Below are 248,069 nucleotides of genomic sequence, written 5' to 3' on the forward strand. Positions count from 1 at the left end.
AAATAATATACTGGCCTTCATTGCAAGAGGATTTCACGTCAGAACTAGGGCTGTCTTACTCCTTGTAGACAGGGTCTTTGTGAAATCACACTTGGAGCGTATTGTCCAGTTTTCATCCCCCTATCTGTCAAAGGTTATACTTACCACAGATGGATTGCAGTATAGGTTCACTAAACTGACACTGAGGATGGCAGGACTGTTGTATGAGGATTGATTAGTTTAATTCACTAGAGTTTAGAAGAAAGAGAGGATCTGGTTGAAATGCATAAACTTCTAACAAGACTAGACAGATTAAATGAAGGGAAAATTTTGCCCCTGGTTGGGGAGTCTAGAACCAGGTATCACAATCTCAGGATAAAATGAGTAAGCCATTTAGGACAAATAAGGAAACATTTCTTCACTCAGAGGGTGATCAACCTGTTCAATTCACTACTATAGAAGGTTGTAGAATCTAGGTCACTGTGTATATTCAAGAAAGGGACTGATAAATTTTTTGATACTAAAGGTATCTCAGCATGTGGAGAGCAAACAGGAATATGACACTGAGGTAGAGGATCAGCCATGATCATACTGAATATCAGAGCTGGTTCAAAAGACTGAATGAATTACTCCTGCTCCTACTTTCCATGTTTCTAGGTTAAGAAGTATCTACCTGATGTTCTTGTTTCCATTTCAAATAATTGAATTGTTCATTTTTTTTTGCAGCTAACACACTAGCGATTGTGGTCCTGTGCCGAGGAAAGTGCAATCTCTCTAAATGCATTACTTGTTACTTGGTAGGAATGGCAGCAGCTGATCTCCTGGTTGTTACATCAGATGTAATATTGTTTAGGATTTGTTACTATTACCCTGGTTCTTTCCTAGATTCAACTCCTGTGTGTTGCCTCAATGAATTTCTGCGTTATGGATCGACAACAGTTTCTGTATGGTTAACTGTTGCATTCACTTTTGACCGGTTTGTAATTATTTGCTGGCAACATCTGAAAACCAAATATTGCACTGCAAGAACATCAGCTGTGGTTATTGGCACAGTGACTGTGCTAGGCTACTTAGAGTGTGTTCCCTGGTACTTTAGATATGAACCTCGTTTTGTCATTAACAACATCCCTTGGCAATGCAGCACAGCTCTGAACCTGTACATTTCCCCCTTGTGGACCATGTTTGAGCTTTTTCATCGTATTTTAGTTCCTTGTGTTCCCTTTGTTCTGATTTTGCTGCTCAATTCTTTCACGATCAGACACATTTTACTAGCCAGTAAGATCCGCAAGAGTCTCCGAGGCAGCAGTAATGGAGAGGATCATAAGGATCCAGAGATAGAGAGCCGAAGGAAATCAATAATTCTGCTGTTCAGCATATCAGGCAGTTTTATACTTCTGTGGCTGACAGACGTGGTATTTTATATGTACCAGAGGATTAGCAACATTAAATATTTCACTGCGAATGACCCAGCCTATATTGTGTCATCATCAGGGGCAATGCTTCAGCTCCTCAGCTCCTGCACCAATACCTGCATTTATGCAGTGACTCAGACCAAGTTCAGAGAGGAGCTGAAGAATGTAATGGTGTACCCATTTCATCTAATTGTTAAGTTACTTGGAAACAACTGAAACTGTACCAGAATCAGAGATTCATTCTAGATCTCTTCTGACAAATACACTACAAGCAGCTACTGGGAAATATAGCTTAGACTTAGAAAGCTCTCATACATAGAGACCTGTGAGGTAGCTGGCACAAATACTCCCATCTGTTTCTGTAATTTTCATTTCCTGGAACAGGTTGCTGGCCTGAAATCAGAGGCTTGACTTTTCTTTATTTGTTCATTGGAAGTGGCACCAATGGCTAAGGCCAGGATATATTTCCTGTCCCTAATTGCCTGACGATAGCTAAGAGTCATTCTACATTGATGTAAGTCAAGAGTCAGATGTAGATCAGACCAGGTAAGGACAGCAGATTTCTTTCCTTAAAGGACACTAATAAACCAGTTGTGTCTTTTTGACAATTGGCAGTGATTACATGATCAAAATTGCTTTTATTCTTGATTTTTAATGAATTCAGATGTTGTGACCTGACATGATGGGATCCAAACCCCATGTCCTGTGGTTTTTGATTTCTAGTCCAGTGACATTACAATTTTGCCAGTTTTGGGCTGTACTCAATACTCTGAACGGAGTTAGTGCCGTTAAGTAGAGAGGTCAAGTGCATGGCATAGAAAACTGATCACTGCAGGTGGTAAGAACCATGAATTCTGAACACTGAATATATTGGAGAAACCAGTAACTACATGGAAAGCCAGAAAAAAATAAAAGGTGGAATTTCAGTTTAAATTTATGTCCCGAGCAAAATTCAAGTCAGTCAGAATTGGGGAAGGTCTCCACTTGTTGGAGTCACACTGAGCAGAATGGAAAATGGATGTGCTTTTAGAGGTCAGTCATCTCAGCTCCAGCACATACTTGCTGGCTTTCCTCAGAGCCAACCATCATCAATGACCTTCCCTTCATTATATGGTCAGAAATGGATACATTAACTGATTATCACCACTTCTAATCCTCAGATACTGAAGCAGTCTGTGACCAAATACAGCAAACCTCAAAAGCACCCAGGTATGGGCTGACAAATGACGAGTAACATTTGTACCATACAAGTGCCAGGTGAAGACAATCTCCAAAAAGGGAGACTGATTAGCAAGGTTAGATCTCATGGAATACTGGGAGAACTAGCCATTTGGATACAGAACTGGCTCAAAGGTAGAAGACCAGATGGTGGTGGTGGAGGGTGGTGGAGGGTTGTGACCAGTGGAGTGCCACAAGGATCGGTGCTGGGTCCTCTACTTTTTGTCATTTACATAAATGATTTGGATGCGAGCATACGAGGTACAGTTAGTAAGTTTGTAGATGACACCAAAATTGGAGGTGTAGTGGACAGCGAAGAGGGTTACCTCAGATTACAACAGAATCTGGACCAGATGGGCCAATGGGCTGAGAAGTGCCAGATGGAGTTTAATTCAGATAAATGTGAGGTGCTGCATTTTGGGAAAGCAAATCTTAGCAGGACTTTACCATTAAATGTATAAGTCCTAGGGAGTGTTGCTGAACAAAGAGACCTTGGAGTGCAGGTTCATAGCTCCTTGAAAGTGGAGTCACAGGTAGATAGGATAGTGAAGAAGGCATTTTGTATGCTTTCCTTTATTGGTCAGCTTGGGAGGTCATATTGCGGCTGTACAGGACATTGGTTAGGCCACTGTTGGAATATTGCATGCAATTCTGGTCTCCTTCCTATCGGAAAGATGTTGTGAAACTTGAAAGGGTTCAGAAACGATTTACAAGGATGTTGCCTGGGTTGGAGGATCTGAGCTATAGGGAGAGGCTGAACAGGCTGGGGCTGTTTTCCCCAGAGCGTCGGAGACTGAGGGGTGACCTTATATAGAGGTTTACAAAATTATGAGGGGCATGGATAGGATAAATAGACAAAGTCTTTTCCCTGGGATCAGGGAGTCCAGAACTAGAGGGCATAGGTTTAGGGTGAGAGGGGAAAGATATAAAAGAGACCTAAGGTACAACTTTTTCACGCAGAGGGTGGTACGTGTATGGAATGAGCTGCCAGAGAATGTGGTGGAGGCTGGTACAATTGCAACAGTTAAGAGGCATTTGGATGGGTATATGAATAGGAAGGGTTTGGAGGGATATGGGCTGGGTGCTGGCAGATGGGACTAGATTAGATTAGGATATCTGGTCTACTTGGACAAGTTGGTTCAAAGGATCTGCGTGAAAAAGTTGCACCTTAGGTCTCTTTTATATCTTTCCCCCCTCACCCTAAACCTATGCCCTCTAGTTCTGGACTCCCCCACCCCGAGGAAAAGACTTGGTCTATTTATCCTATCCATGCTCCTCATGTTTTTATAAACCTCTATAAGATCAACCCTCCAGCCCAGCCTATTTTCTCCCTCCCTATAGCTCAAATCTTCCAACCCTGACAACATTCTTGTGCATCTTTTCTGAACCCTTTCAAATTTCACAACATCCTTCTGATAGGAAGGAGACCAGAATTGCACACAATATGCCAAACACGGCCTAACCAATGTCCTGTACAGCCGCAACATGACCTCCCAACTCCTGTTCTCAATACTCTGACCAATAAAGGAAAGCATACCAAACACATTCCTCACTATCCTATCTACCTGCGACTCTTTCAAGGAATTATGAACATGCAGTCCAAGGTCTCTTTGTTCAGCAACACTCCCCAGGACCTTACCTGTTATGATTTGCTTTTCCAAACTGCAGCACCTTACATTTATCTAAACTAAACTCCATCTGCCACTCCTCAGCCCATTGGCAGATACTGGGAACGATGCCATCTGTAATTGGTTTTCAAGTCACTCACAAACCTTGATTGGAAATATATTGCTGTTCTTTCATTGTCACTGGGTCAATGGCCTGGAACTCACTGAACAATGGCATTGTGGAGCCAGCTTCAGCAAATGGATTGCAATGGTGCAAGAAGAGAGCTCAGCATCTTCTTAAGGTCAATGAGGGATGGGCAATAAATGCTGAGCCAGCCAATAATGCCCATTCAATGTCAAACTCAGTTTCTTATCAATCTTAGAGTCTCTGACTTAGAGTCAGAGACTTCAGATGGCTCCAACTCGTTCAACTCAGGAGTACACCAGGGAAGACTGGAGAAATTAAAATTTGCCTCTGCGACTAATCCTAAAACTGATGCCCCCTAGATAGTCATACAATAGACACATGAACCATTATTCCACTCTCTACACCAGAGTTACCAAACACCAGAGTTCTTTCTGAAAAGACAAGCTGTGTGTCCAAACACCCACTCCCCCATCCCAGAACCAACCCATCCCCATCCAGCAAATCCCAAGAACACACCACCCTTGACTAGACTCCTCCGCCCTGCTTTGACACGTGATTTGATTCTATCAGTCCACACCCCTTGGTCCCAAGACCATTTCTGACCCCTGCCTCTACCCAGGACCTCCCACAAACATGACAATCTGCCACCACCTTAGACCCAAGCCTAACCCTCCTATCTAAACCTTACCCCTTTTACATGCTTAGTACCCCAACACTTCAACCACTTGGCACCCTACCATCCCCGCCAAAATGCACCTGTCACATCAACCCTTTCAACCACTTGCCACACCATGTGTTACACATGGACTTCAGTCAGGCCTTTGACAAGGTCACACATGGAAGGCTGTTCCAAAAGATAAGAGCCCATCAGATCCAAGGCAAGTTGGCAAACTGGATCCAAAATTAGCTTGCAAATAGGAGGCAGAAGATGGAGGGATGTTTTTATGATTGGAAGTCTGTGGCCAGCAGTGTACCGTAGGGATCAATGCTAAGACTTGGATGTGAATGTAGAAGATACAATTAGTAAATTTGCAGATGACACAAAGTTTGGTGTGTTGTCTCAGGCTACATACTGATATTGATCAACTGATAAATTGATCAGATCAATGGCAGATGGAATTTAATCCTGATAAGGGTGAGTTGATGCAATTTTGGGGGGGTCTAAAATAGCATGGATACTATAATTAACAGTAGGTCCCTAAGGAATACTGAGGAACAAAAGCATCCTTGGTGTTCAAATCCATAGATGTGTCAGCACTGAGAGACATGGTGGTGAAGAAGATAAGAGGGACGCAAGTCTTCATTAGCGGGATGCAGAAGATAGGAGCAACAAAATCTTGTTACAACTTTATAAAATATTGGCTAGGCCACAGCTGGAATACCAGGTGCAGTTCTGGTTGCCACACTATCGGAAGGACGTAATTGCACTGGGGTATGTGCAGAGGAGATTCACCAGGAGGTTATCTGGGATGACAACTCTCAGTTATGAGGAGAGACTGGATAGGCTGGATTTGTTTTCCCTTGAGCAGAAGAGGCTGATGGGGGGATCTGACTGAGATATAGAAATTATGAGAGGCATACATAGGACAGACCATGAGAATCTTTTCCCCATGCCAGGCATGTTGAAGACCAGACAGCATAAATTTAAGGTACTCATGCAACATTTAAGAAGCATCTGGATGAGCATTTAAAAATGATAACAGGCTATGGGCCAAGTGCAGGTGAATGGGATGACTGTTGTTTGGGGTTTGTTGATTGGCCTAGAAAGGTGGGCTGAGAGGTCTGCTTCTATGCTGTATGACTCTTACTCTGTGACCAATTCTTTCAACCACTTACCACTCTGCCCTGAATACACCTATCATCCAAACTCCTTCACACGCTTGCCATCAAACCTCTGAACACAGCTGCCACACTAAATGTTTCACCCACTTGACAGACCATCCCCTTAACTTTCCTCTAACTTGGTTTATTAGTTTGTAATCCTGACTATCTTGCAACCATGTCTCAATAATAGATAGCATGTCGATGCTCTCAAACTGATGACTGTGAGATATTCATTGGTTTCTTACGTTTTGTGCATTCACAGAAAAGAATTCTCTTTTGCACCAAATACCCAAAACTGTTCTTCAACTCTATTGTTTTATTTGCATGTTATTTATATTTCTCTGAGATGTTTTAATAGTTTTCCCTTTATCTTCAGAGGTTGAAGTACAATTTCTGACCATTACTGTGCTCTCTTCCATTCTGGTTATTTTCAAACCAAACCTGTCCTGTCTTACCTTGCTATCTGATCCCTGATCCCATTCTGGTCTTATGTGGGGTAGGTCATGCCTCACTAACTTGATTGAGTATTTTGAGGAGGGGACAAAGATAATTGATAAAGGCAAAGCGGTTGATGTTGTCTACATGGAGTTTAGTAAAGCTTTTGACAAGGTCCCTCAGGCAGACTGGTACAAAAGGTGAAGTCACATGGTATCAGGGTGAGCTGGCAAGATGGATACAGTCTTAGTCATAAGAGACAGAGGTTAGGGGTAGAAGGCTACTTTTCAGAATGAAGAGCTGTAAATAATGGTGTTCCGCAGGGATTAGTGCTAGGACTTCTACTGTTCATGATCCACATAAATGATTTGGAGGAGAACGTACATTGCAGACAATACAAAGATTGGTGGAGTTTTGGATAATGAGGAACATTGTCAGAGGATACCACAGGATTTAAATCAGTTAGAGGCATGGGCAGGAAAATGGCAGATGGAGTGTAATCTGGACAAATGTGAGGTGATAAATTCTGGAAGGTCAAGAACTAGTGGAAATTGTACAGTGAATGGCAGAACCCTTCGGAGAATTGATATACAGAGGGATATGGGTGTGCAGGTCCATAGATCAAATGAGGTGGCAGTGCAGGCAGATACGGTCATATGAAATGTTTATGGCATGCTTGTCTTCATTGGAAAGGAAAATTAGTATAAGGATAGACAAGTTATGCTGTAGCTTTATAGAACTTTAGTTAGGTGACAACTGGAATATTGCGTACTGTTCTGGTCAGCACACTACTAGAAGGATGTGGATGCATTGGAGAGGGTACAGAAAACATTTACCAGGAAGTTGCCTGGTATGGGGTATTTTAGCTATCAAGGAAGGTTGAGTAGACTGGGTTTGTTTTCACTGGAATGCAGGAGGCTGAGAGGTGACCTAATAGAAGTTTGCAAGGTTGTGAATGGCATGGATAGAGTGGTATGTAGGCTATTTCCCCAGGGTGGACAGTTCAATTACTGGGGGACACAGGTTCAAAATGCGGGGGGGAAGAGAGAGAGTTTAAAAGAGATGCGAGAGGCAAGTTTTACACACAAAATGTGGTGAGTACCTGGAAAACATTGCCAGAGGAGGTGGTGGAAGCAGACACAATAGCAACATTCACGAAGTTCCTGGATAAATACATAAATAGGAAGGGAATAGAAGGATACAGATCCAGTAAGTGAAAAGAGTTTTAGTTTGCAAGGCCAAAATGTGGCAGTGCAGGCAGGAAGGGCTGAAGGGCCTGTTCCTGTGTTGTTTTGTTCATTGTTCTCTCCTCACCATAGAATTTTACAGTACAGAAAGAGACCATTTGACCCACCTTACCTATACTGGTTCCTGAACAACCCAGCGAGTCCCATTCTTCAGCCCTATCTCTATATCCCTCTAAACTCATCATTTCCAAACATAAAAAATACACCGCTCTTTTGAAACATCTGATGAAATCCACCTTCACCACTCTCCCAGGCAGCACATTCCAAATCCTAACAACTCTCTGAGTTAAGAAGTATCTCCTTATCTCATTCCTAACCCTGCTGCTGCCAATCTTGGAACTGTAACCCCTAGTTATTAACATACCAACCAGTGGAAACAGAATATGCTTCTTTATCCTGTAAAAATTGTTCATAATTTTGAACACCTCAATCAGGTGCTCTGAAGAAAATAGGCGCAATTTCTCTAATCTTGCCTTGTACACAAAATCCTTCTCAAAGTCATGCTAATAAATCTCCTTTGCATTCTCTCCAGAGTTTTAACATCTTTTCTTAAAAAAGGTACTCAGAACTGAATGATCAATGATCTGTGCAGCTTAAGTTTCTTGCTTTTATCCTCTATGCCTTTATTTGTAAACTGTTTCAACTTGTCTGGCCATCTTTGGAGAATTAGGCTCTTGAACCCCGAAGCCCGTCTGCTCCTGTGGTCCCTTCAAAGCTGTATCATTGAGCCTGTATTGTATCGCCATGTATCTTCCACTGACATGTATTACCTCACATTTCTCTGCATTGAAATTAATCTGTCAAGTGTCTTCTCATCTTGTCAACTTGTTAATATCCCTCTGAAGTTGCTCAGAGTCATCCTCATAATTCATTATGCGCACCAGTTTAATATTATCTGCAAATGTGAAGATTTTGTCCTCAACGCTCACCTTCAAGTTGTTTATATAAATCAAAAAAAGCAAAGGTCCCAACAATTCCTGGGAAGCACCACTTTCAACTTGTATCCAGTCTGAGAAATGCCTATCTCCACCTATCTTCTGTTTCCTATATTTTAGCCAACCAACTTCTAATCCATACTGCCAAGGACCTATCAATCCCAAAACATTTCTAGTTTGCTCACCAGCCTACCATGTGGCACCATATCAAATGCTTTCTGAAAGTCCAAATATACACAATCACAGTACTACCCTCCTCTACTACCTGCGTCACCTCATCAAAGAACTGGCAAAGATTTGTCAGGCATGACCTGCCCTTAATAATACCATGTTGACTGTTTAGTATTATTTTTCTCTTAAGTATACATTTATCCTGTATTAAGGCCTCTGTCAGTTTTCCTACTATTGATATCAAGCTGACAGTTGCTGGATTATCTTTTGACCCTTTCCTGAACAATGGTATCACACTTGCAATGCTCCAGTTCCCCTGGACTAATCCTGTGTTGAGAGATCTTGGAAAACTTCTGTTAATGTCTCTATGATTTGCTCCCTTACCTCTATCAGCAATCTAGAATGCATCCCATTTGGGCCTGGATGTTCTCTACCTTGAGTGCTATTAGGATTTTTAGCACCTCTTCTTTATCTATCACTATACTGGTCAATTGTCATTACCTTCTAATTTGGCAAAGACAGAAGTATATTATTCATGTACTACCTCTTGCCATATCTTTTGCTTCAGTGAGCAATTTACTCTCTTTGTTTTTTTATAGGCCCCACTCCATTTTCTGCTAATGTTTTACTAAGAACATGTTTGAAAAACATTTTACTGTTTGTTTTAGCACAGTTCACCTTCCTTTCCTCATGCTTGCTCTTTGCCTTCTGGATTTCAGCCTTAGCCTGTCTCCTGCATGTAAGATACTCTTTATTTCTATTGCCATTATTATTCTGGTATGCATCATATAGAGTCATAGTGGCATAAGCATAGAAACAGGCCCTTCAGCCCTCCATGTCTATCGTGACCAACAAACACCAAACTACACTAATCCCATGTGCTTCCTTATTTTCTCGTCAATACCCTTCATCTTAGTCACTCTAGTTTTGGATATCCCGTATTTATTTTTCACTGTTATGGACCTACATTTCCCCCAGTTATCTTTCTTTTGAAAGTCTTCTATTTTTTTATCTACTGTTTAATCAACCAAAATACGTTTCTAATCAATCTGTTCTGGTTCAAATTCAGACTCCTAAAATGTGCCCTTCTTCAGTTTAGGATTTTAATCCTTCACTGATTTTAATCCTTTTCCAACTTAATATTGCATCTTGTTATATTATGATAACTATTACCCAAATGTTTCTCCACTCTGACGTTCTGCATTTGGCTTGCCACATTCCCCAAGATCAGGTTCCTGGTACAGCTTCTGCCCTTGTAAGACTGCATTCTCCTACACATATTGCAGGAATTTCTCCCCTTCTGTGTCCCACCCTTATCCCAGTCTACTCTAGGGTAATTGAAATCACCAATAATCACAATCCTAGTTGTCCATAATTGGCATACCAATGCTCACCACTATCTGAAGGTCTATAATAACTACCCAACAAAGTCACCATTCCCTTCCTGTTTCTCACCACTAATCACATAGATTCTAACTCAGGAACTGCATCTTGTTCAAGGGCAATGATTTTTTATCAAGACTGAAACACTTTTTTTTAAATCCACTCTGTTTCCACTAAAAACCTTATGGGATATTAATTGTCCAGTCCTGTTTTAGTTTGAGATATGTTTCTGTCAATGCTAGTTTGTCATACCCTCATCAAGCAATTTCTGGTTCGAGTTCCCTAATTTTGTTCACTATACTCTGTGCATTGACAAAAGCCCTTTGAGAGGCAACCATTTGTTTGTTCACTGTCAACCATCAAGGCTTCCTTCACTTTCTTTTCCCTTTCGCCATCTTCTCTCTTTTGCCCTCACTGGTACTGCCAAAATTAGTCAAACGTGGTTGAAGGCCTTCTTTCCTCTCTAGGGACTGTTTTCCTAGAACACTCGCCCCACAAAGCCCCTTCTGATGCAACACATCAGAAGTATTCTGTGAAATGTTGACCTGCTTCTTTGAGAAAGAGCATCTGGATCTGAAGGGAGTGCAATGAAGGTTTATCAGACTGACGAAGTCACAGTGGATCAACAGTGAGTTGGAATTCAAAATTGGCTTGGTCATAGAGAAAGGAGAGTAGTTGTGGAGGACTGCCCCGGTGTTTGGAAGTCTGTGACCAGTCTGTTCAGAACAGAGAACACAGAACAGTACAGCTCGGAAACAGGCTCTGTGACCCACCAAACTATCAGTGCCCCTGATGCATTCCAAACTAATTCCATTTGTCTGCACATGGGTTTGTCTCTCTCTATTCCCTGTATGCTCATGTGTCTGTCTAAATGCCTCTTAAACTTTGCTAACATTTCTGCTTCTACTACCTCCACTGGCACCACATTCCAGGCACCTTACTGTGTACAAAAACTTGCCAGGCATAACTACTTTAAACTTTCTCCCTCACACCTAAATCTATTCCCCTAGAATTGGACATTTCCACCCTGGGAAAAAAAAACTCCAACCATCCACTATATCCAATTATATACTTCTATCCGGTCGCCCACAGCCTTTGACACGCTAATGGAAACAAACCATATTTATCCAAATTCTCTTTATAGCTAATACACGCCAATCTAGGCAATATCTTGTTAAACTTCTTTTGCACTCTCTCCAAAGCTTCCACATCATTCCAAGTGTGCGGTGACCAGAACTACACACAATACTCCAAAATGTGGCTAAACTAAAATTGTATACAGCTGTAACAAGACTTACCAACTTGTATACTCGATTCCCAAAGAATAAAAGAAAGCATGCCATACACCCTTTTTACCACCTTATCCAATGGTCTTGCCACTTTCAGGGAGCTATGGACTTGCATCACAAGATCCCTTTCTATGTTAATACTCTCAGGGGTCTTGCCATTTTCAGTACAGTCCTCTTGAATTCGACCTTTCAAAATGCATCTCACACTGGTGCAGACTAAACTCTATCAGCCATTTCTCCACTCAACTTTCCAAATGATCTATATTCTGCTGTATCCTTGACAACCTTCACCATCTACAACCCCACTAATTTCCATGTTTTCTGCAAAATTACTCATCAGACCACTCACAGTTTCATCCAAATCATGTATATATTCCAAACAACAGAGGTCCCAGTACTGATCCTTTATTCAGTATTTCAGGTTTTCGAACTAAAGAGTCTGCTCCTGTCCTGCACTGTACTGTTCTTTGTAGAAGGGATGCTAAACTTGCATACAATCATGGTTTGGTTATACATGTAAGTATGATGCATAAGTCTCGCTTTCGGTTTTTGGAGGGTTTTGATAGAGTGAGTAAGGAGAAACTGTTTCCCACCACAGATAGCTTCACAATGAGAGGGCACACATTTAAGATCATTGGCAAAACCTGAGATGAGATGGCAAAAAGCCATTAAGTAGAATGTTGTTACAAATGCACTGTGGAGAAGCAGATTCAATACAAGCTTCCAAAAAAAGAGTTGATTACAGAGGAACCTTGATTATCCAAACGAGATGGGCTGGCACTATTTCATTCGGACAATTGATTATTCGGTTAATTGATTTCCTCTGGAGCTCTGAGTTTTCTGTCAAGTCTGCTTCCCGTTCAGGACACTAGGGCAGCAGCACACCGCGTGAGAGTCCCGGCCTACTGCCCACCCCACCTCCTGCCCGCCCTCAACTCTGCCCCCAACCACTGTCCACTTCCAACCCCGCCCAGCCCCAAACCCCAACCACCCCCACCCCACCCTCCAGCCCACCCCCAAACCCCACCCTCCAGCCCACCCCCAAACCCCACCCTCAACACTGTCCACTCCGCTCCCATCCCACCCCACCCCCATTCACCGTCCATGCCCCATACTCCAGCTGAGCCCCCAACACTCCACCCGCACAAAAACACGCACACACACACACACACACCTTTTTACTGCAATGTTTTGACAGGTTCTACGTCTGCCCTGAACAGGACAATATGGAGAGACTATCTGGAGAAGGGGCATTTAAGGTTCAGCCCTGTGTAGAACTCCAGGGAAAGTATTGGGGGAGAGAAGGAGGGCGAGAAGTCAGTCATTTAGAGACAGTGCCTGGACTGTCCACAGCAGCATTTCAGTGAGCAGAGTTCGTTTTTAATCATTGCACCTGTAAACAAATGACGCGATCAGGGCTGAAACAGCTTTGACATAATATTTCTATGAACACCTTGAGATCCCCTGTGGATAATCCGATTTCAGATAATTGATATTTGGATAATTGGGGTTCCTCTGTATATAAGATCACAGAATCCCCAGTGCAGAAATAGGCCATCCAACCCACAAAGTCCACACTAACCCTCCAAACAGCATCCCACCCAATCCCTGTAACCTTGCAGTTCTCATGGCTAATTGTAGCCCGCACATCGCTGGACACTATGGGTAATTTAGTATAGCCAAACCACCTAACCTGCACATCTTTGGACTGTGGGAGGAAACCGGAGCACCTGGAGGAAACCCACGCAGATATGGGGAGAATATGCAAACAGTCACCCATCCAGGGCAGGAACTGAACTTAGAGCTCTGGTGCTGTGAGGCAGCAGTACTAACTACAAAACATTGCAGGTCAACAGAAAGCAGAGGAGAATAGGACTAAAGGTTATCTTGTTCAAAGAACCATCACCAGTAAAATCTAAGCTACAGAAGGATGCCAAAAAATATTTATCAGCATGATATCAGAACTGAGATGATATCAGGTCTGAGACAGTATTAGAAAAGATTGGTCAGACTAGCGTTCTATCAGAAATAGATTTAGGGGTGAGGACAGTCAGATCTTCAGGATTATGAAAAGGTTTAACAGTGTAATTGTGGAGGAAATGTCTCCAATAATAATAATAACAAACAGAAAATGTTGGAAAAACTCTGCAGCTTTGGCAATATCTGTGGGGAGAGAAACAGTGTTAATGTTTGGAATCCAAACCCACTTTTTTTCAGTACTTTGCTTTTATTCAATCATAATAACAAGATAGTCACTAATAAATCCAATATAAAACGCAGGAAAAACTTCTTTAACCAGAATATGGTTAGAATGTGAAATTTGCTACTAAAAGGAATAATTGAGTAGAATTACATAATGCATTTAAGAGAAATCTAACTAAACATACAAAGAAATAGAAAGATATGTTTTGTGAAAGATGGAGTTGGATGCAGAAAGGTGAGAGAAAGTGCATGTAAAGCACAACCCCCCCCCCCCCCCAAAGACCAATCACATCATTTCAGGGAGGGAGGCACATTCCACATGACAACTTTCTTTTCTTCATACAGGTTTAAAAATAGTAATACAGATTAATATATATATAACTAATGTATTTTAGAGTACACGCAGAAAGCAACTTATGTTAGATACTTTGTATAGTGTTCCTGGTGATTCAGGTGAACATGCAGCTTACAAAGTTTAATTACAATTAAATAAAAATTAAGTCTCTGATTTTTAATAACTAAAGACAAATGTTTGGTTGTTCTTTCTGTTGTCTGCTTTGGTTAATAATATTTGTCAAAAGTTATAGTCAATATGCAGCACTGTTGAAATTTGTTTATCGTCAAAGTTTGCCTTTCTGATTAAAGTTTTATTTAACAAAGGAAAACTTAAGAAATTTGTCTTGTGCTGAATTGTGACAGATGGATAGAAACAAACAAAACACATTTCCTGTTGATGACATAACCGTACAGTTGATTAAGGTAAATGTGATGTAGTCGTGTTCCTGGACTAGCAATCCAGGACATTTCGAGTTCAAATCTCACATCTGCAATCTGAGAATTTAAATCCCACTTCAGTCTGGAAGTTCGCCTTTTATGAGTTCAGAATATTCAAAACAAATTCAAAACTAATTAAGTGTTTTTGAAAAACTGTAATCGAGGGAACGGACAGCCAAATTAGGTTGAGAAAGCAACCACAAACAGTTAATCTGGTTTATTAATAATGACCAGTTGGTGTCTTGGTCAATGTTTATGCGAGATTATTCCCCTGCAAGCCACTTTTTCAAATAAAGTCATTCATCCAAGCAGGCATATGGGTTATCCTGCAACAGAGGCTTCCTTCTTTTTCTTAACCAAACCCTCAATTTCTCTCATCATCCAACATTCCCTACACCTACCAGCCTTTCCTTTTACCCCAATTTACCACAATTATGGACTCATTTTCTCATTTCTGAAGGCTTCCCATTTTCCAGCCGTCCCTTTACCTGCAAACATCTGCCCCCAATCAGCTTTTGAAAGTTCTTGCCTAATACTGTCAAAACTGGCCTTTCTCCAATTTAGAACATCAACTTTTAGATCTCGTCTATCCTTTTCCATCACTATTTTAAACTAATAGAATTATGGTCGCTGGCCCCAAAGTGCTCGCCCACTGACACCTCAGGCACCTGCCCTGCCTTATTTCCCAACAGTAGGTCAAGTTTTGCACCTTCTCTAGTAGGTACATCCACATACTGAATCAGAAAATTTTCTTGTACACACTCAAAAAAAAAAAATCCTCTCCATCTAAACCCTTAACACTATGGCAGTCCCAGTCTACGTTTGGAAAGTTAAAATCCCTTACCATAACCGCCCTGTTATTCTTACAGATAACTGAGATCTCCTTACAAATTTGTTTCTTAATTTCTCACTGACTATTAGGGGGTCTATAATACAATCCCAATAAAGTGATCTATAAGGGCTTCAGTGAGATGTTCGACAAGGTTTCCCTTGGGAGACTGGTTAGCAAGGTTACATTGCATGGAATACAAAGAGAGCTAGCCATCTGGACACAGAACTGGCTCGAAGGCAGAAGACAGAGGGTGCAGGTGGAGGGTTGCTTTTCAGACTGGTAGCCTGTGACTCGGAGAGTGCCACAAGGATCAGTGCTGGATCAACTACTTTTCGTCATTTATATAAATGATTTGGATGTGAACATAGGAGGTATATTTAGTTTAATTGAGATAAATGGGAGGTGCTGCATTTTAGAAAAACAAATCTTAGCAGGACTTGTACACTTAATGGAAAGGTCCTACGGAGTGTTGCTGAACAAAGACACCATAGAGTGCAGGTTCATAACTCCTTGAAAGTAGAGTCGCAGGTTGAAAGTATAGTGAAGACGACGTTTGGTATGCTTTCCTTTATTGGTCAGCATATTGAGTACAGGAGTTAGGTCATGTTGCAGCTGTACAGGATGTTGAGTCGGGAGGTCATGTTGCAGCTGTACAGGACATTGGCTAGGCCACTGTTGGAATAATGTGTGCAATTCAGGTCTCCTTCCTATCGGAAGGATGTTGTGAAACTTGAAAGGGTTCAGTAAAGATTTACAAGGATATTGACAGGGTTGGAGGGTTTGAGCTATAGGGAGAGGTAGAACAGGCTGGGGCTGTTTTCCCTGAAGCGTCGGAGGCTGAGGTGACCTTATAGAGGTTTATAAAATCATGAGGGACATGGATAGGAAAAACAGACAAAGTATACTCCCTGGGGTGGGGAGTCCAGAACTAGAGGGCATAGGTTTAGGATGAGAGGGAAAAGATACAAAAGGGACTTAAGGGGCAACTTTTTCATGTAGAGAGTGGTACGTGTATGGAATGAGCTGCCAGAGGAAGTGGTGGAGGCTGGTACAATTGCAATATTTAAAAGGCATCTAGATGGGTATATGAATAGGAAGGGTTTGGAGGGATATGGGCCGGGTGCTGGCAAATGAGACTAGATTAGGTTAGGATATTTGGGAAGCATGGACAAATTGGACTGAAGGGTCTGTCTCCATGCTGTACACCTCTATGACATTCCTTCATTCTTTTGTAAGGACTATCTGGTCTGGAATAGAAATCGATTGCATAACCTTTTTGACGCAGAGGTCACAGTAACATTAACTGTGCTTTAGCACCTTCATTGCAAATCGGCATCAATAATTGAGAGCATTAAGCTACTGGACTGTCATTTATAAAAGCCAGCTGGTTGGAGTCCTACAGCAGGGAGACAGGCCCTTTGGCCTAAACTTTTTCATGCTGACCAAAATATCCATTCATGCTAACCCCATTTCCCTGCACTTGGTCCATATCCTTCTAAATCTTTCCTATCCATGTGTTTGTCCAAATACCTTTTAAATATACCTGCCTCAAACACTTCCACTGGAAGCTCATTTCATCTGCATACCAGCCTCTGTGTAAAAAGTTGCCTCTCAGGTTCCCTATTCTTCTTTCCCCTCTAAACTTCAACTGATGCCCAGTTGTCAATTCCCCAATCTTAGGAAGTCGACTGAGTGCACTTACCCTCTCCATGCCTCTCACAATCTTCTACAACATCCCCCCTCAGTCTCCTTAGCTCTAAAGAAAAAAAGTCCTAGCTTGTCCAACCTCTCCCTATAACTGAGACAATCGAGTCCAGGCAACATCCATGTAAATCTCTTCTGCACTCTTCCCTGTTTAATAACATCCTTCCTATAGCAAGGTGACCAAAACTAAATACAATACTCCAAATGCAACCTCACCATTGTCCTGTATAACTGCAACACATCTTCCCAACTTCTACACTCAATACCCTGACTGATGAAGGTCAATGTGCCAAAAGCCTTCTTCACCCTGTCTACCTGTGACCCCCATTTCAGAGAACTGTGAACCTCAACTCCACAATCCATCTGTTTCACTACATTCCTTAAGGCCCTACAGTTCACCATGAAACTCCTACTTTGATTTGACTTTCAAAAATGCAAGACCTCACACTTACCTACATTATGATTCAGAGATGCCGGTGTTGGACTGGGATGTACAAAGTCAAAAATCACACAACACCAGGTTATAGTCCAACAGGTTTAATTGGAAGCACCCTAGCTTTCGGAGCGACGCTCCTTCATCAGGTGATTGTGAAGGAGCGTCGCTCCGAAAGCTAGTGTGCTTCTAATTAAACCTGTTGGACTATAACCTGGTGTTGTGTGATTTTTAACTGACCTACATTAAACTCCATTTGCCATTTCACTGCCCACTTCCCCAGCTGATCAAGGTCCTGCTGCAATTTCTGATAACCTTCCTCACTGCCCACAACACTGCTTATTTTAGTGTCATCAGCAAACTTACTAATCGTGCCTTGTACATTCTCATCCAAACCATGAATATTGATAAAAGATAATAATGGGTTCAGCACCAACCCCTCTTCACAGGCCTGCAGTCCTACAAGCATCCTTCCACTACTACTTCTTACCATTAAGCCAAGCTGGTGTTCAATTTGCCAGCTCGCCACAGATTCCCTATGATCTCACCTTCCAGAGCAGCATACCACGTAGAACTTATCAAAGGCCTTATTGAAATCCTGATGAAGGGCTTTTGCCCGAAACGTCGATTTCGAAGCTATTTGGATGCTGCCTGAACTGCTGTGCTCTTCCAGCACCACTAATCCAGAATTATTGAAATCTATACAGTCTACCAGCAGAAAGTGAGGACTGCAGACGCTGGAGAGTCACAGTCAAAAAGTGTGGCACTGGAAAAGCACAGCAGGTCAGGCAGCATCCCAGGAGCAGGACATTCCTGATGAAGGGCTTATGCCTGAAATGTTGACTATCTTGCTCTTCGGATGTTTCCTGACCTGCTGCGTTTTTCCTGCGCCACACTTTTTGACTCCATATAGACTACCCCTACCGCCCAGCCTTCGGCAACCTTCCTGGTTACTTCATCAAAGAACTCTAACACATTTGAGAGACATAATCTCCTACTTACAAAGCCATGCTGACTACTCCTAATCTAACAAATGCATGTATACCTTATCCCTCAGAATCTTCGAGTAACTTACCCACACAGATGATATGCTTACTGGTCTATAGTTCCCAGGATTTTCTTTGCAACCCTTCTTAAATAATGGCACCATTTGCTACCCTCCAGTCTTCCAGGACCTCATCCGTGGCTAACGATGATGCAAAAATATCAGCCAGGTTCATAACTATAATTTCCAATATAGCCCAAATGACTTCAGAAATATGACTGAACTTCAATTCTCCTCTGAAGTGGTCTAATAAAACTTATGAAAACAGAACTAGGACTGAAAGATGGTGGGTCCACCACCACCTTCAAGGCAACTAGGATGAAAAATAAATGCTAGCTTCAGCTGCAACACGCACATATCATTGATATAATCCCCATATCGACTCGTAAGGTTAAACTGCATAGCTTTAAAATCCTAAAATGCAAATCAAAAATATTAACGAGATTGTCCTTCTCAAAGAAGCATAAAATAATGGGGGAAAGGTCTGGCTAACAATGTGCAGAGACTGATTGGATGGAACTACCAAAGACCTGGCACACAAACAGCAGAATGGCCTTCTCTACATTCTGCAATATTCCCGATTGTACCTCCCAGTCAAATCAAATTCCAAGTCCAAACCTTCCCCATAATTTTTAATGCTGTGTATGTCTTTGTGACAGTATCAATGCGTGCTATAAGTGCATTAGTCTTTATCCAATTTATGTGTTCATCTGTATATGCACATGCATTTCAATGCCTGTGTCTTTCCAACTTCATTCAGGTCAGTCAGCCTTTTTTTTGTATGTCAATGAATATTAATATACAATTTGTGTTAACTATGCATTTCCTTTCCGTGTGCCATTGGTTTCAGATCTTTTCTTGATTATGAGAACTTTGATGCTTGATCAAATGAGTCTGTTGCACAAAGCCCTTTCCACATACCTGACACTGAAATGGTTTCAAGCCACTATGCAAATACTGGTGTTTTGCAAGTCCACCAGAGTTTCGAAACAATTTTTTGCACAAGGCACATTCAAAGGGTTTCTCAGTGGTGTGCGTGCGCAGATGCTCAATCAAGTTGCTGGATCTGGAGAATCGCATTTTACACAGAGTACACTGAAAGGGTTTCTCTCCAGTGTGAACTCGCAAATGCTGTACCATGTTACCAGATGTATAAAATCGCCTTTTACACACATGACATTCAAATGGTTTCTCTCCACCGTGTGTCCGCTGATGCCTTGTTACTTCAAAGGACCGATAAAATCGCTTGTCACACAAACTGCATTGAAACGGCTTATCGCCTGTATGAATGCGCTGGTGTCGTGTTAGGTAAGTAACTTTGAAAAATCCCTTCTGACACACAGGACATTCAAATGGCCTCTCCCCAGTATGAACTCGGAAATGCACCTCCAAATGCGATGGGTAAGTAAAACCCTTTCCACACACTGAACACCGGTACCGGTTTTGTTTCTGGGGGTCTGAAGGAGCCTGACCCTGTGAAGGTGATCCACATTCTCCCAGCGGGGAAACGTCGCATGTCTGCACATTCATCTCCACTTCACCAGGATGTTCAAAAAGAATGACCTATTTGATAACGTGAGAGCCAGTGAAAAGGCACTGAGAGAGCAAAAAAAAAGTGATAATAAGTAAATCACTACTCGGCACAATTACTGAAAAGAATTGACTAATGTTGTGTTACAAGTTACATTTAAAATTAACTGCAATCATAGACGACATGAATCAAATTTCTAGAATACCATCAAAGTCAGTGCGACATCATATTTACTTATATATATATATATATATATATATATGATGATTTATATATGATATTTATATATGATGTTGACAGACAAAGGGATCTAGTCACTTCACATAGTCATATAAGATAGAAGCAAGAAGAGGTAAATCTCCCCCCGATATCTCACTCTGGGGTAAATCTCCCCCCGATATCTCACTCTGGGGTAAATCTCCCCCAGATATCTCACTCTGGGGTAAATCTCCAGATATCTCACTCTGGGCCAAATCTCCCCCCGATATCTCACTCTGGGGCAAATCTCCCCCCGATATCTCACTCTGGGGTAAATCTCCCCCAGATATCTCACTCTGGGGTAAATCTCCAGATATCTCACTCTGGGGCAAATCTCCCTCAGATATCTCACTCTGGGGTAAATCTCCCCCAGATATCTCACTCTGGGGCAAATCTCCAGATATCTCACTCTGGGGCAAATCTCCCCCCGATATCTCACTCTGGGGCAAATCTCCCCCCGATATCTCACTCTGGGGCAAATCTCCCCCCGATATCCCACTCTGGGATAAATCTCCAGATATCTCACTCTGGGGCAAATCTCCCTCAGATATCTCACTCTGGGGTAAATCTCCCCCAGATATCTCACTCTGGGGCAAATCTCCAGATATCTCACTCTGGGGCAAATCTCCCCCCGATATCTCACTCTGGGGCAAATCTCCCCCCGATATCTCACTCTGGGGCAAATCTCCCCCCGATATCCCACTCTGGGGCAAATCTCCCCCCGATATCCCACTCTGGGGCAAATCTCCCCCCGATATCCCACTCTGGGGCAAATCTCCCCCCGATATCCCACTCTGGGGCAAATCTCCCCCCGATATCCCACTCTGGGGTAAATCTCCCCCCGATATCCCACTCTGGGGTAAATCTCCCCCCGATATCCCACTCTGGGGTAAATCTCCCCCCGATATCCCACTCTGGGGTAAATCTCCCCCCGATATCCCACTCTGGGGTAAATCTCCCCCCGATATCCCACTCTGGGGTAAATCTCCCCCCGATATCCCACTCTGGGGCAAATCTCCCCCCGATATCCCACTCTGGGGCAAATCTCCCCCCGATATCCCACTCTGGGGCAAATCTCCCCCCGATATCCCACTCTGGGGCAAATCTCCCCCCGATATCCCACTCTGGGGTAAATCTCCCCCCGATATCCCACTCTGGGGTAAATCTCCCCCCGATATCCCACTCTGGGGTAAATCTCCCCCCGATATCCCACTCTGGGGTAAATCTCCAGATATCTCACTCTGGGGTAAATCTCCCCCCGATATCTCACTCTGGGGTAAATCTCCCCCCGATATCTCACTCTGGGGTAAATCTCCCCCCGATATCTCACTCTGGGGTAAATCTCCCCCGGATATCTCACTCTGGGGTAAATCTCCCCCCGATATCTCACTCTGGGGTAAATCTCCTTCAGATATCTCACTCTGGGGTAAATCTCCTTCAGATATCTCACTCTGGGGTAAATCTCCCCCAGATATCTCACTCTGGGGTATCCTTCAGATACCCCACTGGGGTAAGTGACCCTCAGGTACCCCAGTATGGAGAAACTCCTTCTCACATTGCCCACTCTGAGGCAGATACCCCACTCTGGGGTAACTGGTCCCAGGTCCAGCTGTTCTGTGTCGATCTCCCGAAGGCCTGGCCGAACCCTCGGACTCCACTTTTACACAGCCGACTTCTCCATGTCTGAAAGGGACGCCAAAACAAAGTCTCAGCCTCCCTCAGTGAGTGTAACGTCGGATTCAGAGCCGCGGCCTGATAGAAACCCCATGCCTTTTCACTGGAAACCTCAGCTACCGGCCCGATCTCACCTTCTCCGTCGCTGCTCCTGCCACCGCCTTTGTCCCTCTGCGGAAAGCCTCCGCCCAGATAGAGAGGTTTTAGCGATGCAGGGCATTCTGGGATTATTGCCCGCCATTGATACATTAAGTCATCCCATTACTGCGCAGGCGTATTCCACCACTACGCCACATCCAGGATTTCACATCCGCACAACATCTGTCCATTTCACCCCTCACTCTACACGCCAACATTACATCATCATAATGCATCTCAGCGTTACACCAGCAATCAGCATCCCGTCAAGACACCCATCACTCCACTCTATTCTTTTTAGTTATTTTCTGTTAGCACTGCTACCTCACAGCACCAGGGTCCAAGGTTCGATTCCAGCCTCGGTCGACTGTGTGTAGTTTGCACATTCTCCCCGTGTCTGGTTTCCTCCGGGTGCTCCGGTTTCCTCCCACAATCCAAAGATGTGCAGGTCAGGTGAATTGTCCATACTAAATTGTCCATAGTGTTAGGTGCATTCGTCAGAGGGAAATGGGTCTGGGTGGGTTACTCTTCGGAGGGTCAGTGTGGACTTGTTGGGCCGAAGGGCCTGTTTCTACACTGTAGGGAATCTAATCTAATCTAATCAGACTGGAGATGTTATTTCACAAATCTGGAACAGATAGTATACATATGAGAGGGATTTACCCTGCGAGTCTTCAACATTGACTGTGCACCCCATGAAGTCTCATGGCTTCAGGTTAAACATAGGCAGGGAAATCAAAGGCTGTCCTCTCTTGGTTGATAAATTATTACTTTTCCATGTTGAACAACACTTGGAAGAAGGGCTGAGGGTGCCAAAGGACAAAAATATACTGAGTGGGGAATTTCAATGTCCGCCACCAAGAGTGGCTCAGCAGCAGCACAACTAATCAAGTTGGTCGGGTTCTTAAGGACATAGCTGCTCGACTGGAACGGCAGCAGGTGGTGAGGAAACCAATAAGAGGATAAAGCATACTTGATTTCATCCTTGGGGAGAAAGTGAGGACTGCAGACGTTGGAGATCAGAGCTGAAAATGTGTTGCTGGAAAAGCGCAGCAGGTCAGGCAGCATCCAAGGAACAGGAGAATCGACGTTTCAGGCATCAGCCTGAAGAAACATCGATTCTCCTGTTCCTTGATTTCATCCTTACCAATCTGCCGACTGCTGATGAATCTGACAATGACAGTATCGATAAGAGTGACCAGCATTCAATCCTTGTGGAGATGAAGTCCTGCCTTCAGTCTGAGAATACCCTCTATCATGTTGAGTGATACGATCATTGTAATAAATGAGACAGACCTCCAACAGATCCAGCAATTCAAGACTTGGTGTCCATGAGACGCTGTGGGTCATCAACAGCATCAGAATTGAACTCTTAACACATTCTGCAACTTTATGGCCCAGCTTATTCCCCACGCAACCATTATCATCAAGCCAGGAGATCAACCCTGGTTCAGTGGAAAGTAAAGGGGGGCATGACAGGTGCAGCACCAGACATCGAAAAATGAGGTGCCAAACAGGAAAACTTATGTGCCAAACAATTGAAGCAGCAAATGATAGACAGAGCTAAGCATTCATACATCCAACAGATCAGATCTAATATCTAGTCCTGTCACATCTAGTTACGAAGGGCTCACACATCAGTGAAATAGTTAAGGCTGAAACATTTTCAGCAGTCTTCAGTCAGCAGTGCTGAGTGGATGATCCAACTTGGACTTTTCGCAAATGCCAGACTTCAGCCAATTTGACACATTCCACATTAGGTAAAAACAATGACTGCAGATGCTGGAAACCAGATTCTGGATTAGTGGTGCTGGAAGAACACAGCAGTTCAGGCAGCATCCAAGGAGCTTCGAAATCGACGTTTTGGGCAAAAGCCCTTAATCAGGAATAAAGCTTTATTTCTGATGAAGGGCTTTTGCCCGAAACGTCGATTTCGAAGCTCATTGGATGCTGCCTGAACTGCTGTGCTCTTCCAGCACCACTAATCCACATTCCACATTATATCAAAAATGGTTAGAGGCACTGGGAGCCGCAAAAGCTGTGGACCCCAACCACATCTTAGTAAGCTTTGCACTGAAGACTTGTGCTCCAGAACTTGCCACACCCCTAGCCAAGCTGCTCCAGTACTGCTACAACTCTGACATCTATCTGACAGCGTGTGGAGTTTGCACATTCTGCCTGTGTCTGCCTGGGTTTCCTCCCACAATCCAAAGATGTACCCGATCAGGTGAATTGGCCATGCTAAATTGCCCATAGTATTAGGTGCATTAGTCAGAGGGAAATGGGTCTGGGTGGGTTACTCCTCGGCGGGTCAGTGGGGACTTGTTGGGCCGAAGGGCCTGTTTCCACACCGTGGGGAATCTAATCTCAAAAATCGTGGAAAATTGCCCAGATATGTCCTGTACATAAAAAGCAGAACAAATCCAATCCTGCCAATTTCCACCCTATCTATCTCCTCTCAATCATTAGTAAAGAGATGGAAGGTGTGTCATCAACAGTGCTATCAAACAGCCCCTACTTAGCAACAACCTGCTCTGTGACACTCAGTTTGGGTTCTACTAGGGCCACTTAACTCCTAACATTATTACAACCTTTGTCAAAACATGGACAAAACAGCTGAATTCTAGAAGTGAGGTGGGAATGACAGCTCTTGACATCCAGGCCGGATTTGACTGAGTGTGACATCAGGGAGCCCTGGCCAAGCTGGGATCAAAGAGAATCAGAGGGCAAACACCATTGGCTAGAGTTATATCAGGCACAGAGGAAGATAGTTTTGGTATTTGAGATCAGTTAACCCAGATCCAGGAAACCTCTGCAGGAGTTCCTCAGGTAGTGTCCTCGGCCCAACCTTCCCTCCAGTATAATTTCAGAAGTGGGAATGTTCATTGATATTATGAACCAGACCAGACACCCACAAAATATTTTAAGGAGATAGCCTGGACCCTAACCTTTTCTTATTTTAAAGGCAAATGTAAAGTGCTGTGTTCCAAATGCAATTTAACCAGTCAAACTACATGACATTAAGCAAAACACAATTTATTCAAACATGATAGTTAAAACACAACAAAAGAAAGAAGAACTTAGAATAACTTAATTCTATTAGAAAATTTAACAGAACAATAGATACAGTATCTAAGTAGTATTAATAATTACTATTTAACATCCCATAAACAAAAAGGCAAATTCAGAAACCAGATTTCATCTCACATGCAATCCATCAGCCCAGGAACAGTACCCCCAGCTTCTGGCTGTAATTAAGAGTGGGAAAAATAGCTTCCACTTCTTCAAGTCCACAAGAATAACTGCTGAAAGCTAACTAAAAATCTTTAATCTGTGAGAGCTTGACCACATGCACTCAGGCCGTTTGTAATGTTCCAATTTTTTTTTAAAAAACCTAAGGCCTCACAAGTTGTTTATTTTCTCATAGACTTCACAACATTTGTTCCCCAATCTCTCTCTAAAAGAAACCAGGATGAAACACATCTCACAAAACCACAGCATTGTCACACCAATGATTACACAATGTTCAGCAACTATTATGACTCCTCAGAAACTGAAGCAGTGTGTGTTCAAATGTAACAAGACCTGGACAATATCCGGACTTGGGCTGTCAAGTGGCAATGACTGTCTCCAATAAGAGATAATCTAACTACTACCCCTTGACATTCAATAGTGTTACCATCACTGAATCCTCCACTGTCAACATCCTGCAGGTTATCATTGACCAGAAACTGAACTGACAAACCATATAAATACAGTGGCCATGAAAGAAGGTCAGAGGCTAGATATCTTGTAGTGAGTAACTTACCTCCTGACTCCCCAAATCCTGTCCAACATTCACAAGGCACAAGTCAGGCATATGTTAGAATACTCCTCACTTTCCTGGATGGTTGCAGCTCCAACAAACCTGAAGAAACGTGACACCATTCAAGACAAAGTTGCCCACTTGATTGACACCACATCCACAATGTTCCACTCTCTCCATCACTCACGCTCCGTAGCAATGGGTGAGTACTATCTGCAAGATGCACTGCAGAAACTCACCAAAGGTCCTGAGACAACATCTTCCAAATTGACAACCACTTCTATCTCAAAGGACAAGAGCAACAGATAAATGGGATCATCTCCACTTGCAAAATCCCCCTTAGCCCTTTCCTGACTTGGAAATATATTAGTGTTCCTTCAGCGTTCCGAGATCAAAAAACGAGAATTCCCTCCCTTAGAGCATCATGGGTCTACCTGCAGCACAGGAACTGCAGCAGTTCAAGAAGGCAGCTCATCCCCACCTTCTCAAGGAGCAACTCGGGATGCACAATTAATGTTGACCGGCCAGTGACACCCACATCCCACATCTGAATTTTTACAAATTCTCACCCAGTCTTGTTACCACTTTTCTGTGTGATCAGCAACTTTTGAAATATTTGTTCAGTTCATCCGACATCCTGATAGTTGGAGACCGGATGTATCAGTAAAAGTGAGATAAAAATTAGAGAGGTGGTAAATAGTGAGGAGGATAGCTTTAGATTACAGGAGGATATAGGTTGGCTGGTCAGATGAGCTGAGCAGCTGATGAGCAAATGGAATTCAATTAAGATAATGTGAGGTGATGCACTTGGGCAGAACAAACAAGCCAATGCAATACATGACCAATGGTAGGAAGCTAGAAACCTGAGAATCAGAGGGAACTTGGCTTGTGTGCACAATGGTCCCTTAGCATACCAGGACAGGTGTATAAAGTGGTTAAGAAGAAACATAGTAACTTTGCCTTTATTAGCTGAGCATAGACTTTTAGAGCAGGGAGGTTATGCTGGAACTATTTAAATCTTGGTAAGGCCTCAACTAAAGCATTGTGTTCAGTTCTGGAATTCACCTTATGGAAGTTTAATTGCAGTGGAGAGAGTGCTGAAGAGATTTACCAAGATGTTATCTGTGGTGGAGAGTATTTGTTGTATGGAGAAATTAGACAGACTGGGGTTGTTTTCCTTGGAGCAGAGAAGATTGAGATGACTGAGATGTGTAAAATAATGAAGGGCATTAATCAGGTAGACAGGAAGAAACTTTTCCCTGATGGAGGGATGAACAACCAGGGTCAAAGATTTACAGTGAGAGGTAGAATGTTTAGAGCGGATTTAAGGAGAAATGTTTTCACCCAGATTTTAGAATTTAGAATATCCTTTATTGTCGTGTGTACTCAAGAACAAAAGTACAGGAGTACAGTGAAAATTTTACAATGTTGACCCATATGGCACCATCTTACCTACAAAGTACCTAGGTACAAATTGTAAATACAGAAATAAAAGGAAAAAGGAAAATAAAGTTACATTATTTACAGTTGTTCATAGTACAAATTAGAAAAATGAGAATAAAGTTAAAAAAAGACAAGCATTATACTCTTTCAGTAGATCAGCACAAGAGGCATCCACACATACTCTGCCCAGGCTTGCAAGTTGCTGACCTCCCCCACAGGTCCCCAGTCGAACAACCATCCCTGCTCTGCTTGGACCTTGAGCATAGGTCCACTGGCCATCCTCACATTGCTGGGTCCTCTCAGGGCCTGCTGGCTGTCCCTGCACACCTCCAGGCTCACTGACTGTCCCAGCTCCACTCGTTGTCTGTATTTTGTCTTTACAAAATACTGTGCAAGGACTGTAACAAACACTACATTGGACAAACAAGCAGAAAACTAGCCAGCAGGATACATGAACACCAACTAGCCACAAAAAGACATGACTCTCTCTCACTAGTATCCTCACATATGGATGAGGAAGGACACCACTTCCATCTAGGACAAGCCAAACAAAGACACGCACGAGAATTCCTAGAAGCATGGCATTCCAACTGTAACTCTATCAACAAACACATCGAGTTAGACCTCATCTACCACCCCCTGAGAAAAAGAACAGGAAGTGACTTCACCACAGGAAAGAACATCACCACTGGAAATGACATCACCAACCCAAAGAAACCCAAACACATAAATAAAAAGCAGGAATTCTCAGCATTGCTTCGCCTGAGGCCCACTGAAGATGTTACCTAGTAGGGTAATGAAACGTCTGGAAATGAACCTTGCAGCTCAGCGAGCAAACCTACATCCAAAACCCCAACCTGAGCTATAAATCTTTTCAAAACTCGGTATACCTGCAATGCCAAAGCATATAAGGCTATTGGCCAAGTACAAGAAAATGGGATTGGAATAGTTAGATGGCTGTTTCTGACCGATACAGAAATGATCAGCTGAATAGCCTCTGTGTTGTAGATCTGCATCTCTTTGTGACTAGGCACCTTTCCACCCTACCCAATTACCACCTACCTACCCTATCATATGCTACCTTTCCATCTGCTACCTAGCACCTTTCCACCCTTCCAAGCAGACAACCATGCACTCTACCACATTGTTGCAATCCATCTAATAGCACTCAACATCTCTGCCAACCTACCTACCGTTTCACTCTATCCTCCATGCCGACCTACCAATTACCTCATTTACTTTCATTCACTGGCACACTGCTAAGTTATTTAATTATCACCAAGCCTTTGTGTTTTTTTTGTTCAGTTTTGTGGGTGTTGTTGACTGGACCAATGCATTACCCATGCCTAATAGCCTTTAAGAAGGTCATGGTGAGTTACCTTTGTGAACTGCCTCAGACCATTAGGTGTAAGGACAAACTATCATGAGGAAGGCAGTTCAATAATTTGACCCAGTTACACTAAATGAAAAGTAAAATTTTTCCCAGTCAGTATGATAAGTGAAGGAGAAGGTGGTGTTTCCATGTATTTGCTGCCCTATACTTTTAGATAGTAGTGATCATGGGTTTGAAAGGTCAGAGAATGAAGAGTTTACAGATTACAGCAGCTGGTGTTGCTTTCTCTCTCCTCTGGCGATCTTGTGTGCTGAAGAAGATCTCAAATAGAAGGTCACGCTGCATTTCTGCAGAAGCTGGATTCAACATCCTTCCCAGCAATGCTTCCCTCAGATATTGTGTACAAATTGAGAGCAAGTAGCTCTGTATTGGTGATTGTTGCCCTTGAAAGATCTGGATCATTACACTTAATCCTCACATCCATGTTATTGGAATAGATTGGAAATAGTTGTGCTCCTTCTGCTGCCCTATCAGTCACAGTATGCCAACATGAGAATATTTCTAATTCCTTTATGAATTGCTTCACACTTCTCCATGTTAAATTTAATCTGTCCACTGTTTGCCCATTTGATCAACATCGAGTTCTATAGCAGGGAGACGGGCCCTTTGGCCCAAACTGGTTCATACTGACCAAAATGTCCATCCACATTAAACCTCATTTCCCTGCACTTGGCCCATATCCTTTTAATCCTTTCCTATCTATTTATTTGTCCAAATGTCTTTTGAATGTTGTTAATGTACCCATCTCAACCACTTCCACTGGCAGCTCATTCCATATAGAGTCATAGAGATGTACAGCATGGAAACAGACCCTTCAATCCAACCCGTCCATGCCGACCAGATATCCCAACCCAATCTAGACCCACCTGCCAGCACCCAGTTCATATCTCTCCAAACGCCTCCTATTCATATAGCCATCCAGATGCCTTTTAAATATTGCAATTGTACCAGCCTCCACCACTTGCTCTGGTAGCTCATTCCATACACGTACCACCCTCTGCGTGAAAATGTTGCCCCTTAGGTCTCTTTTATATCTTTCCCCTCTCACCCTGAACCTATGCCCTCTAGTGCTGGACTCACCCACCCCAGGGAAAAAAATCATGCCCCTCATAATTTTAAAAACCCCTATAAGGTCATCCCTTAGTCTCCGACACTCCAGGGAAAATAGCCTCGGTCTATTCAACCTCTCCCTATAGCTCAAACCCTCCAACCTTGGCAACATCCTTGTAAATCTTTTCTGAACCCTTTAAAGTTTCACAACATCTTTCTGATGGGAAGGAAACTAGAATTGCATGCAATATTCCAACAGTGGCCTAATCAATGTCCTGTACAGCATTTGGGGTGAAACGTAGGAACAACAAGCCCAGAGAATCATGGAGACCAATTTTTGATGGTATTAGGCCAGATCTTTCAAAAGTTAATTGGAGACAGATGTTCCCAGGTAAAGGGATGGATGGAAAATGAGAAGCCTTCAAAACATAACGAGAATCCAGTATTGAGATTTTGGTTAAGAAAAAGAAGGTATATGCCAGGTATAGACAGGAGAGATCAAGAGAATCCTTAGAAGACTATAAAGGCAGTAGGAGTATACTTAAGAGGGAAATCAAGAGGGCAAAAAGGGGACATGAGAAAGCTTTGGCAAATAGAGTAAAGGAGAATCCAAAGGGATCTTATAAATACATTAAGGACAAAAGATTCTTGGCAGTATAGATGAGCAGGATCTCAGTGTCCATGTACATAGATCCTTGAGAGTTGCCACCCAGGTTGATATATTTGTTAAGAAGGTATACAGTGTGTTAGCTTTTGTTGGTAGCAGGATTGGGTTTCGGAGCCACGAAGCCATGCTGCAGCTGTACAAAACTCTGATGCAGTTGCACTTAGAGTATTGCATACAGTTCTGGTCACTGCATTATACGAAGGACGTGGAAGCTTTAGAAGGGGCTCAGAGGTGATTTACTAGGATGTTGCTTGGTAAGAGGGAAGGTCTTATGAGAAAAGGCTGAGAGACTTGAGGCTGTTTTCATTAGAGAGCAAAAGGTTGAGAAGCAACTTAATTGAGACATATAAGATAATCACAGGGTTAGATAGGGTGGACAGCGAGAGCCTTTTTCCTTGGATGGTGATGGTTAGCATGAGGCTGCATAGCTTTAAATTGAGGAATGATAGATATAGGATAGATATCAGAGGTAGTTTCTTTACTTAGGGAGTAGTAGGGGTGTGGAACACCTTGCCTGCAACTGTAGTCGACTCACCAACTTTAACAGCATTGAAATGGTCATTGAATAAACATATAAATGAAAATGGAATAGTGTAGGATAGATAGGTTTCAGATTGGTTCCATAGGTCAGTGCAATATCGAGGCCCAAAAGGCCTGTACTGCACTGTAATGTTCTATTTAAAAGGGTAACTAGGGAGTGAATAGAGCCTCTCAAAGATCAGCAAGGCAGCCTACATGTGGTGCCACAGGAGATGGGGAGATACTTAATGAGTATTTTGCAGTGTTTACTGTGGAGAAGGACATGGAAGATATAGAATGTGGGGAAATAGGTGGTGACATCTTGAAAATTGTCCATGATACACAGAAGAAGGTGCTGGATGTCTTGAAATGCATAAAAGCAGATAAATCCCTAAGACATGATCAATATACCCTAGAACTCTGTGAGAAGTGAGGAAAGTGATTATTGGGCCCCTTATTGAGATATTTGTATCGTCGATAGTCACAGGTGAGGTGTGGAAGACTGGAGGTTGGATATCGTGGTTCTACTATTTAAGAAAGGCAGTAAGGAAAAGCCAGGGAGCTATAGACGGGACACCCTAAAACTGGTGGTAGGCAAATTGTTGGAGGGAATCCTGAGGGGTAGGATTTACATGTATTTGGAAAGGCAAGGACTGATTAGGAATAGTCAACGTGGCTTTGTGCATGGGAAAGCATATCTCACAAACTTGATTGAGTTTTTGAAAAAGTAACAAAGAGGATTCATGAGGGCAGAGCAGTAGACGTGATCTCTATGGACATCAGTAAGGTATCCTCTTCGTAGGATATGTGGAACAGTCCACCTTCCGCAGCTACACTGGCACCACCCCCCACCTTTTCCTCCGCTACATCGATGACTGTATCGGCGCTGCCTCGTGCTCCCATGAGAAGGTTGAACAGTTCATCCACTTTACCAACACCTTCCACCCCGACCTCAAATTTACCTGGACCGTCTCAGGCTCCTCCCTCCCCTTCCTAGACCTCTCCATTTCTATCTCGGGCGACCGAATCAACACGGACATTTACTATAAACTGACCGACTCCCACAGCTACCTAGACTACACCTCCTCCCACACTGCCCCCTGTAAAAACGCCATCCCATATTCCCAATTCCTTCGTCTCCGCCGCATCTGCTCCCAGGAGGACCAGTACCAATACTGTACAACCCAGATGGCCTCCTTCTTCAAAGACCACAATTTCCCCCCAGACGTGATCGACGATGCTCTCCACCATATCTACTCTATTTCCAATCGCCACCAGGACAGAACCCCACTGGTCCTCACCTACCACCCCACCAACCTCCATATACATCGTATCATCCGTCATCATTTCCGCCACCTCCAAACGGACCCCACCACCAGGGATATATTTCCCTCCCCTCCCTTATCAGCGTTCCGAAAAGACCACTGTGACTCCCTCGTCAGGTCCACATCCCCCACCAACCCAACCTCCACTCCTGGCACCCTCCCCTGCAACCGCAAGAAATGCAAACCTGCACCCACACCTCCCCCCTTATTTCCCTCCAAGGTCCCAAGGGATCCTTCCATATCCACCACAAATTCACTTGCACCTCCACACACATTCATTTACTGCATCCGCTGTACCCGATATGGCCTCCTCTTTATTGGGGAGACAGGCCGCCGACTTGCAGAACGTTTCAGAGAATACCTCTAGGACACCCGGACCAACCAACCCAACCGCCCCGTGGCTCAACACTTCAACTCCCCCTCCCACTCCACCAAGGACATGCAGGTCCTTGGACTCCTTCATCACCAGACCATAGCAACATGACGGCTGGAGGAAGAGCACCTCATCTTCCGCCTAGGAACCCTCCAACCACAAGGAATGAACTCAGATTTCTCCAGTTTCCTCATTTCCCCTTCCCCCAACCTTGTCTCAGTCCCAACCCTCAAACTCAGCACCACCTTCCTAACCTGCAATCTTCTTCCTGACCTCTCTGCCCCCACCCCCACTCCGGCCTATCACCCTCACCTTAACCTCCTTCCACCTATCACATTTCCAATGCCCCTCCCCCAAGTCCCTTTTCCCTAACTTTATCTTCGCCTGCTGGGCACACTTTCCTCATTCCTGAAGAAGGGCTCATGCCCGAAACATCGATTCTCCTGCTGCTTGGATGCTGCCTTACCTGCTGCGCTTTTCCAGCAACACATTTTCAGCTCTGATCCCCAGCATCTGCAGTCCTCACCTTCTCCTCCTTCAGTAAGGTATTCGACAAGGTTCCTCATGGGAGACTGGTTAGCAAGATGAGACATCATGAAATACAGGGAGAACTAGCAATTTGAATACAGAACTGGCTCAAAGGTAGAAGACAGAGGGTGGTGGTGGAGGGTTGTTTTTCAGACTGGAGGCCTGTGATCAGTGGAGTGCCCCAAGAATCGATGCTGGGTCCACTATTTTTCATCATTTTGTATAAATGATTTGGATGTGAACATAGGAGGTATACAGTCATAGAGTCATAGAGATGTACAGCATGGAAACAGACCCTTCGGTCCAACTCGTCCATGCCGACCAGATATCCCAACCCAACCTAGTCCCAACTGCCAGCACCTGACCCATATCTCTCCAAACGCCTCCTATTCATATAGCTGTCCAGATGCCTTTTAAATGTTGCAATTGTACCAGCCTCCACCACTTGCTCTGGTAGCTCATTCCATACACGTACCACCCTCTGCATGAAAATGTTGCCCCTTAGGTCTCTTTTATATCTTTCCCCTCTCACTCTGAACCTATGCCCTCTAGTTCTGGACTCCCCCACCCCAGGGAAAAGACTTTGCCTATTTATCCTATCCATGTCTCTCATAATTTTGTAAACCTCTATAAGGTCACCCCTCAGCCTCTGATGCTCCAGGGAAAACAGCCGACCCTGTTCAGCCTCTCCCTGTAGCTCAGATCCTCCAACCCTGGCAACATCCTTGTAAATCTTTTCTGAACCCTTTCAAGTTTCACAACATCTTTCCGATAGGAAGCAGACCAGAATTGCATGCACTATTCCAACAGTGGCCTAACCAATGTCCTATACAGCTGCAACATGACCTCCCAACTCCTGTACTCAATACTCTGACCAATAAAGGAAGGCATACCAAACGACTTCTTTACTATCCTAACTACCTGCAACTCCACTTTCAAGGAGCTATGAACCTGCACTCCAAGGTCCCTTTGTTCAGCAACACTCCGTAGGACCTTACCATTAAGTGTATAAGTCCTGCTAAGATTTGCTTTCCCAAAATGCAGTGCCTCACATTGATCTAAATTAAACTCCATCTGCCACTCCTCAACTCATTGGCCCATCTGATCAAGATCCCATTGTAATCTGAGGTAAACTTCTTCGCTGTTCATTACAGCTCCAATTTTGATGTCATCTGCAAACTTACTAACTATACCTTATATGCTCGCAAGCAAATTATTTATATAAATTATGAAAAGTAATGGACCCAACATCGATCCTTGTGATACTCCACTGGTCACAGGCCTCCAGGCAGAGAAACAACTATCCACCACCACCCTCTGTCTTCTACCTTTGAGCCAGTTCTATATCCAAATGGCTAGTTTTTCCTATATTCCATGAGATCTAACCTTGCTAACCAGTCACCCATGCCTGAAGTCCATATAGATCACAGTCACTGTCCTGCCCTCCTTTTCTACCTTGTTAACCCATTACCCTTGCCTCCAGCACCCCATTGTTAACTTTAAGTTCTTATTTGATCTGAGTCATGCTCAGCTGAACTTCTTGTTCACAAAACACAGAACTTAACTCTTTTCCTAGCTGCTTATATACTATTAGGAGAGACTAGGAACTGAGGGCACAGCCTCAGAATGAAGGGACAACTCAAAGGAACTGAGATGAAGAGGAGATTTTTTTCAGCCAGAGAATGGTGACTGTGGAAATCATTGCTGCAGAAGGCTGTGAAGACCAAGACATTGAGTGTATTTGAGGCAGAGGTAGATAGATTCTTGATTGGTAAGGGGATCAAAGGCTTCAGGTAGAAGGCAGGAGAATGAGTTTGAGAAACACATCAAATGGCCTAATTCTGTTCTTATATGTTAATGTCTTATCATCTTATAGTCTGAGGATCCTGGACTTACTACATTGTATCTTCATCAAGGGTTGCGCAATCCTCTTGCACTGCCACTGCATCTATATAAAACTCCCGAGTTGGAGAGGTTGCATTTTGGCTTTCCAAATGCCTGGTTACTACTTCCTTAATAATGAATTCTAACAATTTCCCAATGATATATGTGAAACTAACTGGTTTATAGACCCATACTTTCTTAATGCCTCCCTCCCTTTCTGAACAGGGGCTTTACATTAGCATTCTTTCAAACCACGGGAATCTTTCTACAGTGTGGGAAATTTTGGAATATTATAGCAAATGCATCCAATATCTCTTCTGCCACTTCCTTTAAGACGTTAAGATGGAGGCTATCAACCCTTGTGGGCTTGTCTGCCTTTAACCCCAATAGTTTGCTCAGTACAGTATGCTTTTCTTAGCTATTGCTTTAAGTTCTTCCTTTTCTAATACCTTTGCATTGTCTGTTACTTGAGATGGTTTAAGTGTCCTCCACTATGAATACTGAGACAAAATATTACATTAATTTCTCCAACTGTGTTCCGATTATTAACAACCTACCCTCATCCTCTCAGGACCAACATTCAATTTAGCTACTCTCTTCCTTTATATATATTTGAAGTGTTTGCTATCCCCATTTCTATTTCACGCTAGATTTCTTTCATAATTTACCTTTGTTCTTTCTATGACTTTAGTAACCTTCTGGTGGCCTTTAAACGTTTCCCAATCTTCCAAATGGCCACTGACCTTTGCAATGTAATATGCCTTAGTTTTGCTTTTAATGCAATTTTTAATTTCCTTGCTTAGCCATGTATGCTTTATTTCCCCTCTTACAATTTAGTTGGGAGGAATTGCACATCTCCTTAAATGCTATCACCATTCATCAACTGTCCTATTTTTAGTCTTTCTATCCAGTTCAATAGGGCCAAATCTATCTACATGCTTATTTAATTACCTTTGTTTAACACCAGAACACTAGTGTGGGGCTCAGTTTCTCCCCTCAAATCTACTACCTCCTTTTACTCCAATTTTTAAAAAAAGTTTCATGCAATTGAACCCTTCCCCATTATCTAAACTCCCTCTTAGCTTAGGTTATGCAATTTGCCAGGACCCTGGTCCCAGCACAATTCAAATGGATTCCATCTCAAAGGAATAGCTCTTTCATTCCCCAATACATTAGCTAATGTCCCGTGACTTTGAAACCATTTCTTCTGCACCAATATTGGAGCCATGTCTTTCCCTCTTTGAACTTATTGATTCTGTGTCAATTAGCTTGTGACTTTGTGATTCAGCTTCTTAATTTTTTTCATAAGCACTTATGATCTATAGGCCTTCGTTTGCTATGATTAGCCTGTATTGCTCACAAAACAAAGCTTTTCACTGTACTTAAATGTGACTGCAATAAATCAAATGTGGAAATGACTGGCTGGCCAACATTATTGCCTGTCCCGTATCATTTATTGTATCCGTTGCTCCCGATGCGGTCTCCTCTACATTGGGGAGACTGGGCGCCTCCTAGCAGAGCGCTTTCGGGAACATCTCCGGGACACCCGCACCAATCAGCCACAGCGCCCCGTGGCCCAACATTTCAACTCCCCCTCCCACTCTGCTGAGGACATGGAGGTCCTGGGTCTCCTTCACCACTGCTCCCTCACCACCAGACGCCTGGAGGAAGAACGCCTCATCTTCTGCCTTGGAACACTTCAACCCCAGGGCATCAATGTGGACTTCAACAGTTTCCTCATTTCCCCTTCCCCCACCTCACCCTAGTTCTAAACTTCCAGCTCAGTAACTGTCCCCATGACTTGTCCGGACTTGTCCTACCTGCCTATCTCCTTTTCCACCTATCCATTCCTCCCTCTCCTCCCTGACCTATCACCTTCATCCCCTCCCCCACTCACCCATTGTACTCTATGCTACTTTCTCCCCACCCCCACCCTCCTCTAGCTTATCTCTCCACGCTTCAGGCTCACTGCCTTTATTCCTGATGAAGGGCTTTTGCCCGAAACGTCGATTTCGAAGCTACTTGGATGCTGCCTGAACTGCTGTGCTCTTCCAGCACCACTAATCCAGAATCTGGTTTCCAGCATCTGCAGTCATTGTTTTTACCTCCTTGAACTGCTGCAGTCCACATGCTGCGGGTTGACCCACAATGCCATTGGAGAGGGAATTCCAAACATAGCACCTAGCTGCTTGTATATCCTCAAAACCTCTTTCCATTTTGTTAACATCATCAAAGCCCACATGGATCATGATAACTGGATCTTCCCCTCCCACTCTATTTCTCTACAGTCCAGATGAGATGCCCTGAACTCTGGCACCTGGCAGAAACCACAGCCTTCTGGGTTTTTGATCCTGACTACAGAGACCTGTACCTATTCCAGGGGCCAGCATGTGTGCAGAAAGTATGTTCAGCTGAAGTTCCTGGAAGCTCTCTTCATCTGTTTTAAATCTGCTACGTTTTATCCTAAAACTAGGACCTCTCATCATTCTTTTAAACTGTCCATTATATGTTCAGCAGAAAAATGGTGTAAGAATAAAATGCTTTTGCAGCCAGCACGAAGCATAGAGGGTTGAGTTTGGTATTGCTGGCGGCTAATGGGCAGAAAGCTGCAGCCTAAACAAACAGACTGCTTTTTGGCCATAAGCCATGGGAAAGAACAAACAGTCTCAATCTTGCACTAATATTCATTTTTTAATCAGTTAGGCCCATTATTGCAATTTCATACTCACTGCTTTTCTGAATACTCATGGAGAAATTTTCCCATGTTTATGTTGTAAACAGACTGTTTTTGAATCACTTGAGAGAGAAATTATTACCTACTCTCTCTCTTCCTGCAAGCAAAAATAACGATTGGTTTGGACAAAGGGATAATTTATCTAAGTCTTATTTCAGATCAATAAAAGACTTTGCCAGTTTATTTGGAGGTCCTACAGAGATCGCTTGCTGTTCGCTGAGAAACAACAGCATGGAGCACTGCCACCCTTCATGCCGGCTAGCAGCCACCCTTCATCGCTAAGTCATTATCCATCCTTGGATAGCATAGTGTTGCTTGCTTTGGAAAAGCACAGCAGGTCAGGCAGCATCTGAGGTGCAGGAAAACAAAATGGACATTTCAGGCAAAAGCCTTCATCAGGAATGAGGCTGGGGGCTTCCGTGGTGGAGAGATAAATGGGAGGGGGTGGGGCTGGGGAGAAGGTAGCTGAGAGTGCAATAGGTGGATGGAGGTGGGGGTGAAGGTGATAGGTCGGAGAGGAGGGTGGAGGAGATAGATGGGTTCCAACCTTCCAGCTTAGCACCGTCCTCCTGACCTGTCCCATGTGTCAACCTTCCTTCCCACGTATCTGCTTCACCCTCCTCTCTGACCTATTACCTTCACCCCCCACCTCCATCCACCTTAATAAGCTGTTACCAGTGAAATTCACATGCCAAGCCACTCATACGTGTTTTATAGTGCAATCTTGTTAAACCGGCTGAGTGGCTAATTCAAAACTACTTAACCACTGTGACTCATTTTGTTCCACCGGGTCAGCGGTGATTTAATACTGAGCCATTGCTAACTGTTTGTCTGGTTAGTTTATTGTTTATTTTAAAAAGTTAGGGCAAAATTAAGGACTCCGCCTGTGGGGATGAACAATGCAGCCTGAGGATTGGTTGGATTTATTAGACCATAGAATTTGAGTTAATATTAATTGTATGTTTGATGTTTTTTATGAATTATTTTTATGAATTTTATGAAACTAAATTGGGGGGTAGCCACAGGGGAAGTTGGGACACTGTGCACGCTTAAATTAGTTGAGTTAAGATCTTAGAACTCGGTCACTCAAAAAACAAGTTGATTGAGTCAAACAAAGTTCCCCTTCACCCAGACCGAGCCTGAATGAAGAGCTCAGGTGGGCCACATGATGGCCAGGAGAAGTGGGCGTAGAGACCACTGGTTGGAGCGAACAAAAAAGGGGAGTTGAGAGACTGAGGGAATTTTAAATTACAGCGCAGCGAGGAGAGAAGGAGAAGTGAAGTGAGGGCTGCCAGGAAGGTAAGGGCTTAATTTATATCTGAGCAGTGGCCGAAAATGGGACTCCCAGATGGTATGTTGCTTCCCAGGTGCTCGGGTCAGGGATGTCATCGATCGGCTGCAAGGCATTCGAAAAGGGGAGGGTGAACATCCAGTTGTCTTGGTGCATATAGGCACCAAAGATATAAGTAGAAAATGAGAGGAGGTCCTGAAAGAAGAATTCAGGGAGCTAGGAGAGATGTTAAAGAGAGGACCTCAAAGGTAGTGATCTCGGGATTACTACCAGTGCCACGTGCTAGCCAGTGTAGAAATGAAAAATTAGGCAGGATGAACATGTGGCTTGAGAGATGGTGTAGGATGGAGGGGTTCAGATTTGTTGGACACTGGGACCGGTTCTGGGGAAGGTGGGACTATTACAAAATGGATGGTTTACATCTGAACCAGACCAGAACCAATGTCCTTGTGGGAGTTTTTTGCTACTGCTGTTGGGGAGATTTTAAGCTAATGTGGCAGGGGGCTGGGAACCAGAAGAGAAAACAAGTAGGCAATGAGATGGAGACTGGAGACTGTAAAAATTATGAAGATAGCATTAACAAAGGGAAGAGTAGGCAGAGAGCAGATGAGCGCAAAAAACTGGTGGCCTGAAATGCATCTACTTCAATGCAAGGAGTATAGTGTGTAAGGCTTAGGGAACTTAGGGCTTGGATTGGTGCCTGGGAGTATGATGTTATTGCAATCACAGAGTCTTGGTTGAAGGAAGGGCATGATGATTGGCAACTAAATGTTCCAGGGTATAAACGCTTCAGACAGGACAGGAAGGAAAGCAAAAGGGGGGGTGGAGTTGCATTGCTGGTCAGGGACGATATCACAGCTGTGCTAAAGGAGAACACTATGGAGATCTTGGGTAGTGAGGCATTATGGGTGGAGCTGAGAAATAAGAAGGGTGAAGTTACATTGTTGGGGCTGTATTACAGGCCTCCCAACAGTGAGCATGAGGTAGAAGAACAAATAGGTAAACAGATTATGGAAAGACGTAGAGGCAACAGGGTGGTGATGATGGGAGATTTTAATTTTCTCAACGTTGACTGGGATACACTTAGTGTCGGAGGTCTGTATGGGGTAGAATTTGTAAAAAGCATCCAGGAGTTTTCTAGAGCAGTATGTCAAATGTCTGACGAGGGAAGGGGCCATATTGGACCTGGTACTGGGGAACAAGCCAGGATAGGTGATAGGAATTGAGGTGGGGGATTTCTTTGGGAACAGTGATCACAATTCTGTAAGTTTTAGAATATTCATAGATAAAGAAGAGAGTGGTCCTCAGGGAAGAGTACTAAACTGGGCCAAGGCCAATTATATCAAAATTAGGCATGAGCTCAGAAATGTGGATTGATGTGGACACCGCTATTTAAAGGGAAGTTGACATTTGAGATGTGGGAGGCTTTCAAAGATAGGTTAAAGATAGTGCAGGATAGGCATGCCCCATTGAAGGCAAATGGGGCAAGATTCGTGAACTGTGGATGACAGGAGAAATTGTACGACTAGCGAAGAGGAAATGGGAAGTGTACATAGAATGGCCCTGGTAAGAATAGAATGGCCCTGGAGGAATATCAGAAGAGTAGCAAACAAGTAATCAAGCGGACTAAAAGGTCTCATGAAATAGCTTTAGCGAGCAGAATTAAGGAGAATTCGAAAGCATTTTATTCTTATATAAGAAGGAAGCAGGTAACTAGAGAAAGGATTGGTCCACTAAAGGATAACAAAGGAAGGCTGAGTGTCGAACCTGAGAGAATGGGTGAGATTCTGAATGATTACTTTGCATCAGTGTTCACTGAGGAGAGGAACATGATGAATGTTGAGATTAGAGATACAAGTTTGATTAGTCTGGATCACATTGACATAAGTAGGGAAGATGTGTTGGGTAAGCTAGAGGTTATTAAGGTGGACAAATCCCCAGGACTGGATGGGATCTATCCCAGGTTGCTGAGGGAGGTGAGAGAGGAACTACCTGAGGCCCTGACAGATATCATTGTGGCATCCTTAAATACAGGTGAGGTGCAGGAGGGCCGGGTGCTGGCAGGTGGGACTAAGGGGTTGGGATATCTAGTCGGCATGGACAGGTTGGACCGAAGGGTCTGTTTCCATGCTGTACATCTCTATGACTCTGGCTGGAAGGTTGCTCATGTTGTCCCCCTGTACAAGAAGGGTAGTAGGGATATTCCAGGTAACTACAGACCAGTGAGCTTGATGTCAGTGGTGGGAATGTTGCTGGAGAAGGTACTGAGGGATAGGATCTATTTATATTTAGAAAAGAGTGGGCTTATCAGTGATAGGCAACATGGTTTTGTGCAGGGGAGATCATGTCTTACAAACTTAATAGTCTTCTTCGAGGAAGTGACCAAGTTGATAGATGAAGGAAGGGCTGTCGATGTCATATACATGGACTTTTGTAAGGTGTTTGATAAGGTTCCCCATGGCAGACTCATGGAGAAAGTGAAGTCACATGTGTGCAGTGTGTTCTAGCTAGGTGGATAAAGAACTGGTTGAGCAACAGGAGACAGAGAGTAGTAGTTGAAGGGAAGATCAATAGTCCCAGAGCCAGGTTCAGGGAAGCGGCAGACCCAGTGCAGCACATACAGAGGCAGCAATAACACTCACCGACCCTGTCCCTGTTGACAATGTCCCCAATCCTGCCATTCAACTTGAGATGGCTATAAATGAATTACGTACCATTGTCCTTTGTCATGAACCGAGCAAAATGAGCGTGGAACCCCCCAACCTCAAAGGATGGCTTAAAGAGGAAAGTCCGCCCGGGGAGGTAACGGCCAGTTTGTCTCTGTCAGATGCTCGGAACCCCCTCAGTGAGCCAAGACCCATGGACTGTTAGGTTTGTATCTTCTCGAAATCCAACCGGCAATATTCAAATTTAATTTGAAGTGTATAAAATGGGCAATAACGTCTCTAGTGAAACCCATCGTAATACCACATTCCGCCTAATACCACATTTATTTGCGATTGCTTCAAAGAATTGTGTCCGAAGTCAGAGAGAGAAACACCGACTATTGGTGCTGTGTTCAATGAACTAAGCATTAACTGTTTGCAGTCCAGGTTGAATGAACATTTGTTTGTTGGTGGTTGAATGTTTATGTTTTCATTCCCTAGAGCTCGAAATCGGGGAATGCTTTGAATTAAGCTTTAATTTTGGGAATCTACGGTGATTGTGTAATGCAAAATCTGCAACGAAGTGTTGATTTAAAAATTGGGTCGTAACGATTGGCACAAATTTACCTCTAGGAATTGGAAATTAACACGTTTAAAGTTTCATGTTCTGGCCAGAATGTTCTAACATGAGTGAATCTTTAATTCCGGATGATAAGAATTTCTCATTATAAGTGTATTTTTGGTATGAAAATATCAAAGTAACAGGAAAATTGGAACTTTGGAAATGCATTTCTCTTTAAACAAAATCCTGATGATATGTTCTAAAGTCTGCAAAACAAATCTAATATCAAGGATGTAGGCTTCTCCTTTGTTAACTTTGTTAAAAATCACACAACACCAGGTTATACTCCAACAGATTTAGATTAGATTCCCTACAATGTGGAAACAGGCCCTTCGGCCCAACAAGTCCACACCGACCCTCCGAAGAGTAACCCACCCAGACCCATTTCCCTCTAACTAATGCACCTGACACTATGGGCAACTTAGTGTGACCAATTCACCTGACCTGCACATCTTTGGACTGTGGGAGGAAACCAGAGCAAACCCACGCAGGCACGGAGAGAATGTGCAAACTTCACCCGAGGCTGGAATCGATCCTGGGACCCTGGTGTTGGGAGGCTGCAGTACTAACCACTGAGCCGCCCTAAATTGGTTTGGAAGCACTAGCTTTCTGACTGCTGCTCCTTCATCAGGTGACTTTAAAACAGTGATAGTGAGCTGAATGAAAGGGCAAAAAAAAAATTGACATACAGATACCTCGAAAAAAAGAACTGGGGAACTTTTCGATCCATGTATGATGTTAGTGAGCAATCAGTGACTGAACTTGAAGCTTGATAAGAATTGTTACAATAGCCCAAGATGGGGAGTTTTTTTTAAATTGTAGCTTTTCTTATTCTGTTCTTCTGGCTCGTTGTATTCAGTAAATGCTGAAACCTCTCCTTGTATGTCACATTTCAGTTTCTAAAGTGCTGTCTCGCTTGCTCCCTTAACCGTCCGTTACTAATCCATTTAGACGTCTCTGAGCAAGCTCACAAGACGCTTCAGGCCCTTCAGTCTGAAATGCTTTTTTTTCTGTTTTGGTGATTTTAAGTTTATTACTTGCTTTTTGTTTTGACTATTTAAAATTTGCTTTTGAATTTTGATTTTTTTAAAATGGTTTAAATCAAATAAAAGGGGCAGGTAAGGGATTTGTAATGGGACTTGATGGATCTAAAATAGTTAATTGTTTCTGCTTACAATTGTGTCTGCTTATATAATCAGTGTTAACAAGATAATTAATCAAAACTAACAGAAAATCTTAAAAACAGGAGGATACTAAGATGGTTGAGATAGATGGTGGTATGTTACAGTATATGTTTTGACAGAAACAGAACAATGTGGTTTAAGAGAAGCGGCACTTATAGTAGGATCATAGGATCAGAATGTTGAACCTACATCCCTGACTCCACTGAAACCATCGCTGACCTTGTTGCCCACATCCAGAAGGAAGCAGATGAGGTCAAGAAGAAAGGAAAAGAATTATGTAGACACCCAGAGACACCTTGGGGACCATTTACCTGGCTGTATTCCTTATTAGGGGGATGGGGAAACTCTTGTACAATGGGCGCTTGGGATTCTACTCTTTTTACTATTGTCCTCTTTGTTCTGATCTCCTGCTGTAGAACGTCTTGCGCCTCTCTTGTCAAAAAATTATAACTGCCCCATTATGGTCCAACACTTTGTCCCTTCGGCCTCTCGCTCATGTGCTCCATTCAGATTTAGAATTTGGTTGTCCTTTCAGGACAAAAAGAGGGGAATGTGGAAGAATAAAATGCTTTTGTGGCCAGCATGAAGGATAGAGTGGCTTGAGGGTTGAGTTTAGTATTGCTGGTAGCTAACAGCAGAAAGGATGCAGCTTAAACAAGCAGACATCTTTTTGGTCAGAAGCCATGGGAAAGGAAGATTGCCTGGGAAAGAACAAACTAATGTTGCAGTAACATTCACTTTTTATCATGATGTGGAGGTGCCGGTGTTGGACTGGAGTGGACAAAGTTAAAAATCACACAACACCAGGTTATAGTCTGACAGGTTTATTTGGAAGTATTTCCAAATTTTTCCAAGTTTTTCTGAATAATCATGTAGACATTTTCCCATGTTTATGCTATAAAAAGACTGTATTTTTAAATCACTTGAGAGAGGAATTGTTACCCACGATGTTGAATAGTTACTCTCTCTCTTCCTGTATGCAGGAAAAATAAAAATTGGTTTGAACAAAGGAATAATTTGTCGGAGTCTTATTTTGGATTGATAAAAGACTTTAACAAAACCTCCCATTCCTGAAGTCAAATTAATGAGCCTCCTCTGAACTGAGTGCAATCCAATTACATCCCTTATCAGGTAAGGGGACCAAAACTGTATGCAAAATGCCATGTGTGATCTCACTAATGCCTCGTACAGTTTCAGCAACATTTGCCTACTTTTATACTCAATCGCTTTTGCAATAATTGTCAAAATTCATGCAAAGGCCATTCAGGTTCTTCTGCACCAAAACACTTCGAAGTTTCTTTTCATTTAAGTAAAGGTTGCATTTCTATTCTTCTGACCAAAATGGATAAACTCACACTTATCTATGGCAAACGTCATCTCCCAAATTTTCCCCCATTCACCTAACATCATCCATTTGTAAATTTCTTCACTGCAACTTACTTTGCACCCTCTCATCTATTTCATTGACATTTGTAAATTCTGCTATAATACTTTTTGTGCCTGCATCCAAGTCACTGAGAAAGATTGTTAATATTTGGGAGTCAAAGATCGAACCCTCTGGCACCCAACTAGTTACATTTCCAACCAAAAAAAGGCCCATTTATCCAGATCTTTTGCTTTCTCTTTGTGTGCCATTCCTGCAACCAAGCTAATATATTACCCGTAACTGATGTAATCTTACATGTATTAATTAATCCTTTGTGCAGCACCTTATCAAATGCACTCCAGAGATCCAGAAATAACAGAACCTGCTATAATGGTGTTGGACTGGTGTAGACAAAGTTAAAAATCACACACCAGGTTATAGTCCAACAAGTTTATTTGGAAGCAATAGCTTTTGGAGCGCTGCTCCTTCAGGTGGTTGTGGGCTTATTCCTGGTGATTTTAAATGCCTTTAAGGTGCGTTTAAATGTCTTTACGTTTATGAGTAGATGGTTTGGTTTATTCAAACTTAATCTTCACGTTTGTAATAGAGTTTGGTCTGATTGTAAAAGCAAAATCTTCAGACTTTTGTGCTTGTTTCAGCAACAGATTACTTCCTTAAAACCAAATCAAACAACAATATGATCTATCAAACCAGTTTCGTGTCAAGCATCTGACTTGTTTGGTAATAACATTAGATGAAATGACATTCTTTATTCGCTTTTTGAGCACTTCATCTCAGTTTTCGGGAAATTATTCCACTTTTTGACGTTTATTTGATTTTTGAGTTGGTCAGTGCTCCTGGGCAGCTTTATCTCCACTTTATTCACCAATCTGTGGCTGTTCGCGGACATTCCGATTAAAGGAGCAGTTGTTTATTGGTGTTTCTTCCCAATTTGCCGGTTTTCTCCCCAAATTTATTCGCGTTTGTTTTGAGATTATTCCTTGAGGGCGGGATCGATGGGAATTCGCGTCCAGGTCGAAGGCGAGTTTCCGGTGCCATGGAATTACTTCCGGTGGAATTAGTGACGTGTCGGGAAAACCGTGAGTGAGGGAGCAGCTGCTGACCGTCTGTGAGTCACTGAGATGGCGATGGAGGGAACCGACAGACAGGTACAGGAGAACTTTCAAACCTACCCCCAACCGCCCTCCGGCCCCAGGCGTGGGACCTGTGTCCCCCACCCCCCCCCCCAGGTGTAGGATCTCTGTCCCCCCCCCCCCCCCCCCAAGGTGTGGGATCTGTGTCTCCCCCCCCCCAGGTGTGTGTGGGATCTGTTCCCCCCCCCCCCCCAGGTGTGTGTGTGATCTGTGTCTTCCCCCCCCCAGGTGTGTGATCTGTGTCTCCCCCCCCCCCCCCCCCCCAGGTGTGTGTGGGATCTGTGTCTCCCGCCCCCCCCCCCCAGGTGTGGGATCTGTGTCTCCCCCCCCCCCCCCCCCCCCAGGTGTGTGTGGGATCTGTGTCTCCCCCCCCCCCCTCCAGGTGTGGGATCTCTGTCCCCCCCCCCCAGGTGTGGGATCTGTGTCTCCCCCCCCCCCCCCAGGTGTGTGTGTGATCTGTGTCTCCCCCCCCCCCCCAGGTGTGGGATCTCTGTCCCCCCCCCCCAGGTGTGTGTGGGATCTGTGTCTCCCCCCCCCCCCTCCCCAGGTGTGGGATCTCTGTCCCCCCCCCCCAGGTGTGGGATCTGTGTCTCCCCCCCCCCCCCAGGTGTGTGTGGGATCTGTGTCTCCCCCCCCCCCCCAGGTGTGTGTGGGATCTGTGTCTCCCCCCCCCCCCCCCCCCCAGGTGTGTGTGGGATCTGTGTCTCCCCCCCCCCTCCCCAGGTGTGGGATCTGTGTGTGTGTGTGTCCCCCAGGTGTGGGATCTGTGTGTGTGTGTCCCCCAGGTGTGGGATCTGTGTGTGTGTGTGTGTCCCAGGTGTGGGATCTGTGTGTGTGTGTGTCCCAGGTGTGGGATCTGTGTGTGTGTGTGTCCCCCAGGTGTGGGATCTGTGTGTGTGTGTGTCCCCCAGGTGTGGGATCTGTGTGTGTGTGTGTCCCCCAGGTGTGGGATCTGTGTGTGTGTGTGTCCCCCAGGTGTGGGATCTGTGTGTGTGTGTCCCCCAGGTGTGGGATCTGTGTGTGTGTGTCCCCCAGGTGTGGGATCTGTGTGTGTGTGTCCCCCAGGTGTGGGATCTGTGTGTGTGTGTCCCCCAGGTGTGGGATCTGTGTGTGTGTGTCCCCCAGGTGTGGGATCTGTGTGTGTGTGTCCCCCAGGTGTGGGATCTGTGTGTGTGTGTCCCCCAGGTGTGGGATCTGTGTGTGTGTGTCCCCCAGGTGTGGGATCTGTGTGTGTGTGTCCCCCAGGTGTGGGATCTGTGTGTGTGTGTCCCCCAGGTGTGGGATCTGTGTGTGTGTGTCCCCCAGGTGTGGGATCTGTGTGTGTGTGTCCCCCAGGTGTGGGATCTGTGTGTGTGTGTCCCCCAGGTGTGGGATCTGTGTGTGTGTGTCCCCCAGGTGTGGGATCTGTGTGTGTGTGTCCCCCAGGTGTGGGATCTGTGTGTGTGTGTCCCCCAGGTGTGGGATCTGTGTGTGTGTGTCCCCCAGGTGTGGGATCTGTGTGTGTGTGTCCCCCAGGTGTGGGATCTGTGTGTGTGTGTCCCCCAGGTGTGGGATCTGTGTGTGTGTGTCCCCCAGGTGTGGGATCTGTGTGTGTGTGTCCCCCAGGTGTGGGATCTGTGTGTGTGTGTCCCCCAGGTGTGGGATCTGTGTGTGTGTGTCCCCCAGGTGTGGGATCTGTGTGTGTGTGTCCCCCAGGTGTGGGATCTGTGTGTGTGTGTCCCCCAGGTGTGGGATCTGTGTGTGTGTGTCCCCCAGGTGTGGGATCTGTGTGTGTGTGTCCCCCAGGTGTGGGATCTGTGTGTGTGTGTCCCCCAGGTGTGGGATCTGTGTGTGTGTGTCCCCCAGGTGTGGGATCTGTGTGTGTGTGTCCCCCAGGTGTGGGATCTGTGTGTGTGTGTCCCCCAGGTGTGGGATCTGTGTGTGTGTGTCCCCCAGGTGTGGGATCTGTGTGTGTGTGTCCCCCAGGTGTGGGATCTGTGTGTGTGTGTCCCCCAGGTGTGGGATCTGTGTGTGTGTGTCCCCCAGGTGTGGGATCTGTGTGTGTGTGTCCCCCAGGTGTGGGATCTGTGTGTGTGTGTCCCCCAGGTGTGGGATCTGTGTGTGTGTGTCCCCAGGTGTGGGATCTGTGTGTTCCCCCCCCAGGTGTGGGATCTGTGTGTTCCCCCCCCCCCCCCCAGGTGTGGGATCTGTGTGTTCCCCCCCCCCCCCCCAGGTGTGGGATCTGTGTCCCTCCCCCCCCCCCCCCCCCCACCAGGTGTGGGATCTGTGTCATCCCCCCCCTCCAGGTGTGGGATCTGTGTCTCCCTCCCCCCCCCCCCCCCAGGTGTGGATTCTGTGTGTCGCCCCCCCAGGTGTGAGATCTGTCTCTCTCTCTCTCTCTCTCTCTCTCTCTCTCATTCACTCACTCACTCACTCCCCCTCTCACTCACTCCCCCTCTCACTCCCCCAACCTCCCCAGGTGCGGTGTCAGTCTCTCTTCCCCCTCCCCTCCTCCCAAGTGTGGGATCTGTCTCTTCCCCCTACCCCCTGCCAGGTGTGGGATCTGTCTACCACCTCCCCCCGCCCCCCCCCCCCTCCTTTGCTGAAATGTTTGTATCATCAATAATCACAAGTGAGGTGCTGAATGAATGGAGGTTCGCTAACATGGTGCCACCATATAAGAAAGATGGTAAGGAAAAGGCAGGGAGCTATAGACCGCTGAGCTTGTCATCGGTGGTGGGTATATTGGAGGGAATCCTGAGGGACAGGACTTGCATGTAATTGGAAAGGACTGATTAGGGTTAGTCAACATGGCTTTGTGTGTGGGAAGCTGTGTCTCACTAACTTAATTGAGTATTTTGAAGAAGTTATGGAGAGGGCAAAGTGCTGGACATGATCTATATGGACTTCATTAAGGCATTCGACAAGGTTCCTCATGGTAGACTGGTTAGATCACGTGGAATATAGGGAGAGTTAATCATTTGGATATAGAATTGGCTCGAAGGTAGAAGACAGAGGGTGGTGGTGGAGGGTTGCTTTTCAGACTGGAGGCCTGTGACCAGTGGTGTGCCACAAAGATTGGTGCTGGGTCCTCTACTTTTCCTCATTTATATAAATGATTTGGATGCAAACGTAGGAGGTATGGTTAGTAACTTTACAGATGACACCAAAATTGGAAGTTTAATGGACAATGAAGAAGGTTACCTCAGAGTATAACAAGATCTTGATCAGATGTGCCAATGGGCTGAGGAGTGACAGGTGGAGTTCAATTTAGATAAATGTGAGGTGCTGCATTTTGAGAAAACAAATCAGAGCAGGACTTATACACTTAATGGTAAGGTTCTAGGGAGTGTTACTGAACAAAGAGACCTTGGAGTGCAGGTTTATAATTCCTTGAAAGTGGAGTCGCAGGTAGAGAGTGAAGAAGTCATTTAATATGCTTTCCTTCATTGGTCAGATCATTGAGTATAGGAGTTGGGAGGCCATGTTGCAGCAATATGGGACATTGGTTAAGCCACTTTTGGAATATTGCGTTTAATTCTGGTCTTCCTGCTATAGAAAGGATGTTTTTGAAATTTCAAAAGGTTCAGAAAAGATATACAAGGATTTTGCTAGAGTTGGAGGGTTTGAGCTAGAGGGAGAGGCTGAATAGGCTGGAGCTATTTTCTCTGGAGCATCAGAGGCTGAGGAGTGACCTTATAGAGGTTTGTAAAATTGAGGGGCATGGGTAGGGTAAATAGACAAAGGTTTTTTTTCGTCCCAAGTAGGGGAGTCCAAAACTAGAGGGCATAGGTTTAAGGTGAGAGGGGAAAGATATGAAAGGACCTAAGGGCAACGTTTTCATGCAGAAGGTAGTGAGTGTATGGAGTGAGCTGCCAGAGGGAGTGATGGAGGCTGGTACAGTTTAAAAGGCATCTGGATGGGTACATGAATCAGAAAGGATTAGTGGGATATGGGCCAAATGCTGGCAAACGGGACTAGATTTCTCTAAGATATCTTGTTAGCATGGATGAATTGGACCAAAGGGTCTGATTCCGTTCTGTACATCTGAGTCTGTAACCCTTGATTTCCTGACTGATTCAAAATTTGTTTCAGCCTGTGGCCATCCATTTTGAGTGACAATGAAGATTTCGGGTATCTTCAATCCACTCGAATTCAGGTTTCTATAGACCGGAATCAGTGCTGCGACTGGAAGTGTTCACAGTATTTAATTATTGTACACATATTATAGAAGAAGCGAATGTGCTGTAGCCAAATTTGCAGACAACACAAAAATAGTTGGAAAGGCAGGTTGCAAAATGGATGAAAACAGTTTACAGAGACACATTGAAATGTTAAGAAAGTGGGCAGAAAGCTGGAAAAAGAGAGAACAAAAATGCAAAATATTATTTCAATGGAGAAAGCAGCAAATCAAAGGGTTAGAGTATTTGTGCACCAAACACCTAAAACTAGCACACAGGTGCAGCAGGTAATCAAGAATGCTAATTTGCGTTGGAGGAGTTGGAGATTTTAAGAATTGGGAAATCTTGTTGCATCTGTACAAGGCAGGAATAGTTTGAGTAGTTTTGATCCCCTTATTTAAGAAAGAAAATTATGTCATTGGAAGCAGTTCAGAGAAGGATCACATGGATGATCCATGGTATGGAAGAATTTGATTTCATTGAAACATTCTTAAGTAGGTCGAGTGCTGAAAGGATGTTTTCCCTCATAGTAGAATCTAGGACCACGGGGCATAGTCTCAGCATAAAGGACTGATTTGAGGAGAAATTTTCTGAGTATTGGAAGTCTTTGGAACTCTTCGTCACAGAGTCCTCAAGGCTGAGATAGATAAGATGTTTGATTAGTAAGTGAATCAAGGGTTATGGGAAAAGGCACGAAAGTAGATGTGAGGAATGTCAGCTCAGCCATGATCCTACTGATTGGTGGAGCAGGCTTGAGGGCTGAATGACGTACTCCACTTCTGACTTCTTGGTCTATAGACCGCATTCATTTTACAGTCTCCCTTATTTATCTCTTACAGTATCTCATACAAATTTCACATCTCTGTATCTGATGAAATGGTTTTCGTGATCTTTGAGGGATGTTTGGGCGGCACGATGGCACTGTGGTTAGCACTGCTGCCTCACAGCGCCAGAGACCCGGGTTCAACTCCCACCTCAGGGACTGACTGTGTGGAGTTTGCACATTCTCCCCGTGTCTGCGTGGGTTTCCTCCGGGTGCTCCGGTTTCCTCCCACAGTCCAAAGACGTGCAGGTCAGGTGAATTGGCCACGCTAAAATTGCCCGTAGTGTTAGGTAAGGGGTAAATGTAGGGGTATGGGTGGGTTGCGCTTCGGCGGGTCGGTGTGGACTTGTTGGGCCGAAGGGCCTGTTTCCACACTAAGTAATCTAATCTAATCTAATCTAATCTAAATATTTATTTCAATTGGCTGCGTAAGAGGAGTAAGGAATGTCATGTTTTTAAGTATAATCTTCATAATTAGATTGAGCTAGTCTGAGCACAGCCAGGCATTTCCTAACAAAGTGTCGACTACCATAGCCTAAATGATCATCTTCCATGATAGCAAACTGCCATTTGGTTTCATAGACTCTTTGGCTTTTGACCTTGCTTTGCTACAACTTCCCAGTACTTGGCTAAATCACTGAGCAGCCTTCTAGTTCAAAATCAGTATGGGAACATTTCAGATTGTTTACAGAGGACCTGTCCTATAAATTTTAACTGCTACCTTTATGTGTGTTTTCTACAAAAATGTGGAGAGGCTTCATTATGTTAATCTTTACACTTAAGCATGCTAACAGCATTAATAATTGAGCAAAAATTGGGAAATAGCTGATGTAATTTTTGACATGTCACTATGTTTGCATTATGGATTTGACAGCTGGGAGATGTGTGCTGCATTAATTTCAAAATGTATTGCTACCTGCCCCACCCTGCATTCAATTCCAGTCAAACCTCTACCACTTTGCCTTGAACCTAATGTTTACTTCCTGACAGTGCCTTAGATTTTGGTTCCTATTCCTTCTGTTTGCTATTGTCGAAAGGAGAAATAGCTTCGTCCTGTTACATTTCACTTTCAATACCATGGTGCATATAAAAGCTTTTACTTGCAGAAGTTATTCGATTTCACCACATGTTGAATGTCCCTTTCCGAGTTGTTGACCAATGGAAATGTATTCATTTGTATTTTCAGCAATGATGCCTTGTATTGAGCAACATGTTATATCTACCTTTTCCCTGACTGTAGATTGCTCTACGGTCATAGATTCATTACGCTCCTGATTTCTGCCTTGTAGATGGTGGATATGTTTTGGGCAGTCAGGAGGTGAGTTACTTAGTTGCAGTATTCCTAGCCTGTGACCTGCTCTTGTAACTGTCGTATTTATATGCCACCCAGATTGATAAGGTTGTTAAGAAGGTATACGGTGTGTTAGCTTTTATTGGTAGAGGGATTGAATTTTGGCGCACAAGGTCATGTTGCAGCTGTACAAAACTTGCATGCGTCACACTTGAAATATTGCATACAGTTCTGGTCACTGCATTATAGGAAGAATGTGGAAGCTTTCGAATGGGTTCAGAAGAGATTTACTGGGATGTTGCCTGTATGGAGGGAAGGTCTCATGACGAAAGGCTGAGGGACTTGAGGCTGTTTTCACTAAAGAGAAGAAAGTTGAGAGGTGACTTAATTGAGACAGAAAGATAATCGGTGGGTTAGATAGGGTGGACAGGGAGCACCTTTTACCTCAGATGTTGATGGCTAGCATGAAGGGATATAGCTTTAAATTGAGGGGTGATAAATATAGGACAAATGTCTGAGGTAGTTTCTTTACTCAGTAGTAGGGGCTGCAATTGTAGTAGACTCGCCAGCTTTAAGGGCATTTAAATGGTCATTGGATAAACGTATGGATGAAAATGGAATAGTGTAGGATTATTCGCTTCAGATTGGTCCCATAGGTTGGTGCAACATCGAGGGCCTGTACTGCGCTGTAATGTTCTATGTTCTGTATATGGTGAGTCCAATTCAGTTTCTGATCAATGGTAATACTGAAGACATGATAGTAGAAAATTCAGTGATAGTAGTAGCACTGAATGTGAAGGGGTGGTGATTAGATTGTTCCTTTTTGGAGATGATCATTGCCTGGTATTTGTGCATTGTCAATGTTATTTGCCACTTTTCAGTCCAGGTCTTGATGTTGTTCAGGTCTTGTATTTGTACATTGAAAGCTTCAGCGTCCGAGGAGTCACAAATAGTGCTGAACATGGTGTAATCATTAATGAAAATCCCGCTTCTGACCTTATGGAGGGAAGATCATTAATGAACCATCATTAATGATGGTTAGGCCTAGGATGCTACTCTGCGGAGCTCCTGCATAGATGTCCTGGAGTTGAGATGACTAATGTCCAGTAGCCACAACCATCCTCCTTTGTGCAAGGTATGACTTCAACCAGTCAAGAGCTTCTGATTCCCATTGGTTCCAGTTTTGCTTGTTATCAAATGTGACCTTGATGTCAAGGTTCTCACTCACTCTCACGTCAGCAGCTTGCTCAGCCTTTTTCAAGGGCTGTTAAGAGTCAAGTACGTTGCCATGGATCTGGAGTCATGTGTAGCCCACAGTGGGTAAGAACAGCAGATTTTGTTCCCTGGATGACGTTCGTGAGCCTTTGTCTTTAACAAAATTGGTCAGTGTGAAGGAAACTTCAGTGGAGTGAGAATAGGCTAAGTGAGTGAACAAGATATTATGTTCAAAGGGGAAAGAGGTATTTTATTTAACACTTACTGCAAGGAGGTGTGGGAGAAGTTGAAAGGCGTGGGTTGAAAGGCTGAACTGCAGTGTAACCAGTGACAGAATACCATTGTGAATCACAGCATGATGTTTGTGCAAGGAAAGAAACTGATTAGTGAGGAAGATGAGTCTTTAGGCTAAAGATGAGTCTTTAGACCTAAAGATCTTATTTTTTATTTTAAAGACTAAAGATTTTTAGTCTTTAAAGTAAAAATAAGATCTTTAGGTTTCCAATGTTTTTCTTCTCTTTTCCTAAAAATACCTGAGTAAATATTGGTTTAGTATGGACGTTTGAACACCAGGAATTTGGAATTATTAATTTATAGATTAAGTCAATGTGATTGAGATGGTTGGACAGGTGATCTGATGCTGCTTCAGCATGTGGAAACTGCCAGAGACCAAGATGATCCAGAGCAAACACATTTGTAGTAAGAAAAACAGAAATTGCTGGAAGAGCTTAGCATCTGTGGAGAGAAATCAGAGTTACCATTTTGGGTCCAGTGACCCTTCCTCAGAAGTAGTGTCTGCAGCCCAAGGAGCTGGAATTCAAGCTGTCGATATTACATCAGGGAAAAGGAACATAACTGGGCACTTTGCTCCATCGGGTTGTCACACCCCTCAGACTTGGTAATTCAAAATTGGATGGTTATCAGGAACAAGTGAGGATGTGACTGCAGGTGTGAAAGGGGGAAATTGCAATTGTGGAATTTCAACTTGTGTAATTGTCTTGCAAGAGTGTGGATTGCAGGGAGGAGCAGCAAACTGAACACAACACCTTGGTATAGAGAGCTGTTGAAATGGCTGGAGGAAATAGAAATTGTAGCAATGGTTGCGCAAAATATAAAAGGGGACCAGATACAGCTGTTTGCAACCATGAGTGGGAATCTTGAAGATTTGTTGCCTGCTTCTGTTGGGAGGGGAGGTTCCAACATTGGTACCAGTGACAATGTGTGGACTAGAAAGGAGGTTCGGCTGAAAACATTTAAACAATTAGGAGCTAAATTAAGAAGCTGAACCATCAAGGTAATAACCTCTGGATTACTACACAGGCAAACTGACACACAGTAAGTAAAGTCAAGGAGTTACATGTATGGCTCAGAGCTTGTAATGAGTGGAATAATATCAATACTGGGGTAACGGTACTGGCACCAGTATTAGGGTAGAAGAGGATTGCTGTGGGGCAGGGTGGGCTTCACTTCAACCGTGCTGGGACCAATGTGTTGGCAAAAAAAACCTGGAGCTGGGGAGAGGGTTTTAAACGAATGATTTGTCACATCGCCACGATCTGCCGCCATTTTGAATACTTTAAGAATAAAAAGATACAACTGAAAGAGAGTCTATCTTTGTTCCACCATCTTCACCCCATGAGTCCTGAGTTAGGTCACCGGTGACATGACAGTTGTGCCGCCATCCCTCCTCCATCGCCCACTGTCATCTGCACTTGTACCACCATCATAGGAGTTGCTACTCTTTAGGTGCCATCTCTTTGCCACTGGGCCCACCTCGCTGCCAGAGAGTTCCTCACCCTGCAACCAGGCTCCATTCTGCCTCCCTGATAACCAGGAGTCACCACTCCTGACCTACTGTGACTGCAACCTGGAGTCCCTGACTCTGCTGCCACCTCGATGACACCAGGAGTCACCACTCCAGGCATACCACACTGGCACCACTGCAGCTACCACCTTACTAATGCCAGGAGTCCCCATTCTGGGCCTACTGCAACCAGGAGTCCTTGGATCTGCTGCCAGGTCAGACCACTGCCATATCATGAGTCCCTTTCTGGCCATCCTCCTCCAAGATACTGACAATTAGAAGGGGAAAGAATTTGGAATTTGGTAAGCTTACAAAATGAAAGGGTGTGTCAGCGTTACTGGGTAGCTGATGATACTCTGAGTGCAATGGGAAGGGACAGAGCCTACAAAGATAGAATAACAGAACTATATAGTATCAAAGGAGTAAAATGGTATTAAGGCAAAATTAATGATTCTTTACTTGATTGTTTGTAGTATTTGGAACAGAATGAACAAATTAACGGCACAAATGCGGGTTAATGGATTTGATCTCAGCCAAGGAATTGGTTGCAAAGAGATCAAAGCTGGGGCATGTGATTTTTTTTCAAAAGGACAGGCAGGGAAGAAGGGGTGGTGAGGTGGTTTTGTTTATAAAGGTTAAAATAAGTATGATAGCAAGAAATTATCTTGGATGGGAAGATGTAAAAACCATTTGGCGTGAGATAAGAAATAAGGGGAGGAAGAGTCGTCTAAAGGCCCCTTGATTGTAACTGTGTAGTGGGACAAAGAATAAACCAGAAAATGATGGCACGTAATAAAGGCAATTGATGACTTTAATCTTTGTGTAGATTGGGAACATTTAAACTTATAGAAGTAGCCACAAGAAGAAATTCATAGAAGCCTTTTTCTTTCTCCAGATTGCACAAAGCAGCAAACTGATGAATTTGACAGTCTCAAAAATCACAACAAGCGAGGCAAATGCGATATTGACCAAATTTAAAATGGAATGGAGTTTCATAATAATAGCATCATTGAGCTTTGCAGCATAGAAAAAGACCATTCAACCTTTCAAGTCTGCACTGGTGAAAAACCAGAACCTAGCTATTTTAAAAGTGAGAACTGCAGGTGCTGGAAATCTGAAACAAAAACAAAGTGCTGGGGAGGCTCAGCAGATATGACCAATCTAACCATTCTAATCCATTTTCCATTGGCCCATGTTCTGAATGCATTGGCATCACAAGTGCACATAGTCATAGAGGTCTGCATTGTAGAAAAAGGCCTTTTGCCAATCAAGCCTGCACCAGTCCAAAACAAGCACCTAACTATTAGTCTTGAATGCATTGACCTCACAAATGCACAACCAGGGTTCCTGCTTCTATTGCCCTTGTAGGCAGTTAGTTCAACACTCTCACCACATTCTGGGTGAAAATGTTTTCCTCACATCCCTTCAGACCTCCTGCCTCTCACCTTAAGTCCCCTGGTCATTGATTCCCCCATCAAGGGGTAATGTTTCTTCCTGTCTACCCTGTCCATACCCCTGATAATTTTACACATCTCAATCTTTGTAACCCTCTCAGTATCCATTGTTCCAAGCAATGCAACCTCAATCTATCCAACCTGTCTTCATAACTAAAACTTGCCAGCCCAGGCAACATCCTGGTAAACTTCCTTTGCACCCTCTTTAGTGCAATCCCATCCCTCCTATAATATGGATTCTAGAACAGCACACCAATATTCTAGCTGTAGCCTAACCAACATTTTATGCAGTTCTAGCATCACCTCTGTTAGATTCTTTCCTGAGGTTTCACACATGAGATGCAATTCACGCACACCAACTTCTGCCAACAGTTAAAATTTTAATAAAGATTGTACAAGCTCGGTAACCCCCTTTGACCCCCCTCGCTGGCATGTGAGGTTGAGTCAAAGTGAGGCCCTGAACAAAGAAAACACATCCCCTTTATTTGGTCATGCTGACAGATACTCTGGCCACTTCCCCAGTCACATGCCACTCAAGACAAACCCCAGTCACATGTTATCTCAGGTACAATGGTTGGATGAGATCATCCTCTGAGATAATGTAAATGCTAATACTCTAATCCTGGGGAATCATTATACAGATAATTTCCTGACTCAGTGATTTCCCCAAGACAATGTAGGTGTGATGGGTCCTAGCTTTGGGATGGCCCTGCAACTGAGTTCTGGCTCCGCTTCTTTCTCAGTGTAATGGCCTCAGCATTGAGAATAATCTTACAAGCAAATTTGGAGACATAAGAGAGGCATGTATAATTTCTGATATTTTTACTGCATTCACAATGCGTTGAATTCCTAGTTCTCAGGCAGTAATCCAAGCTCTTTGTACAGAACCCTTTTGTCATGGGTCAAGTACCTGTTAAAATGGACAATCTCTAGATGAACTGTGGTCTTATTGATTGTGTAGTTTTACTCACAGTCAGTGCTAGGTCAGAAAACAACTCTGAAATGTTTTGGTTTAATTCTCGGTCTTCCTTTCTTTGGTGGTTTTATAGTACATTTTGTTGTGTTGTGTGTATGTGTATATTTTCACCCAGGGAGCTGCAGTAAGTGCATTTGTAAGTACACTGGTAAATTAGTAGTGTTACGGTGTTATATGGAACAAGGATTTCCTGACTCAGGTAGAATTTGCTGACTTTAGCCAATCTGTTGGTGGAAAGACTGCTGTTGATGTTGGTCTCATTGGCTTGGTCTCATCCTGAACCAAGATTTACTTTTCAGCAGCTTTGGCACAAGACTTAATTGTAGAACTGCCCTCTGCTTAAGAAAAATGCGGAGGAAGGAATTTTTAAAAAAGTTTTTTAAAAAATCTTTGTCATCTGGCATATTATTGACACAGAAAGATCTGTAAGAGATGGAAATGATGCCTTTGTGGCAGGGAGTTATGGTAATAGGTGCTTGATTTTCTCTGAGACATTCCCCATCTCTGTATGGGTGGTGCACACTTACCTGCCCCACTGGCCTCCATTGATGATCGCTGCTGAAGCCTTGCTTATGGTCATTGTGTAGGTGCATCGAACACTTGAGAGACCCCTGTTACCCTAATGTTCCAGGTCAGCCATAGTGGAAGATAGATGCAGAGTAAATCTTTTCCAGTTTTGCCTCAAGCCTATAATGTCAGCTGGATCTCAGTAGTGTGATATTTGTTCTTTTCCATGTCAGCCATTCTGTGATTTCTGAGAATGAAGTGGCAGTTAATGACAATTCCATGGCATCTCCATATGTCAGGGCAAAATAGATTGACTATTCCAGCTGACCAACCTTTACAGCCAGCAAGGTGAACATGATTACTTGACTGTGAATCAATTAGAAGCGTGTATGAATAGGAAAATGCTGTCTCCTCAGGAGATTGATTTGAAGATACAGTTGTGAATGCTGCCCCTGTTTTATTTGGCTATTGTATCCTGAACATACAGAACATTGAACCCTCTGTTAATGTTTCAAGTCAACTGATCTTTGAAAGGTTGACCTGAAACGTTATCTCTGTTTCTTGCTACCAAACCTACTGATTGTTTGAACATTTATTGTTATTTTAGATTCCCAGCATTTCAGTTTTCAGCTTAATACTAAACTCATGCAGTGACTGAAGGAAGAAGTCTACTATTGCAGGCAAACAAATTGGTGAAAACTGGAAAAACCTGTCTAAATTATACATCACTGCTTGCAATCAATTAACTTCACCATTGAACAAATGGAGGACGTTTGGCTAATTTTTCATCAGCTGGTAGTTTCTTGTTACCTTGAGTTTCTTGGTGAAGGAGTAACTCTGCTTTACTTCTGCCTTTGAATGAAATGTGTACATCTAGTGCAACACCATTTTCATTTCTTTTGTTCATGGAATTTGGGTGTTGCTGTCTGGGCAGTAATAATCACCATTCCCTAATTGCCCTTGAAAAGGTGGTGGTGAGCTACCTTTCTGAACCACTGCAGTTGGTGTTGGTGTATCCACAGTGCTGTTTGGGAGGGAATTCCAGGATTTTGACTCCATGACACTCGAGGAATGTAGGTACAGTTCCAAGTCAGGATGAGGTGGATTTGAAGGGTTTTGTCAAAAGAACAATGGTGAATTGTTTGGTTTCATGCTATAATCCTTTTTTTTAAAAGAGATTTTGCTTAATTGAGTTTGCAAGGTATCTTGGCTGCATATCTTAGAAGAGCCCTCATGTACTGAAACTTGTGGGTGAAGTGGCTGGTTCTATTTTTTCCAAGGGAAACTAGATCAGATAGGTCTGAGTGAGGTATAGATTGAGTATGTAGTTGGGAATTTCATTTGTACAATTTGGTGCAGAGAGAGTAACAGGTCTTTCATTTCCAACCTTTTCAGTCTCCAATGTAACACACAGATCGCATACAAAGTGGTTGAGTATTTTTATCCTTTTGCTTTCAAAACTGGAGTAACATATTATTTTAAGTTTTTATGAGTGATATTCTGGTCTACTTGCAGTAAAGCTTATAGAATATTTAGAGAATATTTTCTGTTTATCTTAATTTGCAAATTTGTTGAAATACTAAGAATGTAAGTTCAGGCAGGGCTAGTGACATTTATTCAGTAAAATATTTAATCAATGTAGATGGCATGTCAGCAGTATTTGGGGCTACTGAATGTGGGAGCTCATGGATATGTGTGATCCAAGGCGCGCACATCTGTAGGAAGTGCCTGTTACTGGTGCAACTTCAACTGAGAATCACTGATCTGTAGATGTGCTGAGGACACTGCGACATATCTGGGAGAAGGGAACATTACCTGGGCGCTCCAGACATGGTCATAAACCTTAAGACAGGCTCTTCTGGTTTGGTCCAAGGCAGGGACAAGAATGTGTGACAATGAGAGGTACACATTAGGGAATACCAGAGATGGAAGAACATTAGCCCTTGCAATTGTCCAACAGCTTTGAGGTTTTTTCACTTTTTGTGAATGAAATCTATGAACTAGAAGGTGGTTGACCATGACATTATGCTACTGGGTGCCATTCAAGGTGTGTGTGGGGGGGTGGGGGGTGGGCAACAGGGTGTTATTAGGAATGTAATGTAGTAGAGGACAATATAGTCAGTGAGATAAACATTGTTTTCTGCAACCAGAGCAAGAGTCCAAGAGGCTGTGTGGCCCAGTGTCAAGGTTCAGGATATCTACTTTAGAACTTGCAGTGGGAGAACCTCCAGTGGTCGTGGTCCATGTAGAACCAATGACATTGTTAGAAATAGGAAAGAGATGATTCTTAGCCTGTAGCTGCTCATATGATATGCAACTGAAATGATATATTAAATGGCACTGTAATCTTTTGCTATAAACTCTGGGTCTTATGATCCTGCTTCACAACCACCTGATGAAGGAGCAGTGCTTTGAAAGCTGGTGCTTCCAAAAAAACCTGTTGGAATATAACCTGATGTTGTGTGTTTTTTTAATTTTGTCCACCCCAGTCCAATACCTGTTCCTCCAAATCATGTATGAACATGTGAGATGCAGTTTTGGATGATCACTTGTTGTAAATATAGAAAACCACCGCACCTGAACAGATCCCTGTAAGAGTCCGTTGTTCACTTTACTACAACCAGGCCTTTGAGCCAGTTTTCACACAAAGCATGGATTCATGAAAATAAACTTGAGAAGATAGATGATTGTGTTGTAAATTGAGAAAGTGGGAAACTTAAAAAGCAGCTCCCTCTTCCACATTTCTTCTGGTCAGTCCCTGAGTGTGACCGGGGTGTTGAGTTGGCAAGGTGCAAATCTTTTGCAACATGTGCTATTAATGCCACGTCCTTGTCAGGGCAGTGGAAGCTGCTTGGTTAGACAAGCTTGCTCCTTTGGGATGTTTGGCTTGAGGTGGACTGGTCTATGGAACACAGTATTAACTCGCTCGTTTAAAATACAATTGAAGCTTGGCTTAATTCAGTGACAAAAGTAATGATGGCCTGAGCCCGAACCCACCTCTAAGCCATATAAATTATTGTGAAGGTTATTGCTATGTTGTAGGGCATTGTTGTCAGAAAATATTTGCCAATTTTGCCCAAGGCCAAAGCATGATGAATTTTTTTTTCTTGTCTCTAAGCAACCCTCTGAACATTTCTGAAGGAGAGAGTGCATCTTCAAATGGTCAGAATTGTTTGGTGATTCATCATTGCAGTTGAATCACAAATTTGCATTTTAAAATAGATTAGACTAGACTGTAGACTTAGAATACTCAAGTGGAAACATTTTGTATTCTCAAGCCTTTAGAAAATGCAGCTTCCGTAAATGAGACAACGAGGGTTTTTTGGATGAATCCCTCTGGACCAATGGCTGCCTATAAAGAGGAGATCTACTGTTAAGGAGAGGTGCACATGGTGAGGACAGTGCAGGGGGGAGGGAGAGAGAGAGAGAGAGAGAGAGAGAGAATCTGCACAATTAATGCCTTTGCTGTTTTGAATTCATGTATTGCTGGACATCGGAGTGCGTCTGGGAAAATTAACAAACAGTGAATTTCACAACTAATCTTGGATGAACCTGTGTTGTGAACTTAGCCCAAACAGAATCAGATAAGCTAATCGTTGTTTTAAGTGTGTCCAATAGAAAGGCTGCAGTAGTGAGTAGAGTGGGTTCTTTCTTGATTATGTTTTTGGAGATATATCTCTTGATTAAACTTAAAATATAAGCCATAACTATTAATTTACCCTGGGGCAGTGTTTTGTAGAGGAATAAGACGGTGTTATTTTCTGAGTCTGTAGATTGTGAAGGAACAAAAATGGCCTTTCGTACAGTGATATGTACTTCTTGTCAGATGTGGGAGTTTAAAGAGAGGTTAAGGGTTACTGCGGATTATATCTGCCATCAAAGCTGTTGGATGCAAATCTTATCAGATCGAATGGATCGGTTGGAGAGACAGATAGAAGCGATGAGGAATTTGCAACAGCCACAGTATGTGATGGATGGCAGTTACAGGAAGCGGGGAAAGTCTCCGATACAGTCACGTAGATGGGTTAACTCCAGGAAAGGTAAGAGAGGTAGGCACCTAGGGCAGGAGTCTTTTGTACATATACCCATTTCAACAGATATGCTGTTTTGGAAAATGTAGGGGGTGATGGATTCTCAGGGGAACGTAGCACGAACAGCCAAGTTTCTTGTATTGAGATTGGCTCTAATGCAACGAGGGGTATGTTGGCTTCTAAGAGATCAATTGTGTTAGGGGATTCTGTAGTCCGAGGTACAGACAGATGTTTCTGTGGCCAGCAGAGAAAAAGCAGAATGGTGTGCTGCTTCCCTGGTGCCAGGATCAAGGATGTCTCAGAGGGTGCAGAATGTTCTCACGGAGGAGAGGGGCCAGCAAGAGGTCATTGTCCACATTGGAACCAACGATATAGGAAGGGAAAAGGTTGAGATTCTGAAGGGAGATTACAGAGAGTTAGGCAGGAATTTAAAAAGGAGGTCCTCAAGGGAAGTAATATCTGGATTACTCCAAGTGCTATGAGCTAGTGAGGACAGGAATAGGAGGATAGAGCAGATGAATGCATGGCTCAGAAGCTGGTGTATGGGAGAAGGATTCACATTTTTGAATCATTAGAATTTCTTTGGGGTAGAAGTGACGTGTCCAAGAAGGACGGATTGCACCACAATTGGAAGAGGACTAATATACTGGCAGGGAGATTTGCTAGACCTGCTTGGGAGGATTTAAACTAGTAAGGTCGGGGGGGGTGGGACCCAGGGAGATAGTGAGGAAAGAGATCAATCTGAGACTGGTACAGTTGACAACAGAAGCAAGTCAAACAGTCGGCAGGCAGGGACAAGGTAGGACTAATAAATTAAACTGCATTTATTTCAATGCAAGGGGCCTAACAGGGAAGGCAGATGAACTCTGGGCATTGTTAGGAGCATGGGACTGGGATATCGTAGCAATTATGGAAACATGGCTCCGGGATGGGCAGGAGAAAGTAAGGACTGCAGATGCTGGTGACCAGAGTTGAAAAATGTGCTGGAAAAACACAGCAGGCCAGGCAGCATCCGAGGAGCAGGAGAATCGATGCTCCGGGCATAAGCCCTTCTTCAGAAATATGTCTGGTTTGCCAGGCGGGCTGAGATAAAAGGTCAGGGGGAGGGGCGCTAGGAATACGATAGGTGGAAGGAGGTGAGGGGGTGGGGGCGGAGAGGTCTGGAAGAAGACTGCAGGTCAAGAGGGCGGTGCTGAATCCGGGGGTTGGGACTGAGATAAGGTGGAGAAATCTACATCCTCATTTCCCCCCCCCCCCCCCCCCCCCCCCCCCCCCCCCCCCCCCCACCTCTTAGTCAGATCCTCAATTCTCCCACATGGGGAAATAACATCCCCACAGTTACCCTGGCAAGCCCCTAAAGAATCTGCTATGTTCCAAAAGGCCGCCTCTCATTCTTCAAAACTCTAGTGAGCCCCAAAGCATACCATGCAGCAAGACCTGGAAAATATCCAAGTGTGGGCTGACAAGTGACAAGTAATATTCATGCCATACCAGTGTCAGGCAATCAGCATCTCGAACACGAGAAAATCAAATCATACTAGGTATTACTATTGTCTAGAAACTAAAACTGATTAATCATATACATAGGAGTAAATTACTGTAGATGCTGGAATCTGTACTGAAAACAACAAATGCTGGAGATCACAATGGGTCAGACAGCATCCATGGAGAGACAGCAAGCTAATGCTTTGAATCTAGATGACTTTTCACCAGAGCTGAAGTGCGGAGGGCGCAGCATTTATGCTATAGTTGGGGGGTGGTGGGTGTGAAATTCTGATGGAAAAAAGATGTCGGTATTTCAAATTTAGTGATCAGAATACGAGAATTGCGGAGACACACCATTGTGTGTTTAACTGACAGACTGGAAAGAACAGACAGCCTCACTGGGGTGGGGTGGGGAAAGAGGAGAGAGGACCTGGTGACAGAAACTGTAACAAGTAAAGCTAAGAGAAGGGGAAGAACGGGAGTTGGTTCATAATTTGAAGGTGTTCACCTCAATAAATCCAGAAGACTGTTACAGTGTCTGACTACACGAAGGTCGGGGTCATGCTTGCACGAAGACTGGAGGTGTTCTGCAAAGCAGTCATCCAGTCCGCGTTTGGTTCCTCCAATGTAGAGTAAGCCACATTGGGTGCTGAGAATACAATACACAAGGTTGGAGGTGATACAGGGGAAATGCTGCTTCATCTGGACAGTCCGTTCAAGCCCTTGGATGGTGAGCAGGGAGGACATGCAGGTGCAGGTGTTGCATCTTCTGTGGTTACATGGGAAGACAGTGTGGTGATTGTGGAATGGACCAGGATGTCCCTGAAGGAATGATCCCTATGAAATGCAGACAAGGGGAGTCAGGGGAAGATGTGTTTGGTAGTGGCATTCCGCTGGGGTTATCTGAAATGGTGGAGAATGATCCTTTAAGTGTGGAGGATGGTGGGATGAAGACTGACGACAAGGGGTGTCGTCCCATTTTCCCCCCTCTCAGTTGAAGCAAAATGTTCAGAGACACAGTATAGTTTTATCATCATCATCTTTATTCCAGACCCTGGACGGAGAGAGAATGATTGCCCATGTGTGCAGGGACATGGGTTCATGGTCTTCTCTGGAAGAGCAGTTTCTCAATGAACTATATAGTCATTTTAGAGGGAGGAGCATCCAGATAAGGCAACATCTATATTGACTGGGTGACTGCTACAATGAACGAGCATCAACAGTAAAGATTAAGCCATCTGCTTATACAAAATGAATATCTTTAACCTTGTTAACTGGCTTCACATAATGAATACTTTTCACCTTGTAAACTGATGTTAGATACTGAATGCTACCTCATCTTGTTAAATGGCTCTACCATAATGAATGCTTTCTCACCTTGTTAACCCACTACCCTTGCCTCCAGTACCTCATTGTTTACTGCAAGTTCTTATCTGATCTGAGTCATGCTCAGCTGAACCGCGTTTCACAGAACTCAGAACTTAACTCTTTCCCTGCCTGCTTATACCCTATACACATTCTCAGGTGGACCTGATCACGCTGCTGAGGGTGATGGGAAAGTGCAAAGGCAAAAGCAGGGGTGTGTGGTCGAAAGCGGTCGAGACCCCTATCAATCACAGAGGGGCAGGAAACCACAGTTAAGGAAGAAATGAGCCATGTCAGCAGCTTTGTTTTGGAAGGTAGCATTATCTGAACAGATACGACGTAGGTGAGGGAACTGGGAAAATTGGATGAGTCCTTGCAGGATGTGGGGCGTGAACAGCTGTAGTGAAAGTAGTTATGGGAGTCAGTGGCTTTGTAGTAGATGGCAGTGGACAGTTTATTCTCTTAAATGGAGACAGAATTCAAGTAAAGAAAAGGAAGTTTGGAAATGGATGATGTGAAAGTTATAGGGGGTGGAAATTGGAGGCAAACCAACAAATTTTTCGAGGTCCTGGTGGGGAATGGAGGTATAGACAAATTCAACATCCATGGTGAACAGGAGGCAGTTATGGCCAGGGAACTGGAACATTTCCAGTCCGTGCACAAGTGTGACCCTGTCCTTCCTGAAGCCAGTCATTTTGACAGCGTTCACATGTCTGTCCTCAGCATGCTGGTGTGCTCTACTGAATCACAGTGCAAATCAGAGGAACAACATTTCATCTTCAGATTAGGCACTTTACAGCCTTCTGCATTTAATATGGAGTTCAACACCTTCAAATTGTGAACCAACTTCCATTTCTTCCTTTTCTTTTAGTTTTGCTTGTTATATTCTTGGTCAAGTGCTCTCTGTTCTTTCAGGTCTGGCAGTTAGACACATCCTTGTTCCACCATTCTCATATTCCAATCACTTCATCTGAAGTATCAGCATCTTTTCTTCTCCAGCACTCTATACCCACCACCCCCAATCCCAACCATACCATAAACGTTGCACCCTCCACACTTCACTTCAGCTTTGATGAAGAGTCAAAATGTTCGCTTACTTTCTCTCAAATGGATGCTGCCGAACCCGCTGTGATCTCCAGCATTTGTTGTTTTCAAAGCACGGGTTGGGGCTCGGAATTTTGCAGCAAGTAACTCACATTCTGACTCCTCAAAAGCACAAGTCAGGGTGTGATGGCGTATCCCATATGTCTGGTTAACTGCAGCTCCAACAAATTCAAGAAGCTTGACACCATCCAGGACAAAGAATCCCACCAGTATGACATCCATAAACATTCAACCCCTCCACCGACACTCAGTAGCAGCGTGTACTATCCGCAAGATGCACTATCCGCATGAATGGGCAAGGAGCAAAGGGATACACGCCCTTAGAAAATAGGCAGCAGGTTTAGATAGAGGATCTGGATTGGCACAGGCTTAGAGGGCTGAAGGACTTGTTCCTGTGCTGTAATGTTCTTTGTTTCTTTTCTACTACAGAAATTCACAAGCTTATTAGACAGCACCTTCCAAACCTATAACCAATATCATCTTGAAGGACAAGGGCAACAGCTACAGGAGAACACCACCAACTGCGGGTTCCCCTCTAAGTCACTTACCATCCGGATTTGGAAATATATCATAATTCTTTCAGTATCACTGGATCAAAAGCTAGAACCCTCTCCCTAACAACATTGTGGGTCTACCTAAAGCAAACAGACTGCAGCAGTTCAAGAAGGCAGTTCACTCCCATCTTTACCAGGGCAATTAGACATGGACAATAAATGCTGGCTCAGCCAGTAATGCCCACATCCTATGATGTGTTAAAAAACAGCCCAACGTCTCCTCATAAGAAAATCCCTCCATGTCTAGAACCAATCCAATGAACTTCTCTGGACTGCCTCCAATATCTTTCCTGAGATTAAGGTACCAAATCTCTTCCCACTTTCCAGTTTTGCCAGGACATCTTAATGTCATTCTCAGCCAAATACTGCCTTATTATCATGGACAATCATTTTTATTTCCCCTCTGGAATTCGGCTCCTTCATTTACATTAGGGAAAGGTCTGTAATAAGGTCAGAAGCCAAATGGCCCTGATGGGATCCAAAGTGAACATCAGTGAGCCGCAGGTTACTTTGCAAACGCTGCTTGTTTTAGGACTGTCAATGACCACAGCTATCACTTTGCTGCTGAACCAGAATAGACTGAGTAGTAAACAACCACTTTATATTTGTCCTGCTTTGTGTACGTAGGCAATTTTTCACATTGTCAGAAGATGCCAGTGTTGTAGTTGTACTGTCAGGGAAGATAGAAGAGCAAATACGGAAGCAAATTTGAGGAAAGTACAAAAGGCATTAATAGTCATGGATTTTAACTACCCAAATAACTTCAATGTGCAAGTTTGGAATGAAGTAAAATTCTTCAATTGCATCCAGGAGAATTTGTTAGCCAGCACATAGAAAGCCCAACAAGGAAGGGGTAATTCTGGGCTTCATATTTGAAATGAACTCATGCATAAGTAATGGAAAATATGGAAAAGTAATAAGGATGGCTGGGAAGTGTTCTACAAATTCAAACTGAGAAAGGTTAATTTCCTGAAGACAAGAGATGATTTGGCCCAGTTCAATTGGGAGCGGCTACTTGTACATCTAACTGTGGAGAGAGAGCGAGCGAGAGAGAACACTGGATGTTAAGGGCCTGGTAATGGGTGTGGATGCAGAAGACATAGACACAGTCTTCAATTAATACTTTAAATCAGACTTCACAGAGGAAAAGGACACCTGTGAAAAAGAAGAAAGAAATTAAGAGGAAGCAGGAGAGGAGGTACTTGTAGGTTTAGCAGCCTTAAAAGTGGATCAATCCCCAGACATGGACGAGATGTGGCATGATGGCTCAGTGGTTAGCACTGCTGCCTCACAGGGTTTGATTTCAGCCTTGGGCAACAGTCTGTGTGGAGTTTGCACATCCTCACTGTGTCTGTGAGGGTGTATTGGCCACGGGAAATGTAACGTTACAGGGATTGGGGGTGGAAGGTGGATCTGAGTGGAATGCTCTTTGGAGGGTCAGTGTCAACTCGATGAACCGAATGGCCTGTTTCCACACTGTAGGGATTCTAGTCTGTGTGTTCTAGGCTGTGAGGAAGGCATGACAGGAGATATCAGGGGCACGAATCCTGTCTGCTAACACATTAAAAAAAAATTCAAGCAAATTAGATTTTTTTGAAGTCTTAATTCCGTATTTCTTTAACCTATCCAGAGCTGTCCAAGTGACTGATTCTTGATCTGAATTATTAAATCTAAAAGCTTTCCAGCACTAAAATTAAAAAGGACTGGTCTGTGATTGTTGGGCTTATTTTACACCTTTTGTTTTGAACAATGGTATAGTATTTCCAATTCTCTAGTGCGTTCTTTCAAAAGAGGATTGTGGCCAGTTTCCATTAGCATTGCCCCGGTGTCTTCATTCGCATCTGATCCAGTCCTTTACTAAAGCTTTCAGTAAAGGCAGCTTATTTATTACCTCAGAGACAGTGAGGTCTGCAGATACTGGAGGTCAGAGTTGTGTGTGTTGCTGGAAAAGCACAGCAGGTTAGGCAGCATCCAACATTTCGGGCCAGAGCCCTTCATCAGAAATGAGGCTGGGAACCTCGGGGATAGGGCTGGGGAGAAGGTAGCTGAGAGTGCAATAGGTGGATGGAGGTAGGGGGTAAAGGTGATAGGTCGAAGACCTTCTTTATCACTTTGTAGCTCATCCAGTGTCTCAACTGGACAATACAGCACAACAAAGGCCCTTCAATTCACCAACCATGATGCTGAACTAATCTCATCTGCCGGCCCAAGGTCAGTATCCTTTTATTTTGTCTGTTTCCGTGTCTGTCTTAAACACTGCTATTGTACTTACTTCTACCACATCCCCAGTAGTACGTACCAGGCACCTATTATTAGATTATTAGATTCCCTACAATGTGGAAACAGGCCCTTCGGCCCAACAAGTCCACAGTGACCCTCTGAAGAGTAACCCACCAAGTCCCATTTCCCTCTGACTAATGTACCTAACACTACGGGCAATTTAGCATGGCCAATTCACCTGACCTACACATCTTTGGACTGTGGGAGGAAACTGGAGCACCCAGAGGAAACCCATGCAGACACGGGAAGAATGTGCAAACTCCACACAGACAGTCACCAGAAGCTGGAATTGAACCTGGGTCCCTGGTACTGTGAGGCAGCAGTGCTAACCACTGAGTCACCGTGCCGCCCAAGATTATAATTAGGTAGAATTGAATTTGTGCAGTGATACGTCCTTCCCTCTGGATCAGGAGGTCTAGATTCATATTCACTTGCTCCAGATCAGATTAGATTGCCTACAGTGTGGAAACAGGCCCTTCGGTCCAACCAGTCCACACCGACCTGCACATTTTTGTGTGCTGTGGGAGGAAGCCAGAGCACCCAGAGGAAACCCTCACAGATACGGGGAGAATGTACAAACTCCACACAGACAGTTGCACAAGGCTGGAATCGAACCTGGGACCCTGGTGCTGTAAAGTAGCAGTGCTAACCACTGAGCCACCGTGCCACCTAACACCCATAAACTATTTATGTGGCTATAAAGTACGTTTGGACTCCTTTTCACATTAGCTGCCAATATCATCTCATGCTGTCACTTTGCTTCCCACTTTCTTGATTTTACGTCTGAGCTCTCTTATATTTATCCTGGTTCTCACTTGTACTATCAACCTCACACTGGCACACATACCTCTTTTCTGCCTTGCTCACTTCTTTATGTCTGTCTTTAACCATTCAGGAAGATAGAGTCATAGAGATGTACAGCATGGAAACAGACGGTTCGGTCCCACCCGGCCATGCCAACCAGATATCCCAAACGCAATCTAGTCCCACCTACCAGCACCTGGCCCATATCCCTCTAAACCCTTCCTATTCATATACCCATCCAAATGCCTCTTAAATGTTGCAACGGTACGAGCTTCCACCACTTCCTCTGGCAGCTTATTCCATACATGTACCACCTCTGCGTGAAAAAGTTGACCCATAGGTCTCTTTTATATCTCTTCCCCTCTCACCCTAAACCCCTCCTATGCCCTCTAGTTCTGGACTCCCCGACCCCAGAAAAAAAACTTTGCCTATTTACCCAACCCATGCCCCTCAGCCTCCGACGCTCCAGGGAAAACAGCCCCAGCTTGTTCAGCCTCTCCCTATAGCTCAAATCCTCAAACCCTGGCAACATCCTCGTAAATCTTTTCTGAACCCTTTCAAGTTTCATAACATCCTTCAGATAGGAAGGAGACGAGAAATGCACACAATATTCCAACAGTGGTCTAACCAATGTCCTGTACAGCTGCAACATGACCTCCCGACTCATGTACTCAATACTCTGACCAATAAAGGAAAGCATACCAAACATCATCTTCACTATTCTATCTACCTGCGACTCCACTTTCAAGGAGCTATGAACCTGCACTCCAACGTCTCTTTGTTCAGCAACACTCCCTAGGACCTTACCATTAAGTGTATAAATCCTGCTAAGATTTGCTTTCCCAAAATGCAGCACCTCACATTTATCTGAATTAAACTCCATCTGCCACTTCTCAGCCCATTGGCCCATCTGGTCAAGATCCTGTTGTAATCGGAGGTAACCCTCTTCGCTGTCCACTACACCTCCAATTTGTGTCATCCGCAAACTTACTAACTGTACCTCTTATGCTCGCATCCAAATCATTTATGTAAATGACAAAAAGTAGAGGACCCAGCACCGATCCTTGTGGCACACCACTGGTCACAGGCCTCCAGTCTGAAAAACAACCCTCCACCACCACCCTCTGTCTTCAACGTTTGAGCCAGTTCTGTATCCAAAATGGCTAGTTTTCCCTGTATTCTGTGAGATCTAACCTTGCTAATCAGTCTCCCATGGGGAACCTTGTCAAACGCCTTACTGATGTCCATGTAGATCACATCTGCTGCTCTGCCCTCCTCAATCCTCTTTGTTACTTCCTCAAAAAACTCAATCAAGTTTGTGAGACATGATTTCCCACGCACAAAGCCATGTTGACTATCCCTAATCAGTCCTTGTCTTTCCAAATGCATCTACAACCTGTCCCTCAGGATTCCCTCCAACAACTTGCCCACCACCAAGGTCAGGCTCACCGGTCTATAGTTCCCTGGCTTGTCCTTACCACCCTTCTTAAACAGTGACACCACGTTTGCTCACCTCCAGTTTTCCGGCACCTCACCTGTGACTATCGATGATACAAATATTTCAGCAAGAGGCCCAGCAATCACTTCCCAGAGTTCTCAGGTACACCTGATCAGGTCCTGGGGATTTATCCACCTTTACCCGTTTCAAGACATCCAGCACTTCCTCCTCTGTTTCTCTGGACATTTTGCAAGATGTCACCATCTGACTAAGAGGTTGCCATTTAAAACCGAGATGAGAATGCCGCAGAGGGTTTAGTAGCAGGGTGGTGCAGCATATTTGAGGCTGAGATAGACTGGCTTTTAATCAAGAGTATGTGGATAAGGCAGAAAAGTGGAGTTAGGAATTATTCAGATCATACGTGATCTGATTGAATGGTGAAGTAGACTTGATAGGCCAAATGATCTGCGTCTGCTTCTATGTCTTATTGTCTTGTTGCCCTATACAGTCCATGGAAAACACTCTGTTGCTTGGAGTCGATAGTTTCAAGCCATCTCTGCAGGAGTTCTCAGGGTAGTGTCCTAGGCCCAATCAGCATCAGCTGCTCCATTATAAGGTCCAGAAGTGGGGGATTTTTGCTGATGAATATACTACGATCAACACATTTGTGACACCTCAGAAATTGAAGCAGTCCGTGTCTGTCTGGACAGCATCCAGGCTTGAACTGAGAAGTGGCAATTAATATTCACACCACACAAGTGCAAAGTAAGAACGATCTCTCAGAAGAGAGACTAGTCATCTTCCTTTGATGTTCAGTGGCATTGCCATCACTGAATCCCTGAAATGTCATTCAGGATAGAAGGACAGGTCTATAAAAGTGGTTACGAAGGCATACCGGATACTTGCATAGACATAGAGTGTAAGAGCAGATAGCTTATGCTGGAACTGTATAAAATGTTGCTTAGGCCACAGCGAGAGTGTTGTGTGCCTTTCTGGAATCCACATTATAAAAGCGATGTGATAACATTCGGGGAGGATGCAGAGGAGATTTACCTTGATGTTGGCAGGGCTGGAGACTTTATGAAGAGAGATTGGGTAGACTGGGATTGTTTTCCATGGAGCAGAGGAGATTGAAAGGGGACATGATTGTTTTCATAATTTCATGTATCTCATAGGTTAGACAAGAAGGAACTTTTCTCAGTGGTGATGGGATCAATGAACAGGAAATATTGATTTAATGTAAGGGTGGGACGTTCAGAGGTGATGTGAGAACGTTTTTATTTTCACCCAAAGGATAAAGGGAATCTGGAACTCATTGCCTCAAAGGATGGTAGAATCAGAAACCCTCATAACATTTAAGGCATGATTAGATGTGCACATGTGATGTCAAGGCATATTAGATTATAGTTGAAGTGCAGGCAACTGGGATTAGAATAGTTAGGTGGTGGTGTTTGACCAGAGCAGACTGAAGGGCCTTTACAGAGCTACAGATCTGTACGACTCTGTGACCATTCAAGACAAGGTCTATTTGATTGGCACCCCATCCACCAACTTCAACATTCACTTTCTCTGCTTTAGTATTTAGTAAGAGTAGCAGCACTATGTATCATGGACAAAATGCACTGTGGAAATTCACCAAGACTCCTTAGCCATCACTTTCCTAACCCACTGCTATGTAAAAAGACAAGGACATCAGATCCCTGGGAAAGTCATCTCATAGGTTCCCCTCAAGCCAGCCTGACTTGTAAATATATCACTTTTCCTTCAGTGTCACTGTATATAAGTCCTGGACTTCCTCCCAAAGGCACTGGCTAATCCAAACCTCAAGGATTGTCGTGGTTCCAGAAGGAGGATACCACCACCCAGGGGAAACTGTTTGTCATAGCTGAAGAGCTTTAGAATGATGTCAAAAGAAGCAGAGGTGTTGTTTGGAGGTTTTTCCGTTTAGGAAGTCATTGGATTCAGTAGTCACTGATGAAAGGTAAATGGATAAACTTTTGCAGGAAGTGGGGAAAGAGTAGGAGTGTATGCTCAACTGGAAGAACATGATTTCAAGTTGGACCAGGCTTGTGCTGTTCAACTCCACAATTTACCAAAACAGAGCCATAGTTTTGAGTGAAAGAGGACAGAGACAACATTAATTTCAAAAATGTAAAACAGATACTGGGGGAGATATTTGTCTTCTCAAGAAGGCAGCACACTTCAGGGCAAATAGGGGTGGCCAATAAATGCAAGCTCAGTGCCAATGGAGTAGACACCCTGTGTTTGTGACTGAGGTAGAAGCTAGCGTGAACATTCAATATTAGATTGGATTCAGTGGATGAGGGAGAAATGAATGAAGAGACATGGGAATAGGTTGGAAATATTTGATTGCATGGAGCATAAACACTAGTGTGGACTGGTTGTGGCAGTCTTGATGTTTCTGTAATGTTGAGTTTAGGAAGAGTTGATATCTGATCAAAGCGCTGGTGGCCACTGATAGCATGGAGTAAAGGTATTGGGTTTGATGCTCACTGAAGTGAATGTAAGGTTTGTTTTTTTCTGGATGTGGTTAACCTCCGATGTTGTCCTTGAATAAGTGTGTCTCTGAAATTAAAAATGGCAAGTGCCTGTGCAGTTAATCCCACTGACTGATTTTGTAGTTTTCAAACCTCTTTGAAATGGCTGTTTGTTTCCAAACTAAAAAAAACAGAGAGTGGGGCAGACAGCCGGAGGAGATGGAGGGGCAGTAATAGGCTTCCCATGGCAGTGGCAGGAGCAGAAACAAGTTGCAAGGCAGCAAGAGCAGGCAACCTGGGACAAGCTTGGAGTGGGGATAATCGAGCCCTTGTGAGGAGTGTGAGCCTAGCATGGCTAGGCACTTATGGACTGTGGTTTTGATCTGTTAACTGTGTTTCTTTGGGTTTTTTCACTTTTTAATAACACTGTATTGTTTAACTTTTAACTTTGTTTCTTTATTTCCCTGCTTTATACCAAATTCTGTACTTTGGTATCTTTGTATCTAAGATGGTGCCATAAGTGGCGACTTGTAAACTTTTCACTGTACTCTTGTGAGCACATGTGACAGTACACCTAATTCAATTTGTGGGCGGCACGGTGGCACAGTGGTTAGCACTGCTGCCTCACAGTGCCTGAGACCCGGGTTCAATTCCCGCCTCAGGCGACTGACTGTGTGGAGTTTGCACGTTCTCCCCGTGTCTGCGTGGGTTTCCTCCGGGTGCTCCGGTTTCCTCCCACACTCCAAAGATGTGCAGGTCAGGTGAATTGGCTATGCTAAATTGTCCGTAGTGTGAGGTAAGGGGTAGATGTAGATGTAGATGTAGGGGTATGGGTGGGTTACGCTTCGGCGGGGCGGTGTGGACTTGTTGGGCCGAAGGGCCTGTTTCCACACTGTAAGTAATCTAATCTAATCTAATCTAATCTAATCAATTCTAAACCTAATTCAAAACTCATCGGATTAGATTGTGATTAGATTACATTACAGTGTGGAAACAGGTCCTTCGGCCCAACAAGTCTACACCGACCCGCCGAAGCGTAACCCACCCATACCCCTACATTTACCCCCTTACCTAACACTACGGACAATTTAGCGTGGCCATTTCACCTGACCTGCACATCATTGGACTGTGGGAGGAAACCCACGCAGACACGGGGAGAACGTGCAAACTCCACACAGTCAGTAGCCTGAGGCGGGAATTGAACCCGGGTCTCAGGCGCTGAGAGGCAGCAGTGCTAACCACTGTGCCACCATGCCGCCCATAAAGTGGCATCTGTGAAGAAAGAAGCCGAGTTAGCACTTTGAGTGTGATGTGACTTGTTCATTTGAGAAGAAGAGTCACTATGTCTTGAAATGTTAACTTTGTTTCTCTCTCTTCACAGATACAGGCAGGTCTGCTGACTTTTCTCTAGCACTTTCTGCTTTTATTTTAGATTTCGAGCATCCGCAGTATTTTGCTATTATTTTCTTTCCAATTCTAATCATAATACTTCTAAACAAAGCAGTCTTTGCAGGTTTTAGTTCTGCCCTACACTCTAGTGGACGTGTGACTTGCTCCAGTACTGCAAGAGTTAACATTGAGGTTGATCCTTTGACAGATTGTGGATATATGATGGAAATGGGCCTGTGAGTAACCTTGGTAACGGTTTCCCTTTGTCCCATTTTTTTACTTCAGGTATGGCGAGCTTTAACCTGACAATATATTCTCTTATTTGGCAGAAGTTTAATTTGATATGGTGCTTAGAATATTGTCCGTATAGAGAATTCTGGTTTGCTGTGGAATTTCTCTGAACTCAGGCCATTGATAGTTTGATTTCTCACGGTCGATTTATTAGATTCAAGCTTGCATTCATCTTTATGCTGCATTTCATACTGATTAGGTTTTCTTCTTCCTAGTGCACCGGGCAACGGACTCAAGAAAAACACGCACATACCAGGACCTTGTGAAGCAAGAAAAATATACATTCATTGGAAAAAATGTCTTCAGGTATGGCACTTCAGGATTGTGATACAGGCAAAATCTAAGGAAAGAGGACTTTAAGAACTAATATGAAAATTTTTCTTAGGATCTAATAAAATTTTAGTCTGGAGTATCACAAGCCTATTTTGTAATAACACAAAAAGCAAGATGGTTCCATGATTGGAATCTATTCCATTCAAGTACGTTAACCAGGTGAGGTTGCACTTGGTAGAGCCTACATTTCCCTGTACAGGAGGATGCTGAAGAAGATATGGTGGCACGCTGAGGAAGGCATGGTGACTCAGTGGTTAGCACTGCTGCCTCACAGCACCAGGGCCCTCGGTTTGATTCCGGCCTCCGGCGGCTGTCTGTGTAGCGTTTGCACGTTCTCCCTGTTATCTGCTTAGGTTTCCTCTGGGTGCTCCAGTTTCCTCCCACAATCCAAAGATGTGCAGGTTAGGTGAATTGGCCATGCTAAGTTGCTCATAGTGTTAGGTGCATGAGTCAGGGATAAATGCAGGATCGGGGAATGGGTCTGGGTGGGTTACTCTTTTTAAAGGGTCGGTGTGGACTTGTTGGGCCAAAGGGCCTGTTTCCATAATCTAATCTAATAAGGGCCAGGTACTAGCATGGACAGAAGATTGGCTGTCTGGTAGAAGACAGAGCGTGGAGATAAAAGGATCATTCTCAGGATGAAAGCTAGTAACTAGTGATGTTCCACAAGTGTCAGTGTTGGGACTACAACTTTTCACTTTGCACATTAATGATCTGGATAAAGGAACTGAGAGCATTCTGGCAAAGTTTGCAGATGATACAAAGATAGGTGGAGGTGCAGGTAGTGTTGAAGAGACCAGGAGGCTGCAGAAAGTGTAAGGTAGGAAGATTAGAGGTATGGATTATTTTCTAAATGAGGAGAAAACTTCAATCTGAAATAGAAAGGGACTTGGGAGTCTTAGTCCAGGTTTCTCTGAAGGTAAACTTGCAGGTTGAGTCGGTAGTTAGGAAGGCAACTACTAGTGTTGTCAGTCATCTGAAGAGGACTAAAATATAAAAGCAGGGATGTACTTCTGAGGCTTTATAAAGCTCTGGTCAAACCATATTTAGAGTATTGTGAGCAACATTGGGCTCCTTACCTCAGGAAGGATGTATTGCCCGTGAAGCGTGTTCAGAGGAGGTTCATGAGAATGATCCCAGGAATGAAAGGCTTAACACATGAGGGGCATTTGAAGACTCTAGGACCGTACTCGATGGAGTTGTGAAGGATGTGACGGGGGGGGATCTGATTGAAACTTACAGAATGCTGAATGACTTGGACAGAGAAGGTGTTGGGAAGACATTTCTATTGGCAGGAGAGATTTGGATCTGAGGGCACAGCCTTCAAATAAAGGGAAGACCCTTTAGAATGGAGATAAAGAGCAACTTCTTTCAGCAGAGAATGGTGAATCAATGGAATTCTTTGCCACAAAAGTCTGTGAAGGCCAGGTCATTGAGTATAATTAAGACAGAGATAACTAAGTTCTTGATTGCCAAAAGTTACAGGGAGAGAGCGGGACAGTGGGGTTGAAAAACCCATCAGCCATGATTGAGTGGTGGAACAGCCTCTGGGTCGAATGACCTAATTTCTGCATCTATGTCTTGTGGTCATATCACACACACTCTGGAAGAATCCAGAGTGTTTGTCTTTTTTCCAGCTATTAGCCACGATATGAAGAAATGCTTTTGGATATCAGTGCAGAATCAGCTTTTACAAGAATAAAACATCTGCACATGCTGAAGATCCTGAAGAAGGGTCACTGCACTCACAGTGTTAGCACTACTTTCTCTTCACTGAAGCTGCCAGACCCACTGAGTTTCTCCAACAATTTCTGTTCTGGTTTCAGCTTTTACTAGACTTGTGTCATTTTATCCTACATCTTGCTTTAACTCGAAGGAGTTTTTCTGTGGAAGCTTCTGTGCTTTTATAGTGTACTTCTGTAAGGCTCTCTCACTTGTTTCGAAAGAGTCTGTATTTCAGAGTCTTTGCTCAGACCTCAATTCCAAAGATGTAGGGATCAGCCTCTTGACCCATTGCTACTTATTTGGTGTCTTTGGTGACCAGAACTGAATTGAGTATTAAAATATGAATGATAATGCATGTTGCAGTTTCAGACAGTCGTGTCAGGCTCATAGTTTATTGATACTGCAAACCAATCCTCTGTTATGTATTCTGTATAATTCCCAAAGCTGTAATCTTTTCATTGACTCTGACGTGGTTGGGTTTGAAGGGAAATGCTGACACACTTGTCTCCTTTTAAACTACCTGAGGTCAGTGAATTTAAAGAATAGGAATGGAATATGTAGGAACAAATGAATGCAGATGCTGGAATCTGTACTGAAAACAACAAATGCTGGAGGTCACCGGGTTAGACAGCATCCATGGAGAGAAGGCAAGCTAATGTTTCGCGCCAAGTTTTAATGCCCTGAGTTTGCAGTTAAGTTTTACAGAAGCAGATTTTTGGAAACTTTTTTTAAAAAATTATTTCTTTTAAAATGAAATAACCCCAAAATGTCTGCTAATTTACTTACTCATGCACAGAAAAACAGAAGTTATAGGAGTAATAAATATTCACTGTTACAATTTACAACAAATTAAATAAAAGGGTCATGTAACATTTGGATTGAGGCTCAATGTTTCAGGGCTGATGAGAAGTCGTCTTTAGCCAAAGAGTCATTTAAGGGTTTCAACAGGCGGGGGGTAAGCATCTTTCAGGAACCATTTTAAAGATGAGGTTTATTTCTTACTGTTTTCTTTTTCAGTATTCATTAAGGGCAGATATAGTACATATGGTGTTTTTAGTATCTTGCTTTAATGTTACAGTATTATTGTATCATTGATTATGATATCAACCCTGATGGGACTTTTGTGAAGATTTTTTCAGGATATATGTTAACAGTAGCTTTGTGGCTGGAATGTACTTTTTTGACTTTGTGAGACAGGATGTCAGTTCCTTGGCTGGGTTGTAGAATCAACATGACACCTGATGTTCAACTAACATTTTGTGAACTTTATACTGTGACCTATTTAAATTAAAATATCCTATCATTCTAAATATGTAGGCAAAATAAATTTTGGGAGGGAGCATGGCAACAAATTACAAAAAAAAGGAATAAAATTACGAAAAGGGTGTCAAATGCATTTCGATATTGATAAATGTGAGTTTGATTTTTCACAGCATGTATAAATCCTAATTAATTTTCAAGAGAAAAGGAGGAGATAAGAAAGAAGTGGTAAAAATCATGAATGGATGTCATGGAGTAGACAGGGAGAAACCGCACCTGTTAGAAAAAGGATCAAAAACAAGAGGGCATAAATTTAATGTCATTTACAAAAGATAAAATTTAGAAAAAAAAATTATCTCACAATGATATTTCATGTTTGGAATGCACTGGCTGGAAGTTTGGTGGAGACATGTTCAATTCAGGCATCCTAAATAGCATTGAGTGATTGTTTCTGTTCAAGTAATGTGCAAGGGTAAGGGAAAAGGCAGGAGAATGGCACTATGTCATGATGCTCATTTAGAGACCTGTTTTAGACATAAAAAGTGGTGTATTGTATCCCATAGGTCGTCTTACCTGTATTGCTGCCTGCATGTATCGCATATGTCTCCTTAACCACCATATTTATCTGTTCTGCCTTCCAGAATCTGAGGACATGAATAACCTATGTCTGTCTGATCCTCTGTGCTTTCCAGTGTCCAAACATTCATCATGAGCACAGTTGAAACATTTAAAAGATGTCTAGATAAGTACATGAATAGGAAAGGTTTGGAGGATATGGGCCAGAAGCAGGCATGAGGGACTAGTTTAATTTGGGATTATTATTATCAGCATGGTCTGAAGGGTCTGGTTCCCTGCTGTATGACTCAATGTATTCCCTTGCCTTGTTTATCCTGCTAAGTGCATCACTTTCACTTAATTGGATTGAATTCCACTTGCCACTGATCAGCCCATCTGACCAGCTCATCCATACCCTCCTGTACTCTAAGGCTATTCTCCTCACTCTATACTACCCGACTAACTTTCAGTTCATCCACTATCTTACTTATCAGCCTCCCTACATTTCAAGTCTAAATTATTTATATATACCAAAAACTACAGTGGCCACAACACTAATACCTGCACAACTCCACTGGACATGGGCTTTCAGTCTCTAAAATATGCTTCAGCAATCACTCTCTGCTCCCTGTCACTCAGCCCATTCTAGAAATAACTTGCCAAATTCCTGTGGATCTCATGGGCTCTTATCTTCACTATCAGTCTTTGTGCAACTTAATCAAAAACCTTGAAGTCCAAATAGATGACATCAAATGCTTTGCCCTCATCTACATCCCAGGTCACCTCTTTGAAAAATTCAATCAAGTTAGTCAGACATGACCTTCTTAACAAAAGTATGCTGACTGTTGATTGATCCCTGCCTCATCAAATGTAGATTAATTCAGTCTCTTGGAATTCCTTCTAATTGTTTCCAGTGAGGGTAGACTGACTGCCCTGGTTCACCCTTTCTTCCCTTCTTGAGTAACAATACCACGTTGCCTGTCCTATATACTGATATAATTTTTTAAGGACGTGACCACAAAGTGTGGATCCAGCTATCCAGAGCGGATGAACAGGCTGGCTGTCTTATTCTTGAAAAATAAAGGTTAAGGAATGAATTAGAGGTCTTTAAAATTGATAAGAGTTAGTAGAGAAAGAAGGCTTGCTCTTGTGGGGGAATAATTAGAGGCTGTCAGTATAAGATTGTAACAATGAAATCCAGTAGAGAGTTTAGAAGAAGCAATTTTACCAGAGTGGTGAGAATGCCAAAATCTTGAGCGGGAAGTGCTTGAACTGCATAGTAGATGCATGTTGGACATCGCTGGATTAGTATGCAAGAGGTGGTGTTACAATGATAAAATGAGAAGTGGCTTCAGTGGACCATAAAAGCCATCAAGGATTGTTTGGACTGAATGGCCTGTCTTTGTGCTGTAAGTTCTATGTATGATGTGCCTGTTTGCTCGCCTACTTCTCTGTTTTAATATATTAGTGTCTCCATCTTCCTGTGTGCTTATGTGCATCTGTTTGTGTTTCTGGACATGCCTGCATCTGTATGCTGCAACTTGCATCTGTATTTTATCCATATACCTGTGCCACTGTTGAGGCTGATGCGTGGTGTTGCAAAGGAGTGGGAAGAAAGGAGATGTAATGGGATTGTCATGGACCAGGCCAGACCCCCTCAAAACACTTCAAGAAAGTAGCCTAGACCCTAACTTTGTTAGTTCTTTTAAGCAGATGTAACATTAATGTCTCTGGAGAGATACAGCTGATCAAACTACTTAGTTTTAAACAAAACAGAATTTATTTACAAGATTCCCGAATGAAGCAGAAACAATAGAGAGCAGAATACCAAATAACTTAATCTACCCGAAAACCAAAAGATTATCCCAACCTAATGATGCTGTTCCAAATACTTACTACAATCCACGTAAACACCCCTTGGCACAAAAAGTAAAATCAAGCACAGGGTCTTACAGGAGAGAAGTCAGAGAGAGAGTACTGTCAAGGACCTGCTTTTTTGGGTCCAGCAGCTTCAAAACACTAATGCTAAAACCAAACCAGAGAGAAGTTGAACTGGCAGAACTGGCCACTCTCCTTTCGTTATACAATTTTTTTTAAACTTGAAAGCCTTTTTACTGAGGCAGCATCTGTTAGCTATTATCAAACTGACCCTAAAACTCACCCAAACCCAGATTTTTTGTTTGGAGTTTGTGTCTATTAGATCTCTTTGGGGGGAACAAAACAAAGACAACATAACCTTGTTAAAGGAGCAATATTGTCACAGGGTTGAGGGGCTGGCACAGGGCGGGAAAGAGCTACAAACTGGAGGGAAGATGTGTTGAAAAGGGGAATGGAGTGGCTGCAGAGATGGAAGCTGAGAAGTTGCAAGTAAGAGTAAATTTCTACAGCAGGCTTAAAACTGCTATCAACAAAGGATTATTCAGCTAACTGAGAACAGAAAAACTGAATAAGGAATTTCCTGCAAAAGTGTATGGAGTCTCTAGTTTAAGACTGCAGGATTTCGGAAACGTAAAAGCTGTGAACAGAAGTAGGCCATTTGAGCTTGTTCCGCCATTCTAAAACATAGAACAGTACAGCACAGGAACAGGCCCTTTGGCCCACCATGTCTACACTGACCGTGATGTCATTCCTAATCCAATCCCATCTGCCTGCAAATGGGCCGTATCCCTCAATTCCCTGCCTGCTGATGTGTCTGTCTGCCTCTTAGATGTTACTATTGTATCTGCTTTTATCTCTTTCCCTTAGTAGCATGTTCCAGATACCTACCACCCTCTGTGTATAAAACCTGCTTCATAAAACTTGGCTCATGTATCTCTTTTTAAACTTTCTCCCCCTCTCACCGTAAACCTAGGTCCCCTAGTATTTAACATTGTCAATCCAGAAAAAAAGACTCCAGCTATCCGCCCTAATCCGCCCTCCTCATTTTATATATTTCTAGCAGGATACCCCTCAGTCTCTGAAGCTGTAGCAAAAATAACCCAAGGTTGTCCAACTTCTCCTTCATAGCTAATGCACTCCAATTCGGGTAACATCCTGGTAAACCTTTTTTTCCAAAGCCGCCTTATTCTTCCTTTTTTTGTTTATTTATTTATTTGTTTGTCTGTATGTGTTTGTAGCAGTTTTAAAAGCAAATTGGAGTATTAGCTCATAGAGCTAAAACTCGTGTTGATAGAGCTCATTAGATAGTTCATAGATGTTTACATGTGAGTAAAATTTACTTATTTGGAGTAAATCATAGTTGTTGTTGAGTCTCGGAACCTGATTAGTGTTAACTTGATGCTAACAAACTGGTTAAAGGGGACTTTGTAAGCTTTGATTAAATCATTAACTATGTGGCAACCTGGAAGAAAGGTTTGAGAATCAGCACACTTTTCCAAGTGGTGGTTGATAGTTTATTTCATTTAGAAAGGTTTGCATTTGCGAGTTATCTCGTCTCAAAACATCTATCCTTTGAATTATTTGAGGTACAATGACTGTGTTCGAGGCAAATGTGCAAGTGCTTAACTGTAACTTCACCAGTCTACAGAAAGTTTGTCGAGCTCTTGTTTCCCCTTTAAATGGTTCTTGGACTTTAGGATTTTGTAAGGAACAAAGTTACACACATATATAACACAGCCTCAAACTTGTTTATTAAAATGAAATCCTTGATACAATACCTCTAAGCTGGTCCAAAAGGCACAACATATTCATTTGTGTTTCCAGTTTAAATATGGCTATGATTTAACCTTGGCCCCCATTGGAATTTCACAGTCACCACGACTTATTAAAAACTTTTTGAAGACAAACTACAAACCACAGGCAAAACCCCAAGTTTCTGTCTGAACCTCACTTAATTCAGATTTATAGTTCTGGATTTAGTTGTTACTCTGAGGTTACCTAATCCTCTCAATCCCTTGGAGTTGACTGGTAACTGGCAGTCCTTTGTGTGGTTGCTGCTTCCAAGAAAACAGTAGGTTCATAAGCCAGGTTGACTGTTCCTGACCCTCCAGACCAAGGTCAGTATGATTTGACTCAAACATTTATAGGTTCTAACACAGCAGGTCTGTCTGGAATTGATTGTAAGCCTCATTAAGGCTGACCGTTCTTCTCGCAAGTTACTTTAGTTCCACCCCTTTTATGATGATTCATCTCAAATATAAAGAAATAACATCAAACATTTCCCTGCTGTTCAGGATGTGTGAAGGCTAAGCCTCCTTTGTGTAGTTCACATTCAGTTCATCAAAGTATAGTCAGTGAAACAATGCAGTCCTTTTCCATGGAAACATCTCTCCTGTTGTTTAGAAATGACACAGCAGCAGCACCTGGCCCCAGCTGGACAAAGGTTTGAGTTATTTTGAATAATCTATTTCCTCCTCAATAGGAACTTGTCATAGTAACAGGAGTCATGTTCTAATACTGTTGTGTTAGATGACCAATCACTTGATTGCATCAGGTATTTCCCTGCATCATTGTCCCATGATAGCAGCCAGATGATGTTGAATCCTTCATGCTAAACCACTGTCTGAATTATTGCTGTGTATTTGTCATAGAATCATAGTCATAGAGATGTACAGCATGGAAACAGACCCTTCAGTCCAACCCATCCATGCCAACCAGGTATCCCAACCCAAACTAGTACCACCTGCCAGCACCCGGCCCATATCCCTCCAAACCCTTCCTATTCATATACCCATCCAAATGCCTTTTAAATGTTGCACTTGTACCAGCCTCCACCACTTCCTCTGGCAGCTCATTCCATACATGTACCACTCTCTGTATGAAAAAGTTGCCTGTAGGTCTTTTTTATATCTTTCCCCTCTCATCCTAAATCTATGCCCTCTAGTTCTGGACTCCCTGACACCAGGGAAAAGACTTTGCCTATTTATCCTATCCATGCTCCTCATAATTTTGTAAACCTCTATAAGGTCATCCCTCAATCTCCGACGCTCCAGAGAAAACAACACCAGCCTGTTCAGCCTCTCCCTATAGTTCAAATCCTCTAACCCTGGCAACATCCTTGTAAGTCTTTTCTGAACCCTGTCCTGAAGGTTGGCTTTTTCTTGCAGCACTGTATACATGGATTTTGAGATTTTCTTCCATATTTCATAAGGTACAGTTGCATGGATTCCCAACCCTGTACTCGGGTGATGACTTTTTATGTATAGCAATGTATGCCATTTTTTTTTTTGAAAAGGAATGGATTTGCAGATAACTTTTGCCTTGTGCCAATTTACATACTGTAAAGACTGTGCAATTAATGTTTTTACTCATGTTGTGGACTTAAGTTTGATGGCCTGGTGATAGTTATTGTGAATATCGATCAACACTTCCAATTCTGCTTTAGGTAAGTCCCAAATTTCCCATACACCCAAACATGCATACACAACGTAGTTTTTATTAAGTGACTGTATCACTACTGAAGAAGTTGTTGAGAATGGACAAGGGGCCCCTATGAAAGCAAAATATTGCCCTCAAGTAGCCCTTTTCAAAACCTCGACTAGTCCTCAGAAACAAGATGTGGTGTGTTACGAAGGGCACTGTTCCCGTTGATCCTTAATTTTTTTTTTCAGGCACAGTGGCAGCTTTAAATGATTAAATCATTAACGGGTAACAAATATGTTCGGCAAGATTCAGAAAATTTGCACACAATGGCTGAAGTTATCAATTCACCAATTATCTGAATGCTAATTCTGGTAGTTTCAATGAGAACTGGAAATTCCCGCATGGTGCAATTCTCAAGGACCGAGTTGACATACATTACTGCTGTCATCTCTTTGGATCCTCTGCCAAACCTCTTTAGGTCTTGGCAGCTCTTTATTATCTCATCTCAGTGGCTGTCCTTGTGGAAGTTTAGAAACTGAGAATGCTAGCAGGTCATTCCTTCATGTTGGGCATTCCACCCAATATTTTTACGCCTGCCTCGCTCAGTGTTACTGAAAACAATTGCAGCATTTTTAACTACTTACCTGCTGGCAAAGTCAGCTGAGAGTGGTACTGTCACCCCTGAGCCAGAGTGTTGTGTGTTCAAGTCCAGGACCTGAGTGTAAAACTTCAAAGCTGACTGTCCCATTGCAGTTCTGAGTGAGTGCCACCCTATTGGAGATGCAGTCTTAAGGAAAGAAGTCTAAGAACCCACCTACCCTGTCGGATGAATGTGAAAGTTCTAAGAATAATTTATTGAGGGAGTTCTTCCCAGCATGATGGCAAATATTTATTCATCAATGAATATCATTGAAGTGGATTATCTGATTGTTTTAACATTGTGAGTGCTTTCAGTGCACAAGTTGACTCCAGCCTTTCCCCATGCCAGCGATTGCACCTCATTGGGTGCAAAACCCCTAGGGACATCCTGTTGTGAAAGGTATTGCAGAAATGCAAATCCTTTTTCTGTCTTGACTGAGATCAACTAATTTAACATAGGTCACGATCTTTGAACTTCCAACTTGAATCAGCTCCATGCTTCCTGAATCGCGCAGATTTTTAAACAAAATAATTACAACACAAAGCTATATGGATCTGAGTGAACCAAGTCTGTACTGAAGATTCTCTTTTTTTTTGTCTGTTCTCAAATTATCTGAGATAACATTTAATATCTGCTTGTGTTTTTGCCTTCTTACTGCAAGTATCTTGATATTTATCCTATATGTCTGATCTCTTTTAACAGGGAGTTTTACACCTTCAGTCAGTGGCCCATTTACAGCATTGACTCCTAGCATGTGGCCACAGGATGTACTGACCAAGTATTCCCAGGTAAGAGAGGATCTTGTTCTATACATCAGATTCAATTTTCACACTAATTTATTGCCTTGTTTTTACAGCCAGGAGGAATCTAAAGGCTTGTGCCTATGAAGTTATCGGCACCCATCTTCATCATTTAGTCATAGTAAAGGATCAAGGCAAAATGCATTCTGATATAAAACAAAAAATTGTGGATGCTGGAAATCTGAAACACAAACAAAAATTGCTAGAAAAAACTAAGCAGGTCTGCCAGCATGTGTGATGAGGAAAGCAGAGTTAATGTTTTGATTCCGGTGAAAATAAAATGATGGTCAGGAGAGGATTCTGGCTGTAAGTGCGGCTCCTTTGTTTTTAGAGGTTTTTTCCAGTGCTGGAGCTAGTTAGCCACCAGGATACATGAACACCAGCTAGCCACAAAAAGACACAACCCCCTCTCCCTCATAGATGAAAAAAAACACCATTTCGACTTAGACAACACATCTATCCTGGGACAGGCTAAGCAAAGACCTGCCAGAGAATTCCTAGAGGCCTGGCACTCCAACCACAATGCCATAAACAAGCACATAGATCTAGATGCCATCTATCAACCCCTCAGAAAACTAACAGGAAATGACATCACCACAAACCCCAGGAACCCCATCCAGGAGAAAGATATAAATAGAAAGTAGGAGACAACAGCTTTGCTTCACTTGGAGGTCACCACTGATGAAGTTACCTAGCCAGGTAATGAAACGTCTGGATATCGAACTTACAGCTCAGCGAGCGAACCTACACCCTAAACCTCAACCTGAGCTACAAACCTTCACAAACCTTGCGATGTAAGGAGATTTCAGATATCTGTAAGACTAATAGCATTGTGGTGAAGGATGTTAACTTTCCAAACATAGATTGGGGCTACCATAGTATTAAGGGCTTGCATGGAGAAGAATTTAAGTGTGTACAAGAACGTCTCTTATTCAGTGTGTGGATGTATACCTACCAGAGAAGGAGTAAAACTGGACCTTCTCTGGAGAAATAAAGCAGGGCAAATGACTGAGCTGTCAGTCGGGGAGCACTTTGGGACATGCTATCGTAATTCAATTAGTATTAAAATATTTATGGGAGAGGACAGACCTGGTCTAAAAGTTGAAGTTCTAAACTGGAGGAAGGCCAATTTTGGTGTTAGGCAAGAACTTTCAAATGTTGATTAGGAGAGACTGTTCACAAGTTAAAGAATGGTTGGAAAGTGGGAGATCTTTAAAATTAAAGTAGTGAGCGTTCAAAGACAGTATGCTCCTGTTTGTGCCAAAGGCAAAGCTGACAGTTGCAGGGAATGCTGGACGACTTGGGAAATTGAGGCTCTGGTCAAGATAAAGAAGGCATATGTGAAATATAGAAGCTGGGATCAAGTGACTCCCTCACGGAGTATAAGGGCAGTAGGAGTATACTTATGAGGGAAATCAAGAGTGCAAACAGAGGATATGAGATAGCTTTGGCAAATAGGTTTAAGGAGAATTCAAAGAGATTCCACAAACACATATAAGGGCAAAAGAGTAACTAAGGAGAGAATGGGGCCCCTTAAAGATCAACAAAGCTAGCTGTGTTTGGAACCTCCTGAAATGGGTGAGATACTAAATGGTATTTTGCATCAGTATTTACTGTGGAGAAGGATATGAAAATTAAGACAACTTGGGAGAAATAAATAGTGATGTCTTGAAAAGTGTACATATTACAGAAGAGAAGGTACTGGATGTGTTAAAATATACAAAGGTGGATAAATCTCTGGGACCTGAACAGGTGTCTCCCAAAACTGTGCGAAGCTAGGGAAGTGATTGCTGGGCCCCATGCTAAGACATTTGTATCATTGATAGCCACAGGTGAGGTGCCGGAAGACTGGAGATTGGCTAATGTGGTGCCATTATTTAAGAAAGGTGGTAAGAAAATGTCCAAAAACTATAGACTAGTGAACTTGATGTCAGCAGTGGGCAAGTGTTTTGGAGAGAATTCTTAGGGGCAGGATTTAAATGCATTCGGAAAGGAAAGGGCTGGTTAGGGAAATCAACATGGCTTTCTGTATGGCAAATGGTATCTCACTAACTTGATTTTTTTGATGAAGTGACAGAAAATTGATGAAGGCGGAAAGGTAGATGTTGTCTGTATTGCTTTCAACAAGGTTCTGCAAGCTAAACCGGTCAGCAAGATTAGATCACATAGAATCCAGAGGGAGCTAGCCAACTGGATACAAAATAGACAGAAGACTGGAGATAGAGGGTAATGCTGGAGGTTGGACCGAATGCCTATGATCAGTGGTGTGCCACAGGGATGAGTGATCATTTATTTCAATGGTTTGGATTTCAATATACAGAGGAACCTCAATTATTTGAAGGACACGGGCAGGAGTATTTCGCTCGGGCAATTCACTATGGGCAATTTAGCACGGCCAATTCACCTGACCTGCACATCTTTGGACTGTGGGAGGAAACCGGAGCACCCGGAGGAAACCCGCATAGACACTGGGAGAATGTGCAAACTCCACACAGACAGTCCCCCGAGGATGGAGTCGAACATGGGACCCTGTTGCTGTGAGGCAGCAGTGCTAACCACTGAGCCACCGTGCCAACCTGGTAGGAAGATAGGGAAGTGATTGCTGAGCCCCTTGCTGAGATTTTTGTATCATTGAGAGCTACAGGTGAGGTGCCAGAAGACTGGAGGTTGACTAACATGGTACCACTGTTTAAGAAAGGTGGTAAGGAAAATCCAGGAAACTATAGGTTGCTGAACCTGACATCGATGGTGGGTAAGTTGTTGGGAGGAATATTGAGGGACAGGATTTACATGTGTTGGAAAGGCAAGGACTGATTAGGGATAGTCAACATGTCTCACTAACTTATTTGAGTTTTGTGAAGAAGTAACATCCAAATCATTCATTTTAAACATGAAAAGTAGTGGACCCAGCACCAATCCTTGCGGAAAACACCGTGGGTCACAGGTCTCCAGTGTGAAAAGCAGCCCTCCCCAACCAGCTTCTGTCTTCTACCTTTGAGCCAGATCTGTATCCAACTGGCTAGTTCTCCCTGTATTCTATGTGATCTGACATTGCTAGCCAGTCTACCATGAGGAACTTTCTCGAACACCTTACTGAAGTCATCTAGATCATGTCCACTGCTCTGCTCTCATCAATCCTCTTCATTATTTCTTCAAAAGACTCAATCAAGTTAGTGAGACATGATTTCCCATGCACAAAGCCATGTTGACCATCCCTAATCAATCCTTGCCTTTCCAAAATACATGTAAGTCCTGTCCCTCGGTATTCCCTCCAGCATCTTGCCCACCACCAATGTCAGGCTTACCGCTCTATAGTTCCTTAGCTTTTCCTTACCACCTTTCTCAAATAGTCATAGCAATCTATAGCATGGAAACAGGCCCTTTGGCCCAACTTGCCCATGCCATCCAGTTTTCACAGTTTAAACTAGTCCCATTTACCTTCGTGTTGTCCATATTGGTCCAAACCTATCCAATTCAAGTACCTGTCTAAATGTTTCTTAAATGATAAAATTGTACTTGCTTGCACCACAACCTCTGGGAGCCCGTTCCAAATGCTCACCACCCTCTGTGTGGGGAAAAAAATTGCCCTCCTGTATCCTTTTGTACCTCTCTCCTCTCACTTTAAACCTACACCCCCTAGTTTTAGACTCCCCTACCATGGGGAAAAGCTGTCGGCTTATCTATGTCTCCAAGCTCCTTACGTAATTGAAGTTTTTTATCCTTGGAACCACTCTCCTAAACCTGTTCTGCACTCAACAAGTTCACATCCTGTTTAATGTGTCGCACCCAGAGATCTACAGAATGCAGCTGAAGATTAACTAGTGACCTATGTAAGTTCAGCATTACCATTAATACGCTCCACTCTACTAATGAAGCTTAATGAACCCAGATGAGAGGAAGGAAGAAAAAATGTGGAAGGGTAATGTTAATAGTGAATTTTTTACTCAGCAGAGCAGGCAGTCATTTCTTTGGCTGTCGATATAACTCCAGGATGGTATGTTGTCTTCCTTGTGCTAGGGGTATTGATGTCACAGAATGGCTACAGGACATTCTTCTGGGGAGGGTGAACAACTAGAGATGTTTGTCTTCATTGGTACTAATGACATAGTTGGCAAGATTGTGGAGATTTGAACAGAGTCCAGATTTCCAAAAGGTTATGACCTGAAACGTTAGTTCTGATTTTCTCTTCATAGAAGCTACCTGATCTACTGATTTGAGTATTTCTACCATTTTCTGTTTTGATTTTAGATTTCCAGCATCCACAATGTTTTGTCTGTTCTATTACATGTCTTGGTTGATGCCTTGTACGTGTAGATGTAATTTACTGGAACTTAATCTGATTGGCGATTTGGTAGTTGATCTTTTGGGTAATTCTAGTGTCTTTTGAAGAGTTTTCAGAAGCAGTATAGGAGGTTTCAGAAACCCTTTGTCTTTTCTGTAGTTATCTGAAGAATGCTTAATGCAAGCATTTTACTTTTGAAGTTCCACAGTTAAACTATGTTGGAGCAGAGACAGCCCCAAGGTTGAAGATTCCTTTGCTGAACTGGCCTTAACACCATAGACCATAAGATATAGGAGCAGAATTAGTCCACTTGGCCCATCAAATCTGCTCCACTATTTGATCATGCTCATAAGTTTCTCAACCCTATTATCCTGCCTTCTCCCTGTGACCTTTGATCCCCTTCCTGAGAATTATCTATCTTGCCTGTATTAAATACACTCAATGACTTGAACTCCACAGCCTTCTGTGTAAATGAGTTCCACAGATTCACCGCCCTCGAGCTGAAGAAATTCCTCCTCATCAGTTCTAAATGGTTGTACCTTCACTCTGAGGTTGTGCAGTTGGGTCCTCGTCTATCCTACTTGTGGAAGCATGTTCTCCATGTCCACATTATCCAGGCCCATCAGTATCCTGTAAGTTCAATGATATCCCCTCTGTTCCTTGGACAGATCCAGAGTCCTGAACTGTTCGTCATATGACAAGCCTTTCATGTCCGAGGTTGTGCTTAGTAAACCACCTCTGGATCCCATCCAGCACCACCACATCCCTCCTTAGATACGGGGCCCAGGACTTCTCACAATATTCCAAATGCTATCTGACCAGAGGCTTATACAGCCTCAGCAGTACATGCTCTTGTATCCCTCTCTAAATGAATGCTAACATTGCATTGGATAGATTTCGCTTGTAATTTATTTGCTTTTAATCTTGCTGGTGGAACTTACTTTGTTTCAAACGGTGTCACTAATTAATATCGTCATCTTTTACAGTCTCATATCTCTTGGATGTTGAGGTGCTGGTTGGAAACATTGTATGGAACTAATCCACCTCTGTTCTGTTTTCCTTTCAGAAGAAAGACTCTGTAGAAGAGTCAGAAATCCAGTTTGATGAGTTTGGGTTTCGGATAGACAAAGAAGGTAAATGGGAATTTAACCTCTATTATTCCCTTCTGACCACCAGTCCCTCTGCTTGCTACCCTTGCTATCTTCGATATGACAAGGAAAGGAATTCAATGTAACAGGATTGTCGGTTATTCAATTCATAACAGGAGTAAGTTGCATCTGACCAAAATCTTTCAAGTAATTAAATGTGTTTCACTGGATTGTTAAAGAAAGTATGATACCAGTTTGCAAAAGGAGGTATAAAGGAGACAGATTATTAAAACCTTAGTGAAAGAGGTAGGATTAAAGTTCCTAAATAGAGGAAGATTAAGTAATAATGTGCAGAAATGAGCTTTTTAAATTACTCCTGAAGTTTTCCCATCTGCCCCTCACCATTTGACTCCAGAAGCCTCGCTCACAGCAAGGCTTCAGAGACATAGAACAGTACAGCACAGTACTGGCCCTTCGGCCCTTGATATTGTGCCAAACTTTTATCCTACTGTAAGAGCAAACTAACCTACATATCCTTCATTGAACTATTTTCCATATGCCTATCCAAACGTTGCTTAAATGTCCCCATCTGACTCTACTACCACTGCTGGCAGTACATTCTACGCACTCACTACTCTCTGTGTAAAGAACCTACCTCTGACATCTCCCCTGAATCTTCCTCCAGTCACATCAAAGTTATGCCCCCTTGTGATAGCCATTTCTGCCCTGGGAGAAAGTCTCTGACTATTCACGCTATCTATGCCTCTCATCATCTTGTACACCTCTATCAAGTCACCTCTCACCCTTCTTTGCTCCAGTGAGAAAAGCCTTGGCTCCCTCAACCTTTCTTCATAAGACATGCCCTCCAGTCCAGGCAGCATCCTGGTAAGTCTCCTCTGTACCCTCTCTAGAGCTTCCTCATCTTTCCTATAATGAGGTGACCAGAACTGAACACAATATTCCAAGTGTGATCTAATTAGGACTCTGTCAAACTGCAGCATAACCTCATGGCTCTTAAACTCAGTCCCCCTGCTAACGAAAGCCAACACACCATATGCCTTCTTAACAGCCATATCAACTTGGACGGCAACTTTGAGGGATCTATGGACACGGACCCCAAGATACCTCTGTTCCTTCACACTGCCAAGAATGCTTCCATTAACGCTGTATTCTGCATTCAAATTCAACCTTCCAAAATGAATCTCTTCACACTTTTTTCCAGGTTGAACTCCATCTGCAACTTCTCATCTCTGCATCTTGTCAATATCCTGTTGCAACCTACAACAGCCCTCCACACTATCCACCACTCCACCAATCATCGTATCATCAGCAAACTTACTAACGCACACTTCCGCTTCCTCATCCAAGTCATTTATTAAAAATCACAAAGAGCAGAGGTCCCAGAACAGATCCCTGTGGAACACCACTGGGCACTGAGCTCTAGGCTGAATACTATCCATCTACTACCACCTTCTCTCTTTTATTGGCCAACCAATTCTGTATCCAGACAGTGAAATTTCCCTGTACCCCATGCCTCCTTACTTTATAAATGAGCCTACCTTGGGGAATGTTGTCAAACGTCTTGCTAAAATCCATGTACACAACATTCACTGCCCCACCTTCATGTATGTGTTTTGTCACATCTTCAAATAATTCAAGGAGAAAGAAATGGCAAGCAGCAATGCTTCTTTTAAAAGAAAAAGCATCTATTCCCAGTTCAGAATTTCATCAGTGCATGTGTTTAACACTCTAATATTGGTCACCCTATTCAAATGTGCTGTTGACTCAGAAAATAAGCAGAATTGCTTTCCTAGTCTGATCGCTTTGAGTCACGATGTCATTGATACCTTTGGGGACCATGGCCACTGGATCCTCACCTAATCCTCAAGACACCTTTCCAGCCCCAAGGAGATATCCTAAATCTCAGAAGGAACACAGTCACCTGGACTTTTGAAAAGGTTGAGTCTCCTCCAGTTCTATCTTTTCAATTCCCAGACCTTCCTCACTCAGTTGTATGTTCTTGTCTTTGACCATGAACTGAATTAGATGGTGCAATCCTAGAAGGCATGTCTGTCCTTGAAATAAAGCATCCAGATAACTTTCACTCTATGCCAAAGTGTTGGCAGCTCAATTAATTACAGATGGAGTTCCTTCCATTGGAAACCGTTCCTGCAGATGTGCTTGCTTTGGTTCACACAGGTATCCATGAGATTTTCCAGCTGCCGCACATCTGCTAAGTTTGTAGAATGAATTAATGAGTTTTTTGATCAGTTAAGTTTTAATTAATGTCTCGAGTGCTGCCTGCTCTTAGTCTTTTTTATTTGAATGAATGTTCTACTTGTCCGGATTTTGTCAATACCTAACATAAGTTTCAGCTTCAGCGCACCTGGATGCTTTTGTCCACAATGAATTACAGAGCCAATACTCAAAGCCACACTGAGAATAAGATTTAAGGTAGACAATAAATTGCCTAAGTATATGACACACCTACAAGACCATAATCAAACATAGTCACCCCTTCACAAACTCCACAAAAATTCTCAAACACAGTACCACCTAGAGGAGTGACATACTGCCTCCAACATCAGTATAGCCAGTGCCAAGGGATAACAGTAAAGTGCTTGTCTTTAACTTTTTTGATCACCATAGCCACACTGCAGCCAAGTTTGCAATACAACTCTCCAGAAGGTCTCAAAATCATAAATTCTCATCAGAGCCGCACAGACTGTGTGGGAGTCAGGATTCTACAGACTGCCATGATTAATAAATGACTTATTCTCATTTCAGTGCACCACTTCCTCCAACAAGTGCATTAAATTTGAAAGCACTGATTATGCTGAACCTGAGGGGCACCAGTATCCTTGGCGGGAGGTTTGCTAGTGCTCGGGGGGGTGGGGGGGGGGGGGGGTTTAACCTAACTCTGCAGGGGCATGGGAACCTAGACTGTAGCTTTAGGGTGCAGGACCTGGAGTGTAGGGAGGTTAGGAACATGGCATCAATCTCAAAGGAGGGTGCCTGTAAACAGGAAAGTGGCTTGAAGTGTGTATACTTCAATGCAAGAAGTATACGAAATAAGGTAGGTGAACTTGCAGCGTGGGTTGGTACCTGGGACTTCGATGTTGTGGCTATTACGGAGACATGGGTAGAGCAGGGACAGGATTGGCTATTGCAGGTTCCAGGGTTTAAATGTTTTAGTAGGGTCAGAAGTGGGGGTAAAAGAGGGGGAGGTGTGGCATTGCTTGTCAAAGATAGTATTACAGCGGTGGAAAGGACGATGGATGAAGACTCTCCATCTGAGGTAGTTTGGGCTGAGATTAGGAATAGGAAAGGTGAGGTCACCCTGTTAGGAGTCTTTTACAGGCCTCCTAATAGTCCTAGAAACGTAGAAGAAAGGATTGCGAGGATGATTCAGGAGAAGAGTGAAAGTAATAGGGTGGTTGTTATGGGGGACTTTAACTTTCCTGATATTGATTGGGAAAGCTATACCTCAAGTTCGTTAGATGGGTCGGTCTTTGTCCAATGTGTGCAGGAGGGTTTCCTGACACAATATGTAGACAAGCCAACAAGAGGTGAGGCCATACTGGATTTGGTTCTGGGTAATGAACCAGGCCAGGTGTTAGAATTGGAGGTAGGTGAGCACTTTGGGGACAGTGACCACAATTCTGTGACTTTTACTTTAGTGACAGAGAGGGATAAGTGTGCACTGCAGGGTAAGAGTTATATCTGGGGGCAGGGAAATTATGATGCGGTGAGGCATGACTTAGGATGCGTGGCTTGGAAAAATAGGCTTCAAGGGAAGGGCGTAATTGATATGTGGAGCTTGTTCAAGGAGCAACTATTGAGTGTCCTTGATAAGTATGTACCTGTCAGGCAGGGAGGAAAGGGTCGTGTGAGGGAGCCGTGGTTTAATAAGGAATTAGAATCCCTTGTTAAATGGAAGCGGGCGGCCTTTCTAAAGATGAGGCGGGAAGGTTCCATTGGGGCGATTGAGTTATAAGGTAGCCAGGAAGGACTTGAAGAGAGAGCTAAGAGCAGCAAGGAGGGGACATGAAAGGTCCTTAGTTGGTAGGATTAGGGAAAACCCTTAGGCTTTCTATAGGTATGTCAGGAATAAAAGAATGACTAGGGTAGGAATAGGTCCAGTCAAGGATAGTAGTGGGAAGTTGTGTGTGGAGGCTGAAGAGATTGGGGAGACACTGAAAGAATACTTTTCGTCAGCATTCACTCAGGAACAGGACATTGTTGCCGATGTGAATACTGAGTCAGAATGGATGGCTTTGAGGTATGTAGGGAAGAGGTGTTGAAAATTCTGGAAAGGGTGAGAATAGATAAGACTCCTGGGCCTGATGGCATTTATCCTAGGATTCTCTGGGAAGCAAGGGAGGAGATTGCAGAGGTATTGGCCTTGATTTTTATGTTCTCGTTGTCTACAGGAATAGTGCCAGAAGACTGGAGGCTAGCAAATGTGGTTCCCTTGTTCAAGAAGGGGAGTAGGGATAACCCTAGTAACTATAGGCCGGTGAGTCTCACTTCTGTTGTGGGCAAAGTCTTAGAGGGAATTGTAAGGGATAGGATTTATGAACATCTGGATAGGAATAATGTGATTAAGGATAGTCAGCATGGTTTTGTGAAAGGCAGGCCGTGCCTCACAAATCTTATTGAGGTATGGCATTGAGGGTGAGTTGGAGGTTTGGATTAGGAATTGGCTGGCTGGAAGAAGACAGAGGGTAGTAGCTGATGGTAAAGGTTCATCTTGGAGTGCAGTTACTAGCGGTGTTCCGCTGTTTTGGGACCATTGCTGTTTGTCATTTTTATAAATGACCTGGAGGAGGGGTTAGAAGGTTGGGTGAGCAAGTTTGCGGATGATAGAAAAGTCGGTGGAGTTGTTGACAGTGAGGAAGGATATGTCAGGTTACAGCGGGATATAGATAAGCTGCAGAGCTGGGCAGAAAGGTGGCAAATGGAGTTCAATGTAGCTAAGTGTGAGGTGTTTCACTTTGGTAAGAGGAACAAAAAGATGGGGTACTGGGATAATGGTCGGATAGTTGGTAGTGTGGATGAGCAGAGAGATCTTGGTGTCCATGTACACAGATCTTTGAAAGTTGCCACCCAGGTAAATAGTGTGCTGAAGAAGGCATATGGCATACTGGCTTTTATTGGTAGAGGAATTGAGTTCCGGAGTCCTGAGGTCATGTTGCAGTTGTATAAGACTCTGGTGCGGCCGCATCTGGAGTATTGTGTACAGTTTTGGTCGCCATACTATAGGAAGGATGTGGAGGCACTGGAACGGGTGCAGAGGAGGTTTACGAGGATGTTGCCTGGTATGGTAGGAAGATCGTATGAGGAAAGGCTGAGGCACTTGGAGTTGTTTTCATTGGAGAAAAAAAGGTTTTGGGGTGACTTGATAGAGGTGTACAAGATGAGTAAGGGTTTAGATAGGGTTGACCGTGAGAACCTTTTTCTACCTATGGATCAGCTATTACAAGGGGGCATAGCTTTAAATTAAGGGATGGTAGGTATAGGACAGATGTTAGGGGTAGGTTCTTTACTCAGCGACTCGTGAGTTCATGGAATGCCCTGCCAGTAGCAGTGGTGGACTCTCCCTCTTTATGGGCATTTAAGCGGGCATTGGATAGGCATATGGAGGATAGTGGGCTAGTGTAGGTTTGGTGGGCTTGGATCGGCACAACATTGAGGGCCAAAGGGCCTATACTGCGCTGTATTCTTCTATGTTCTATGTTCTATGCTGCTTATGTCAGTTTCCTTTCTGAGTTAGTAAAACACAATCTCCTGCCACCTTTGCTTTTTTATCTGCGGGAATGTCCTCTCCTAGTACATCTTGTGTTCAAGAACCACTTCCTGATCCCATCAAATTGTCGAACGCCAAAACATCTCTACTCCATCTCCCATGCTCACTAATGTTATATATCAGCCTCTTGATTGCTGAACCTCTTCAAAAACTTGTCTAATCCTCCACTCTACAGTGCCATCAGCTGCACATTTACTTGTCTCCTACAACGCTACAATGGCTCTAAAAAAGTGCGATGGAATGCTTCTTACTTGTCTGGATGACTGCTCCAAACAGCACTCCAGAAGCTTGACACCATCTAGTACAAAGTATTCACTCCCTCCAGCCCTGAAGCTTAGCAGCAGTGCTACTGTCTACAAGATACACTGCAGAAATTCACCAAAGACCACAGACAAGGCCTTCAATACCCACAACAATTTCCATCTAGAAGGTTAAGAGTAGCGGATACATGAGAACACTGCCATCTGCAAGTTTCTCTCCAAACCGCTTACTATCTTGAGTTGGAAATATGCCAGTGTTCCTTCACTGTTGCTATGTCAATATGCTGGAACTCTCTCCTAAAGGCATTGTGGGCCAGCCTACAGCAGGTGGACTGCAGTAGTTCAAGGCAGCAGCTCACCACTGTCTTCTCAAAGGCAACTAGAGAGGAGCCGTAAAATGCTGGCCAGCCAACGATGTCCACTTCCCATGAGCGAATTTTTCAAAAAAAGGCCTCGCACTTCCTCTCTGCAATGTTCTTGATCCTCATGACTGTCTGAGCAATCTGCAGTTCTGCTGTCAGAACCCTTTACTACTTTTCATCCTGTTTTCAGCAACTGTGCCTTCAATTGTATGGGCTGTAAACTTTGGATACCTTTATCAAAACGTCTCAAACTCTCTCTTTCATTCGTGTTCGCAAATTGCCCCATGTTCCCTGCCTCTCACCCCTGCCCCCATGCGCCCTGTCTGTTGCCCCCATCGCAGTTATTATACACCTGAGCTCAAGTGTACTCAACTGTAAGTAGCCTCTTTAGGGTTTTATCCTAACTCTCTGGACTGGGGTTAACACTCTACGTTCGTTATATCCTTTCCTTCTCCAAAAACGCTGGTCTATACAACCATCTTCATTTAAGAACTTCACAGGGCTACTCAACACACGAAGTAAAACTGAAACCAAAGTCTCTCTGTCTCAACCAGCTTGAAACAAGACTAGTTCCTGAAACCTTGAACAAGCATTGATGCCCCATTATTTATCTTACTGGTTCCAAGGCAATCTCTAAAATATACTAAAATCCATTAGTGGTGTACAAAATCCTATGCTAGACTTCAAAAAATATTTTAAAAGAAATTATAGTTGCAGAAATACTTGCAAATAAATTACTAACTTCAGGCACAGAAAATCTGCAGATTATTAATCCAAACCAAAAAACTCAAAGTTAGAACGCAGAACAGTACAGCCCCTCGACCCACCATGACTGTTCTGATCATGATGCTCTTATAAACCAATCCCACCTGCCTGCACATTGTTGGTTTCCCTCTATTTCCTGTGTGTTCATTGTGTCTGTCTAAATGTCTCTTAAACTTTGCTGAAGTATCAGTTTCTATCACCTCCCCAATATCATGTATCACTTGCCAGCCTCTGTATTAAAGAACTTTCCTCACACATCTCCCTTAAACTTTACTCCTCTCACTTTAGACCTCTGCCCTTTAGTATTTGACATTTCCATCTTTGGGGGGGGGGGGGGAAGACTCTGACAATCCACCCTATCCATGCCTGTCATAATTTTACATATTTCTATCAGGTTGTCCCTCAGCCTCTGATGCTGTTGCGGAAGCAATCCAAGTTTTGTCCAAACTCTCCTTATACTAACACACTCCAATCCAGGCACCATCCTGTAAAATGCTTTTGCATCTGCTGCAAAGCCTCACATCCTTCCTATATTGTAGCGACCAGAATTGCAATGCACTACAAATGTTACTACATGATTTGCCAACTTTTATACACAGTATCCTGACTAATGAAGGTAAGCATGCTGTACACCTTCTTTACTGCCTATCCACTTGTTTTGTCACTATCAGGGAGCTATGAACTTGGAACCCAAGATCCCTCTGTATATCAAAGCACCTAAGGGTTCTGCCATGTACTATATATATTGCTCTTGCATTTGACCTAACAAAAGTGCATCACCCCATACAATCAGTTCTTTCATAATGTGATAGTTGCGTTGTTCTACAATCCTGCATTATAGAAAAATTGCGCTTGAGAAACAGCGCTTAAAGTGTTGGCGGTGTAATTGTGTTACAGCCAGCATGTGTTTTAATAGTTTGTGCTGTGGAAACAGCATCCCCAATTCATCAATCACATTACAGTGAATTTGTGTCGACAAAACAGAATGACCTTTACTTGTTCTGATTAAACTCCATTTCCAACTCCACAAATTTTCCGTTGTGTGCATTCTTGCAAATCAGGCCTTACATTTGACCACATCAAATCTTACATTTACGTACACGCATGCACACATTCTGAGGAAGGGTCACTTGACTCATGATGCTTCCAGATCTGCTGAGCTTTTCCAGCAATTTTTGTTTTTGTTTCTGATTGACAGCATCTGCAGTTCTTTTAATTTTTACATTTTCATCCATGCTTATTTGTAATAAAAAAAGTCACTAATTCTTTCAGAAAATCAATGGTGACCAATCTCCAGTCAGAAAAACATCCCTCCGCAACTACTTTTTGTCTCCATGCACAAGTCAATTCTTCCCAACTTCCCAACTCAGCATAGATGCACCTGACTCAATCTTTTTAACTAGCTGACCATGAGGAACCTTGTCAGATGTTTTAGTAAAGTCCATGTAGATAACATCCACTGCGTTATCCTCATCACTCTTCTTCACTTTCTCAAAAACTCAATCAAGTTTGTGAGAAGTCAGCTTTCCAACATAAATCCATGCTGTCTATCTTTAATAAGTTCATTCTTCTCCAAATGTGAATAAATCCTGATTCTAATTACTGATGTGAGGCCTACCAGGCTAGATTATCCTGAGTTATCCCTGTTGCCCTTATTGGGCAAAGGAACAATATTGTCTATTCTCCAGTCTTGTGAGGTCTTGCATGTGGCTAAAGAGGATATAAAAATGACTGTGAAGGCCCCAGCAATCTCCTTCTGTTTCCTTCAGTAGCCTGGGATTGATCACATTAGGCCCTGGGGATTTACCTACATTTAAGTCTTTCAAAAACCCAGCACCAACTCCTCCTTAAAATCAACATGCCTCCCCTATCCTTCCCTTCCTCCTTGGTGAATACAGATGTAAGGTATTCGTTTAAGAATGTTCCATCCTGCCTGTGCTTCCATGCATAAATTCCTGCCTCTGTCCTTGAGTGAATCTGCCCTTTCCTTTGTTACCCCCTTGCGCCTAATATATGCATAAAATTCCTTGGGATTGTCCTTAATTTTACATGCCCAGGACACTTCATAGCCCTTTTTGCACCTCCTAATTTCTTGTTTGAATTATTTTCAACTTCCTCAAGGGCCTTGTTTTTTTTTTTGTTGGCTAAACTTTCGATATCTCTTGTCATCGAAGGTTCCCAGATCTTGCTCTTTTTAATTTCATCCTCAGAGGAATATGCTGGTCTTGAACTGAGGCCCTTCCCTGAGCCTAGATCATATAGTCTCAGAATAATACAACATTGGAAGAAATAATGAGATCTGTCTTGCCTTGACCAGTTGCTTGGTAGAGTTTTCCAAATAATCCTACTTTCCTGCCTTGCCCCATTGCCTGTAAAATTCTCCAGAATAGTTTTTCTCTTGAGTCCAGGCAATATATTCCAGGTCAGAACAACTCATTATCTGGGAAAAAAAATTCTGCATGGTGATTTTTGGTTCTTTTCCCAATTACTATAAACCTTAATTAATTACTGAACCTCTGCAATTAAAAACAAAGGTTTATCTTTGTTTACTCTCTCCAAATCTTCATGATTTGAATAGTTTTTTTTAAAGTATTCTCTTAATTCAAGGGAACCTGCAAGCCAGGTAAAAGTGGAAGCTAGCAGCTTCCATCCTTGAGTCAGACTCACAGACCTTATAAGTCCTCTCAAGTTCAAGTTCCCTCCATGGTTTGCTAACAAAAATGAAGGCTGACACTCGAGAGCAACATTGAGGGATCATTGCAGTCTTGAAGGTACAATCTGGGGTGGCACAGTGGCTCAGTGGTTAGCATACTGCCTTGCAGAGCCATGGATCCAGGTTCATTTTCACCCTTGGGTGACTGTCTGTGCAGTTTGCACATTCTCTCTGTGTTTACATTGGTTTCCTCCCACAGTCTAAAGATGTTCAGCTTAGGTGGATTGGCCATGCAAAATTGCCTATAGTGTCCAGGGCTAAGTAGATTAGCTGTGGGCAATGCAAGGTTACAGGGATAGGGTAAAGTGTGGTTTGCGCATGCAGCTCTTCGGAGAGTCGATGTGGACTTGATGGACTGAATGGCCTGCTTCCATACTGTAGAGTTTTATTATTCTATCCTTCAGATGAGGCATTTAATTGAGGCACCACCTGCCTTTGGTGGATGTAAACCATCCTGTGAAGAGTGTCAGAGAAGTTATCCCTAGTGTCCTGGCTAGTATTTATTCCTCAATCAACGTCAAAAAGACAGAGTATGTGGTCTTGATCACACAGCTCTTTATGGATTCTTGTCGTGAGGAATTTGACTGCTACGTTTACTACACGACAACAGTGCCTCACTTTACACACCCTAGCTGTAAGGCACTTTTGCATGGCAGGTAGTTAGGAAAAGTATTTTATATATATGCACGTATCCTTTTTTATTAACAACTTCAGTTTCTCCACATAACCAAGTCTGTCATCATTGGTACCATTTTCTTCCTAACGTTTCCAAGGCCTTAACATCTTTCTCCAAATATGGTGCCAAAAATTGAGCATAATACTCCAGATGAGGTCGAAGTAGTGTTTCATCAAAGGTTTGTTGTAACTAACTTGTTTTTAAGTATTGCTGTCAAAGCTTTCCATCTTGCTGGTCAGGACAGTTCACAAGGATACCAATTTCAAGGAAAAGCCAAATTTACATTGTATGGGAGGAGAGTGCTGATTGTGATTGGTAGAGGCATTGGTATGAAGAATGCACAAGCTACTGATGATTGGCAATTAACTGCTAGGCTTTATTTTGTTTTACTTGTTCTGTACTCTTCCACTTTTAGTCTAGCCAGAGATAAACTTGTGAAGAAGGAAAGGATATAGGGTCCCGGGGAAAGAGCAGGGGAATGGGATTAACTGGATTGCTTTACAACAGAGATCCCAAAGTTCCAATGGGTGAAACAGCTGACCCTGAATTAATTCCAACAAGTAGACTGTCATTGATCTCTCTACCCCATCATCTTAAAGACATTAAAAAAACATCTAATTTACAACAGTGAAACAGGCTACTTAGCCAGAGAGACTTGTTGGTATTGTCAAGGTGTATTTTGGCTTCACCTCACAAAATTCAAGTCTCCTATTCCTTTCCCCCTCATGTAATTCCCTAACTTCTCTTGAAATACACACCAGCACAATTACACTACTTGGTGCTTTGCTTTGCAGTCTCATCATTCTTGACAACAGTCCTGACATGTTTATTGAATTTGTGGTTTATGCTGAAACAGAGGGAAGGGGGAGACAGGAACCCTACTTCTCTTCCATCAGAGTATAGTGGCTAAGACAAAAAAATGTTGTCAAACAATAAATAAAAGTTTAAAAGCATTCAAGTGTAACATTTATAGTCAATGGCCTCAGTTACATTGATTCTTCATCACTATGTTGTTTTGTTTGTTTATGAGATGTGTGTATCGATGGATGGACCAGCATTTATTGTCTATCTTACTGGTGTCATCGCCATGCTGCCATATACACCCAAACACTTCTTACAAAACACTCCAGAGGTCATAGTCTAATTTTTAAGCAGTTACATTTATGGCATGAATTTTAAGTATTCAGACTTAGAAAAGTAGCAGCACAGCAAGTCATACGGCAGTGAATACTGGGTTGCTGATAATGCAGGATTGAAAACAATGCAGTGGTTTAGACTTTCACCAATGTCTGTCTAAAACTAAATTTCCACATTTGATCAATACTGCAACCCCCTTCATTTTTTTTCTTTTCTGATCAGAAGATGAGAGAAATAATGTGTGCATGTCCACTGTCGCTTAAAGTAGTGGGGCAGACAGCAAAGGAACAACCCTCGCTTAACCAGCCTCTGTTCATGGCTGAAATACTTCCTCCTGGTGAATCTCCGTTGCACTCCCTCCAAGGCAATCACATCCTTTCTCTAGTGTGGTGACCAGAACTACACACAGTATTCCAGTTATGTCCTAACAAAAGTTTTGTACAGCTCCAACATGGTCTCCCTGCTCTTATAATCAGTGCGACATCAAGGCAAACATCCCACATTCCTCCTTAATGATCCTTTTAAGCCGTCCTGCCACTTCAGGGAATCTATGGATTGGCAGCTCTCCTCCTTTGAGCTCTCTCGTGTCTTGCCATTCACTGAGTACCTCCTTGCCTTGTATTCTAAAGTACATCACCTCATGTTTATCAGAGTTCACTTCCATTTGTCACTGATCTGTCCATCTGACCAATCCATTAATATCCTTCTGTAACCTAATACCCTCCTTTTCACTTTCAACCACCCAAGCTAATTGAAGGTGGCCTGTTCTCTAGTTGGTCCAGAAAACCAACACTGCAGGAATTCCTTCTCGACAGTATTGGACTAATTTGATTTACCCAGTCTATATGCAGATTAAAGTAACCCAATGATTACAGCTGTTTGTTTACCTCCTACATCTCTGATTTCCTGATTTACCATCATCACAACTATTTGGTGGACTCTATATCACCCTTGCAAATGTTTTTTGCCCCTTAGTGTTTCTCAATTCTCCCCACTCCGGTTCTACATTGTCTGAGCTAATATCTTTTTTTAATATTGTGTTTATATCCTCTAACCAGGAACGTAACTCCACCGTCTTTTCCTTTTCGTCTGTCGTTCCTAAATACTGAATACCCCATCCCTGGTCAACCTGCAGCCATAACTCCGCAATCCCAACTATATCATATCTGTTTGCATGATTAGTTTATTCACATTATTTCAAATGTTCTGCATTGTCAGGCACAAAGCCTTAATGCTTGTCTTTTTATTGTTCCTATCCCATTCCCATTTTTTTTTACTGTAGCTTTGTTTGAATGTGGCGTTTGATTCCTCTGCTCATCACTTTTTTTATTCCCCTTTGTGCCTTTTGCTCTTGATTCCTCTTCCTCTGACTCCTTGCATAAATTCCCATCTCCCTGCCAGTTTAGTTCAAACCATTCCAACCATTTGGGTAAAAACTCCCCTTGGGGCATCACTCGATGCTGCCCAGGTGTAACCTATCCAGTTTGTACTGGCCCCATCTCTTCCAGAACTGTTTTTAAAGCACTAGTAATCTGAAACTCTCCCCCTCACACCATGTTCATCCAATACATCCTGCTATTTCTGCTCTGGCTCTGGTAGGAAGTATGAGATCCCTACCTTTTTAGGATCCTAATTTGCAGCTTCCCAACTCCTATATTATGCTTGTAGGACCTTATCCTTTACCTGTGTCATTGTACACATCTGTACCAATGTCCACTGGCCGTTCACCCTCCTCCTGCAGGATGTTGTCGCAGCTCTGAGACGTCCTTCATCCTAGTACCAGGAAGGCAGCATACCATCACATGCCCTTTCGCCATGTGGTCTGAGCAGGAAAGATATACATGAATGGCACCATGAACAAGAGGTCAGTTTTTAACTAAGCTATTGACAGACTCATTTGTGAGTAATGCGGTAACAAAGGATAACACAAGAGATAGCATATCCTGAACAAAGCCAACTCAATATTAGAAGATATTCCACAAGTAAAGAGCAATGAAATTCTCCCAAGTTCATCAGGAAGCTTCACACAGTCAGGAAGGAGAGATCACAGAGTGAGTCATAGCCCCAAGATAAATTGAAATCAAGAATCAGGGCCCAATACAAAAGAGTGACATCACAGGTAAACTATAAGTTTGTGGGTTGGTAATAGCTACTAATTTGACTATCTATAATAAGTTACTTTCAGTTAAATAGGGGAAATATTTACAGGCTACAAACTATAAAACCAGTGAGGAATTTTTAAAAATAAAATTATGGTCTAAGTAATTTACAGGCTACAAACTATAAAACCAGTAAGAAATTTTTAAAAATCAAATTAAGGTCTAAGTAATTAAGATAAAGATGCTGGGCTAGGCAGTATGTTGTAAATGCATGATGTTGGAGCTGGTTTGACCCTCTTTTCGTTTATACTTGAGGTGATTGGCTCAGAGGTGATGAGCTGGAGTCTGTGTTTCAAGACCTGTGACACATCATGGAAGGGAAAAGCGATTTGCATGCTGCTTTTCAGAGGTAGTCGCACCCCTTAAATTAACTATGTCAAATTTGGTCTGTGTGTGACGACTAGCAAGGCAAATAGAGCGAGCCAGAAGCTAGTGTTGAAAGAGCCTCAGTCCTTGAGCTTGTCTAACAGGTTTGTGATTCTTGCTCCTTGTGTAAATAAGAGAAGGGGCTATAGGGGGATGAGAAAACTGACCATGGTGCTGTGGTACAGGGAGCTATTGAAGAAGAGGGAGAAAAGATGAAATGTAATTGTAATCAGGGGTTAGTATAGGGAAGGGAATAGACAGTATTCTCTGTAGCAAGGATCAAAAATCTTGAAGGCTGTGTTATCTATCTGATGCCAGCATTCAAGATAACTCATCTGGGCTACAGACAACCTTGGAGTGATGTCACAAAGCTAGTCCCTTTTTTTCCCTAAAAGCTGTTCCTTGTCTCAAGGAGACTCTGTCCTTTGATTTTTTTTCAGAGGGGCAATAAACCAGGCCCTCTGGTTTGGTACAGGGATAAAAAGGATTTTTTTTAGATTAGATTAGATTACTTACAGTGTGGAAACAGGCCCTTTGGCTCAACAAGTCCACACCGCCCTGGTGAAGCGCATACTCCTACATTTACCCCTTTACCTAACATTACAGGCAATTTAGCATGGCTAATTCACCTGACCTGCACATCTTTGGACTGTGGGAGGAAACCGGAGCACCCGGAGGAAACCCACGCAGATACGGGGAGAACGTGCAAACTCCACACAAACTCCCCTGAGGCGGGAATTGAACCCGGGTCTCTGGCGCTGTGAGGCAGCAGTACTAACCACTGTGCCACCGTGCCGCCTGATTTTGAGAGGCCTTTTGTTCATGTAAAAACTGATGAGACTTCAGGCTAAAGGGGTGTGGTCAGCTCTCCAGCTGAGCAGTTTTTGTTCAGTCCAGAACTGATTGGAAGTTTAACAGGGAGCTGTGTGGTCTCTCTCTCTCTCTCTCTCTCTCTCTCTCTCTCTCTCTCTCTCTCTCTGCCTTTCAACTTCAACCTGAGCATGTGTTCCATTTATACTGGTTTTTAAAGGGAGTTTGCTTATTAGGACTGCTGTGTATATTCGGAACAGCATAATTGCGTCTAGTTGGATAGGTTGAGTTTTGTAGGGGTTCTTTATTTTGCCCTTTGTGTTTCATTGTATAATTTTGTGAATAATTTTTTGTCTGTTTTAAAAATCTAATAGTCAACCTAGCTAAGGTACTCTGGGTAATTTTCACTGTCCACTTAAAGAAATTGCAAAGTTATGGTCTGAGCAGCCTGCTTAGGAATGTTTTGTGTAGTCTGACTTTAGTCCATAACAGCAGTAGGGAAAAAAAACGATAGATACCAATGATGTAGTTAGAAAGAGGAATGTTTCCTCAACAGGATTATTTGAGCAGTTCGAGGTAAATTGAAAAGCGGAGCCAAGAAGGTGGTAATCTCTGATTACTACCTGGGCCGTGATCAAATTGGTGAAGGGTCAACTCGACTAAAGATATACATGACTCAAAGATTGGTGCGGGAAAAATGGGTTTGAAATCATGGGACATTGGTGCCTATACTGGGGAAGGAGGGAGCTGTTCCGATGGGACCAGCTGCAGCTGAATCATGCTGGAACCAGAGTCTCACAATTAGGGCTTTAAAATAAATGGAGGGGGAGTGGGTTCACTTGCATGGAAAAAACGAATGGAGGGCTCAGCTGAGTTACTAAAGTTTCCAGAACAAGTAATAGGATACAGAGTATGTGTCTAACTTCAGGCACAGTAGATGATCAGATGACAATTACGAGAAGGGGGCAGTCAATGCAGGATTGAGGGTGTTGTACTCAAATCTGTGCAGTACACAAAACAAGGTAAATGAGCTTGTTGTGTAAATTAAAATTGGCAGGTATGATGTGAGTATCACAGGAATGTGGCTGCAACGGCATCGAGGCTAGGAAGTAAATATTCGAGAAAATACTTATTGAAAGGACTGGAAACTGAGCAGAGAGGACTGCGTTGTTGTCTTCGTATAAAATGAAAGTAAAAGATAGCAAGAAGAGATATAGAATCAGAAGGCATCGAATTTGTGTGGGCAATTTGACGAATAGCAAAGGATAAACAGCCTGAGGAGAATTGTGTATGAGCCTCCTAACAGTAGTCAGGATGTGGGGATGAAAATAAATCAGGAGATAGAAAAAGCATGTAGGGAAGGTACTATTACAATAAGCATGGGGACTTCAATACGTAGGTGGATTGGGAAAACTAGGCGGTTGTGGATCTCAAGCAAAGAACAGCTGTCTTTTCAGGAACAGCTTTTGGTAGAGCCCACTTGGGACAGACAGTTCTGAAAGTTATGATGTGTACTGAGGCAGATTTGGTTAGGGAGGTTTGGATGAAGGAACACCTAGGGTCAGTGACTATACTGTTAAAGAATCCACCCCGCAGTTTGAAGGGGAGGAGTTGAAATCAGATGTAATAGTATTACAATTGAGTAAAAGTAACCACAGAGACATGAGGGTTGAGCTGGCCAGAGTTGATTGGAAGGGGAACCGAGCAGGGAAGACAGTGGAGCAGCAATGACAGATGTTTCTGGAGGCAATTCATCCCAAGGAAGAAGCAACATACTAAGGGGTAGATAAGGCAGCCATGGCTGACAAGGGATGGCAGGGACAGTATAAAAGCAAAAGAGGAAGCATACAATGTGGTGAAAATTAATGGGAAGCTTTTAAAAACCAGCAGAGGATAACTAAAGAGCAATGGGGATGGGAGAAAAGGGTGCAAGACCAGATATGAGAGTAAGCAACCTACTAATATAAAAGAAGATTGCGAGGTTTTTTTTAGTATCCAAAAGGTAAGAAAAAGGCAAGAGTGTACATTGGACCACTGAAAATGAGGCTGGAGAAGTAGTAATAGGGAAAAAAGAAATAGTGGAGGGACTAAAGCAATACTTTGCATCAATTTTCACAGTGGAAGACACCAGCATCATGCCAGAACTTCGAGAGTCAGTGGGGCAGAGCTGAGCATAATGGCTATCAATAAGGGGAAGGTGCTGGGGAAGCTGAAAGATCTGAAGTTGGACCAGATCGACTGCACCCAGAGTTCTGAAGGAGATAACTAAGGAGATTGTCGAGGTATTGGTGGTGATCTATCAGGAATCACTCGAGTTAAGGAGGGTCTCACCAGGCTGGAAAATGGCTAATCTAATATCCCTGTTTAGGAAGGGAGGAAGCAGAAGACAGGAAGCCAGGCTGGTTGACCAGATCTCAGTCGTTGGTAAGATATCAGAGTCCATTACTAAAGATGAGATTGCAGAGTACTTGGAAGTGCATAGTAAAATAGGACTGAGTCAGCACGCTTTGTCAAGGGGTGTCATACTACACAAATCTTTTGGAAGTCTTTGGTAGATGCAGGTACTGTTACAACATTTAAAAGAGCTTTGAATAGGTACATGAATAGGAAAAGTTTAGAGGGATATGGACCAAGTTCAGGCAAGTGGGACTAAACTAGTGGGAAACTTGGTTGGCATGGACGAGTTTCCGTGCTATATGATTCTAAGACTCTGACTCTAGCAAGGGCAAGTTAGATAAAGGAGAGCCAATGTTCATGATCTATTTGGATTTCCAGAAGGCCTTTGACAACGTGCCACACAGGAGGCTGTTCAATAAGATAAGAGCCCATAGTGATAGGGGCAAGGTACTGACAGGGATAAAGAATTGGCTGACTGGTAGAAGGTAGAGAGTGAGAATAGAGGAATGTTTTACAGGATGGCAGCTGGTGACCAGTGGAGATCTGCAAGGGCGAGTGTTGCGACCACAACTATTCACATTGTATATGAATGTTCTGGATGAAAGCACCTAAGCTTGCAGATCACAAAGATAGATGGGGAGGAAGGCTGCAGAAGAACGTGGACAGGCAAAGAGATTGTGCAAAGAAGTGGCAGATGGAATACAGTGGGAAGGTGTAAGGTTAAGGGGGGGTAGATATAGGACTGATGTTAGGGGTAGGTTCTTCACTCAGCGAGTCGTAAGTTCATGGAATGCCCTGCCAGTAGCAGTAGTGGACTCTCCCTCTTTATGGGTATTTAAGCGGGCATTGGATAGGTATATGGAGGATAGTGGGTTAGTGTAGGTTAGGTGGGCTTTGATCGGCGCAACATCGAGGGCCGAAGGGCCTGTACTGCGCTGTATTCTTCTATGTTCTATGTTCTATGTTACTCACTTTGGTAGGTGGCATAGACTGTTTTCTGAATGGAGAAGGATTTAGAAGTTTGAAGCACAAAGGGACTTGGGAGTCCTATTTCAGGATTCTCTGAAATTAACTTGCAGTTTTGGTTGGCAGTTAGGAAGGCAAATGCAATGCACTTTAAGAGAGCTAGAGTACAAGAGCAGAAATGTACTGCTGAAGCTGTGTGATGCTCAGGGTCATAAGGCATTTGGAATATTGTGAGCAGCTGTGGGTCCAGTATTTGAGGAAAGATGCACATGTATTGGAGGGAGTACAGAGGAGGTTTACAATAATGATCCCTAGGATGAATGGCTTGTCATTGAGGAATGGTCGATGATTCTGGTTTTGTACTCAATGGAGTTTAGAAGGATGAAGGGAGGATTTGACTGAAACTTATAGAACTCTGTAGGGCCTGGATGTGAAGAAGATATTTCCACTAATAGGAGGGACTAGGATAGCCTCAGAATAAAGTGATGACCCTTTACAACTGAAATGAGGAGGAATTCCTTCAGTCAGCGAGTGTGAATCAGTGGGAGTCATTTCTGCAGAGGGCTGTGTAGACCAAGCCATTGAGTGTAGTCAAGTCAATGATTGGGGACAAGGGTGACAGGGAGAAGGCAGGAGAATGTGGTTGAGAGGTATATCAAATGATGGATCAGACTCGATCGACTGGTTGACCTAATTTTCATAGTCTTATCCTGAAGCCTTGTTTGCTGTCACTTTCCACATTTATTGCTCCTCTCCTGTGCAGTAGAACTGATCATGGTGCCATGAGTTTGGCTGTTGCTGTTTTCCTCTGAGATACCATTCCCTCAGCACTATCCAAAGCAGTACATCTGTTTTTCTGGGGAATAGTCATATGGGATGCCTACACTGCCTGTCTAGTCCTCTTACTCTGCCTAGTGGACACGCATATCCTTTTGCTTGTGAAGTCTTTGACCACTACTCTATCCGTGCTATTCATGATTCTTTCAGCTTTGTGGGTGCTCCACAGCTGCTGCTTTATCTCTGAAACCCAAGTGGAGCTGGAGATACTTTCTGCACACATGCTAGACCCAGGTACTAGAAATGTGCCTGGCCTCCCACATAAAGCAAGAGAAGCACACACAGCTTTGATTTCCCCTGCCATAACTTAATACTTTCAGAAATGCAACTTTCACCTTTTGGAAGATACTTAATAATAAATAGCAGTAATTTCTCTTGGGGCCCATATTGTATGTTCCTTGTTACTACAGAGTATAGCCCTTTAGAAACTATAAACCACAAAAACATCCTTACAAACTAAGCTACAAAAGCGATATTTACCTGACCTTATCTAGTTGTAAACATTCAGTTGGAACCTCAATTCCTTCAATAAGGTAAGACCACTCTCGTTTCCTTGTGATGCCACTCTTTTTATTGCAAATATGTACTATATTCATAAAAAGAACTTTAACTACATTCACAGGTTCTAAAATGGTTCTGTACAATCCGTGTATCAAGAAAAAACAAACATTGGAATTTGGCATTCCCTGCATTTGCCAAAACCAAAGGCATTTCTTCCTCATGTAGGGAAGTATTTATGTTTATTGTGGCAACAAGAGGACCTGATAACTGAACAGACCCTTGTTTCATTTTGTCACAAGCAGGACACCCTTTCAAGATGACTTGACTGTGATGCTGATTGCAAGGACACTCTCTTCCCAGACTGGTTCAAGGCAATGCTTACTGTGAGGACCCCTTCCAGACTCGATGCGATGCATTTATACAATACCTGGACTGCACAGCATTTATCTCCTGTCTGATTCTTCCTAGTTCTAAACTACTTTATTTTCAATTTAATTATTCTCATGCTGTTTATCTTTGCGTGCTTGAATTCTCTTCAGAATCAAAATCCTGGGACCTCCCTTCCTCACAGCACTGGGTGTAGCTCCACTTAGCCATTCAAGGAGGCATCTTATTGCAACCTCCTCAACGGCAACAGATGATAGCAATGCCAGTAATGTCCATGAATTAACTTTTAAAGATACATCTAGCCTGACAGCTCTGGTCAATCTTGCTGTGAAGATATTAGTTGCAGCTTTTTAGAATGCAACCCAGCCATGTTCTGCCCCAGCACTAGCCCCATTGTCCTCCACATCTGAAATCATTCTCTTGCTCCACCTTATCACCCACAAGTTAACCTGTTTTATCCCACTTTTCCCGTGGTACTGGAAGTAATGAGTTAATATGTTGATTCTGATTCTGATTTTTAACTTTTTCCCAAGTTCCTAAAGTACTGGCTGCAAGACCTTAACCCTTTCCTGTCTGAGTCAGTGGTTCTGACATCAAATTTCTCCATCAGATGTTCTGGACCTGTTTGATTGTACCCTGGTATTAGGCATACATTTCCAAATAACATACCTCAGAGTCTCAGTTATGGCTTTGATTGTACAAGTGCACAGGGAGAGCCCCCTTAGGCAGTCCAAAGTGAACTTTTCATGTTTGACCAATTAAGTTAATTATATAGCCGGGTTAAGGGTGTTGGCTCACCAATATAACAAAGAACTCATTGCATTTACAAATAACTTGCAGTTTCCTTGTGTCATCAAAGAAGTGGTTTGCCCTTAAGTAAGCACTGATTGCATCAACAAAGAATTGATAACATTAGCAAAGAAATGGTGAACTGCTTGTGTTAACAAAGAACTGAATACATTTTTGATGTAAGTTCACAGTACTTCACAAGCGGTTGACTAATTATTTTGTTGCCTTGTTGCTCAGCAGTTGTTTCGTCAGCTTAATCCTTTCTATGTTCCCCACCCAGATGTAGATATTTTTAATCAACCTATTCAGATATGCTATGACACACCTCTGGAGCAGGTGGGACTTGAACCTGGACCTCCTGGCCCAGAGGTAGGTACATTACCACAGTACCATAATGTCTAAGCTTTGCTAATGTAGGTTTGTGCTGGCTTGCCAATAAATTTCCCCTCATGGAGGCACGATGCAGGATTCAAGATAGCAGATCCATGTTCACCATTAAAAATCAATTTGAGAGTATGTGCCACACTCCCAGAATATTGCACTTTTCCTGCCTCTTTTTACCCTGTCCATTTGTGACATGCTTTTGCTCTTTTCAGTTACTCTGAAGTCTCTGTTGCTGCAGAGTGACCACCTCCTGGATTGTGCATTTCAGGAATTTTTAAATCTCCTGTAGGCCACCCAGTGACTTAAGCTGTGCCTAGAGTTCAGATGCCCCGAACTTGATTTTGAGCAACTGGAGGTATTTCCTGCGCACACAGTAACTCTGGACACATGAAGCAACATGGAACAGGAGTTGCAGGCGACAGGTGTCAGCTGTCCCATCTTTCTCAGTTAATGATCTCATACTTTTGTAAGAACATAACATAAGACTCAGGATCAGGAGTGGCAGGAAGCCACCCTTTGAGCCTGCTCTGCCATTTAATATAGTAATGGCTGATCTCATCATGGTCTCAATTACACTTTCCTGTTTACTCTCTGTAACCTTTCAACATGTTCCTAATGAAAAATCATCTCCTTCTCAAATTTACTGAGTGTCTCGGCATCCATCGCAAACTGGGGTAGTGAATTCCACAAATTCCTTAACCTTTGAGAAAAGTAATTTCTCATCTCTATTTTAAATCTGCTAACCCTTTAAGCAAAACTATGACCTCTTCTTTTAATTGCTCTACAGGAGAAAACATCCTTTCAATGTCTACTTTTTCAATTCCCTATAGCATCTTCTATACCTCAATAAGATCTCCTCTCATTCTTCTAAACTGCAGAATATAGGCCTAAACTGCTCAATCTTTCTTCATAAGGCAAACTCCTGGAGTCAATCAAGTGAACCTCTAGTGAATTGAAGGGCTGCCTTCAATTTATTTGTGTTTTTTTAATGCTTATTGCAGCAGAATCTTTCTCTGGGACTATTAAAAGCCAACTACTTACCTCTATGTCTTACAGACAGCACACTTGACCCACGTGTGACTTCTTAATTTGTCTTTTCATACAGGGGTTGAGTTAACAGTGCATATTGTAATCCATAATAGAGAGCTAGAGGAATATTGGAACAGAGGGTAGGCTTGTTAGAAGACTGCAGCATAACTGCCCAGCTTCCAAAGAATGCTTGCAAAACCTTTGAAATGCCTGATGGGTTTCTAATTGAATAACATACATTCTGTTATTTAGGTTTTGTCAAAATGTCAATAATTTTAAGACCACCAGCTGAGTTGAAGCTTTAGAAACCCAGCCAAGTATTTATCATGTTTAAGCTGTTAGGAAGATGTCCAGTTCCATTCACTGAACTGATGTCCATGTCCATTTCAAAGCAGAGGCTTCCTTGAGGCCTTTTCTTTGCCTCAAGTGGTTTTTATTTCATTTTTTAAAAAAAGCCAGATTTGCCAGTCTACTTAAATTGGATAACAAAGAAAAAAGCAGAGGACATTTTCATTTTGATAGCTTTTCTATTATAAAAGTACTGTAATACATGTGAATAATCGAACAATTTTCTCAAGTAAGGGTAAGCTTAATCTTTAATGGGTGATCCCTATAATGAGTCACATCTATGTTACAGTATAGCACCTAACGTTGATATTGAAGGTGACACTTTTCACAATTTTCCTGACTCTCTTCTGCAGCTTTTCCATTTACTTCAGAAACATTTATATCCAAGGTGTTTGAACTGGTTTTGTGGGAGAAAATCGCCCCCACCCCAATTAAAAATTTTGGAACTTAACTTCAGTAGGTGCTACTGCTGTGTGGTCAATATTGCAGTGGAAACTCTACTTTTTCCAGAAAAACAGTGGCAATTCTTGTGGTGAAACATGAAAGTTTGAACCAAGGGTTCCATTTAACAGCAGCTTTGTTCATTGTAATGCTGTTCTGTTGTAATTAGTTAATTTATCATTTTATCTCTTTATCTCAGGTCAAAGATTTCCACTCCATATATTTATCACTAAAGCTCTGAGCATCTCTTTGTCCCTCTGCATTGAATTCCCACACTCACCAAATACTTGTTGGATTGCTGACATGATATTTGCTGATGGTGTGCACTATTTCACTTTCACAGAGTTTGCTTATTTAAGATCAGTAATTGAAGTGTTTGTGGCACGTACTGATGCTATTAACAAGGTTTTGCTCCATGTACTGATGTATTTCTTGTATTTTTCACAGATGGAGCTGAACCAAACAGGAGAATTGTTGGAGTCCCACTCCCTGAAGATCCTCAGCAGCGGTTGAGATGGCAGGCACATCTCGAGTTCACGCACAATCACGATGTTGGTGATTTGACATGGGATAAAATTGATGTTGTGTTGCCACGCTCTCAGAAATTGCGATCCCTGGTCCTTGCAGGAATTCCACACTCCTTGAGACCTCAGGTTATTTGCTTGGGTTCTGAGCCCAAGTTTTAATTTCTAAATCTGTTTTTAAAAATATATTCAGATGAATCTATAATCTATCTTTTACAAATGGTGCTCAGATTTAATTTTTCTAATCTTGCACTCTGGAATATTCAACACTTTCATTGCAGCATTGATGCCACCTTCCAAATAGAATTTTAAGAAACACAAATAGAACTTAAAAAAAACGTTCCCAGGTTCTGGATGATGTAGGCAAAATAATCTTTTTTGCTGATTGCTACATGCCTTGAGAAGTTCTTTAAACTGCTGTCAATCTTGTGCTAAGTCTGTTCCCACTATGGCAAAAGTGAGGACTGCAGATGCTGGAAACCAGAGTTTAGATCAGAGTGGTGCAGGAAAAGCGCAGCAGGTCAGGCAGCATCCGAGGAGCAGGAAAATCGACATTTCGGGCAAAAGCCCTTCATCAGGAATAGAGGCAGGAAGCTTCCAGGGTGGAGAGATAAATGGGGACGGCAGTGCTGGGGAGAAGGTAGCAAAGAGTACAAAAGGTGAATGGGGGTAGGGATGGAGGTGATAGGTCAGAGGGGAGGGTGGAGCGGAGAGTGTTCCCACTGTCAGTTGATAAGCAATTGCAGAATAACTACAGTAGTGATGAAGCAATGGTAATATATCTCAATTCAGAATTGTGAGAGCCAAAAGAGAAATCTGATGTAGCTGGTATTACTGTGGTATGTTGCTATTATCCTTATCCATTGTCATAGTTGCAGCAGAGGTCATTCTATGTAAGCATCAGTTGCTGCAGGGTCCCATGTGTGTGCATCTTGCCGCAGGGTCCCATGTGTGTGCATCTTGCCGCAGGGTCCCATGTGTGTGCATCTTGCCGCAGGGTCCCATGTGTGTGCATCTTGCCGCAGGGTCCCATGTGTGTGCATCTTGCCGCAGGGTCCCATGTGTGTGCATCTTGCCGCAGGGTCCCATGTGTGTGCATCTTGCTGCAGGGTCCCATGTGTGTGCATCTTGCCGCAGGGTCCCATGTGTGTGCATCTTGCCGCAGGGTCCCATGTGTGTGCATCTTGCCGCAGGGTCCCATGTGTGTGCATCTTGCCGCAGGGTCCCATGTGTGTGCATCTTGCCGCAGGGTCCCATGTGTGTGCATCTTGCCGCAGGGTCCCATGTGTGTGCATCTTGCCGCAGGGTCCCATGTGTGTGCATCTTGCCGCAGGGTCCCATGTGTGTGCATCTTGCCGCAGGGTCCCATGTGTGTGCATCTTGCTGCAGGGTTCCATGTGTGTGCATCTTGCTGCAGGGTCCCATGTGTGTGCATCTTGCTGCAGGGTCCCATGTGTGTGCATCTTGCTGCAGGGTTCCATGTGTGTGCATCTTGCCGCAGGGTCCCATGTGTGTGCATCTTGCAGTCACCCAGTACAATGGTCTGAATGTTGAATTCAAAATGAGGGTCATCTTTCCTGGATAGCACTACCTCTCTTGATTATTGTGGCTGTATCTTTGCAAGTATTAAAAAAAAAACAAAGACCTGCATATGCTGAAAATCTGACACAAAACCTGTAATAGCTGAACAACACTCAGTAGGTCTGGCAACAGAAATCAAAAGTCAGTGTTTCAGGTCCAGTGACCCTTATTCAGAACTATTTTTGTTTCTATGCAAGTATGTTGCCTGGGCAGCAGTATTTCATCTATGAAGAGAGAATAGATAAATTGGAGTTTTTTTTCCTTAGAGCCAGAACGTTAAGGGAGTTATCTGATTGAGATGTACAAAATTGAGTGGTGTGTATAGGAAGAAACTATTTCCCTTAGTCAAGGGATCAATAACCAGAGTGTAGATTTAAGGCAGAAGACAGGAGGTTTAAGGGACATTTAAGAAAGAGTTTTTCTACCCAGAGGATGATGAGTCTCTGGAACTCACTGCCTGAAGGGCGGTGTAGCTGAGAACCTTCACAACATTTAAAAATATTGTATGATCACATGAAGCACCATACTGTGCAAGGTTGCGAGCCAGGTGTTGGAAAAAATGACTAAAATAGGTGGATGCTTGATCACAAGCACAGATGTAATGGGCCAAAGGATATCTTTCTGTGCTGTAAAACTCAATGACTAAGTAAATGTTACATCAGTAACACTTTAGTCTGTAGATGGTAACTAAGCTGTGAAGGGTCAGCTGGTAAAGCATTTATCGTGGAATATACAGTCTCTGCCCTACTCTTCTTGCTGTGATGTTATACTATTTGTATCACATGCGGTTTGTAAGCTCTTTATTTTGGGGTTATACTTTGTAAAGTCAGTAATAGGCAGCATGGTAGCTCAACGGTTAGCACTGTTGCCTCACAGCACCAGCGACCCAAGCTCGCTTCCAACTGTGTGTGTGTGTGTGTGTGTGTGTGTGTGTGTGTGTGTGTCTAACTTGCATGTTTTCCCTGTGTCTGCATGAGTTTCCTCTCTGGTGTCTGATTTCCTCCCACAGCCCCATGTGCAGGATTGACCATGCTAAATTGCCTCAGTGTCCAGGTTGTGCAGGCTAGGGGGGTTAGCTATTGCAAGTGCAGGGTTACAGTGATAGGACGGGGGTTGGTGTGGGGGGGGGGGTGGTGTGGGGGTGGTTGCTGTTGTTGGATTGCTTTTCAGAGGGTCGGTGTAGACTTGATAGGCCGAATGACCTCTAACTGCACTGTAGGGATTCTGTGATTCTACTGCAGAGGTTTAGAGAAGAAGGGCCCGAAAATATTTAATATTATTTAATTTTAGGGGCAATCTAAGGTATAATTTAACGAGGTAAGTCATGGAAGGCTAACTGAAGGCTGTAGTGTGCTTCTCTTTCTCCTACATGCTGGAGTTGGAATGGCAACCAGCAAACTGGAGCATCTGTGAGGCTGAGTGTCATGGGTAGCACATACAAAGTGGTGGTCTCTCTGTAGGCTAAGACTGTACAGACTAAGGAGGGAATGGATGGCCAACATATAGTGCAGGAGTCTCCTGTGGTCATTTCCCTGTAAATTGATAAACCGCTTTATACTGTTGGAGGAAACAGCCTCTGAAAAGAAAGCAGGAACAGCCACACTCGTTGCTGCACAGTTAGTTTTGCTGCACAGGAGAGGAGGAATATGTGTGAAATGATTATAGTAGAGGGGATTTAATTGTAAGGGGAATGGATAGACATTTCTGTTGCCATAGCAACGTTTCAGGTTGGTATGTTGCCTCTCAAGGGCTAGAGTTAAGGATATCTTGGGCAGCTACAGGACGTTATTAATTGGGATGGTGAACAGCCGTGGCAGTGGTACACTTTGGTTTTAAAACAACATCGATTCTTAAAAAGTGGTGAGGTCCAAAAAGTAGAATATAGTGAGTTAGGAGGCAACTTGCACAGTAAGACATTAAAGCTATTCATCTCAGGATTGCTACCAGTGCCACCTGCTAGTCAGAGTAGAAATAACAGGGTACTTCAAATGAATATGTGGCTGGAGAGATGATTTGGGGGCTGGAGGTTTTCAGGTTTCTGGGACTTTGGGATTAGTTGTGGCATACAGGTGGAAGCATTACAAGCTGAACAGATAGGACTGGAACTGATATCCGAAGGGGAATATTTGTTTGTTCAGTTGGGAAGGGCTTAAGCTAAAATGGCAAGGGGATGAGAGCCTATGCAGGAAGATTGAAAAGAGAGAAACAAAGGCAAAAACAAATGACAGAATAGAAAATAACAAAAGTGATAAGCGGAGAATTCAAGGGCAAGAATCAAACATAGCCTCAGTGTAAAATAATACAAATAGGACTAAGAACATTAAAAAATCCAGCCTTAAGACTTTGTGTCCTAAAGCATGGAGCATTTACAGTAAAGTGGATGGATTAGTGATGCAAGTAGATATGAACAAGTGTGATAGATTTGAAATTATGGAGATGTGCCTGCAGGGTGACCAGGGATTGAAACTAAATATCAAGGGCTACAGTATTTAGTTTTTAGGAAAAACTGACAAAAAATAAAAGGTGTGGTACCATTTGTTGTTTAAAGAGGAAATGAAGGATGAGGAAGAATATTAGCTGCAGTGAAGTTAAACTGTATGGATAGAGTTTAGAAGCACCAAGGGCAGAAAGGGACAATGGAGGTTATGTATTGATCCCCAAACTGTAGTGGTAATGTTGTGGAAAGGTATTATCCAGAAAATTAGAGATGCAAGCAATAGAGGTCAGCTGTAGTGAGTTTATGAGCTTCTTTAATCTGCATGTAGATTGGGCAAAACAATTTGGTACATGCTGTAGAGGAGAAATACCTGGAACACAACCAACTAGAGAACAGGCCACCCTAGACTGCATATTGCATATTGAGAAAGAAGTAATTGGCAGCCTAGCTGTGCGAGGCCCCTTGGAAAGAGTGACCATAATATGATGGTTCAAAAATACAAATAGCTGGAGAAACTCAGCAGGTCTTGTAGCAACTGTGGAGAGAAGGCAGAATCAACATTTCTGGTCCAGTGACCCTTCTTCAGAACTGATTGTAGGAAAAGGTGGTATATATGCTGAAGATGGGATGGGGAGCCTAGGGCAAAAGAGTGAATAATAAGTGAAGATTGACTCGAGAGAGCAGACAAGAGGTTGGATGTTAGTGAGACGGAGAGAAGGAAAAGCTGATAATAAGATTCATTAACAGGTGAGAATGGGTTCACTGTGATGCTTGCAGCCCAACTGAAGACTGTGCCAGGGATATGGGGATGAACAAAGAACATGTTCAGCTATTGAATTCAATATTGAGTATTGAAGGCTGCAGGGTTCCCAAGAAGAAAGTGAGATGTTTTTCTTCCAGCTTGCGCTCACTGGAACACTGCAGCAAGACCGAGACACAATTATTGACCTGGGAACAGGTGGTGTAATTGATACGTTAGGCAATTAGAAGTTTGGGGTCATTTTTGTAGACACAACGTAGGTGTTTCACTCAGTCTGCTTTAGTCTTCCCATTGTAGTGAAATTTCCAACCTATTTTCACCTACTAATGGTCCCTATTATCGGCTTTTCCTTCTCTCCAGTTTACTATCATCCGTCCCTTTGTCTGCCCGACAGCTGTTCTCTGATCCTGAACTCTATCTCCACCTATCGCTGACTTGTTTATCAGCCCCACCCCCAAGTCCTTTCTTCAGTATATATATCACCTTTTCCTTGCTACAGTCAGTTCTGAAGAAGGCTCAGTGGACCCAAAACATTGACACTGCTCTCTCTCTTCAGATGCTGCCAGATTTTGCCACCAATTGTTGTTCTTGTTTTAGATTTCGAGCATCTGTGGTGCTTTTATTTTAATTATATACAATCCTTCATTAGGGTCCTGAATCTAAATAAAGGAAACTACATTTGATGCAGCATGAGCTGGCTGTGATCAATTGAGGAATATTGCTTAAAGGGCCAACAGTGAATAGACAGTAGCACCATTTAAAGAACGTGTGAATGAACGACAGCAATTGTTCATTTCTGTTTAGCATGTAAACTAAACGGGGGAGATAGCCCTACATGGGAAAGTAAGGATAGATCCAAAGAAAGGGCGTAAAAATTGGCTCCAAAAACAGCAGACCTCAGGACTAGGTGCAGTTTATATTTCAGCAAAGGAAAACAAAGGGATTAATTAAGTGAGGGAAAATAAGAGTATGAAAGTACGTATATGAGGAACACACAAACTGATTGTGAAAGCTTCTATAGGTATGTGAAAGAAAGACTCGTGAAGATAAATATAGGTCCTGTAGAGTCAGAAGCAGGCCAAGTTATAATGGGAAACAAGGAGACGGCAGACCAATTAACAAGGAGGACACAAATAAATGCCAAAAATATTGGAGCTTATGGTCGAGTGAGAAGGAGGAACTGAAGGAAATTAGTATTGGTGGGGAAATGGTGTTGGGAAAATTGATGGGATCAAAGATTGATAAATCACCAGAGCTTGATAAGCTACATCCCACAGTACTTGAGGAAAGAGGGAGTGCATTTGTGGTCACCTTTTAAGATGTAAACTCTGGGACAGTTCCTATGGATTGAAGGGTAGCTGGCATAACCCTGCTATTCAAAAAAGGAGATAAAGAGAAAACAGGAAACAATAGCCTGACATTGGTGAGACAGGATTGGACAGAGTCAACATGGAGTTACAAAAGGAAAATCATGCTTAACAAACCTACTGGGATTGTTTGAGAATGTAACTCACAGCATTGAAAAGGGGTTTACTTGGTCTTTCAGAGATTCCCATACGATAAAATGGCATGTAAAAATGCACGGGATTGGGAATAGTGTACTAACATAAATGGAAGAACTGATTGGCAGATATGGAACAAAGGGTAGGAATAAGTAGGTCATTTTCTGCGTGACAACCAGTGACTAGTCGGGTATACCGCAGAGATCATCGCCAAGTTTGCGGTGGACACAAAACTGGGTGGGAGGTTGAGCTGTGATGGGGATGCAGTGATGCTTCAGTGTGTTTTGGACATGTTGAGTGAATGGGCAGATATGTGACAAATGAAGAATAATGTCCATAACTGTTATCCACTTTAGACACAAAATCGAGAAGGCAAATTATTATCTGAATGGTTATGGATTGGGAAAGAGGGAGATTCAGTGAGACTGGGATGATTTTGTACACCAGTCACTGAAAGTAAGCATGCAGCTGAAGCAGGAGGTGAAGAACGCAAATCCCTTCATGGCAAGGGATGCTTTGCTGCAATTGTACAGGGTTTTGGTGAGATTGCACATGGAGTATTGTATGCAGCTTTTGCCTCCTCATCTGAATGTTCTGTACTGTTTCCTGGGATGGCAGGACTGACATATGAAGAGAGACTGGATCAGTTAGGATTATATTCATTGGAATTCAGAAGAAACCTAAAATATTTTAACAGGACTAGCTAATGAAACTCCTTTGATTTAAAAAAGGAAGGGAGGTAGGAAGTAAAAATGTCCAGGCCAGTTAGCTTAATGTCAGTCATGCATGGGAAAATGTTAGAAGCTATTATTAAAGATGTTGAACAAGACAATTGGATAAGTTTGAGGTAATCGGGCAAAGCCAACATGATTTTGTCAAAGGGAAATTTAATGGAATTCTTTAAAGATCATTCTTTATAGAAAAGCAAAACTAGTGCTATAGTTAAAGGTGAACCATGGATGCATCATACATAGTTTTCCAGAATGTGTTTGACAAGATGCCACATCAAAAGTTATTGTGGAAAATAAAAGTTCATGGTGTAGGGGGATATTAGCATAGGTAGAAAATTGGCTGTATATCAGGAAGCAGACAGTACAACTAAATGGATCTTTTTCAGGATGGTTGGCTGTCACAATGGTGAACCACAGGGTCAGTAAGGCCTCAACTCTAAAAACTTGTATAAATTATTTGGATTAAGGGACAGAAGGTATGGTTACTAAATTTGCTGATGACACAAAGGGAAGGAAAGTGAGTTGTGAAGAAGACATAAGAAACGTACGAAGGGATATAGATGGGTTAAGTGACAGGGCAAATATTTGGCAAATATGGGAAAGTGTGAAGTTGTCTACTTTGGCTGAAAGAATTAAAGAAGCATATTATCTATATGGTGAGAAGTTGCAGAGTTCTGAGCTGCAGTGAGATCTGGGTGTCTGAGTGTATGAACCACAGAAGGTTAGTGGTTAAGATATAACAGGTGCAGGTATGGCAAGTAATCAGAAAAGCAGAATGCAAAGTTTCATTGCGAGGGGACTTGAATGCAAGAGAAGGGAGGTTATTCTTCTGTTATACAGGGCATTGGTGAGTCCACAGCTGGAGGACTGAGTGCAGTATTGGTCACTGTAATTATAGAAGGATGCTAATACTAACTGTTGAGAAGCAGTTAAGAGGTTTACTAGGTGAATACTTAGCCTAAGCAGATTGTCTTGAGGAAAGGCTAGATAGGCTAGGCCTGTATCCTCTGACGTTTAGGAGAGTTAGAGGTGACTTAATTGAAACATAAAGGATCCTGAGCATAGTTGACTAGATGGATATGGAAAGGATGTTTTTTTTTCTTGAGGGTGAATCTAGAACCAAGGATCAGAGCTTCAAAGTAAAGTATCACTGATGAGGAACCATTTTTCTCCAATGCGTTGTATGTGTTTGGAATTCCTTTCTTCAATAGGACATAGGATCTTTAAATACAGCAAGCATTTTATTAACTGGCTCCTATGAGACCAGGGTTGTACTGGTTGATCAAATATTAAGGTTGATCAAAAGATCTACATAAGTAATGTAAAATCACTTAAATGATAGAAATAGTGGACAGCATGATGGCACAGTGGTTAGCACTGCTGTCTCACAGCGCCAGAGACCCGGGTTCAATTCCCACCTCAGGCAACTGTCTGTGTGGAGTTTGCATGTTCTCCCTGTGTCTGCGTGGGTTTACTCCGGGTGCTCCAGTTTCCTCCCACAGTTCAAAGATGTGCAGGTTAGGTGAATTGGCCATGCTAAATTGCCCGTAGTGTCAGGGTAAATCTAGGGGAATGCATCTGGTTGGGTTGCTCTTTGGAGGGTTGGTGTGGACTTGTTGGGCCGAAGGGCCTGTTTCCACACTAAGTAATCTAACAAGTAATCTAATCTAGTAATCTAATAAACCAAATGTAATTCTGCAGACATACACATCACTTCTGTACTTTATTTATAGCATAAATCACTTAAGTAATAATGCAACTTTACCATAAATAAACTTACCCACACAGAAACTTAAGATTCGCACCCTCTACTGACTCAAGAATTGCGGAGATCGTGATAATACAGTAAATTTCCGGTATTTCAAGTGTATAATTTTTGCCAATTTATTGAAAGTGCTAGATTACAAGGTGACTGTTAAAACAAACTTTGCTGTATTTTTAAGACTGGCAGTTTGATCCTCGATTACTAAGGGAATAAACGATTACAGGGGATTTGCAGGAATGTAGAGTTGAGGATGAAAACACATCAGCCATGATGTTATTGAATGTTGAAACAGGTTGAAAGGGCTGTGTGGTCTGCTCTGGTACCTTACTCATATGATTATACAAGGTAAACGCAGAAAGGATATAGCCGATGATCGGGAGGTCCAAAACCAGAGATCACAGTCAAAAGGGATGGGGTAGCCATTTAGGACTGAGATGAGAAATTTCAACCTGGAAGGTGGTGAGCCTATGGAGTTCTGTGCCACAGAAAGTGGTTGAGGCCAAAATATTGAATATCTGAGCGAGAAATAGTTACATAAAGCTCTTGGTGCTAAAAGGATCAAAGAGCATGGGAAAAAGCAAGATGAGAATACAGAGTTGGATGATCAGCCGTGTTCAGGTTGAATGGTGAAGCAGGCTCCAAGAGCTGAAAGGCCTACTCCTCCCATTTTCTGTGTGTCTGTTCTATGTTTTCATTGGAACAGTAGTCCAGGAGTTCTGTGGACATGGGTTGAAGTCATGCCATAGCAGCCACCTGAATTTAATACGAACTGGAATAAAAGATATTGTCAGAATGGTGACGTGAATCTGTAACCTAATCGATAATGAGACGAATTTAGTTTGGGAAACTTGATTGATATGACAAGTTGGACTGAAGGATCTGTATGATTCTGACTTTATAAAAATTGAGATCTTAATGTGGACAGGTTCGAGCTGATTACTTATTGGAGGAGTTGCTGAATGTGGATTGTGAACAGTTTCATTCTTGATGTTTTTATCTGGGGAAGATTGTTACTGAAGTAGCAGAGTACAGTTGAAACAAGAATGCTTCATGGTTAGAGCTTGCTGTAATGAGAACTATGCTAACAATTCCTCTCGCTCAGATATTTACCACTGAAAAGTTTCTCCTTGATCTTCTTTGTTCTTGATTTTGCTCAGAGTTCTTGGTGCCACACTTGGTCAGGTAACTTAAAAGAGAATCTAAAAGTTGTCTCGAGAAATGGCAGGGAAGGGAATCAGTGACCAAAAAGAAGATTTATTCTTGGAGTCAAAGGTGATGAACTAAATGAATGCTTTGAATTTGTCCTTACCAAAGAAGAAAATGCCACTGAAGCCATAAAGAAGGAAGTGGTAGCTGAGACACCAGTTGAGATAGAAATTGATAAAGAAGATGTATTAGAAAGCCACCAGAACCAAATTGAGTATAGTTTGGGATTGGGGTGTGGTGGAATCTGAGAGCGCACAGTCCACAATCTTACAATCCATTTGGAAAAGCGGGTGGTGCCAGAGGGCTGAAGAATTGCAAATGTTACACCTTTGCTTAAAAATAGGTTTTTAATAATTACAAATCAGTCAGTTTAATCTCATCAGGAACTCCTTCCACATTTTGTCATCACATTATTATTTTCTAATCTGCATGAAGATAATTGCAGTCCCCCATTCTCACTCCTCTGCATTGTAGATAACAATGTGGTCTTTTCTACATTTGGTGAGATGAAACATACTCTGGTTAACCACTTTGCGTAACACCTCTGCAATTTCTGCAAGAATGAGCCTGACCTTCCAGTTGCAGTTTTGGGCTGAAAGGTCCGTCCTCAACATTTCCTGATTAAGCAGGCATTAGAAAGGAGTGACATTCAGAGTGTCCCACAACCCCATCCATCTGAATGGATGGAGAATTCAGCAATTCTGAATGTGATTCTGGGAGTACGATTGTGTCAGTCTATTGCTTGGCGGTATGTTGTGTAACTGTATACTTATATACTAATCCTAACTATTAATGAAGAACAGTTGACTTGGTTAGTACAGGGATATAAACAGGTTAGGTGACTGGGCAAAACTTGATAGCTAAAATATAATGGGAAAATGTGAAGTTATGCACTTTGGCAGAAAGAGTAGAGAAGCTGCATATTAAACAAGTGCAGAAAGACTACAGAAAGCTACAGCTCAGGAATTTGGAAGTCCTCGTTCATGAATTAAAAACAGCTAGCATCCAAGTTCAGCAGATAATAGGGAGGCAAATGGAATATTGGCCTTTCTTTCGAAGGAAATGCAATATAGAAACAGGGAAATCCTGCTAAAACTGTACAAGGTACTTGTCTGACCAAGGTTGGAATACTGAGAAGAGTTTTGGCCACTTGTAGAAATAAAAAGCAAGGGAAGAAACCCCTTAACAGGAGTAATTTATTGGTCCCCAAACAGTACTTCCGATGCAGGTCATTGTATAAACCAGAAAATAATGAGGGCTTGGCGAAGGGCACAACAGTAATTACGGGTGATTTGAACATACATATTGATTAGATTAATCTATTTCGCACGGATATCCTTGAAGAAAGGTTTAGAGTATATGAGTGTGTGTTTCTGACAGCAACATGTCATGGAGCCAAACAGAGAACTGACTACTTAAGATTTGGTATTATGTAACGAGGAAGGATTGATAAGTGATCTTAGAGTCGTAGAGTCATAGAGATGTACATCATGGAAACAGACCCTTCGGTCCAACTCGTCCATGCCGACCAGATATTCCAACCCAATCTAGTCCCACCTGCCAGCACCCGGCCCATATCTCTCCAAACCCTTCCTATTCATATACTCATCCAACTGCCTTTTAAATGTTGCAATTGTACCAGCCTCCAACACCTCCTCTGGCAGCTCATTCCATACACGTACCACCCTCTGCATGAAAAAGTTGCCTCATAGGTCTCTTTTATGTCTTGCCCCTCTCACGCTAAACCTATGCCCTCTAGTTCTGGACTCCCCAAACCCAGAGAAAAGACTTTGTCTATTTACCCTACATGCCCCTCATAATTTTGTAAACCTCTATGAGGTCACCCATCAGCCTGCGATGCTCCAGGGAAAACAGCCTCAGCCTGTTCAGCCTCTCCCTGTAGCTCAGATCCTCCAACCCTGGCAACATCCTTGTAAGTCTTTTCTGCATCCTTTCAAGTTTCACAACAAGTTTCCGATAGGAAGGAGATGAGAACTGCACACAATATTCCAACAGTGGCCTAACCAACGTCCTGTACATTCGCAATATGACCTCCCAACTCCTGTAATCAATGCTCTGACCAATAAAGGAAAGCATACCAAACACCTTCTTCACTATCCTATCTACCTGCGACTCCACTTTCAAGGAGCTATGAACCTGCACTTCAAAGTCTCTTTGTTCAGCAACACTCCCTAGGACCTTACCATCATGTTTATCAGTCCTGCTAAGATTTGCTTTCCCAAAATGCAGCACCTCACAATTATCTGAATTAAACTCCATCTGCCACTTCTCAGCCCATTGGCCCATCTGGTCAAGATCCTGTTGTAATCTGAGGTAACCCACTTCGCTGTCCACTACACCTCCAATTTTGGTGTCATCTGCAAATTTACTAACTGTACCTCCTTATGCTCGCATCCAAATCTTTTATGTAAATGACAAAAAGTAGAGGGCCCAGCACCGATCGTGAAAAACAACCCTCCACCACCACCACCCTCTGTCTTCTACCTTTGAGCCAGTTCTGCATCCAAGTGGCTAGTTCCCCCTGTATTCTGTGAGATCTAACCCTGCTAATCAGTCTCCCACGGGGAACCTTGTCGAAAGCCTTACTGAAGTCCATATAGATCACATCTGCTTCTCTGCCCTCCTCAATCCTCTTTGTTACTTCCTCGAAAAACTCAATCAAGTTTGTGAGACATGATTTCCCAAGCACAAAGCCATGTTGACTATCCCGAATCAGTCCTTGCCTTTCCAAAACCATGTACATCCTGTCCCTCAGGATTCCCTCCAACAACTTGCCCACCACTGACATCAGGCTCACTGGTCTATAGTTTCCTGGCTCGTCCTTACCACCCTTTTTAAACAGTGGTACCACGTTTGCCAACCTCCAGCCTTCTGGCACCTCATCTGTGACTATCGATGAAACAAATATCTCAGCAAGAGGCCCAGCAATCACTTCTCTAGCTTCCCACAAAGTTCTCGGGTACACCTGATTGGGTCCTGGGGATTTATCCACTTTTAAGCGTTTCAAGACATCCAGCACTTCCTCCTCTGTAATCTGAACATTTTGCTAGATGTCACCATCTATTTGCCTACACTCTGTACCTTCCATATCCTTTTCCACGGTAAATACTGATGCAAAATACTCATTTAGTATCTCCCCTATTTTCTGCGGCTTCACGCAAAGGCCACCTTGGTGATCTTTGAGGGGCCCTGTTCTCCCTAGTTACCCTTTTGTCCTTAATGTATTTGTAAACACTCTGGATTTTCCTTAATTCTGTTTGCCAAAGCTATCTCATGTCCCCTTTTTGCTCTCTTGATTTCCCTCTTAAGTCTTCTCCTACTTCCTTTATACTCTTCTACGGATTCACAAAGGATTCACTTGATCTTTACATATGCTTCCTTCTTTTTCTTAACCAAACCCTCAATTTCTTTAGTCATCCAGCATTCCCTATACCTACCAGCCTTTCATTTCACCCTGACAGGAATGTACTTTCTCTGGATTCTTGTTATCTCAATTCTGAAGGCTTCCCATTTTCCAGCTGTCCCTTTACCTGCGAACATATGCCCCCAATCAACTTTTGAAAGTTCTTGCCTAATACCATCAAAATTGGCCTTTCTCCAATTTCGAGCTTCAACTTTTAGATCTGGTCTATCCTTTTCCATTATTATTTTAAATCTAATAGAACTTTGGTCGCTGGCCCCAAAGTGCTCCCCTACTAACACCTCAGTCACCTGCCCTGCCTTATTTCCCAAGAGTAGGTCAAGTTTTGCACCTTTTCTGGTAGGTACATCCACATACTGAATCAGAAAGTTTTCTTGTACACACTTTACAAATTCCTTTCCATCTGAACCCTTAACACTATGGCAGTCCCGGTCTATGTTTAGGTAAGTTAAAATCCCCTACCGTAACTACCCTATTTTTGTTACAGAGAGCTGAGATCTCCTTTCAAGTTTGTTTCTCAATTTCCTTCTGACTATTAGGAGGTCTATAATACAATCCCAATAAAGTTATCATCCCTTTCTTATTCCTTAGTTCCACCCAAATAACTTCCCTGTGGAGTCCCAACATTCTAGAGTTTCAAATTCAGATAAACGAGTGAAGACAGAGTCGCATATGAGACTTTTACCGTTAGGTAATTGTATAGGCTGAGGACAGAGTTGGCCCAAGTGGACTGAGCAAAAATATTACAGGGCAGGGCGGTTGAAGAATAGTGACAAATGTTGAGGGAGAAAATAAATACCTCTCTCAGTACATTCCTGAGAGGAAGAGGAATTGTAAAAAGGTGAAAATCTTCCATGGATTAACAAGAAAGCCAAGGATAACAGAAAGGCAAAACAAAGGACATATCATACTGAAAACATCAGTGATATTCTGGTGGATTGGGAGATCTTGAAACATTGGTTAAAAATCACACAATACCAGGCTATAGTCTAACAGGTTTATTTGAAACTACAAGCTTTTGGAGCGCTGCTCTGTTGTCAGGTAGCTAGTGGGGCAGGATCATAGGAAACATCAGCAAAGAGTTACTGAAAGCAAAATCGAAACTACTAAGATGAAATATGAACGAAAGCTTGCAGAAAGCATAAGTAGATATCAAAAGCTTCTATAAGTTTATAAAAAGGAAGAGAATAGTGAAAGTAAACGTTGGCTCTTTAGATGATGAAAACGGTGTGGTATAATGGGAAAATCAGAAATGGCAGATGCACAAAACCAATATTTTGTCTCGGGTTTTCACAATGAAGAATTTCTTCGCAACAACTTGGGAAGAGGAACTTGGTGAAATTACTATAATTAGAGAAAATGTATTAACTAAACTGATGGAATTAATGGCAGATAAGTCCCCTAGCACTTTGTAAAAGGCCTACTGGAAACATAAATTTATCGTGTTCATTGGCTCTCCTTGGTCTAACTTGTTACCTCCTCAAAGAATTCTAACAGATTTGTCAGACATGTCCTCCACTTGACAAAGCCACACTGACTCTGCTCCATTTTACTATGTAATTGTATGTACTCCACAACCTCATCCTTAATAGTAGATGCTATTGGCCTATAGTTTCCCATCTTCTGCTTCCCTTTCTTCTTAAACAGAGTATTACATTGGTCATTTTCCAGTCCTCTGGGACCTTCCTTGATTCCAGTGATTCTTAAAAGATCACTACCAATGCTCTACCATCTCCACATCTGTCTCCTTCAGAACTCTGGGGTGTACTCCATGTGGTCCAAGTGGTTTATCCATTTTTAAACCTTTCAGCTTCCCCAACACCACCTTATTGATGGACTCTCTGGTATGCTGCTGTTGTCTTCCACTGTAAGAACTGATGCGAAGTACCTCTTCAGTTACCCTGCCATTTCTTTTCTATTTCTCCAGCCTCATTTTCCAGTGGTCCAATGTCCACTCCTACTCTTTATTTATCTATAAACCTCGAGCAATCGTTTTTATTACTAGGTTATTTTATGCTCGGGTTTCATCTTCTCCCTTCCATGGTTTTTTTTTGTTATCCTCCACTAGGTTTTAAAGGCTTCCCAATCCTTTGGCTTCCCACTAATCTTCACGACATTGGATGCTTTTGCTTTTGTACGGTCCCTGATTTCCCTTGTCAGCCATGGTTGCCTCATCATCCCCTTTAGTGTGTAGCCTTTTTCTTGGGATGAAGATTGGCTGTGCTTCCCCAGAAATTTCTGCCATTGCTGCTCCAATGTTTTTCTAGCTAAGATCTCCTTCCCATCAACTGTGGCTGCCTGCACCCTCATGTCTTTGTAGTTACCTTTACTCAGTTGTAATGCCCCATCTAATCCCCATCAAACTGCTGGGTTAATTCTATCATTTTTGAGAAGATTTGTAGCTCAGGATGAGGTTCAGGTTGTAAGTTTGCTCGCTGAGCTGGAAGGTTTGTTTTCAGACATTTTGTCACCATGCCAAGTAACATCAGTGAGCCTCCAGTGAACCGCTGGTGTTCTGTCCCACTTTCTATTTATGTGTCTTCATCTGTCAAGGTGGTTGATAGCAATGATATCAAACTTACAACCTAATCTTATCATAGCCTCATAGCCTTTCCTTCACCTTAAGCTCCTTAATCAAGTCTGACTCATTGCAAATCACCAAATCCAGAATTGCCTGTTCCCTGCTGGGATCTACCACAAATTGCTCCAGAAAAAAGATCTCATGGATACTCCATGAATTCCTCTTCTTAAGAGCTGCTACCAACCTGTAAATACCTAGTCCACCTGCATATTGAAGTCCCATATGATCATTATAAGAGTGCCTTTTTTACATGCCTTTTCTACCTGCTGGTTAGCTTTCTTCCCCATATCCTGACTACTGCTATGAGGCCTGTACACAACTCTCATCAGGAGTTTTTTGTCTTTGTTGTTCCTCAACTCTACCCACACAGATTCTGTGCCTTCCAATTCTATATCACTTTTTGCTTTCGATTTATTTTCATTTCTTATTAACAACGCAACTCTCCCCCTCTGCCCACCTCCCTGTCCTTTTGATAGATTAGATTAGATTACTTACAGTGTGGAAACAGGCCCTTCGGCCCAACAAGTCCATACCGCCCCGCCGAAGCGTAACCCACCCATACCCCTACATTTACCCCTTACCTAACACTACGGGCAACTTAGCATGGCCAATTCACCTGACCTGCATATCTTTGGACTGTGGGAGGAAACCGGAGCACCCGGAGGAAACCCACGCAGACACAGGGAGAACGTGCAAACTCCACACAGTCAGTCGCCTGAGGCGGGAATTGAACCCGGGTCTCTGGCGCTGTGAGGCAACAGTGCTAACCACTGTGCCACCGTGCCACCCGTAGGATGTACATGATTGGATGTTAAATTCCCACCTTGATCCCCTTGCAGCCACATTTCTGTAATACCCACAGCATTGTATTTCCAATTCCAGTTTGTGCTAAAAGCTCATTTACTTTAGTCCTGTGTTGAGCATCACTCTTCATGACCCTGTCTTGTTACTACTTCTGGAAATGTTAAAGAACTTGTGATGGAGTCCCGCCCTGCCCTGGTGAACCTTCACTGGACTCATTAATGTATATTTGAACAACTGGGGCCCCAGCACTGAACCCTGTTAGAATAATTCAGGAACTTTCAAGATTATCATTGTCATACTTATCCAAACTTTGTTAGATTTGCTTAATTCCTTTAACAGTTTTGTTAACTGCATTGACCCAGCCTCTTGATGTTTAGACTGGATTATCAGTGACATACAGTTAGCACTAAAGGATGTGGAGGCTTTGGAGAGGCTGCAGAAGAGGATTACCAGGATGCTGCCTGGATTAGAGGGTATGAGCTGTCAGGCAAGGCTAGAAGAACTCAGGTTGTTTTCTCTTGAGCAGCAGAGGCTGAGGGGAGACTTGACAGAAGGCTATAATATTGTGAGATGCATAGATAATCTTAACAGTCAGAACCTTTTCCCCAGAATTGAAGTATCTAATACTAGGGGGGGCATGCATTTAAGGTGAGAGGGGGAAAGTTCAAAGGAGACATGAGGAGCAAATTGTTTACACAGAGAGTGGTAGGAGTCTGGAACATACTGCCAGGGGTGCTCGGTGAGGCAGATGGAGTAAAGGCATTTAAGGGACTGTTAGATAAGCACATGAATATGCAAGGAATGGAGGGTTATGGACCCAGGGCAGGCAGAAGGGGTTGTTTTATTTGGCGTCATGTTCAGTATAACATTGTGGGCTGATGGGCTCGTTCCTGTGCTGTGCTGTTCAATGTTCTGTGTAGTACCAGCATGCTCATATGTGAACCATCAAAGTCTGTCCACATGTTTATTGATCTTGAATAGCATCAGGTCTAGGTCGTAAGTCATAGTCATACAGCTGCCTGAACTGCTGTGACCTGCTCCTCGGATGCTGCCTGAAGTGCTGTGCTTTTCCAGCACCACTCTAACCTAGAATCTGGTTTCCAGCATCTGCAGTCCTTATTTTTACCATAGAGTCATACAGCGCAGAAAAGGCCCTTTGGCCCAATGTGTTTTCACCCAAAATCCACATGTACAGTTTGGAGCACTGTTAGGAAATAGGGATCTGCAGTGGAAACCTGGGAAAACTGATAGTTCTCAGCATTCTTGTTCCACAAAATACAGTAATTGTCGCACTGAGATCAGCTAGTTCAACATAGCAAATGTGGGACTTTATATCAGTCCCACAGCAAATTGTCTATCTTCTGAGACTTTGAGGATCTCCTTCCCTTTCTTCATTTAGTTTCCTCTCTGGCATTCATTGTTAACACAACCCTACAGAGAAAATGCAGCACATAAATAGACTGTTCAGTAAAAGCAATTCATTTGTGGTCCACATTGGCACATCTTTCTATCTCTTGATTCACTTCTCTCTCCAATAATTATCCAGATTCCCCTTAAATCCACGTATCTTGTTCACCTCAGCTACTTCCTGTAGTAATGAGCAGCGTGCCTTCTAATTTTATTATTGGCTTTGTGGCCTGTGCACTGCAGTGATTTCTGGAATCAGAAGTCAGTGTCAAAATTGACATGCCAATGACGATCGCAATGTGCAGAACATTGAAGCTTAGAGGCAGCATTGGTAGTGAGTACCACATTCTCATTAGTTTCTGGGTAAAGAAGTTTCTTTTGAATCCTTTACAAGATATTTTAGGGCAGAATCTGAATAACCTGGGCCAAGGCACAAAATCTGGCAGAATCACATGGGATTCAAGACACCTCTCAATGTCAGAAGCATCAGAGTTCCAATCATCAAGATGAGATTATTGCCAGGGATCAGTGAGAGACCTGTTAACAGGGCTTATTGCTTGTTGTCACCCTCATTAACTGCAAAGCTTGCCTCATTCTATCATACCATAAGGTGGATAGAAACTAGCTGCTGAGAATTCTTGACAAGGAAGTCTGAGTTCCTCTGCTCTGCAGTCTTGGACATCAAGCACCAATATTTCAGGGAATGCTCCAGGGCTCTGACCATGCACATAGTTCATAGGTGTTGTTATCTGACATGTGCCAGCCCCTCTCCACCTTCATGGAACATCTATCTGCTTAGTCAAAGCCTCTGTAACTTCATTTCTATAGTTTGCAGTGCACCTGCAACTATCATTAGAATGCTACTTTAAGGGCATTTCGTGTACAAGGGCAGGCTGGAACAGATTACATTTCCAGGCTGCTAGTTCACTTTTAGTGCTCATTAAACGCTCAGTGGGCGGCACGGTGGCACAGTGGTTAGCACTGCTGCCTCACAGCGCCGGAGACCCGGGTTCAATTCCGGCCTCAGGCGACTGACTGTGTGGAGTTTGCACGTTCTCCCCGTGTCTGCGTGGGTTTCCTCCGGGTGCTCCGGTTTCCTCCCACAGTCCAAAGATGTGCAGGTCAGGTGAATTGGCCATGCTAAATTGCCCGTAGTGTTAGGTAAGGGGTCGATGTAGATGTAGGGGTATGGGTGGGTACACTTCGGCGGGGCGGTGTGGACTTGTTGGGCCGAAGGGCCTGTTTCCACACTGTAAGTAATCTAATCTAATCTAATCTAATCTAAACCAGTGATCACTCACTTGATGCCTCCCTGGGTGCTCACAGTATCTCTGTCTTGCTTTGATCCCCTCAGCTACAGTCTGTGTGAGCCACTCATGCATCTTTTGTCTAATTTTTAAAAAAAAACACTCGGGGAGTTCAAAGCTGTTTACCAACTGCTCCTTGAAATGGCAGAACATATCAGGGGCTGAATCATCATCCTCTGCTTCGTACTATTCTGAGATGCCATTCTATTTGCTGTTGTTTATTCCCCATTACTAGATTCTGTCGTGAATGTTTCCTTGGACAACTTCCATATTTTCCCAATTTTTCATCCCTCTTCTTAATTTTCATTGTTAGGTGGCCAGTAGAGAGCCTCTTTCAAAGTGATTGATTCTTTATTATCATTCTCCAAATGGATCCTGCTTCTGCCTTATAGATGGCTATGCCATTCAACTTCAAATTTTGCAAGTTTTCCTACTTTGCCCTTTCCTACTGAATCTTTGCTAAACAATACAATGTTTAAGTCCTGCCCTGAATTTTCTGGAACCAGTCTCAGTAATCCATACTGCACCTGGTTGTTGGCAATGTACTATTGCCTCCAGGTCTCCCTCCAGTTTAATGTCAAACATTATACACATGATTGTCCTGCCAGTTTCCACTCCTTTTTCACAGTAATTCATTATTTCTTGAAACCATCCTTAAGTTCCTGTTGAACAACATTGAATTCCCTGGCCATTTATATCCTACCCTAGGTTAGTCTGCCTGATGCTCTTCTTTTCTGTTTCTGTAAGTTTTAGGCTTGTTTAGTTTCTTGTAGGTCCCACTACAAGTCCAACCTGTTTAAAGCCTTTAAGGCCTCTTGCTCTGTGCTAATTCTTTTCTCTTATTTTGCTGGTATTCTTTTCACTAGATCTGGATGCGATTGTCAGGCGCTCTGCAGAAAAAGCGGAATACGGAAACCTCATACCGTGACATTGCCAAAAACAGCTCCAATGATGGGAGTATTGCAGCCAAACAGGTGAGATGAATGAGGCCATTACAAAATGGCTTACATTTATATAATATCTATAACGTTGAGGAGGAGGTGTAATGCAATAAAAATGTATACCAACGTGCAGACGGAGATGGTGGGAGAAATGACCAAGAGCTTTGTCATGAAGGTGGAATTTAATGAGGGTCTTGCAGCAGGAGAGACAGAAAGCTAATGAAAGAAGTTTGGGATGAGAGTTCCAACTGATGAAAAGCCTAGCCAGTGGTGCAGTGAATGGTGGGCATTTCGAGACCGAAGAGTTCTGGAAAGGACAATAAAGCTGCCGCGTGTTCTTTTCGACAGTAAGTGTTTAAATTGGTAGGGGAGCAGAAAGACTAGGAGGTACAGACACAAACATTACCAAAAGTAGTGATGCAAGTTTAAAAAAAAACATTAAAAAAGCAAACAAAGTACTGCAAATGGAATCTACCAATTTTATGTGGGAACGATGATTTTTGTGGCAGCATTGATGGTTGACTGCCGAGAACAGGTTAGTATTTGGGAGTCAAATTGCCAATTTCTTTTCTGTTTCAGATTGAGAAAGACCTACTGCGCACAATGCCAAGTAACACTTGCTTCTCCAACATAAACAGTGTTGGCATTCCAAGATTACGAAGAATCCTACGTGGGCTGGCATGGCTATACCCAGAGATTGGATACTGTCAAGGGACCGGAATGGTACAGACTTTGTTTAAAACATACTCTTCTTTGTTCTTCATTCCTTGAAACTCTCATTAGATGAGAGAAGACAATTGGATTCATCAAAGCCCTTCAAATACAGCCTCGTGCTCCAGTCCTCTAGATAGTTCTGTTCCATAATGAACTCAAAATTTTGCAGGGAATTTGAATCAAATGTGTCTTCAACCTTAACATTTCGAAAAGAATTAAGTCAAGAATTATTTTTATGTCTAGTTTGTGAAGTGTATCAACTGCCTTCAGCAATTCAGATTATAGTTAACTTGTTAACCCAAGTCTGATGCTTTACTGAATGGATCAGTGGAAGCGAAAGAGATAAGTTGCCAAAGCTTGTCATCTTGGACTAATTAAGACAAATGTCAGAATGACAAATTATAAATTATCACAGCAATTCATACCACAGGAGGAACGAGATTAGTTGGCTAGTTGACTCTGTTTGATTGAGGCAAATCAATGGAGTCATACAGTGCAGAAAAGGCCCTTCCACTCACTAGTCTCCAACGACAAAAGCTGCCACTAAAGGTGTGCTAATCGCAATTTTCTGCACTTGTTCCATGCCCTAGAATGATATGATACTTCAGGTGCTCGTCCAAATGTTTTTAAAAGTTGTAAGATTTCCGGCTTCCACTACCTTCCCAAACCATGCAACTCAGATTCCCACCACCCTGTAAGTGAAAACCTTTTTTCTCAGATTCCCTCTGAATCTCCTGCCTCTTACTCTTATAGTATGACCCTTCAACCAAGGGGAACAGCTGCTCCCTGTTCATGCTATCCATACCCCTCTTATACACATCAGTCATGTCCTCCTTCAGTTTTCCCTGCTGTAAAGAAAACAATCCAATCCTTTCTTGTCTCTCCTTATAACCCAATTTCTGCAACCCAGGCAAATCCTGGTGAAGCTCCTTTGTACCTGCTCTAGTGCTATCATATTCCTCCTGTAGTGAGCTGACCAGAACTGCAGACAATATTCCAGCTGTGGCCCAACCAATGATCTGTACAACTCCCATTTTACCTTGCTTTTATACTTTCTGCCACAACTGATGAAACCAAGTGACTTACATACCATCTTAACTGTCCAATTCATGTGCTCTCCTGACTTCTGGGATTTGTGAATAATTACCCCAAGATTCCTCGGAGTTATCCAGTGTCCTGCTGTTCTTTATATACTCCCTCATCTTGTTTCTTCTTCCAAAGTGTCACTTATCAGATTTAACTACCATCTACCACTGCTCAGCCCATCTGATCAATCCATCTATATCTTTCTATAGCCTACAACCGTCTTCTTCACTATTAACCTCCCTATTAATCTTGCTGCCTTCTGCAAACTTGTTGAACATTTCCCCCCATGTTTTCATCTAGATCATTTATGTATATAATAAACAATAAGGATCCCAGCACTGATTCTTGTAGCACACTACTGGATACTGGCCTCCAGTCACTCAAACAGTCTTCTGTCACTACCCTTTTTACCTATTATTAAGTCAGTTTCTGATCCATCTTGCCAAATTAGGCTTCATCGAAGTCACAGGTATTTCAAAAACGCTGCAAGATTTGAGCATATTTCATTGTTGTTGAAGAGAAGGGGTCTCTGCTTATGAATATATATCATTTGTAGCAAACTTAAATGGGCCATGACCCAAGCTCGAATGGTGATCTTGGAATGGTGGTTGTTACAGCAATTAATGAACTCAGAATTGTTTGGCAATACAGTTTAATTGTGGATTCACAACTAGCAGTAAATGATTTATTTTGAGTTTTACAAGCTCATGTTGATTGCTTACAATCTGCATGAAACACACTGAAAATAATATCACACATTGTTCAGTTGTATGCAACTATGGATCGGTTAAGCAATCTGTTTCACGCTGTTTCACACAATTGCAACTCCTGTGGTAGCTCCCAATATCAGACTGGTAAGTAGTCTCCCTATCACACATTTAAACCATGTGGTAGGAGAATTTCATTGTCAGTACAGCACCAGATACATGGATGTATACCACAGCAATTGCTGGTTCAGCATGGTCCATCTATTGGTTGTTTTAGGAGGAGTAAATACTATTTGGATGAAGGGTGGTATAGTGATGTTCACTGAATTTAGTAATCCAGAATGCCAGGCCAATACTCTAAAGACAACAACAGAAATTGCTGGGAAAACTCAGCGGTTCTGAGCTCATCTGTGAAGAGAAAGCAGATTTAATGTTTCTGGTCCAGTAACTAGGGAAATGTGTTCAAATCCAACCATGGCAGCTGGTGAAATTTGAATAAAATAAAAAATGTGGAATGACAATGTAGCTTTTTAACGTTGTGTTTTCATGGAATGCGGGTGTTGCTAGCTATTTATTGCCCGTCCTTAATTGCCTAGAAGGGGATCTGTGGGTAATTTACTGCGAGTCTGGAATTAAATGTTGGCTAGACCAGGTAAAGATGGCAATTTCCTTCTGTAAAGGATATTAGTAAGCCAAATGGGTTTTTCCAACAATCTGCAGTGGTTTCATAGTCATCCTTTAATTCCATGCTTTAATTGAATTCAAATACAGATTCCCAGAACATTATCTGGGTCTCTAGATTAATAGTCAGGTAATAATATCACTAGGCCATTGCCTCCCCAAGTTTCTCTAAATATTCTGAAAAAAATGTTTTCACCCAGAGGGTATTGAGCTTTGGGATGCACTGCCTGGGACAGGCAGGAACCCACACAAGTTTTATAAAAGTACTTGGAGGAAAACTTGAAATGTCATAATAGTCAAGGCTGGAAAGTGTAGATTTAGTGTAGCTTTGGCAGTGATGAACCAAGGATCTTTTCTCTACTAGGTGATTCTGTGATTCAAGCCCTCATTTTATCAGGAAGATTAAAATTCTATATAATCAAACAATAGTTAGTTTCTTCTTGACAAAGTCATTTTAGTGTAATAGTTTTAAACAGCATGGAAACAGACCCTTTGGTCCAACTCTGATGTACCTGTCTGAACATCTTTTAAATGTTGTAACTGTACCTGCATCAACACTTCCTCTGGCACTTCATTTCACAGATGAACCACCCTCCTCTCACCTTAAAAATGTGCCCTCACACTGGGGAAAGGAACTTTGCTATTCAGCTTATCTATTACCCATCATGATGCTCCCAGTGAGAAAAAGTCCCAGTCTATCCAGCTTCTCTTTGTGATAACTCAGTCCTGGTACCATCCTTACAAAACTTTTCTGCACCAATAATTTCCAAAGTTCATGAGCATAAGTTATTAATTAACATTACAATGAAGAATTGTGGATGCTGGATATCTGAAACAAACTCTGGAGAAACTCAGTGGGTTTGGCAGTATTTGTGGACCGAAAACAGAGTTAACATTTTCAGTCCAGTAACCCTCCTTCAAAATCAGAAACATCTAGGAAAAGATAGTACCAATGTCAATTAAGGAGAGTCGAGAGGGGTAAAAGGAATGAGCAGATCAGTGGACAAGTAACCTGGAAAGAGAAAAAAAGAGTTGAGCAAAGAAAGGGACTATTGAAGTTAAGCCAGCGAAGATGATGATTATAGGGACTATATGCCATTGAAAATGTGTTGGCTGTGCTGAAAGCAGCCCGTTTCAGGACAAGACCTGGGATTGTGGGGAGAATAATAGACATGGATGCAGAGGTGATCATGCTCTGAAATTATTAAACTCAAGTTGAGTCCTGAAGACTGTAAGGTACCTTAGTAGAAGATGAAGTTTTGTTCCTGCAGCTTGAGTTGAGTTTGGCTGAAGCAATACAGCAGGCCTGAGAGAGAAATGTGGGCATGGGAAAGTGATGATGTGTTGAGGTGGGAGTCACCTGGAAGCTTGGAGTCATTTTTATGGACAGAATGTACGTGTTCCACAAAGCAGTCACTTAGTGTAGAGGAGACTACATCATGAGCTGTGATACAGTAGACTAAATTGATTTAAAATTAGATTTATTGTCTTGTGTATTCAAGTATAAGAATACAAGTATAGGAATACAAGTATAGGAAGTGTACAGAATCACTGCTTCACTTGGAAAGTGTGTCTGGGGGCTTGGATGGTATGAGGGTAAACAGATAAGTGTTGTACCTCTGCGAGTGAATGGGACTATGCCGTGGCATGTAGGGAGGCATTGGAAGTGGAGGAGGAGTGGTCCAAGGTGTCCCAAAGGGAACAGTCTCTGTGGAATGTTGACAAGGGAGGGGAGGAGAAGAGAATGTGTCTGGTGGTGGCATCCTACAGGAGGTGGTGGAAATGGCAACTTTGGATGTGGAGGCTGGTGAGATGGAAAGTGAGGACAAGGGAAAACCCTATTATTATTGTGGAAGGGAAGGAAAGGTGCGAGGGCAAAAATGGAGGAAATGGGGTTGGACAAGGCTGAGGGCCTTTCAAACACGGAAGCAGGAATCCTTGGTTGACGAAATCTTGGTGGGGGTGGTGGTGGTGTTGTTTGACCTCTACTTTATGAATGCTAACTGTCAGCTGTCAGACACCACCTATCGCCCCAGACCCTGATGCCATCAACGAATATCAGGGTGTTGTCCCCATGATCATCACTAACCTCTCCATCTGGGGATATCTCTTCCATCTCCTCTCCCAAAGAGTCCAAGCTCATTTTCCCCAACCCCGCACAGCCCCCATCTACTTTTCCCAGAATCCACAAACTGAACTGCCTGGGCAGAACCATTGTTTCATCCTTATTTCTTTTTACCAGGACTCTATTTATTTTTCTCCTCTTGTTCATTCCCTCCCACTTACAACTTTGATTCTTCTGACACTTTGCAGTCCAGTTTGCGAGCAGTAGCTGTCTTTTCATTATGGACATGTAGTCGCCCATCAGAATGGCCTTAGAGCTGTCTGCTTTTCCTTTGAAAGGAAGCCTTGAACTGTCCCCATCTGCCACCAACCTCTTCTGCCTGGTTGAGCTCATCCTCACTTCGAACAAATTCTCATTTAACTCCTCTCATGTTCTTCAGATCAGTGGTGTTGCTACTGGTACCTGTATGGGCCCCAGTTATGCCTGTCTTTTCGTGGGTATATTGAACATTCCTTGTTCCAGCCCTAGTCTGGTCTCTCCCCAAACTAGTTCTCCAGTACACTGATGACATTATTGAAATTAGAAAAAATTATCAACTTTGCTTCCAATTTCCATTCTTCCCTGACCTTCACCTGGTCCATTTCTGACTCCTCCCTTGACATCTTTGTTTCTATTTTTGGGAATAGGCTGACCACCAACATCCATTACAAACCCATCAACACCTACAGTTACCTTGACCTTGATCTCAGAACTAACCTGCTTTATTTGCACAGGTTGCAGCTTGCCTGCTGCTGTTCCTGGAAGAGGAGGATGCTTTTTGGATGATGTGTGCCATTATTGAGGACCTGGTTCCTCCTTCATATTTCAGCACCACATTGCTGGGTGTGCAGACAGACCAGCGGGTTCTGCGTCACTTGATAGTACAGTACATTCCCCGACTGGACAAACTTCTCCAGGAGCATGACATTGGTAAGAGAAGCAGTAGTTTTGATCAAACAATCCTCACTTGGCAGATTGACGATATATTTGATTTGATAGAAGTCAAAAAACACATTAATGTAATATATCTTCAACTTATGCTGTGTGCCCACTTCCTGTCACAGGCCTTAGACACACAGCATATACTTCTCCTGTCCTTTGTTTTGTGTGGTATAATTACTTGCAGTATCTCATCCTTATGAGATTCAGCTTTTACTTCTGTGTTAATTGTACCTGTCAAGTCCCTCTATAGTCAAAGATTTTAAATAATCCACTAGTGAATCTTCCACAATACTCTTAGTCACCTCCAAAGCCAATGTCAAATCTCACACAATAAACTTCATCATAACACTGCTGCTTTATGCCCTGAATCATTCTGTAGCCATTACTTTAACAAGAAAGATACATATCCTTTTAAATCTGGTGAATTCCACAATCTCAGGTGAGCCCCAGTAGTTGTCACCAACTGCTGATAGGGACTTTGTTTGATAGAGATAATAATTTTATTTGTTTTGATTTTTACAAAGCAGTCTCTTACTGAAACATAAGTATGCAATGCTGCAAAGTTTACTTTGACAGTGAAACTCAAGTTTATTGCAAAAATAATGAAGGTAAAAATTGAATAATTCTATCTCTTTATAATATCATTTCAAGCATTTTAAACACACAGTGAAAGTATAATCCCACTGACCCCAAAACATTCCTAAATATGTTGAAAATAATCAAAGTAAATTTATAGTAATCAAAACACTATCCCAGTACAGTTCCCAAAACGTCACTCATGTAATACTCAGCACCAGAAGACTTGCACCTAATGCCTTGCTGGGTTTAAGTCACTTACAACTTCAACTTGGAGACTGTAACTGTGATAGCTGCATTCCGGAGCTGAGCTTCACTGCACTCAGCTTTAATTAGCCTTTTCTGGGTTCTTATCCTAGTGCCTCTGGTCTGGGACTAACACGAACACGAAAGATAATTTAATTTACTAAATCTATCATTCCCTTGTTGGAGGAGCTGGCACTATGCAAAGTTAAAAGCTAATGTTGTTAGAATTCTTTGATGAAGTGACCAGGAAGGTTGATGAGAGCAGTGTGGTAGACGTAGCCTATATGAATTTCAGTAGGGTCTTTGATAAGGTTCCAAATGATAGGCTGCTCTGGAAGGTTAGACCATCTGGAATCCAGGGATAACTGGTAAATTGGATACACAATTGGCTTGATGGTAGGAAGCAGAGAGTAATAATGGAAGGATGTGTGTCAGACTGGAGGCCTTTGGAGAAGTATGCCTCAGGGGTTGGTGCTGGGCCCATTGCTGTTTGTTATCTATATCAATGATTTCAATGATAATGTATAAGATATGATTGGTAAGTTTGCAGATGACACCAAAATAGGTGGTATTGTGGCCAGTGAAGAAGGTTATCAGAAATTGCAGCAGGATCCTAATCAGCTGGGGAAGTGGGCTGAGAAATGGCAAATGAAGTTTAATAAAGACAAGTGTGAGGTTTTGCATTTTGGAAAGTCAAATCAAGGTAGGAGTTTCATGGTAAATGGTAGGGCCTTAAGGAGTGTAGTGGAACAGGGGACATTGGAGTTCAGGTACACGGTTCTCTGAAAGTGGAGTCACCAGTAAACAGGGCAGTGAAGAAGGGTTTTGGCACACTGGCCTTCATCAGTCAGGGCATTGAGTATAGACGTTGGGAAGTTAAGTTGCAATTGTACAGGATGTTGGTGTGGCCGTACTTGGAGTATTGTGTTCAGTTTTGGTCACCTTGCTATAGGAAGGATGTTATTAAACTGGATGGAGTGCAGAAGAAATTTACAAGGATGTTGCCTGGACTCAAGGTCTGAGTTACAGGGAAAGTTTGGACAAGATAGGACCTTTTACTTTACAGCATAGGAGACTGAGGGAGGGAATCTTATAGCGGCGTATAAGATCATGAGAGGCATGGATAGGGTGAATGCACTCAGTCTTCTTCCCAGGGTTGGGGAATTGAGGACTAGAGGGCATCAGTTTTAAGGTTAGAGGGAAAATTATAAAAGGAAACCTGAGAGGCAACTTTTTTACACAGAGGGTGCTACATATATGGAATGAGCTGCCAGCAGAAGTAGTTGAGGCAGGTACATTAACAACATTTAAAAGGCATTTGGACAAATACATAGATAGGGAAAATTTAGAAGGATATGGGCCAAGTGCAGGGAAATGGGGTTAGCGTTGATGGATATTTTGCTCGGCATGGACCAGTTTGGGTCAAAGGGCCTGTCTCTGTGCTGAAGGACTCTATAACTCTATGAAGCTAAAAGTTGCTGTAACAGATGTTTCTCTTAAGCTTGATAAAACCCAGATTCCAGAACACTCTGACAACCCTTTCTGAGACCCCATTATTTTCCATGCTAGATCACAAATAATCTAAAATAAACAAAAATCTGTTAATGCACAAACTTACTCACATTCCAGCCAAGCTTCAAAAACTGTTTTTAAAGAAATTGCAGTGGTTACAGATATATTTACAAGTTAATTATTTACTTCAAACACACTAAAATCACCAGTTACTATCTCAAACACAGACCCACACTCTCACCAAATAACATTAAAAAGTATACCTGTAAATCCCAAACTTTACATCATAAGGTGAGCACTTCACATAGAGGGGAATGGAATTTTGAAACTCTTTCTCCCAAAAGCTGTTGAGGCTAAGATAATTCAAAAATTTTAAAACAAATGAATAGATTTTAATTTGATCAGAGTATTAAGGATTATGCAATTCATATGAATGAATATGCTTAGATGCATGTGAATTGTGATCTTATTGATTGGCACAACACGCTCAGTGGGCTAAATGGCCTACTTTGATATTTAGGTTTTTAGATCCAGTGATCTAGAACAGCCTTTGTCAAACTTCTGAATAATAAATAGCCATATGGCTTTTTTCTGCCCACTGTTCCTCAGTTGTCGATTGCTATTTTTGGGGTGAGTATTTGCTCCAGCTCTGTTTCTTATTATTGGCAAAACATCCAAATCATCATAGAATCATAGAATCCCTACAGTGTGGAAGCAGGCCACTTGGACTGTTGAATCCACACTGATCCTCCAAAGAACACCCCACCCAGACCTGTTCCACCCCTGCATTTCCCATTGCTAATCCATCTAGCCTGCCTATGATGGGTAATTTAGCACGGTCTATCCACCTAATCTAAATATCTTTGGACTGTGGGAGGAAACGCACACAGACACATCATTTACAGTCCACATTTGTAAAATGCATAAATCTGTCAGCATTTTTATGTTTCTACCTATCAGTACTCCCACTTTCAAATCAAAGTCTGAATCCTAAAACCAAGCCAATTGCTTTTATTTCCAATTCCTAATGCAAGAGCACTGGCAAAAATGAACTGCAGAGTAGTGTAAATCATTCAGGCTGGAGTTGTCATAAATATGTGCATTTCCTTTGTGACCATTTCACTGCCATCATGTTACAAAATACTTTTGGTACAGCAAGTCCTACTACTCACCTTTCTTCCCTGAAGTGAGTCTATCTTCCTCTCTATCTTCCTTTCACTTGTAAGCTTTTCTAGCTTCCCATTAAATGTATCTATGCCAGTCACTCCAACCAGTCCATATTGTCATGAGCTGTACATCATGAGCACTCCATGGATATTCCCCTTTTCTCTCCCACTCCTTTTTCTCCTGAGTTTTTGATGGAATGTTTCTTAACTGATTTATATTGAAGCCACTTATTTTGATATCCCCACAAATGGAAATATGTTCCCTCAACTCACATTCTCAAACGTTTTCATAATCTCAAGATGTCAATAAGGTTAGTAGTTACTTTTGAGCCCTGGCCTGTTCAATCTTTCCTGCTAAGTATCAGTCCTAAGTTCTAGAATTATTCCAGTAAATCTCCTGTGTGGGTAGAATACTCCTGTATTTATCGTCATATACCTTAATTATTTAATTTTGAATTTCTTTTTGTAATTATATTTATCCATTTCACCATTTTTAGAATGACAGAATAATTATAGGTTATAGAAAACCATCTGCACTAACTGTCTACAAAAGCAACTGAACTCATACCACTCACTCACCTTTTGCATTTGCTCCTGCAATTATTTTCTTTTCAAGTCTATATTTAATTCTCTGTAGAAAGCCAGAATTGAATCTGCTTCCACCTCACTCTTAAAGATCTAATCATCTGTCGTTTAAAAACAAAATTTCTCAAGTCACCATTAGTTCTTTTGTCATTGATCTTAATTTGATGTTCCCAGATTTTGACCTTCATCAATGAAAACAAGTCATCCAGTTAGTCTGCCTCTAATGTGAACAGCCACAACATTATCAATCTGTCTATGTAACTGCAGTTCCTCATTCCTGACACCACTCTTTCCAAATTTTTCTGTACCCTTTTTGAAACCTTTTTAACATTTTGAAAGTGTGCTGCATAGAATTGAGTACTCCAGTCCAGCCTGAAAAAGCCTTTTATAAATGTTCATCCTCACTTCCTTGCTTTTATACTTAATGTCTCTACATAGAATAATTCAGCACAGGAACAAACCCTTCAGTCACCATATCTGTGCCGACCATGATACTTGAAATAACTCCACAGAGGCCAGTATCCTGTCACCCTTTATTTATAGATGGAGAGTCCTTGACACTGATGGAGCTCCCTCAGAACCAGCTCTGAACATGCAGAGCCTCTGGCACTCCTGTTTTTTTTTCGTTTTTACCCCCACACTACCGCCTAACTGCGGTAGTGCTTACTTATTCCCTGCACCCATGTTGTGCGTGTGCTGGTGTGAGACACAGTGAAACTCCTGTTTATATATGTCCACCAGGGCTTCATTACTGGACCAGATTAACAGCCTCAATCAGGGAACTCATATATTCTATGAGATCCACCTGATTAATCTTGTTACAACCACAACAATACTATTCTAAACTAATCCCATCTGATTGCACATGGTCCATGTCCTATATTCTCTGCCAGTTCGTGCGTCTGTCTAAATGTCTCTTCACATCCCCTGGCAACACATTCCAGATACATACTGTCCTATATTGTAAAAACACTTGTCTCACACATCTCCTTTACACTTCTCCCAGTCCACCTTAAACCTACATCCCAAAAGACCCATGGCCCACACATAAAGATCCTACATATCTTTTTAACCCTTTGAGTGAAAGTGCAATGTTGGAAGGCTAATTAGGTTAGATTAGATTCCCTACAGTATGGAAACAGGCCCTTCAGCAAAACAAGTCCACACCGACCCTCCGAAGAGTAACCCACCCTGCCTAATGCACCTAACACTATAGACAATTTAGCATAGCCAATTCACCTGATGTGCACGTGTTTGGATTATAACAGTCTTTGGCAGTAACTGGAAAAATTAATTTAGGGACAGCTATTTGATGGTTTTAAAAGGCTCCCACTTAAAAAGACTCCCATGTCTGAAAACCAGCATGTTCTTGTGAGGATGAAAGATAAGGATGGCAAGATTTGGGTGCCTTGGATGATGAGAGATGTTGTAAGATTAGTTAAAAAGTAAAAGGCAGCATAAGTAAAGTTTACGAAATAAGATCTTTGAGGGTTACAAATGAAGTTGAAAACTTAAAAAAGAAATTTAGGGCTAGAAAGGGCTATGAAATATCTTTTGGATTAAGGAGGATCCCAATGCATACATTAGAAGCAAGATGGTAACTAGGGAAAGGGTAGGTTCACTCAACAACATAGGAAATTTATGTGTGGAGCTAGAGGAATTGAGTGAGGTGAGTCTTGAGAAGATTTGTAGCTCAGGTTGAGCCACACCCTGAGAAAAGGAACAGAAAGTGGCTTCACCACAGGAAATGACATCACCAACTCAAAGAAACCCAAACATATAAATAGGAAGCAGGAATTTTCAGAAGTGCTTCGCCTGAGGCCCACTGAAGATGTTACCTAGTAGAGTGACGAAACATCTGGAAATGAACCTTCCAGCTGAGCGAGCAAACCGACATCCAGAATTGAGTGAGGTGCTTAATGAATACTCTATCATTATTCAACAAAGAGGAAGACATTGGTGGTAAGTTTAGAGAGGAGTTGGTTGATACTCTAAGGAATGTTGATATTAAAAACGTGGGTGTCTTGAAAAACATTAAGATAGATAAGTCCGAAGGCCCTAATGAAATCTAACCCAGAACACAGATGCAGACAAGGGAGGAGAATGCTGAGGCCTTGACAGATATCTTGGTATCCTCTTTAGCCACAGGTGAGTCCCAGCAGATTGTAGAATAGCCAATGTTGTTCCTTTGGTCAATAAGGTCATCAGAGATAATCTAGGCCTGTGAACTTTACATCAGTGGTGAGGAAATGATTGGAAAAGATGTTGTCTACATGGACTTTACTGAAGCATTTGACAAGGTCCATCATGATAGGCTGGTCCAGATGATCAAATCTCAAAATCCATGGTGATTTGGCAGGTTGGATACAAAATTGGCTTGACCATAGAGACAACTGTTAGTTGTGGAGGGTGTTTTTCTGATTGGAGGTTCGTGACCATTGGTGTTCCACAAGGATCAGTGCTGGCACTTCTCTTGTTTGTAATATATATGGATGATTTTGACAAAAATATTAGTGGTCTGATTAGTAAGTTTGCAGATGACGTGACAATTGGTGGAACTGTGGAGGGTGAGGAAAAATGTCAAAGCACACAGCAGGACATAGATCATGTGGAAAGTTGGGTGGAGAAATGGTAGATGAAATTTAATCCAGATAAGTGTGAAGTGTTCCTTTCTGAGAGGTCAAATGTCAGAGAAACTTATATAGTAAATGACCCAACCCTTAGGAACACCGATGTACAGAGGGACCTTGGGATTCAAGTCCGTAGCTCCCTGAAAAAGATAACCTAAGTGGAAAATGTGTTTAAGAAGGCATATGGTATGTTTGTCTTCTTCAATCAGGGCATTGAGTATAAAAGTTGGTGAGTGGTGTTTCAATTGTATAAGACTTTAGTCAGGGCATATTTGGAATATTGTGCACAGTGGTCACCATACATTGGAAGGATGTGGAAGTTCACACAGTCGGCACGGTGGCTCAGTGGTCAGCACTGCTGCCTCAAGCACCGGGGATTCTGGTTTGATCCCAGCCTCGGGGCAACTGTCTGTATGGAGTTTGCACATTCTCCCGCTGTCCACGTGCTATCCTCCAGCTGCTCGAGCTTCTTCGCACAATCCAAAGATGCAAAGTTAGGTGAATTGGCTGTGCTAAATTGCCCATAGTGTCCAGGGATGTGTAGGCTAGGTGCATTTGTCAGGGGTAAATGTTGAGTAATAGGGTAGGGAAATGGGTCTGGGTGGTTTACTCTTCGCAGGGTTGGTGTGGACTTGTTGGTCCGAAGGGCCTGTTCCCACACTGTAGGGACTCTGATTCAGAGAGGGCGAAAAAGTGGTTTATCAAGATGTTGACTGGATTGGAGTGTGTTAGTTATAAGGAGAAATTGGACAAACTTAGATTGTTTTTACGAGAGTGTCAGACTGAGGGGTAACCTGACAGAAGTATATAAAATGATTAGAGGCTTGGATTGGGTGAATAGTCTTTCTCCCAGGGTGAAAATGTCAAATACTCGGGACACAGGTTTAAGGAATGACAGGGAAAGATTAAAGGAGATGTGCAAGGCAAGTTTTTTAGACAGAGATAGTGGGTGCCTGGATGTGCTACCAGGGGAGGTGGTGGAAGCAGCAACACTAGAAAAGTTGGAGGCATTTAGACAGATACATGAACAGGGAGAGAATAGAGGGGTATGGATGTCCAGGCAGATGGATGTCCAGGCAGATGGATGTCCAGGCAGATGGATGTCCAGGCAGATGTAATTAGTTTAAATAGCATCATGGTTGGTACAGGCATAGTGGGTCAAAGTGTCTGTTGCTATGCTGTACTGTTGTATGCTTTATGTTCTAACCTCAATCTCCATCTGCCCTATCATTTTCGTCAATTTGTGAGCATACACACTCCAGGTCCCTTTGCTCCTTATAAAATTTTACCCCTTTTCACATTGCCTGTCTTGATTCTTCCGAACAAAATGTATTGCTTCGATTTGTTAGACTCCATCTACAGCACACCTGTCCATCCCACCAGCTTGTCTGCATCCTTGTGAGCTCTGTCACTATCCTCAGATCACAATACCTCTTAAGTTTTCTGTCATCTGAAATTTTTTTGATGTTGTGCTTTGTACAGCAAAGTTCAGGTCATTAAATATTAAGAAAATGAGTAATTCTCCCACTTATAGTACCCAACTATACGTCTTCCTCCAGTTCTGCATTGTTACACTGTTTTCTGTCAGTCTTACAACTTGGGATCCACAAACCCACCCTTTTCATTTAATGTCTTCAGTATTCCTGACAAACCCTTTTTATGCCAATTGATCACCTGCCTTTTGGAAGTCCATGCAAAGGTCTGAGCTGACTTTCCCCATTTGTGCACACTGTGTCCTAATAGTACTGTAGATGTCCATACATCCCAAGGACTGCAGTGGTTCGGGAAAGCAGCTCACCACCACCTTCTCCAGGGCAAGTAGAGATAACCAATAAATGCTGGCCTAGCCAGGGATATCCACATTCCCTTGAACAAATAACAACGACTACTGTGAATTTTGTCTAGAAATATAATTTATAACTGTTATCCTGCCACCACGATTAAACTGCAGTTCTCTGCCAACACCATTAAGAAGTCATAGAGTCATACAGCAAAGAAGCAGCTCCTCTGCATTGTCATCCTTTACTTCTTTCTGTATTTGCTCCTTTTTATTCTCACACTGACTTCTCTCTTTCCCTCTCCTGGATTCTGTCACCTCACTTCCTGTTTTTGCTGAATGAGAGCAAAATACCACAGATGCTGGACATTTGGAGGTGTATCGAGATGGTGGCAGAGGAGAATGGGCCCAATAGTAAAAGAAGGCGGCTGAAAAGTGGCACCTTCAATATTGGCTGAGTCCAGTGTAGACAGCAGGAAGGTGGTGGAGAAGGGATGATGGTGGAGGTATTGTTGATGATTTGGTTCAGGACGAATAGACTCTCTTCAAGCTATATCTTCCTATATTTTTTCTTATTCTTTAAGCTATTCAAAATGGTGTCAGATGGTGGTGACAGTTAAAAAGCTATTCACTGTATTTTGCTGTCTTTCTCACTGTAAAATACACGTGACAATAAAATCATTCATTCATTACCGGAAGTAAAAACAAACAATGCTGGAGAAACAGTTAAGTTGATGTACGGCCTAGTTTTGTCATTGTTCTTATTTTTTTCATTAATTTATGTTATGTCTTTATTAGCTGGCTTGTTCTTGCTACTTAATGGGATATATTTCACCTAAATTTGTTTTGCATTTGAAGTTCTCTCCACTTATTATTTATGATTAGATTAGATTCCCTACAGTGTGGAAACTGGCCATTTGGCCCAACAAGTCCACACCGACCCTCCGAAGAGCAACCCATCCAGACCCATTCCCCTACATTTACTCCTGACTAATGCACCTAACATTACAGGCAACTTAGCATGGCCAATTCACCTGACCTGCACATCCCTGGACTGTAGGAAGAAACCGGAGCACCCGGAGGAAACCCACACAGACACGGGAGAATGTGCAAACTCTATACAGGCAGTTGCCCAAGGCTGGAATTGATCCAGGGACCCTGATGCTCTGAGGCAGCAGTGCTAACCACTGAGCCACCATGCTGCCCCCATTACAAATTGCTAAGTTTTTCCCCTGTTGTAGTTTCATCTCATTAAAATGTGCCACTTTCTTACTTTGATTTGAACATTATTATGTCTTGCTTGATCTTTAGGTTGTAATTACTGTTGCCTAGATGTTTCTCACTGCTACTTCCTCTTATCAGTATCTAGATATCATGTACCCCTTTTGCTGCTTACGTGGCCATTTATTGGTGAAGGTAAATTATTCTAATTTTATCCTGTTTTGTTTTTCCCATAGAGCTGTCCTTGATCACTCTGCACTGGTTTTTGACTGCCTTTGCCAGTGTTGTGCATATCAACATACTTCTCCGAGTCTGGGACCTATTCTTCTGTGAGGGCTCTGTTCTCCTTTTCCAGATCACACTGGGAATGCTCAAATTGAAGGTATGTAGGTTATCATGAGGATAGTAAGTTGGGATTTTTGGGAATATTTTCCAGCTCTTTTGGAGCTGCTAAGAACATAACAAGGATTAGGAGCAAGAGTGGGCAATTCAGCCCCTTGCTTTGTCTTTTAGTATGATCATGGCTGATCTCATCTTGGCTTTAAGTCTCACCTCCTTGTAATGAGAGCATTGCAGCAGCCATTCTTCTTGCTGCATGCCATGTTGAGAAAACACATGGAGAGCACGATGGGAACAGTACAAGCACAAGCTTGAGTAACTGGACATATCTTGGAAATGGGTATTGTAGATTTAGTACCTCTCATCAGTAGAGATGAGTAGGGTGATTGCACACATTGATCCTGGGTCTGAATGGTGTATACTTTCTGATTTTGAGTCTGAATAATGGATACTCCCTCTATACTGTGTCTGAATAATATACACTCACACAAATACTAGGTCTGAATAGCAGACCCTCACACTGATGGTAGATCTGAACCGAAAATACTCTTTTCCATTTATGTGTGGGTATACATAACCACTATCATACATTGTGTGATTTAATTGTGTGCTTCCAATTAAACCTGTTGGACTATAACCTGGTATTGTGTGATTTTTAACTTTATACACCCCAGTCCAACACCGGCACCCTCAAATCATCACATTATCAACTCACTTATATGGGTGTTGCACTCCCAGTAAGGCTCACTAGGTGGCAGTATGAGCCTTGTTTCCTCCTCCACATCACAAGGCTACCCAAACTGAATTGCTCGGATCAAATTCCTCAGTACAGGCTGGGTCTGTATTGAGGAATTTGACTGTAACCCTCTGGACTGAGGCAATGTGAGTGTGGGTTACACCGGTAATATTAGTAGAAGTGAAAATAAATATCTTATAGGAACAGGAGTAAGCCAGTTAAGCCGCTCAAGTCTGTTCTGCTACTCCTTAAAATCGTGGCTGATTTGTGGCCTAACTCCTTTGGCCCTTAATAACTTTTGCTTAATAAAAAAAAATGTTCCTGCATCCACTGCCATTTGTGGAAGAGAGTGCCAAATATTTACTACCTTTTGTATTTAGAAGTGCTTCCTAATATCTCTCCTAAACAGGCTGGCCTTAATTCTCAGACTGTACCTCCTATTGTGTGCGAGTCCCCAACCAGTGGAAATAATCTATCTCCCCTGTCTTTCTGTCGGTATCTTGAAGATTTCAATGAGATCACCCTTTAACCTTCTATCTACTTGAGAAAACAGCCCTAATTTATGTAATCTCTCCCCTTAAACACTGAAGTCCAGGTATCATTCTTGTAAACAATTTGTCAATCAATAATAATTAATTAATGATGGTGGTTCAGTCAGTTCTAATAATTTATTAGTAGAAAACTAGTAATCAGTCAGTAATTTGTTAATTAGTCGGTCAGTAATAACTAACTAACAACAGCATCTGGTAAGTTAATTAAATAGTGGCATAGCCCATTTTGTGACGTTACTATCTTGAAGCTGTTTTTGTGAAAAAGCTATGAAGCAGTTCATTTGGGAGGGTGCAGGAAATCTGACACCTTTGGGAACCATGACTGAGATTGTCAAAATTTCATAAATGGTGTGTGAAGGCAGGGAGGATGATGGCACATAAATGTGAATTTTTGAAGAAGTAGTTGATGTAACACTGCAGGTTGATTTCTGTCGTTCTGGTAGTTGTCTGAGAAAGATTATCCTCTTCTCACACAAATTTTTCAGCACACTAATTGTAAGCAGTAGAACTCTGAGAGAATAGATTAAGTTCTTTCCCGTCTTAAGAGCGGAACACATTGTATTACCAGATTTTGAGGGATGCAACATTGTTGGAGTGCTGGGAGCCTTACCCTTTTAAGATACTGGAGCCAATTTTTCTGATATCTAAAAGATCCCAGTATCCTCACCAACCTTCCCTCAAAGAATCATCACCAAAACATACCTGTCTTTTCCTTCATTCATTTCTGTTTGTGTACATTTGCTTCTATAACAACTGGAGATGTAGCAGCATTGAGTTAGATTTTGTATTTAATGAGATTTGTTGATTCTTTAGGAAGAGGAACTCATTCAGTCTGAAAACTCAGCGTCTATCTTCAACACATTATCAGACATTCCTTCACAGATTGATGACCCAGAGATCCTCATTAAGGTCAGTGGCATTTGACCGCTAAACAGGTATAAGTCGATGTAGCTAAGTTCAAGAGTCCAGTTTCTTTGAGAATTAAGAATCTGAAAAACCTCTGAATCAATCATGATTTTAATCAGCGATGAATTACTTGCACACTATGTAGTCAGTAACAGCAATTAATTAATGAGGTCTGCAGTTCTCAGTTCAGAAACATTAACTTTGGGCGGCACAGTGGTTCAATGGTTAACACTGCTGCCTCACAGCGCCAGGATCCTGGGTTCGATTCCCACATCGGACGACATCTGTGTGGAATTTGCATGTTTCCCCGTATCTGCGTGGGTTTCCTCTGGGTGCTCCGGTTTCCTCCCACAATCCAAAGATGTGCAGATCAGGTGAATTGGCTATTCTAAATTGTCTACAGTGTTAAGTCAGGGGTAAATATAGGGTACGGAATGGTTCTAGGTGGCTTACTCTTCGGAGGGGCAGTGTGGCACTGTTGGGCCAAAGGGCCTATTTCCATTCTGTAGAGAATCTAATCTAAACTCTAGAATTAAGGCTTCTAGCATCCACAGGGTTTTGCTTCTTTACATAATTAACTAATGACAGTGTTTGGTCACTCAGTTAATTAGCACACTGCAGAGTCAGTAATTAATCAGATAGTGTTTTGTCAGTCAATAACTGATTAGTTCACACTACGTAATCAGTCAGTAATATTTAAATTAATAACAGTGCTTGGTCAGTCGCTAAACAAATAGCATAGTAATTAGTCAGTTGGTAGTAACTAACTAATGACTGTTTGTTTGGTGAGTCAGTAATAATTAATGACAATGTTAGGTCAGTTACTAAGAATGTATTTGGTTAGGTCAAGATAGTGCTCACTCAGTTAGTCAATTGTTACTAGCATGTATGTAACCAGTTAGAAATAGTTAATTAATGATAATGTTTGGTCAGTCAATAATAATTCCTAGTATGCTATCTAGTCAGTCAGTAATAATTAACAACAGTTAGTAATAACTAATTAGTAGCATAGTGATCAGTCAGTAGTAATTGATAGTATTTAATAATTATTTACTGTCTTTAGTCAATCAATAATAACTAATTACAGTATTTAGTCAGTTTGGATTAGCTAATTAATGACAATATTTTTCCGGTTAATGAATGACAGCATTTTGTTAGTAATAATTAATGGCAGTAGTCATTCATTCCATAATATTTAATTAATGAAAGTATTTGTTCAGTTAATAATGTCTAGATTGAGACAGATCAAGCCTTTAGCTTTGCTGGTTTATGTAAGGCCTGATTTGTGGATTTGTTCTGTGTTTTGTTCTGGAGATTTTTGAATTATGTTTGTCGTGTAAATGTGAGAGAAGGTGGGAAAAAGAAAGTTATTTCTGTGCTGTCATTGTGTGGGGTTGAACCTTGCATCTTTCCAGAAGTGAGCGTTTGGCATAAATGCATCAAACTGAGGGTAAAGCATGAGAAAGGAAGAGTCATCGAGTCATGCAACATGGAAACAGACCCTTAGGTCCAATTTGTCCATGTCAGCAAAGTTTCCCAAACTAACCTATTCCCACCTGTGTGCATTTGGGCCATATCCCATAAACCTTGCCTATTCATGTACCTGTGGAGAAAGTGAGGACTGCAGATGCTGGAGACTAGAGTTGAAAAATGTGATGCTGGAAAAACACAGCAGGCCAGGCAGCATCCGAGGAGCAGGAGAATCAACGTTTCGGGCATAAGCCCTTCTTCAGGAATGAGGCTGGTGTGCCAGGCGGGCTGAGATAAAAGGTAGGGGGGGGAGGGGATTTGGGGGAGGGGCACTGGAAATATAATAGGTGGAAGGAGGCGAGGGTGATAGGCTGGAGAGGGGTTGGGGGCGGAGAGGTCGGGAAGAAGATTGCAGGTCAAGAGGGCGGTGCTGAATCTTTAACAAAGGAAAGCACAGCTTTTTACAGTGATATCAAGACACAGTATAGTTACAAACATAGGAGCAGGAATAGGCCATTCAGCCCTCTGAGCCTGCTTTACTGATGCTAGATCATGGCTGATCATTTGCCATATCCCTGCACTATTCCCATATCCCACTGATATCATTAGTAACTAGAAATCTATGAATCTCTGTCTCTAATTTAATTAATGACCGAACTTCTGCAGTCCTCAGAGTTCAACAATTTCAGAGATTCATCACAGTCCTTATCGCAGTCTTGAATGGTTTGACCCTTACTTTATGGTTTCCCTTGGTCTAAACTGCACAGTCAGTGATTAAAAGCCTTTCTGCATCAAACACTTCCTGGTGCTTTAAGAATTTTGTAAGCTTCAATGAATCGCCTCTTATTCTTCTAAACCCCAGAGAAGACAGACCCAGTCTCCTTGATCTTTCCTCATACAACAATCCTGTCATCCCAGGATCAGTCTGGAGAACCTTTGCTGCATCCTTTCCATGGCACAAATAAGAAAGAAATGTCTGGCAAGGATATCAATCCTCCAGCTGCAGTCTGACCAGTGTTCTGTACAATTAAAGCAAAACGTCTTTGTTTCTGCACTTATGAACAAAGACATGCAGCTCCCTGTAGAGATCAGGTTATAGCAACCATTCAGTTCACTATGTAAAATACACTGTGAAATGTTTCTCTGCAGGAGTCAATGAAGCTCGCTGGATCGTTGACAGATGCCATGATTGAGAGCCAAAGGAGAAAGCATCTGGCATATCTGATTGCAGACCAGAACCAGGTCCCGCAATCAACCATGCCAAACTATACAAAGGTGTGTACCAGTGGTGAGGCAGCAATCTGTACAAAGCCAGGAAAGATTCTGTTAGCACATACGTTATTGGCATGAAGAAAGACCGAATGTAACACAGTGACTGTGGGGTGACGGGGAATGAAGGGTGAGATGGGGTGAAGGGTGAGTGGGGGTGACGGGGGTGAAGGGTGATGGGGGTGAAGAGGAGCAGGGGTGAAAGGTGGGGGGTGAGAGGTGAGCGGGCGTGATGGGGGGGTGAAGAGTGAGCAGGGGTGAAGGGTGGGGGGGTGAAAGGTGAGCGGGGGTGACGGGTGAAGGGTGAGCAGGGGCAGACTGAAGGGTGAGCGGGGTGATGTGGGGGTGAAGGGTGAGTGGGAGTGACTTGGGGGATGGGAGGGGGCAAGGTGTTGGGTGAGTAGGGTAACAAGGATTATCTAAATTTCAAGCAGGCATGTTGGTTTTTTGTCCTGTGCCAAACGTTCTAGTTTGAGATTTCTTCTCCTTGCTTCATCTTTCTGTAAATAACAGGAAAGGTTCTTGTCCCCAGCTTGCCTTTACTGGTCTCGGAGATGCAGCCAGGCTGACTTTTGTCATGTCCAAATGTAATGTGAGTAGGCTCTCCATTGAGATCTGTCTTTCTTCTCTGTATAGATTGTTCGACGACAGTCCCAACGCAGGAAGTCTGGACTGGGGGCTCTACTTTTTGGTAAGCTCATTGTCCCCTAATCATTGAAGCAGATCCAGGCAAGGTGGGGTGTTAAAGTGGGATACAGGATTCGGGAGGTGGTGAGTCTACATGGATGTAATGCGGATGGCAGGGTCTGCCAATGGCAGCAAATCACAGACAATGACATAAAAACAGAAAACAATAGAAATACTTAGCTGTGAAGAGCGAAGGTAGCTTTTTATTTCAGACTGATACCCTTTTCATTACTTCTGCTACTGCCTGAGTTGTTAGGAATTCCCAGCATTTGTTGGTTTGATTTCAGGTTTCCAGAATTCTTGGAATTTGGTTCCAGACTCAGGGGATATTGTGGAATAAATGTTATCTCCAATTTTCATTGTTTACTTCATGGTGTGTTAATGAATTCACCATTAATCATTGTTAACTTTTCAAATGTGTCTTTGTAAATTTCTTCCCTTTCTTTCCTCTTCCTGCCTCTTATCTATTTCATGCTCTTCTTCATTCCCTGTAACTGCTTCTCTACGTTCTTTTCTGTCATTTTCCCTCCTTTTCCTCCATACCCACCCTTTACACCTTGTACGTTATGCATTGCCATATCACACGTTCAGGATCCTTGTGCTGTGTGAACAAGCACTTTGCTAACTTCACGAGAAGCCATCTTGATCAGCTGTTAAAATGTGCTGGTGCAGCAAAATGCATTTTGACCGACCTTAATCCTTGCTAATCTCCTAGTTATGGCTGAAACTTTCCACTTCCCTCGCCTGCTCTCGCACCTGTTCACTGTATTTCTTTAATACTCTTTACCCACTCTCTGACTGACAGGTGACAATGAAGATGCAGAGGCGATGAAGGCAAAAAACATCAAACAGACTGAGTTGGTGGCAGATTTACGGGAAGCCATTCTGCAAGTAGCTCGACATTTCCAATGCCTGGACCCCAAAAATTGCAACATTGTGAGTAAATAACTGAGGGAGAACCTGTGACAACTCTAGCTTCCTTGGCATGTGTCTATATCACAAGATGTATACAGGCAACAACAGAAGTGGCTAACGCACTTGTATCATGTTGTAGGACAATTTTTTAGCATTTGGGAATCTCATCTCCATACCACCGAATGTCCCTATTCAGTGGTTGGGAAACGAGGATGACAGAGGGAGCAATGGTGGTGAGTTCTGACATCTCAACCAGATCAGAATTTTCAGCTTTTTAAATAAAGGTCATAGTGAGACTAATGGCTTCCCTGAAACAGGGTCACGTACAAGACAATAGATAGCAAGTTTCCCCCTTTAGTCCTCTTTAGCCCTCCCAGTCGTCTTACTATATTTGGTGGAGTCCATTCTGCTGTCACTGGTGAGCTGTTTGTCTGGGAGGTGTCCTGCCAATCTCCATCTTCTCTCCATCAGCATGTACTGTTTGCACCTTTGGAAGATTGAGAATTGTGAAAATACCCATTTCAAAATTTTAATAGTTTTTTTGTTTGAAGTTTCAGATTTTGGAAAAAAATACAATTGGCTTACACTGTCCACATTTAAATACATCCATCATCAAATTCCACTAATCTGCTCCTTGGGCAATTGTCTCTTATACTCCTATGTCCAAGATTCAACCTGAACCTGTCCAGGTGGAGACACTGTTCAGTATCTAGTCTTGGGCTGACAAAAAATTAGATTTTTTTAAAAAATTAGATTCCCTACAATGTGGAAACAGGCCCTTCGGCCCAACAAATCCATTCCGAAGAGTAACCCACCCAGTCCCATTTCCCTCTGACTAATGTACCTAACACTATGAGCAATTTAGCATGGCCAATTTACCTGGCCTGCACATGTTTTGGACTGTGGGAAGAAACCGGAGCACCCGGAGGAAACTCACACAGACACAGTGAGAATGTGCAAACTTCACACAGACAGTCCCCCAAGGCTGGAATCAACCCTGGGAACCTGGTGCTGTGAGGCAGCAGTGCTAACCACTAAGCCACCCTGCTGCCCCGAAGTGGCAAGTAATATTTGTACCACCAATTCTCAGGTAATGACCATTTCCAATAAGAGAAACTCCAACCATCACCCCGTTCAACAGCAATACCACCATTGAATTTCTGTACTATAAACCATATTCTGCAAGTTTAACTCACAAAAAAGTTATGAACATCAGATTCAGCTTTCGAAAATTGGTGTGGAAACACCCTGAACCTTGATTACAATATGGGTACATCCTTAGTTTTACTTTTGTACATAAGGTAAAGGTCAGCATTTATCTAAAGTAAAATGATTGAGCTGCTGCAGAGTGACAGATGCTATTGAATAAAAGTGCTGTCTCAGTTTATAAATAATGCAAACTGCTGAAGGTTGTGGGAGTGAGGTTCTATTGTGTAATTTCTTTGAAAGTACAAGTCCAGATGAGTATGAAGCAATAAAGATCAGCACTTTTTGAATTCTATAAAAGGACATAATTTGCAAGACCTAGGAGGTAGAACCATGTACAGAAGAGCCCTTTGACCCATCACACCTGTACTGCCGAAAATATGCCACTGCCTACACTAAGCCTTTCATGCACATAGCCTTAAAGTTTGTGATGTTCCCCACCTCAAATATCCTCTCGGGCAGTGCATTCCAGATCCTCACCACCCTCATTGTGAAAACATATTTCCTCAAATCCCCTTTAAACCTCCTGCCTTTCACTTTAAAATTATGGCCCTTGTTATTGACCTTGCAACTAAGAGGAACAGCTGCTTTTTATTAACTCTGTCCATGTCCCTCATAATGTTAGACATGTCTGTGTGTTCTGCACCAAAGGAAACGACCAAGCCTCTCTTCGTAGCTGAAATTCTCCATCTAAAGAAACATCCTAGTGAATTTACTCTGCATCCCCTCCAATGTATTCACATCCTTCCTATCGTGTGGTGACCAGAACTGTGCACAGTACTGCAGCTACACACCTCTGGCATCACTCCCCTTGTTCTAATCTATGTCACAACTGATCTTGTATGCCTCCTTAACTACCCTGTTACCTGTCCTGAAACCTTCAGGGATCTGTTAACAAGCACCCAAGCTCCTTCTGTTCCTCTGAGCTTCCTGCTGTCTTTCCATTCATTGAGTACCCCCCCCCCGGTCTTGTTTCTTCTTGCAAATCTCACATTTTATCAGGGTGAAATTGCATTCTGCCAATTCATTCCCTGTAATTTCCTCCCTCATTGTCCACAGTCACCTGGGACACAACTCACCCGAAGCTGGCGATTTATCCGCTTTTAAATTTGTCAGAACCTCCGATATCTCTTCACTTTTGATATCAATCTGCTCAAGAATTTCACAGTCCACTTTTTTCAATTCTGGAGTTGCATCCTTCTCTTCTTCCATGCAGATAGATGTGAAGAAATCATTTAACATATTACAAGATGTCCTCCAGCTACAGAAACAGATTGCTCCCTTGGTCCCTAATGGATTCTGCTCTTTTCCTGGTTATTCTCTTCCCCTTAATATACTTGTAGAACATCTGGGAATTCTCCCTAAACTTGCCTGCCAGTGTTTTCTCATGACCGCACTTCACTCTTCTTCAGATCTCTTTGCACTTCCTGTACTCTTCTATGATGTGGAAGTGCCAGTGTTGGTCTGGGGTGGACAAAGTTAAAATCACACAACACCAGCAACTTGGTGAAGGAGCAGCATTCCAACAGCTTGTACTTCCAAATAAACCTGCTAGGCTATGACTTAGTATTGTGTGATTTTTAACTTTATACTCTTCTAGAGTCTCCATTCTTTTGCTCCCTTTTTACCTGTTATATGTCGCTTTTTTCCTTTTTATCCAGCCATGAATATTCCTGGTTCTCCAGGCTTATTGCTCTTGTGTTTCACCCTAAAGGGAACATGTTTGGTCTGTACTCCCCTGCACCCAATAACTTCTTGAAATCCCGCGATTCTGCTGTAGATATAACTTCAAGGTGCTGATAAATGTATACAAGACTGTAATTAATATTGGTTTGTGAGTCCAATGGAGAAATGACTGTAAATTCGTAGTATTTCAAGAAATGCCAATAAAGGGGAAACAAATTGATACCTTAGGAAAGGACAGTGCCCATTGGTTGGCAAGTGGACTCTGGTTGGTAGAGGTCTTGCCATGAGAATGGAGCCATTAATGATCGTTGACTATTAACTGCCAAATTTTCTTTGTTTCAAATCAATTGCTGCTGATTGATTGGTCAGAACATTGCCCTGAGACATCAACCAGCAAATATTTGTTACCTATTTTGTTTAGTTCAGACAGATACAATGCATGTTCATGTTCTTTCTATCTGCAAAGAACTTTGTGAGCATCATAGTGTTGATACACGAGGATAATATCAGAAACTCATGAAGAAAAACATTAGAAGTTGAAACAAATTAGGCCATTCATTGGAACAGGAGTAAGCTATTCAATCCATTGAGTCTGTCCTGCCATTCAATATGTTCATGGCTGATTAAATACTTTGATGCCTATTAGCCACTCCATCCCCATATGACACTGGTAATCTGAAACCTATCAATTTTTACCTTCAACATACTGAAAGATTGAGCTTCCACAGCCCTCTGGTAGAGAATTCCAAAGGTTCAGAATCTTCTCCATAAAAAGGTTCTTCTCGTAAATGTTTGAAGTTATGCTGCCTGATTTTCGGCTCGTCTTACAGGGGAAACATCTTACCTATATCTATCCTGTCTGTCCATTCAAGTATTTTGCAAGTTTCAATTAGATCACCTCTCATTCATTAAAACTCTAGAAAATACAGGTCCAGTTTACCCAATCTGTCTTGAGAGGACAGTCCCACTATCTTGGGAACAAGTCTGATGGACCTTTAATTGCACTCCCTCTGTGGTAACAATATTTTTCCTGAGAAAAGGAGACCAAACCTGCACACCGTACTCTCGGCATAGTCTACCCCATACTTCAATCCTCCTGCAATAATGGCTAACATTTCCTTAACCTTCCGAATAGCTTGCTATAACTGCACATTAACCTTGAGTGACTTATCAGCAAGGACACCAAGGTCCCTTTGTGCATCTAATATTTCCACCCACTCTGCATTTAAGAAGTACAGTACTCTGTGAATCTGTTTCTCCTACCAAAATGGAAAGTCTCAGATTTTTTCACATTGTATATCATCTGCCATGTTCTAGCACATTCATTAAATCTCTACAAATCCTTGTGAAGATACCTTATCTCTTCCTCCCAACACATTGCCACTTAGCTTTATATGCTGGGTCTACTGTTGTTCATCATTTATATAAGTGATTTGAATGAGTATATAGAAGGCATTCTTAGTTATTTACAGATGACACCAAAATTGGTGGTATAGTGGATAGTAAAGAAGGTTATCCAAGAGTGCAACCTTGATTAATTGGGCTAGTGGTCCGAGGAGCAGCAGATAGAGTGTCATGCAGATAAACGCAAAGTGTTGCATTTTGGTGAGACAAACCAGGGCACGATTTGCACAGTTATGGTAGGGCTCTGGGAAGTTTTGCTGAACAGAGAGATCTAGGGGTGCAGGTAGTTCCTTGAAAGTGGTGTCACAGGTAGACAGGGTAGTGAAGAAGGTATTTGACACGCTTGCCTTAATCTATCAGAGCACTGAGTACTGGAGTTGGGACATCATGTTATGGCTATAGAAGAAATTGGTAAGGCCACATTTGGTGTAGTGCATACAGTTCTGGTCACAGTGCTATAGGTAGACTGTTATTAAACTGAAAAGGGTGCAAAAATGATTTACAAGGATATTATTAAGACCAGAATGTTTGAACTATAGAGAGAGGCTGGATAGGCAGGGACTTTTTTTTTTTAACTGAAGCTTAGGAGGCTGAGAAGAGACCTTGGTAAAAACAATGACTGCAGATGCTGGAAACCAGATTCTGGATTAGTGGTGCTGGAAGAGCATAACAGTTCAGGCAGCATCCAAGGAGCAACGAAATCGACGTTTTGGGCAAAAGCCCTTCAGGAATAAAGGCAGAGAGCCTGAAGCGTGGAGAGATAAGCTAGAGGAGGGTGGGGGTGGGGAGAAAGTAGCATAGAGTACAATAGGTGAGTGGGGGAGGGGATGAAGGTGATAGGTCAGGGAGGAGAGGGTGGAGTGGATAGGTGGTAAAGGAGATAGGCAGGTAGGACAAGTCACGGGGACAGTGCTGACCTGGAAGTTTGGAACTAGGGTGAGGTGGGGGAAGGGGAAATGAGGAAACTGTTGAAGTCCACATTGATGCCCTGGGGTTGAAGTGTTCCGAGGCGGAAGATGAGACGTTCTTCCTCCAGGCATCTGGTGGTGAGGGAGCGGCGGTGAAGGAGGCCCAGGACCTCCATGTCCTCGGCAGAGTGGGAGGGGGAGTTGAAATGTTGGGCCACGGGGCAGTGTGGTTGATTGGTGTGGGTGTCCCGGAGATGTTCCCTAAAGCGCTCTGCTAGGAGGCGCCCAGTTTCCCCAATGTAGAGGAGACCGCATCGGGAGCAATGGATACAATAAATTATATTAGTAGATGTGCAAGTAAAACTTTGGATGTGGAAGGCTCCTTTAGGGCATTGGATAGAGGTGAGGAAGAAGTTGTGGGCTCAGGTTTTACAGTTCCTGCGGTGGCAGGGGAAAGTGCCAGGATTGGAGGGTGGGTCGTAGGGGGGCATGGACCTGACCAGGTAGTCGCGGAGGGAACGGTCTTTGCGGAAGGCGGAAAGGGGTGGTGAGGGAAATATATCCCTGGTGGTGGGGTCTTTTTGGAGGTGGCGGAAATGTCAGCGGATGATTTGGTTTATGCGAAGGTTGGTAGGGTGGAAGGTGAGCTCCTATTCTTGCCCTCACTAGCTCGCAGCACCGGGAGTAATCCAGATATTACTACTCTCGAAGATCTCCTTTTAAAATTCCTGCCTAATTCTCTTTATTCTCCCTTCAGAATCAACAATTACAAAGGCAAGGATTGACCAGGAATAGTCTATCTGATTAATTTAATTGAGTTTTTGAAAAAGGTGACTAAGGGAGTGGAGAGGAACGAAGGGACCTTGGTGTATAAGTCCACAGATCCATGAATGTGTCAGCAAATGTAGACAGAGTAGTGGCAAAGCCATACTGGATGCTTGCCTTCATTAGCCAGGGCATAGAATGTAGGATTAGAGAAGTATTGCTGCAACTTTGTAGAGCATTAATTAGGCCACAGATAGAATTCAACACAGTATTCTAATTGATTGGAAGGACGTGATTGTACTGGCAAGGGTGTGGAGGGAATTGACTAGGATGTTCTCAGTTATGAAGAGAGACTGGATAAGCTGGATTCATTTTCCTTGGAGCTGAGAAGACTGACAGATGGTCTAATTGACCAGAGAGGATACATTGTGAGAATCATTTCCCTATGGCAGACATGTCGAAGACAGAGGGCATAATTTTAATGTAATGGGTCAGTAGTTTAGAGGGGATCCAAGGAAACATTCTGTCACCCAGAGGCTGATGGTAATATAGAACTGGCTGCCTGAGTGGGTAGTGGAAGCACTTACTCTCCCAACATTTAAGATGTGTCTGGACGAGCAAAGTTAACTAAGGACCAAGTGCAGTAAATGGGATTAGTAAAGTCTTGTGTTTGTTTGGACAGCGTGGACATGATGGACCATATGGCTCTATGTTTAAATGACTATGTTTCTCTCCTTTCACCATTCTGTATGTCATCCTGAAACCTCCAACTAAGCTCAACATTATCTACTACTTTGCCAAGTTTTATCATATCTCCAACTTTAAAATGATATTCCCCACTTCATACTGTAAGCTGGTTCTAAAAATTGAGTAGATTAATGGACTCAAAACTGATTCTTGAATGACATCAAGACAAACTATCTCCCTGTCTTCATTTCCTGTTACTGAGCCAATTTGTATCCATCCATTGTGAAATCAACATACTAAGAGAGAAATTATCAGGGAACCCGGTATTGGTACAAAACAAGATGCACATGAGGAGAAAGTGAGGACTGCAGGTGCTGGAGATCAGAGCTGAAAATGTGTTGCTGGAAAAGCGCAGCAGGTCAGGCAGCATCCAAGGAGCAGGAGAATCGACGTTTCGGGCATCAGCCCTTCCTGAAGAAGGGCTTATGTCCGAAACGTCGATTCTCCTGTTCCTTGGATGCTGCCTGACCTGCTGCGCTTTTCCAGCAACACATTTTCAGCATTATATGCTGACCTAACCAGCGACACCTATTTACCAAGTGAATTTTAAAAACCTCTCCATTCTTCAGTACCACCGATTCCTTTAAGTCTAACCCCCATGCTCATCCTTCTAATTTGCACTAGCCCATGCCATGCAGCTTTCAGCTACCTTATCTTCATAATCATCAATCCCTTTTCTCTCCAGAAACAAACCTGATAATCCCTTCACTCCATTTATACTCCCTATTCCATCATTGCACCATTTGGTGACACTGTGGCAAAAATGTTTCTCCTGATCTTATTACTCCTGACTTCTCACTTGTAACTCCAGAAGGTGTTGGTGAGCTGTCTTCTTGGAAAATTTAGTAGATGTGCCAAGCAGGCTAAGATAAAAGGTAGGGAGGAGGGACTTGGGGAGGGGGGTTGGAAATGCGATAGGTGGAAGGAAATTAAGGTGAGGGTGATAGGCCGGAGTGGGGGTGGGGGCGGAGAGGTCAGGAAGAAGATTGCAGGTTAGGAAGGTGGTGCTGAGTTTGAGGGTTGGGACTGAGACAAGGTGGGGGGAGGGGAAATGAGGAAACTGGAGAAATCTGAGTTCATCCCTTGTGGTTGGAGGGTTCCTAGGCGGAAGATGAGGCTCTCTTCCTCCAGCTGTCGTGTTGCTATGGTCTGGCAATGGAGGAGTCCAAGGACCTACATGTCCTTGGAGGAGTGGGAGGGGAGTTGAAGTGTTGAGCCACGGGGTGGTTGGGTTGGTTAGTCCGGGTGTCCCAGAGGTGTTCTCTGAAACGTTACGCAAGTAGGCGGCCTGTCTCCCCAATATAGAGGAGGCCACATCGGGTGCAGCTGATGCAGTAAATGATGTGTGTGGAGGTGCAGGTGAATTTGTGGCAGATATGGAAGGATCCCTTGGGGCCTTGGAGGGAAGTAAGGGGGGAGGTGTGGGCGCAAGTTTTGCATTTCTTGCGGTTGCAGGGGAAGGGGAAGGTGTCGGGAGTGGAGGTTAGGTTGGTGGGGGGTGCGGACCTGACGAGGGAGTCACTGAGGGAGTGGTCTTTTCAGAATGCTGATAAGGGAGGGGAGGGAAATATATCCCTGTTGGTGGGGTCCGTTTGGAGGTGGCGGAAATGACAACGGATGATACGATGTATGTGGAGGTAGTTGGGGTGGTAGGTGAGGACCAGTGGGGTTCTGTCCTGGTGGCGATTGGAGGGGTGGGGCTCAAGGGTGGAGGAGCGGGAAGTGGAGGAGATGGGGTGGAGGTCATCGTCGATCACGTCTGGAGGAAAATTGCAGCCTTTGAAGAAAGAGGCCATCTGGGTTGTTTGGTATTGGAACTGGTCGTCCTGGGAACAGATGCGGTGGAGACGAAGGAATTGGGAATATGGGATGGCGTTTTTACAGGGGGCAGGGTGGGAGGAGGTGTAGCCTAGGTAGCTGTGGGAGTCGGTCAGTTTATTGTAAATGTCCGTGTTGATTCAGTCGCCCGAGAAAGAAATGGAGAGGTCTAGGAAGGGGAGGGAGGAGCCTGAGACGGTCCAGGTAAATTTGAGGTTGGGTGGAAGGTGTTGGTAAGGTGGATGAACTGTTCAACCTCCTCGTGGGAGCACGAGGCAGCACCGATACAGTCATCGATGTAGCGGAGGAAAAGGTGGGGGGTGGTGCCAGTGTAGCTGCGGAAGATGGACTGTTCCACATATCCTACGAAGAGGCAGGCATAGGTGGGGCCCATGCGGGTGCCCATGGCTACTCCTTTGGTTTGGAGGAAGTGGGAGGATTGGAAAGAGAAGTTGTTCAGAGTGAGGACCAGTTCAGTCAGTCGAAGGAGGGTGTCAGTGGAAGGGTACTGGTTGGTACGGCGGGAAAGGAAGAAGCGGAGGGCTTTGAGTCTTTCGTGATGGGGGATGGAGGTGTACAGGGACTGGATGTCCATGGTGAAGATAAGGCATTGGGGACCGGGGAAGCGAAAATCATGAAGGAGTTGGAGGGCGTGGGTGGTGTCCCGAGCGTAGGTGGGGAGTTCTTGGACTAAGGGGGACAGGACCATGTTGAGTTCATGTGCTAGACCCACAATGCCGCGAGGGAGGGAATTCCACAATATTGATTCAGCAACAATGAAGGAATGGCAGAATCCAAACTAGGATGGTGAGTGGCTTGGAGGAGAACTTGCAGATGGCGGTGGTGTTTCCATTGTATCTGCTCCCCTTGTCATTCTAGATTGAATTGGTTGTGGGTTTGACAGCTGCTGTCTGAGAATCTTTGCATATTTCTGCGGTGCATTTTGTAGATAGTACACGCTGCTGCTACTGAGTATCAGTGGTGGACCAACTGTATGTTTGTGGATGTGGTGCCATTCAAGCGGTTGCATTGTTCTGGATGGGTGTTACTGGAGTTGCATTTCTCCAGGCTTAAGGGAAATGTTCCATCAGACTCCTGACTTGTACTTGGACAGGTTTTGTGGAGTTAGGAGATGAGTTACCTGCTGCAACTTTCCTAGCCTTTGACCGGCTGTTATAGCCATTGTATTTGTATAGTGTATCCAGTTCATTTTGTGGTCAATGGTAACCCCAGGATATGGGGTATATTGAAGGCGTATGTGGATGGGGGATATTGAGGGGTTTGGTTAGATGGAGTATTGGGGAAAGTGGAGCGAGGTATTGAGGGGGAAGCTGGATATGGATTATTGATTATGGAAGGGTGAATGTATGCCGTTGAGGATGGAGTGGAAGACAGGTATTAGGGGACAATGGGTAGATTGGGTGTTTTGATGGGGAAGGTGCATGTTAGTGTTAAGGGGAAGGTGGATAGGAATTATTGAAGGGGAGAGTAGGTGGGGAAATTGAGAATGGACTTTTCATTTGGGACATGGGCATCGCTGGTTTGGTCAGCACAAATTACCCATCCCTAGTTGCCCTTGAGAAGGTAGTGATGAGCTGCCATCTTGAAACATTGCATTACATGTGCTGTGGGCAGAACCACAATGCCACTGGGAGGGAATTCCAGGATATTGACCCAGCAACAGTGAAGGAATATCACCATCCAAGTAAAACAATCACACAACACCAGGTTATAGTCTAACAGGGTTATTTGGAAGTACAAGATTTCAGACCGCTGCTCCTTCATCAGGTAGCGAGTGGGGCAGAATCATTGGATACAGAATTTATAGTAAAAGATGAAAGTGTCGGGCACCTGATGCAATGTATTGAGCAAACCTAGATTGCTGTTAAATTTTTAATCACTTAGAATGGGGTTGCAGGTTTCAATTCATTAATATGTAAATCCCAAAAATTCTTTCAAGTCAGAATCCCAAGATAACTTAAGGTTTCATTTAAAAAAAGGTGACATTTCAGCTCAGACAATGCATTAAAGGTATGAGGTTAGGTATCCCAACATGGAGTCAGACTGGTTCTGTTTCCAAAGTAGGAATTGATAAAATGTTACATAGACTGACTGCTTACAGATTGTGTGCTTTTTAAACAAATAGAATGTATTTGCAAAGACAAGTTCACCTCAAAGACTTTTATGTTTGTGTGCATGTGTATGTCATCCCCGCCATCAGACTTACCATGGACCACACTTTACAATCAGACTCATTCTTGGACAGACACATCTCCATCAAGGATGGGCACCTCAGTACCTCACTCTACCACAAACCCACAGATAACCTCACTGCACTTCTCCAACTCATTTTTGTTACTGTGGAAATCACAGTCTGACTCAAGACTGGGATACAGACAGATTCTAACCTCACACCTTTAATGCATTGTCTGAGCTGAGATGTCACTTTTTTTATATATAAAACCTTAAGTTATCTCAAGAATGTTACTTGAAAGAATTTCTGAGATTTACATGTTAATGAATCAAAATCTGCAACCCTGTTGTAAGTGATTAAAGGCTTAACAGCAATCCAGGTTTGAAAAGTGTGGTGCTTCTTCAGGCTTATGCCCGAAACGTCGATTCTCCTTCTCCTTGGATGCTACCTGGCCTGCTGCGCCTTTCTAGCACCACACTTTTCAACTCTGGTCTCCAGCATCTGCAGTCCTCACTTTCTCCTAGCAATCTAGGTTTGTTCAATACATCACATCAGTTGTATGGGTACTTTGATCTCTTAAATATAAATTCTGTGTCCTATGATCCTGCCCCACTAGCTACCTGAAAAAGGAGCAGTGCTCCAAAAGCTTGAAATTCCAAATAAACCTGTTGGACTATAACCTGGTGTTGTGTGATTTTTAACTTTGTCCACCCCAATCCAACACTGACACCTCCACATTATGGCTGCCATCCAAGTAAGGATGGTGAGTGGCTTGGAGGGGAACTTGCAGGTGGTAGTGTTTCCGTGTATCTGCTACCCTTGTTGTTCTAGATTGAATGGTCATGGGTTTGGAAGGTGCTGTCGACGAATCTTTGACAAATAAGAACACTGCATTTTTGTAGATTGTACACATTGCTGTTGACCGACTAAATGTTTGTGAATGTGGTACCAATGAAGTGGAGTGTATTGAGGGGGAGGGTGAAGGGGGTATATTGACAGGATGGTCAATAGCAAGTCTGAAGTGGAGTGTTGATGGTGAAGTAGTTGAGGGTAAGTGGACTGGAATTGAGGGAAACTGTCAGAAGAATTATCAATGTATTGGGCAGTTGGAGCAAAGCAATGAGGTAAAGTGGAAGGGGAATCATTCAGTTCTACAAAGGAGAATTTGTTTCTGCCAATGACGCTCTCCTCCAAGAGTTTGTTTTGTTTAATATTCTTTAGGTTGGGAAATACTTGCAAGTTACTTCTATACTGCTTGTGAGGATGGTAGAGGCAGAAATCCTATAACAACTAAGTAGTTTTTGGATGTGCACATTTTTTTTTAGATTAGATTAGATTACTTACAGTGTGGAAACAAGCCCTTCGGCCCAACAAGTCCACACCGCCCCGCCGAAGCGTACCCACCCATACCCTACATCTACCCCTTACCTAACACTACGGGCAATTTAGCATGGCCAATTCACCTGACCTGCACATCTTTGGACTGTGGGAGGAAACCGGAGCACCCGGAGGAAACCCACGCAGACACGGGGAGAACGTGCAAACTCCACACAGTCAGTCGCCTGAGGCGGGAATTGAACCCGGGTCTCCGGCGCTGTGAGGCAGCAGTGCTAACCACTGTGCCACCGTGCCGCCCACATGTGATGTTTCACCATCAAAGTCTAGGACAATAAAAAATGATACATGAGAGAAGGGGGCCGTTTGGCCCATCTCATCCATGCTGACCCAAAGACACCCAGATACCCTTGCTAATCCCAGCTTCCTGCATATCGCTCATAGCCCTGCAGCTTATGGCACTTAAAGCGCAGATGCAGGTACTTTTTGAAAGAGTTTAGGGTCTCTGCCTCCACCACCAACTCAGACAACTCATTCCAGACTCCCACCATCTTCTGCATAAAAACCTTTTTCCTCACGTTCTCTCTAATCCTTCTGCCAAGTAGCTTGAAGCTATGATCCCTGGTTTTTGAACTCCTTGCCAAGGGAAAAAGATTCCTCCTATCTACTCTATCACTATCCCTCACGACTTTATATACCTCAATTATGTCACGCCTCAGCCTGCATCTTTCCTGTAATATGGTGACCAGAACAGCAAGCAATATAGTTGTCTTCTGCAGTTTAATTTTCATATCCTTACTTTTGTGTTTTATACTTGTGACATTGAAGGAGAGCATTTCTATGCCACCTTTACAACTTTATCTGCCTATAAGCTATGAGCCAAATGCTGGAAAATGGGATTAGAATAGTTAGGTGATTGTTTTTGACGGGTGTGGATGCGATGGACCAGAAGGCCTTTTGCCATGCTGTAGGTCTCTATGATGGTGTGCTTATTACAAAGCTCCAGATGAAAGAAACCTTCATCTTGAGCTGTAGCAGGTTTAGGTCATGTCCTAAATACTTCCTGTGATGAGACTCTTTTGTCACCTTGCCTGACTATAGTGTTTGAGACGTAACAACTGAAATGTCTCCCTTAATAGGAGCTGACCCCAGACTACTCCATGGAGAGCCACCAGAAAGACCATGAAAATTATGTTGCTGTGTCCCGGAACCGAAGACGTCGAGCCAAGGCACTGTTAGATTTTGAACGTCACGACGATGATGAACTGGGGTTCCGAAAAAACGACATCATCACGGTAGGTGTGAGTTACTGCAGGTCTGACAAGCAATGCACTTTCGGACAAGACAGCACCCTTCCTTAGGGGATGTATGCACAAACCACACACTTGAGTGGAGCTTGCCATAAAGCCTGAGCACTAATCTTGTGGATCATATGTTTTTCCTATATGGCTAGGATGGCATGAAGAAGATAAGTTGGGGCTTTTGTGGAGCATGCGTGGAGATGAATTTATCAAAGGCCTGTTGGGCTGAGCTTACCTGCGATAATGCCACTTATAGTATATGTTGTACTCTGAGAAATTACAGGGCACTGAATCCCTCCCAGTGGGCTGTACAGAGACATCAACATCTTGAATAATATAAAGCCTTTAGTGAAGAAATTCATCAGAATGCCTGAGACGTGAGAGCAATTGAACAAAATTTGACACTTTTGTCAAGTGGTTGCAGTTTTAATGGTTGAGTATTTAGGGGATAGTGACCGTAGTTCTAATTTCCAAAGTCATTATCAAAAGGAAGAAGGATAGTGCAGAAATTAAGTTTATATATTGGGGAAGGCCAATCTTAATATTATGAGACAGGATGAGCAATAATAGACTGGGAACCGCTACTTGCAGGTACTTGGAAAGTAGGGATCTTTTAAAAATAGTATAGTGAGATTTCAGGGCCAGTGTTTTTCTCTAAGAGCGAAGGGAAGGCATATTGAAAGTTTGATAAAGAATAGAAAGGAAGCAAATTTTAGGTAAAGATCATTAAAAACAGGGGAGGCACTTCAAAAGTATAGAAAGGATAAGGGGATACGTTAAAAAAAAATTAGGAGGGCAAAGGGGCTTAGAACTATCTTTGGCAAATAGAATTGAGGAAAACTCAATTGTAAGTATATTAAGAGTAAGAGGATTACCAAGGAAAGAGTGGGGCCTATTAGATACCAAGGGGACAATCTGTGCATGAGGACATGGGTGAGGTCTTTAATGAATATTTCTCATTTGGATTCACAAAGGAGAAAAACATGTAGCCAGGGATTTTAGTTGGGATGGTGACAACCTAAAGCATGTTAAGATGAATAAGGAGAAGGAATTAGATGTTTTAGTGGACATCATTGTGCACAAGTCTCCAGGCCCTGATGAGTTGTATCCCAGGCTGATCTAGGAGGCAAGGAAGGAGGCTGCCAGGGCCCTAGCAAAGATATTTAATGTTTTGTTGGCCACAAGTTGAGTGCCAAGGTGACTGGAGGGTAGAGATTGTGGTTCCTTTGTTCAAGATGGGCAGCAGGGATAGGCTCAGTAATTCCACACCAGTTAGTATGACATCAGTCGTAGGGAAATCATTCAAAACAAACTCTGAGGAACAGAATTAATCAATCCTGTACAGGCAGAGATTGAGCAGGGTAATCATAGATTTGTTAGAGGGAAATCCTGTCTGACTAATTTACTTGCGTTTTTTTCGAAATATAACAAAATATATTGATGAGGGTGGTGTAGTTGATTTGGTTTGCATAGACTTCAGTAAGGCCTTTGACAAGGTTCCACATGGAAAGCTAGAAAAAAGGAAAGAGCCCCTGGGATCTAGGACAAGGTGGCAAAATTGGCTGAAGGTGATGGTGGAGGGTTGTTTTTCCGGTTGGAAGCTTGTGACCAGGGTATACCACAGGGATCAGGGCTAGTATCCTTGCTGCCTTTTTTGTATGTTAATGTCCTGGATGTAAATGTAGAAAGTACAGTTAGTAAGTTTGTGGATGACATGAAAATTTGTGGTATTGTTGATGGTGAGGAGGATGGTCTCAAACTACAGTTTAATGTTGATTAGCTGGTAAATTGGGCAGGGTAATGGCAGATGGAATTTATTCCTGATTTGTTTGAGGTGATGCATTTTGGGAGATCTAATAAGGAAAGGATATATACAATGAATGGTAGATCCTTAAGGAGTATTGAGGAACAACAGGATCCTGGTGTACAAGCCCATTGATCCCTGATGGTGTCAGCACAGGTAGACAGCAGGGAGAATGGATAATGCTGGCCTTCATTAGCCAGGGGCTAGACAGGTAGTCTTGTCATAAATCCAACTTTATAGAACATAGGTTAGGCCACAGATGAAATACTGGTTGTCACACTTTCGGAGTGATGTGAGTGCGGAGGAGGAGATTCACAAAAATGTTGCCTGGGTTGAAAAGCCTCTATTATGAGGAGAGACTGGATAGGCTGGATTTGTTTCCTTTGGAGCAGAGAGGCTGAAGGGGGTTCTGATTGAAGCATGCAACATTGAGAGGCATAGACAAGGTAGATCAGGAGAATCTTTTCCCCCATGGCAGATGTGTCTAAGACCACAAGGCACAAGTTTAAGGTGAAGAGTAAATGGTTTAGAGAAGATCTGAGGAAGTGCTTTTTTTTTAACCCAGTGATGCCCACGTCCTGTGAATGAATAAAAAAAAATCTCATCTGACCGGCCCATCTATACTATCCTATAATAACACGATGGCGTTAGGTTTTCCAGGCAAATACCATTGGGTCAGAAGAAAAGCAATGAGTAATTCTGACAGTTTGTAGACCGGCAGCTTTTTCGGTTATGAGGCACCAGACACTCAAACCTTTCATAAGTTGACAGATTTAGTTAAGGAATAATACGACCCAAGCCGTCTCCTAATTCTGAGATGCTATCAGTTTTACTCGGCAATCAGAGAACCCGTGTTGGGATTTTTGACTAGGTTAAGATGACTGGCGGAGGCATATGTCTTTGGTTTGACCCTTAATGAGATGCTGAGATCATTAAGGCTGTGGGATTAATAATGTAACTATGCAAAAGCGAGCTAAAGTCCAGCTGGACTTCAAACAGGGTACTACAACAGGTTTTTTCAGTGGAAGATGCAGCAAGTGGAGCATTTGAGTTGCCGTGTATTCCAATGGGAAGTGAATACCCTCACCAGTCTGACCGAGTTGGGGATCACCACTTGAATGAGGGGATAGTAGGTCAGCCCACAGTAAAATCCCAAAATGAAGCCAAGCCTCAGCCAAACAATTAAAATTTTCTTCAGGATCTGGGCCAGCAAGCCATTGTGCTGCCAGTATGTGGACTCAACACAGCAAAAGAGTCCCACTAGACCTAAATGGAATAAGAGAACTCACAGGCCATATCCAGAAGAGTGCACACCCTGGTAAGTCCATTTACATCTGATATGGAACAGCTAAATTGCTTAGCAATATCCAAATCAGAACCAATCAAAATAAATGTCTGGTTCAATGTTCACCTGGTTGTAATGGAGGTCGATACCAGCACAGCAGTTTGTGATTGCAGAACCAGACTTTAACAAAATTCGCTCTGGACTCCAAACCTTAAGTTTGTACAAGACCTCATCTTAACTGAGAACCAGGGAACTTTTACAGATTAAGGGGCCAACTTTGGTTCTAGTCTCTTATGAGAAACAGCTGGTTCATTTACTACTGATTGTATCAATAGGTTTGGGCCCAAACTTGATGGGGAAAAGTTGGTTGAGAAAGATTCACCTAGATTGGCTCAACATTTTTTGATTAGAAAATGGCTAATTGAGTGAAGTCCTAATTAAATACCCAGAAGTTTTTCTAGAAGGTCTAGGGACTATCAAAAGAGCCAAGGCCTCCTTGCATGTTGACCAGGAAGCAAGTCCACAATTTTACAAAGCCCGCCCAGTGTCATTTGCCTTTTGGGCAGAAATTAGAAGGCTGAAAAGTGAAGGAATCATAAAAAGCAGAATGTGCAGCACCAGTCATACCGCTGTGAAACCTGATGAGTTGGTTTACCTTTCTGGGGATTTTAAACAAATGGTAAACTGCTTTTTGCAGCTGGATAAATACCTAATCCTTTGCATGGAGAATTTATACACAATGCTAGCAGTGGGGTGGGGGTGGGGGAGGGGGGGGGGGCGGGGGCGGGGGCGGGGGCGGCTGTCCTTTACAAAGCTGAACTTGAACCATGTGTCCTTGCAATTATGGTTAGATGAGGATTCCCAGCGGTATGCTACAGTTAATACCAAAAAGCCTTGTACCAATATATGAGGCTGTCGTTTGGAGTATTATCAGGCTGTGCAATTTTTCACCAGAGCATGGAGACCATTTTATAATGTCTATCCCCACCAAGTTGCCATTTATCTAGATGACATGCTAATAACGGAAGACCAACAAGGAGCACTTAGCGAACTTGGACATGGTCCTTAGAAATTTCTCCCAGACAGGTATATGCTTTCGAAGGGTAAAATGTGAGTTCCAGGCACCCCAAGTGACCTACTTGAGCTACATCAGTCGACAAGATCAGGTTACGAGCATTGGAAAGTAAAGTGAGAGTAATTAAAGATGCCCAGCTCCCACATCTGTACTGGAGCTTAGGTCTTTCTGTGTGTTGGTGAATTATTATGGAAAATTCATACATAACCTGTCCTCCAACCTGGCGCTTTTATATTAGATTAGATTAGATTCAATTCCCTACAGTGCGGAAACAGGCCCTTTGACCCAATATGTCCACACTGACCCTCCGAAGAGTAACCCACCCGGACCCATTTCCCTCTGACCAATGCACCTAACACTATGGGCAATTTAGCATGGCCAATTCACCCTGATCTGCACATCTTTGTGACAGTGGGAGGAAACCGGAGCACCCAGAGGAAACCCACGCAGACACGGGGAGAATGTGCAAACTCCACACAGACAGTCGCCCCAAGGCTTAACTTCAAGTGCTGAATGAATTTTTTTGTTTTAAAAGGCCTCCACTCCAAATTCACACCACCTGCTGAGTGAAAAAGTATATTTTTCTGAAATCCCCTCTGAATCTCCTGCCCCTTACCCTAAAACAATGCTGTCTTATGATTGGCCTCTCAACCCACGCTCTCTATTCGTCCTGTCCATACCCCTTGTAACATTGAACACTTCAATCATATCCTGCCCTCTGCCTGCTCTGCTATAAAGAAAGCAATCCAAGCTTATCCAGTCTCTCCTCCTAGCTCAGTTTTTCCATCCCAGATCCTGGCGGACCTTCTCTGTATCACCTCTGCACACAGTACTCTTGCTTATACTCTATGCCACAACTGATGAAGGCAAGTTACCTCCATATGCTGCTTTAACTATCCTATTCTATCCTAACTCCCCTCATATAATTACCTGATTAACTCTTCAAAAAAGGGTCAGCCTCTGAACTGTCTATATATTTGCTGCTGTATTTACCACTGACTCTTTAGGGGCCTATGATACACTTCTAGTAAAGTGGCTGCCCTCTTAACATTCAAGATAAGAGAGTATTTAATGGAAGGCAGGACACTGCTGTGTTCCTCTTAGCTACCCAATCTTGAGGTAATTATTCACAGATCCCCGAGTTGGCCGAGCATTTGAATAGGATAATTCACTCACTTATCATACACCTCACATTCTAATCTATGTCATTTATAAATATCACAGACAATAAAGGACCTGGCACCGATCCCTGTGGTACTCAACTGCAAAGGTGACTCTAATCACTGCCCTTTACCACCACCCTCTGTCCCCTGTCACTAAGCCATTGTGGATTCAATTTGCAAAATTCCTGTTGATACCCTGGGCTTTTACCTTCTTTATCAGTTTCCTACATAGGACCTTGTCAAAGGCCTTGCTGAAAACTATAGGCTACGTCAACTGCCCTATCCTCATCTACACACTTGGTCTCTCAAACGTCCATGAAACTTGTTAGGCATGATCTTCCTCTGACAAAGTCATGTTGACTTTTTTATATTCAGTTGTGGGATGTGGGCATCACTGGCATTTATTATGTGTCCATAGCTGCTCTTGAGAAGGTGGTGGTGAGCTGCCTTCTTGAACCACTGCAGTCAGTGTGATGTAGATTCACCCAATTGTCTTATGAAGGAATTCCTGGTTTTTCACCCAGTGACAGTAAAGGAAAAACAATGTATTTCCAAGTCAGGATGGTGAGTGGCTTGGGTGGGATCTTCCAAGTGGTGGTGTTCGCATGTATCTGCTGCCCTTGTCCTTCTAGGTGGAAGTGGTTGTGGGTCTGAAAGATTCTGTGTAAGGATCTGGGGTGAATTTCTGCATTGCATCTTGTAGATGGAGGTTGAGTCCTCCCTTCTACCAATCCCAGCTACCTATCAGATTCATTTCCCCCATTAACCAACCAGGTTGTACCCTCTATCTGTCTTCACCTATCCCCACTTCACCACCCTGCCCCCACTATCCCCTTTATCTGCAGCTCCCCCTACACCCACCCCCAGTCCTAAAGAAGGGTTACACCTGAAATGTTAACTTCATTTCCTGATGCTGCCTGGCTTGGTGTGTTCTTCCAGCATCCTGCCTATCTACTTTGTGCTGGATGGTGTCAAGCTTCTTGAATGTTGTTGGAGCTGTCCAGGCAAGTAGGGAGTATTCCATCACTCTTCTGACTTGTATCTTATAGATGATGGAAGTATTTTGGGGAGTCAGGAGGTGAGTTACTTGCCGCAGTATGTAGCCACTGCGTTTACAATTAGATGTTATTGACACGTGTTTATGTACTGAGTCAAGTTGAGTTTGTGGTCACTGGTAGCTCCAGGATGTTGATAGTGGAGCATTCAGTGACGGTAACTCCATTGACTGTCAAGCACAGTGATTCGGTTGTCTCTTATTGGTGATGGCCATTGCCAGACATTTGAATGGTGCAAATGTTACTTGCCACTTGTTGGCCCAAGCCTGGATACTGTCCCAATCTTGTTGCATTTGAATATGGACTGCTTCTGTATTGGAGGATTTGTGAATCATGTTGAACATTGTGCAATCATCGACAAACATTCCCAATTCTGACCTTGGGATAGAGAACACCTCATTGGTGAAGCAGCTCAAGATGGTTGAGCTTAGTATACTACCTTGAGTAACTCCTGCAGAGGTATCCTGGAGCTAAAGATGACTGACCTCCAACAACCACATGTTCAAGGTATGACTCCAACCATTGGAGAGTGTGTCCCCAGTACCCCACTGATTCCAGTTTTGCTCGGGTTTTGTGATGCCATACTTGGTTGAATGCAGCCTTGATGTCAAGAGTTGACACTCTCACCACTTCTGGAATTCATCTGTTTTGTCTATGTTTGAACCAAGGCTGTAACGAGGTCAGGATCCTTGATCAATCCTTGCCTGTCTAAGTGGAGATGAATTGTCTGCTTTCGAATTTTCTCCAATAGTTTTCCTTTCACTGATGTTAAACTCACTGGTCTGTAGTTTCCTTGTTAGCACAACACCCTTTTGTAACGTTGAACCATATTAATTGTCCTCCAATCCTTTGGTACCTCCTCTATGACCAGAGAGAATTTGAACATTTGGGTCAGGGCCCATGTAATTTCCTCTGTTGCCTCCTACAGCAACCTGAGATACAATTCAACTAGACCTGAGAGTCTGTCAAAACCTCAAATACTGCCTCACTACTTATATCAATTTGCTCAAGGACTTCACAATTGTCATATCGTTGTCCTTGCTGTTACCAATATACTAAACTACTGCTATTAATAAATGTTAATAAAACTGAAATCCTACTTAACCTACTTAACCTTTGGTAATTCACCTTTAGCTGAAAACTTAACGTGAAAAGAACTGCTCTCCAGACTGTTTGTTTGTTATTTCCTGTTGCTACTTAACAGTCATTAAGTTTTCAATTTCCCAGTGTTTAACTGGACTTCTTTCCTTGCTGTACCAAATTTCCTCACTCAACATATGCCCAAGCTGTCTTACTCTGTCTTGTTGCACTCCGTGATGAGCTGCTGTAGTTTTGGTGTTGACAGCCAATTTTTGTATAACTTGCAAAGTGCTTGAATGAACAACAGAAAATCCAGTATTGAGCCCTGTGGAACCTCACTGGAAAATGCCCATAACCTTTGGGTACATAGCAAGCATGGTAACAGTGAGGTCATTTAAGATGACAAAATCAATTGACTGTGAATATGGGTAGGTGATTGAAATAGAGAGAGAGGTTAAGCCAAAATAGGAAAGTATGATGTGGTGAGATACAGTTTAAAATTACCACGGTTCGGAACTTGTTCAATGTAGAGACGGAAGAAGGAGATATCTTAATAAAAAAACATGGTGCAATTTCAATAAGAGGTAAGAGTGAGGATTTTAAAGGAAAGTCAAAGGGGTGGAACCAGCTAATTTGCTTAAAGGCAGCTTAAAGAGAAAGGTGTGATCTTATAGTACACTGCCACCATTTAATCTTGGAGTGTACATCAGCTTGTATAAGAAATATTCTGTTTCTGAAATTTGTGGAAATATGTTATTTAAATGCAATCTTTTCCTCTTACATAGAACATAGAACATAGAACAATACAGCGCAGTACAGGCCCTTCGGCCCTCGATGTTGCGCCGATCAAAGCCCACCTAACCTACACTAACCCACTATCCTCCATATACCTATCCAATGCCCGCTTAAATACCCATAAAGAGGGAGAGTCCACTACTGCTACTGGCAGGGCATTCCATGATCTTACGACTCGCTGAGTGAAGAACCTACCCCTAACATCAGTCCTATATCTACCCCCCCTTAATTTAAAGCTATGCCCCCTTGTAATAGCTGACTCCATACGCGGAAAAAGGTTCTCACTGTCAACCCTATCTAACCCCCTAATCATCTTGTACACCTCTATCAAATCACCCCTAAACCTTCTTTTCTCCAAAGAAAACAACCCCAAGTGCCTCAGCCTTTCCTCATAGGATCTTCCTACCATACCAGGCAACATCCTGGTAAACCTCCTCTGCACCCGTTCCAGTGCCTCCACATCCTTCCTATAGTATGGCGACCAAAACTGCACACAATATTCCAGAAGCGGCCGCACCAGAGTCTTATACAACTGCAGCATGACCTCAGGACTCCGGAACTCAATTCCTCTACCAATAAAAGCCAGTACGCCATATGCCTTCTTCACTGCACTATTTACCTGGGTGGCAACTTTCAGAGATCTGTGTACATGGACACCAAGATCCCTCTGCTCTTCCACACTACCAAGTAGTCTACCATTAGCCCAGTAATCCATCTTTTTATTACTCTTCCCAGTAATCCATCTTTTTATTACTCTTGAGTAGTTCCTGTTTTAAATTTGCAGTCATATTTTTATTGTTGCATTTCAAGTGTTCCTGCCTGACTGAGATCACCACTTGATTCTTTCAGATTATATCTCAGAAGGATGAGCATTGCTGGGTTGGTGAGCTGAATGGGCTGCGAGGTGAGTAACATTACATCATTCTTAAGTCTAATCAAGAGGGACCTGTACAAGAGGGACCACCAAATGAAAGACTCTGCTAACACCAACCATGCTACAATATATTCCAACTGTGTATACGCGCATATAGGTATGCATCGTAAAGCCAATGTATAAAAATTCAAAACAATTTCATGTTATTTAAGGTTTTATTTCTCATTAGCATATTTTTCCCTTTTAATTTTTAAGAGTTAGATTTTTGTTTTTTTTATATCAATTTTTAAAATAACATTTTGCTGCTACTGCGCGTCTTCCTTAAGGTCAGCAAATTGCTGTTGGACAAGCTTTCGCTAAATATCAGCTGAGTGCAGCATTTTGCACTGCATAGCAAGTTTTCCCAAGTCAACATCAATAACTGCTCATTCCTGACACAATCCATTAAGAAAAAGTCACAATTAAAGTTCATTTTTCTGTGTGCCAAGGTAATTCATGAACCAGCCAAGAGAGCCATCTTCAACAAATTTAAGTTATATTAGATTTAATGCTAGTTGTAGAATCTTGGAGTGACTGCTTCTAATGGTTGTTTCAAGTTTTCCTTTCGTCACCATTAGTAATAACGTTACATCCGTCTTGAGCTGCTTTTGACACACCTGACTTATTACTAGCCAAAAATCAGTGTCTCTGTTTCATGCTGTCTTTCTCTATTTCTCTTGGTTCTGCCTCTCTCACTCTGTCTCTATTTCTCTCACATTCACTCTGTCTCACTCCCTACCTCTATCTCTTTTATGCTCCCTGCCTGTCTATTTTTCTCTCTTTCTCTCTCTGTCTCTTTCCCTCTCTACCTCCATTTTTCCCGATCTGTCTCTCAATTCTGTTTCACATTCTCTTTGTTTCTGTTAGTCTTATTCTCTGTCTCACTATTTTGTTACACTCAGTCTTTCTCTCATTCTCTCTTTTCCTTGCACTGTTCATCTCTGTCTCCCTTGCACTGTCTCCTTCTCACTCTTTTTCTCACTGTGTCTCTCCCTCTGTGTTTTATACTTGCTCTGTGTGTGTCTCACTCTCTCTTTCTTTCTCTCTGTCTCGCTCTCTCTGCCTCTCTCTCACTTTCTGTCTGTCACACTCTCACTCCCTAGCTCTCTTACTCACTCAGTCCCTCTGTGTTTCACACTGTCTTTGTGTTTGTCAGGTTTTTCTGTTTGTCTATTCTCTCTTTTGTTTCAGTTTCTTTGTATCTCTCTCCCAATCTCTGCCTCTCCCTATCTTTTTGCCACTCACTTTCTCTCTGTTGACACTCTCTTTGTGTCTCTTTGGCTTGCTGTTTTTCTCTCAATGTCTTGTGTCTTTCAATCTCCACTCTCTGTCTTCCTCTTGCTGTCCATCTTCCCCTCTGTCTGTCTGACTCTGTCTCTGTCTCCCTCTCTATCACTTTGTCTCTTCAATTGTTCCTGCCTGAAAGTTCAATTGAGTTTTTTTTAATCAACTCAATCATTCTGGGTATTATGCAGTTAATGAGGAAAGGCAGACAGCAGTAGGCTTCATCCACTTTTGAAGGCCATATTGTAAAAAAAGGCAGGATGTCACCCCAACTTAGTTTCTTACTGCCTGCTGTCCAAATGCTATACCCCATGACCCTCCCTACTCCCTGCGTGCTCAGCTTCTCCGGCACTGTCAGTCATCTTCTCTTCCAGCTTTTCCTTGCAATGCCAGCAGTGCCCACTATTGAGCTTGGTGCTGTCAAGAGCAAGACTTGCTACCATGGAGGGACAGCTAGAACCCCCACTCTTACAATGTTTAGCCACTTTGCAGAGAGTTACAACTGCGAGGCAGGCTCCTTTCTGGCGCATCAGCTGCTGACTGACTTTCCTTCTCTGGGAACAAGCAGACCACACCCAAGATCCACTCCCCACAAAATCCAGGCCTTATCTGTCTGTCTCCCATCACTCACTTCCATTTCCCCTCTCCCTCTCTCTCTCTCATTCTCACTCATGACTGCAAAGAGCCAATTTCCTGCTTCAGTGCTGAGCTTGATATCCACTTATCGAGACCATGCTCGGGGAAGGATTGCAGTGTGTGTATTTGATGCCTGCTTAACTGGCAGGTAAATCATATTTGCTATCATTGCAAACTGCTCATTTTTCTTCTCAACAATTTGCAGCATTGCAAAGCTAACCAAAATTTTGCAGACATGTGCATTCTCTGCGTGTGAATGGGCAGTACTGAAGCCTCAAATGTAAAGAGAGTTTACAACATGTCCAAGGAAGATTTGCATATTTGATTGAGTTAAAATTAGTTGTGCACCTTAATGTTCTATCATGTGCCTGAATATTCCTCAAATTTGTAATACTGAAGCTGATGTGAACGAAACATTTCTGGAGAAATTGAGCAAGCCTGGCAGCAGAGAGAGCAACAGAGTTGACATTTCCAGTTAATGATTTGTCACCAAAAGTGGTCGCAAATTGCTCCTGACTAGTCTTAATAGTCTCTTTTGTATTGAACAGGATGTGAATTTAAATAATTGAAATTAAAAGATAATGCTTGTTCCAGATTGCAATGGAAATGAGAGGACTGTTATGTTTGCCTTAAATTCGCTCTTACAGAAAGTCATATTAATTATACTGTGTTTGCTGCAACTTACAGTGCCACAGGTCTCTGCACAGTTGATGTTCTGTACTGAAAGATTGGAATTCTTATACAGAGAATAAGTATTCCAAATGCACGCCACACGCTATAATATCTTGATCCACATTAGGTTTTGCTGCATCTTGCTATTGATGTTTGACTTCTTCCTACAGGCTGGTTTCCTGCAAAATTTGTGGAGGTTCTGGATGAACGAAGTAAAGAGGTAGGTTCAGTCACGACATGAATATGTGAAAATTGAGCTTTTGTGAATAATTGTATATAGAGAATAGTGGTAAAAGTGCCTGTGTACCTCAAAACTAAAATGACTATTGCTTCTAACATGCATCCATGATGATACATTGCTACATTTTGTCAGACCCTAATCCTGCCATGGATTTGCATATGTACAGAATGTGCTGTACTTCTGATTTTTCTGTGATTATTGTTATTGGAGAGTGTCTTAGTGTGGACTGATTGCCGCCATGATCTGTGCTCCTGTTGAAATATTCCAGAACAGAGCTTTGTGTTAGCTAGAATTGTGTGGTTGTGATATGAATGTCGCAAACTTTGGAATGCCCATGCAGTAATGTTGCACAAGTGAATTATGTTAATGGATCTCTGACAGCTCAGTGAGAAACTGTGCACACTGGATGGAACCATCAGGTACTTAACAGAGAATGCCAAGTTCATTATGCATTATTTCAAAGAAAAATGAGCTGTTTGCAATTTTTGGAAGTCATGCTAGTCATCAGCCAGAAAATCTACTCAAATACATTGCTAAGCACAAGGTGGCAGTCTTTACTGAATTGTCATGTTAATTGCGAATCATTTGCACAGTGGAACAGCCAGAGAATTCCTGGGTGAGGGATGAAGAGAGTCAGATTCTCTTGTTGCTATTCATTGTTCAGTCACTGTGATACATCACCATCAAGCCAGCAGAACAGCCCAAATTCAAAAAGGAGAGTTTGAAGAGCACCTCTCAACATGAGGAACTATACCGGTGAAACTATGACACAGGACTACATGTATGCTAAGCAGTGAAATCAGTATGTAACAACCAGTGTAAGCAGTCTCAGGACCAACAGACGAGGTCATAGCTCTGAGATTCTACCATATGCAGTCATGAATGACGGCTTTGTGAATCTCTCCATCCTCAAGGGTGACAATATGCAGCACCTGAGATGAAAAGAAGATGATGAAACATTCACACCAATCTTGAGCCAGAAGTGTCAAGTGGATGATTCATCTTGCCCTTCCCAAGAAGGTCTAATCATCAAAAGTGCCAGTCTTCAGTGAACGCAACTTGCTCCATGAGCATTTAAGAAATGACTAAAGACACTGGATACTGCAAAGACAGCAGGCCCTCACAACATTCCTGCAACTGAAGACTTGTGCTCCAAATCCAGCTGCACACCTACCCAATTTATTCCAGTACAGTTACAACACTGGGATCCATCAAACAATAGGAAAAATTGTCTTCATGGGTCTTACCCACAAAATATCCAATTAAAATAAATGCCACCACCCCTTCAGGCAGCACATTCATACATGAAAAAAATTCTCTGCTTTCTGCATCGTGACCCACCAGTTGACCAATTGCCTGAAATCTGTCCTCTGGTTAAAGCTGCTTGGACAGCACCTGAGATTTCCACCGCTGAAGACAAGGACAGCAAGTGGTATCCTCCAAGTCACTCACCATCCTGTGGTTAAAGCTGTATTGCCAACTGTTTACTGTCACTGAGTCAAAATCCTGGAACTGCTGACTGGACAGCAATAGTTCAAAAGACTGCTCTCTACCACCACCTTGAGGGCAATTAGGGATGAGCAATAAATGCTGAGTTACCCAGCAATGACCATGTCCCATCAACAAATTTAAAAAAGCACAGTGGGGAGTGTTTGGTCAGAATAATTGACAGGCTTAGGAGCCTTTAAACAGTGTAACTGAATAGTTACAGCCCTGTAGATGAGGCTGGTGTGTAGAGCATTTGACCTGTGTCTGTTCTTCCATTGTGAGAAAATGATTTTCTACTTTTTTGGAAATCAATTCACCTGCCTTGATCTCCATTTGCTCCTTGATCTGCACTTTATGGCTTCCTGCCTCCATGTGGCACTTGGTCCTCTGACGAGAAATAACAGCAGCCACAGCAACAGTTACATTCTCATAAGCCACATGCCAGTCAACAGAAGAGAGGAACACAGAGATCCAGCTTACAGGAGGTGAGACCTTCATAGGAGGGTCTGAATCTCTCTCAGCACCTGTAAATGCCAGGATCACTGAGGCCCAGGCTTTCAAAGCAAGCCATTGCTGGTATCTGCACCCTCCTGGAATAAGACCTCCTCCTTAGTGGAACATGTGGAATGCATTTTCACTGACCGTCAAGGTGGTATCATTTGAGGGTGCTGTGCAGATGTTGTGCTGTTCTCTGCCTTTCCATAAAGTTCTGCACCCTCTTTTCTTGCCTGGAGAGAATATGGAGAGTTGAACATCAGGAATAAGCTAGTGGAGAGATGGAAACGGCAACCCTTGTAGAGGGTGACTTGAGAGTGTGGGCAATCTTTTTCAGCTGGCCAGCATTTACTGTCCATCCATAGCTGCCCTTGAGAAGGTGGTTATTAGCTGCCTTATAGAGTCATAGATTCATACAGCACCGATATCCATGCCGACCAGGTATCTTAAACTGAGCTAGTCCCATTTGCCTATGTTTGGCCCACATCCCTTACATCTTTCCTATTCGTGTACCTATCCAAATGATTTTTAAATGTTTTAGTTTTACCCTCGTCTACCACTTCCTCTAGCAACTCATTCATACATGCACCACAATCTGTGTGAAAAAGTTACCCCTCCAATCCCTTTTAAATCTTTTCCATCTCACCTTAAACCTATGCCTTCTAGTTTTGGACTCCCCTATCCTGGGAAAAAGGCCTTGGCAATTCACCCTATCCATGCCCCTCATGATTTAATAAACCTCTATCAGGTCATCCCTCAGTCTCTGACATTCCAGGGAAAAGGTTGCAGACTATCTAACCCCTCTTTATAACTCAAACCCTCCAGTCCTGGCAACATCCTTATAAATACTTTCTGTACCATTTCTAGTTGTAACAACCTCTTTCCTATAGCAGGGTGACCAGAATTGTACACATTATTCTAAAAGTGGCCTGACCAATGTCTTGTACAGCTGCAAATGCTGCCCCAACTCCTGTACTCTATGCTCTGACCAATGTATACAAACATGCCAAATGCTGCCTTCACCCTGTCTACCTGCAATGCCCCTTCCAAGGAAATATGTATCTCTACCTTTAAGTACCTCTGTTCAACAATGCTCCCGAGAGCTGTACCTTTAACTGTGTAAGTCCTATCTTAGCCTGCTTGGCACACCCTCCTCATTCCTGAAGAAGGGCTTGTGCCCAAAACGTCGATTCTCCTGCTCCTTTGATGCTGCCTGACCTGCGCTTTTCCAGCAACACATTTTTCAGCTCTGATCTCCAGCATCTGCAGTCCTCACTTTCTCCCACTGTGTAAGTCCTGCCCTGGTTTGTTTTACGAAAATGCAACACCTTGCATTTATCTAAATTAAACTCTATTCGCCACTTCTCAGCCCATTGGCCCATCTGATTAAGGTGTTGGACTCAACGATAATCTTCACAGACCACTATAACATGAATTTTGGTGTCATCTACAAACTTACTAACTATACCAAATAGTCGATAGAAATTATGAACCAATAGTGGACCCAGAACCAATCCTGACAGCACATCGCTGGTCACAGGCCTCCAATCAGAATAACAACCCTCTACCATCACTCTGTGCCTTCTACCATCAAGCCACTTTTGAATCCAATACGCTCTCCCTGGATCCCATGCGATCTAGCCTTACTAACCAGTGAATAAATAAAGTTTACTATGCGAGACCTTGTCAAAGGCCATGTGGACAACATCTACCGCTCTGCCTTCATCTATCTTCTTCGTCACTTCTTCAAAAAAATTTAATCATATTTTTGAGACCCGATTTCCCACATGCAAATCCATGTTGACTATCCTTAATCAATCCCTTTTCATATGTATGTAAATCCTATCTCTTAAAATCACCTCCAACAACTTACCTGCCACTCTTGTCAGATTCGCCTGTCTGTAGCTCACTGGCGTTTCCTTGCAGCCATTTTTAAACAATGTCATGAGATTAGCCACCTATCAGTATTCCGGCACTTCACCTATGATTGTCGATGATGCAAATATCTCTGCAAGGGGCCCAGCAATCTCTTCCCTAGCTTCCCACAGTGTTCTGGGATACACGTGATCAGGTCCTGGGGAATCTTCGTTTATTTGTATTAAGACCTCCATCACCACCTATTCTGCAATGTGGACTTTTTTCGAAGCATCACTATTTATTTCCCACGTTTCCATCTCTTTCTCCTCAGTAAATATGGAGACAAAATATTCATTTAGGATCTTACTCATGTCCTGTGGTTCCACACATAGACAGCCTCATTGATCTTTAAGGGGCCATATTCTCTCCCGAATTACTCTTCCCCACAATGTACTTGCAGAATCTTTTAGTATTCTCCTTAACCTTATTTGCCAAAGCTATTTCATGACTCCTTTTTGCTCTTCTGATTCCCCTTTGTAATGTACTCCTACTCCCCCGATATGCCTCCAGGTCATCTGGTATTCCCTACACTTAGCAGCCATACTCTTCACAATAACAGGAACATGCTTTCTCTGAACTCTCGTTATCTCCTTTTGAAAGCCTCCACATGCCAGATGTCCCTTTACATCTGAGCAACCTCCCCCAGTCAACTTCGAAAGTTCCTGTCTAATACCATCAACATTGGGCTTACTCCAGTTTAGAACTTCACCTTTCAAATAGGCCGATCCTTTTCCATAACTGTCTTAAACTAATAGAATTATGATCAGTGGTCCAAAGTGCTGCCTCACTAACACTTCAGTCACTTGCCCTGCCTTATTTCCCAAGAGAAGGTTGAGTTTTGCTTCTTCTCTAGTAGGGACTTCCACATCGCTACAGTCCACAAGATGTAGCTTGACTCAAAATGCCCTTGGGAAAAGAATTCCAGGATTTTGACCCAGCAACAGTGAAGGATTGGTGATTTGTTTCCAAGTTAGGATGGTAAATGGCTTTGAGGGATACTTGCAGGTGATGGTGTTCCCATGTCTCTGCTTCTGGATAAAAGTTTGGAAGATGCTGTCTAAGGAACTTTGGTGAATTTCTACAGTGCATCTTGTAAAAAGTACACATTGCTACTGAGCGTCCATGATGGAAGGAGTGGATGCTTGTGGATGTGGTGCCAATCAAGCAGGCTGCATGGTCATGGATGGTAGGAGAAAGTGAGGACTGCAGACCCTGGAGATCAGAGTCAAAAAATATGGTGCTGGAAAAGATTGGTTCCACAGGTCGCCGCAACATCGAAGGTCAAAGGACCTGTACTGCACTGTTAGTTCTGTGTACTTCCTAATGAAGAGCTTATGCTCGAAACGTCGATTCTGCTGCTCCTCAGATGCTGCCTGACCAATTGTGCTTTTCCTGCACCATACATTTTGAATTTGTCCTGGATTCTTGAATTTTGTTGGAGCTCCACCCATCCAGGTAAGTGAGAGGTATTCCATCACACTCCTGACTTGTGCCTTAAGTGCTAGGCTGTGGGGAGTCAGGAGGTGAGTTGCTCACTTCAGTATTCCTAGCCTCTGACCTGCTTTTGTTGCCACTGTGTCAATGTGGTTGGTGGAAACCCCCAAGATGTTGTTAGTGCAGAATTCAGTGATGATAACACGATGGAATGAAAAGGGGCGGTGGTTAGATTGTCTCTTATTGGTGATAGTCATTTCCTGGCATTTTTGTGGCACAGATGTTTCTTGCCACTTATCGTTTCCAAGCCTGGAGATTGTCCATATCTTGTTCGATTTGGACATGGACTTCTTCAGTATCTGAGGAGTCGCAAATGGTGCTGAGCATTGTGCAATCATCAATGAACATCCCCACTTCTGACCTGATGGAGGGGAGGTAATCAGTGAAGCAGCTGAAGATGTTTGGGCCCAGGACACCACCCTGAGGAATTCCTGCAGAGATGTCCTGGAGCTGGGATGACTGTTTTTGCGTAGAACCTCAGGAGATGGGAGAGATATTAAATGACTGCTTTGTGTTAGGTTTTTTACTGTGCAAGAAGAAATGCAGACTAGAGAACTCTGGGAAATAAATATTGACATTTGAAAGCAGTTCACATTACAGAAGAGGAAGTGCTGGAGATCTTAAAAATTATAAAGGTGGATAAATCTCCAGCACTTGATTTAGTTTATCCAGGGTGTTGTGGGAGGTTAGGGAGGAAATTGTGGAGCCCCTTCAGAAATATTTGTATCATCTATAATTACCGGTGAGGTGCCAGATGACTGGAGAGTGGCTAATGTTGTGCATTTGTTTAAAACGTTGCATTCTTTTAAAAACGGTTTTGTGATTTACACATGAAAGAAGTGAAACTATCGTGGTATTCTAACAGATGAAAGGCTTAACAGACAATCAATTTTTCAATATATAATTTCAGTTACGTCACACTGTAAATTTTTGCTATAAATTCTGTGTGTTAGGATTGAGTCATCCACTATCACCTGATGAAGGAGCGACTCTCCGATAGCTCGTGTGCTTCCAATTAAACCTGTTGGACTATAATCTGGTGTTGTGTGAGTTTTAACTTTGTACATCCCAGTCCTACACCGGCATTTCCAAATCATGGAGAGACTAGGAATGAGTAGGGGTAGTCAGTATGGTTTTATGCAAGGGTAATTGTGTCTCACAAAACTTGATTGAGTTCTTGAGGGAGTAACCAAGAAGATTGATGAGGGCAAAGCAGTAGACATTGTTTACTCAGACTTTAGTAAAGCCTTTGACAAGGTTTTGCATGACAGATTAATTAGTAAAGTTGGATCACATGGGATTCAAGATGAGTTTGCCAATTGGATATAAAATTTGGCTTAATGGTAGGAGACAATGTGATGGTGGAGGGTTGTTTTACAAACTGGAGACTTGTGACCAACCGTGTTCCACAGGGTTTGGTGCTGGGTCTACTTATGTTTGTCGTTTATATAAATTATTTAGATGAAACTATAGAAGACATGATTAGCAAGTTTGCACTTTACACCAAAGTTGGTGGTATAGTGGACAGTGAAGAAGGTTATCTAAGATTACAAAGTTAAAAATCACACAACACCAGGTTATAGTCCAACAGGTTTAATTGGAAGCACACTAGCTTTTGGAGCGCCGCTCCTTCATCACCTGATGACAGCTACCTGATGAAGGAGCGTCGCTCCGAAAGCTAGTGTGCTTCCAATTAAACCTGTTGGACTATAACCTGGTGTTGTGTGATTTTTAACTTTGTACACCCCAGTCCAACACCGGCATCTCCAAATTCAGATTACAAAGATCTTGATCAATTGGGTCAACAAGCTGAATGGTGGCAGATGGAGTTTAACTTGGATCAATGCTAGGTATCGCATTTTGGTAAAACAAACAAAGGCAGGGCTTAAACAATTGAAAGTAAGGCCTTGGATGGTGTTGTAGAGCAGAGGTACCTAGGACTTCAGGTGCATAGTTCTTTAAAGTTTGTATCAAATATCAATAGAGTGGTTAAGAAAGTGTTTAGCACTCTTGCCTTCAGCCAGGAGTTGGGACATTACACTGAGGTTTTACAGGGTATTAGTATACCAGAACAGGCCTCACTATGTCCAGGTCTGGTCACCCAGTTATAACAAGAATATTATAAAGGTGGAGAAGGTTCAGAAGAGATTTACCAGGATATTGATTAGATTAGATTAGATTACTTACAGTGTGGAAACAGGCCCTTCGGCCCAACAAGTCCACACCGCCCCACCGAAGCGCAACCCACCCATACCCCTACATCTACCCCTTACCTAACACTATGGGCAATTTAGCATGGCCAATTTACCTGACCTGCACATCTTTGGACTGTGGGAGGAAACCGGAGCACCCGGAGGAAACCCACACAGACACGGGGAGAATGTGCAAACTCCACACAGTCAGTCACCTCAGGCGGGAATTGAACCCGGGTCTCTGGCGCTGTGAGGCAGCAGTGCTAACCACTGTGCCACCGTGCCACCGTGCCGCCCAGATTGCTGGAAATGAAGGGTTTGATCTATAAGGAGAGGTTGGAAAGGCTGGGACTTTTTTTTCACTGGAGCATAGGAAGTTGAGGGGTGATCTTGCAGAGATTTATAAAATCATGAGGGGTATAGATAAGGTGAATGACAGGTATCTTTTTCCTAGGATGGGGGATTTGAAGATTGGAGGCATTTTTTAAAGTAAGAGGCACAAGATTTGAAAAAGACGTGGGGCAGTTTTGTTTAGAGTGGTTCATTTGTTGAATGAAACTAGAGGAAGTGTGGGATGCAGATACAGTTATGACCTTTAAAAGATATTTAGGTAAGTACGTGAATAAGAAATATTTGGAAGAATATCAGTCAAGCACAGGCAGGTGGAACCAGTTAAGTTTGGGATTATGGTCGACGTGAAGGGTCTGACTCTATGACCTCCAACAACCACAAACATCTTTCGATGTGATAGGATGACTCCAACATGTAGAGAATTTGCCCCAATACCTGTTGATTCCAGTTTTGCTGAGCAGGTATTGCATGATAGCACTGTTGATGACTCCTTCTATCACTTTATCGATGATCAAGAGTAGCCTGATTGGGTTTGATTTGTCCTGCATGTCATGTACAGGACATGGCTGGGCAACTTTCAACATTGCCAGGTAGATGCCATTGTTAGAACTGTACTTGAGGAGTTTGGCTAGAGGAGCAAAAGGTCAACAGGTTCTGGAGCACAGGTCTTTAGTACTATAGCCAGAGTGTTGTCAGGTCGTCTTCTCCCTCCACACCTCCCCCCCCCCCCCCCCCCCCCCGCCCCCCAACAACCAACCATAGCCTTTGCACTATCCTGTGCCTCCCAACTGTTTCTTGACATCATGTGGAGTGAATAGTATTGGCCGAAGACTGGTATCTGTAATACTGAGGACCATCAGAATAGGCCGAGGTGGATCATTGTAGTTGACAAATTGCTGCAACTGATTCAGCCCTGACCTTTGCACTGTGATCTTCCATACTGAGGATGGAGATATTTATGGAGTCTCCTCCACCAGTGAATTGTTTAATTGTTCACCAGCATTCAAGGAGCAGATACGACGTGTCCTTGATATGTATGTACCTATCAGGCAGGAAAGAAATAGTCGTGTGAGGGAGCCTTGGTTGACGAGGGAGGTTGAATGTCTAGTAAAGAGGAAGAAGGAGGCTTACATAAGGTTGAGGAAACAAGGTTCAGACAGAGCAGTGGAGGGATACAGGATAGCCAGAAGGGACCTGAAGAAAGGGATTAGGAGAGCTAAGAGAGGGCATGAAAAATCCTTGGCGGATAGGATCAAGGATAACCCCAAGGCATTCTATGCGTATGTGAGAAACCTGAGAATGACGAGAACGAGGGTAGGTCCGATCAAGGACAGTAGTGGGAGACTGTGTATTGAGTCGGAAGAGATAGGAGAGGTCTTGAACAAGTACTTCTCTTCAGTATTTACGAACGAGAGGGACCGTATTGTTGATGAGGAGAGTGTGAAACGGACTGATAAGCTAGAAGAGATACCTGTTAGGAAGGAAGATGTGTTGGACATTTTGAACAACTTGAGGATAGACAAGTCCCCCGGGCCTGACGGGATATATCCTAGGATTATGTGGGAAGCAAGAGAGGAAATTGCAGTACCGTTGGCAATGATCTTCTCGTCTTCACTGGCAACGGGGGTGGTACCAGGGGACTGGAGAGTAGCGAATGTTGTGCCCCTGTTCAAAAAAGGGAATAGGGATAACCCCGGGAATTACAGGCCAGTTAGTCTTACTTCTGTGGTAGGCAAAGTAATGGAAAGGGTACTGAGGGATAGGATTTACGAGTATCTGGAAAGACACTGCTTGATTAGGGACAGCCAGCACGGATTTGTGAAGGGTAGGTCTTGCCTTACAAGTCTTATTGAATTCTTCGAGGAGGTGACCAAGCATGTGGATGAGGGTAGAGCAGTGGATGTAGTGTATATGGATTTTAGTAAGGCATTTGATAAGGTTCCCCATGGTAGGCTTATGCGGAAAGTCAGGAGGCATGGGATAGAGGGAAATTTGGCCAATTGGATAGAAAACTGGCTAACCGGTCGAAGGCAGAGAGTGGTGGTAGATGGTAAATATTCAGCCTGGAGCCCAGTTACAAGTGGAGTTCCGCAGGGTTCAGTTCTGGGTCCTCTGCTGTTTGTAATTTTTATTAATGACTTAGATGAGGGAGTCGAAGGGTGGGTCAGTAAATTTGCAGATGATACGAAGATAGGTGGAGTTGTGGACAGTGAGGAGGGCTGTTGTCGGCTGCAGAGGGACTTAGATATGATGCAGAGCTGGGCTGAGGAGTGGCAGATGGAGTTCAACCCTGCCAAGTGTGAGGTTGTCCATTTTGGAAGAACAAATAAGAATGCGGAATACAGGGTTAATGGTAGGGTTCTTAGTCAGGTGGAGGAACAGAGGGATCTTGGGGTCTATGTACATAGATCTTTGAAGGTTGCCACTCAGGTGGATAGAGTTTGTAAGAAGGCCTATGGAATATTATCGTTCATTAGCAGAGGGATTGAATTCAAGAGTCGTGAAGTGATGTTGCAGCTGTACAGGACTTTGGTTAGGCCACAGTTGGAGTACTGTGTGCAGTTCTGGTCGCCTCACTTTAGGAAAGATGTGGAAGCTTTGGAGAGGGTGCAGAGAAGATTTACCAGGATGTTGCCTGGAATGGAGAGTAGGTCGTACGAGCATAGGTTGAGAGTTCTCGGCCTTTTCTCGTTGGAACGGCGAAGGATGAGGGGTGACTTGATAGAGGTTTATAAGATGATCAGAGGAATAGATAGAGTAGACAGTCAGAAACTTTTTCCCCGGGTACAACAGAGTGTTACAAGGGGACATAAATTTAAGGTGAAGGGTGGAAGGTATAGGGGAGATGTCAGGGGTGGGTTCTTTACCCAGAGAGTGGTGGGGGCATGGAATGCGCTGCCCGTGGGAGTGGTAGAGTCAGAATCATTGGCGACCTTTAAGCGGCATTTGGATAGGTACATGGATGGGTGCTTAATCTAGGTTAGAAGTTCGGCACAACATCGTGGGCCGAAGGGCCTGTTCTGTGCTGTATTGTTCTATGTTCTATGTTCTATGTTGTTCTATGTTCTATGTTCACTTGGATGTGGCAAAACTGCAAAGCTTAGATCTGACATGTTGGCTGTGTGATTGCCTATCTATCACCTCATTTTAGATACGCCTGGCGCAGCTCCTGGCTTGCAGTCCTGCACTTTCCAATGGTGTGAGGTGACACAACGGTGAGGTTGAGTTCAAATGTTCAGGTGCTGAGAGAGAAGCATGTGGATCACAAAAACAAAGTGTTGGAGCATCTCAGCAGAACTGACCGCATCTGTGGAGAGACAGTTAATTTTTTGAGTCTGATAAGGCTTGTCCGACTCCAGATAGATCAATGTGTAATAATAAAGTGCCATACAGCATGCTGGGTAGAGACAAGCCTTATTTACCTGACAATGACTGCTTTGTTTTGAAAGATTTTCTTTGCTGTGTTTGTGACTTATGGTGTGGTTTATGTTTTTGTTGACAGTATTCGATGGCTGGAGATGATTCAGTAACAGAAGCAGTAACAGACCTAGTCCGAGGATCACTCTGCCCAGCACTCAAGGCAATATTTGACCAGGGTTTAAAGAAACCATCAATCCTCGGTGGGCCTTGCCATCCTTGGCTTTTTATTGAAGAGGTAAAGAAGTTGGCTATGGATTCTGAAAAACATTTGAATGACAATAGACAATAGGTGCAGGAGTAGGCTATTATGCCCTTCGAGCCTGCACCGCCATTCAATATGATCATGGCTGATCATCCTTAATCAGTATCCTGTTCCTGCTTTATCTCCATAACCCTTGATTCCACTACCTTGAGAGCTCTATCCAACTCTTTCTTTAAATGAATCCAGAGACTGGGCCTCCACTGCCCTCTGGGGCAGAGCATTCCACACAGCTCCACTCTCTGGGTGAAGACGTTTCTCCTCATCTCTGTCCTAAATGGCCTACCCTGTATTTTTAAGCTGTGTCCTCTGGTTCGGCACTCACCCATCAGCGGAAACATGTTTCCTGCCTCCAGAGTGTCCAATCCTTTACTAATCTTATATGTCTCAATTAGATCCCCTCTTAGTCTTCTAAACTCAAGGGTATACAAGCCCAGTCGCTCCAGTCTTTCAGTGTAAGGTAGTCCTGCAATTCCAGGAATTGACCTTGTGAACCTACGCTGCACTCCCTCAATAGCCAGAATGTCTTTCCTCAAATTTGGAGACCAGAACTGCACACAGTACTCCAGGTGTGGTCTCACCAGTGCCCTGTACAGCTGCAGAAGCACCTCTTTGCTTCTATACTCAATCCCTCTTGTTATGAAGGCCAGCATGCTATTAGCCTTCTTTACTACCTGCTGTACCTGCATGCTTACCTTCATTGACTGATGTACAAGAGCACCCAGATCTCTCTGTACTGCCCTTTACCTAAATTGATTCCATTTAGGTAGTAATCTGCCTTCCTGTTCTTGCCACTAAAGTGGATAACCATACATTTATCCACATTAAACTGCATCTGCCATGCATCTGACCACTCACCTAACTTGTCCAGGTCACCCTGTAATCTCCTAACATCCTCATCACATTTCACCCTGTCACCCAGCTTAGTATCATCAGCAAATTTGCTAATGTTATTGCTAATACCATCTTCTATATCAGTAACATATATTGTAAAAAGCTATGGTCCCAGTACTGATCCCTGCGGTACCCCACTGGTCACTGCCTGACATTCCGAAATGGAGCTGTTTATCATGTTTCCTATCAGCCAACCAACTTTCAATCCAAGTTAGTACTTTGCCCCCAATACCATGCGCCCTAATTTTGCTCACACTAGCCTCCTATGTGGGACCTTATCAAAAGCTTTCTGAAAGTCCAGGTACACTACATCTACTGGATCTCCCTCGTCCATCCTCAGAGTTACATCCTCAATGTTTGAGATATTTCTCAGTTTTTGTACATAAATTATTTGTGTTGTGCCTCTCACTATGGTTTTTCTTCTGCTTTTCTCTCCCTACCTATACTCCTTCCCAAAATACTGTTTCTCCTCTATCTATTGACTATCTCAGCTTATCCCTTATTTCACAGGCTGCTGGAAAGGAAGTGGAACGGGACTTTGACTCTGTATATTCTCGACTAGTGCTGTGTAAAACATACAGGTACATTTTACACTTTCTTACCAGCTAGAACAGTGTAGTGGGGCCTATATTCTGCATCTCATCCTGCACTGTATCTTCCTTGGGAATATTTGATGGAGGCAGTGCAAAGAGACCTTTACTTTCAGTTTAAAGGTGTAGAGGGAGCTTCACGTTGTATCTAACACTGTGCTGACCCTGTCTTGGGAATGTTTGATGGAGAAAGCGTAAAGGGAGTTTTACTTTCAGCTTAAAAGAGTAGAGAGAGCTTTTCTTTCAGTTGATAAGAGTAAAGGGAGCACTACTTTCTGTTTAAAAGAGTAGGGAGGACTTCACTTTAATATTGAAAGCGGAGAGAAAGCTTTACCATGTCTCTCTCCCCATGCTGTACCAGTCATGGGAGTGTTTTTAATGGGTACATTGTGGAGACAACTTTACTTTCCATTTAAAAGAGTAGAGAGAGCTTTTCTAATTCTGTTGTGGAACATGGGTGTTGCTGGCTGCCAACATTTATTGCCCATGCCCTAGGGAAGGTGATGGTGAGCTGCCTTCTTGATTCACTCCAGCCCATGTGCTTTACTGTGTAACTAAACGCATGGTATACCTCCCCGGGACTGTTTGATTGGGATAGTGTAGAGAATTCACCCACCATCTATCACAGAGGACAGAGAGTAGCAGTGGAAGAATATTTTTCAGATGGAGATCAATGACCAATGGTGTTCAGGAATCAGTACTGGAGCTCTTGTTCTTTGCCATATATATGAGGAGAATGTAGGTGCCTGATTAGCAAATTTGCAGATGATACAAAGATTGGCGGAGCTGTGAATAGTGAGGATTGTTGGTGGATACAGTAGCATATAGATAGCCTGAAAACTTATGCAGATGGAGTTTCATTTGGACTGATGTGAGGTGATGCATTTTGGGAGGTCTAATGCAGGAGGAAAGTATACAGTAAATGACAGGACCATAAGTAGCATCAACATACAGAGAGATCTAGGCGTACAGGTCAACAGTTGCCTGAAAGTGGGAACATAAATGGTGGTCAAGAAGGCATATTGAAGCTTGTCATCATCGATCAGAATATAAGAGTATAAACCTTGGCACGTTGTGTTGTTGTATAGTTGTGCTGCATAGAACTTTAGTTAGGCCATATTTGGAATATTGCATAGTTTTGGTCAGCACACTGCCAGAGCATATGGAAGCTTTGAAGAGGGTACACAAAAGGCTTACCAAGATGTAGTCTGCTTTGGAAGGTATTAGCTGTGAGAAGAGATTGGATAAACTTGGTTTGTTTTCACTTGAACATTGAAGGCCGAGAGGCAACCAAAATTACAAGAGGCATGGATGTAACAGATAGTCTGAGTCATTTTCCCAGGATAGAAATGTCAATTACTTGGGGACGTAAGTTTAAGGTAAAAGGGGTTAATTTTGAAGAAGATGTGAGAGGCAAGTTTTTTACACGAAGGATAGTCAGTGTCTGGAATGTGTTCCCAGAGGAGGTGGTGGAGGTAGCTTCAGTAATAACGTAAAAGAAGCATCTTGACAGAAATCAAATAGGCAGGAAATAAAGTGAGACAGATCACATAGAGGCAAAAGATTTTTTTTCTGGTATAAGATCACAGACCTGAAATGTTACCTCAGTTTCTCTCTCCAGAAATGCTGCCCATGCTTTGAATATTGCTTGCATTTACTGTCTTTATGCAAGACTCAGGGGTTTGATAATCCACGAGCAACTACAACATTCTAGTGCAACAAAGGTGACTAAACAAGCAGTGTTACCTCAAACGTCTCAAAATCCAATATCTGTCAATCATGTTAACCTTATCTTTGATGATCTATCACAATAGAGACATCCATAAATAAATATTAGATAATTTACAATCATCATTTCTTTTTGGACTCCATGAATGTCCCCAAACTGGGCATCAGTGAGCAGGTTATTACTGAGCAGGTGCTGCGTGATAGCACTATTGATAACATGTTCCATCACTTTATTGATGATCGAGAGCCGACTGATGGGGCAGCAGGTGGCTTGGTTGGATTTGTCCTGCTTTTTGTGTACAGGACATATCTGGGCAATCTTTCACATTCATAGATGTGAAGCTGGAAAAGCACAGCAGGTCAGAGAGCAGAGCCCTTCGTCAGGACTGGGGAGGGGGAGGGAGCCCCGAAGTATATAGAGGGAGGGGATTGGGGCTGTGGCTGGGTAGGTGGGATGGTAATAGGTGGAAGCAGGTAGGGAGTCATTGTGATTAGTCAGTGGGAGGGGTGGAATGGAAAGGTTTAGATTAGATTCCTGAGATTAGTAGGAAGATAGAGAGGTCAGGTGAGATCAGGGATAAGGCTGGGAGGTGAAGGGATTTTGAAGCTGGTAAAGTTAATATTGAGGTGATTGGGCTGAAAGCTTCCCAGGCAAAATATCAGGTGTTGTTCTTCCAGTTTACCTGTGGCCTCACTCCAACAGTGGAGGCGACAGAGGGTGGACATGTTGCCATTGGAGTGGGAGGGGGAATTAAAATGGATGACACCTGGAAGGTCAGGTTGGTTGATGCGTGCAGAGTGCAGATGCTCTGCAAACCGGTCCCCAAGTCTGTGCTCTGTCTCCCCATTGTAGAGGGCACCATATCTGGAGCAGAGGATGCAACAGATGAGGTTGAATGAAGTGCAAATGAATCTCTATCAGATCTGGACGGATTGCTTGCAGCCTTGGACACATGTGAGGGGAAGGTGTGGGGGCAGGTGGTGCACCATTTATAGTTTCTGGGAAGGGTAGTGGGTGTGGTGGTGAAGTTGGTGAGAAATGTAAAGTTGACAAGAGCATTGCAGACTGAACAATCCCTGCTGAAATTGGACAGGGGTTGGGAAGGAAATATCCTTTTGGTGGTGGGGTCTGATTGTAGGTGGTGCAATTTATTTATATGTGGGTGAAGGGTAATGAATGCAAGCTCTTTGCTGAGGACTCAACGTTCAGCCTCAGTGAGGGACACTGGGAGGGTGGTGTATACAGGGTAGGGCTTGGGGCTGGAGCTGAGTGTGGAGCTGGGGCCAGGTGCAGGGTGGAGACATCATCACGAGTGGGTGTGTGCACTAGAGAAATCTGTTTGTGCCACCCCTCCCACTGACCAATCACAATAATATTCCAGTTGCATCTATCTATCACCATTCCATTTACCCTTCCTAGCTCCACTCCCTTCCTCTATATTTTTCCGGCACCTTCCTTCTCTGTCTAATGCTGTCTAACCTGCTGTGCTTTTCCAGCTTCACATCTATTAATTCTGGCTTCCGGTATCTGCAATCTTACTGTCTAAAATTTTCTACATTGTCAGATAGATGCCGGGCTTGTAACTTTAAAGGAAGAATTTAGCGAGGGAGGTGGCAGGTTATGGAGTACATGTTTTGAATTGAATTAAATTTAATTTAATTTATTGTCACGTGTACTGAGGCCCAGTGAAAAGCTTTGTTTTGCGAGTAGTTCAGGCAGATCACATGGTTAAATAGCGTAGATAACAAATAATAGGTAAACAGTGGCAAAAACAAAAACACAGGTATAGGCAAATGCTGAGAGTTAGAGAATCCATTCAATATTAGAGTCATAGACATAGAGTCATAGAGATGTACAGCATGGAAACAGACCCTTCGGTCCAACCCATCCATGCCGACCAGATATCCCAACCCAATCTAGTCCCACCTGCCAACACCTGGCCCATATCCCTCCAAACCCTTCCTATTCATATACCCATCCAAATGCCTCTTAAACGTTGCAATTGTGTCAGCCTCCACCACATCCTCTGGCAGCTCATTCCATACACATACCACCCTTAGGTGAAAAAGTTGCCCCTTAGGTCGCTTTTATATCTTTCCCCTCTCACCCTAAACCTATGCCCTCGAGTTCTGGACTCCCCGATCCCAGAGAAAAGACTTTGTCTATTTATCCTATCCATGCCCCTCATAATTTTGTAAACCTCTATAAGGTCACCCCTCAGCCTCTGACGCTCCAGGGAAAACGGAGGCCTGTTCAGTCTCTCCCTGTAGCTCAGATCCTCCAACCCCGGCAACGTCCTTGTAAATCTTTTCTGAACCCTTTCCAGTTTCACAACATCTTTCAGATAGGAAGGAGACCAGAATTGCACACGGTATTCCAACAGTGTCCTGTACAGCCGCAACATGACCTCCCAACTCCCGTACTCAATACTCTGACCAATAAAGGAAAGCATACCAAACGCCTTCTTCACTATCCTATCTACCTGTGACTCCACGTTCAAGGAGCTATGAACCTGCATTCCAAGGTCTCTTTGTTCAACAACACTCCCCAGGACCTTACCATTAAGTGTAAAAGTCCTGCTAAGATTTGCTTTCCCAAAATGCAGCACCTCGCATTTATCTGAATTAAACTCCATCTGCCAATTCTCAGCCCATTGGCCCATCTGGTCAAGATCCTGTTGTAATCTGAGGTAACCCTCTTCGCTGTCCACTACACCTCCAATTTTGGTGTCATCTGCAAACTTACTAACTGTACCTCTTATGCTCGAATCCAAATCATTTATATAAATGACAAAAAGTAGAGGACCCAGCACCGATCCTTGTGGCACTCCACTGGTTACAGGCCTCCAGTCTGAAAAACAACCCACCACCGCCACCCTCTGTCTTCTACCTTTGAGCCAGTTCTGTATCCAAATGGCTAGTTCTCCCTGTATTCCATGAGATCTAACCTTGCTAATCAGTGTCCCATGGGGAACCTTGTCGAACGCCTTACTGAAGTCCATATAGATCATATCTACTGCTCTGCCCTCATCAATCTTCTTTGTTACTTCTTCAAAAAACTCAATCAAGTTTGTGAGACATGATGTCCCACATACAAAGCCATGTTGACTATCCCAAATCTGTCCTTGCCTTTCCAAATACATGTATATCCTGTCCCTCAGGATTCCCTCCAACAACTTGCCCACCACTGAGGTCAGGCTCACCGGTCTATAGTTCCCTGGCTTGTCCTCACCACTCGTCTTAAACAGTGGCACCACGTTTGCCAACCTCCAGCCTTCTGGCACCTCATCTGTGACTATCAATGGTACAAATATCTCAGCAAGAGGCCCAGCAATCACTTCTCTAGCTTCCCACAGAGTTCTCGGGTACACCTGATCAGGTCCTGGGGATTTATCCACTTTTTACCGTTTCAAGACATCTAGCACTTCCTCCTCTGTAATCTGGACATTTTGCAAGATGTCACCATCTATTTCCCTACAATCTATATCGTCCATATCCTTTTCCACAGTAAATACTGATGGAAAATATTCATTTAGTATCTCCCCCATTTTCTGTGGCTCCACAGGAAGGCCGCCTTGCTGATCTTTGAGGGGCCCTATTCTCTCCCTAGTTACCCTTTTGTCTTTAATATATTTGTAAAAACCCTTTGGATTCTCTTTTTAATTCTATTTGCCAAAGCTATCTCATGTCCCCTTTTTGCCGTCCTGATTTCCTCTTAAGTATACTCCTACTTTCTTTATACTCTTCTAAGGATTCACTCGATCTATCCTGCCTATATCTGACATATGCTTCCTTCTTTTTCTTAACCAAACCATCAATTTCTTTAGTCATCCAGCATTCCCTATACCTACCAGCCTTCCCTTTCACCCTGACAGGAATATACTTGCTTTGGATTCTTGTTATCTCATTTCTGTAGGCTTCCAATTTTCCAGCCGTCCCTTTACCTGTGAACATATGCCCCCAATCAGCTTTCGAAAGTTCTTGCCTAATACCGTCAAAATTGGCCTTTTCCAATTTAGAACTTCAACTTTTAGATCTTGACTATCCTTTTCCATCACTGTTTTAAAACGAATAGAATTATGGTCGCTGGCCCCAAAATGCTCCCCCATTGACGCCTCTGTCACCTGTCCTGCCTTATTTCCCAAGAGTAGGTTTAGTTTTGCACCTTCTGTAGTAGGTACATCCACATACTGAATCAGAAAATTGTCTTGTACACATTTCAGAAATTCCTCTTCATCTAAATCTTTAACACTATGGCAGTCCCAGTCGATGTTTGGAAAGTTAAAATTCCCTACCATGATAACCCTATTATTCTTACAGATAGCTGAGATCTTCTTGCAAGTTTGTTTCTCAATTTTGGGTAGAGACTGTTTTGAAACCGGCTGGTGCGTGTGTTCAGGCTTCTGTACCTTCTCCCCAATGGTAGAGGTTTTAGAAAAGCATTGCCAGGATGGGGTGGATCTTTGAGAATGCTGGCGGCCTTTCCTTGACAGCGGGCCTGGTAACTGGATTCTATAGATGGAAGGTTGGCCTTTGTGATTGTCCGGGCTGAGTTCATCACTGTCTGTAACCTTCTCTGATCTTGAATGGTACATTTACCGTACCAGCGAGTGCTACATCCAGACAGTATAATTTTCAGAATGTTGTCCAGCCTGAAAGCTTTTGCAGTATCTGATGCCTCCAACTGTTCCTTGAGGTCACATGGAGTAAATCGAATTAGTCAAAGACTGGGCTCTGTGATGCTGGGAACCACTGGAGGAGGCTGAGATAAATCACTCTCTCGGCACTTCTGGCTGAAGATTGCTGAGAGTGCTTCAGCCTTATCTTTTGCACTGATGTGCTGGGTTCTTCCATCATTGAGGATGGGGATATCTGTGGAGCCTGTGCCTCCAGTGAATTTGTTTAATTGTCTATCACCATTCATGACTGGATGTGTATAGGCAGCAGTGGGTGTATCCTCCTCTTACTGCAGCAAGTCTTCCAGAGTTCCTTTGCTAACAGCATCACATGTCCTACTTACATCAGAAGCTGAAGCTGGACCCTTCATACCACTCTGTACACAGATCGGAAAAGACAGTATAATAAAATGAGCAGAGAAGTTAAAATACAATTACGGAGACTGGCAACTCGATATAGTGCATTGGAAATCAAGCCCTCCTATCCCCAGAGTCATCATAAAACCCTGGTTGACAGAAAACACAGGCAAGGCTTCTGTCCTTAACAAGGATTGCTACTTAATACAAATATTAGACTGTAGCTGCAGGTAAACAAATACAAATGATAGGTATATGACACTACAAATGAAAACTCTCACCCTCTTATGAACTACCCTTTTATTTTACACACACTCACACTCTCACTCTGAGGAAAACAGGGAGGCAGTTCACTAGTGCTTATTCACACATTGCTGAGATAATTCTTATGACTCATATAATGGTCAGTAATCTTCCTTCGGATGATTCCATTGTTTTGCAAGAGACAGGTGAACTGGTTGTATTTGGGTGTTAAGTGGATTTTGACCCCAGAAAACAGAGAGCTAGCTCCTGTACAGGTGAAGTTCAAAATCTTTCTTTGATCTTGTTCCCAGTGCCCAGCTATTCAGATACCTGAGAACCAATCATATGGTGTTGACAAGCAAGAGTTTTGTCATCAATAACTGGCCACTTATCCATAGACAATCACCAAGATGTTGTCACCTAGCTGCATCTGTAGATAAACCCCTGGCTCCAGTTCACCGACAACCAGTTTCTGCTTTTCAAACAGCTGGTTACACAAAAGTAACTTGCCTGGTTACTTTTCAAAATATACATGAAAGCATTGGCACTAAAACTGCTGTCTGTAATTATGGTCCATAATTTTAAAAAGCATTAAAATAAAAAGGCACAGCCTTTACAGGAAGGCAAGGATGGGCTATGAAATTAAATTAACAAGGAGCATAAAGCAAAATAGTAAAATAGTTCACAAGTGTGTCAATAAAATAGAAAGCATGTGATGGATATAGGGCCATGATGGGATAGACCCATAAGCTACAAAAGAGATGACAGGAATCTGAAATCATTATGGGCGGCACGGTGGTACAGTGGTTAGCACTGCTGCCTCATAGCGCCAGAGACCCGGGTTCAATTCCCGCCTCAGGCGACTGACTGTGTGGAGTTTGCACGTTCTCCCCGTGTCTGCGTGGGTTTCCTCCGGGTGCTCCGGTTTCCTCCCACAGTCCAAAGATGTTCAGGTCAGGTGAATTGGCCATGCTAAATTGCCCGTAGTGTTAGGTAAAGGGTAAATGCAGGGGTAGGGGTAGGGGTATGGGTGGGTTACGCTTCGGCGGTGCGGTGTGGACTTGTTGGGCCGAAGGGCCTGTTTCCACACTGTAAGTAATCTAATTGATTTTCCTTCTATACTTGCCAATAAGATAGAACAGAGTGAGCCAATGTTTAATCGTGAGGTTTGTTAATAGTCTGTTTGGTATAACAATTCGGGATGTACCCAATAAATGAAATGCACTCGAGAGTGAAACCCCTGATCTGGATGCATTGCATTCACATATTTTAGAATAATCTCTGTAAGAGATTGCAGAGAAAATACCACATGTATTTGAGAATTAATTAGAAAAGCTGCAGTGCAAAAGAGCTGGCAAATAGTTAATGCTATTCCTATATTTGAGTTTTGAGTCCAGTATGTCGTCTTTGAAGATGTTTTCTCTTGGACTTGAAACATTAACTCTGTCTCTCTCTCTCTCTCTCTCTTCATGGATGCAGTCAGACTGGCTGAGTATTTCCAGTGCATTCCACTTTAATTTCCTTAGAATTTTATATGTTTCAGTTTAATCACCTTTCATTCTGCTAAATTCCAATGTGTATTGACCAACCTGCTCAACCGTTTCTCATCAGACAAACCCTCCATACCAAGAATCAGCCTCGGGGACCATCCCTGATGGACTACCTCCAACTCAACTATATCCCTGTTTAAGTAAGGCAACCAAAACTATACGTAGTACTCCAGATGTGATCTCATCAACATTTTGTCCAAGTGTAGTAAGACTTTTCTTATTTTTAAACTCCATCTTCTTCTCAATTCTGCTTGCCTTCCTCATTATTTGGGCGGCACGGTGGCACAGTGGTTAGCACTGCTGCCTCACAGCTCCAAAGACCTGGGTTCAATTCCCGCCTCAGGCGACTGACTGTGTGGAGTTTGTACGTTCTCCCCGTGTCTGCGTGGGTTTCCTCCAGGTGCTCTGGTTTCCTCCCACAGACCAAAGATGTGCAGTTCAGGTGAATTGGCCATGCTAAATTGCCCGTAGTGTTAGGTAAGGGGTAAATGTAGGGGTATGGGTGGGTTGCGCTTCAGCGGGGCGGTGTGGACTTGTTGGGCCGCAAGGCCTGTTTCCACACTGTAAGTAATCTAATCTAATTACTTGCTATATCTAAGCTGACCTTTTGGAATGTGTTTACAAGGAGACCCTCTGCACTGTAGCACTCTTCCTGTCAGGCTCCAAGTTCAGAAATAGAGAATGGGAGTAAAGAGTAGTTATTCAGAGTGGAAAAAAGCTGGAAGTGGAATTCCACTGGGATCACTAACATTCACAATTTACATAAATTATTTGAATTTTAATATCTGACACTTCCTAAATTTGTTGGTGACACCATATTAGGTGATAGTCAACAATGAGCAGAACTGCAACAGATTTCAGGAGGAAATTAATAAACTTGCAGAATGGGCAATCATTGTCAAATGACGTTCATAGCTGAAAATGTGTTGCTGGAAAAGCGCAGCAGGTCAGGCAGCATCCAAGGAACAGGAGAATCGACGTTTCGGGCATCAGCCCTTCTTCAGGAAATGACGTTCATAGCCAGCAAATGTGAATTAGAATGTTTTGTTGGGAAGAATGTATTACTTGGAACATTTTATTTAAGAACAACAAAGGAATTGCATGGGACAAATATTATTCACTAAAAATTGACCCCTGGTAAGCAAGGCCATAGAGAAAATTGAACCAGGACTCAGGCATAGAATTACAAAGTATGGAGGTAACACTGAATCTTACTGAACTTTGGTAAGACCACACTTGGAACACTGTGTGCAGTGGTGAGTTTAAAGAAAGGATGTAGAAGCACAGGAGAAAGTGCAGAGAAGATTTACAAAGAAAGCAGCAGAAATTCATAGATGTAAAGATCAGAGAAAGATTGGCAGGCTGGGTCTCAAATTGAGGTTGTTAAACTGGTGTAAGGTTTTGATCAAGTAGATCAGTGGAATATAGGATATCCTTTTATTGTCACATATTCTTCATTGTAGGAGTACAGTGAAAAGCTTTTACAATGTCTGCCTCCTTAAGGCAGCATCTTAGGTGCGAGTACCTACATACAGCAGTGGAATAAAAGTAATTGCATTACTTTACAGAGTTGAAAACTAAGTTAAAATAGGACACCATTAAAGGTAGAAATTACAGTAAGATAGTAAATTTCAAATGGACATTACAGTGCAGCAGCTCAGCGCAGAGCCTGTGTGTGGTCTGACTGCCTGCGCCAAACCCCAGTCCAACAGCTGTCCTATTCTGCTGCAAGCCCCAGACCGCTCCGCAACAGCCTTCAGCGGCTCCAATGGAAGTTCCAAAACAGCCTCCGCTGTGTCGGTCTCCGCCAAGGACTTGCTGCCTGCACAGTGCTCTGGGGCTGCGTCCCCACACTGCTCTGGGGCTCACAAACCATCTGCTGTACCAGGGACTTGCTGCTCATGTTGTCCTGGATCTCACAGCCCACATCCTCCTCCACAGTTCACTGCTCACACTATCCTGGGGCTCACAGCCCACATCCTCCTCCACAGTTCACTGTTCACAATGTCCTGGAGCTCACAGCCCACACCCTGCCCCACAGTTCACTGCTCACACTGTCCTGGGGCTCACAGCCCACACCCTACCCCACAGTTCACTGCTCACACTGCCCTGGGGCTCACAGCCCACACCCTGCTCCAGAGCTCACTGCTCAAACTGCCCTGGGGCCCACAGCCCACACCCTACCCCACAGTTCACTGCTCACACTGCCCTGGGGCTCACAGCCCACACCCTGCTCCAGAGCTCACTGCTCAAACTGTCCTGGGGCCCACAGCCCACACCCTGCTCCACAGTTCACTGCTCACACTGTCCTGGGGCTCACAGCCCACACCCTGCTCCAGAGCTCACTGCTCACACTGTCCTGGAGCTCACAGCCCACACGCTGCCCCACAGTTCACTGCTCACACTGTCCTGGGGCTCACAGCCCACACCCTGCTCCACAGTTCACTGCTCACACTGTCCTGGGGCTCACAGCCCACACCCTGCTCCAGTGCTCACTGTTCACACTGTCCTGGTGCTCACAGCCCACACCCTGCTCCAGTGCTCACTGTTCACACTGTCCTGGGGCTCACAGCCCACACCCTGCTCCAGAGCTCACTGTTCACACTGTCCTGGGGCTCACAGCCCACATCCTCCTCCACAGTTCACTGTTCACACTGCCCTGGGGCTCACAGCCCACATCCTCCTCCACAGTTCACTGCTCAGACTGTCCTGGCGCTCACAGCCCACGCCCTGCCCCACAGTTCACTGCTCACACTGTCCTGGGGTTCACAGCCCACACCCTGCTCCACAGTTCACTGTTCACACTGTCCTGGGGCTCACAGCCCACACCCTGCCCCACAGTTCACTGTTCACACTGTCCTGGGGCTCACAGCCCACACCCTGCTCCACAGTTCACTGTTCACACTGTCCTGGGGTCTCACAGCCCACACCCTGCCCCAGGGTTCACTGTTCACACTGTCCTGGGGCTCACAGCTCACACCCTGCTCCACAGTTCACTGTTCACACTGTCCTGGGGCTCACAGCCCACACCCTGCTCCAGAGTTCACTGTTCACACTGTCCTGGGGTCTCACAGCCCACACCCTGCCCCAGAGTTCACTGTTCACACTGTCCTGTGGCTCACAGCCCACACCCTGCCCCAGGGTTCACTGTTCACATTGTCCTGGCGCTCACAGCCCACGCTCTGCCCCACAGTTCACTGCTCACACTGTCCTGGGGCTCACAGCCCACACCCTGCTCCAGAGTTCACTGTTCACATTGTCCTGGGGCTCACAGCCCACATCCTCCTCCACAGTTCACTGTTCACACTGTCCTGGGGCCCACAGCCCACGCCCTGCCCCACAGTTCACTGTTCACACTGTCCTGGGCCCCACAGCCCACGCCCTGCCCCACAGTTCACTGTTCACACTGTCCTGGGGCCCACAGCCCACGCCCTGCCCCACAGTTCACTGTTCACACTGTCCTGGGGCTCACAGCCCACACCCTGCTCCAGAGCTCACTGTTCACACTGTCCTGGGGCTCACAGCCCATACCCTGCTCCACAGCTCACTGTTCACACTGTCCTGGGGCTCACAGCCCACACCCTGCCCCACAGTTCACTGTTCACACTGTCCTGGGGCTCACAGCCCACACCCTGCTCCAGAGCTCACTGTTCACACTGTCCTGGGGCTCACAGCCCACATCCTCCTCCACAGTTCACAGCTCAGACTGTCCTGGAGCTCACAGCCCACACCCTGCTCCAGAGTTCACTGTTCACACTGTCCTGGGGCTCACAGCCCACACCCTGCTCCAGAGTTCACTGTTCACACTGTCCTGGGGCTCACAGCCCACACCCTGCTCCAGAGCTCACTGTTCACACTGTCCTGGATCTCACAGCCCACATCCTCCTCCACAGTTCACTGCTCACACTATCCTGGGGCTCACAGCCCACATCCTCCTCCACAGTTCACTGTTCACAATGTCCTGGAGCTCACAGCCCACACCCTGCCCCACAGTTCACTGCTCACACTGTCCTGGGGCTCACAGCCCACACCCTACCCCACAGTTCACTGCTCACACTGCCCTGGGGCTCACAGCCCACACCCTGCTCCAGAGCTCACTGCTCAAACTGCCCTGGGGCCCACAGCCCACACCCTACCCCACAGTTCACTGCTCACACTGCCCTGGGGCTCACAGCCCACACCCTGCTCCAGAGCTCACTGCTCAAACTGCCCTGGGGCCCACAGCCCACACCCTGCTCCACAGTTCACTGCTCACACTGTCCTGGGGCTCACAGCCCACACCCTGCTCCAGAGCTCACTGCTCACACTGTCCTGGAGCTCACAGCCCACACGCTGCCCCACAGTTCACTGCTCACACTGTCCTGGGGCTCACAGCCCACACCCTGCTCCACAGTTCACTGCTCACACTGTCCTGGGGCTCACAGCCCACACCCTGCTCCAGTGCTCACTGTTCACACTGTCCTGGTGCTCACAGCCCACACCCTGCTCCAGTGCTCACTGTTCACACTGTCCTGGGGCTCACAGCCCACACCCTGCTCCAGAGCTCACTGTTCACACTGTCCTGGGGCTCACAGCCCACATCCTCCTCCACACTTCACTGCTCAGACTGTCCTGGGGCCCACAGCCCACACCCTGCCCCAGAGTTCACTGCTCACACTGTCCTGGGGCTCACAGCCCACACCCTGCCCCACAGTTCACTGTTCACACGGTCCTGGGGCTCACAGCCCACACCCTGCCCCAGAGCTCACTGTTCACACTGTCCCGGGGCTCACAGCCTACACCCTACCCCACAGTTCACTGTTCACACTGTCCTGGGGCTCACAGCCCACACCCTGCTCCACAGTTCACTGTTCACACTGTCCTGTGGCTCACAGCCCACACACTGCCCCAGGGTTCACTGTTCACATTGTCCTGGCGCTCACAGCCCACGCCCTGCCCCACAGTTCACTGCTCACACTGTCCTGGGGTTCACAGCCCACACCCTGCTCCACAGTTCACTGTTCACACTGTCCTGGGGCTCACAGCCCACACCCTGCCCCACAGTTCACTGTTCACACTGTCCTGGGGCTCACAGCCCACACCCTGCTCCACAGTTCACTGTTCACACTGTCCTGGGGTCTCACAGCCCACACCCTGCCCCAGGGTTCACTGTTCACACTGTCCTGGGGCTCACAGCTCACACCCTGCTCCACAGTTCACTGTTCACACTGTCCTGGGGCTCACAGCCCACACCCTGCTCCAGAGTTCACTGTTCACACTGTCCTGGGGTCTCACAGCCCACACCCTGCCCCAGAGTTCACTGTTCACACTGTCCTGTGGCTCACAGCCCACACCCTGCCCCAGGGTTCACTGTTCACATTGTCCTGGCGCTCACAGCCCACGCTCTGCCCCACAGTTCACTGCTCACACTGTCCTGGGGCTCACAGCCCACACCCTGCTCCAGAGTTCACTGTTCACATTGTCCTGGGGCTCACAGCCCACATCCTCCTCCACAGTTCACTGTTCACACTGTCCTGGGGCCCACAGCCCACGCCCTGCCCCACAGTTCACTGTTCACACTGTCCTGGGCCCCACAGCCCACGCCCTGCCCCACAGTTCACTGTTCACACTGTCCTGGGGCCCACAGCCCACGCCCTGCCCCACAGTTCACTGTTCACACTGTCCTGGGGCTCACAGCCCACACCCTGCTCCAGAGCTCACTGTTCACACTGTCCTGGGGCTCACAGCCCATACCCTGCTCCACAGCTCACTGTTCACACTGTCCTGGGGCTCAGAGCCCACACCCTGCCCCACAGTTCACTGTTCACACTGTCCTGGGGCTCACAGCCCACACCCTGCTCCAGAGCTCACTGTTCACACTGTCCTGGGGCTCACAGCCCACATCCTCCTCCACAGTTCACAGCTCAGACTGTCCTGGAGCTCACAGCCCACACCCTGCTCCAGAGTTCACTGTTCACACTGTCCTGGGGCTCACAGCCCACACCCTGCTCCAGAGTTCACTGTTCACACTGTCCTGGGGCTCACAGCCCACACCCTGCTCCAGAGTTCACTGTTCACACTGTCCTGGGGCTCACAGCCCACACCCTGCCCCACAGTTCACTGCTCACACTGTCCTGGGGCTCACAGCCCACATCCTGCCCCAGAGTTCACTGCTCACACTGTCCTGGGGCTCACAGCCCACATCCTCCTCCACAGTTCACTGCTCACACTGTCCTGGGGCCCACAGCCCACACCCTGCTCCAGAGTTCACTGTTCACACTGTCCTGGGGCTCACAGCCCACACCCTCCTCCACAGTTCACTGTTCACACTGTCCTGGGGCTCACAGCCCACACCCTCCTCCACAGTTCACTGCTCACACTGTCCTGGGGCCCACAGCCCACACCCTGCCCCAGAGTTCACTGCTCACACTGTCCTGGGGCTCACAGCCCACACCCTGCCCCACAGTTCACTGTTCACACGGTCCTGGGGCTCACAGCCCACACCCTGCCCCAGAGCTCACTGTTCACACTGTCCCGGGGCTCACAGCCTACACCCTACCCCACAGTTCACTGTTCACACTGTCCTGGGGCTCACAGCCCACACCCTGCTCCACAGTTCACTGTTCACACTGTCCTGTGGCTCACAGCCCACACACTGCCCCAGGGTTCACTGTTCACATTGTCCTGGCGCTCACAGCCCACGCCCTGCCCCACAGTTCACTGCTCACACTGTCCTGGGGTTCACAGCCCACACCCTGCTCCACAGTTCACTGTTCACACTGTCCTGGGGCTCACAGCCCACACCCTGCCCCACAGTTCACTGTTCACACTGTCCTGGGGCTCACAGCCCACACCCTGCTCCACAGTTCACTGTTCACACTGTCCTGGGGTCTCACAGCCCACACCCTGCCCCAGGGTTCACTGTTCACACTGTCCTGGGGCTCACAGCTCACACCCTGCTCCACAGTTCACTGTTCACACTGTCCTGGGGCTCACAGCCCACACCCTGCTCCAGAGTTCACTGTTCACACTGTCCTGGGGTCTCACAGCCCACACCCTGCCCCAGAGTTCACTGTTCACACTGTCCTGTGGCTCACAGCCCACACCCTGCCCCAGGGTTCACTGTTCACATTGTCCTGGCGCTCACAGCCCACGCTCTGCCCCACAGTTCACTGCTCACACTGTCCTGGGGCTCACAGCCCACACCCTGCTCCAGAGTTCACTGTTCACATTGTCCTGGGGCTCACAGCCCACATCCTCCTCCACAGTTCACTGTTCACACTGTCCTGGGGCCCACAGCCCACGCCCTGCCCCACAGTTCACTGTTCACACTGTCCTGGGCCCCACAGCCCACGCCCTGCCCCACAGTTCACTGTTCACACTGTCCTGGGGCCCACAGCCCACGCCCTGCCCCACAGTTCACTGTTCACACTGTCCTGGGGCTCACAGCCCACACCCTGCTCCAGAGCTCACTGTTCACACTGTCCTGGGGCTCACAGCCCATACCCTGCTCCACAGCTCACTGTTCACACTGTCCTGGGGCTCACAGCCCACACCCTGCCCCACAGTTCACTGTTCACACTGTCCTGGGGCTCACAGCCCACACCCTGCTCCAGAGCTCACAGCTCAGACTGTCCTGGGGCTCACAGCCCACATCCTCCTCCACAGTTCACAGCTCAGACTGTCCTGGAGCTCACAGCCCACACCCTGCTCCAGAGTTCACTGTTCACACTGTCCTGGGGCTCACAGCCAACACCCTGCTCCAGAGTTCACTGTTCACACTGTCCTGGGGCTCACAGCCCACACCCTGCTCCAGAGTTCACTGTTCACACTGTCCTGGGGCTCACAGCCCACACCCTGCCCCACAGTTCACTGCTCACACTGTCCTGGGGCTCACAGCCCACATCCTGCCCCAGAGTTCACTGCTCACACTGTCCTGGGGCTCACAGCCCACATCCTCCTCCACAGTTCACTGCTCACACTGTCCTGGGGCCCACAGCCCACACCCTGCTCCAGAGTTCACTGTTCACACTGTCCTGGGGCTCACAGCCCACACCCTCCTCCACAGTTCACTGTTCACACTGTCCTGGGGCTCACAGCCCACACCCTCCTCCACAGTTCACTGCTCACACTGTCCTGGGGCTCACAGCCACACCCTGCCCCAGAGTTCACTGTTCACACTGTCCTGGGGCTCACAGCCCACACCCTCCTCCACAGTTCACTGTTCACACTGTCCTGGGTCTCACAGCCCACATCCTCCTCCACAGTTCACTGCTCACACTGTCCTGGGGCTCACAGCCCACGCCCTGCCCCACAGTTCACTGTTCACACTGTCCTGGGGCTCACAGCCCACGCCCTGCCCCACAGTTCACTGCTCACACTGTCCTGGGGCTCACAGCCCACACCCTCCTCCACAGTTCACTGTTCACACTGTCCTGGGTCTCACAGCCCACATCCTCCTCCACAGTTCACTGCTCACACTGTCCTGGGGCTCACAGCCACACCCTGCCCCAGAGTTCACTGTTCACACTGTCCTGGGGCTCACAGCCCACACCCTCCTCCACAGTTCACTGTTCACACTGTCCTGGGGCTCACAGCCCACACCCTCCTCCACAGTTCACTGCTCACACTGTCCTGGGGCTCACAGCCCACACCCTGCCCCAGAGTTCACTGTTCACACTGTCCTGGGGCTCACAGCCCACACCCTCCTCCACCGTTCACTGTTCACACTGTCCTGGGTCTCACAGCCCACATCCTCCTCCACAGTTCACTGCTCACACTGTCCTGGGGCTCACAGCCCACGCCCTGCCCCACAGTTCACTGCTCACACTGTCCTGGGGCTCACAGCCCACGCCCTGCCCCACAGTTCACTGTTCACACTGTCCTGGGGCTCACAGCCCACACCCTCCTCCACAGTTCACTGTTCACACTGTCCTGGGTCTCACAGCCCACATCCTCCTCCACAGTTCACTGCTCACACTGTCCTGGGGCTCACAGCCCACGCCCTGCCCCACAGTTCACTGCTCACACTGTCCTGGGGCTCACAGCCCACATCCTGCTCCAGAGCTCACTGCTCACACTGTCCTGGGGCTCACAGCCCACATCCTCCTCCACAGTTCACTGTTCACACTGTCCTGGGGCTCACAGCCCACACCCTGCTCCAGAGCTCACTGTTCACACTGTCCTGGGGCTCACAGCCCACATCCTGCCCCACAGTTCACTGTTCACACTGTCCTGGGGCTCACAGCCCACACCCTGCTCCAGAATTCATGCTGACAACCTGCTGCTGCTCCAGGATTCATTGTTAAGGGAAGAGAAGAATAAAAGAAAAGGAGAATCCAAAAGGTTTTTACAAATATATTAAGGACAAAGGGTAACTAGGGAGAGAATATGGCCCCTCAGAAGTCAGCAAGGCGGCCTTTGTGTGGAGCCACAGAAAATGGGAGAGATACTAACTGAATATTTTGCATCAGTATTTACTGTGGAAAAGGATATGGAAGATATAGACTATAGGCAAATAGATGGTGAACCAGAAGACACAGCTTAAAAATACAGGGTAGGCCATTTAGGACAGAGATAAGGAGAAACGTCTTCACCCAGAGAGTGGTGGCTGTATGGAATGCTCTGCCCCAGAGGGCAACGGAGGCCCAGTCTCTGGATTCAGTTAAGAAAGAGTTGGATAGAGCTCTCAAGGATAGTGGAATCAAGGGTTATGGAGATAAGGCAGGAACAGGATACTGATTAAGGATGATCAGCCATGATCATATTGAATGGTGGTGCAGGCTCAAAGGGTAGACTGGCCTACTCCTGCACCTGTTGTCTATTGTCTATTATCTTGCAAAATGTCCAGATTACAGAGGAGGAAGTGCTGGATGCCTTGAAACGGTTAAAGGTGGATAAATCCCCAGGACCTGATCAGGTGTACCCGAGAACTCTGTGGGAAGCTAGAGAAGTGATTGCTGGGCCTCTTGCTGAGATATTTGTACCATTGATAGTCACAGATGAGGTGCCAGAAGGCTGGAGGTTGGCAAACGTGGTGCCACTGTTTAAGAAGGGTGGTAAAGACAAGCCAGGGAACGAGAGACCGGTGAGCCTGACCTTGGTGGTGGGCAAGTTATTGAAGGGAATCCTGAGGGAGAGGATGTACATGTATTTGGAAAGGCAAGGACAGATTTGGGATAGTCAACATGGCTTTGTATGTGGGAAATCGTGTCTCACAAACTTGATTGAGTTTTTTGAAGAAGTAACAAAGAAGATTGATGAGGGCAGAGCAGTAGATGTGATCTATATGGACTTCAGTAAGGCATTCGACAAGGTTCCCCATGGGAGACTGATTAGCAAGGTTAGATCTCATGGAATACAGGGAGAACTAGCCATTTGGATACAGAACTGGCTCAAAGGTAGAAGACAGAGGGTGGCGGTGGAGGGTTGTTTTTCAGACTGGAGGCCTGTGACCAGTGGAGTGCCACAAGGATCGGTGCTGGGCCCTCTACTTTTTGTCATTTACATAAATGATTTGGATGTGAGGATAAGAGGTACAGTTAGTAAGTTTGCAGATAACACCGAAATTGGAGGCGTAGTGGACAGCGAAGAGGGTTACCTCAGATTACAACAGGATCTTGACCAGATGGGCCAATGGGCTGAGAAGTGGCAGATGGAGCTTAATTCAGATAATTGCGAGGTGCTGCATTTTGGGAAAGCAAATCTTCGCAGGTCTTACACACTTAATGGTAAGGTCCTGGGGAGTGTTGCTGAACAAAGAGACCTTGGAGTGCAGGTTCATAGCACCTTGAAAGTGGAGTCGCAGGTAGATAGGATAGTGAAGAAGGCGTTTGAGATGCTTTCCTTTATTGGTCAGAGTATTGAGTACAGGAGTTGGGAGGTCATGTTGCGGCTGTACAGGACTTTGGTTAGGCCACTGTTGGAATATTGCGTGCAATTCTGGTCTCCTTCCTATCGGAAAGATATTGTGAAACTTGAAAGGGTTCAGAAAAGATTTACAAGGATGTTGCCAGGGTTGGATGATCTGAGCTACAGGGAGAGGCTGAACAGGCTGTGGCTGTTTTCTCTGGAGTGTCGGAGGCTGAGGGGTGACCTTATAGAGGTTTACAAAATTATGAGGGGCATGGATAGGATAAATAGACAAAGTCTTTTCTCTGGGATCGGGGAGTCCAGAACTAGAGGGCATAGGTTTAGGGTGAGAGAGGAAAGATATAAAAGAGACCGAAGGGGAAACTTTTTCATTCAGAGGATGGTACGTGTATGGAATGAGTATGTGGTGGAGGCTGGTACAATTGCAACATTTAAGAGGCATTTGGATGGGTATATGAATAGGAAGGGTTTGGAGGGATATGGGCTGGGTGCTGGCAGGTGGGACTAGATTGGGTTGGGATATCTGATCGGCATGGACGGGTTGGACTGAAGGGTCTGTTTCCATGCTGTACATCTCTATGACTCTTAAGAAGTTAAAGGGAAAAAAAATAAGTAGAGCAGAGGTTCATCCTTTTATGCCCCCATCATGCTGCATGACCATAACCCAAGGCTGTTGATTTGAGATTTTCCAAGAAATCCAGTCAGGAATTCAGGAGGGAGACCTTCACGTAGATTAGGGAGAGTGTAGAACTGACTCCTACAAAGTGAATATCATAGATAAATCTCTGGCGAAGCTCAACAGCCCAAATTTCTTTCTTCCTCTGTCAAAGGTGTAAAGCACAATTCCAATCGTGTACACATTTTTATTACACTTACGTTTAAGAATTTGGCTGTCTTTCATTTACTCAGTTCCTATTGCTAAGCACCCCTTTCTCTTTGCCTTTGCTTAATTTTAAAATATTAATTTGGCCTCCACATGAAATGCCAATGTTAATTGAGGGAACTTTACAGTAAGTCCTCACTTAAGGTCTTGGTTGTGTTCCTGAAAATCATAACTGAAGTGAACCATGAGTTTCAAATGAATCAAGTCAGATATTTCTTTGCCTGAAAAAAAGTGTATAAGTGCATGTACAGCACTGTGCATTCCTAGGTGAACTAACATGCAAGCTAAAATGTTGACTTGGAGTTATTTTAATCATCCTGTTCAGACATGCTATGAGGCGACAGGTGGGACTTGAACCTAGACCTTCTGGCCTGAGGTAGGGACCATACTTCCTTTTAAATTCTACCAGCTGCTTTGGTGGGATTAGAGTGTCCCTACATCATGAACCTGGCCTTTGAATTACAGCACTGCTAATTCCTCAGGTAGTTTTGCTACTGCTATTTGGAGGAGTTTAAACTAGTCTGGCAAGGGGACACAGAATATCAATGAAAAAGAGACAGGTCATGCTACAGCAAAGGAAGCAAGTCACAGTGAGTTTAACGTTGTTGAATGACAAGAGAGTATGGCAAGGCTGGCTGGTCTTTAATGCTAGAAGTGTAATAGGTTAGATTGATGAGTCTATGACGTGGATTGACACATGGAAGTATGATATTTTTGCCGACACAGAAACATGGTTCCAGGATATGGGATCTTTAGACGAGGCGGAGGAGGGTATAAAAATGGTGGTGGTGCACCACTATTAATTAAGGAGTCAATTAATGCAGTAAGGAGAGATGATATCTTGGAAAGGTCCTCAAACAAGGCGTTGTGAGTAATACTTAGGAATGTTAAGGGGGAGGCACTTTACTGGGAATGTTATAGGCCTCCAAAGAGTCAACAGGAAATAGAAGACCAAATATATAGACAATTCATAGAGGTGTGTAAGAGTAATAATCAGGAACTTTTGCTTGAGGATTTCAATTTTCCCAACATAAATTGGGATAGTCATAGTGTTAAGGATTTAGAAAGGGTGGATTTCTTGAAATGTAGGAGAAAGTGAGGACTGCAGATGCTAGAGATCAGAGTCGAGGAGTGTGGTGCTTGATAAGTGCAGCAGGTCAGGCAGCATCTGAACAGCAAGAGAGTCAATGTTTCAGGCATAAAAGCCCTTCATCAGGAATGTTGGGGGAGAAAGGGGGCGGAGAGAAAAGTAGAGCGGGGGTGGGGGTGAAGGTAGGTTGGGGGTGATAGGTCAGAGGGGAGGGTGGAGCGGACAGTTGGGAAGGAAGATGGACAGTTCAAGAGAGTGGTGCCAGGTTGGAGGGTTGAATCTGGGATGGGGATGGGGGAGGAGGGGAGATTAAGAAACTAGTGAAGTCGATGTCATGTATCCAGAGCAGTTTTTTTTTGTATCAGTATGCAGAAAGCCCAACAAAGGATAGCGCAATAGATCTGGCTCTGGAGAAAGAAACCTGATAGTTGGGGAACATTTTAGTGACCCAACGTGGTACAGTTCAGTTTCCTTCAGTTGAAGGAAAAAGGTGACTTGCAAAATTAGGGGAAGTCAGATTTTATTAAAATAAAGCTGAATCTGGCAAGAGTTGACTGGGAACAGGGTAAGTCTACAGCAGAGCAATGAGGGGTATTCAGAAAGCTAGGGGGAGTACAGGTCCAACATGTACCCTTTTGAGGGAAATGTAGGAGCATTAAATTCAGAGAACCCAGGATGTCTAGGACGATTTAGGACTGGATGAAGAAGAGAGGAGCTTTCAGCAAGTCCAAAGGCTGCAATTCAATGCGGCCCTGGAGAAGTACAGGAAGTGGAGAAGGGAACTTAAGAAAACAATTAGAAGAACAAAAGGGGGTCTGAGAAAGGATTTGCAAATAGGATTAGGGAAAATCCTGAAGTATTTTATAAATACATATAAGGGAAGAGGTTAACCAAAGAAAGATTAGGGCCCACCTGTGTGGAAGCTAGAGGGTATTGGAAGGGTGTTAAGTGAATACTTATCTTCAGTCTTCACTCTAGAAAAGGAGAACATAGCTATAGAATTCAGAAAAGGGAACTGTGAAGGACTTGTACGTCTTGACATGGGAAATGGGGAGGTATTAGAGGTTCTGTTGGGCTTTTAAAAACAGACAAATCCCCTGGCCCGAATGAATTGCATCCCAGGCTGCTGGTGGAGGAGAGGCAGGAAACTGTAGGTGCTCTAACATAATTTTTTTATTCCTCTCCAGCCACTAGGGAAATGCCAGAGGACTGGAGGTTAGTTAATCTGGTTCCACTTTTTAGGAAGGGTGGTAGAGATGAACCAGGAAATTAAAGACCAGTGAGCCTCATGTCAATGGTAGGGGAGCAATTGGAGAAAATTCTGAAGAAGTGAATTAATACACACCTGGAAGAGCATGGATTAATCAGGGATAGTCAGAATGGTTTTGGCAGGGGGAGGTCATGCCTAAGTAAACTTGTTAGAGCTTTTTGAAATTGTGATCAGATGTGTAGATGAGAGAAGTTCAGTTGATGTAGTTTATATGGATGTTAGCAAAGCTTTTGACAAGGTCCCACATGGGAGACGAATTGAGATGATTAACTGGCATGGAATTGAGGGAAGCTTGGAGAGATGGATCAGAAACTGGCTTGGTAATAGGACACAAAGGGTAGTTGTAGAAGCCTGCTCCAGTGACTGGAGGCTGCTGTATAGAAGGATCAGTACTTGGGACCCTTATTGTGTGTTCTATACATAAATGATATAGATAAAAATGTTAGGGGAAGGGGGAGTTTTGAGCAAATTTGGCGACGACATCAAAATTGATTGAAGATGAAGATGATTATAGGCTGCAGGAAGAAATGGATGGGTTGGTCAGGTAGGCAGACCAGTGGCAAATGGTATTTAGCTCTGATTAGTGTGAGGTGATGCATTTTGGAAGAAACCAGTTGAGGGAGTATTTAATGAATGGTAGGTCACTGGGTATCTTGGAGGAACAGGGAGAATCTTGGGGTAATTATTCATAGGTCCTTGAAATCGTCAGAGCATGTGAATATGATAGTTAAGAAGGCAGATGGAGTGCTTGCTTCCATTAGTTGTTTCACAGACTATTCGAGCAAGGAGGTCGTGTTGGAGTTGTACAGAGTGTTGGTCAGGCTACAGCTGGAATACTGTGCACAGTTTTTGGTTACCACACTTCAGGAAAAACGTTATAACACTTGAAGGGGTACAGAGGAGGTTCACCAGAAAGTTGCCTGGGAGGAAGAATTTGAATTTAAGGAGAGTCTAAACCAGTTTGGATTGTTTTCTTTAAAGACTGAAGGGAGACATGATTGAGATGTAAAGGATTATGAAGGTATGGACAGGATGAAGAGAGTAACTGTTCCCCTTGGTTGAGAGGGCATAGTTTTAGGGTAAGGAGCAGGCGATTCAGAGGGGATTTCAGAAAACAAAACTTATTCACTCAGCGAGTGGTGTGAATCTGCGATACACTGCCTCAGAAAGTAGTGGAGGCTGGAAACCTTACAAACTTTGAAAATATTTGGATGAGCGCTTCAACTATCATGACATTCAAGGATATGGGACAAGTGCAGGGAAATTGAGATTAGTTATGTCGGTGCAGACTCGATGGGCTGAAGGATCAAATCTGTGCTGTATAAATAGAATAAATAATCAGTGTACCCTCAGTTAATGGTTGGCTTGCCATAATCATGTGATATGTATCTCTACTGTAGGTATCCTCATGTGGCTGCATTTAACTGCACGTCTTGTAGAACAAAAGAAATGCAACATACTGTACCTCCTATCCGACACATGATTTTTAAAAATCTGTTTAAATAGTATCTGTCTTTTTAGATTGATCGTACTCCATTTATGGCAGAGATTAGTAAGTGCGGGGAGTTAGGTGGTGTGGGTTGCTGCAGAGTTCATGCTTCAACCAACTTCTGCCATGAGATAAAGCCCTTCCATATGAGTTCAGAAATACAGTTAGGGGGAGGAAGCACTTAAATAGGTAAATCAAGGAGGATAGTTCAGGGGTTAATGGTGTGGCGTGCTGCAAGGCAAAGGTGTGCAATTGTGGAGGGAGTCAAAGATAGGAAGCAATGGCAGGTATAGGTAACTGCGGAAGGAAGGCTGGGAAGGAGATGTGCAGGGAAGTCAGTGACGTTGAGTTGAAAATACCCACATAATTTGAGGTAACAGATCCTAAAAAACAAACATGTTAAAACTGAATCATATTAAGCAAAGTTACTTGAAGTGATTTACCTATGCTTTGTCTAATGCCATGATGTACAATCCTGAGGAGAGCTTAATGGGGACATTGGCATCAGGATATTACAGAGTCATGCAGCTATATCCTTATTGAAATATCTGACATTCAGTGGGCAATTGACAAGAAGATACTGATGGGATGTTTCCACTCATTGGGGAATATGGGGCACAAAGGGGCACATGTTTAAAATAGGGGCCTCCTATTTACGTTGGAGGTGAGGAGGGTCATTAATCTTTGGAATTTTTTTTCCATGGAGTGTGGTGAAGGCTGAGTCATTGATATATTCAGGGAAGCATTAGAGAGATTTTTGTTATGGAGATCAGGCAGATAAGTGGAATTAAAGCAACAAGAAAATCATCCTCAATCTTACTGAAAAGTGTAAGAGGGTTGATGCTAGATGGCTTACCCCTTCTCCTCGCTCTATTGATTGTACAAGGGTTATACAATTCGTGACATTTTAATGTAATTGGATGCTCAGCTCCACTAATTACTGATTTGTTTTTACAGGTTGGATGAAGATGGGAAGGTGCTGACTCCCGAGGAACTTCTGTACAGAGTGAGTGATAGAGTAGTAGTAGGAATACAGAATGGGGGATGGAAACAATGGAGTCACTAGAGGAGCAATGGTAGATAGGAAATGCAGAATGTGAATGATAGAGGGTTGGCGAATTTGGGTGATGGAATATGGGAGGTTCGGGGGAGAGGAGACTTGAGTGATGGAGTATGGGGGACTACCGGATGAGGAATGAGAGTGATGGAACTGGGGGACAGAGGATATGATGATGAACTTGGGAAGAGATGTGTGACAGAAAATGTAAGCGATAGAGAGAAGGGCCATGTGGGATGGAGGAAGTCAGTTATGAAGTGGGAGCGCAGTACGGCACAGGAGAGGGGACTATTTACATGGGGTGGGGCATCATGCAGGTCAGGGATAAGAGTGAGTTGGGCAGTGGGAATAAAGGAGTTGAAAGTGAGTAACAAAGCTAGTGGAGAAGGTGCCAAGTTGAGGGGTTGACAGGGGAGATAAGGATGAGTACTGAAGTGGGATCAAATCTATGTCCACACTGAATGAAAGCTAAACACTGTGGCTGGGACTGAGTGGAGAAATACTTTAGGGGCAGTGGAAGAATCCTAGAGCCAGGGTGAAAAATGAACAAATAAGTAACAAGAGCAGGTCTGAAGTTAGGAATCATTTTTTTATTCATTTGTGGAATCTGATAAGAGCGGTTACATTATTGCCATTAGTGTAACATTTTATTGCAACTTGTTATGAGTTCAAATCCCACCATCTGCCATGATGTGATTTCGGCCCGTGTACCATATACGTTCAAAGTTTGGGAGAAGATTTGTAGCTCGGGTGCTCGTTGTTGTGGTTCTGTTCGCTGAGCTGGGAATTTGTCTTGCAAACGTTTCGTCCCCTGTCTAGGTGACATCGTCAGTGCTTGGGAGCCTCCTGTGAAGCGCTTCTGTGCTGTTTCCTCCGGCATTTATAGTGGCCTGTCTCTGCCGCTTCCGGTTGTCAGTTCGAGCTGTCCGCTGTAGTGGCTGGAATATTGGGTCCAGGTCGATGTGTTTGTTGATAGAGTCTGTGGATGAGTGCCATGCCTCTAGGAATTTCCTGGCTGTTCTCTGTGGGATTGGAAGGTGCTATCAGAGAAGCTTTGGTGAATGACTGCAGAGCATCTTGTAGATGGCACACAGTGTTACTACTATGAATCAAAGATGGAAGGCATGGATATTGTGGGCAGCAGATGTGATGCCAAATTAATGGCTGCTTTGTCCTGGATAGTGTCAGGCTTCTTGAGTGTTATTGGAACTGCACTCAAGAACAGAGAATAGCCAGGGAATTCCTAGAGGCATGGCACAGAAGCGCTTCACAGAAGGCTCCCAAGCACTGAGGATGTCACCTAGACAGGGGACGAAACGTTTGCAAGACAAATTCCCAGCTCGGCGAACAGAACCACAACAACCATATACGTTAGCCTGGGGTTCTGGAGTACTACTCAAGTGACATTACCAGTATCAGCTCCTGACTCCCCAAAGCCTATCCATTATCTAGAAGGCACAGGTCAGAAGTGTGATGGAATACTCACCGTTTGCTTGGATGAGTGCAGGACAAAGCAGCCATTAATTTGGCATCACATCTGCTGCCCACAATATCCATGCCTTCCATCTTTGATTCATAGTAGTAACACTGTGTGCCATCTACAAGATGCTCTGCAGTCATTCACCAAAGCTTCTCTGATAGCACCTTCCAATCCCACAATGTTTCACACTCAGAAGAACAAAGGCAGCAAATACATGGGAACTCCACCAGTTCTCCTTGCAGTCACGCACCATCCTGACTTGGAATATAATGCCGTTCATTCACCTCACTGGGTCAAAATCCTGGAATTTCATTCCTAACAATATTGTGGGCATCCTGACCCCATATACTCTGCACTATTTCAAGAATGCAGCTCATCACTACCTTATCCAGGGAAATTAAGGATGGGCAAGAATTGCTGGGTTGGGGAATGAGGTATCAGGCCATTTCAGCAGTAGGCTGTAATCTTGTATGCCTCACTCTGTCTAAACACCCTATGAGCTGTATGTCCTTGTTTGCTATGATATGCCTGCACTGCTCACAAAACTCTTCACTGTACTTAGGCACATGTGACAACAATAAATCAAATCGAATCAGTGTAAGGGACATTGGGGTGGCCACGGGTGGATTATGGTTTCCAGGTGAACAGGAGGGCAGCAGGTCGGAGTCTGTGGTGTTATGGATGTGGTGGGTAGGGGTGGGTATGTATGGCAGATTTCGTGTTAGATTAATACTTAGCCAGGAATTAAGTTCAGTTTTTAATTGTATGACTTTTCCTGAGTAACTATTAACTTAATTGCAGTGGGTCCCTCCTAATTCTCTAATACACTGATGCCCTTCAGTGAAAGAAATCTGCAGTTCTCCCCGGTCAGGCGTACATTTGATTCCAGATGCACAGCAATGTGGTTGATTCTCAATTCCCCTCTGAAATGACCTGGCAAGCCATTCAGTTGTACCAATGGCTACAAGTGCAGGGAAAGTTTTTGTTGGGTTATTACCCCTGCCTAATGCACCTAACCTACACATCCCTGAACACTATGGGCAGTTTAGCATGGCCAATCCACCCTAACCTGCATATCTTTGGACTGTGGGAGGAAATTGGAGCACCCGGAGGAAACCCACGCACGCACAGGGAGAATGAGCACATTCCATGCAGGCAGTCGCCCGAAGCTGGAAGTGAACCCAGGTTCCTGGCACTGTGAGGCAGCAGTGCTAACCACTGAGCCACTGTGCTGCCCATGAATCTTAAATGTCAAGTAAAGGTATTAAGGAGTATGAGCTATGATGAGCCATGATCTCATTGAATGGTGGAACAAGCTGAAGGGTGTGAATGGCATACTCCTGTCTTATATTCTTAAGGTAGTATACTATCTTTCTGTCTTCACAGATGATGCCAGATTTGCTGAGTATCTCCAACATCTTCTCTTTATACTAAATTCGGTTTCCCTTCTTTCAGGCTGTCCAGTCAGTGAACATGAGTCACGATGCTGCACATGCACAGATGGATGTGAAATTTCGGTCACTGGTGTGTGTGGGACTAAAGTAAGTGATTATCTTCAATGCTATGCCTTTTGTGTCCAAATGACGATGAGTGCATGGATCATGGTTGGGTGTATCAGCTTGGAGTTCCTAAATAAGATATTCAGACTCAAAAAAAAGTTGGGCAAATGTATTTTGGAATGTAAATTAACAAGGAACATCAATAAACTAGATCCTATAAATAAGCAAGAAACTGTTCGATTGGAAAACAAATTTAAGGAGATGAGGAAATTCTGGTTCTAGGAAATTAATCAAAAAATGGAATTGCTGTTAGGCTTTAAATGTGAGATCAGACTAGTGTGGTATGCCTCATAAATACATTTAGTTATTGCCATTAAATCTGAGGATTCCTTGTGTAATCAGGATGAATATTATATCCTGATGCTGAGGTAACAATATGTCAAAATTGCGCCATCCATTTAAGGCCACAGGTTATAATCAAGGAAAGTCTGAGGCCATTTAGATGTAAGTAATCATCATTGAGAGAACATTATCATGGAGAGTACATTATCGCTCAGCTGTAGAGTCATTGAGTCACAGAGATGTACAGCACTGAAACAGACTCTTCAGTCCAATTTGTCCATGCCGAGCAGATATCCTAACCTAATCTAGTCCCATTTGCCAGCACTTGGCCCATCTCCCACTAAACCCTTCTTATTCATATGCCCATCCAGATGCCTTTTAAATGCTACAGTCGTACTAGGCCTCCTCCACTTCCTCTGGCAGCTCATTCCGTACACACACCACCCTCTGTGTGGAAAAGTTGCCACTTAGGTCCCTTTTATATCTTTCCCCACTCACCCTAAACCTATGCTTTCTAGTTCTGGAGCCCCCTAACCCAGGGAAAAGACTTTGTCTATTTATCCTAACCATGCCCCTCATGATTTTATAAACCTCTATAAGGTCACCCCTTAACCGCCGACGCTCCAGGGAAAACAGCCCCAGCCTATCAGCCTGTCTATAGCTCAAATCCTCCAACCCTGGCAAAATCCTTAAATCTTTTCTGAACCCTTTCAAGTTTCACAACATCCTTCTGATAGGAAGGAGACCAGAATTACATGCAATATTCCAACAGTGGTCGAACCAATGTCCTGTATAGCTGCAACATGACCTCCCAACTCCTGTACTCAATACTCTGACCAAAAACGAAAGCATATCAAACGCCTTCTTCACTATCCTATCTACCTATGATTCTACTTTCAAGGAACTATGAACCTGCACTCCAAGGTCTCTTTGTTCAGCAACACTCCTTAGGATTTTATCATTAAGTTATGAGTCCTGCTATGATTTGCTTTTCCAAAATGCAGCACCTCACATTTATCTAAATTAAACCCCCTCTGCCATTCTTCAGCCCATCTGATCAAGATCCTGTTGTACTCTGAGATAATCTTCTTTGCTGTCCACTACCCCTCCAATTTTGGTGTCATCTGCCAACCTACTAGCTATACCTCCTACATTCACATCCAAAGTCATTGATATAAATGATGAAAAGTAGTCGACCCAGCACCAATCCTCGTGGCACTCCACTGGTCACAGACCTCTAGTCTGAAAAACAACCCTGCACCATCACCCTCTGTCTTCTACCTTCGAGCCAGTAGCAGCCAGTTGCAAACCATAAGATTTCAAAAATGGCACTGTGATAGAAACATAGAAACATAGAAAAATACAGCGCAGTACAGGCCCTTCGGCCCTCGATGTTGCACCGACCGAAGCCTACCTAACCTACACTAGCCCAATAACCACCATATGCTTGTCCAATGCCCACTTGAATGACCATAAAGAGGGAGAGTCCACCACTGATACTGGCAGGGCATTCCATGAACTCACAACCCGCTGAGTAAAGAATCTACCCCTAACATCTGTCCTATACCTACCACCCCTTAATTTAAAGCTGTGTCCCCTAGTAACAGCTGACTCCATATGCGGAAAAAGGTTCTCACTGTCAACCCTATCTAAACCCCTAATCATCTTGTACACCTCTATCAAATCTCCCCTAAACCTTCTTTTCTCCAATGAGAACAGCCCCAAGTGCCTCAGCCTTTCCTCATACGATCTTCTGATGAAACCTGGTTAGCACTGCTGCCTCACAGCATGAGGGACCGAGGTTCGATTGCAGCCTTGAGTGACTGTCTGCGTAGGGTTTGCACATTTTCCCCATGTCAGCATAGGTTTCTGCCAGGAGCTGTAGTTTCTTTCTACCATTCAAAAATATGCAGATTAGGTGGATTGGCAGTGTTAAATTGCCTGTTAGTGTCCAGGGATATGCAGGTTAGATAGATTAGCCATGATAAATGTAGAGTAACAGAGATAGGAATGAGGGTCTGGTAGAATGTCTTTGGAGGGTTGACAGAGACTAGAACCGAATCTGCACTGTAGGGTTTCAATGACTCTGTAATATATTTTACTGATATTGATGAAAGATTAGATCGTAGCCAGGATCAATAGTGACATAGGATATTTCACATACACCTGCACAAGCAAATAGGGCCTCAGTTTTACAAAATCACTATGGTGTGGAAACAGACAATTCCATACCGACTCTCCGAAAAGCACCTCTCTTCCCTATCCCTGTAACCCTGCATTTCTCATGGCTAATCCACCTAACCTACACATCCCTGGACATTATGGGCAATTTAGCATGGGCAATCCACCCTAACCTGCACATGTTTGGACTGTGGGAGGAAATTTGAGCAGACGTTGTGCAAACTCCACACATACAGAAGTCTATGGCTGGAATTGAGCCCTGGTCCCTGGCACTGCTAAGCAGTAGTGCTAACCATTGAGACACCACACCACCTTTTAATGTTTTAACTGAGTGTCCAGCACCTCTGAGAGTGCAGTGCTCCCTCAGTGCTTCAACCTTCATTTTGTTTTTGTCCTAACACTTGTTGGAACTCAGGAGAATGAGAGGCAACCTTACTGAAACATGCAAGATTCTTAAGGGACTTGACAGGGTCAGTGCATAGATCTTGTTTCCCCTTATGGAAGAGTCCAGGATCAGAAGGCATAATCTCACAAGTGGTTGTTTATTTAAAACAGAAATGAGGAAGAATTTCTTCTCTTAGATAATGGTGAATCTGGAATTATTTACTGTAAAGGCTGAGTCACTAAGTATATTCAAGGCTGAGATGGACAGATTTCTAATCTGCAAGGGAATTGAGAATCATGGGGAGAAAGTGCATTATCACGTCAGGCATGACTTTGTTAAATAGCAGTATAGATGGGCTGTGAATGGTTTACTTTTAGCTCTTACATCTTATGGTCAGTTTGCATCTGTTCCGATAACTGCAGTGACAGTAATTCCAGAACCCTGCCCCTTCAGTGAGTGATATTGTTTTGTAGCTTTTTAACGAATGTACAAGAGAGCTTTATTTGGAGATGGCTTGTCTTTCATGTCTTTTGTCTGTTATCTAAAGTTACTCTTGGGCTAATGCTCCAATCTGTGGAACTCAGTTTCCATCATCCCTGCCTTCCTGTGTCCAAAGTTAAAACTCTCACAACACCAGGTTATAGTCCAACAGGTTTAATTGGAAGCACACTAGCTTTCGGAGCGACGCTCCTTCATCACCTGATGACAGCTACCTGTTGAAGGAACGGCGCTCTGAAAGCTAGTGTGCTTCCAATTAAACCTGTTGGACTATAACCTGGTGTTGTGTGATTTTTAACTTTGTACACCCCAGTCCAACACCGGCATCTCCAAATCATTCCTGTGTCCAGAGTACTATTGCTGTGTGCAGCACCCTGACTTTCTTAGAGGATGACAGGAATTGGAGTACACCATTCAGCCCATTGAGCCTGCTCTGCCATTCAGTGGCTGATCTGTGCCTAACCCCATATGCCTGCCTTGGACCCATATCCCTTAATACCCTTGCTTAATAAAATTGTCTATCTCAGATTTAAATTTAACAGTTGAATTAGCATTGACCATCATTTAAAGAAGAGAGTTCCAAATGTCCACTACTCTTTAGCATGTAGAAGTGTTTTCTAACATCTCCCTTGAATGGCCTGGTGCTAATTCTTCGACTATGCCCTAGTTCTAGAATCTCAATCAGTGGAATTAGTTTATCCTTATTTACACTGATGTTCCCTCTTCGTATCCCAAAGTCCTAATTTGTCTAATCCCTCCCTTGTAACTTAACCTCTAAAGTATAGGTGTCATCCTCATAAACCTATGTTGAATTCCCTCCAGGGTCAAAACATCCTTCCTAATGTATGGTGCCCAGCGTTACTTTCAGTACTATCAGTATAGTCTAACCTGGGTTTTGTATAACTGCAGCATAACATCTGGATTCCCATACTCTATCCCTTTAGATACAAAGGCCAACATTTGGTTTAGTCTTGTCTATTTTCTGCACTTGCTTGTGGGAGATTAAAAAGCTATGCACTTGATTCCAAAATCTCGTTAGATAGTCACTGTATTTATTTTTATGCCTTCTAAAAAATACCCTGATCTATTCTTTCTCTGTCTAAACTCAATAATCTCCCATATGTTTATATTAAAATCCATCTGCTACTACTTTGCTCATTCACTAATCTGTCAATGTCATGTTGTAATTTTATGCTGCTGTCAACACTGTGTACAATCCTGCCTAATTTTGAATTGTCAATAAATTTAATTTTTTAACTTGTTATACCACCTATCTAAGTCGTTAATGAATATTGTGAATAATTGAGGCTCCAACACAGTTCCCTGTGGGATCACACCAGTCACATCCTGCCAATTTAACTACTTACCCATTCTTCCAATTCCCTGTTTTATGGCACTCAACAAATTTCCGATCCATGTCAGTAATTTGCCTTCAATTCCATGGGCTTCCACCTAGCTCTTCCACCAGTCTTTTGTATGGGACATAATCAAAAGCCTTCTGGAAATCCACATAAGCCACATCCTCAGACTTACCACTGTCCACTACCTTTGCCACCTCTTCAAACAACTGAGTTTAGTCAGACATGACCCTCCATGAATCCATGCTGAATCTCCCTGACTGACTGAAATCTTTCAAGGTGTTCAGTTACCCTATCCCTGAATATAGTGTCTAACAATTTCCCCATCACAGATGTTAGGCTAGCTAGTTTGTAATTTCCTGGTTTCCCTCTCTTACCTTTCTGAAAGAGCAGAGTGACGTGAGCAGTCCAGAGGCACAGCTGGTTCCTAATCCAGAGGTCCAACTCGTGAATTCAGGGAAGTCGGAAAGATTAGGGTTAGGGCATCAGCAGTGTACTGTCTTACCATTTTTAACACTGAGGATGGAAACCATCAGGTCCTGGGAATATGTCACTCTTCAGTTCCATTAATTTCTCCATTATTAATGATTCCCACCTCAGGCGACTCTGTGTGTAGAGTTTGCACATTCTCCCCGTGTCTGCGTGGGTTTCCTCCGGGTGATCCGGTTTCCTCCCACAATCCAAAAATGTGCAGGTTAAGTGAATTGGCCATGCTAAATTGCCCGTAGTGTTTGGGGTAGGGGAATCGGTCTGGGTGGGTTGCGCTTCGGCGGTTCAGTGTGGACTTGTTGGGCCGAAGGGCCTGTTTCCACACTAAGTAATCTAATCTAATTTAGTTAAACTAATTTTACTTAGGTGCTGTCCCTGATCCTCTGACACTTTCAATAAGCTATCCTCCTTTTCTGTTGTGAATACTGAAGCAAAATAATTGTTCTTCATATTTGCCTCGTGGTCACTGACAATATCCCCACTCTCAGTTTCAGTGGGCCAGTAGTACTCTTAGGAGATAATGAGGATTGCAGATGCTAGAGAAGTCAGAGTCAATGAGGTGTGGTGCTGAAACAAGCACAGCAGGTCAGGCAGCATGTGAGGAGCAAGAGAGTTGACATTTTGGGCAGAATCCTTCATCCGTCCTCACTGTCTCCTAGTTACTGAAAACCATACTGCGAAGCCTCTTTCAAGGATGCTAACCTTGAACAAGTTCCAATGTGGACCACAACTCTGGCTGTTTACCCTCCTCTTTCAGAATGTGTCTGCTCAGAGATGTCCTTGCCCCTGGCACCAGGGAGACAGCACACTAGGCTGGAGTCCCACTTACAGCAACAGAAATGCATACCTGTGCCCTGACTATAGAGTCTCTGATTGCAGCAGCTTACCTGCACCTTGACCCTCCCTGCTTTACAACAGAACCAGCTGTGGTGCCACTGTTTTAACTATTGGTGTCATCATCCCCTGACAGGCCAATTTCCCACCCACCCAGCAGTATCCAAAATGGCATACTTGTTTGAGGGGGGGGTTTGGTCCAGGGGTCTCATGCACTGACTGCCTACCCTTGCTGGTGTTCACCCATCTATCTGCCTCAACTTTGGTTGTGACCTCATCCCTGAAATTTCTATCTCTGATGCTTTCCACTAGCTGAATGCTCCTAGGTGTGTGCATCTGTTGATCTAACCAATCCACATGGCCGTTCGAGAGGTCCTTGATCTCCCACATCTTGCAGGAGAAGCGTATAACCCAATGAATTGCCATTTCTAACCCTCTAGTGACTACTCAGTTAGAAATTAAATAAGTAAATGAATAGATCTTATCTAGTTACTTAAATATACAGTTATTGCTTACCAACTAAGAGGCTTTCTAAATACATTATCCACCATAAAACAATCATGTACTCTACCCTGCACTACAGTCAAATTTCCACTATTCTAAAACTGTAAGGCTCTGAATTGAATGTGAGGAAAGAAAGTCACCTGATTAATACTCACCAGTCAGGAGCCCTACTGTGCCGCAAATCATTTTTGAACTCATAATGTAATCAGGACCTTGTCTGAAGATTCTTCCACAATTCCTTTTTGAGTCACGGTGAGCAAACCGGCTTCTCCCAGAATCCTCCTCAGTCACTTCTCACTGCCACCCTCTCTGCCCAAAGTGCTCATTGTGTTCCTTTTATTCATTGCTCTTAGGTTTGTGACGTTAGTAATGTGTGTTATCATAATTTTGGATTGCATTGTGCTTGTCCTGAATACTATTCTTCGATGCTCCTTACAGTGAGCAGGTTCTGCCACTATGGCTGGAGGTTCTCTGTTCAAGTATACAGACAGTGGAGAAATGGTATCAGCCATGGTCGTTCCTCCGTAGTCCTGGCTGGGTCCAAATCAAGTGTGAATTGAGGTGAGAAACTGGTCTGAATGATGTTGCTGTGCAGGAATAGTTCCTGAATTGCTAGTCACTTCTTTCAACTGAAGTCAGTTTCTTTTGTCTTATTGTTGCTCCTCTGGGAGTCCATGCTAATGTCTTGTTCCTGAAGTTTGCACAGACACCCACCATCAATGTACCCCCATCCCACTTCACAAAAGACACCTTCTGCCATTCTCCCCACCTCATCCAGGAGGGGATTATGCTTGATACTCGTCACCTGTACCAGTCAAATGGAGAAGCTGTGGTGTAGTGAAAATGTCACTTGACATAATCCAGAAGCCCAGGCTAATGGTCTGGGAATGTGGCTTGTATCACATAATGGCAAATAGTTGAATTTGAATTCAACAAAAATCTGGAATAAAATAAATATTGTGGCCATCCAATTGTCGTAAAAACACAATCTTTTTTTTCAGGAAGAAAATCTACTGACCTTACCCAGTCTGAACTATACGTGACTCTAGACCCACAGCAATGTGGTTAACTATTTATCTACCCTCTGGGCATTTAAGGTTGGACAATAAATGCTGACCTAGCCATACCAACATCTGTGAGCAAGTAAAGAAAATTCCCCTCTACCTGTTGCTGACTTTACTACAGAGCTTATCAGTGGGCCCATATGATGAGTATCTGTGACACTGGTGTTGGAACATATCTGGAAAATGTTTAGTGAGCGTGCCCTGAGATTAGAGAACTTGATTAATGAAGAGAATTACACTTGCACTGTGATTACATTCTCTTCAACATTTTAGCACGCACTCACGTCACAAGCAGCATATCTCTTGTTCTACAGTATAATATCAATGGTAAATGAATTTTCTCATTCTGTGTTACAGGGTTTTATCCAGATTTGCATTCAGCCTTTCTCAGGATTGGGAACTGCCCATTAGGAAAGAGGTAAAGAACAAACCATGTTGAAGGTGCCATGTTTCAATCCCATGGAGGTTGCACCCAGACAATGAGCCAGTCCCCGTTCCACTAGGCATTACACCTCTAAAGATACTCCATCCACTCCACTTGACATTACATCTCTACAATATGCAAGAGTCCATTCCACTGGATATTACACCTTACATTGTGCCAGTGTCCACTTCATTAGACATTACAATGAGGGATGAGGTCCTGAAAGCAGCATTCAGGGAGATATGGAAGGAAATTAAAAAGGACCTCAAACGGTTATCATGGGATTACTCCCAGCGCCATGTACTAATGATCATAAGAGCAGGAGGATTGATTAATTGAGCACATGGCTAGAGATCTGGTGTTGGATGGAAGCCATCCGAGTTCTGAGGCACTGGGACCAGTTCTGGAGCAGGTGGATCTCTGTATAAATTGGACAGATTACATTTTATTGGGCTGGGATTAATATCCTCACAGAAGGATTTGCTAGTGCTATTGTGGTTTGCTTAAACTTGCTTGTCAAGGGGATAGGAATTTGTGGGGTAGCCCAAATTGGAAGGCAGTTAAGCTGGTAGCAGGAGTACAAAAACCTACAAGTGAGGTAAAAAACAAAGGGAAGGCACCAGGTATGTCTCAAATACAGAATAATACCAAAGATACAAAACTTAAGGGCACTTTACCTGAATGCATTCCACTACTGGTGAAATTAGTGGAGCTGGATGGTCAAATGTTCCTGGGACTTGATGGTCTACATAACCGGAATGTTGAAAAAGATGGCTATAGGCATGTATTGGTAATAATTTTCCAAAATACCATAGATTCTGGAATGGTTTCTGAAGATTGGATGCTTGTAAATGTCACCCATTGTTTTACAAAGAGCAAAAGAGAAGTACTGCACAGGTCAGGGCCTTCGGCCCTCCAAGCCTGTGCCAATCATCATGCCCTAACTAAAGTAAAAAACAAGCTTTCTGCCCTTATTTGGTCTGTATCCCTTTATTCCCTCCCTATTCATGTAACCATCCAGATGCCTGTTAAATGTCACCCATGTGCCTGCTTCCACCACGTCGTCTGACAGTGGCATTCCAGGCTCCTACTACTCTTTGCGTGAAAAACGTCCCTAGCACATTCCCTGAAACTATCCTCCTCTCACCTTGAAACTTCAACCCTGGGTAAAAGCCTCTGACTATCTTCCCTATCTGTGCCTCTCATAATTGCGTAGACTTCTCAAGTGTCCTCTCAGCTTCCATCTTTTTAACTTTTTCTCCATGCTAATGCCCTCAAGATCAAGGAGCAAGGGGAAAAAACAGGGAATTTCAGATTTATCAGCCTGATATCAGTAATACAGAAAATGCAAGAATCTTTCAATAAGGACATGATAAATGGACAATTCGATAAAAATAATCTGGGGTAGTCAGCATGGATTTTGCAAGGGGAGAATCATACTTGAGAAACTTGAAATTTTTTTGAAAAGGTTACTAACAAAATCAACAAACGAAAGTTGATGGATGAAGTATATTTAAACTTTCAGAAAGCTTTTGATAACAAGCTGGGAAGCAAAATTAAAGTATATGGGATAGGAGATAGTCTACTAGTATGGATTAATAATTGGGCTATTCAACAGAAAACAGAGTAGGGATAAATGGGTTGATGGAGGACCTTGCTCTTGTGGATATTCAGAGGGAGACCCATACCCTCACATGCCTCTGTAAAGGTGCTGACAGTGGTCTGGAGTATGTCCTCAGTGGTTGCACACCTCCTAGAATCATCTGCATCCTGCAGTTCGATGACACTGGTTGGGGTGATTTTGGTTTTGTTTGAAGGCGACGGAGATTTAATAATTTCCCGCAGTTTGTGTAAGTTAGCTCCACTCCAGCAGGGAGCTTGTCAGCAATGAGGGGAAGCATTGTAGCGAGGTAGATCGAGAACAGTGTTGGGGCAATGACACAGCCCTGCCTGGCACTGTTCCGAATGGGCACTGGGCCGGTGATGGATCCAAGGACGCTCTATTCTTCCCCACCAATGGTGTCAAAGGCCTTTGTGAGGTCAAAGGCAGCCATGTACAGGTTCTTTTCTCTCCATTTCTCCTGTAGCTATCATGTGGTGAAAATTATGTCCGTTGTGCCCCTTTGTGGCAGGCAGCCACACTGTAGTTCGGAGGAGGAGTTCCTCAGCCACAGGGAGGAGGTGGTTGAGTAGGACCCTCACGATGACTTTCCAACGATTAACAGCGAGGGGATTCCCCTGTAGTTACCACAGTCAGACCTGTTCCCTTTTTTGAAAATACTCATGACTCTGTTGTCTTGGAGCTCTGCCAGGATACTCTTCTCCTTCCAGATAAGGCAGACAAAGGCGTGGAGCTGCAGCAGGAGCTCTTTGCCCCTTGCTTCAATGCTTTGGCAGTGATACGGTCTGCTCCAGCAGCCTTGTTGTTCTTAAGCTGGCAGATGGCCTTCTCCCCTTTGTGTAAGCCTGAGGTGTTGCTGAGCTCATGGTGTGTAGTATACTGTGGGATGCATTCAAGGGCGCTTGGATCAACAACAGAGCCCTAGTTGAGGAGGTCTCTAAAATACTCCCCTCACTTTTGATGGCTTTTTTTGGGTTTTTGATGGCTTCTTTATCTTTGATAAGAGTCACTCTGTCCTTGACCAGCAGTGGGTGGGGCCTTGAGGGTTTGGTCCATAGCTGGCGTTGACAGCCCAGAAGAAACCCTGCATGTCATTGTTGTCGGCCACTCGTTGGGCCTCCAGTGCTTTCGTTATGTCAGGGATATCGATTTGGACCTCTGCCATCAGTCACCTGTAGGTCTGTCATTTCTCTTCCTAGTGCAGTTACTGTTTTACACGCAGAAATTACACGGTTTAATAGTTCTTGGATCTCATGATCATTCTCATCAAACCAGTTTTGGTGTTTCCTGGTTGAGTGACCGACTGGAGTTTTGCAGGCAATGGCCATGGCAGTCTTAGGGATGGACCAGAGACTGTTGGAATCCCGCAGCTCAGTGTCACTGAGGGTCACGAGTTGTGTGGAGACGAGTTGGTTGTATGACACTATTTTTTCCCGGTCTTTGAACTTTTTGCGGCATTGCTTCTGTTGTCTCTGCTGTGGAGAGGCTACGTTTATGTTGATCCTGGCTCTGATCAGGCAATGGTCCATACAGCAGTCAAAGCTCCTGTCATGGTGTGGATAATTTGAACTTTTGTTTTATGAATTCACAGGATGAGGGCATCGCTGGCTGGGCCAACATTTATTGCCCACCCCTAATTGTCCAGAGTGCAGTTGAGAGTCAACCATATGGCTGTGGGTCTGCAGTCACATGTAGGCCAGACCAGGTTAGAATGGCAGTTTCCTTCCCTGAAGGGCATTAGTGACCCAAGTTTTTCCAACAATCAATGATGGATTCATGGTCATTGTCAGCCTCTTAAGTTCAGATATTCATTGAATTCAAATTCCACCATCTGCCATGGCGGGATTTGAACCTGGGTCCCCAGAGTATTACCTGGGTCTCTGGATTAACGGTCCAGCGATAATGCCACTAGGCCATTGCCTCTCCGATCCCTTACTCTGATGATGACGTAGTCAAGGAGATGCCAGTGACTGGATCTCGGGTGTTGCCACATTGTCTTGTATTTGCCCCTTTGGTGGGACAGTCTGGTAGTAATGAGGAGATTGTGTTCACAGCATTTGGTCAGGAGAAGGGTACTTTTGGAGTTTTGCTTCCCTACTCTCTCTCTTCCCAATTACATCGCCCCAAGGGTCTGCACTTTCGCTGAGGAAGATTAGTTTGTCTGCAGCAGGGGCAGATTCGTCAAAGCTGGATTAGAATTCCTTCTTGTCCTCATCTTCTGCATCAAGCATTGGTGCATATGCAGAATCGCATGACATACTAGTTCCCAGCAAGGGGGATTAGGACTGTCATGAGGTATTCGCTTATTCTGCAAAGGGAGTCTTTAAGTTGATTCACCAGTTCATTTTTGACAGCATAGCCAACATTATGGATGCATTGTTCTCCTTCAGCCTTGCCTTTCCAGAGAAAGGTGTAGCCCCCACCTTGCTCTCGGAGCTGTCCTTCCCCTGCCCCCCCCCCACCGGGTTTCACTCACGGCAGTGATGTCAATAACATAGCGCCTGAGTTCTGGGCAATGATGGCGGTGTGGCGTTCCAGCCTGTCACTGATGGGACAGTTCATAAGGGTCCCATACTTCATCCTGAGGATGTGGAAGGTGCCTATACAGTTCTTTTAGTGTGAGGAAACCATTGCACACCGGCTACCACACAGGCAAAGCAATGCAAGGTCCAATAGTGAGGGAAGGTAAGGCCAGGCACTGCTGTTTGGCCTTAGATTGCCAGCGGTGGAGTGCAGACAAACAGCTTGGTGCTGGTCAGCTGCTCATGCTGTGTGAAAGTGGGAGGAAGGGGAAAAAACGGGAAGGACTGTGCAATTGCAGCTATTGTCCTTGCCATCCTCAGTTTGTGACTGAAATCACTACACTGGAGGGGGGGGGGGGGTGGTGTTGTAAAAATCACTAAGTTGGGGGTTGGGGAGAGTTTATATCAAAACAAATTAGACTTGGTTGGTGGAGTTTATAAAATCACCGAATTGGTTGGTGAGTAATTTATAGATTACTGGGCTGGGAGGGCGTAATAAGATTATTGGATAGAGGGCATTTAAAAAAAAACCCAACTTGGGTGGAGGTTATTTTATAAAACACTGGGCTCTCGAGGTGTTAATAAAAAGAGGATCACTGGACTGGTAGGGTGTTATGATATTACTGAACTGTGGGGTGGCATAAAATTACTGGGCGGGGGGGTTATAAAAACAATGGACTGGAGTTTATATTAACACTGGAATGGGAGGACAGGGAGTTTAATGAAAATCTCGCCGTAGTTGCAACAACAGGAGCTCTGGTTGATGGGCAGGCAGTTTATAGGCTGTGCTTGGCCCTGTTAAGAGCAGCCAGAAGACCGGAAGAGTGGTGTTCAGGTCTCAGTCCCTAGAGGTGTGAACAGGAGAGGTTGAAGAAGGGGCAGCAAGGGAGGAAGGACAGGTAGGTAATCGTGGGCCAGGTTATCCCTGCCATCTTTCCTATTGCCATAGAGGGAGTGTAACAAAGGTTCACTTGACTTGTTCACGGAATGGTGGGGCTGCCCAATGAAGAAAAATTGGGCTTGTATTCTTCACAGTTTCAAACAACGAGAGATTTTCTCATTAAAATTTGAAAATTACTATCGCAGGGGCGTGTGGAAACTCTGTCTTTGAGTATATTTAAAGTAGAGGTTGACAAATTTGTATTATCAATGGTATAAAGGGTTATGGAGATAGGCTATGCAAAAGGCACTGACACAGTTGTCTTGATGGGCTGAATGGCCTACTCCCGTTCCTACCTCGCTATAGTAAATTGGTGTCCATTCCACTGGACCTTACATCACCACAGTCAGCTGGCATACAGTTCATTAGACATTTTATCTTTGTGGGTACCCAGGATCTATTTTCTTGACAATATACCTTTATAGGGAACCAATGGAAATTACAAGCTGACAGTGATCCAGTGTCGACTCCACTGGACATTGAAGCCTGACAGGAAGTTCAGTGCCCACTTCACTGGAGTGTGTGCCTGACATTTGACCCCTGCTCGATGTGCATAAACACAGTTTGGAGCCTGTTCAGTGTGTTGAGGGGGTGTGCCATTTGCAGTCAAGTGGTTCTGTCTGTGTTTATGGAAGTGGAGGGTGGGGAAGGATCTGGTAATAGTGATGTTTCTGTTTCTGTTTGGGTGTGCATGCACTGATGGAGGGAGTGAAATTACGAAGGGTGCAATGTTTCTGGTGTGATATGGTCTGTATGTGAGGGAAGTTGGGATGTGTGTAAGGTGCTGATGGGGTTGGCCTTAGTGAGATTTCTGTATATAGAGACGTTCAACAGGATAGTGATACCTCAGAGGGGAGAGGTGTGTGGGGCAGAGTTTGTATCTTGTGGAATGTGTATGTGGGAGTAATAGTCTTATAAAGTTCTGTGTGGCTGTGGCTAGGGAAGGATGATCTCTATGTTTCTTCTTAGTTGCAGTAAGACTGGGGAAGAGACCATGAACACTTAATAAGAGGAAGCTCTGTTTAATTGAGCAATACCATCTGACCACAACGGTTTTTCTTTTCTGCTTAGGACAAAGAGAAGAAGCCTCTAAAAGATGGAGTCCAGGACATGCTGGTGAAGCATCATCTCTTCAGCTGGGATATTGATGGTTAATAACTCCTCTCCTCCAATGAAAACACTCAACGCCAAATCTCCATGAGCATGTGACTCTACAGGTGCCTGTTGACATTGTGATCCCCCAATCCAAATCAGTCCTGGCAAAGTCCTGCCTTGCATAATGAAACAATACTTCATTATAATCCTGTAAATATTCCCCTGAACCCCTCACATTCCATGCCCTATTCCCTCTCTCCACACCAAAACTAGCACACAGCTCTTCCATAATGCTCATTAACATGCTTGGGGGTCTTTGCTATCCTGATTTCATTTGGTGAGTTGACCTGTGCTGTAGCCTTTCCTTTCCTGCTAAGGGAGTCCACCCTTTAGAAAAGGTATTTTAAGTGTCTCATCACTCCCTTGATTCTAGTCATTTTCTTTTGTGAAGGCCAGAGTTTGGGCTTTGATACAGCTCAATAACAAATGTTTGAAAGAATAAACCAAACATGAGGCAGTGCCTCTCGGACTAAAATCCTCCAGCCTGTCCTGTAGAGCGCTCGATGTTCTTTACCAGGAGAGCAGTAAATATACTGAGCCTAGAAGACAGCAAAGGACACACCCGTGTCACTTTGTCATTCTTGGTGACGGATCTCGGCATGGAGAAATGATGATGAATGAAGTTCCCCAATGTCCTACATGTTCCAATAATATGTAGACCATCTGCAGTGTTCAAAACTGGATCAATTCAAACAGATGCTAGCCACAACTACCAGATGTTGCAAGGGATCAAATTGACAATTTAGCGCATTTTAATGTAATGAAATACTCTAAGGCAGTTAAAAGCTGCCATAACTATTTATTTACCATTTCTGGATGCCCATCTGCTTTTAACAATCGGGGTTGCGCTCTCTTTTAGTTTGGTTGCTTCAGCATGGGAAGGTTGATTTCCTAATGAAGCAATTATTAGTGCTTTCTGAAGGAGTGTGTCTGGAAATAGCTATCTCCTGCGTCCTGAAAGGTTGATCCAATAAGCAGGTTTTACCGGATAGTCCAGTGTATTTACATTAACCTACAGCTGGGGGAGGGAGGGGGTGAAGGTGCAGAGATGCTGCCACTGACAGATAATTAAAGAACAAAAGGCTTATTTATTGCCCACCCAGGCTGCAGAATATTGTCTGAACTGCAGGGTACAATGAGGCCACAACTAAGGAGAAACCACAAGAAGGCGATGTATGCATCTTATGGAATGCAAAGAATATCCATCTCCCCAAGTACCAAAAATTTCCATCTCCTGAGCCTCTTGCAGCCTTGTTTGCCAGTAAGGGCTGCTGACCATTAGCAAAGACCTCAACAATGGGAAAATGTGCCGATCTAAATGCAAAATTACTGTGTAAGTAGGTAGAAAAATTACAAAATGGATTTTGTGACAACTGTCCCAGCATTTCACTGATTCCTGGAAATGCCATATTATTCCAAAACCCCTCATTCCCAGCTGAAAATGGTTCTAGCAACAAGTCGCTTGTTGGGTTGGTATGCAGTGCAGGTCCTGTAGGATTCGGCAGATTCAGTATCATCCACATGCCTTCTCCCAGTTTGAATTTCCAGATAATTGAGTTTTATTCTTTGTCTTCCTTGAGTTTTCTTCAATCATTGGTCTGTGTGTACAAACTTTTTATCATGTTAGCTATTTGTAAATAAGAAATAAATGATTACTGGGTTACTGATGTTGGGTGTCTATGCCGTTTATTGCTTCCAAATTCCAAGATAATGGTAGAATAGCAGTGCAGTATAAGGGCTCCTCAGTGCAGGAACCTGGAGCTCGTCTTCTCTACTTTACTTCCTTTTCCTGTGCTATTTTTAAACAAAAGAATTCCATTTGTTATGGTTCCTTACCTTTTAACGTCTTCGACAACAGATATCTTCTCCTGACCCAGGCCCAGCAACTTGAAGGCTTCCAGCAGCCCGGAATGATAGTATAGGCCTAGCATCTGGCAGGATGGTCTCCCTGTGTGGTGGTCTTGTCCAGGAGGGTTGGTATCGACCTGATGTGGTAACCTTGCCCCAGCGTGCAAGTTTTCTTTGGCAGCTTCAGGGTATTCCTGCAGCTGGGCGTTAAGGTCTACTCCAGCACAAAGGTCTCATCCTGGCCTGGAGAACTCATCCTTGCTTCAGAGGAGGCTTCTGTGTCTTCCAGTGGCCTGGGGTAGAGGTCTCGCCTCAGGGTGTCAGAGAGGTTTCAGCAGTGGCAGTTTTGGCCCAGTTGTCTCGCAGACCCGAAACCATGGAACCATGTGATGAACCTTGACTTTTTTTTTACTTATCTGGGACTTATGGGATTAAATTGGGTGCTGTGATATGTCAACTTACAAAACTTCTCATTGTATTTTTGTGATAATGCATGTGTCAATAAATTACTATTCTATTTCCAGCTTCTTACAACCTGCAGCTTATGATTGCCTCTCACATCAGAGATGTTGAGGCACCCACTGTTCGATTCTCTGGCAAACTCATGGTAAAGCTCTGCTAACTGTTAATGATCTATCAGAAGGAGGGAGAGGGAACCTTGGTCCTACTGCAACAATTTCATACAGTGGTAAGACATTGTAAAGTATAAGAAAGCTTAGGAAAATGCATAAAATACAGGAACCCACAGACTGTTGCCCTATGAGTATTAATGCTGGGGGACAGGAATTGAAAAAGAGAGGTGGACTGGGCGTCAGGTTAGCAATTCATCTAGACCAGTGTGGACTTGCAGTGCAAAGAATTGACTTTGGCTCCATATCACAATACAGCTTTTCAAATGGTTAAACAATTGAACAAGGAGCAAAAGACATCCTGTTTAGCTTCAGAAAAGACTGCATATGATAATTTATGTTGACACTAGTCTTCAGCAATCACTCGCTAACGAGTATGATTGTTCCCCCGGGATATTCTGTGTGACTGATCAGGGGTTCTGTGGGTCCTTGTGAGTCTGGTCCTATGGCACACATTTCACAGGTGTTTCTGGGAAGTGGATTGTTGGCATTCCTTTCTCCAGTTCCTTTTCCATACTTCCGCTTGGCGATTGGTGTTTTGAGAGAATTGTGTCCTCCAAATTCCTCCACATTAGTTTCTTCTGAACAAGCGTGTTGACTTCCTGAGGGAAGCTTTCCAGACGTCTTTAAAATGATTCCTTTGTCCTCCCCTGATTTGCGTGCCTGTTGTGTGCAGGGCAAAGATAGCTTGCTTTGGCAGACAGAACTCCGGCATCTTAAGCACGTGAGTTTTTGATGACCATGGCTTCAATGCTGGTGCTATTGACTCTTTCAAAGACGCTGATGTTAATACTCTGTCCTCCCCGCTGATGTGGAGAATCTGTCTCAAATGACGCTAATTGGTTCTTAGTGGCCTTGAGGTGGCATCTATGTGTAGTCCAAGACTTGGAGTGATATAGAAGTGTCAGAAGGATGACTGCCTCATACACAAGGACCTTGGTATCAGCACGGATGTCATGGTCATTGAAAACTCTATCCTTAGATATCCAAAGGTGGAACCCACAGATTAGATGCAATGTTGAAGCTTTACATCAATGTTAAACTTAACTTTGAATAGTTTCCTAGGCAGAGGAAGTTTTCCACCTGTGGGAAGAGTTCTCCATTGATCTTAGTGGAGGAGTAGACCAGTGCTTGACCTGGGATAGGTTTGAGTCTTAAGGTTGAGGCTGAGACAGATTCTCTGGTTTGCTTCCGTGAAGGGTTGCAAATAGTATTCCGTGCTAAAGAGAGAATACTCTTGAGTCAGTGACAGAACCTGTTTGGCTGAAGCTAAGAAACAACAGAGAAGACATTACCCAACTTGATGTATTTTAAAGGCTACCTGATAATGGGTAGGGGATGAAGGAGCATATTTGAAATACAATTCCTGAGATATATGAGAACTACAAAGTAGTGATAATGGGAGACTTTACTCCAGTGTTGAGTACAACGGTAACTGTACAGTCGAGAGAGGGGCAAGAGTTTCTGAAATATGTACTGGAGAATTTTCTTAATGAGTGTGTATGTTGTTCTTATGACCAAATGCTCAGTAAGGTTCCCAATTTGTTGCTGTTCCAGACAAAATCCCCCAAACTGTTCAGGTGCCAGGTGGGGAGGGATGAACTGGCTCCACGTTTTTAGTGAGCCACATCTTCAATTGGTTGCAACAGGGATAATTTACAATGAATGTCTTCCCATGTGAATGACATTCTCCTAGAAATTAATTTGAGACAAGAAATGAATGCAACATACACTGAAAAAGATAAAAGGTATTTTTTTTAAAGAAAAAAAGATCTAACTCTGAATTGTTCATAAAAGAGTGAATATTGAATGTTGCAACCTTTGCAGTGAATGGCAGCACGGTGGCTCAGTGGTTAGCACTGCTGCCTCATAGCGCCAGGGAGCCAGGTTCGATTCTAGCCTCAGGGGACTGTCTGTGTGGAGTTTGCACGTTCTCCCTGTGTCTGTGTGGGTTTCCTCCAGGTTCTCTGGTTTCCTCCCACAATCCAAAGATGTGCAGGTCAGGTGAATTGGTCATGGGAAATTACCTATAGTGTTCAGGGATGTGTAGGTTAGGTGCATTAGGGGTAAATGTAGAATAATAGATATGCATTAAACTCCAATGCAGGCTGGGGGACGGTTATCAAAATTCAAAATTTGCAAAACTTAGTGTATTAAACAATGAGGAAGATGAATAATAGACCTTGAGAGAGCATCAGACTGTTAAATGAGTGGATCTATGGCTAATATATTTTGGAAGGGAGAATTTTGAAGGTGCAACAGCACAGAGACTTTTTTGGTGCATAAATCTTAGAAAGTGACAGGACAGGTTAACAAGACTGATGAAGGGCCTTTGCCCGAAACGTCGATTCTCCTACTCCTCAGATGCTGCCTGACCTGCTGTGTTTTTCCAGTACCACACTCTCGACTCTGATCTCCCATCATCTACAGTCCTCACTTTCTCCAGGTTAACAAGGTGGTTTTACAAAGCAGAACTTTATAAATTGAGGCACAGAATGTAAAAGCCAGGAAATTATGCCAGTTCCTTTGATAAAATAAATGGCGCTAGTTGGTGTATTGCTACAAAATCTGGGCAGGGAAACAGCTGAGGCTTTGGAGATTGCAGAGGTTATTGACAGTACAACCAGTACGATTGATTACTTCAACAGTTAGATTGGAAAAGCTAGGATTTTCTTAGAAAATAGCTCAGAGCATATTTGCTAAAGATTTGAACTCATGAAGGTGATTGGCACAATCAACATGCTGTTTTTATTTCCATCATGAATGGTGAGGATTTGCAGTGCGTTGGTATTGGAAACAGATTCAGAAGTGAACCTTTGAAAGCTTCTGCAGATGAGACACTTCAGTGATAAGGTAAAATTAGAGAACTTGGACTGTTTTCTTTGAGAGAAGATGGCTAAGAGAAGATTTGATAGAAGTTTTCAAAACTATAAGGAGTCTAGACATAGTGAATAGAAAGAAACTGATACTGGTCATAAATGGATTGAGAACCAGAGGACTCTGAAGAGTTTTCCAATAAAAAAAACATTAGTGCAGGTAGGAAAAAGCTTTTTCCACACAGAGACATCAGTGTCTGGAATATTGTGATTGTAACAAGGTCAGCCAGCTGGAATATGTGTTCCCTATTTGGGACTGTTAATCTGGTCCAAACAAGGAGCTCTGGTTGATGGAAATAAAGAGAAGTGTCAAACGTTCTGACAATCTGAAAACTGGCTCTGATGGAGCTGGACCAGTGTCAAGGACTTTCTACGTATCAATAAAGGGTCACTTAATGATGGGATAATGGCCTACGTGGAGTTCTTTCAGTGGTGTCGAGAGTAAAACATGGTCCTGAAGAAACCTGCTCACAACAGTTATCTTTGAGTTAGGGTAAATATTTCAGGCTTCATGCTGTTATTTGGGAAGCTTGACTCATTTGTTCCTGCCATCTAAGACTGGGCCCAGTATGTGGAAAGGATGCGTAATTTTTTCTGGGCATTTTCTGGGACATTGGGGCAGAAGAAAAGCAACGAATAAGTCTCCTAACAGTTTGCAGACCCACAAGTTTTTCATTTATTAAGAGCCTAAATTTCCCTGAGGCACCAGATACTAAAACCTTCCAAACTTTGACAGATTTAGCTAAGGAATGTTACAATTGTAAGACTCCTGTAATTCTGAGACGTTGCACTCAGCAATTCGAGAACCAAGTGAGTTCATATCTGGATTTTTGACTAGGTTAAGACGACAGACAGAAGCATACGGCTTTGGTTTAGACCTTAATGAGATGCTGAGAAATCGTTTGGTATGTGGGATTGTTGATGTAACCATGCAAAGTGCCTACTAGCTGAAGCCCAACTGCACTTGTAACAGGCACCACAACTGGCTTTATCATTGGAAAATGCGGCAAGTGGAGCACACAAGTTGGAGGATATTCGGTCCAACTGAGCTTGGGGAACACCACTTGAGTGAAGGGAATTGCATTGCCTCATTCAGGACATCTAAACAGAGGGACTGTAGGTCAGCCCACAGCAAAACCCCAAAACAAAGCCAAGCCTTGGCCAGATGGTTAAAATTTTCTTCACGATCCAGGCCAGCAGGCCATTGGTAGTTGCTGCCGGTGTGTGAACTTGAGGCAACAAAGGATTTCTATTAAAGCTAAATTGAATAAGAGAATTCATAGGCCAGTATCCAGGAGAGTGCACCCTTACATCTGATTTGGAACAGTTAAATTGCTTAGCAATATCCAAATCAGAACTAATCGAAATAGACATCTGGCTAATTGGTCATCCAGTTCTGATGGAGGTTCATACCAACTGTTTCAGTGATTGCAGATACAGTCTCTAACAAAATTCATTCTGAACTGGAATCCTTACGTTTGTACAAGATCTTGGCTAGACTGAGAATCTATACTAGGGAATGTTTACGGATTAATGGTACAACTTCAATTCCGGTCTCACGAGAAGCAGCTGGATCAGTCACCACTGATTGTAGTGAAGGACTCAAGCCCAAGCTTGATGGAGTGAAATTAATTGAGCAAGGTTCACCTTCATTGGCTCAATTTTTCGATTAGAAAATGGCCACCTGAGTGAAATCATAATTAAATACCCAAAAATCTTTCAGGACGATCATGGGACTTCCAAAGTGGCCTTACATGAATGGATGATTTTATTGTCATGTGTGTTTTACAGTGGGAAAAAAAACCCAGTTAAATACAGTAAAAAGCTTTTTCACTGTAGCCACAATCTGGTGCCATTTTCAATAGTTTCAAGAATAAGAAAAAACATAGAAAGATATAGCTAAAAGAGAGTCTGTCAGTCCTGAGCTAGTTCATTATCAATGACATGTACACCTCATCCTTCACTGCCTCACAGCTGTCTAACAGCAGACACAATCCGCATTGAAGTGTCCACTCCTCAGGTGCCATCTTTCACCACTGGACCGATCCACATCCCCCACCACCTCACCACTACCTGCATTGAACCCACCATCACAGTCGCATCTCTCATTGCTGGGCCCACCTCATCACTGCCCCTGTGATGCCCTTCTGCCATTGTGTCACGGTTACCAGTGCTGAACCCAGCCAATGACAAAATAGCCAATTCTCAGGCGGCATCTTTCGCTGCTGGGCCTACCACACCAACATTGCCTCCACCAATGGATAAGCTGCTGATTCCGATGCCAGATCCTAAGCTCACACTGGAAAAGTAAATAAGGCCTTACTCCTGTCCACTCTGGGCTGACTTGCTGTCACCATGAAGTCCACACTGGGAGTCGTACCTGAGGACTGGAGAGAGGCAAATGTAATTCCTCTCTTCAAGAAAGGAAATAGGGAAATCCCCGGCAATGACAGCCCAGTCAGTCTCACGTCTGTCATCTGCAAGGTGTTAGAAAGGATTCTGAGGGATAGGATTTATGACCATCTGGAAGAGCATGGCTTGATTAAATGCAGTCAACACGGCTTTGTGAGGGGCAGGTCATGCCTCACAAACCTTATTGAGTTCTTTGAGGATGTGGCTAGAAAAGTTGATGAGGGTCGAGCTGTGGATGTGGTGTATATGGACTTCAGCAAGGCATTTGATAAGGTTCCCCATGGTAGGCTCATTCAGAAGGTCAGGAGGAATGGGATACAGGGGAACTTAGCTGTCTGGATACAGAATTGGCTGGCCAACAGAAGACAGCGAGTGGCAGTAGAAGGAAAATATTCTGCCTGGAAGTCTGTGGTGAGCGGTGTTCCACATGGATCTGTCCTTGGGCATCTACTGTTTGTAATTTGTATTAATGACTTGAATGAGGGGATTGAAGGATGGGTCAGCAAATTTGCAGATGACACAAAGGTTGGAGGTGTCGACAGAATAGAGGGCTGTTGTAGACTGCAGCGGGACATTGACAGGATGCATAGATGGGCTGAGAGGTGGCAGATGGAGTTCAACCTGGATAAATGCGAGGTGATGCATTTTGGAAGGTCGAATATGAAAGCTGAGTACAAGATAAAGGATAGGATTCTTGGCAGTGTGGAGGAACAGAGGGATCTTGGTGT

General features: G+C 43.6%; 1 protein-coding gene across 1 annotated transcript; it reads left to right on the forward strand.

The window, feature by feature from the left end:
- The first annotated feature begins 46,126 nt into the window (after positions 1-46,126).
- On the forward strand, positions 46,127-241,243 carry sgsm3 (small G protein signaling modulator 3). The gene is made up of 23 exons (XM_072588388.1): positions 46,127-46,237; positions 75,907-75,997; positions 86,208-86,293; positions 91,654-91,720; positions 115,259-115,464; positions 135,725-135,832; positions 136,379-136,522; positions 141,826-142,021; positions 151,983-152,128; positions 154,186-154,281; positions 156,898-157,023; positions 157,654-157,708; positions 158,510-158,640; positions 171,822-171,977; positions 181,090-181,144; positions 183,916-183,965; positions 195,426-195,578; positions 197,007-197,077; positions 222,181-222,229; positions 225,216-225,301; positions 232,289-232,411; positions 233,272-233,332; positions 239,493-241,243. Exons 2-23 carry the CDS (start codon positions 75,988-75,990, stop codon positions 239,574-239,576), a joined length of 2,259 nt encoding a protein of 752 aa, XP_072444489.1. The 5' UTR covers positions 46,127-46,237; positions 75,907-75,987; the 3' UTR covers positions 239,577-241,243.
- The last annotated feature ends 6,826 nt before the right edge of the window (positions 241,244-248,069 follow it).

This window comes from Chiloscyllium punctatum, chromosome 18 (assembly GCF_047496795.1).
Source record: "Chiloscyllium punctatum isolate Juve2018m chromosome 18, sChiPun1.3, whole genome shotgun sequence".
NCBI lineage: Eukaryota > Metazoa > Chordata > Chondrichthyes > Orectolobiformes > Hemiscylliidae > Chiloscyllium > Chiloscyllium punctatum.

Bases quoted from the DNA above. Each gene is read 5' to 3' on its own strand.
- sgsm3 (XM_072588388.1), top strand. The intron at 157,709-158,509 runs GTAAGCTCATTG...TCTGACTGACAG, and splicing joins ACTGGGGGCTCTACTTTTTG to GTGACAATGAAGATGCAGAG. The intron at 195,579-197,006 runs GTAAAGAAGTTG...CTTATTTCACAG, and splicing joins CTTGGCTTTTTATTGAAGAG to GCTGCTGGAAAGGAAGTGGA.